Source organism: Excalfactoria chinensis, chromosome 2, assembly GCF_039878825.1.
Source record: "Excalfactoria chinensis isolate bCotChi1 chromosome 2, bCotChi1.hap2, whole genome shotgun sequence".
Lineage (NCBI taxonomy): Eukaryota > Metazoa > Chordata > Aves > Galliformes > Phasianidae > Excalfactoria > Excalfactoria chinensis.
The window spans coordinates 62576939-62845264 of record NC_092826.1 but is presented as its reverse complement, the minus strand read 5'-3'; the positions used below and the strand labels follow the sequence as shown (position 1 = coordinate 62845264).

The window sequence follows — 268326 nt, the reverse complement described above, 5'->3', positions numbered from 1 at the left end:
CCTTCCCTGATCCCCTAAGTACTGGAAGGCTACAGTGAGGCCTCCCCAGAGCTTTCTCTCCTCCAAGCTAAACAAGCCAAACTCTCTCAACCTTTCTTGTTGTTCCAGCCTTCTGATAACCTTTATGGCTCTTCTCTGGACCTGCACCAGAGGCTCTTATTTGGCATGGATTACCTGCAACCTCGGATTTCCATACTGGTAATTACCTGTGTAGTAGTGGTGCTTCAATTAAGAAACTTGTGTTCAAGAATGTTCAGATGTTGTACCAAGGGGCACGGTTTAGCAAAGAAATACTAGCAGCTGGGGGACAGCCGTCCCCCTTCCAACCTTGTTGATTCTATGATTCTGTGACCACTGCCACTTCTGTAGAACACAGCAGAGGTGTCTAGGACAATCAGCAGTGACTTCTGAAAGATGCCCTCTTACTGGTTTACCACCTCTTTTTCTTCATATTGTTTCTTCTGATTGAAACGTTTTAGCCACATTTTCTTGTGCAAACACTATCTAGGGAGTCTTTTTTTCTAGTTTGGACATATCTGTTTCATTCTGAGAAAAGCCTTAATTCTTAGCACTAACGTCCCAAGCACATGCTCTTTTCATTTGATGTTCATTTCTTCCTTTGCCTCTAATCCTGGCCTACTTTTCATACCATTTGTTTTTGTTGTGTAGCACTACACTTTTGTCAGTTTGGTGTCATTATCTGAGCTTCTGAAACACTGTGTTGGTATCCTGCATTCTTTTGGAGAGCTTTTACAGTTTTTGTTGTCACCATTACAACTTAAAAGCAAGATGCTTATCCACATCATGCTTTCTCTAAAAAACTTCAGGTCTTAGTGTTTTCTCTCTTTTTTGTTGTTGTTGTCAATTTGACTTCAGTGTGGTGGATGCATGGGAAATTGGTCATCACAGCCTGAACCTCCGATTAGTCAGCTGAAACAAGTGTCAGGTCAGCTGTGGGAGCACAGGTGAGAGTATTTTAGCTGTGATCCCGGAAGGGTTGGAGCTTGACTCCATCTCCTCTAGACCTCATTTAAGGGCTGACCACCACTAAGGCAGCATCTCTTGGAGATTGCTCTCTGGTGGTGATTGCCTCAGCATTTCCCAGTGAAGGTATCCGTATTGGTGAGTTTTTTCTCATAAATAAACTTTTTAATATCTGTCATTGTCTTTGTTCCCATCTGTATCATTCTACCATACAGGTGGGTGATTCTGTGACTTTATGCTTTCTGTGTGCAGTTGATGAGTTCTAGATTTTCTGCTCCATGCATGGTTAGCATAAGGTTTGTTCAATGCCAAACCTCCTCATGCAATGGCAAGTTTTAAATAGCTCTTTGACTTTTGCATATTTTGTTTCTATCTTTGTAAGCTAACTTCTCTTTCAGTATTTAATATTTAGTTTAATATTTAGCATAGGCAGGCTGGTCTCCTCTTTTCCAGATTTTTGAGCATGCATGCTTCAGAATGTCTTTTACTTGTCACAGGAGACATTTCTTAGGAATGTCTTTTATGACCTTAAGGATTTTACATGACTTTTCTGTATTTTCTACATGTCTCCTGTCCATTGCACACAATCCTATCACTGCTCATATTTTGAATTTGCTTCTTTTCTAAGCCTTTGTCAAATTCAGAATTCTCCATGATCTCAAAAACATCCATTTTAGAAATGATGGTCCTCCAAGAGCTTTGGATTTGGAGCTTCTGTGTCACCATGACAACCCTATTTCTCTTTTATTTCACAAATGTACTTTTGAAACATGCTTATATGCTTTCACTTGTGCAACAGTTCTGCATCCTGGTCCCAGTAACTTGCTGAGTGGGTCCGCTTCTACCCTATTCATTTTTCAAATCTGCGGTGATAACAAATCCATGGCAATGGAATATTCCAGTTTTATTCCTTCTTTTATATTCACAGTTCTTTCCAAACATCTTTTTAAGTTGTTTTAAATATCTAATTAGTGCTTGGAAAAAAAAATAAAAATAAAATGTAATTAAGTCTTTCCAGGGACAAAGTACCTGAGGTACCTTCCATTGGCACATTGAGCCCAGTGAAGTGTACACCTTACCCTGCCCTACAGTATCATTCTAATGCTAAGCTTTTGTCTATGGCAGCTTCAGTTTCTAATTATTCCCTGCGTGTTGGAACAGCTTTAGTAAGAGAGAGTGATTGTACAACTACACAGGTTGTGACTCAATAGTTAAGCATACAGCCCTTGGTGGAGTGAGGACAAAAATTAGTCCTTCAGTGCTCACTGTCAGAAGGCTATTCAACACCGTTAATTCTGAGTTTAAAAAGAAGTGTGTATCTTGCTCCTTTTCAGGCTCCAATCTTCATTTTCCATTGGGGTTGACTTACCTCACTTTCTTCTCTGAGGTGGTGTATTTTCCCTATGTACTGTGAGATAAGGTAGTGCCTAGGTCAAGGCTATGAATTCTCTGGTTGGAGCAGGAAGCAGAAAGTTATGGTTTCTCAAACTGGGTTGTTCAGTGGGGCTTTTAGAATGAAGAACAGCTGCATTTGGTAGCATAGCAGCAAGCAATTAGTGGCTACAAATTTTTACCCTGCCCAGAGAGCTACAAATTGTCCTTAATTATTTACAGCTCCATTATCTCACCTAGAAGTGTTAGCACCTGCAAGGAGAAATTACAGCTTCTCTTCCCTGCAGCAATGGCACTGTAGAGAGGGAGTGCACAAAAAAGAGATTACTCAAAAGGGAATAACACATTTAAATATGTGAGAAACATTAAGTATTGCAATTTGTGGAGTAACAGTGCCCAGAATCCTTCATGGAGAAAGACTCTCTTTCCTATATAGTGTCAAGCTATAGTGTCTCCTAATGGAACACTTAAGAATTATAACACCCAACAAGAGCTCCTAGAGTATGACCAAGGGCCAAGTATTTGTTGTCTGTCAAGTTCTCCCCCAAACCACCCTATTTTTGCCTATAAAGACAAAAACGTGTGATGCAATTCTTCCCCACGTGTGGTGGCAAAAGCCAACCTAGGTCACCCTTCCTAAAGTTGTACTTTCAGCCTGGTCCCACTGTGGTGTGGCTTGTACTCTCACAGCAGTCCTTGGACTGTCTTAAAATAAATACACTTGAAATGACAATACTTGCATTGAGAAAAGAGCTCAAGACAAGAATGGTTTTGCTGCCGCATGAACTCTAACCCTGACTGTGTGTAAGAAGAACTTACAATCATGACATACCATTGAGCTTTCAAGTTGGAACCAAGCCATTCAGGCCCGAGTCATCTGATTTGGTGACTTTCTTCAAGATCCTTGGCCCCAAAAATGAGAACGGTCATAATGGAAGATAGCATTTTTGAGTTGGTGTGTTTTAACTAGCTGCTTAATTGGCAGATATCCTTTATTCCTCGCATAGAGACATCATGACTTTGTTTAATGTTTTCAGCATAGTTTTAAGATGTGGGATTTCATATTTTTTCCCTCCTCGTTTTTTCCTTTTTTTTTTTTCTCTTCATTTATTTTTCTCACTAGCTGTACAAATATCTTGTGATTTTTGGCAGGTGCTCTATGCTTGTTCTTTAGCACAAACTTTGGACTATGAGCTCGTGAGTTCAGAGCATTTTCTTGTCTGAGTTGGGATCTCTGGCTTGCACCTCGCTCCAGTACAAGTGTTGGTGCCATACAGAACTTGCTGGCTGGTTCAACATTGTGACACAGACAGCACCATGTGCTTGGGTGAGATTCGTTCCAACAGTCTAAGCAGTAAAATTAGCTTGAAAAGCTCACAAAAACAGATCTAACCTGCAGTTCAGGGCCAGGTCCTCAGATAGATTAAACCATCATTAGGTCATGCATGTTAATGGAAGGATGTGCTGATTTACATCAGCTGAAGATTTTAGCTGGCCTGTGTATGAGTCTGTTGAAATGAAGAGGGCTTTCCAACAAGTGATGTGATTTTGAGTCATTTGTTTAGTACACTTTTTTCTTTTATTCCATTTCTTACTATTCCTCATTTGCTCATGAGGGCATAGTCATCCCTTTCACTGGTCCACTCAAATATCATACCTCTCCTCTTTCCATGCTTTCTCAAGCATTTAACTATGACTGATAACAGGACAAACAGTGTAGAGATCATTCAGTATCAAAAAGTAACCCTTTCTAGTAAAGTTCTCAGCGCTCTTCTGTGAACAGTATGATGTTTATGCCACTGTCCAGGCAATGCTACACACAGCTTTAGACCATAAGCACAAAAGTTTCAGCTATAGAACTGAACAGAATGTCATGCTGCTAGTAGAGATATTTGCTTTGGCTTCTCTCTACCAACAAGTATGAAGACAAAAGAACTCCAGTAGGTATTTATTGCAAATAGTTCTCAAAATGATGAATGATGCTGTTTGTACACTGGATGCTTTCATCTTTCCATCACTTAAGAGAACATAATGAAAGGCAGTGAATCAGAAGGTGACACATTTACTGTTGACAAAAACCACCACTTCTTCCCAATGTTCCTTTTGTAAGATCCTACCCAGGCTTCAAGAAACAGAAGGTTTCAGCCAGGTTGTACTAGAAGGAAAATGCTCTGTACTTCATGAAACAGCAATAGAGCATTAAGAGGGCTTTTCTACCCAGTACATTTGAAATTTACTTCATCTGAAGTATTTGGTAGGAGCCTCTTCGAGAAATTTGTTTCATGCTATGATTCAGCCTGCCATAGAAAGTCTTCTATTTCTGTCTTTTGATATACCTTTGCAATATGCTTGTGCTAAGTACCAGACCACTATTTAGTCTTTCATATAGGACTTCTTGCTCATATATTTCAAAATTCTATCCAAATAAGAGTTACTGATGAAACTGAGGCTTAAGAGAACAACTCATTTATTTATTTATTTTGTGTGTGTGTTGTAGAACAGGTACACACAAAAAATCCAGGTTCCTTAACTTCATCTAATGACTTTTTCAGTTCTTCCTACTTAAAGGTTGACTTAGAAAATTTATAAGTATTCTTAAGATGTGTATATATATATATATATATATATATACATATATATATCTTTTTTTCCCAAGAATAATGAATGTTTTCACTTGGTGCTAATGGTAAATGGTAATAATATGTTTATTACATAGCTGGTATGTCTTTTGGAAATATGAATGGTTTCAGCTTAAAGGCTCAGTGATGCAGTGACAGGAAGTCTCTTTAAATTCCTTTAATCATATGGTAGACTAATAAGCTTTTTTTTTTCTTCCCCTAAGGAAGATCTTGTTGCATTAGAAAGTAATAACATGGTTAGTAGACTTACGAGGATCCACAGATCGTTGGTAATGAAGCCGCAAGCTTTAATTAAGAACAATAAGTCTATTACTGGTAGGATTATATTTGCTCTCTACTGGAAAATGTGTGGGGGTCTGCAAAGCATAAATGAATAAACGGTGCTGTGTAAAAAAAAACAACAACAAAAAAAAACCCCTCATGTTCCTGTTCCAGAACAGGTACAGAACTAGAGAGAGCAATCACAGTATCACAGTATCGTGCGAGTTGGAAGGGACCTTAGAGTTTATGGAGTCCAACTCCTGGGATTCGAGCCTTTCTGTGTAGCAGAGCAGCACTTCTACCACTTGCGCCAAATGACTTGCTCTTTGTTGTTTACTGGTTGCACACTTTGTCTTCTATGTTCAGTTTTGTTTCTCCTTTTAAAAACAGACAAACAAAACATTGTATCCTGTCCTATTTATTTCAAGGCATAGAGAAGAAATCCAAGTTGCCTTCTTGTGAATCAGTAGCACCTCTGTCATGCTATAAATTCAGTGTGCAAAATGTCTAAAAAGTGGGATGAAAGCAGTAAGACTCTGGTAAGGAGTTCTCAAATGTTACTGCACACAGTGGCCACCAAATCAGGAGATTTGGCATGAGTCCCTTCAGACAAATTTGCTTGACACTAGAGAGCATGCACAGCCTCTATGAATAGATCTCACATCGTTGCTGGCAAGAGCTCTCAACTGAGGTAACCCTTTTTGTCATTTAAGTTGGTCCTCAGCATTAGGTGATAAGTCAGAAAGTCACTGTCTCTGGACTACTTGTTGAGCTTCAGTCTAGACTTTGAATCAAAAGTCTCTAGTTTCTGTGCTGCTCCCATAAAATTAATTTCCTAGAACAATAAATAACTAGTCCAACATCTCAAATACTTTTAAAAGCTACACTTAGAGCTACAGTTGGACAAACAGTGCACATTTTTAATGTAAATAACTGTATAAAGTTTTAAATGGTGCATGGGTCAATCTCACACTCCTTTTACATTCATTTCCTTGGAAACATAAAAGCAATTGAGTTTAGCAGCACTTACGTTTGTGGGAACAAATTTTTGAGGTCATATCTATTAACATATTAGTGTCCATGAAGCCTAGACTGTGCATGTAGCTATTCGGATCAGAGAAGCCTTTGGTTCACATCCCTGCTCCAGCTCAGTTTCTGTTTTTGCAGGCTAACTAAACCTGGAATTGCAAAGGCTTTTTGTTATCCCAAGGTGTACATAAGCACCTAATAAGAACTTCAAAGTTTTGAGAAATTTCACATGATACTACTTAAATTTACCTCCTCTAAAGACTTATATATGCAAAGACTGGCTTAGACATTCAAGTTAAAATGCAGAATCTCAAAATTTCAGTAGGTGTTTATGTGTAAAAGTCTGTCAGTGCTTAGGCTTTTGATACCAAAGCTACACAGGTGCCTGGAAAGCCACCTGCTGGATTAATAAAAGCTCTCAACGGGAGTGGCTCTCTGGTTTTCAGAAGTACGACTTCATGTGCTAGTCTTGAGAGACTGCAGAACATTTAATCCAACGTAGAAAATACCAGCTCATCAAAGGAGGGTTGTAAGACTTTCTGCTGCCAAAATGCCATTTTGTTGATGAGCTTCATTAGCTTCACTCAAGCTTCCAACCCTGCAGTGTGTGAGGAGCCCCAGCATCTAGCTTGGAGAATGGGTTCTGCTTGACCATGCTCTGATATCAGATTCCATAGTGCCTGTGCTCTTTAATGGATTTGAGTCTCTGCACCCACCTGCAATCTGGGGAGCTAAGTGTCTCAGCATGTCAGTGCCTTTCTGAATCTCTAAGCACCTTGCTATCCTGGAAAATATGACTAGCAAACTTTCCTGCATTTACCCACAGATAAACTTAAGGGACTGTTTTCCTACCACATAGAGGTATTCCACCTCTTTATTTTGCATACAGCATTAAACAACATTTCTAATGAGAAGAGTGGGTGAGCTAATAATTACTTAACTCACTGCTGTGATACAGAAGAAAATAGGATGACGCTGTCTAGATGCATTTGTTGTAAATTATTCCTCAGTTATGATTCATAATGTAAATACACCAGTGTGCAGTCTCTCCACAGTCCCCACCTTGCCTTTTGGATACTTAAACACAATAACATCAAAAGGAAAAGCAGCTATAAGAACAGGTGCCAGCAGCAAAATTCTCTAAGAAAAGAAAATAAAACTTACATTGATATTAATAGAGCTGTTATTTTCCTTTCAAGACTTTAATCTTGAATTTTTGGATCTTGACTTAACTACAGGAATGGAAAACTGCTAACTGAACAGCAATCCAAACTGTAAGATATAATGACTGATTCTTCAGTGTGCCATCAACAAAGGCTTGGTGGCTCGTAGAACTTCAGCACTTTGCTAGATTAATCTGAAAAATGAAGAAGAAAAATATTTATATTGAACACAGTATTCAGCTTTGCTTCCCTTTGTCTAACCAGGCATTTCATCAAACAACACTGGCCAAAAAATTAAGAAGGAATAACCTATGAAGACATTTAAAGAGCTGAGTGAATGGGCATGTGAGTGAAGAGCACTGGGAGTAAGGATCATGATGTAGTTTTGGAAAGTCTTCTAAACATGCTACAGATATTCTTGGCTGCTTGCAACCACCTGATAAAAGTCTACATGAGAATGGTGAAAAGAAGAGTAATAACCACATTTAAAAGATTGAGGATTTGCATGCCTGGATTAATAACTCACACAGCTAGAAAATGTTAAGTTGATCCGTAAGCGAGCATTATTTAGAAGGTGAAAGAGAGCAATTCCAATCACATCTTGAAATGAAACGTAGTTCAAATCAATGAAAAGCAATTAATGAGCCAGTATCAGCAGCTTAGAAATGAAATGTGAGGAAGCCCTGAAGTTCAAAGAAATCTCCAAGCCATGCTGAAGAGATCAGTCAGAGCCAGAAATAGGTAATACAGCTTTGGCAGAACTTTGTTGTAAACAGTTTAGCCGCAGTTATTGTTTGACATTCTGAAGACAAGAAGGCAAAATAGCAAGTGCTCTTTCCAACATGAGAATAAATCTATGATTCTGTTCACTTTGAAGTTGCACTTGGTTCCATAATCAAACAACATGAAACTCAAAAAGATGCCAAATGTACAGACAGATGAATTCACTGAGTACGGCAGTACTGAAAACAAAAAACCAAAAACAACAACAAAAAACACTGCAAAATAGCTGGTTATAGGAAGAAGTCATTGGTAAAATCAAGTAAACTATCATCAGACATGAGTCACAATAATAGAAAGACTCTACAGTTCTCATTATTTAATAGTATGGCCATATCCGTTAATTAAACTTGGGAAGGAAAAAAAAAAACCATCTTACTGTTCCCACTTCACCAATTTGATTAACACAATGGCAGACAGGTTGCTCTGGGTTTTCTCACCAGCACTGCTGTCCCTTGAGACACGTCTTATCACAGGCTGAGGGGCAACAGTTATCTGTTGTTGCTGTTCAGTAAATTACTAGAAGCATAGCAGTGATTTGACCCTGGTTATTCAACAAACCATGAACTACTCTGGGATATGCAAAGAAATATTAACTTCCATAATCTCACTTGGCTTCAGCATTAGATGTCTGATTAGGCAAGTCAACACCTATCCTCTTCTGTCAGGAAGGGACTGATTGAAATGAGAAACTGTAAATAAAGTTTGCAGGTTTATCCTTTTAAACAGAACTAAACTGAATGCAGTGGGGAGATTTTTTCCTTCAACCTGCTGAAATTGTCATTGGAAAGGAATGACACCCCATTCCAAATTGAACAATTTGCTTTAAATATCCATACTGATGCAACAGATACATTAGTAGAACCTGATTTGCTCCTGAAATATATCATCCAAAGAGTAAAGTCCTGACATTCTTGTTTACGTTTTTAAGAGAAATTTGAATTGGCAAAAGTTACAAGTCAGAGGAAGAAGCCTCTGTGGCTGAAAATTTAGGGTTGAATTCATTTAATGGCTTCTTCTGTGCTGCAGGTGCCATTCTGAATGACCTCTACCCCTTATATTTTCAAGTAATTTCTAAGATTTTAAAATCCTGTTCTTTTACTTGGCTTGGACAGAGAAAAATAGAAAGACACACATGGTAAAGAAACTAAAAGGACCATTAATTTTGCCAAGTGATTTTCTGCAAATGCATCAGATTCCAAGCTCTTTTGTCCATACTGAAGATGGTTGACTGGCTGCAAGCCTACCCATGATAGAAACCAGACTAGAAATTCAGCATCCAAGCAGGCAGTAGATGGGTAGATGAGTGATAAAAAGCACAGAGGTGGTAAGGTAGATAGCTTAAATTTGTACAAAATGCAGTCTGGCTTGGCATCAGTCTTGCTTGGAATTGCCTCCAGTTTATAGGGAGCAATGTCTTTATACTCAGACATACACATACATATACATACACACAAAAAAAGCTTTTCATAGTGCAACACATTAGAATTCAACACTGATAGCAGCTATGTAAAGTGAACTTTAGAGTTCTCCTCTCTACAAATCTTACAAATCATTTGCAGGCCCTCATTAAAGAGAACTTTGTTTAGCACAGTGTGCTAAGAAAGCATTGCCACTAGATGAGAGCATACTAAAGCTACAGCGAACCATTAGAATCAGGTATCACTTTTTCCATTTGCAATGCAAGATTTTCCAAGTCAGTGTCTGGAATTCAAGCCCAAATACGTCTGAATCTCAGATGAAGCTTTTATCTGGAGGAAAAATACTCTCATGAAACAAGATTTCAAACCAAGAAGGGGGCAGGCATAAAAATCAGGAATGATTTACCTTCAGTCCCATCTCCATAGTGACTGCTTTGCCAGAGAGAACTCAAAGCCTGCAGCAGATCAATGCAAGCCTTCCCAACAACAGTAGAAAGGCTATGAAAGTACTGAATACACAAGATTATTATTTTTAAGTACCTATGCCTGTTCTTTTGCAGGTTTTTCTTTTTTGTTTTTTCTCCTATGGATGAATTCCACAAAAAGAAAAATTGGAATGCTGTTGGCTCTAATCATTGCAAGCCCTAAAGCCTGACAGCTGGTTGGCTTCATTATGGGGCCTCTGTATACAGAATGTAATCAACATAGCGTAAGAGGTTGCAAAGAACACACGTACAGTGGAATTCAACCTGCTAAAAGGTCCTTAAAGAGTCTCAGAGAATTTCCCAGACAGAAACTGCACCAAGGCAAACTCCTGCACACCGAATTTGGGAGTTTGCTTGGGAGATACTGGTACAGAGAGAGCACTGTATTTCTCAATCTCACCGTAAATTTGCTACAATATTTTCAACGGAAACTGGAAAGGCAAATGTTCTGCTGAATCTTTCCCAGAAACTCTCCCCTTCCACAATACATTGAAAAGACACGAGATATATTCCAGCTCTGGAGCCCTCACCACAAGAAGGATGTGGAACTGTTGGAATGGGTCCAGAGGAGGATCACAAAGATGATCAGAGGGCTGGAGCACCTCCCCTACAAGGATAGGCTGAGAGAGCTGGGCCTTTTTAGCCTGGAGAAGAGAAGGCTCCTGGGGGACCTTATAGCAGTCTTCCAGTACATGAAGGGGGCCTACAGGAAAGCTGGGGACAGTCTTTTTATAATAGCATGTAGTGACAGGATGAAAGGAAACAGGTTTAAACTGGAAGAGGGTAGGTTTAGATAATAGGAAGAAATTCTGTACTGTGTGGGTGGTGAGACATTGGAACAGGTTGCTCAGTGAGGCTGTGGATGCCCCCTCCCTGGAATTATTCAAGGCCATCCAGAAATTATAAAGCACTTCAAATTCCTGCTTTCTGGATGTCCAGGAGTTTTCAGATAAGATTTGGGATAAGAGCTGTGTTCAGGTGTTTGAGGTCAGGTTGGACAGAGCCCTAGACAACCTGATCTAGTGGTCAGCAACTGTGCCCACTGCAGGGGCATTGGAACTAGGTGGTCTTTAACTTCCCTTCCAGCTCAAACCACTCTAAGATTTTATGATTCTGTGATTCCCAGAAACACAGCAAGAAAGATGCCACTTTGCACATAAGAAAAATGCCCAGCCCTCATAAACTTTCCCAGTGTCCACGAGAGAAAGATTTCTGTGGTTATTATCACACCTTCCCACTTCGGGTATTCACTGTTTGTGCCCAAGTTAGTAGGCTAGGGACCTCCCAAGTGTCTACAGCTGATGGGGAAAGGGAGGTTCTCAGAGCACATAAAAAGAGCTCCACCACTGCCTTGTCCGAAAGACCTTTTTTCTTTTTCTCTTGACTAAAGGACTCATAGATAATGAGCCGACTATTTTCTAGAGAGCTTAGACAAACTTCAGTTCTGCACAAAGAAGGGTAAGAGAAATTCCACCTGAGAGAACGAGACTGATATGGAGTTTCATAAACATTTCCACACACTTAACAACTTCTTCACTCCCTGTTTCCTGCTCTCTCAAGGGGTCTCTGGAAAGCTTGTTTTCTTTCTCTCCTTTCTTTTTATTTGATTTTTAAGAAGAGCATATGAATGTTTTTCTTCTAACAGACTGTCCTGACTTCGCACCTTCTTTTGCAGGCCCTGGGATGGGAAACACAGAGATTTCTCAAAATGTCACCTTTTCAGACTGAAGTTTTTGCTCACAGCTGAGCACAGCTGTCGCCCAGAGGACTCACAAGTGCTGTCTGTGAGAGATTCTATAAACAGTTACAGGTTGCATTGAATTGTGAACCTTATTATTTGATAAATAATTTTAAAATACGTAAGATATAGGTTTACTTGAAGACATAAACACAAGAGTTCAAATTAAAGCAGAGTATTCAGACTTCATTCTACATTTCCTGCCTACTTGATTTAACAGTCTTTTCCTTGCTTTAGCGTTAGTTTTGCTTAGAATAGAAAGTTCCAAAAGCCATAGTTTCTCTTTCACCCCAGACCACTTATAAAGGAGAAAACAAACAAACAAACAAACAACAACAACAACAACAACAAAAAAAAAAAAAAAAAAAAACAAAAAAAAAACCACACATTATCTTTTCATCTTCTTTCTTAATTTCCAGGCATTTACTGAGCCTTTATCAGTTGGATAGGTGGCAAATTCCCAAGTACACTGTATGCTGGCTGAACTCCTAGGTGTCTGCCATGTTAGGATTCACAAAGATGCAGTAAAGGAAAGATGGTGGGTAGGAGGAGTGGAATAAAGACAAGAATTTCCTAGGATGAAATGAACTCCTTGTAGCCTAGAAACACATCCTGCAATTTTCACATGACAGAAGTTAGTGTATCTTGAAACTGTTATGTGTTTAGGACAGTAACAGACATTTTATTTCTAGTACCTGCTAGTCTTTGAAAATATAGTGCATAAAGGTGAAAACAAGCTTAGGAACTATAGAACTATTGGGGACATTTGATAACAAATCTGTCTGAAGTTTGATGGGTTTTTTTTGTTTGTTTGTTTTGTTGTTGTTTTGTTTTTTGGTGTTTTTTGTTTGTTTGTTTGTTTGTTTGTTCTGTTTTTTTTCAGGGATTCCTAAGCTTGGCATGGTAAGATGGATGAAGGCTGATAACATTAAGAAGTGCCTGGCTAGCTACTCTCATTTTTTCTTATGTCATTCAGGCATCTGAAGATGTTCACTATGTCATCACAGAAAAATATGAAGATCATGAAATATGACCACAGAATAACACAGATGATCACTTGGCATCCTTGCTATGCAATTTATGTCTCATCTGTGAAGACGAAACTATCAGATGCCTCACCCAGATGCGACTACTTGTCAAAAGCCTGGTACAAAATATACGTACCTCAAACTCCAATGAAGACCTGGAGTGGAAGAACAGCTGCAAGTGTAAGTGGACCTCATCCTTAGGCACTAGTGACTTCTATTAATGTACTGTCACTTCATTGCTTAGTGTGTTCTAGAATGTAGTCTTTTTAATATACAGCAAAGAAGGCAGGTAGCAGCTTGTGAATAGAAAAGAAAAGCTACTGGACACTTTTCAGTAAATCACCCTGAGACTCAGGCCCCTAGAGTGGTTTTATAGATAATAATGCTTTGTTGTATCTGTACTGAAAGTAAAAATGAATGAGAAGACCATACACTTTCCCCAAACTTGCTGCAGATATCTACAAGATATTTCCAATGCTTAGAAAGGAACACTGAAATGATCAGAAATTACTTAAAATGGTAGTGTTTTCATTTTGTTTTACTTTGTTTGTTGCTGACACTGTCAAACTTCCTTTCATTAGTTGTATGCTGTCAAAGCTGAACACACATCCTTCCTGCTGGGGGTTTGGCTCCCTGGGCTTGAGGCCAGTTTTGCTCATAGAGCTGCCTGCCTTAAACCAGTAGTGGGAAATGTTACAAAGATTACTTGCCCTTCCTCCAATCAGGACTTGCTCAGGGACACAGGCTCTTGTTCTTGATCTCTGCCTGTGAGTTTGTTAGAGAGGTTATGGTCATGCACAATTATTCTAACCAGTAAGTTAGCTCAGGCCACTTTCTGCACTGCACAGATCTACTAGTCAGCATCTTTTTTAATCTCAAACATGCCTTCTGGACAACCAGAGCTTAATAGATGATGCTGAACAAAAAGGGGACTTGCCTAAAAAAAATCTTATCTATATCCAGCACTGGTCATTAGGTCATTTACAGATTTTTGACCTGCTGGTCTCCTGTAACTGTCAGATGGGAACATGCCATGTGGAGATACCAATAATAATGGTGATAATTTACGAAGAGACAGAGATTGCACCATTTCCTCATGGACTCAGAAGAAGCCATGGTGGTCCACACTTTCTATGAAGAAATTTAGGAAGACCTCTATATTATATAAAATATGGCAGCCAGCTTCCTAGCACAACAAATTGCTGAGGAAGTATCAAATTACTGCTTTCTACTATAGAAAGCCTCCAGTATAAAAGGCTCACATTTAAGCTGTCTGTCCTCACCAATTTAAGTTTCCTGTCAGCTGAAATATAGATGCTCAGGGCACACTCTCTCCTTGGATCTTCAAGAGTTGTTTTATCCTGAAACTACAAGGCTTGTGACTTGTAAAGTAGGTACTGAACCTACTTTATGGATTTTATTCCCATGAAGAATAAGAAAAATGCACCATTCTAATCTGCCCCAGAACATCCTCACTCTTTTAAATTAATTTCAGGAAGAACTTCACTAGGAGCAGCTGGGAAGTGTGATGAAAAAGAATGGAGCACACTTCACACGGCCTCTGAGTTAGGGCTGGGCTTGACGACACATACTCTTCCAATGGGATTAAGCAATTACTTTTTTCCTTCAAACATATGACTTCTTAAAATGCCCCTCTGTCATAAAACAAATACCACAGTACCCTGTAATGCTTCTTGAAAGAATAGAAGATAGATATACTCTGAAGAATATCTTTTAGATACAATGAGCCTAAAAAATATATATATATCATAAAAGATGAATTATGAGGAGAGCATTTCTCTACTTCATTTTGTCTTGAACTGAATGTTTATGATCCACTCGTGACAAAAACTGCATTTCCATGTTAAACACTGTCTGGCCTCCATATGCCTTTTAGTCTGGAGAGCATTTTTAATTTGCGTGGAATGAAAAGAGCAATCTAAAATGTCAACTTGCTAAGCAGCATGAACGAGATCACCATCTGCACTATTTTGACACGTTTCTATCTATGCTAAATTAGCACTGGTTGACCAAATCTCAGTTCTCCTTTTGTACTATGGATTATTAGCATTTCCCTTTCTGCAGCATGTGTAGGACAGAACTGAATCTTTTTCTTAAAAACGGGGAGAGTTCAAAAACCGGTTATAGTTTTTGACCATCGATGTTATTTCATTATTAACTTGGCCCTGCCTGATTTTTACAGTTGTGGTGCTGTGCTTGATTCTTTTGTCATCCTTCTTTATTTACTTCTCCAACAGTAGTTACTCATTGCCAGAAATTACATATGCTGGGCAGATGCAGAATCCAGATACTATTGTGAGGTTTATTTCTCTGAGATTGATATCTGATTTTACCTTTTTCTCCTTTCCTTGCTTGTCTGAAAGCCCTTTAATGCCCTTTTTGGCTGGTATCACTACTTTGTAATAGTAATTTCATGCACAGTGCCAGCTTCCGGGGTCAGCAGAAAGGAATCTAAAAGCTGTGACTTGAGACCGTCTCTAAAAAAATAGATGTAGAACTAAAGTCTCTCCTTAAGGATCTCAGAAGCTGCCATTTTAGGGACTGCCCTCATTCAGATTGTAATCAAGAAATAATTATACTTCTAATTTTTTTTCAGAAACAAGATCATCCTTTTATAATCCTAGGAATTTGGAGAAAGAGTTTTCTTTCTGATTTAAATAAACTTCAGAAGAGCCTAATTATGAAGGGTGGACATAGAGCAACTTAACCATCAACCTTTGTAATCTGTTCTTTCCTTCATAGGCATTGAAACAGCTTAACTAAAATGAATTAATATCCCATCTTAAAGTGTTTGTGTTTGTAGTGCAAGACAATCATCAACATGCAACAGAAACAAGTAATTATCTTCCATAATATCCTGAGGGCACCTGAGACAATAAACCATCTTATTTTATTTAGGATTTGCATGTTCTTACAAACGGCTTGCTTGCTGTTTGCTAAGTAATAGAGTTTACATATTGTTCATTGATGTGGCTCATCCCAAGATGATTTGTTTCCACCCTTACTCCTTTCTGAATTCTGACAACATAGTCACAAGGTGCAGTTCTCCAATGATTCCTAAGTAAGTCCCAATGATTGTAACGGAGCTATTTATGCTTATGCTGAGCACGTGCTTGAATATCTTGCTAAATTAAGACTTTAAAGACCACTCACCATCATTTTATTCTTGCATTATAAAAAAAAATAATAAATAAATAAATTTAAAAAAAAAAAAAAGAAAAAAAAAAGAAAAAAAAGAAGAAACCTCTTAAATCTGATATTTGAGTGTAATTTTTAAAACAGACATCTGGGACAGCTTCTGTTATAAATGTGTCATTAGGCAATTCAGTGACTGGACTTATCCAACTTTAATAGCTTCATTCAGCTGGCACGACAAGCCACACATTACTCTGTACTAACTTCAGTGCCGCTGACTGAATTTCATCAATCATTCTTCACTATTGTTTAAATGACAAATAACTCATCTCCAGGCTGGTGTTGTGAAGCAGGAGTGAGAAGCTGGACTCTCTCACTGTATCCAGGTAGATCTGGAAAAAATTACTGAAAGGCACACCTGGAAAGAGGTTATCCAGAGAGCTGTGAGGAGTGATGAATAAAAAATGTTTCATTGATTAATCCTTCCTGTACAATCAGATAAGTATGCATAAACTATTTGAATAATAGCACTCTGAAAATTGTTGTTACTGGCAACATCTGTCAATGTTTACAGAATAATAAGAGCTTAATTACTTGTTTGTCTTAAAAAAAAAAAAAAAAAAGGTAAATTTTATTGGACTTGCCTTATGAAGAGGAAATTTGAGATGCAGAGAGGTTGATACGTAGACAAAAGAGATATGGGACTTCCTGGTTCCCTGTACAATCATTAAATGTTCAGACAAAATCCCGTTCTCACAAATCCTCATTGTGGCAATTAAAGTAGAACAGCAGATGCCCCTAGGAAGCAAGCGAGGCTTACCATCCTACTTTCATTTCTTCCCCAAAGGACAAGAAATCTCAAAATAATGGTGTGGTAAAATCTTCGGTCTCCTAAGAAGGCAATCGTTTCTGGGTTCTTTAGCTTCCTGTAGCTGCCAACTTTCCCCTTGGTTTAGTACAAAAGACTTTATCCCCAAACCAAACAATTACAATTTGTTTTGCTTTATACAAATTTGCTAAGATAGTTGTTGTAAAGCTTGGTCTTTGATTCTGGTAATGAGTTTGAGTCATCAGTCTCAAGAGTAAAGCTATTGGACTTCTCATTACAAATTCTTTATAATGAATAATTCACTTCTTATCTTTTTTTTTTTTTTTTTTTTTTTTTTTTTTACTTTTCATTTTTTCACAAAAATAAGCTTAAAATGAATGTTAAACATACGCTTCACCATTTCACCCCCCCCCTTTTTTTTTTTTTTTTTTTTTTTTTTTTTTTTTTTTTTTTTTTTTTTTCCTCCTTAAACAATAAATCTGTGCCTACTATCTTGACTCTGTTCCTTTACTTTCACGTGTTTCTTTGCTGTGGTAGGAATTTCTTAACACTTCTGTGTCTTCAGAAACATATAAGTGAATCACAGAATCACAGAATGACCCGGGTTGGAAGGGACCTCAAGGATCATGAAGCTCCAACCCCAATGCTTGGCAGGGCCACCAAACTTCCATGTTTACTAGATCATGTTGCCCAGGGCCCCATCCAACCTGGCCTTGAACATCTCCAGGGACAGGGTATCCACAACCTCCCTGGGCAGCCTGTTCCAGGACCTCACCACTCTCCTAGTAAAGAACTTCCCCCTAACATCCAACCTAAATCTTCCCTCTTTCAACTTGATGTTGAACTACTTGCTTCACCAAGGGAAGGTCATGCTTGACCAATCTTGTGGCCTTCTATGATGGAGTGACGGCATTGGTTGATGAAGGGAAGGCGACTAATGTCATTTACCTGGACTTGAGTAAGGTCTTTGACATAGTGCCCCACCACATCCTCATGTCTAAATTGGAGGGATGTGAATTTGATGGGAGGACCACTTGATGGATAAGTAAAGATCTGATAACTCTTTCAGTAAGCTTTATAGTCTCTGTCCCCCCCCAGAAAAACATCAAGCAAACAAAACTCAACTGCCTGACCAGATATAAATGAAAAAGCAACATGGTGTGTGTTCAGCCCCAAAACGTCCATTTTTTACAAGAAAGGATTTGTGTGAGATAAGCTATTGTCAAAGTTGTGGTTCAGATTTCCTCGAATTTTGTGATGTCTGAATTCCAGAACCAGATCTGATCCATACAGTTCAAACTTAATAAAATAAATACAGGTAAAGCCCGTGGACTTTACTGAAATGAGTGGAAGTTATTTTTTATGTGCTCCAAAGCAGAAAGAATTTCACTCCAAACTGCACTTGGAATCACTGAGTCTCGTTGTATTAAAGTTACGCAAAAATGTAATTCTGCATGACTGTGAATTGGTCTGCAATCAGAGAAATGGATGAAGAATGAAAGGTCCTATTAACTTTGCCATTAAGTCCAAAGAAAATGTATGTAGATTACATCTGTTATACTCAGGCTTTTCTAGATGAATGAGCACCAGGATTAAATCAGGCTAAATTTCAGAAAGCCACACATATATGTGATGGCAGGAAAGCCTCTGCTCACACAGCTTCATTTCTAAAAGGATTTTGGAGTTCTGCTGTTTCAGAAGGGTCACCAGGCAGTATCCCTTATGGACAAACTTAAAACCCATATAACTGAATTATTAGAATGCATTAGCAGTTATTTATCGCTATTCCTGTTAGGAATTCACAGCAAAACAATTTTGATTACGGTGTGTAATACAAAAATCCATGGAAAAATGAGGCAAGAACAGTCTAGAAATCAAAACAAACTGTGTCTGGCCTTTGGTGCAAATAACTTAGTCTGTAGTCTTCTCTTGTAAATAATAAATGTATTTCTAACACTTGTAGCGTTTGGATTCCTGTAGAGCTGTAACAGCCAGCAAGCCATGTATGACTCCAATAAGACATGATAATATTCTGTCAGCTCATCAGTTGGATCTCTATACTGGAAATACCTGGCTCAGTCGTGCGAGAAATCGTGCCAAAGCATGAAACTTATGTGATTCTTTTAAAGACAAAAGTTGTTTAAAATGGTTTATGGGCCAAATTCCTGCACTAAACCATCCAAGAATAATTATAATACACTGGAGCTATTGGAAGGCAGATAAGCTGAAAGCATGTTTATTTTTAAACAGTATACTATATAAAGAGCATTACATGTCTCAGTAATATTGACACATTCGTGTTTACTTTGACTAATTCCTTTTGCAAATTGCTTTGCAAATGCTAATCACTGTGATGTTTTGAAATCAGTCAGAGCCAGTGAACCTGACAGAGAGCTTAACGCAGTCTGAGTATACAATTAACAGCATTTTGTGATAGCGTGACTTTAGTGGATGTCAGCTGGCTGCAACTGACTTCAGCCAGAGCCATTTCAGGAACATGTTTGCTTTTTCTATATACCTAGCTTAACATGACTGTGAAAAAACGATATTAACACAGTGCAGAACTCCAGGTGCTATAAGCAACGTGGGACAGCACACTGACTGGGTCAGTGTGCTGAAGGCCAAAAAAGGACTTTTATCTCTAACTGAATGGATAGTTCTCACTAACACTGGAAGAACAAGGAAGCATGGATAGTTACTACATGAGAGGTCTTACCTGGAAATTCTCCTAAATAAGACATAATCCATGTCTGCTGATAGTCTCCTGTGCTGAGAGAACCAAAGAAGCACAGATGACCTGTTAACAACTTTCCATTCTTGTAACAAGTTCTGGGGGCAAGCCAGAAAGCAACAATAACCTATGCGATGACCATGGATTACCTCCATATATGGAGAAAGCCAAAGAGACTGCCCTGCAGCTCTGTGATCAGTGCAGCCTTTGATGGCTTATGACAATGGTTAGAAAGAAAGTAGCAGTGAAGGAAAGAGGATTAACAGACATTCAGTACAAGTAGATGACTGACCCAAGATAGAACCACGAGGCTTGGAAGCAAAACTGACAGACAAGACTTGGACAACAACCCTGGTGAACCTGTGAATTTAATTTTTTTATACTCAGAATGGTCTGCTAGTGTGGCTGTCTGAATGTCCCATGGAATGTATGGCAGATGTCGGTAATTTCCTCAGCTTGTGTTGCCTTCTAAAGCAAAGCCTGGGTTTCAGTCACCTTGTGTTGTGGTTTGTGCCTGCTGCCTCAGGGAAACAGATAGATAGCTCAGGATTGCTCTGCCTCCCTCCTTTTTAGGATTTAAAGAAGTTGCTACCTATTTGTCTTCAGAATGTATCCACCTAGGATAATGTTCCCCATTCACATTAATTTATTTATCAGTGTTGCTGTCTTCAGCTATTTTCCTCTGCAGATAATTGCCACATCAGTTTTATTACAGAGAGGTAACTGCTGCAATACCAATTTAATACCTTTGCTTTTTAAAATTTCCCAGATCTGCAGTCAGTCAATCACTCATTTCTTAAGATGAGATTCTATTCCTGGAATTTGATACCTTGGATCATTTTAAGCTTTATGATGAAATGCTGTTGTTTGAAACTTGCCATTATGTGTTTAATCTTGTTAAACAGACAGATAGATACATGGAATGGAAAAGGACTTTTTAAATTATTGTTCTTCAAATATTGAAGAAAGAAGAAACACTGGTCACAAAATATAGCTAAAACTGTATGCTCTTTCACACTCTTGGAAATTAATTCTTTGTTGTTTCTGTGTTCTTATGCTGAGATGATAAAATTAAAATGGAAAAAAAATATGTTGTTGAGGTTTCTGTTGTTATTGTTGTTTAAAAAAAGGACAATGGGATAACCCAAAATTTCCCAAGCTATCAATTGTGCAATGCACATAAGAAACCATAGGCTATGGCACCCATTCTTCTATACAGGTAAAAGCAAATTCATCTGTGAGCAGTATGATTCAGGAGAAAATATTTTGTCATTACTCTGCACATCAGTTTGCCATTGACAAAGATGAAATGTGCTCATTGAAAGTAGAGCACACAGTACAAAACTGCCTCCCATAAATGATAGTTCTTTCTCGCATCCATGTGGTCTCACTGAGATTAGTGGAAATGGCACATAAGCAAATGATAGACTATTTTGACTACAGCAGCATGGAGAGGAATGTCTTGTGAATGAGAGAGGGTTTAACTTTCCTAGACAAAACACACAAAAGCAGCCAGCATTTTTAAGGTACGTATAATATTTTTCTTGTTTATTTGTAATTGTGGCATTTCTCTTTCTTTGCTTTTCTAGAGAAAAATCTAGCTTGGGACATTTACAAGAATGACTACTCAGTATATGCTGTTACCAAATGATTTATTTACATTTTCAGCTGCTAAGAAATACAGGGTTTCTTTATCAATAACAAAATAAAATGAAATAATCCTGAGGACAGGATATCTCTCTCAAATTGACTGGTCTGGAATAACTGTAGAGTATGCTCTCTATCTCCAGGCTTCAAGTTGGCTGATATATTTGTAGTGCACTTCACAACAAGCTTGAGTGCTAGCAGTAGCAACACGGGTGCAGATGTGAGCATCTAAAATGATGTCACTGTTCGGGAATGAATTACAGGTCTTGGGCAATCTTGGCATCAGCCTTTTTCTTTAAACAGAAGAGGTCATATTCTGAGATGATAAATAACTGCAGTTGCTAAAGGGACTGAGTGCCTTAATTAAAATAGCTTCGAGTCTCAACCATAAATGAGCTGGAATGGGTCTGCCAGGTGGTTTGTCCAGTGTGAGTTATTTAGGTTGCAAAGGTTTGGTATCATTTCGGTTTTTGTGAAAAAAAAACCAAAACAAAACAAAACAACAAACTGCTGTACCGGATCCATATTGACCAGGATTTGCCAGTCTGGAAAAGTGATGACAGACTGGTGATAGCATAAGTCTGTAAGCATTAGTGAAAATGGAGAGAATGAGTAGGAAGTGATTATTTATGTTTTCTCAACATATTTAAAAGAAAAAAAAGGAAAAGGGAAAAAAAAAAAAAAAGGAGAAATTAACTGAAATGATCAGCAACTTATAAATAAAAAGAAGCAATTTTTAACAGAATTAAAGTAAACTTAAACTGTGGAATCTATTGATATAGGATAATTGTGGATAACAAAGAGAACCTGTATCCAGAAGGGAATTAGACAAATTCAAGAAAGAAAAACCATTGAACAGAATGACTTAACTTCAGATTGAGGAAGGAAACATTCTGTTACCAAACCAGCATTTATATGCACTATTTTAATCCTGGAAATGTATTTTCTATTTGTTGCTAAAACATTGCTGCTTACAAAACTGCTTCAGAATGTTTTCTAGGCACTTTGTATCCGTTTTTATAGATTGCTGTTTTTAATTTTAATCGAAAGTATTTCTTAAAGTTGAAACCGAAGACAGATGTTCTTCTTTATCTTTCTTTTTCCTTTTTCTTTTAATAAATACTGATTTTAAGGAAGACTATTTCTTGATCTTTCTTCCCACTGATCTTTACCATTTTATCTGATTTTCTTAGTTTTGGTTTGATTTTTTTTAATTTATTAATTAATTTATTTATTTATGGCTGCCACAAGACAAAGAAACGGGGTGATACGGATGTCAGAGAAATGGTCCTAGTGGATCGTTCCTAACTGTAGCAGGAAGAGCAATGCCTGAATCATAACCTACGCAGACGTTGACAGAGAAGGAGAGGAGAGACAGACACAAAGGAAAAAAGAATCTCTGATGACGATGATAAAAGTCTGTGGCTTGACAGGGTCCTGATCTCAGCCTCTTGGCCTTTAAACCTCTCACACTGTAGCTAATCATTAGTAAATGGATTGCTCAGAAGAGGCTGAGGAGGAACACGACAAGAACAGGGCCAAGGGAGCCAGAAACACAATGATTAATGATGTTCTACAGACATGCAAAAGAAAATGCATTCCATGTTCACGGCATCAACATCTGCTGCAGTCTAACAGTGATTCCTTAATTGTTGTCTTGGCATATGGCACATAGCTGTTTTTCCAAAAATCATTTCATATAAAAATTCCTGGTAAACCTTTTCTACAGACAAGTGTGAGCTTAGCAGTGACGTTTGCCCTGAATGAAATGCTGAAGAAAGGATAGAGGAGAAGGGCCAGTCTGGAACAAAGACAGAAGAAAGCAGTAACAGTAAGGCCAGAAGTGGTGGGTCATAAGGTGCTCTCCTAATCTCTAGTAAGTAGAATGACAATATTGAATTCTCTGCTATCAATTCACAGCCCTGTTATGGTGTTAGGTCTGTGTCAAGGCCTACTTTGCTTCCCCTGAGTTGGGAGAAAGCATATAAATCTTAGTTTTACATTTGCATCTACCCTTCACAAAAGCATAAAAAAAAAAAAAAAAAAAAAACTCCTTGCATTTCTGCTGTCTGTTTGACAGTGACGTACTACTGAGCCTATTGATAGTTGATGTTTGTTGCAGAAAAAGAACTTTGTCATTTTCCTGTTACTTTTTTTTTTTTTTTCCAGCATGGCTACCTCCCTTGAATGTTAGGTGTTTCCTCTTGGAGGAATAAGTTGCTGGGTTAACACATGGCCCTCAGATTGGGACCCATTTTTACCTTTCACTTGTCTAGCTCTTGGAGTGCTTGCCATAGCAAGATGACACTAAATTGTCATCGCAGATGACACTAAATTGGCTGGGAGTGTGGATCTGCCTGGGGGTAGCGAGGCCCTACAGAGGGATCTGGACAGGCTGGAGAGCTGGGCTGAAGCCAATGGGATGAGGTTCAACAAGACCAAATGCCGAGTCCTGCACTTCGGCCACAACAACCCCAGGCAGCACTATAGGCTTGGGACGGAGTGGCTGGAGGACTGTGTGGAGGAAATGGACCTGGGGGTACTGATTGATGCACGGCTGAACATGAGCCGACAGTGTGCTCGGGTGGCCAAGAAGGCCAATGGCATCCTGGCTTGTATCAAGAATGGTGTGCTGAGCAGGACTAAGGAAGTCATCCTGCCCCTGTACTCGGCATTGGTGAGGCCTCACCTCGAGTACTGTGTCCAGTTTTGGGCACCTCAGCACAAGAAAGATATGGAAGTACTGGAGCAGGTCCAGAGAAGGGCAACGAGGCTTGTGAAGGGCTTGGAGAATCTGCCCTACGAGGAGAGGCTAAGGAAGCTGGGGCTGTTTAGCCTGAGGAAGAGGAGGCTGAGGGGAGACCTTATTGCCGTCTTCCAGTACCTGAAAGGTTCTTACAGTGAGAGTGGGGCAGGTCTCTTCTCACTAGTGACAAGTGACAGGATGAGGGGAAATGGCCTCAAGTTGCGCCAGGGCAAGTTCAGGTTGGATATTAGGAAGAACTTCTTTACAGAAAGGGTGGTTAGGTACTGGAATGGGCTCCCCAAGGAGGTGGTTGAATCGCCATCCCTGGATGTGTTTAAGAGCCGCTTGGATGTGGTACTCAGGGATATGATTTAGCAGAGTGGTTTTGTTTTTTTTTTTTTAGAGATGGGGTACTGGTTAGGCTGCGGTTGGACTTGATGATCTTCAAGGTCTTTTCCAACCTGGGTAATTCTATGATTCTATAGCAAGGTGCAATTTCAGTGAAGACATTTAACATAGAAAGCCCTAAAACACTGTAAAAACAATCTAGATGCAGAATAGTTGGTAACTTAAGCTTTTAGCTGCATGGTTATTTATTCATATCTTCAGCTGTTACAGCCCTAGTTAAAGTGTAAAGATGCTCTGGTGCTCCCTGCTTTGGTGCTTTCTGTTCTAACATCCCACCCTGACAGCTTTTATCTAGAATATCTTTTTCCCTTCCATAATTTTTCACTGTTTGCCCAAGACACGGAGGTAAATGGAGACCGTGAGCTCTCACAGACGCAGCAGCTGTTCTGCTGGAATTGAGTGAAGGAAACAAGGCGATGGTGCAGCTCTACCAGACAGTGTCACCAAATGCTCATCTTAGAGGATGTTATAAATGAAAAGGCTGTAACCATGGCCGTAACCCTAGCAAAGCTGTAACCGCAGGTTGCTGCAAGCAGCAGAGATGGTCTCTCAGTACAATCTCAGGGAGTTTCTGAATTCTCTGTTTCTCTGAGGCGGATGCTTTGTTTTGGCACCTGCTTCTCTCTTGGACTGGAGGGGACTTCTGGATTGACTTTCCAGGCACGCTGCAAGATTTGCCTAAGCCTTGGGAGGGCCGTGGTAAAGTCTGGAATTTGCTATTGAAGGTAATTACAGTTTGAGATTGATTTCATCTCAAGCTTATTGGTTTATGAGAGAACAGAGCAGATGGCTTTTTCTTTGCTGTTTTTCTATAGCAGTATAAAAAGGCACCTACAGCCCAGAAAATATCCATTTTTTATTAATGGAAAAAGGTGAATAATTGATAAAAAGGCAAAATTCACAATCTATAAAGTAGCTTTTACAGTACAAAGTGAAATACCAACCAGTCTTTCTAGAGAGATCAACTTTCCATTCAGCACTCCTACTGAAAATAAAATCCAGTGGACACATCTTACTCATCAAATGATAACTCACAGCTGCAAGAAGAGATTCTACCTGGTTAGAAACAGGCTGCATAAAGCATTTAACTGAAGTGTGCATCAGAAGCTCTCATTTACCACCCACACACACAGAGTAAAAAGCAGTCATTAGACAAATAAGAGTAGGAATGGGAAGATTTATTCTGGAGACCATTGAAAGTCAACAGGAAAGCAGATTTTATTCTTATCAGCTGGGAAAACAATTGGAAAATATAATATTGTTTTGTCTGGCTTACAATTCATTCTCTTTATTTCATTTTTAAGATGATACCAGCTCTGACTTCTGTGTAGGTCTTTCGTTTGTTTCACACTCTACTTGTTTTGGGAACCCTTTTACTGGCAGCTACCTTTACATCTCTTTTAATTTCAAGGTTGGTGCTTATAATTCATTCTGTGACATCAATACAATTTGTGGTATGTTGACTTCTTTATGGTTTTTAATATTTGACACTTCAAAGAGATCATATGGAGCTAAGTCAATCTTTTTACAGCAGTCTGGAAGATTTACATAGCGTGCAATGTTAACTCTGACAATATATGTACTGTAATACTAAGTCTACATGTTAAACCCAGAGCATAATGAAGGTTGGTTGTTAATTTGATCCTTTGGATAGTATTTCTTAGATCATGTATAATGCAACTGCAAAATAGAAATAGAAACTAAGGGCTAATTTGAAAAGTTCGTGCCCTCTCCCTTGTGAGGCATGGGTATTAACAAAAGCAAAAGCAGAACCTCAGTGAGCAGTTCATTGCACCATACAAGGCAACACATGCCTATTCACATCCAGACAAGGATAATAATCTTCAGTGTAGGGAAAGCTCTCATAAGGTTGATGGAATTCCATTTTGTCTAAAATCTGGTGGGCAAGGATATGCATTTAAGGTATATATTTGACAGTGAGGGACTGAGCACTGATAGCAGTGAGACCAGCAGGCTATGCTCCACTGTGTGTATGATTCCCACCTGAAGAAGCAAATTCATACAAGGCTGGTCAATTTCCAGTACTAAAAGAACAGGTCAAATTTTGAGTAGGGAAGACAACATCTACATTCTCGTATTTTTCATGCTGAATGTGAAATGACCCTTATGAATTTTTTTAGGGATTTTTAGCAGAGCTTTTTTAAGTTTGGTTTTTGAAGCTCTGCTCGTGTGCAGGTGTCAGGTGGATGCTGGTAAGGAGTAAATGACACAGGGGTAGATAGCAAAGACAGATACATTGGAATGAGTGCATTTGGCAGCCATGCATTGAATTTTGAGAGGTGTTACATAGTAATTTGATGTGCTTTGCATGTAGACACAGGAGATGTCAACTCAGGACAATCGTCTACAGCATGTGGTTACTCTTAGTCCACACAGCAAGTCTCAGATTTCCATAAAAAAGATTTCAGTCAATGGAGGGGGTGGGGGGCGGGAGTGAGGATTTCAGGTCATTTTCAGTACAAATCATACAGTAACTGGAAGCAAGCATTGTATGTTTGGGACAAGCCAAATTTCTTGATGATATCACATGAAGTCTGTTGGCATAGTCCTGGTACTTTATGAGACCAATGGAACTGATGCAGTTTGAGGCTGCTGGAGCTCCTTCCTTATAAAAGAAGCAACACAGGGAGTTCTGGCAATCAATAACTCCCTATCTTGCCAAGATCTTGCAAGGCCATTTCATATTAATAACGCCCAGATGATTTTTCTAAGCTTTTGGAATATCCAGGGTTGGAAAAGATGCTGAAAAGATGGTTTGCTGAGTGCAAGCATACTGAGATCTGTCTTAACACAGAGAAATTATCTACTTTACGTGACCAGTTCCTGTGTTTTGAGAACAATATGCCTCTAAAGTTTAATTTTTATCTCACTACATTTATCTGCATTAAATCTTAACAACCCATGCCATGATGACTGTGTTCAAATACACATTTGACAATACTTGTTTCTTAAGATGTTTTGAGTGATTCTTAAAGCAGATAGCTGGATTATTTCACTTATTTTTTCATGAAAAAAAAAAAAAAAAAAAAAAAAAAAGACTTTGATCACAGCTAAATAGGTCTGATTAAAAATATAATGCAGTAACCATAGACTATTGTACATAATTGCTTCTATGTTATTCAAATATGCACTAAATATCTTCCACCTCAGCCCAGAGCAAAGGCAGGAGGACTCTGTTAAAATTAGTTCTGAATTGAAGATGATCAGTAACATGACTCTGAAAGCCGAAAATGTATGGAAATACTTGATTTAATTTTCCCCAGAGGCCACATTCCTTCTGCCATTTCTGCCTGGACATCAGTGAGAACCATATTACTGCAGCCAATTGACAGAGGAAGTTTTGAGGTACAGAAATTTAACTCAGACAATTCATAGCAGTGGAGTTATTTTCTGCAAAGAGAAATTGTATTTATTTTAACAGTGTGAATCTTTAGTATGCACTCATCCCTTCACCACACAGCATAATATTGTAGTATGTGTCACTGTTATATACACTCTCTTGAATCTTTCCTTGAAGAGCCTTAAAAATGATTTTCTACCTACACTAGAATACTTGCTGAAGGAATTTTCGTACATAAAGATTACATGACAAGTTTCTGACTTAAAAGGGTTTGCGGGGCTTTGATTTCTCTCACATTCTTACTTTTAATGATCTTTGATACATACCTCGAAAATAAGAATGTGATATAAAACATTTTTTAGTTTAAATGCCTTACAGTGCTATTCTTGCTGGATATCTGGAAAGTATAACACAGCAAGGTGCAGGAATCTAGGAAATTTCTGGAGCTTAGATACGATTCTTTATTGAAGGTGCTTGATGGTTCAGCCATTGGAAGTGCTCTGCTGGGTTTCGTACTTGTGGATAAAGAAGTACTTGTTGAAGATATGAGAGTCGATAACAATCCTGACTGTGGTAACCATGAGAGAATGCTATGAATTTGAGACCTCTACAAGATGAGCAAGAAGCATGAAACTGTGGAGATACCTGCTAGTTAGCCTAACCTGAGCCTCCAGGAAATTTATGGAGCAAATTCGCCTGGAAACCATACCCAGGCACATAAAGGCTTATAAGATAGTACTCACAGTATCTCTGTAGGAACTCAGAGAGATAGACTAGATAAGCTAGTGACTGGGTGGAATAATAGCAGGATCATAAGGCTCCAAGGTCTGTGATCAGTGGAACAAAATCCAACTGATGGGTAGTTACTTGGTACATCCCTCAGGAAGGACCAGAGGTCAACACTGAGATCAATACTGGTTAATGTCTTCTAAAGATCTAGACTAGACGACAGCATACACCTTCAGCAAGTTTGCAGCCAACAGTGTATTGGTGAGCCAATAAAGAGGTGAAAGGAAGGCAGTCAGTGTGCTGGAGGTCAGGACAGCCATTCAGATGGGTCTTAACAGGCTGGAGAAACAGGCTGCCAGAAATGTCAAGAAGCTCAGGAGAGAAAAAATGCAGAGTCCTGGGGCTGGAGGCTCTCTGGCTGAAAAGGAGCTCTATGAAAAAGGACTTATGGATCAGCAAGTGAAACAAAAATGCATGGTGAGCTTATGCAACTACTGAGGACCATCCTCTACTAGGCATTATCACTGCACCATGGGCAGGCCAAGGGAAGTGATTCTTGCCCTTTGCTTAGCACTTGTGAGACCACGCCTGGAGATGTGTCTGGCTGTCTCCTGTACTGAGAGAAAAGCGAAAGTCTAGGAAAATCTCATTTAGAGATAGGCATGAGAGCAGTTCAGGTGACATGCAAACAAAGGCCAGGGAACTGGGTTTATTTGGCTTGATGAAAAGAAGGATATGATTTCAGTATTCAGTTATGATGCAGACAAGCTCTACATTTTTTTTGAAGGTGTACTGGGACAGGCTGAAAAGTTGTAAATGATTTGTAGCTAATGATCAAGATAGGAATGAAAATGTATCTGCCATTTCTAAACCACTACTGACATCTAGTTTCCAAGAAAAATATTAGCAGTTCTGTTAGCACAGAAACTTAGAAAATAGATCAGACTGTTCACAATGCTACAAATTCAGTTATTTGAATGATCTGGGTAGAACAGTCCCAAATCCATAGATTTTGATAATAAAAATATGTGCATTTAATCCCATTCCACATTTGGGAATGTGTCTTCTCAGTGGACAGCACTGACATCATGATATAATCTCAGACATTTCTACGTCTGTGTCTGTGCTGTCAAGGCTAAATCATGAAATGCTCATTAAGAGCTGAATTCCTGATTGTCCAAGCATATTGACATGCACTCAGGTGACCTTATGGGTGCTGGCTCCTTAAGTAGGAAATCTTGGACTTCATTTGGCAGATGCTGATTCATGTTCAAGTCTTACTCTCTCAGACAAGTGATATGTAATTGGTCTGACTTCATAGAATCATAGAATGGCTTGGGTTGGAAGGAACTTTAATGACCATCTAGTTCCAACACCCCTGCTGTGGGCCAGGATTGCTGCCCACTAGATCAGGCTGCTCAGGGCTGCAGCCAACCCAGTCTTTAACACCTCCAGGGTTGGGGCATCTACAGCATCTCTGCACATTTTGTTCCAGTGCCTCACCACCCACTAAGCAAAATAATTCACCCTTTTAGTTTAAAGCCACTCACCCTTGTCCTATAACTATCAGATTGTGTAAAAAGTTTGTCCCTCCCCTGTTTAAAAGCTTTATTCAAGGCTGCTATAAGGCATCCCTGGAGCTAAAAGGCATCTCCTCCAAGCTAAATAAGCCCAACCCCCTCAACCTTTCTTCATAAGTGAAGTGCTCCAGCCCTTTGACCATCTTCATGGCCCTCCACTGGATCTGCTCCAACAGCTCCACGTCTTTCTTGTACCGGGGGTCTCAAGCCAAGGTGCAGAACTCCAGATAAAGCCTCACAACAGCAGACAGAGTAGAGGGGGACAATGACCTCCCTCTCCCTACTGGCCACCCCTCTTTTGATGCAGCCTAGGATACTGTTGGCTTTCTGGGCTGCAAGAGCACCGTACTGGCTTGTCCATCAAGACCCTCAAGTCCCTCTCCACAGGGCTGCTCTCAGTCAGTTCTCCCAGTCTGTTCTCTCACATCTGGGATTGCTTCAATCCAAGTGCAACCTCTTTTACTTGAACTTGTTGAACCTCATTAGTTTTTTGTGTGCCCACTTTTCAAGCCTGTCCAGGTCCCTCTGGTTGGCATCTCTTCTTTCTATTGTATCAGCTGCACCACTCAGCTTGCTGACACCAGCCAGCTTACTTGAGCTGCTCTGCCTTGCAGTGTTCCAAAGATGCTGGAGTGCTGCAAAGACTTTGATACCTCACACTGGTTCCAGTTCTGACCAGACATCAGTGCCAAGGAATATATGACACAGCACACTGTCTCTGACAGCCAGAAGATGGGAAATGTCAGATGCCCTCAGGCAGACGGTTTCCCAGAATTGTTACAGCACCCTCCCTTTCTTAACCTGCTTTCAAACTTTTCTGCCTTCTGCCCATCATTTCACAAGAAAAATAAGAGTTCCTCTTCCATAGAAATGAGAGGCATTTTCTCTAAATACGCAGCAGCTGTGGTCAGATGTGACAGGATAGGAGAGCTATCCAGTGATGAAGCATACTGTGGCCTGGACCACCACCAGGTAATGTCAGCATGAGTGTTCACCACATTATAAGCTGTACAAGTCTGAATAAACACAGACTTTTTATTGCATTTATAGCTGACTCCAACACGGAACTGGTTTTTCATTACCTCTCTGAGACGATGTTTTGAGTCAGATATGACAAAAGATACCACAGAGAATAAGTACAGCAGATGACCACTATGATCACTAACAACTATGAGTAAAACTGAGACACCTTAGAGTCATGTTGCTGAGGATATTGCAAAAGCAACCTAAGAACTCTATTTCTTGCACAGACTTCCTTCTAGCATATCCTTTCCTTATTTATTGTTCTTTGCTCAAAGAGCAGGCTCAGAAAGGCAGTTTTAGGATGAACAGATAAATACCCCTGGGAAACAGCCATATAGCAAGCACAGGTGTGCTTTTATTGTAAGACAGCTGCTGGCAGGCATCAGAAAACACACATGGTTTTATTATCTATGGACCCCCATGCTTTCGGGGAAACTGTGACTACTGAAGCCATTGATATTTTTGGCAGTTTAGCGGATGATTGGTATGTAGAATATATGGGTGATAGCTCTTCATACCTACATAGTAGATGCTATTAGCAGACTTTACCATCTCACTCCACCTGCTCATTGTTCAGTACCAAGTTGGGGTTAAGCATCCTCCATAAGAAAAAATGTTTTCTCTTTCTGGTATGATGAGACTGGAAAAAATGTTTAGTCCACTGCCAGCTGGTACACCTTTGCCTGTTACGTAAGATGCAGCTGGTTCTCAGGTGGATCCAGAGCCTATTGTTCAAAGTATGACTGACCTTCTCAGCAAGCTGCATTCTGTGGAAGTGGCTCTGTGTGGTCACTGATCATCTAGGATAAACAGGTTCTCATTTGCACTGAATACTGAAAGATCACACTGACACACAAGTTAATATGAGGTGCTTAAGTGATAGGAGAGTAACCCTGCATAGTTGGACAACCTAACATGCTATTTATATCCAAATGAACCCAGGCAAGAAACATCAACCCTGCAGTGTTGATTTGTACTGGAGTGTGTGAAAGTACAAACCAAGTTGTACATCACTCAGCAAATGTGATAGCACAGTATGTAGGTACAGCCTAGAGCACTGCTCCACGGTCCTCCTGTGCAGGGTCATTTATGATGTCAGACCAGTCTGGGCAAGGGTTTATCCAGCTGAGTCTTGAAAATCTGCAAGAATAGAAACCACACAACCTTACTGGGCAACCTGATCTATTTACTGACCCTGGTGATGGAAGGGGGAAAAAAAAGGACCATTGTCTGACAGTCTCTCATCTTGCATATCCATGAAAAGCCTGGTTCCATTTACTCAGTAATCTCCCTGTAAGTACTGGAATGTTGCCACTAGGTTCCCCCAAAGCCTTATCCAAATTAAAAAAAGACTAGTTCCCCAAGTCTCTCCTTTTGGGTTTCTGTGCTCCAACCATCATGGTGGCCTTCTGCTGGATTTGCTCAAGTTTACAAACACTTTTCCTGAGCTAGGGGAGATCAACACTAAATGAATTATTCTAGATGTGATTTTTTGAGTGCCAAGTAAAGGTGAATAAGCTCTTCTTTCAACCCACTGGCAACAGTATTCTGGCAACCACCATCTCCAAAAACCATGAGCTGAGCATACAGAATATCTTAAAAACAATACAATGTCTACTCCCTACAGATGAATGATCTCAGGGGCAGTGATCCTCAGCTGGGTCACAAATGTTTACCAGCCCAATCTCTTTCATTTAAAATAAAACTTAAATTTGCATTTTCCAAAATTTCAGAGAACATTCTTCACCTGTCATCTCAATACCTCACAGAGTTTTCCTTTTGTTTGCAAAGAGAGCATTATTTATTGTTAGGAGTGTGCCTTATTACTGTGACTAAGAGCTATATACACTCTAGGGCACATACTAATGATCCATTAATATATTGCTTGGATGTTTAAAATTACTCAGCCTAATGTTTCATGCCTTTCTACACACCTGAGTTAATACATACCCTGGAGTGCTTTCTTGCCGAGTTACAGCACTCCCTTTACTAAGGAAAACTGGGACTTGATTGTACCCATATATTAATCGCAGTGTATGTTTTCATAGCGTGTAATGATGAAGACGCTGGATGTACATAGCTGTTCTGGCTGAATGCCTGACATAGGAAACAGAAGGTTTTCTGCAAATGTCTTTACATCTCCACCACAGAGAGCTAGAGAAATCATAGAAATGCTAGGGATACATTTTTTGATTGTGCAATCTATCTTACTGTATAAAAAATGGGAATCCCTTGCTGGACCATATATTCGTATCGCTGTAAGTGGTTGTTGTTAATCTCAGCAACAAATAACTGCTGCATTTCAGAAATTACATTAAAAGGTGAAGTGCTTTGTGGCAGGAACTCATTATTCACCCCAAGGTTTTTGGCTTCAGTAGGCAGCTCCTGTAGCTGACTTGAATAGGCTTCTTCCTTCTATTTAAGCTTTCTGTTGTTCTCTGACTGCAGGACTCCCCTTATTTTTCCAGTTTCTGTCAGGGATTTGCCTTCTTGTTATACAGTTAACAAATGTGTTTGATGTTTCTGAAGGAATGACTCAGATGAATTACCATCAGTCAGTCAGGAATTACTTTACAGCTATGTTTCAGAGTCTTCACTTTTTGTTCCTTTGTCTATCCTTACTGGGATATGCAACCAGGATTGTATCCACAGATTTAGGATGTGAGGCGCACAGGCATACTGTAACAGACAGAATAGTATTTAAAGTGTGAAACTCCAGAAACTGTTATACCGAGATATATTAGAGACTCCAGATGTTCTGAATGCTCAGAATAATAAAAAAGAACTGGTAAGTCCGTGATATATTTTTGAGATCCAGGTAGCAGCAACTGGTGTGCTGACTGACACAAACTCTCAGGCAAGAAACAAGACTAAATAAAGGCCATCCCTCCTTTAGCACCATCACACCTCCTGGATGGGGCAGTTTGAGAAAAAAAGAAAGCTACAAAACAAAGATAAAAATGACAAAATGCCTCATACAGGGCGAGATATGTTCTGTTCTGAAGCAAGATCTGGTTTCAGTTTATGTTTATAACAAGGAGTCACCAGGCAGAAGAAGGAAGTGCTCAATAAGTGTCTGTACCATCGTAAATTTGTACATGGCTGATCAACTGTGTCTACTAAACCTCTATCTACATGGATTGTTTTACTGTTCTGTGTAATGTAGTCAAATAAGGCTTCCTAAATAATTCCAGTGTAGCACAGAAAATTCCCAAAGCTAAATAAATCATCCAGCTACATCTCTGGACTTCAAGATAAAATGGCTTATAAAGGTGATAGCTGTCTGGGGCAATACCTGAGTGGAGTGCCCTCAAGGAAGCAATCAAAGTTAAAATTGACTCTGAAACTAAGACATGTTCATATCATCAAACCATGAAATGAGATACTTTGGCTCTGTGAACAGCAAAGTAGTCAGGTGGTATCCATATATTTTTTTATACTGCATATATTCCTGGAACGCGGTGGTTATAGTGCTGCTCTACAGAGCAATCTCACTGAAGACTCCAGACTTCACTGGGGCTCAGTGACTTCAGCCGCATCTTCTACAAGAAGATGATTTATTTATTTATTTATTTAGCATAACCTGGTTTGGATCAGCTAAATTGTGCTACAGAAAATCTCGCCAAAAGGATGTGCACACATTGTAAAATTCAAAAGACAGCCTATGAACAAAAGCAAACAGAATAGCCTACCCCCAGGCATAAGTAAAGTACTGTTCCAAGTAATATGTGCAAACGAGTGTCTGAGGGGTGCCAGGACCTCTCTGCCATGGCAAAGAAAGGAAGAAGTGAAAAGACAGCTGGGACAGAGAGCCTGCAGATGCAAATTTGTTAAATACCACTGCTAAAAGAATGGAAAAAGCGGTGCCTGCTGCTTTTGTGAGGGGCCCTCTGCTTCTTCAGCAGCACCTCAGCACTCTCAAGGGCAGGCTATTTTTGTGACAGTGGCAGAAGTACTGCAGGTACCTGAGCTGTGACTATTTTGTTGCTCTGGGAACTCTTTCAACCAATGCAAATTGCATTCTTTGCCCAGTCCTTCAGCTTTGTCTGATCTGTCTATCTTCATACTGCAACCTAATTTTTCCTTTTCTTGTCTGCTTCAGAGAAAAACGCTTTGACCCATATTACGTTACCTTTTAGTATTCTACCTTTAAGAATACTTGGTGAAAAGTCTTGGGGCAGTTTCATTTTGATCATGGCTCCAAGAGCACTGAGTACTAACTCCAGCCATGCTTCCTGAAGTGCAAATCTAAGGAACAGAGTTCAGTGCTCTGATGATAAACTGAGGTGATTCAGGCAGAGGACTTGCACAAATAAAGGCTTATGCCTGGGAATGATTGCGCTGGGGAGAGTAGCCTAGCAGAGTCAAGACACTATGTGTCCTAACGCCTTGGCAAAGCAAACTCTTCTCTTTGAACTGACTGGATTACAGAAATGCTCGGGTATTTGGAAAACAAACAAACAAAGAAAAAACAAGATGCAGTGATGTGTACTGGCACTATTTTGATCCTTTGATTTTCTTTCCATAATGCACTATCAGCTTTCCTAGTGCTTAAACACTCCCTGTAATTCTCTCAAGGTAACAGAATAAAGAATAAATAAATAAAACTATTATTAACAGTAGTTATGCTATTGTAAATAAATAGTCATAATAAAATATCTGCATCTTACTGTGAATAAGTTTTATTTAGAAATAAAAACAGCACATATTGTGAGGATGCTGTAGAGCCTCTAGGTAGCTTCAGTCTGAAATATAATTGCAACTTTGAAGTATCTGGAGATTTCAGGTCCCTTGTTCTACAAAAATATCAACTAAGTAGTTTCTCCACAGCCATCATCTTAAGCTTGCATTGGGTTCACCTCATTAGGAGCAGGAGAACACAGCTGACTACCCATGATGATCAGACAAAAGGGAAGCAGAGCATAATTTTATTCTTAGGAACAGAGGAAAGGTGCTTTTACAGTTTGAACACAGGAATGGGTGAGAGAAAACATCTATTTGCAAGTCTGCCCCTGTGGGCACAGGTGAACTTTCCAAAGGCAGGTGAATAATTCATGCACTGTTTCTGAATTGAAGCTGAGATTTTCAAAACTCCACAGCAAACCAACCTGTGAATATTGCCTGTCTGAGATTCACTTTACTTTGTGTAAATCTCCTGGTAAATTTCCATGCACTGACTGGATAAGCATGGCTTTCAAAATTAGATTACTGATGCAAGCATTTATGATTACAAATTTAATATGTGCTATAAAGATTTATGAGGAAACTAAAATCTGAGTTTTGCCGTATAGTACAAGTTATATCATGAACAGATTATAAATCACTCCCTTGGCATTTGAATATATTCATTCACAGAATAAATACCCATCTCAGGGGATTCATTTCTGTTTGTTTACCCTTATCTTTCCTGCTTTAACTTCTAAATTTTACAGTTTGTTGCCAAGTACTTTTTAAATCCGTCTTGTAGGTGAGGGAAATGCTTCTTGTTGCATCATCATTCAAAAGTTTCCCCATTAATGTCAGAAAACATGCCTCTCATAAGCCATATTTGAATGGCAGGTATTAAATTACCATTCATATTTCATTTTTCTAATGCATGCATCTCTGTTAGCTCTGTATTAATTTTACTTCACTGGCCAGTTCTACTTGACCAGAGTGTCCTCTGCTGTACACTGCAAAAATAGCAATGTATTACAATTTCTTCCACTATTGGTGAACAAAATGCAGTAAACTGAGGGAATACGAGGCTAACTTAAGATCTCTAAAGATTACAACTTAACTTTCTCTCTCAAGCACATTTCTTTAAAACCCCTTCTAGTTCCTCAGATGTCATCCATGCCACAGATACATATGTTTTTTTTGTGAAGAGAATTCGTGTGAAAACCTCCTAACACTCCGCATTCATCCCCACAAATGTTTAATTTCTTTGTTGTTTGAAATGGAATATTTCACCCCAAACCAGTATTAGGAACATTACCCTGAAAGTAATCGTCTGGGCCATCATCTGAATGTCAGACATGACATAGGGAAAAAATTTTGTTAATTTTAAAATAAAGGGTTTTTTGTTTGTTTGCTTTTTAACTAGCTTTCTGCTGTTGAGTGATGACAAACTGGATGTGTGAAAGGAACATCCTGTTAAAACAGTGGATGTCCCAATAGTAAGGTATATGCATGTTAGACATGTATGAGTTTAAGTGCTATACTGTTCCTTCTGAGAAGAAATTTCCCCTAATTTCCTAATATCCAACCTTAACCTCCCCTGGTGCAATTTAAGGCCATTTCCTCTCATTCCATCACTGTTAACTGGGAGAAGAGACTGACCTCCACCTCACCACAACCTCATATCAGGTTACGGTAGAGATTGGTAAGGTCTCCCCTGAGCCTCCTCCAGACTCAACAATCCCAGTTCCCTCAGCAGCTCCCCATAAGACTTGTGCTCCAGACCCTTCACAGCTCCACTGCCCTTATCTGGACATGTTCCAGGGCCTCAATGTCTTTCTTGTAGTGAGGGGCCCAAAACTGAGCACCAGTACTTGAGGTGTGGCCTCACCAAAACTGAGTACAGAAGGACAATCACTTCCCTATTCCTGCTGGCAACACTACTTCTGATACAAGCCAGGATGCCATTGGCCTTCTTGGCCACCTGGACATAACACTGGCTCACATTCAGCTGGCTGCTGACTAACACTCCACATAGCTTACCAACTGCTCTGCCCCAAGCCTGTTGCAACACAGGGGGCTATTGAAGCCAAAGGGCAGGACTTGGCACTTCGACTTGTTAAAGCTCATACATCTGGACTTAGCTCATTGATCCAGCCTGTCCAAATCCCTCTGTTGGGCCTTCCTACTCTCAAAATTCAAGGCTGTATTGCAAACCTGTAGTTCTATGCTCCCTGCATCACAGCTTATTAACCTGTGAGGTGAAAGCAGCTGGTATGCCTGGGTTGCCTCGGGCCTTATTCACGTCAGTTTTTTATGTTATTTCCCAGAACCAAAAGAAGACCCCCAACTCTTTTTTTTCTTCTTCTTCTTTGCTTTCCACATGCCATAGCCCTCAGGCCTTGTCAGAGCATCTCTCCAAAACACAACACTCAGCCAGGTGATGAACCCAGCTCCTCTGGACGACGTGAACACTCGATGGGAGCGATAAGACACGCACTAAAGCTGATCAACACTCGGAGTCAGACACCACCCTCAGGGATGGGCGGAAGCCACCCAACGCCCACCCCCCCTCAGCTGCCTCTCGGGCCTCTGCCGGAAGTGAGAGAAGAAGGAGAAGGGGGGCGGGACCGACCGGCTGTCCGGAAGGTTTGTCTACCGCCATTTTGCAGCGCCGGGCCTTCGGACCGTGCGGAAGTGGCGACCGGCGAGGCGGGAAGGGACGGGGCTCAGCCGGCTCCTCCCCCGCTGGGGCGGAGAGGCGGAGACTGAGCGGGGCCGGGCCGGGCCGGGCCGCAGCCGCGCTTAGTGGGGGTGGCAGGGCCGAGCGGGACTGAGAATGTCGGCATTCTCGGAGGCGGCGCTGGAGCGGAAGCTGTCGGAGCTCAGCAACTCGCAGCAGAGCGTGCAGACCCTGAGCCTGTGGCTCATCCATCACCGCAAGCACTCGGCGCTCATCGTCAGCGTGTGGGAGCGGGAGCTGCGGAAAGGTGAGGCCCCGCTGCGGGGTGGGGCCTCCCCTGGGGAGGCGGCTGTGGAAGGAGCGGGCCGGCCTCGGGATGCGGCTGCCCGGGGAGGGGGGTCGGGCTGTGCCTCCGGGATGGAGGCAGGGGGAGAGAAAAGGCGGGCCCGGGTGCCTGGGGAGAGCGGAGTTGCAGGGGCAAGTGTGAGCCCCTGGGTGTCAGTGTGCGGTGACTGTGGGCTGGGAGGTGCTGTTCCTCTCTTTTTTTTTTCTCTCCTCCCTTTCTCGACGAGTTGTTTTTTAGGAGGCCGATGCTTGGCTTCCTCCTCTTACAAAACGGCAAAAGGCAGTGAGAAAAGGGAAAGAAGGTGGCGTGCAACGGGTTTAAATACTGGTAGTTAAGGTTCTTCGAAGATGCCGGGTCTCAGGTAGTCTTTCATCGTTAATAACGCTATTAGCTACTATCTCTTTGTCCACTTATGCCAGCAACTATTCATGTTGGGCGGATGAGGATGAGAGTAGCGTTTTAATGTGTCCTAGAAGATACTTTTACAGGTTTTGCCGGGTTGATAGTACCGATGCTGACCTAATAGAGTTGTTTATTTCTTTAGCTGTACTAAATATTTGCTGTCCAGTGTGCACCCTTAGTTACTTGTATGGCTTTCCTTTTAAGAGCAAAGAGCTTTCAGTTCTTTCTGGGGTTGCAATGAAATAATGTCATGGGAGGCCATTGACCCTCCTAGCAAATAACTTGATCTTGATTCCTTTAAATATAGTAAGTCACTCTCAAGGAGGGTGCCTTGCTTTAGAAAATGTTACTGTCTTCCAGTTGCTCCCTTTGGATCTAGTTATTGTATCGATCTTTAAAGTGTGAAAAGTAGGTGAATAGGTTTTCGAGTGAAGAAGAAAAATAAAGTCACTATAGAACTTATGGAAGAGAAACCACTACCTTGCTTTTGAGCATCTTAGAGGGCTGATTGACCTGCAGAAATGATGTATATTAGAATACAGAGGGTGTACTGTTGGTTCATCATTACTTCTTGGTTAGAGCACATAACTTCATAACAAAATAATTGAACTACCCTTAAAATAATATCTTGACTATGCAATACTTTACTTAGGAACGTATTTCCATACTATATTCCAATCAGTTCTGTAGGTTTTCAAGTTGCTACTATATTTTTATTTAAAATAGGCTTTTCTGATTAAGTGGGTTTTTTGTGTGTTTTTAAGCCTGTGCGTTTTTTTGTTTGTTTGTTTTTTGTCATGTTACTGGATATCTTAATCCTTTAATTGAATTGAGTCTGTTACAAATGACTTCCTGAAAAGGAATACATATTTGTTGGTATATTTCATCTTACAGGAAGAGCAAAAAAAAAAACCAACCCACCACATTTTCAGTGTATGCCTCTTTGGAAGTATTTTTGTCATGTTCTGAGAACAAGTGAGTGGATCGTCATTTCCATCTGAAATATCTCATGTTTCCCAGCGGGTCTAGACAATTTCAATATCTGCTGCTCTAGAAGATATCAGAATGATGCCTTAAACTTACTGGCATTCAGCTAGAGGTTTTGTTGTTTGTCTTGATAATATGCACAGTACCCATAAAATGCTCAGCTCTCAACTTCAGTATCAGTATAATTTTTCTTACACTATTTGTGTGATTGGAGAAACAAAATGCTCAGAGCGTGGCTAAATGCTTAGAGATGTCGTTAAGAGGCGAAGATAATGACCTTCTTAAAGCAAAGTATTCCCATGAGCTCTTTTCTTAGCTTTCAGTGTCTGACTTCCACTTGTAAGTCTGTTTTGAAGATGTAGGTTAAGAGCTTCAGAGACGCATAGTTGCTTTGAGGGCCAGTCTGAAAGTATTGCCTCCAATTGTATTATGTTGGCCCACAACTTCAGAGGTGGATGTTGGTGGTATGGCAGTAGAGGCTGAACCTTCCCACCAATATTCTGTTAAGCCTTATTGCTGTGTGACAGATGGCAGCAGAGGGGCAGTCTGGAAAAAATGCTATCTGGTATGGAAATACACATGAAGCAAAGATCATCATCATAGTATCATAGTATTGTGCGAGTTGGAAGGGACCTTAGAGATCATCGAGTCCAACTCCTGGAATTCGAGCCCTCTGTGTAGCAGAGCGGCACTTCTACCACTTGTGCCACAGGGGGGATTCGAACCCCGGGCCTCCAGTGATGCAAGCGGCAATTCTACCGCTGCGCCACCGGGGCACAAAGATGCGTCGTTGTATTCTTCCATGTGGAAAAATTTGTACCTACTGACATTCATTGGCACTTGCTGAACATTGATGGAGACCAACCAGTAGATGTGAGCACAGTGAGGTCAAGATGTGTTTCAGCAGTGGCAACAGTGATGTGAAAGACAAGCTACAATCTGAACAGCCCCACACAGCTGTCACACTACAAATTGAAGAGCATCTTCATCAGCTTATCCGTGTGGATCAGCAGATTATCACCAGGGAACTGTGAAGCTGAATCGGCTTCATCAGAGGTGGTGTTTGTTGGAATGTTGTGACATTTGTGCCTGATGGGTCCCATGGATGCTCAGTTTCCTAGATTGCATTATTACTGGGGAGGTGATGTGGTGTCGCCTCTATGAGCTGGAATAAGAATGGCAATCCATGGTGACACGTGAATTCCCCATCAAAGAAAAAGTTCAAGAGGCAACTCTTAGCAGGTAAAGAGATTTTGGGGTAGGAAAGGTGTGATCGTCTGGATTTCCTGGAACCTGGACAAACTGTAAACTGACTGCTACATTGTGATGCTAAGTGGGGAAGACACCAACTTCCAGAGTCCAGCCAGAGGAGGAGATGACCTTTTTCTTGCAGCGAGCTTGAAGACTGTGGAGCACATTGACAGTCTTGGCTGGACTGTCCTGTCACACTCCCTGTGTCATCTGGATTTGTCATCTTCTGACTTGCATCTGTGTGGACTAACAAAAAGTGGGCTGCATATGAAGAACTTTCCTAGCAGTGGCACCATCACAGAAGCTGTGAAACAGTGGGTCACCTTCACTGGTGTAGATTTTTACAAGAGTGGCACACTTTGCTAGCAAAAACGCATAGCTAATAGTGATGACTGTATTGAAAAATAGTGTTTATAGCTGAAAGTTTTCTCTTTGTCAGTTACTGTTACTGTCTTCTATTTATCTGTTGTAGTTCCCATGGAAATAAATAGGAGACATTACTTTTGAAGTCACCTATGTATAACTGTATCTTCTGTTCATTGAAGTGTCATCCAGCTTTTGCTGCTTTGAAGCACAATTTTTATGATGATTTCTTTGGAAAGGAAGGGTGTGTGAAAAGCATGTCATAACCTAGCTCTGGAAGGAGAAGGCTCCTTCTCCATACGTTCCTTCAAGTCTGTCTCCTTTCAGGCTGGCGAAAGATGCTACAACATTGCATAGTTGATTGTGTTGAACAGAGTGCAGCACAATGCTTGTTTTTTCTGGATGCTTTCATTTTGGTTAAAAGTCATTGTTTCAGATGAGATTGCTTGAATTTCTTTAGGATATTCATTAAAGCAAGTACTAGGTTCATCGTTCTTCTATTCCTAAATATTTGGTGCTAGTTCTTTTACTTCCGAAATAGTTGTTGCCTTTACATCATGTTGCAGTGGAGGTGAAGAGATGGAATTCCTGATGTGTATATAACTTCATATCATAGTATCATATATATATATATAACTTAGGCAACACAGATGTTGGGCAACATAAATTTGTTGTTTCCTTCTGTTTACTTGGATACTTGGTAATCTTCAGGCTCTGTGCTAGGATGTCTTCTCAGATCTGAACATCTTCCTATAGAGGTTTTATGTATTTATGTATTGGCTATTTGTGTTTGGCATAAGTATTGGTAACTGTGGATTGTCAAGAGACTCCTAGTAACTTTTGCAAGAATATGCAAGTAAAGATCTTCATCAAATTACTGATAAAAGAAATGTTGTGTTTCCAAGGCATAATGTTTTAATGACTGACCTCTAATGTATGTTAATGAAAGTAACTTTGTCACTTCAAATGGAGCTGCTGCCCAGCCTGAGATACTAAGTACTCCTCAGTCTTCATCTGCCCAAAACTAATCAGATATCACTCTGGGTGCTGTGCATTTTCATGCAGGAGTGCCCAAACTTCTTACTTCCCTGGACCGTATTGAGTGAAGAGGAATTAGGCTGCATATAAAATACATGATGTAGTTAATGTAAATAAGTAACAAGTCTTCTTTCTTTCTTTTTTATTTTATTTATTTTTTTTTTTTTTTAGTATTTATTATTAAAAGACAAAAAAAGAGGGTAACAAAAACATAAAACCTAGTGGGTTGGACATGCATATTTTAGTGTATGGTGTTTTTTTTTCTTTCCAGTTGTGCAGTATATTGACTGACTTATTTCTATGGTTAATGGAGGATAGATCCTACAGTTCACTAACAAATAAAATAATGAGAGTATGCGCCAAATGTGTTTCAATATAACTGTTACAACAAATATATTTCCTGTTTTGACAGATAAGCAGAAGTCTTCAGTGACAACAGAACAGCTTGTTTTCTTCTCCACCAGTGATTAAACTTTATTTCTTTCATTTTTGTTGAAGGCTTCAATCACCATGTGGCTTTCCTGTGTTCAAGATGTAACAAAAACAGTAATTTATTTCTAAATAGGTAAATTCCTTAATGGAAAGCTAGTGCCCACACACAACACTGAGGGCAATATCACAACTTTCAGCTTTTGGCTGTGTTAGCACTGGATTGCTCTGATCATGAGTATGCATTGTTTTGAATTTCACTGTTTATTTATGTAATAAATATATTGATGATGACTATACTTTTCCAGTACTGCATTTCTGGCGTGTCTTACTGATTTCAAAACCTATTACGCAGTTTAGATTTCTATTGCAGATTGTTTTCTTTCCCCATGCTTGGGATATGGCAGCTTCATGATTGTTTTGTTGTAACTTATGTCAGTTAACTGTAGTGATAACGTTACAGCAGCGTCTGATCATTTTACAGGGACCTTTTGTGTAGGGGTTAGATTGTAAAGACTTTGAAAGGGACTGAGGAAAATGGTCCTGTCTCAGCTATATTTCATGAAATACTTGAATCTTTAGAGTTGGAAGGGACCTTTAAAGGTCATCTAGTCCAACTCCCCTGCAATGAGCAGGGATGCCACAGTTAGATCAGATTGCCCAGGGCCCGATCTAGCCTCACCTTTTAGGTCTTCAGGAATGGGGCCTTATGTCCAATCTAAGTCTACCCTCTTTGAGCTTGAAGCCATCTCCTCTTGTTCTCTTATCACAGACTAAAGAGTCTGTCCCCGTTTTTCCTGTAGCTCCACTGTTGGTATGGAAAGGCTGCTTACCTTGGCACTTGAATTTAGTTGAGTCATAAGCTTGATTATTAGTTAAGTAGGACTAGTTAATTAATGTGAATACATCAGCCAAACCTGAAATGCAAATAATGGGCCCGTTAAACCTTTACATGTTATGTGCCCTTAAAGGGATTGTCTTGCAGGGTGTTGTTTCACTTGATAGTGTCATTCCACATAGACTACTGTGTTTAAGCCTGCAGCCTCAGGATGCTGAAAAAACTCCTAGGAACATTTTTAAGAGGTTCTTCTGAGAGGGAGACAAAGGTTTTTTTGTATTTGCAGATCTGATCTGTTTTCTTGCATCCATCTGTTCCTTCCAGATTTCAGGATTCTTGGCACCTGTAGATGTTGTTTTGTCAGTGTTTTTTTTTGGTTCTGTGGTGTTATTGTGTTTTGTTTTTTGTTGTTGTTTGTTTTTAATGGAAGCTTAAATTCCATAATTCAGTATCAGATTTCAAGGGAGCGGTAAGCACTTGTTCACTATACTCTCCCTTGTGCTTATGGTGGAAATTGCTGAAGGTTTGACTTCTGAGGAAACAAATACAGTGCTTCTTATTTCATGCTCCAGATAGTTGCATTTAACACCTTCTTTACTTGTCAACTCATTTTCTTTTAGCTTTTTTTTTTTTTTTAAGTCCATTTATGTCACTCAATATTTACATCCTAATGATTTCTTAATAGATCTGTTGTGTATTATCTTTAATTTCACATTCAGGTATCTGTTTCCCCAGAGCCTGACATGGCATCTCTTAGATCAGTCAGTCTCAGATGCTGAAACTCCGCATTAACAACTGATTTCTAGTTTTGGCTGTCACCTCTTTCACAACCTGATCTTTGTCTTCACTGCAAAGCTTATCCATGTTCCAGGAACCATTGTATGTCTTCTTTGAGACAGCTGCAGCTGTAAGTACACTTATGCTTGTACATAGGGTTATATTTTTAACACTTGACTACCATTTTGCCTGCTGTTCAAGTTTGTTATGGTTCTGTTCTTTTGTGTGTGTGCACGATGAAGTCATTCAGTGGTATAAGAAGCAAGTATTTTTGCTTATATCTAACGTTTATTTTTGTATTTGTCTGCAATTGCTGCTGGGGCGTTTACTTGTGTTTGGACCCTCACTCATTCTAGCTGTTGAGATTGATGCACTTTATTTTTCTGAACCTTGTGTCTGCTGTGGCAGTTGCTCAATGCTCCAGAAAACTCCAAGATGGGAGGTCATGGTATGCAGATTGAGAAGGCCTGACAACATTGAAAGCATGTTTGAAAGTTGTGCTATATCTGCATTCCTCTTATACTGCTTTGGAGCAGGAGCACAGCTGAAAGTGATGAAAATGCATTGCCTTACAGATACGAAATAAACTTCATTAAACAGGTTCCCAATTTTGAAGCTGTTATTTTCTATGATGGATAATGTAGTTTTTCCTTCCAATCTTTCACTTCTAATGGCTGTGAAGGCGTTATGCTTAGTGATGGCAGCTAATGTAGCAGCCTTAAGAACATAAACAGATTTCTTTTTTTCTTTCTGTTAAAAGAAAACATTATGGCTGGCTGTTTTTGCTGGTTAGTAGGTGGTATTGAGGAAACTATTAAGATATTTAAGATGGGACACTTGTGGGAATCCAAACAAAGCTTCTCTTTACAAAAAGGATCAGAGATTGACCAGAAGCAGGTGAATGCGTGTTGCTAAGTTAGAGAACAGAGTGTACTACATATATGCTTTATAAAATGATGTGTATTCATGTGCAATAGATGGGCAATGTAGGAAGCTTTCACATATTTGATTGTGTAATCCAACTTTGACTGGCTGAATATCTTCTACTAGTGTTTAAGAATGTGATGTGTGCAGCTGTACCATTTGTGTCCTGATATCTTACCTGCACCTGCCTGGCTTTCATAATTCTGGTTCTGAATATGCAACTTCAGAGATTTAAAAAAATAATAATAATAAATTTTGTTATCCTAAAAATGTTGGTTTGTATCCATTTTGACATTGTCCCAGGCCAGGCAGTGAGTTTGGTTCTTGTATTCAAGTGATTCAAGATACACAGAGAGCTACAGGACATTTCTGCAGAGTAACTGTTGGAATAGTTTATTTTGTTTGTGACTGTCTTCCTTGCATCCCTGTGGTAATTAGATGCTGGTGGCCTCTTTCCCAGTGATGGCTGTAGGCTGTTTCCTTTCACTATTAGCCTCCAAACCCAACACCAAGATACCTGGACCATCAAACCTAGGGCATGCATTGTGTAGGTAATATACTCAAACCTTGATCACATTCAACTGGAGAATTAGATGAGCGCGCAATACCGAACACTTGCTGTAACTTTGTCTTGATAGATGGTTAATGAATTTTCAGTTTGTTATGTGCTGGTCTTGTAACAGCACTTTTATGGGTTACCTTATCTTTAAATGTTCTTTTCTGATTATAGCCTCTTGAGTTACTTTTTACAGATGTGCTTTCAATCGTGTCTCCAGAAAGTGCTGCCCTGAGGCAGCTTGCACGAATACTCGGGTTAGTTCACAGTGAGCTGGCACTCAAGTTTCAGCACTGTTTAACTCAAAAAGATAAGCTGGTACAAAAAGCTTGAATGCTTGTCAGGTATGTAGAAAGATGTCATTCATCCTCTCACGCAAAGATACAAAGCATGTTATGACGCTGGAAATGACCTGGGCTATTGGAGAAAAGTGCTGACATCGCTATACTCTGCTGTATGCCTGTAGACTAGCGTAATTCAAAAGAAATTGAATGAAATTCTTATCTAAAACTGTATTAGAGGACATTCAGTAAAAAAATGTGGTTAGAGCTCTTAATTGATGTGGGCTTTTAACTTACTGTTGCTTTTTCTCTCAAAACCTCTTGTTAAATATTATTATCAGTTGAGGTCAGTTGACATTGCAAAACCATTAACATTTTCAGATGGGTCAATGGTCCATTAAATTGTAATATGTTTTAAGTGAAAATCTGTGCTGCCTCCATGCTTTTTTTTGGAGTTTCTTCTGGTGTATCTGGGGTGAAAAATACTCATGGGTGTACTGGAAGGAGTCCAGCAGAGTGCCATCATCTCCATGATCAGGGGAGTAGAATACCTCTCCTGTGAATAGAGGGTGAGGGAGTTGGGACTGTTCATCCTGGAGGAGGGGAGGCTCAGGGAATTTCAGCAGCGTCTAAAAGGCCTAAAGGGGCTGGTGCAGGGAAGATGGAGCCAGCCTCTTTTAAGTGGTGCTGAGCACCAGGAACAGAGACAGTGGGCACATATTGAAACACAGGAGGTTCCCTCTGAGCATGCGGTTCTTCTGTGCTGTGTGAGTGCCATAGCACTGACACATGTTTCCCAGAGAGGCTGTGAATTCTCCTCCTTGAAGATTTTCAGAAGCAGCGTGGATGTGGGCCTGGTCTCCTTGCTCTGGATGGCCCTGCTGGAGCAGAGGTTAGAGCAGGTGGACCCAGAGGGCCCTGCCAACCTCAGCCATGCTGTGAGTCTCTGAAGTATCTTTCAGTTCTAGGGAAGGGGGGGGGGGGGAGGGGGGGGGGCGTGTGTAAAACAGCATGAAACAAATGGGTCTGTTTCTAGTAATCTTCATGGGAGCTCAGTTGCCAGTGCCAGAATGTAAACCTGGAGAAGACAAATAAGTGTAATTATTGATTACCGGAGTTAACCCTAGTGAACATAACCACCTTACTACCTTACCGGGTAAAGCCCTTCCCAGAGTACTAGTGTTTCTTTCACTGAAGTGGTGGCTCTTGGGCATCATAGTTCTCCAAGTACGTGGGCTCAAGTATACAATGAATGTCAGGGCATATGGGTTGGAAGAGAGCCAGGAGATCCTAAGCGGGAGTACATGTTCCTAAAAGGCACAGATCACCCGAAGACTTATTATGATGACACTAAGTCTCTCCAGGGTTGTTGCCTTATTAGCTTAGTTGCAGGTGAAATGCCCTGAGTATCTGCAGAGTATTCAGTGCACTGAAGTGTAAGGTATATTTCTGAGGCAGGCCTGATTTCTGCTGCTGGGTGTTGACCATCGTAAGTGTGGTTGTGTTGGTATGAACGCTCTAAGAGTAATCTGTTTAGTTTGGCCCTTATACCAGCCAACACTATGGGCCTGTTAAAAGATTAAAGAATCAGGTGCTTCTGTGAGCTGCTTTGGTGATCGTGGAGGAGGGTAGATGTGAAATCTGCGATGAGTAGAAGAGTTATGTGAACAATGCACGGAGTTTCTGAAAATTAGAATCAGTCCAATGTGGATCCTTAATAATTCAATGTTTGCAGGCTGTGATGTTAGTGTACCAATTGCTATGGGCTAGTTTTTTCTAGCACTGTATACTCTAGCATTATATACCATGCAGATCCTCCTTTAGCCTAAGATCATACACAGTTTTCTTTCATTTCCTTTTAACAGTGCTTTTTTCTACTAACCTTGCCTGGCACCGAGGACACTTCTTTTTGTTTAAATATGCAAACTGCTCTGTGATCCATCTTGGTAAATCAAATCCCAGGGTGGAAAGTTATCACTGCTGCAGAAGAGAGATGCTTTAAACAGAATTTTTTGGGATAGGTCTGGGATTTAATTCTGTATTTCAGGCTTCAGTAGTTAATTTGCTGTCATGGTAGCAATAGAACACGTTGTTTTTTCTCAGCTGAGAGTTGTCAACCCCATTTGCTAAAGATTACATTGTGTATTTTTGTATGAGGCAGAGAGGTAGTAGGTCACTATATAGCTCCTGAAGATCTAGAAGTTAAAAGGAACCCTTCTAGAGATAGGCATACATTTTAAGCTTTCAGTTGCATGTAGCATTCTTACAACAGGAGGAATTAAATTTTACATTGCAATACTTTTTATGAGCATAGAGGTGGAATTTGTGAAGGTTGGGTTTCTAACCAAAGCTAGAACAGGCTTAGCAGTGTTTTAAGGATCTTTGTTTATTTTATGTGTCTTTGTTACAGTTAAGCAGCAAAGGGAGACTGAAGAAATAATGCTGGGGAAACAAGCTTGAAAGTGACGTTGAGTTTTAGCGTGATTTTTGCAAACACTGTGCATTGGTCTGCTTATTGTAGAGAATAGACAAAGTATGGTCTTTGTGAGGATTGTAGCCACCTGATTTCAGAGCACTGCATACATCATCCAGTCTTCCTTTCATAACTCAGGTGATTTGGTTACTTGCTGGCGGCAAGAAAGGTGAGATCTGTCACAAATAAGTTGCGTAACTGAGGGCTGAAACATCGTTTTTTCTATGAAAAGGACGGAGAAGGACCTAACCTTCCTGCAACTCAGAGCTTGCAGTATGTGGCAAGCTGTCTCCTTCATTAGAATTGTGGTCCTAATTCTTAGTTCCTTTGAGAAACTGAGGGGCCTGGAGTCAGCTCTAAGAAGTGGTTTGTTTTGTTGCAGCTGTGAGATAAACTGTGTTTTCTAAGGCTCCCTTTTTGAATAGTTCAAATCTTTCTATGTGTTAGAACTGTGATTTAGCTGAAAGGTAGGAGATGTGTTACTATATTTCCAGATAGGTGCATTTTTTACTTTTAATAGTTTTTTTTCACTTTAGCCAAATGTCTTTTTTTCTTGGATAGACATGTCCAACAAGTTCATAGGGAACAGTCAATATTCCAAGGAGAAATCCCTCACAGGAGTCTTGCTGTAGTGCAAGGCTTGTATTCAGAAACATTGCCTTAGAGTGGGATTAACTCAGTGTTGATTTTTGTGTATGTAAAATGGATAGTTCTCTTATTTTTTCTTTTGAACACAAGTTCAAAAGAATAATTATAGAAATTTCTGTATTGTTTTTTACAACTGTGCTTGAGAGGGCAGAAACTATTAGATCCTTTCCTTCTTCAAGAGAAACTACCTTCTGAAGGGAGAGCACGCATACTGAGGTTGGATGGTAGTTACAGATACTGAAGATTTTTCTGTTATTAACACAAGATTAGAAGAATTGAAATAAGACTTGTGGCTCTGAGGAAATCCGTACACTCATGAAAACTAAATGAAGTGTGATGGTAAATTAAAATAACTGAGTAGAAATGGAAAATACATGAGGTGGAAGCTTTCATTCTGTTGCAGGTTGATGAGATAGGGGTGAAATGCTTGAGCTGCTCGGAAAGAGAATGGTTCCAATCAGAAAGCAATTTTTGAAACTATTTTCGTGAGGTTACAGTTGCACGCACAGAAATGTTTTAGTGATCAGGCAATGAGTGGAGTATCAAAGTAGCGTGGAGAACTTGATTAAAAATTGACTATTCAGTTTCCTCAAATGTGAGAATGAGGAATTGTCATATTAGACTCAGTGAAATTCAAACGTGTTGTTCAAGTGAATGATAGTGGACCTGTACAGCTCCTTGCTAGAGGGCTTCAATGGGAGTAAGAAACACATGTTGTCTCAAAGGTGGGCTGAAGTTCTTGGAAGAAATCCATGAAGGCTTCCAATCCATGTACATCAGGCTCAGGAAAACGCCTGAAAAATACTTACGAATGTCACATTTTTTATATATATATATTTGCTTCTGGAGATAGAGCTAGAGGGAGCTTGTGTCACAAAGGAGGAAGAATCTGAGCTAACAGTTGCAGCAGAGAATAAAAACAGTTGCAGAAGATAATAAGAAAATCAGTGTACAATCAAGATCTCTGTGCATTTAAAAATACAAAATTGAAATGAAATATCGTGATAATGAGAATGGAAAGAAGACCGTTTAATTTTGCTTTTGCAATTAATATAGCAATGGAAGAACAGATGTTCTGGATAAACTGGTATTTCTAATTATTCATTTCTAACATTCTGTTTTATTTATTCTTTTTTTCGTTAGCAAAACCAAATAGGAAGCTGACATTTTTGTACTTGGCCAATGATGTCATACAGAACAGCAAAAGGAAAGGACCGGAATTTACAAAAGACTTTGCTCCAGTAATAGTGGAGGCTTTTAAACATGTTTCAAGGTACAGTATGCTGTTATGTGCAGTGCCCTTCAATGTATTTTGGCAGATTAGTTCTCTGTTCATCCATCTGGCCCAGGTAGTCCTTGTCTGCTAATGCTGTACTTCAAGTCTTGTTAATGTGTCTAGCGTTCTTTTGATCTTAAGTAGTCTTAGAGCTGTTAGATAAAGTTATGTAGTAAACTCATCTGCGTTCAATCACTTTTCCCTTGGGAAAATGTTAGAAGTGCCTTATTTTAATACTTTGTCTATATTTATATGCTATAGCAGTCTGGCATGTCTCGTTACTGGTGTTCATGGTTTGTTTTTTTCCAGCGGACTATTTTTATTGTATTAGAATGATGCTGGAACTTTGGTACAGAATTATTTCCATATAGTGCAATAGAGAAGTTAAAAAAATAATAAAAAAAGGCAGCTTTTGTATAATGGGAGTACAGGCATACTATGGATTGAGCAAGCTAAAATAGAAACAGGGGATTGGGCACTCAGTTTTTGTTGCTGCTGATGCACTTACTTAAACACCTTGAACTGGTCTTTGCTGTAAACTGTGGCTTTGATATTTTCTGCGACTATTGAACTTCTACTTTGATAAGGTATGCCATGATCCTTCTATGAAAAGTAATCATACTATAGTGTAGTTGTGATGTATTTTCACTTCGTGTTTGTTTTTCTTTTGTTGTTACAGTGAGTCTGATGAAAGCTGTAAAAAGCACCTTGGCCGAGTGCTCTCGATCTGGGAAGAAAGGTCTGTTTATGAAAATGATGTATTAGAGCAACTTAGGCAAGCTTTGTGTAAGTATTTTGTTTACATTTGAAAATTCAGCATCTTGTTTGAGGAGTCAGAGAAATCAAATTTCAGTTTGTTTTCATTTAGATGGAGACAGAAAGGTGAAGAAGCGTACATATGAACAGATAAAAGTTGATGAAAATAACTGTTCACCTCGAAGTTCTCCCACTGACCCTCCACAGGTAAAACAACATTTATAAAATTCTGGTTTTGTAGATAATTTTTAAGGTGCTTTTATTTTTGGAGGGCCTCTGCTTTTCTTTTTAATAAGTTGCTTGTATGATCAGGGATGACCTCACCCCATTCTTTAGTGCAAGCGGGCGGAACTATGTCCCAGTAGGATATGAGATTTCTCTAGACTATGCTCAGTTGTATTTTATGACCCGTATTAGCTTTGTAAGGAGAAACTGCTGTGCTTTTTACTTGTTCGTGCAACCTTGAGGAAAGATGAATCTTAGTGGATACATCAGTTTGTTTCCTGATGATACCTCTTGCTGGAAATCTTCATTCTTCTGTGGAAAAGGTAGCTTAACATTTACTTTTTTTTTTAGGACTATAAAGAATCTATTGGCTCTGCAACACCTTCTAGCATTGAAGTTTCTGAAAAGTAATGAAAAAATTAGCCTGTCATTTGCTATCCCTTTGTGAGGTGTAACCCACCACAGGTTGTAGGCTGTGTTTAACTTCAGGCCTCAAGAAACTTCCTCCTTGAAGTACTTCTGGTTACAAGTTGGATCTAAGATGTTGAATGTGCTGTTACTTCAGTGAAAACAAAAAAAAAAGTATGAACTGTATATCCTACTCTGCCCATTTTAGGATTTTAGCATTAGCTTTGACAACATTTTAGGTTCTCCTTTGATTTCCAGGGTGGTAACAAATAACACATGTAATTGGAATAAGATTCACAGCATTTATCAATAAAATATTTTTCATTGTTGCAGTCACGATGCTTGAGTAAAGTTCTTTTCTATTTTGCCTTGCTCTGACTCTTATAATTTTTGTGGTACTATCCCATTTCAAAAGGCTTTTGTTATAGCAAGGAATGACTCTCCTGAAATAACCATGGTTTAGTATGTTTCTATGTAACAGCTTACTTCCGAAAGAAGCGCACTGATCTAGTTTGGAGTAGTGGAGCAAAAGTACTAGAAAAGTTTTCAAAATGTGTAGTAAAATGAAAGATACTGTAAACTAATAATTACTGTCTAAAATAAAAGTACTCCTATGCTAAGAACTTCAGTGAAAAATCTGTTTTAGGAAGGTGACCTATAAAAACTAAGGAATGCTGCAACAATTGTCTGATTATTTTTTTTGTTTGACTGAGAGGGAATAGTGTTGATATGATGCTGATATCATAAACACTTTTAAAAACACCATCAAATTGATTCTACCTTGTTGTGAAATATTGTTTTATACTAGGATTTCTTTATTTAAACTAGTCTTCAATCTTGCATGCTTTTTCAGACCATGGATCTCATTAGAGCATTACAAGAACTAGAAAATGCTGCCTCTGGGGATGCAGCAGTTCATCAGAGGATAGCTTCTTTGCCTATAGAGGTCCAGGATGTGTCCCTGTTAGACAGGATAACAGGTGAGGGTTGGGGGTCCAGTAACTGAAATGCTCTTATACGAACTTGGTGACATAGAATGAAGTCATGCTTTACCTGTTTCTCTCTGCTTACTTTTAGATAAGGAATCTGGAGAGCAACTTTCCAAAATGGTAGATGATGCGTGTATGTTGCTGGCGGATTACAATGGCAGGTTGGCAGCTGAAATAGATGATAGGAAGCAGCTAATTCGAATGTTGTCAGACTTTCTACGATGTCAAAAAGAATTCCTTGCAGAGAAGGAACATAAGCTGGAAGTGCGTATTGTTTTGTTTTAGTCCATTCTTTGATAAAGCTTGATCTTGTAAATGTTTTCAACTTGCCTAAACTGCTTTTCTCTTCAAAGGTAATTACCAGCTAGATCTTTGTTTCCAGCACGTTATTAACAAGATTTCTTTGGTTTTCACATTCTAACTTTGTTAAATCAGCAGAACAGTAGGTAATATTATGTTGTGATCCTTTCAGTGCTTATCTTTGTTTTTTAGCATGTTCAGTCTGTGTGATAAGTAGAGGCTTAATCTGGTACACAGATTAATTGCTTTTCAGGTCTCATGTGTAACAGGCATATCATAAAATATTTCTTCATGCTGTGGTTTCTTTACTGTTTTCTAATGTCAGAACTTGAACTCAAGTTTTACAGCATCTTGGTTCAGGAAAATACTGTTTGTGATGCATCTGAAGTTGTCTTTCCTAGAGTACTGTTGTTTCCTGACCTTTGCTGTTGTGCCTCACAGAAAAGCAATTAATGAATTTTTTTTCCTGCCAGCTTCACTGTATTTGTCCTTACCTGAGGGAAGAATATCAACCAACTTCATGTAAGATAGATGGTATGCATGGTAGTGTTGATCGCAGTAGCAAATGATCCAGCTGGTCAATGGAACCTAAAAGAACAGGAAACCTTAAGTTTTTGTCACCTGCTTTATCTTCCATGTTTGTATATAATGTGTTTGAAGGACATATTCTCACTGTAGTACTTTGGGAACAATTGTTTTCTTTTTGTAGATTGTTACCTGCAATTACAACTAGTTAGTTATAGGCTGCTGATTTAGTGAATTGCTCACAAAGTAGTGATGTTAGTCCTTCAGACAAACTGATACTTCTGTGGAAACCAACGCTTGATTAATCAGGAATTGCAAATGGAGTGCAACTTTGAACATATTTCACTCTTGTTGGCAGTTTTCAACAAGTATTAAATGGTTTAACTTCCCAATATTGCTAGATCAGTGAGTTCATTTAAGAAATTTAGCTGTAGTTTGTAATTAATACTCATGCTGTCATGGTCCTTAAACTGAGTTGCTTGGCTGAATTATTTAAATAGTTAAAGAATCTTATTCTAATACTGCACACTTCCAGTTTTGGACTGATTTCAGTGGCCTTTCCTTACAAAGGAGGAGACAGTAGTCCACAGTGTCTCTCTTTTAAAAAAATAAAATGTAGTGCTAGGATGTCAAGGTATACTCTAAGAATGCTTTTAGGCTGATCAGTGTGGTATAAATATAAGCTATTTAAAAAAACAAACAAACAAAAAAAAAACAACACCTGAGTAAAGGTAGTGTTATCTCAAGGTGCTGCTAGAAGAGCTGATAGGAAAAACACAGTGAACTTTAGAAATTAAACCTTAGAAATCAAACTTCTAAACTTGTGTTGAGTGAAGTTACTTCTTTTATACTCACTACAAGTAGTGCCTCTTAGTTTGTGAACTGCAGGCTGATAAACATTCTGAAACTTTGAAATGCAAGATTAGCATGTCTTCACAATAATGTCTATAGTCAGTGGACTGAATTTCTCTTCTTATATTCTCTTAATATTTTCTGGTAAATACCAATTGCCTGCAGCTAGATTCATTCATTTCATCAGGCAAGGACTGTATTTTTACCATCTTAGGAAGCACCATACCTAATAAGGAGCCTTATTTTTTGGCTTGAGATGTGAAATAGCACTGGAAAAAGGGCTTGTCATCCATTTGTTTGAGAACGTGTTTTCTGAACTATATGTTTCTGGACTTCGACTTCCAAACTTAATTTCTGGCATCTGTTCTAGACAAGGACAGTTCTTTTGTTAGTCTTCAGACTACTGACATTCTTTTGAGTATAACATGCTTTCTGAGTAGTAACATATCAAGACTTAATTTCTTTCTGAGTTAGTATTATCCATCTGTCAGTATTCTTGAGATCCAACCCAATTACAGCGTCCAACACCCAGTTGTGCTTAGAAAGAAGTGGTTGTGTTCTTTTTTGATTTCTAGGAATGTCACCTGCTTTTGACCTGGTTTAACAGTACTAGGATTAGCATTTCCAGAGAACTTTAACCGTCTCTAAACTTTGGACTAGGTCTTTTCAGGCCTAAATTTGCAGGTCTTTTTATTAACCTTCTGAAGCAAATTTACGGGTAAGTAGCTTGTACTAGCCAAGGTTTGCATGAGTACAGGAAATTTTAACAACAAATAAATACATAGACTGTCATGTCTGCATCAAAAGTTAACCATACTGCCTAGTAGGTGAATTTCATAACTCTACTGTGGGTAAGTAATATTGTTTTTAACTCTTAAGTCATTTTCTTTAACATCTGTCTAGCTTCTGTTGCAGGTGGTGGCCATGGACCTATCTTCTAATGATGTCACCATCCCTTAGTATACACATCCTGCTAAAAATAAATTTAAGAATCAAAATCTTGTATTGTCTGTTGTTTTTGGAAACTAAAGGGGAGGAATTCTTTAACTGCTCGTACTGAACCTCTGCTGTCGTCTATCTTCTCACAAACATTACTGAATTTATACCCGGTTGCAAACAATACTGAATTTATATGTAAGACAGATAAGTATTTATCAGAACCCTGCCTTTTTCTTGAAGACCAGAGCTTTCACGTGGTTGTTCCTGAAATTTGTAAATTTGGTTAAATCATTTCAAGTTCCAAATACAGAAATCTGAGTGTCACTTGGGTTGAAATCACCATTACCCAAAGCCAAACTGCTGTGAAAATGGGGCTTTCAGACTTCCGCTTTTTAACTTACACCGTTACTTACTGGACCTAGATGAACATCAGAAGTAAGTGATGGATATCGAACTTATCCATCACAAACACAGTAAAGAACTTTCATTTAATTGTTGGAAATTATTTTGTATATAGCAGAAAAGGTGCATTTTATTTATGTTCTTATGCCCCTTCTGGAAACTGAGCTTTAGGGACTAATATTTCCTATTTTCTACTTGTTTGGTTCACTCCTCCCTTTCTGCCTCCTTGCTGAGCCCTTGTACTGCCCCTATTCCTTTTTCTTAGCATTTGAACAGAAGTGTTGGTTTGTCCATTGATCTCACTGAAGCCTAGGAAGGTGCTATTTGTGTAGAGCAGGAACAGACAAGGAGCTATACTAAACTTAATATCTAGGTGTGCTCATTTTAGTGTAGTGAAGATTGTCCTATAGACATTCTGGATGTAACGTGGCCTTAGGGTGTACCGTGAAGTGACAAGTGAAATACTTGATTTACTGTTGCTTTGCTTTTACCTTTTCTACAATTCCATTGTTTACAGAGTAGATAAAACCATATAAATTTCAAATAAAAGCTTTGATAATGCAGAATCTTTTATGACTTACCAGCAAGCACGGACAGAAGCTAACACTTTTTTTTCCCCTAAAACAAACAGAAAAACTCTCTCATCTTTTATTATTTAGAAATATAACGTTGCTACACTTGGCATATGCTGGATGATATAATTGGTTGTTTTTGTTTTTTGTTTTTTTACCTAATGTTTGTAGCTGTTTACACCTTGAATTTGGAAATATTTTCACAAAATCCAAATTACTGTGGAGGAAGTGCTCTGCTGGGAGGCCTTCTGTGTTTCAGCAGATTACATTTAATTAAGATGTCTGATTTTGTTTTCTTGCAATCCTTATTTTATACGGCTACATAAACAATATTCACACATCTGGTTGTAATTGTGATTACTTAGCATATAATGTGAGCAGTGCACTTTTATTTCACGATTGAACTTTATAGCTTAGTATAACTTGTCTTCTTGGGAAGTTTAATTTTGTCATTGAATTTTATGGGTAAAATGTAGCTTTGGAGTCAGAGGATTTTTTTGCTCTGTTCATTTCTAGGTTAATGGTTTCAAATGCTGCGGAAAACATTAAGAATTTAAGGATAGTAGTGGTGTATTATAACAGACCTTTGGCTTTTAGATTTTTTTTTTTTATTTTTTATTTTTTTTCCTAAGTGCAAGACTGGTCTACTGATTTCTTCCACTGTTGCCTTACTTAATATTAGGGGCATCACAGCATCTTATGCTTTCTTTTTTTCTTTTCTTCTTAGTACCTTTTGTATGTAAGCTTGTTTCTGTCTGTGCTAAATGAACTTAGAATGCCACGTTTAGTCACATACTTTTCAAATTCACTTGAAATAATTGGGTTTAATTCTTAAACCTTTCAGTGGAGCAGCTGATGTGTTCTGCTGTCCTTTGGTTGAAGGTGAGGAAGTCTGATTTGTAGCATGAATTCTACACTGCTTTTTGTTTTAGGGTGGAATTTTCTCTGCACCACTGTAGGTGATCTGCAGATCCCTAACTGTGGGAGAACTGCAGTAACTCAAGTTCATCTTGAATTAGAACCAAGCTGTGCTGTAACTGTTATTAACAGTGTAGTGATTACAGAACTATTAGTTGGGAAATATTAGGATTTTATCAAGAAGGTTTATCCATTCTAAACAGGATTGTTTTGAGCATTTAAGATCTTCTGATAATTTCTTGGAAACATAAGTCTCTGTGTAAGTAGTGATGGACAGGTGTTCTCTGCTGTGGTCTATTTTGGCATTTTGAATCATATTCTTTTCTGTTCAGGGTTAAAGCTCAAGGAATTTAATCTGGCTTGAGATTTACTTTATTCTAGTTCTTATAGGCTGGTACAAAATGAAATTGGATTCAGAAACAGACTGCTGTGTTTACAGATTTGGATAGACTAGTTCAGTGCCCTTCCTCATGAATTCACTTTGACTAGGAGAGATGCTTCAGGTCTTGAAGTTATAGTTGTCTTAAAGTTTAGTTGAACAATGCAGGTCCCTTCCTGAATATAGCCACTGATGTTAAAATAAATAAATAAAATCCAGTGAAATTCCCGGCTTTTATTATATACCAGAACGTGATTGGAAAGAGTTCAGCAGTTGCTGTGGTACCCAAAGTTTACTTAAAGTATTTGAAGGAAATGGTTCAAAGCAAGGTAGGCATATTTCTTATCTGTAGAAGTAGGCTAGCTAAGCATGTTTACAAATTGCTAACCTATTTTTTGAGTGTAGTTGTTTGTGTGCTTCCATGAGCATTTTATATCTCTACCAAAAAGTGGCAGGATAAAGTTGAAAAAGTAAAGTTTTGTAGAACTAATTTGCTGGATTGGAGTGGAGAATAGCAACTCTGAGGTCAAATACAACAAAGTCAAGTTTGTTGATGAATAAATATATATATATATATATCCTGTACCCATTTGATGAGAATAGTATTTATTTGTATCGTTTCTTACAGCAAACCTATAAGTGCTCTGTGCTTGACTAATGAGTATCAATATTGTACAGTGACTAGCAACTAGAGTCTCAGGTTCATGGTACATAATTTCCCAATTTGTATCTAAAGGAGTGTTAGACTTCAGAGTTCTTTATCCTCAGCACAACAGAAACATTTGAAGACTTCTGCTTTCTCAGTTAATTTATCAGTGATTTGAGTAAAAAAACCCTGGCTTTTCAAACAGATTGGGCAAGTTTGAGATTGTGCTTTGCTCATTCCTGTAAAATAAGAATAACCTCTTACTGCAGTTCATGTTTTAAGGTGTTGTTTATCGTGTTATTCCAAAATCATTTAAGGTACTTCGTTATAACTTCTGTATTCAGAAAACTTATTTAACCGATTTCCTGTTTGTGAAGGGTGGATTTTTTTTAAATGTCACTCTGCAGCTTACCCTTAACTCTTCATTTAAAGAAAAACAAAGTAAAAGTACACAAGTACTTATGATCTGGGGTATCTTTTGAATTCTTCTCTGTAAATCTACAGGGGAAAGATACTGGTTGTATCTAGGTGAGACTTGCTGCTTGTTAACGAGTCCTTTAGACAGTGCTCCTGGCTGTTGTAAGCCAAAACAAATCTATTTATGTCATCTTCAGAAGAACAAGTTTTACAGGTATGTAATGGATTGTTTTTTATGCAAACATCTGAGAGAATTGGAAAGTGGTAATGGAATAATCAGCTCAGTATACTTTATCTAGAAGTACTTCTTGAGCTTTTGAAGGACAGATGGAAACTAGGTAATGACGTTTGGGTGATTTCTTCAGCAGCTGTTCTTTGCATTGGCCAGACACATTGCTTCACTAAACAGAAAGAACCTGGATTTGAGAAGCATTGAAACTAGCACCTGTTTCTGTCAGTGCTGACTATGTTGCACTTTGTTTTTAGTAAAGGTATAGTCTTAACTAGAGGTCTTAATTTTGTTGCTGTTTGAACTAGTTTTTCCCCCCGATCATTTTATCAATAGAACTATTATAAGAACAGTTATTTATTTTGAATACAGAACCAACAGAACTATAAAACTGGCTTTTATTCTTCCCCCATCCCTTCCCAACCCAGCTGAAATCTGCTTTTGGAATTGCTGATGCAAGTTAAGAGAAACATTGGAGTACATCAGAATGACAAGTTGCTGTGTTAGAGGAGAGAGGAGAACTCATTGCTAAATGAGATTACACAACATCCTTTCTCACTTGATTTGTCAGCTACAGAGAAAATATAAACTTTTTTGAAGAGAGAAATTAGATAGAGAGGAAAAAGGAAAGGAAGCTTTGTGAAAACTAATCCACAGTCTGAGGTGACAGCATATATATAAGCAAGCTTGATGGAAATCTGTTTCTTTTGCTGATGTCTTTTGGTACTTCAGTGTAATGGGAAGATAAGTCATTGTGTAGCAGCTGTAGCTTCTGCTATGCTCTTAAGAGTTCCCTCTAAAGCCAGTGTCATTAGCCTGATACTCAGGAGTTCTGCTTGGAATTTTTTTTTCTGCCATCATTAGGGCTAGAAACATAATAAAACCTTTGTCCTAACAAGCTTCTATATTCTGTAAAAAGAGGGCACTGTACTCAAGTTACTCTTTAATATGGCCTATACCTGTATCTCCTCACTGCACTTCTGGTAACAATTTGGTTGTTTGTGAAGGCTGATGAGAAATACTACTAGATCGGACAGAATAAAAAAAGAAGATAAATGGTTAGAACATAAGCATGCCTTTTGTCAGCTTTGTTGAAATAACAAAGCAGATTGCATTCAATCTCAATTACAAACTTCAGATGTTTCTTCTTAAAAACAGTATGTCTTTAGGTTCAAAAAGTTTTGCATAAAATTTAATACAGAACTTAATAGCATTCAATGTTTGTGGACAGGGCTAATCATTTTCTGAAGAATTTGATCAGCAAGGAGCCTGTCTACTAGTGGACAACAGCTACACATATTAACATTTTAAAGAAAGTCCACATCTGCTCTGGATCTCGTTCATAGTACTGATATTTACCACTGTCTTCATAAACACATGAGGAAATACTCCATCATCTTCCCTAATTGCATGCAGCAGAACATCTTCAAAGCTCATAATTAAATACATCTAATAACAGGAAATAGTGTACTATTTTGGTGCCAGTTTAGGCAGTTCTTACAGGAAGAAATGTTGATCAGAACAAATACATTTGTAGGTACAGGTTTTGTCTGTATAACAAAAACTGGTCAGAGTCTTAAAATGATATATTCCTGTTCTAGAACACTTCTAAATGTTGTGGTGTGTAAGGACTGCAGTTTCCATGAGTTTTCTTAAACCCAGAACATGAATTGAAATTGTAGATCAGTTCATCACTGATAAGACCCAGATAAGGACCATTTTTAGTTTTAATAATTCTGATGACAAATTTGAGTTTATAACCAAACTGTTCTTAAGCAGGCATCAAAACAATTTCATTTCCCTACCTTGAATTCATGACCATATATAATGGTACTGATAGTTTGTGACTATGTCATACATCCTGCCCTGAGGAGCTGTGTATGGGGCTTTGATGAACCTCTTCTAGTGGGAAGTGTCTCTGCCTGTGGCAGGGAGTTGGAACCAGGTGATCTTTAAGGGCCTTTCCAATGCAAACCATTCTGATTTCAATCTGCAATGGTCTGTATACTCCTTTCAAATACCTACTGATTATCTGAAGGACAGTGCCTTCAGATTTCCCATTAATAATGGCAGTCTGCATAATATGCACTTTTCAAAAAACAGCTACTCGTAACAATACAGATATTAGCCAACAGGTAGTTCATATAGTTTAACTGCATTGTGGTAATGAGATTATCTTGTTAGACCAGTAGTTTTCCACTGCTTTTATGAAACCTGTGCTAACTGTTTAAGTAGTGGGTTGTATAGTTGGTAGCTTCTCTTATCTATTCACTAGAAGCTAAATGGAAAGGACAAAAATACTGTTTAGGGTTCAGATAAACTGAGTTTTACAGATCAAAACCATCACATTTATACTGGTTTCTAGGTAAATGTATTTCACCTGTGCCACTTTAATTGAACAAAATTCACATGTAATAAAATCATTTCTGGTTCTGAAGGAGAGTTCAAAGAGTAGTGCTGATGAAGTGGGCGGATTCATGGAGTATTAAGTCAAGAAAGCCAGCTGAGAGACAATGAAAACTTTTAAGGAAAATTATGATTCTCTTGGCTGGGCTGTTACTGGAAGAAATCAAGTTCTTAAAGTGTGGCTCTATCTTTCTGTTAAAGCATGTAGGTGAAATAACCTTTTGAAGAGTCTTCCATTTCATCTTGTCGGTACCTTCTGCTGTTTAAGATTGGCTTTAGGTTGAGGACAGTTTTAAAGCTCCATCACTCACTATTGACTTCTTCTTGAAGCTGAATCTGTATGCCTTGGGCTGTGTAACTGAATGTTAAAAGGTCAGTTTCAGCAGCAGTGAGAAAAGCTGTTATGCACATTTGTTGTACTTGCCCCACATCAGTATCTCAGCTTGATAGCTATGGAAAGGGGGTTGGGAAGCTCTGTCATAGGAGTGCTCTTTGTCACTTGGTAAGGTTGTAAAGTGATCCTTTCACTTCCCTTAAAATTTAATTCCAGACCAAAATAAAAAAGAAAGAACCTTTATTTCTGCATTTAGGTTAAAATGGTTGATGTTTTCCAGTTCTGACAAAAGGAGACTGTGAATTAGTCTGTTTTGGAGTTGTTAAAGCTTTTTCCCCTGTCAAAATCTGGAAAGCCGTGGACTAAAAATAGTGGAAATGAGAAGTAGAATATAGGGAAACAGCTTATGTTGACTTATACATTCTGTAAAGAATAGTAATAGAAGTCTGTGTGGTGTTTTGGAGTTTCATTCTGGTATGTGGTATGAAAATGTATCTCCAAGATAAAAAGTGCATTAAGTTGACTCGCATGGAGAGGACAAAACGTTTTTCTAATGCTTCCCAGCTGGTTCTGGCAGTGATTAGTGGAAAAAGTGAGCGTGTTGCAATTAAAGTAGGCTTATTAGTATTGTTTTTATCTGACTTCTCAGGAGGTGAGACCAAAGCAGTCCTGCTGTCAGTTCATCATTTCTTTTATTGGCCTGGGAAACAATCTTGAAAATACCTTATTTCCTTAGGTTTGGAAGATTTATTTTTGGAAGTGGATACCAAAGGACTATTTTAGTTGTGTTTTGTTTTGTTTTTTTTTTTTCCTATCTGCTGTCCAGTCATTATGTGTAGCTTGAAGCCAGCCATAAGCTCCGCTACTTGTTACCAAAACAATGAATTGTGGGATATAGAAGACATTAGGGGTATTAGGGTGGGGAGGGAAGAGTTGGAAGGAGCACACTGTCTGGGAGTTATGGCGAGATGGAAAGCTGAGCTAACTAGTATGGGATTGGGAGGAATAGCTGCTTATTTTTAGGAATCAAGCACCATCATTGTTCACTAAACATTTTTCTACCCCGTGCTGTATCAATTTGAATAGTGCTATTGAGGGTGAAAATATTTGCATGTGATAGTAGAGCTGAAAAAAAAATAAAAATTCTTCTCTGCAATTGTTAGTCTGAAGAGTCTGTTTTGAGCTTCTCTGCTCAGCTTTGCTAGATGCTTTATCTTTGCTAGCTGGTTTCACTATTAGATGAAATCTTGTTTTTGCAAAAGCACCTTTCTAATTAATGGACCTCATAGAATGTTCTCACTGTTTTTGGTAACTTAGAAGTAAATCGTGAATTCAAACTAATAGGAAAAACCACTCACGTGGTTACCAAGTACATTGATCTGTCAGGAAAACAAAGAAAAATCTGCTATCATTAAATGAAGAAGAGCTTCAGTATTTGAGATAGGTTGTTACATACTGAAATGAAAATATCTGAAACTGTTGAAGTATTAATAAGGAAATTTTGATGACTTGTTCTTTGTGCTGTTACACCGCCCACCCCTTTTCACTCCCCAGAAAACAGCAACAAAAATTGAAAGCAAAGTAAACACAGTGCTTTTTAGGATGACGAGAACATTATTTTTGAGATGCATACACAGAGCAGGAAGGTAAAATTGGCTCCTTAGGCAGAAAATGTAGTGAAGAACAGAAGCCATACATTTTATGTTTTTGTTAGCAAACAAAACAAGGACTCTGAAGACATAAATTAACATTATCTGTTGCTATAAAGTCAAAATAGCTTTTTGGTGCAAATGTGATCGGCTATCTGCATAGCAGGATTTGTTTGTCGTGGCTACAGCTTTGTAAGCGAGGCAACAGTTTTGAAGTTCTGCAGCAATAATGTGCAATGGTTTTAAAGCTCTGCTGCATGCAGTGTTTAGCTGCAGGGAACATACATTGGCTACTTTGTTAGTCATCACGTTGTGTAAGAGGGTGTTGAATTTTCAAAGACATGAACTGGAAATCATTAGAACTGTTTGAGTTTGAGTTCACCATTCAATAGATTTGAATTAACTTCTGAAAGTAGCAGTATGTCCAAAACAACAGCACTGCATGAAGGAGGAGGAAGATTTACGTCTGAATGTTATAGCTGTAGTAGATGCTTCCTCGACTCTGTTTTTTTCAGATGTTAGACTCTTAGTACCCTTCTCCATTCCTAATGACATTGTTGTTGTTGTTTCATCCTTTCTTTCTCTTAAATCAGTAGGTTTCAGATAAGATTTGTTTTATTCTTGCCCAAATACTCATGAGACAGCAAAAAAGATTTTGGTGGTGGTGGTGTTTAAGAGTTCTGCATATACATGAGTTCTGGAGTTGGAGTATGTGGAGTTTTGAGCTACTACTGACTTATTTAAATTGAGACTTTGAGCTATTCTGATCTGGATAAATGTATAAGCGCTTCAGGTAATGAAGATGGGTGAAAGCAGAAGATGGAGCAGATGATAGTACTGCCCTTAATTTTACTCTGTAATGCTGCAAACAACATTGTAACGTAACTTAAATCTTGTTTGCTGTTAAGCATAGTAGGAGCAATTATTTTGCAAGAACAAAAAATAAAAATTCAGTTGTTCACCACATCATATCCTAATTCACTGTTTGTAGCTTGTCCCATTGTTACTTCTTTTTTCCTTCAGTCACTTTGCTTTCTCCCCATACTGGGGTCATTAAGAAAATGCTGAGCGCTTCCTCTTCCTTCACCCTTTCCATCTTGGCTTTAGTTGGCTTCCTGCATACCAGGACTCAACTGTGAGGCTGAATTAAATGCTGTTTGTTGCCTAGGGGATCACAGGATTGAGATGAAATCTGGTTTAAGTTTTGGAGGTATCCTAGAAATATCATACAGTCTCCCATTTAAAGTAGCCTGTTTTCAGATGGAGATGATTTAACATCCATCAGCCATTATGATCCGTGGTCAGAAAGTGTTGGTCATCTCTAACATCAGTGTATTTAATAGTAAAGCAAGCTGTGACATTATTTTGCCAGCTTCATTCATGAGTGCTTGGCCCACCAGATTCTATTAATCATTTGATTTAAAAAAAAACAAAATGAAACAACCCCCCCCCCCCCCCTCCCCCAGGAGTTTTATTTTAACAGATACTTAATGGGAAGCTTCTGGACATGTCTTTACAGTTTTTCATTTGTTTTTGATTCCATAATAACCTGTGTAAGGAATGGTTGCTTCATTTGTGCCAGTAGCTCTCCTCTCCCTTTTCTCCCTCTCCCTTTTCTCCCATTTTCTACTTTCTGTCCTAGGAAGACTTTATATTGTTGATGGCAGAGGGGGGTGGCTTTACTTCTTTTGTATTTAAAGGAATTTATTTAAGCAACCTTTCATGTTAAGCAGTTTTGATAGACTGCCACTGTCATTAGTATTACATATGCTGTTTAGTAAAAACAATTTAGCCTGCCATCTTGAAAGCCAGATCTTTCTTGTGCTTGCTCTTTCAGGCCACATAGTGAAACAAGTGTCATTCCCAGTAGAGAAACCCATCATTTAGCATAGGCACAACTCCTATGGAGAGAACTGACTTTTGTTTTTGTATACTTATTAATTTGCTCTCACCCATAACACAGCTATAGTGTTATTTGAAGATGTAGGAGTGGCAAGTTCCAGTTTTAAACTGGAATGTTCTCATCTGTGGAAGAAACCGGGTGTTCTTGCTAACCCATGTTATTTCAAAGCCTTTTTACCCTTAGGCTGAAAGACAGTGGAATAAAGTGCAAATGCTGTTGTGAGTGCAAACTCAAAGCATAAAGTGGAGTCTCTATGTATACTGGTTGTTAGTGGGGGACCTGTACAAACTGGCCATGCTCCACCATCTGAGAAGCTACTGCAGTTTCATCCAGTGCACGTCTGCTTCTATCATGGGCATATTAATATTCAAGAACTTTTATTTCCTCATTTTCTGCATTTCTTACTGTGCCATAATGTTATCTTAGAACACAGATGGCAGGAAAAGGTTTAGGAGGGTTACCCTACCTTCCAGAAAGTGGTTTTTAACTCTCCTTTATTTTGGTTTCCTGACTCTTCTACAATTCATATGGACTGTCTCTCTTAGTACAGTTGGAAATCATCCCTCTGCCACTGAAAATACAACAGATGGTTTCTTCTACAGACATTTTATACCGTCCTCAGAATTTCTGGAAACAAGGAACTTTCATAATGTTTTTTGTTTGTTTTTTTTTTTCCCCTCTTGGATGATTCATGTTTTCTGCCTTTTGCTGAGAAAATCATCAAAGTTAATTTTGTGGAACACAGATCTTCTTTTATTCCCAAACCCACAGTTCATTAGAGTTGTTTTCTAAATACTAATTTTTGAATCCTGCAGGAGTCCTGTATTATCAGGCTAATCAGTGTTTCTAGGTTTGGATTCCAAAGTCTCATGGAACTGCTTTCAAAGCCAGGTAGTTGAAAACCATTGTTTTGCTGTGCAAAACAAAATAATTATTTTTCAAATCTTAAGTATCAAGATAAAGAAGCTTACTGTCACTGTGCTGACTAGGAGTATCTCATTTATTTCATTCCCATTCTTTGTGCTCTCTGCTTACATGTGTATAACTTGGCAGATATCCTAATCCCAAATCCTTGAAGCCATGCTGGGAAACAGCCGCTGTAGTCAGTGAAAATTAATGTTCTTTTCATGCAGTGTGCTCTGAGAGTGTAGTGCACTGCAGCAGCTGTAGGTTATAACTTCATGCTTCTGTTCAACATTAAGCAATAATTCTGAGGCCTGCATGGGTATTGCTATATGCTAGCTGTAAAACAATGATGATGACTTGAACTTCAGTTTTGGAGTTACCTGTGAGCCTTCTCTGTGATTCATCATCTTCTGGTGTCTGAAAAACTAACAATTGGGTTAGATAATAATTTAAAAATACCAGAAATTTACAGTAGCTGCTTTTAAAAAGCGTAAGTAATAAAGACTGGGATGCACAGTGTAGCTGTCTTCAGTTATAAAATACTCGAGCACCACATTAGCTTCATTTGATGCACCTGGCTTAGCATTTAAATAAGTACATTCTTTTTAATTTCTAAAAAGCATAATTGTACTATGGCTGAGAACAATACTGCACTGGTCTGACAGATCTATGAGGTCTGAACTTGCATTAAAACTGTTTCCATGTGAGACACCTCTGCGCTGTCTGCAAAATATTCAACATCAAAAATGATTTCTCTCAAACTGTTGCATATAAAATCATTTGCTTGCTAAAGCACGTTGCCTCCTTTTTCATGGCACGTATTAGCTCAGCAACGCTTTTTCCTTGCGGTATTCTGTTAATCTAGCTCTTCACTGTTGCTGTTTTCGACATAGATATTAAAGACTACAGGGAAGGGTATTTTTGTTTAGTTTGATTTGTAGCCCTGTTGTCTTGAATCTTTTTTTGCAAAAACAGCAAGTTGCTTTCGCTGAACAGTGGCAGAAGTTTGTTTGTGTAGCTGGTTCTTTCTAGTTGTGAGGGATGGGCAACGTGCCCTCTCAATGCTGGCAGCAGCTGTGTGCCCTCAGACTGCACTGGATTTGTTGGGCCTTTACAGTGCTGGGGGCAGAGCTGAGCTCCCCATAGTGACTGAAGCCTGCTCAGCCACCTCTACTCACTGTGCCTGTCTCACTTAGTTTTCCACTCTCAGGTGGCTTCACAGGGTGCCAGTAGAGGAGTCACCTTTTGCTTTATGAGGTGAGATCTCCCAAAACTGTTCTTTAATACACAGTGAATTCTACAGTCGTTCTTTAAGGCTGCATCTCTTTCTTAGGTGCAAGACTCTGTATTTTATTGTAGATCATAACTAAGTCATTTACCATGAATGTAGCTTGGATTTAGAGTTATTTATTGTATCTCTTCATGTACACAGGGCCCTTTGCATGATGGTTTTGTTGCAGAGTGAAAGCAAAGTGGCATACTCATGCTTGGTAAGCAACACATACGTGCTGTTTTTCATAAGCGCTTTCTCTGTGCCTAAATGGATCATATCCAACAGACCACAAATGATAGAACATGTTCTGGCAGGCTGCTTTTACAGTGCCTTAAGGCCTCCTAAGGCAGCGTGTGGCACAGAAGCCAGTGCTTTTAGTTCTTGTCCAAAGCATGGCCACAGGCTTGGACCTGCTAGTTTTGTTCTCTTCACCATCAGCAATCAACCACTGACAGTTTCCCAGTCATTGAATGTAAGGCGTAGTTTATTTATTTTATTTGTTTATTTTTTCTTTCTAAGTTGATATTCATGGGATATCTGGAAGTGTGTTCTTAGGGTCAGGCCAGACTTAATTAGCTACAGTGTAAGTAGAGAGGAAATTATCATCATCATCATAGTATCGTGCGAGTTGGAAGGGACCTTAGAGATCATCGAGTCCAACTCCCGGGATTCGAGCCCTCTAGTGTAGCATAGCGGCACTTCTACTACTTGCGCCACAGGGGGGATTCGAACCCGGGCCTCCGGTGTTGCAAGTGGCGAGAATTTAACAAAGACTGAAATTGTCCTACAACACGTATATTCAATTTGTCTTCTATTGAATTTGCCAGTGGTAAGCCCATCCTGCAGCAAGATTATGGCCTACGTTGCTATTTCAGTTCTTGTTTTATCCTCTGGGAATTTCAAGCAGCTTGCCAGAGAAATGAGACAAATGTAATTACTTGTTTTCTAGTCTGAATTTCAAATCTGATAAAACCCATATACGTGCCTGTTTTCCTAAGGTATTGCAAGGAAAAACACAGTTTGGGGAAGTTTTAGCTCTCACTTTAGTATGTAGAAATGGAAACAGAGTCAAAGATCTTGTGGAATGTTTAATAAAAATGAAAATAGTGGCAGGATTGTGAGACTGATTTTTCTATGAATAAGAGAGAAATTTGGACTCTCTGTCATGCAAAATAATGATAATAATCTAGGGTAGAATACTAGATGACTTGCATACTGATATGCAAGAAATACTTGGCAAATCAAGGTATTTAAGCAATTTACTATTACACACTACATTTTATAACTTTTCTTTTAAACACCATAAAAATCAGAAGTCAAAAGGACATATAAGAAGGGAGTTGATAAAAGAGTCAAAAAGACATGTAGGAAAGGAGCTGATAAAAATGTTTCAGAGTTCAGATATTTTATTACTACATACTGAATAATCAAAAATCACAGTTGTTGGAGTCTATCAGGAAGATAAGAATTTTGAAACTTTTTAATGATTCTTCCCTGTTTCCCTCCATTCCAAAATTACATTTATTAAGAGTGGGATGTAAACAGAAGGAACGAGAGTATTTTTTCCAGTATTTGCATTTTTCCTTTGTGAAACATCTGTTGATTTACTTAGGTTTTATTTGCAAGTTTCTTAGTAATAAAGTACTTAATTAACTATGTTCTCCAGATAATCTGATTTTCAAAGGTTACTTCATCTATGCTTGGATAAAAACCCAGACATATAAAACAAAACCCATAAGTATCTTAAGAGTTTTTTTACATGAACAAGGTCAATTTTAAAGACCTTTTTAGTGAAGTACAGGTGGTTGGGATGGATGAAAGATGTTTTAACGAGCTGAGGCAGCAGAGATAGAAATGATTGCTAACCTTCAATACATGTTTACTTCCATTACTAGATCACAGAAAGATGTGCATTAGTGATATTATCTCTGGTTGTCGGCTCTGGGGAGGAAAATAGTTTGTAATGGGAAAGAAAGCACTGTAAATATTTTTCCTGGTTCTATTTGATGTTGTTTACTTGTTCTTTGTCCTGCTTTCTGATGGTACTTTTTCTTCTCTGATTGCTTATGATTTCTATCTTGGCAATCTCTTCCTACAATCTCTTCATTATAAAATAAAAATATAGTTATTTGACGAATTCAGAATTGGGCAAATAATGCCAAAAAAACAAACAACAACAGCAACAACAACAAAAACCAAAAAACAACCATGCCAAATTTGCTGATTGATTATTAATATTATTAGTATTTTTCCTATAGGAGATTAATTTTTGAGTTTTCTTGCAACTGCTCTGTGTTCTCAATTGGTATCATTTCCCTTATGCACAACTTTCTTATATAATACATAACAGATAAATGTCAGGATTCCTACTGTTGGTGTGTAGTACTCCCTTTCAATCCAGCACTATTTTTGTTAATGCTCCCATACCCATCACTGAGCACTGGATTTGAAGCATCTATTTTGCACTCATAAAAATAGAAACAGAATTACCATGCAGTTTGCCTTACACAGGCAATTACTGTCGTTAGTCATGTAAACTACAGTTTCATTTCTCTAGTGATGCTGAGCACTTTCAACTACCATTCAAGTAAATCAAACTTGGGAATAGTCATCTTTCATCTGCAACTAAATCTTCCTTAGAATCTGTATCTATAAAATGGATATATCGACCTACTTAATGAAATCGTGCAATGAATTGGCAAGTAGAGTATGAAACTGTCTAGCTGATGAAATCTCTTGGTTTACAATCATTGGATGATCTCATGGTATTTCATGGCTTATTTTGAGAACCGCTCTTTAAAATCACTAAGAAATAGCCACACACTCTTCAGATTGCATAAGAATAGCTTATGAAATGAGAAAGTAAGACAGAGATGAAAATAAGTAGTTTGCAAATTTTGTTTGTCTTTAGACAAGTTTACACAGATAGACCTGGTCAATAGTGTTTGGCTTCATTTTAGCAGAGTCAAGGTCTTCCACCTGTACTTTCCACTTGAAGTATGGTGAATTCCACATTGTAAGTCTGTAGAACACTCAAATATTATATAAATTTATTATATAAATGAAAAACATTCAAATATTTTTCGTACCTCTTTTTCTTTTTTTGCCTAGTTCACAGGTGAATGGCTTTATGCTACAGTTGGAAAAGCTGTGTATATTGAGCTGCTTTAAGATTTTTGCTGCTCAGATTGAACTGCTACTATTACTTTGCCTTGCTATAATAAAACTGAATTTCATTGCTTCTGCTTTGTATGTATGCTTTTGAAAATAGAAAAGATAAGCCTGAAACATTTGTATCCTGCCCAGTTATAGATAAAACTTCTACTTAGTGACCTGAAGTGCTGCTCTCTGTCTCAGATTCACTTTTCACCTCTAAAACAATTATATGCATACTCTCACATGCCCATTCGTCTCTGTTAAAGACTGAACATCAGTGTCTGCGTATTTGCAGTTGGATGCTCATAGCACTGGCTTTAGAAAGATGAGATGCACATGTGGAATTTGAAGTTGTAACAGATCTTTGTAATGCACATGATGGCTACATGAAATGAGGAATGTGTGTGATACATTTACAATTCAGACACTGTTTATATTAATATTTGAGGCTGAGGACTTCACACAGCTGTTCCTAAGTACATTGCTAAGCACAGGTTTTTTTCCAGTAGCCCGTAAAATTTTCTCATGTATGGATTCCTTTGAAGTTGAACCCTGGTATATTTTAATTTTAATTTCTTTCAGAGCACTTGTGAATAGGTGAAACTTTAAGAAGTTATCTTGAAGCCTGAGGCCACTTCATTTTTTATTTTATTATTTTCAGAGCTATTCTGTTATCTCTTGTGTGTCCTTATAGACTTGAATATTTGAGCTCAGTTGCACTGAATTGTACTGAAATGTCTGATTCCTTGCAATCAGAAGTTCTTTGGAACTTCATTCTACTAGACAAGATTTTAAGCTTAAGAATTCAGTGTAATTTAAACATCTCTTGGAAGGGTGTACCTTCAAGTTTATTATAATAGTTATATTTTTAACCAGGTAAAAATCCCATACTGGATGATAACACAAAAGACCAAATTTAGCTTTAAGCAGATATCCTGAGGAACATACCTGTCATTCTCAAGTGTTTTCAATTAATTCATTATCCTGTAACAGATTCTCTAATTTACTCCGTGTCTCTAAATGGTAATTTATTTTATCACCATGAACCTTTTATGATTGAGTGAATGTAAATATAAACTGTGTAGGCCTAATAATAATGCTTGCAAGTAAGCCTACAAGTCCTTGTTTTCTTTTCCTTATCTTTCCCAAATACTGACAGACTTTGTGCTAGTGCAGTTTTCAAGGATAAACTTAAGATGAGTTTGTAATGAAACAACCTTTGAAAAATGACCTTTCCTTTGAAATGACATTATTAATGTTCTTTCTCAAAGTATAATGGAGTGGGGAAACTATTCTTTTTGTCAGGGGCAGGCATTTTATTATGCAAATAAAAATCAATGTGGATTTAATAGAATTACAAGCTGTTAGAAAAAAACCTTAATGTGTTTATCAGTGACTTGTTAGACATTATTGACTTCCACAAAGAGCTTCTTTACTAGAGAATTGTTTTGTAGCTTGGGCATAAGAAGACTTGTTCTGTGATTGCAGCTATACAGAGCTGGTCTCTAGGCTGGCCACTGGCCAATTGTGTGATGTAAGAGCAGAGATCTTCCTTAGGTGAACTGTCAGTGGTTCCTGTGAGTCTAAGTAACAGGGAAGAGAAGCTGATGGGTTTGAGAACAGAACTTGGACAAGTGCTTCTAGAGCTTGGCACTGATGGCCATAGAGATTAAGAAGGAATTAGTACTAGATGTTACAGTAAAGAATGGAATAGGGTACAGAGCCTGGCCGTGGAAATAAAAAGAGATGAGCTCGCTGAGAAGAGAGGGAATGACTGACCAAGAAAACAAAGTGTTGTGACAAAGCATCATCTGATGTAGATACTGTGTAGGCAAAGAACAAAGACAGGCTGAATAAAGGATTGCAGAGAAATACATGGAACTGGAACCAGAAGCAGCCAAGCCTACAGACAAAGTGGTAAGTGCAGACCAGGACTGGAGAGGTAGGAATTCACATATAGGAGAATACATGCAGAACAGTGGGTAAGAGAAGCATTGAACAGCCTTGTTGCACAAAGATTTGCTCTGGGATGAGTACTTGCAAAACGGGCATAGACTAGGAGTAAAGACTGGAGTTAAGTGAGTTCTGAGACCCAAGATGAGGCTGGAAGGAGATGAACAAAGAAGTTGTATTTTGAAGGAGTAAGAAGAACAGTTTGTGACCATTGCAAAGGCCTTTGTGTTTCTGGTACTTATCCTTCAGATGATGGGAAATGTCTTGGTAAAATGTGCAGTTTGGAGATCTGTAGTGTATTCATTTGTCATCAAGTTGTTTAATGAGTCACTGAGATGGTCATTAATTTAGCTTGTGTGTTTCAGACTTCTGAGTTAATTGTTTCTTGTTGCTTCATTTGCAAACAAGCCGAGGAGTCTATAATATTTTAAGTTAAGTTAATTTTAAAAAATTGCTTTGAAGTGTTGAATTCTTGGCGATGATTAAAAAAAAACATAGATACTCAAAATTAGAGGATGTATTTGATTTTAATCTCTCATTACCAGCTCAAATATGTTTCCTGAAGGACAAATTGTGTTTTGTAATGGGGAAGTATGCCTTTAGAAAACCTATAAGAATATTAGTCAATCTATACAGAGCAGAATTTAGATATCATACATGAGACAGCACATAGAATGACATCAGATAACCAAAGCAGTCACTACTGCTCATTGTTGCAGTGCTATTATTTTGCACCAAATGTGGTAAGGCCTGATGGCAAACTGGCAAGTGGAAACTTACTTCCAGAAACATGTTTTGAGTTAACAGGCAAAAATGGTAATGGTAATAGAAGATTGTCCAAGACAGTCTCTTCGTATGTGATTTTTAAAAACTTTTGCTTGTGTGTGGTGCAGCGGATTTATTCAGACTCTGTTCAGTGTTTTAAATGATGTTACTTTAGTATGTTGTTCATCTTTAGCTGAGTTTTTAATAAAGTTGAGCTTTATTCATATTGTTGAATGGTGTGAGCCATGCCATGTTTTTAAGGACAGCACAGAATTAGCTCTGCTCTTATATTTTCTGGAGTGATAGCAAGGCTAATATGGCACCTCTAACTGCTGTGTGCCTGCACCTTAACACTGAGAGGTACTTGCCTTTGAACTTTCACAGGTTGTTAGCAATGCACACAGCCTGTGAGCAGCCTTTGTTGTGTGGTACATCACCTATGTCTGCACCTGAGCTTGAGATGTTGGAACCGACCTAGAAAGTCAGTGGTCTCAAACCAATGTACCCAGCACCTCAGAAGCATATGTATTCCCATGCCCACAACTTTTGATAACTCTTTTTATCCTGTTTAGGTTTGTTTTTTGCCCTTTATGTTGTGAGTGTTGACTTCCACCTTACCTGCTGCATTTTTTCACTTGCTTGTATTTTCCTATGACCGACATGAGTGCAGATGGACTATTTGTGTTTTCTTTGAATCTTTTATTCCTTCTTTACAATCAGGCGTGGTGAGGTTTTTTGTTTGCTTGCTTTTCTTTCCCTTTTAATGCATTTGCTGCCAGTTGTGATCAGATGGGAGATCAGGGTCATTTTAATGTTGACAAGGGAACGCATTACCATTACGTTCCAAATAGCAGGTCTTTAGCTGTAGCACATCTCTAAGATAACTGTGGAAACTACATTAAGATCTGTTTCAGCCTATTTTGGTTGGTCTTCCCATGTTTTTATTTTTCATAATGTTAGTAGTATCTGATTAATCCAAAATCACTTGGAAGAAGAAATTGAAGATAATTTAATGGCCTCAAGTTGCACCAGGGCAAGTTTAGGTTGGATATTAGGAAGAACTTCTTTACAGAAAGGGTAGTTAAGTACTGGAATAGGCTCCCCAGGGAGGTGGTTGAATCGCCATCCCTGGGTGTGTTTAAGAGCCATTTGGATGTGGTGCTGAGGGATATGATTTAGCGGAGGGTTTTTAGAGTTAGGGTACTATGGTTAGGCTGCAGTTGGACTTGATGATCTTCAAGGTCTTTTCCAACCTGGGTAATTCTATTCCAACAGAACAATAGTACCAAAAGAACCCTACTTATTCCTGATCTTCTGCTTCAATTGCCAAGACATGCTCTCAGCATATATATTTAGGATTATGGATTCATACACAAATGCATAATATTATGATACAAACATAAGGCTTGTATGTGCAACTAGTACTTGAGTACTTAATGCTTGCTTTCCCTCAGTCCAGGACTACATAGGTATTACCCAAGACGGTGTCAGCAACCTTCAGAGTATATAAGCTGACTCTTCCAGAATTAACGATTTTATCTAGAGTTTGACTCTGCAAAGCAGCCCCTTTAAAAATATCTCAAAACTACTAGGTCATGCTTTCAAAATTATCCCTCTTTTGAACCTGCTCTCCAGTCGTGAAAACTGGTCATCTTCAGTGATTTCTAGAATGGGTTTGGAAGGGCAAGGAAAAAATGTGCCTTGGAGGAGGTGAATAATATTTCTACCTCAGGGGGGAATTGTCAAATAAATGTAATCTGTAGTCACAGATCTGACATACAGTTGACATTAAAGGAATTGTATTAAAATTGCATTTACTTGCTTTCGTTACATTAGTAATGTAGTGAAATCTAAAGCCCTATTTATTTTTTATATACTCTGGTCTTTTAGTAATGCTGTGGCCTTGACCAAAGTTTCTCAGTGGTCTCTATTACTAGGAAGGCAGGCACAAGGGATCTCTTTTGACTCCCCGGGAATGAGTGTATTTCTGAAGGTATTAGCCAGGGTAGAAGGCTGAGTTAGTACACAGGAGGACTGAATTAATGAGTTTGGGAAGGGAATCTACTGTCAGTAATATTAATGGAGCTGATATTCACTAGGCAGTAAGTCTTAGGTAAAATTTCTGTGGAAGATGCTGGATGTCAGAAATGTGACGTTACTATGAAAATAATTTATTATTGGCAAAAGGCAATTTTAATTTAGTCAAGCAACCAGTGATCTAATTTAAGGCACATTTCAGGTTTTGTAGTAAAGTCCTGAGTGAATATAGCAGCTAAGTTTGATTGGTGCTTATTTGCCAAGCATTGCTTTGAACTTATGGAGGGGTGCTAATTTGCTGCTTCCTAGTTCTGTGTGGAAAGAGTGTACTCAGTCAAGATTCAGCAGAATCAGACAGCAGTCACAGGAATCAAGTGTGCTGGAATTATTTTATAGTTAGTATTTTGTTATTATTATTACTAATTTTAACCTTATTGGGCATTTTGATTCTGCACAGAGTTCCACACATCCTCTCTGTACTGCAGGATATCTTTCTCAGGTGAGCCCAGTAAAGTATTCATTGCCCTTGGGTGAGAACACGGTGTCAGGATACAGTCCTTTATTTTCAGTGCCACTTTCTGAAATCACTTACACCAGTGAGGATGTTTTGGATAAATGAGAACAACTGCTTGTTTTCCTAGGAACAACAGACTTGCAATGTCAGGTGTTTTTTTAGTATCTGCACCATGAAAGAATGCTGCTTTGCCTTGAACACAGTCACCAAATGTTTAAAGTTCTGCAGGCTCTGCATCTTTATTATTTTCATTGTGTTTATTAACTGTATGAAATTATTAAATTTTAAACCTTGGTGACTTCAAGGAATTTATCCTAGATCAGGGGCACTTTGTTCTTTCTATGTGGAGTTTTAATTTTATTTTCTATTTATTTTAAGAAATGCATTACATTCTCATTAAGAATTTAAGATTTTTTGTGGTTCTGTTACTGCCTTTGGGAAGAGGACCGCACTGCTGCTTATAGAAGCAAACTTTCTATTTATGTGTATTGCAGCTTGTCCAGTAATTTGATCGTGCTCAATTGTGTAACATTTGTACTGCTGTTTGGGGTTCTACACTACCAAAAGGTCCTTTTTTTGTCCTTTCTTTTTACTTTGGTCTATTAACAGTGTAGACAAATGTTTAAATTTGTGTTTAGGCCTTGTAAATACCACGTCTATGGCCTTCTATAGACATTTACACAGTGTTTTTTCTCCTTGCTGCAAATTTCTAGTATTTAATGTGTGGCACTTTCATGGGGTGACACAGAATTTTTCAGCCAATTCTTTAAAGTTGTTCTAATCATGGTATCTTATTCATGGGCTGATTATCCAAGTTGTAGATTAACTATTTCTTGTTATTTACAGCTATTCCCTCACTGCAGCAAAATTTGCAAGCAGATTAGAAAGCACCTACATTTCATATGTTATGAAATACATTATATTTTCATGCTTTGCCTGCTAATGCTTAGTCTCTCCAGTGAAAAATGTTTCCAGGTCTTTTGAGTGTAAATGATCCTGTAAACAACAGTTTGATCTTCTTACGTTTTGGAATAACTGTCTTTATTTTATATATGCTGCTATTCTTCTCCATTATGTCTAGTATAGATAAGAACTAACTATACTAAAGCACGCTGCTTTACGGTGTTAAATACTTTATGTTGAATAATGTTCTTTCATGTAAAAACTGCCACCTAGTCATCTATGAATTACAAGTGTTTTGATATGTGTTGCAATATGAAGTCCTCAGTCTCCAATTCATGAAGTTTCTGAAAATTCAGGGTTAGATTCATAAAAACAATGAAACAATATGGTTTTTATTATGAATGTTAATACCAAATATTTATGGATGGTCAGATTGGTTGGGCTCATCATGGTCAGATAGCATTTGGTGGCTTTGGTTTTTTCGTCAGTACAAACTAAATAACTTCTTTGACATCACTGAATTTATCCTTCCAATATTCTATGGGAGTATGTGTGTGAATGTGTGAATATGTGTGTGTTTTAACTATTCTTAATGGAGTTTCTAAGAATAATCCCATTCAACTAGTTGCATGGAAAGATTGTGTTAATTAGGATTGTTTTCCTTTTTTAATGTTTATGTACTTCAAAATTCAAAGCAAAAAAATCCCACAGTTACCCTCCCAAAGTCAAATGCTGAGAATATGCCAGAACTGATGCCTTCGCCTCCAAAATAATCCAGTTTTCTGGGTTCTCTCCTATTTAAGGATATTCAGTCATCTCACTTGCTTAAGAAATACTTTCATTTGGAAAATGCTGAATGCAGTAAAGACAAGGGGTGGTATTTGTAGATGAATCTCTTGATGAATTCTTCTACATTACAGGAATACAAACGCAAGCTAGCCAGAGTGTCCCAAGTACGGAAAGAACTCAGAACACGCATCCAGAACCTGCCTGACCTCTCTCGACTTCCCAACGTCACGGGCAGCCACGTACACCTACCATTTGCAGGAGACATCTACGGAGATGACTGATTGCAGGAATACCTTCTGTAACCTCTACTTTTCTGTGAAATGAGGGGTAGGTCAGACTGATTGGTACTCTTGTAGTATTATTTTTGTATATTGTTGGAGAGCATCAGTAAAAATACTCTAATAATTTATTTAAAAAAATGATTTAAAAACGCTGATTTGTTTACTATTTTATTGGCAAGTGAACGTGAGGGTACATTTATAGAAAGCGGCATCTGCATCTATTATATTAAATAATGAGTAACTATCTTATATTTTGTACAGATTTTGGTTGGGTGCCCTGTAAAAAAAAAAAAAAAAAAAAAAAAAAAAAAAAAAGAAACTTGCTAAGATTTTGTCCTATGTACCCTATATTTAACGTAGATCAACAGGTAATCAAAGCATACTTCTAACTTGAAACGTTTAAGTTGCTATTGAGGGAGTGAAACATGGAAACCACAAGCTTATGTTAGCAAGATTAATGCAAGTTAACGCAAAGTTGAAAGTAGGCTGTGTTTAACATTGTGTTTAAACTAACCAATCTTAAAATAAGTCCGGTGGTTCATTTTGATGTAAATGTTAGTAACCAATTTTGAATTGGAAAACATTAATCATGTTACACAGAGTAGATCTTTAAATGACTCAAAATGTTGCAATCTGTTAGTATCATTTAAAAGTCAGCAAAAGAAACTACACGATTGACCATTAATCAGGTTTCAAAATTGGAACTTTTCTTTTTACAGCTGCTTAGTTTCTAAATTGAGGAACCATTCAATTATACTCGAATTCCTTTCTGGAATACTTGTCTCAGACTAAAAAGGTTAATTCCAGAAATGTGAAGCCATTTTACAATTTTAATTAAATTGGAAGGTCATTCTGTGAACTGTCCCAATTGTTAAATGCCCATTACTAAATCTGACTATTCTATAGTCAGTCTACTATTTATGCATGCAGCAATACAGTACAGCCAAATAGTAAGGTGTATGGAAGCTCTGGGCCAAGCCACCCTCTTCCACTGAGAAACCCCAGCGGTCAGCATAGGCTTCCATCCTCCTATCTCCATCTCTCCAGCAAACATTTCTTGATCTTGATGGTGTTTTCTCATGAGGAAGAGAGAAGATGGTTCAGGCCAGTGTTTGAGTTGAACTATGGAAAGTTATTGCCCAGTGTGTTTTTTAAAACAACAAACACAACCAACCAACCCGTTGCCTGCCACAAATGTGATACTCATCTGCAGGTATTCAAGCTTGTGAAAATTCCTTGTTTCAGTATGATGCACCAGCTTTTAATTTCACTTAAAAATCCAAAGATATAGACAGGCATGTAGAGGATTGACAGGAAGTTTATGCTTTTCAGTCATCTGGAATTAGATGCTTTGTTGTTGAGGAATGATTCAAAAAATGCCTACCTGTATCCTTTGGCATTTAGATGACCTTAAAAACCCAGTCTGCAAATGTTTTGACTTTGGTGGATCATCTGAGTATTCATTAATAGCATTTTGTTCATGGATTTGCTCGTTTGCATCAGTCAAGTTCAGAGTTCACAGGCTCATCCACTCCTTTCTACATGAAAGCTAATCTTAAAAAGTAATCTATTTTTCCTTTTCAAAAACTACAATGATTCAGAACAGCCCTGGATTTAAGTTTTTGATGCTGAAGAGTGATCTGTCATTTGTGTTTGACTTCCACAAGGCCAATCCCTAGAATGTTCTATGTGTAGAATAGCATTTCTTTTTAAAATACTTACACCTGCACATAAACACCCCGGTCCAAATAGCTTTTCTCATGGAAGACATGAATTAGACTTCAGTTAAATAGGAAAACAAACAAACAAATAACAAGGAAAAAGAAAAACCCAAGCTGTTGACTAAGCATTCCGCAGCATGCCATGTAGGAATATTAATGTCATCACTAATTCTAACTGCTGACAGGAAGGAATGCTGAAAATAGCTCACTGAGTGTCCAAAATCCTTAAGTTAACTATGGTTAATCCAGACAAGTGTTTCCTTAGTTTAGATGTAACATATGAGATTAAGTAACACTTATTGCCATCTTTTCAGCTTACATTTATGCTGAGAAAATGGACATGCAGATAATATTTATGCAGTTTTAACATTTCTGTTGCAGTTTGTTTAAACCAAGCTTGTAAATTTTAGTGGTGTGTGTGCATTACAGCTGTGGTTCAAGTTCAGCCTTGTTAAAGGATAGCATTGAAGTTATTATAAGTATTAAAATAATACAACCCATTACGAACTATAAAGCAAGTCATAGAACAGGAAGGATAAATAGTGAGTTCACCATTGAATCCCACCCATGGAAATCTTTAATTTTTACCCAGAGGTGATGACAAGTGCAGTGCTATGGCTTGCTACAGCCCATTGAGCAATCTAAGTCGTGGATACTCAAAACCAGAGGGAATACTTTAAACTTAAACTATCTATTCTAATATACCACTTTGAAGGGGAAACTGGTACTGTCTGGAATAGCAACAAGTAAAACCTGAAGCGGTGAAAAGTCAACATTTGGCAAAGTTTCCATATTTGTTGTTGTTGAAAATGATTTTCACACCAATTTCTGCCTATTATCACAGTCATATTCCGTATCTTTTTAAGAGTATGTTGATTATTTTCCATTCCAAAGCTGACTTCCAAAGCTTCACAGGAATACAAAGGCAGTTATGACTTTCAAGTAAGATTCAGCTGTCTTGATTGTTAGATTTTTTTTCTCAGCCTCCCAAACAGGCTTTGTTTCATCGGTGGGAATTCTTATGGTAGTCACAGTTGGGGCTTCAAATTAAAAAACAAAACAAAACCAGACTTATTTACTGAATGACTTCTTAAAGTTTGAAGTCTTGGAAAGACCTGAAAGTTGCTGTTCTGCCTTCAAGGTTTTTCCTTAACTTGTAAATCTTCGGTTCTTAGAGGCAGAACTTTTTCTATGTGGTGCTCCATGGAGGGATCTTTATCTGCCTTTCCCACTCCTCTGTATGAAACACTGCGCATTACAGCGGGACTCTTACTACCTTCATGAAAATATAATAATGAAGTAGAATGCTGAATTTCCTTGACTTCTCAAGAGAGTTTAAAAAGACGCAACACTAGGTTTGTTTTTCCTGTTTGTAGCGTTGTCTTTGTAATAACGTTGCTTGTCTAAAGATAATGTAGAACTGATAAAATAATTAGGAACAATCTCAGCTTTTTTTCTTGCTGTATATATGTTTTAATATTTTGAGAGAGCGTTATTTTATGTGCGTATTATTATTATTATTATTTCCTTTATTTTGCTGCGTTAATTGTTTACTTCAAGGAGTATTTTGTAGTTGTACTTCTGGAAATTATCCCTCATAATTTGTTTGGAAAAGAGGACTTACCAAAAGTAAACGTCACTCTGACAGCAGGTGTCTTGTGTTAGTGGCTGAATGGTATGTTGTTGGGTCTTTTTTTTTTTAGTTATTATTATTTCTATGGGAAAGGCATTGTGTATCAACTAGTTAGATTTATACTGCAACTGCAATAGTGTAGTAGGAGATAACGTGGTATGATACAAATGCAGCCCTGTAGTATCAAAAGATACCTCCAAATCCTCAGGTTCCAAAGCTTACTGTGTATACTTCTGACATCTCAGGAAGAAAAGAGGCTGGGTGGGGAAAGTGAGTGCCTAGAAGCTAAAAGGGTAGGAAAATGCCTGAGTAGGAATGAGAAGCAAAACAAATGTCAGTGCTTGTCAAAATGGAAATCACAGTGCAAAACTGAGTAGCACAGTGTTTTTTACCCATAGATGGGTTATACCATGGAACTGCTCTGGGGGTGTTACCACACTGTGAAACATGTGGGTGTACCCTGCCCATCTCTTCTAATGCCGTATGACTCTACCCGCACCAGAATGCCCGCCCTACAAAAGGCACAAATATGAAGTGTCTGAACATGTTTCATTTAATAATAAATCCTAACCATCAGATTATTTGCTTCACTATATATTGCACTTTTATTGAGCGTTCTTTGAAAAAAATAAAATAAAATAAGAAAAAAAGCAAAGACAATCCTGCAGCTCTTTGCCATATGAGAATGCTCGCCTTGGAGGTCACTGGGACTGCTTGTGTATTGTAGTGTTTGCAGGTCAAGCTGTATTTTTGCAAAACGTTTTGAAAACTACCAAGAACATCAGCCCACTTCTCTGGTTTTAGAAGTAAATGTGAAACCCTTAATTATAACAGCTTATGATTCTTAGAAACTGTGTTTTGTTGTTCTTCTTGAAAATTTAAGTATATACTGCAGTAACGTTAGCTTGTCTGTCTCACTCAGTTAATGTCTATATACACCGAAGCACCTCAGCTAATCCCTGTGAACACAAGCCAAATTTCATGCTTATTGTGTATTTTATGTGAGTAATCTTCTGAATGTCAAACAGAGATCTTTCGTTATAGTAAATATACATTCCTATTTTCCTGAAGTTTTAAAAGATAATGTTTTAGGATTTTAACAGACTAATATTCTTTTCCCTTGCTGGCGGCAGCTCAGCCTGGTCATTTGGTGACTGCCCCAATTACATGTTTAGGATGCAGTAGTCCCCTGCGCAGATGAACATGGAGGTCACGTGTAGGCTTGATTGGCCCTTTGCAGAGGACCAATCCTATTTCAGCCTTCTGAAATGTGAACAAATAAACAGATTCATGTTTTTTCTTCTTTGGAAAGATTGGTGAAATAGGAAAGCAGCACGTCTAAAATTTGGCTGCTACGTTTATAAATACTTAGGGCCAGTTCTGCTCATTGCTCATGCCTATAATCGCAGCGACTAGTCCTGCAAGTAAAGAAAGCAGATTCAAATGCAATGTCTAAATAAAGTAGAATATATATATATATATATATTACTTTTTTTTTTCATGAATGACCAATTTTGTCTCAGCTCCTATTTCAGCGTGTCATTTATCTTAAGTAGATCTCTTCCATCATGTTATTTAGAAATCGAATCCTAATTTCATCTTTACAACATTTAAAGTATCCTACTAAGCATGACGTTTTTGTGGGAATTTGCAGAAGTTCAATAGCACTCGTTATTTTGTTTGCAACAGAAATAGACACGTTTGTTAAAAGCTAACCAGAAAAGTTTGAAATGTAAAGATGTTTCATTATTGTGTTCTTCTGAAGGATTGTGTAATCCTTGTGTAATTTATGTCCTCGAAATAACACCTGTATCTATGCTCTTTCATATTTAATAGAATAAAACCTTGTTGTAAAATATCTTTGAAATCGCTGTTTATTTCTTGACTGTTCGAACTCATTCTGTGTAGTGGCAGTTCTGCTGCCTGTACTTACTTAGGAGGAAACCAAAACACACACACACACACACTATATATATATATATATATGACACATAAGAATAACACAAGAAGCACTTCAGGTGGTAGAGAATAAAACTGTGTCTGCCCAACATTTTGAAGTATATTTGTAAAATAAGGAATGGCATGTGCTTTACTTTACCATGGGAAAATTCAGTAAGAAAAAAGTTTGAGGGCAGCTACGGAAGGGAGAGCTTGTATTGAACCTGGGTTGCTTCCTGAGTAGGAGTGCTGCATGGGCAGAGAGCCCCTTCACCTGCTGGGTGAATTCCATTCTTCTTTGTGTATATGGCTGTTGGCCTACCCACAAATACTTTGCCTGGTATCCCTAAGAACCCATCAGAAGCAATTTTGCTTCTTCATAAGCAGAACGCAGCACACAGAAATACATCTGCTGTGAATAATACCTGAAGCTTGGTGCCTGACATCCACTTTATGCCTTTTTGGGGATGTGTACTTCAGACTAATTCAAAAGGTGCTGGGGATACATCACCATTACTAGTAGAGCCATGCCAGCTGGGACATCAGAGCATGGCCTTCCTTCCTTTTATCCAAAATCTATTGTATTAGCTAGAAAAAGAAAATAGTGGTTTATGTACTCTAAGACCATTCAATGTTGCATTAAAAGCACAGTAAGTAGGAACAGATAGTAGATAGATAGATACACTTCAAAGATGTATCAGGAATTTGACCTGAAACAGCATCCTATAGTACAGCAGATAAGTGGATACCCACACATTTTTCCATAAGCCTTACAGGAAGCAGATCAGTAGTTTAAGTCATGTGTACAATCTAACTTAAAGATCAACATTTATTTACAAGATCTATTTTACAAACACTTTTTATTTGTACTACAAATTCTCCATCAACAAGCTGGAAGTATTTTTACACAGGACTGGATTACAAACATAGTAGCAATGGATGGATTAATGCAAAGCTCATCACTGCAAAAGGTGCTAACTAACTTGTCCATATTTTGATCTGAGAATTCAGTTACTTTGATCCTACAATTAAGAACCTTTCAAGTGAACCTTTCAAAACTGCTGTGTAAGAGCATAGGAAATCCAGGAAGGTTACATGCTGATCTATGAGACTGTCAGTAGAATCTGCAACATGCTATTCTCCCCTGCCAAGAATTGCTTTCAAGTCTGCCAATATACTTGCCAATCCTATTTCTCAAATAGCATTCCCTGAACCCTAAATACTTACTTAAAGGAAACAACTGTTGAAAATAATAATTAAAAATAAATAAATAAATAAAAACCCACAAACCTTTAAAACCAAGAACTGAAGTGTTTTGAACTAGTTGAGCCATTTTTTCAGACGGGAAACCATAAGCACAACCATAAGACCATAAAATCACCCCTGAATAGTGACTTTCTATTTTCCTTTCTCCCTTCTGTGCAGAACCAAACATAACATTAGACAGTGGAGGCTGCTTTAACACTGACAATCTTCTACTCACATTGTAATGTCTCAGTACAAGGAGCTGAGTGCTGTGCAGAGCAAACCTAGTTTTCCAGACAAAAGTTCAGGAAGCAGTATTGGAATCATAAAATCACAGAATAGCTCAGGTTGGAAAAGACCTTAAAGATATCAAGTCCAAACCACAACCTAACCATACTAGCCTAACTCTAACAACCCTCTGCTAAATCATATCCCTGAGCACCACATCCGAACAGTTTTTAAATACATCCAGAGATGGTGACACAACCACCTCCTTGGGGAGCCTATTCCAGTGTTTAACTACCCTTTCTGTAAAGAAGTGTTTCCTGACATCCAACCTAAACTGACCCTGGCACAACTTGAGACCATTTCACCTCATCCTGTCACCAGTGAGACCAGCCCTGCTCTTGCTGTAAGCACCTTTCAGATATTGGAAGAAAAAAGTCTCCCCTCAGCCTCCTCTTCCTCACACTAAACAGTCCCAGTTCTTTCAGTTGCTCCTCATAGGGCACATTCTCCAAGCCTTTCACAAGTCTTGTTGCCCTTCTTCGGACCTGCTCCAGCACCTCAATGTCCTTTCAGTACTAAAAGTCTGTTCCCTGTATGTGAAGCCTGTTCCCTGACAAAACTGAAAGACATCAGACAGTCTCTACTTAGTTGTTCTTAGAAGAGACAAAAATTACCCACTTTGGTAGCACCCGAAATGAAACATCCCGTATTCTTTATGACCACGCTACCCTCACAGCAGTAACAGTTTAGTATGGAGCTGTGAGCAACCTGCAGCACAGTGCAGTCTTAGCAGGCTCTGTGTTCCCCTCCAGGAAGTCCAAATCACAGAGAACATTCATAAGAAAATCACTGGTTGTTTATTAAAACTGGAACAGTACTTAGTGCTGTAATTATTATTACACTGAAATAATGAGTAACTAAAGTAAAGTCAGGAAGGTTTTCAAATCCACTTTCTGGCTTTTCTCTTTTTCTTCTAGGTTAAGCATCCGTTTTAGCTTAGTGAAGTGAAATTTGGAGTTCCGGGGAGTCCTGGAAATGGAACCGGTTGTTGCCTGTCCAGATAGACAAGTTCTGAAAAAATTAAGACACAAATATCTTAAAAGGTGAGAAATCGGAATTAATATTGAGTAGCTATGAAGGTGGATATACGTAATAAGTTACATTACTGAATGCAAATAGTGCATTTTCGTATGAAGGTAAACATTTGGAAGTATAATTCTGTTACACAAATTTTAAACTGGACCTTTCATATTAATGACAAAAGCATAGTTGTGCATTCTTGTGGTCACTTTTCATCAGAACCCTTAAGGACGCTGAAGGCAAAATGGATCTCCTTAACAGGCATGTGGTTATCAACTAAAAGTGACTTCCTTTTCCAACAAGATGTATTACATTCTGCTCAGTCAAGAACCAGTTAAGATAGAGAGAAATGGGTACCTGGGAAGCGATGAAGGAGTGCTCCCTTTGGATCCCAACCTATTGCAGCTTGCAGGAGTCGCTTTGTTTGCAGACTGGATTTTTACATCTGGTGTCTTCAGGTTAGATTCAACAGTTGGGGTGCCCAAACGGTGGCTCTTGGTAGCCAGAAAATCTCTGCTTTTGCCATAAAATCTTGTTGTTTTGTTGCATGAGTTACAAGTAAGAAGCTATGGAGAGAATAAAGAACATATCAACCACTCTACCAGTCTTTTCCCTTTGAGTTTTCGAAGCCACTGTAAGAATTATTCAAACTGTTCTCCAATTGTCAGAACGCACTTACTTGCTTAAGTGAAATACGGAGATATTTAAAAGACAGTATTTATACTTAACCCTTTCATTCAGACTTCCTAAGCCAAACACATCCCATGCATTTATCTAGAAATGACTCCAATCCCTCAGGAGACCCTTAACTCTGAATGTAATGCAGCGCAGAACAAAAAACAAAGCGTAACAATACAAAACACCACACACCCAGTTCAGGTGCTACCTTAAATTAGTGGTATTCACATTTTGCTGAAAAAAAAGATACATAATTTGATCAGAACTTATTGGCATGTTTCACCTCTACTGAAGTTCTATTACACAATCTCCAGAGTCTCAGAGAGAAAATATTTAAATCACCGAACACTCAAAAATAGCCATCTATAATGAGAAACAGCAAGAAGAGGCTTCCGAATAATGCAAAAATACTCCTTATTGCAATAAATAGGAAGTTTTATCTATCTTGTGTGTTTGCTTCAAGTCTATAAGGACCCTCCAGCAGCACAGCGTGCTGCAGAGGTGCAGCAGAACAGATAACATCAGAGAGTCTCAGAGACTGCCAGACATTCCTAATATTGCTTACTACCATGGCAACCCCTCTTATGAAGGGACATGGGAGTAATACATTCAGACAAGTTTTTGAGGCACACAGTTACACTGACTGAAAAGCACTGGATGTTTCTGGTTTAAAAATAAAGAAATAATTAAAAAAAATCAGGAGAGCGTCACCAAAAGATCTACGTGATTTTAAAAGCATCTACTTCAAATCATTGTTCATCTGAATGTGTGTAAACGCAGCTACATTCAGAATGCTTCGAACAAATTCAATGTAAAAATGCCCAATTGAAGTGTTTTCAGGCAAGTCTTTTGAGTATGTCTATACTGTCATACTAACAAACTGAAAAAGAGAGTTAATGATCTAATACAGCTCAGGTCTGACGTATTTTTAGCTCTCCTGAAATTCAGAGGAGAAAAAACCATAACACAGCATCACATGTTCATTTAGTACTCTGTGGAATATAAATGGAAGTGAATGCCTAACAGTGCGGGAATCAGCGGGATACCATAGCAGAGCACAGCTGCTTTGCACTCCCTGAAGAGCACGTATAGTTAACTCCAGAAAGGTACCATGGGCACAACCTGTGATATTGTTGCTTGGATTAATTCTCAGTCATCCTTGAATTCTCATTTTCACGAGGCTCAGGTATAAGATTACAGGGATCTACATTGCTAATTTTGAAAGCTGTCAGTTCCTGACAGTATTTTAAATACTTAATACCAGAAAAACTTAAATCATAATCCACAGCAGTAATGCAAACAGAACTGAGCAGAACACAAGTGCAGCAAATTGTAATTAACTCCCAAGATTAGGACATTATCCAGAGTTTAAACTGTCCCTATTTAAAGCTGAATCTTAAACTACTCATCTGAATGCACGACACATCCTAACAATCTCTCCAGCTACGGAATAAATCTACGAGCCCACAATAATTCCTTAGGATGCTGTTCATCAGCTGTCTAAAGAGACAGATCTGAATGCATGCTAAACGTTTGTGATCCCGTAGCAAAGAAATAAAGCAAAGCTTTCAGCTCTTCAGATAACCTTTTATCTTGCTCTTCTTGCTGGCCAATCATTATGTAAAGTTTGGAAAGAGTAATACTAAAGGCGCCTATCTGAAGTGCCCCTTTAGCCCCGAGATCTGGTGACATCTGTGGTATTTCCTCAGCTCGTGTCAATGGTTCTATAATCATTTTTGATTCAGCAAGTTTTACTCCCTAAACCTTCAGGCTCTCTTCACAGCAGGGTGCTGCCTTGTTTATTAAGGCATCCATTCACTAATTATTTAAGCAACATTAAACGTACGGTACCGTTCTTCAAAGCATCACATCTTATAGTCTGCAGTAATTTTAGGAAAAAGAACTGAAGCTCCACAAACAACGTTAACTACTTCAAATTCCATACGTGGTTAAGTTTGGAAAGACCTATACATTTTAATACCCAGCAAAGCTTTAAAAGTTCTTTGTGTTCAAAACATAACAATGAACTTTTGTATGCTACATAAGTAAGATAAATGATGCCAAGCTGGTACACATTGCAAAGACACTTTGAGATGACTGGTAACACTGATAAAAACCTGACAATCTGTCACTCAAGCCCTTCTTCAGAGCTGAAACAAAGGCAATAAACATCAAACTGTATCACAATGGCAAAACCAGCCTTGCTTCAGTCAATGGCACCTTCTTCTTCCCAGGTATGTTTTGGGGGATTCTTAGGAATAGATTTCTAAGAACTTTAAAGGATTCTTAGCATCTCCACTGCTGTATTGAGGCTCTGCATCTACTGGAGTTGCACAGCCCCAATTTTACTATATAAATAGGAAAAAATACAAAACCAGCAGTCATAAAATCTGCCACTTTTGCAAAGTTATGCAAATGATACAGTAGCAGAGAGATAAAATGCTGCAGCTTCCTGGCACGAAGAAATCATTGAATTTTCAGCAAGATCTCAAGACATCTGCACAGTTTACCCAGACTGGTACAAAGAGAACAAGATCACAAGAAGCAGGGAGCTGTTTGCATAGATTCTCTGATGAAAGGAGGACGGGAGAGAGAAGAAAATAAAAGATTTCTGCTTTTATCATTGTCCTCTTGATTTCACTGAAATCCCTAACGTGTGGCAGTTTGAAGTAAATACCCTTACCAGAACACTTCTGGACTCCCTATACTTTTTCAAAAGCTTTATCTGTTTCATATTGAGTTTGTAGTTCTTTGCCTCTCGTTTAAGAATTTTCTCTATCTGCGGCGTCACTTTCATCTTTGGCTTGAGCCGCACCCGGTAGCTGTCGGGAAGCAGGAACTGGAAGCAGTAAGGACATATCCTCCCTTTTGCAGATTCTGCATCTACGGGTAAACAAATTTAAAAGAGTAAAACTTAAAATGCAATAATGTTGTTCTGCAGGAAAGCACTAAACAGGGTACGCTTCCATTTTAACAGTACCTAAGTGCTAAGCGTGAGTAAGTTTTAACGAAGTTCTAAACCACAGCATCCCCTACAAGGGCAGGCTGAGAGAGCTGGGACTTGTCAGCCTGGAGAAGATCTTTTTATAAGGGTATGTAGCAATACAACAATTGGAAATAATGGTTTAAACTGGAAGAGGGCAGATTTAGACCAGGTATTAGGAAAAAATTCTTACTGTGAGGGTGGTGAGACACTGGAACAGGATGCCCAGTGAGGCTGTGGATGCCCCCTCCCTGAAAGCATCAAAGGCCAGGCTGGATGGGGTTTTCAGCAACCTGGTCTAAAGACAGGGGGGTCCCTGCCTATAGTAGGGGTCTGGAACTACATGATCTTAGAGGTCTCTTCCAACCCAAACCATTCCATATATGACTATATGAATTCATGCTATGTCTGTGCACTGCAGAACTTCATGCAAGAGACAATAGTACATTATACTGGAAAAATGCAACCCTCTACTAGAAGTCTTTAATGACAGAAACTCACAGCTCCACACATAGCTCCCGAGGGTGCTTTTTTTTTGCCTGATCAGTGACACCAAAGCCCTCTGAAGCATTCTGCCTTTTTCACAGAAGCATATGACTTGGAAGATGACTTTAAAGGCCATCTGGTCCAACTCCCCTGCAGTGAACAGGGACACCTCCAGTAGATCAGGGTGCTCAGAGCCCCATCCAGCCTGACCTTGTTTGTCTCCAGGTACGGGCATCCACCACCTCTCCAGGCAACCTGTGCCAGTGCTTTTAGTTTGAAACCCTTTCCCCCTTGTCCTATGGCAAGAGACCGTGATAAAGAACCTTCCCCCTTTCTTGTCCTATAGACCCAAGTGCAAGAAGGTGATGACACCTGAGATTGGGTTGAAAACTCACAATAATAATAATATAGACAGTTAAATCTGAGGGGCCTATTGCTGCACTTGCCTCAGTATTTCCTGCTGCCAGAGCCCCACTCAAGCAGCTCTCCTCACCCCCCAACAAAACACCCCTCTGCCTAGCAAGAGCATAATTCCTAACACAGGCCCTGAATGTGCTGTGGGGACAGAGAAAAAGCGATGGGAATACGGAGAAAAGGGAGAAGTAAGGCCCCATCCTCAAAGCTACGCTGGCCAGAGCCCCTCACTCGCCTCGGCAGCTGCTCAGCGTCCACCTGCGGGGAAAATACACATTGTCAGACAAGCTCTACCCGCTCCGCTTCCCGTCGCGAACCCCCGTCCCGGACACTCACAGCAGGAACCGCGCTTGGCCCGGACAAGTGCCCACCAGCTGCCTCGCAGCCGCCTCCAAGAAGCGCATCCCCATGCCGCCCGCCCCGCCGGAAGCCGATGCCCGGTAGCTCCGGCGGCGCTCTGTGCAGCGCTCCGGCGAGCCAGGCGGATACAGCGGCCGCAGCTCCGTGGTTCCGGGCCCGGTGCGACGGGTTGGGTACCGCTGGGAAGGGGCGGGCTGTGCGGCATAGGCTGTGTGTATTCCAGTATTTAAAAGGGAATTATAGACAGGAGGAGAATCAACTTTTTGCCAGGGTAGATGGTGATAGGATAAGGGGGAATGGCTTTAAGCTCAAGGAGTGAGGGTGTAGACTGGATGTCAGGAGGAAGTTCTTTACTATGAGAGTGGTGAGGTGCTGGGACAGGCTGCCCAGAGATGTTGTGGGTGCTCCATACCTGGAGCTGTTCAAGGCCAGGTTGGATGGGGCCCTGGGCAGCCTGGTCTAGTATTAAATCTTAAGATTGGTGGCGCAGGGGTGTGTTGGAACTTGATGATCCTTGGGGTCCCTTCCAACCCAAGCCATTCTACGCATGTTTTTTGTCACAGAATGAATGTCAGTTTCGATGTCCTGACTTTCCTGAGCCACAGAGCGGGAGTGCCTCATAACGCCCGTGTAAAACCCAACCTTCATCAGCCAACAGATCTTGGGCAAATAAAATACACCAAATTATAAGTAATGTAGGGAAATTGAAAAACAAACAAACAAACAAAATAACCCTCTTTTTGGAATTCAGAGAAGCAAAAATAATGGCATCACCTGGCTAAGGTGCTGCCCTGCCTTGGCTAGCAAGCACTGTGCTACAGTAGTAAAGCACAGACTGATATAACACAAAGGATTCATTTGTATATCTTTCCCTGCACCTGCTCTTGCCCTCTTCTTATCCTTCCTTTTTGTTTCCCCTCAGTCTCTTCCAGTCTCTCTGAAACACAAATAAATTTTATTCTTCTGTTCCTCTGACTGGGCTCAGCCATTCCCTTTCTCCCTCTAGTCTGTCTGTATTATAGATGATCTTTGTTGTAAAAGCAGTGCAAACGGCATCTCCCAGTGCCATCCCCATTCTGTGTTGCTCGTCCTAATGCATGCTTCATGAGATGGAAACTGTGTTCCTCACGTTTGGTGTGATGCTGAATGTGCTACACCAATAATGTTGGAACCAGGGGGCAATAGCAATGGACGGCTCAGGGCTCTCTCTGGGTCTGATCCTGCACAGCTCCCTCCAGAAGTTAGTATTTCTATGCACCTAGTGCTGCCAGGGCCGCATCCTTAAATTCCTCAGCTCCCTGCTGGATTAATGGAATCAGAGGGCAAAACCAGCTCACATCTCAGGGCAGGCTCCATTTGTTTTTACTTTATCCTGGCTCGTGATCACCAAAAGCACGTTAACAGACCTACGCCGCTAACTGCTTCCTGCTGTTGTTTGGTGTTCTGCAGTTAGCACGGCTGACCGTCAAGCTGTAAATCTTGCCCGGTGTTCTGTAACAGAGGGGAAAAAAAACCGGAATGATTTGTGTTGACTTTGGGACGTTGTGCATCATTATCGATCGGAGGAAGGCAGTGAGAAAGGCGGGCCGTCTATCTGTTGCTCTCCGCTAGTCCCGGAAGGTGGTGGTAGCTGGCAGTCAGTAGAGGGCAATAGAGAAATACGGTTCGTGATACCTAAAGGATTTGAAGCAGTGATTATGTGTTTACAAAAAAAAAAAAAAAAAAAAAAAAAAAAAAAAAAAAAAAAAAGGGAAAAGAAGAAAAGAAGAGCCGGGAGGGAGGATAGGTTGTTCAGTTTACTACTGGAGACCTGACTGTGACAGAGCGTCGGGAAAACATCATTTACAAGGGAGGAAGGAATTGCTGCGGCAGCATCTCCGTGTCTCTCCTATTTCTCCTTAGAGTTACATAGGATAACTTGGCCAGAACTTACTGATGACTGCACGGTCAGCGGAGCCGGGAATGGGAAATGCAGGAAGGCACTCTGTGGCAGGAGCAGAAGAAGCATTTCAAAGATCCTGCAGGTGACCGAGGTGAGCAAACTAACAGCTTCTCTTTGAGTGAGACCGTAGGTGTTCAGTCAGCCGTGTAAAGTCATGAGCAAACGGAGCAATTGACATTATGAGAGAATTTTGCTTTTTGTGGCACGCTGGTATAAGACTCGTTTTATCTTAGGGGAAAAAAAAGCAGGTAGGGATGCTTCGGGGATAAGCACTTTTGAGCATATGTTATTTTGCTTAAAGCAGAGGCTTGTTCTGCATGCAACATTATATATAAGCACTGTTTGAAACATGGTTATCATTTTTCAGTGTTTGTGAACTGTACTTCCTAGATTCTAGCTTGTGGGGAAACACATAAAGAATAGTAGGAGACTATTGTTGTTCCTTTTAGAGGGGATTTTTAATGAGCTTTTGAAAAAATGTGACGTGGAGATTTAGAGAAATTTATTAAGAGATTTTGGATGCATGGTGAGAATCCTCTCAGATTTTCCAAAGACTATATTGTCAGAAGGATACTGAGAAGTGATAGCAAAGACTATAGCAGTAACAAAAAGAGTTAAGCCACAGAAATAAGCAGGCTAATTGAAGGTCTGGGAAGCAGGAAAAAAAAAATCCAAACCAAAACAAACAACCAAAAGACTAAGTTAAGAATTAAGCATATGAAATGCTTTTCTGTTGCCAAGATCTCAGCTGGTGTCACCATAACACTTGGAAAATATCCTCAGGATGCTAGGAGCCATTAAAGCAGTACAGATTATCAGAGGATAAACTTCCACTTCGGCTGCCACTGGTACCAGAAGTGACCAATAGGAAACATGTAAGAAATGAAAGATGAAGAACTGGAGCATTGACATTCTGGGGATATCACAGAGCAAGTGCAAGGGTATCTAGAGGTCAGTCAGACAGTACCCATCTGAAATAAGGCAGGGTGATAAAGAAAAGAGTTATGTCATCTTCTGAAAACACTGTGAGCTTCAAGAAGCTAATTAAGGGAAATACTATCTTCTGTTCTTCCTGAACCAGAATTTATTTTGTGTCGTGATAGGTGAGGAAATGACATGGTGATTTGTCTGTGTTTTGTGTGTCAAAATGTGTAAAAGATTAACATGCTGATTGTTTATTCATTGTTTAGAACGCAGCTTCCTTAGAGCATGTGCCTGAGGGAAGGGAAAGATAACATATATAGAACTTGTCACTATTTTCTGTGGGTTGGCAACCTCCATCTGACAGGGAAGGGACTCAATGAATATCATAATCCCCTCTGTTTTGAAACCTACAAGTTCCAACTCCACTCTCCACATTTTTCTTAATTTATTCCATTGCCAGTGCTCTAGATTTTCTTGTGAACCTACATGTATGTTCTCTGGAGAGATGATAGAAATTAGCAATGGTCTCAAACAAGAACCCCAGGGAGAAGGATAACTGCAGTTTGAGGAAATACATACTTGTGTACCAACTCCTCTTCAAAGCAGTCTGTAGTGGGAGTGATTAGTTCCTGATCTAAAATGGCAAGCTCTGGGACAACAGATATTCTCTTACAGCTGATACCTATTTGCAGCATAATTAACACAATTGCTTGGTGGCGTTTGCTGAAGAGTTTTCTCTTGGGTTGTTTCATAGCAGGTGTGACCAAAGGAATTCTTATAGTGGGGGAGCCACACGGATCGGTGGCTGGGAATGAAAAATGGGAGATGATAGTACTCGTTTGGTGGCATGTTTGAGACCTCTTTCAGATCAACTTATGAAGTGGTAGAAAGGGTGCCTTGCCCTCACTAAGGACCACGCATTGAATGGCAGGCTGCGGATGTGCAAGGAGCCTTGCTTGTCTCATGGGACAAGCTGTGGTCTGGGTGCAGTGTTTTCCACGATGTAGTAAAAGATGCGCCTGTGCTAGTTCTCTGTGAGACTTCTTGTTACCTTGAGGGATAAGAAATTATTTCTTCATCTTCATTTACAAAGTAGTTGTCTAAAAGAGTTGACATTTCAAGTAGAAGTTCCACTTGCCAAAAAGGTGTTGCTAATCAATATGTTAATTATCATGTTAACCTGTTTGCTTAATGAGACATGAAATGGTCCCTACTGTTAGGAACATCACTGTGCACAAGAGTTTGTCCCAAGCTCTCTGGGTCATTTACTGCTGTACTGCGGAATGACCCAGGGCTGCTACTTCAGCCTTTTGCCAAAATAGGAACGCTTTATTTTCTGGTGAGTCATCTGGGTTTCACTCAGATCCCGTAAGATTCTATCACCCTGTTCTTCCTTGCTGTTCAGTCCAGTCCCTGCCCTAGAGGCCTGGCTTTCCTAGCCAGGATATCGATGGCACCTTCTCCAGCAGCTGTTGGGTCCCTTCCGTAATTAATCTTCAGGGGACTGCTCACAGACTGTACCATATGGGGCATTTCCTCTCTCACTGGAGCAGTTCATGCAGTGTGGCAGAGCAGTGCTGGCAACTGAGCTGGAGTTTGCCACACACTGTGCTAAATGCTACCTGCTTTGAGTCAGATAGGGAACTAGGTCAACCAAAGGCAGTGGCTGTAGGCGTTTTCCAAATGGGCTGTATTTACTGATGAACAACACAGAAGAGCTATCTGTTTCAGGAGAAAAGTCTTTCTTGTTTTTTTGGTTTGTTTGTTTGTTAGTTTTCCTTCTGGTGCAGGATGGGAAGAAGGGAAGTCTTCATTTTTACATTTCTTTTCACTTGAAGTTTGTTTCCTTTTTATTGTGAGTCACCTGTTCTAAGGTGGCGCGAGTTTGAGCAGGAGGCTGGATCAGACGGCCTCTAGATGTTTCCATCCTTAACCCGTAATTTTCAACACTCATGCTGTAATTTCCGACTCTTCCTGAGTACACATTGCCAGGGAGAGGGGAAAAAAAGGGTATTATATGGTCTTTTTTTCCCGAGTAATATTTTATTTGTTTAAAAGTGAAGAAGAGATAACAAAAACTAGGTACCTGAAATAGACAGCTGTGCCATATAATAGTTATTTGCAGTTGTTGGTCTAGCTGTTTTGTACGTTTTGTCAGAAAACTATCATGTTCAGGCTGATTATCAGAAATGTTGTTATGCAGAAATTTAGTCAGCTGAGGGGTATGAAGGCTATGGTACCTGCTGCAGGAGAAAAATGGCTTCTCACACCTATTTGTAGCATTCAGAGTTGGTCTCATATCTGAGAAGCTGCCATCAGTGCTGGTTCTTCCAGTTTTATTCTTGGAGAGTCGGATAGCGAAAAGGGATGGAATATTTACTGCTACAGTATGTGAAGCAATCTGAACTTGAAAGATTCCTAGCAGTTTTTAGTGTAATCAGTTTTGGCTGAGTTCATTCAAATTTAAACTGTTTGCCCAGCTGACATCCTCGATTCATCATCCTAGCTGAGACGAGATCTTCGAGCCATTTACAAAATCTAAACAAACCTATTTTCCATTAGCTTCAATCGTAAAGGTGATAAATATGCAGAAAACTTGAATCTTTAGAGATGACAAAGATGGATATAGTTTAGACATAAGGGAGGTAACAGAGAGTACCAAACTGATGCTTTTAGTGAACTTTAAACCAGAGTTTCACAGTCAAATGCGAGTGGGTGATGCATTGCTCCTTATTTCCTTCAAAGCTGCTGCTGAGGCACAGTGGTAGCACAGCATATTTTATCTGCATTGGAAAGACAGCACATGGGTCTTCATTGCTATTAGTGTGCCAGCACCACCCAAACTTATTTCTCTCTTAAAGGAAAAACTAAAATGAGAAGGATGTAACTACTTCAGTAGCCTGGAGCATCTAAAGAGGAAGAACTCCACATGATAGTAATTCAATCAGTCTCTGCAATCTTAGTGTCCTGACTGGTGGTAGAAAATGTCTTCAGTGAGGCTTGTACTGCAGCTGTATTGTTCTTAAGTGTGGAAAATGGCTCGCCTTTCTAAAGTTGGCCTGCATGCAATGCCCTCATCTTTACAGTGTTCCTCTAAAGTTTGTGCAGAAAACAAAACAGCAAGGGGTAGATGGTGCAGTTTTGTTTTACAGCCCCAGAGCTCTCTGCTTCAGCATCCCAAGTCAGAAGTAGTCCTATACACACACATTAATCAAAAACTGCAATCAGAGTTGTCATTAACTTAACACATGGGGAGGGGCTGATACAACTTCAGTCTTCTTCAGAAGGCTCGTAGCCATATGTTTTTATGTGTTCTTTTCATTATTTTTAGACAAGGCTAAGAGCAGTATTCACGTATGGTCTGCATCAGACTCTTGAAAGGTCCTTTTTGTCCCCATTGTGGGGAAAGGATCTGTTTGCCCACTTTTGAAAAGTCACTTTAAAGTGACCTGCCTGATGGCATGGCAAGAATAACTGGCTTTGACAATTCATAACATACTTAGATTGTGCAAATGAAAATTATTTTTTTCTTATTATGTCCTTAAGCAATGTCTTTTTCTGATGACAACATTTGTTTTCTCGACCCCACTCTTCCTCCTAAGCTAGTCTGATAGCTCTGCATCCCTTGGAACTGTCTGGAAAAATAAAGCTGCTTATCATGAAAGAATAAGTAAAAGAAAGGACAACGGAAAGCCTAAAGGAATAAAAGTCCAGATAGAGATATACTCACAGGTCCATTTGTCACAGTGCCTGGTGGCTCTCTGCTGCTCTTCCATTTGCTCTGCTGGTTAATCACTTGCTTGAGTGCCCAGGTACCATGGTGAGGGACACAACACCGGTGCCACAGACTCAGCATGCAGCATATTCATTAAAACATTATTTTTGAAAGGAAACCCAAAATAAACACAGCTTATGAAAATCCTCAGCATAGCAAACACTGCAGTTTACTTTCCTCTCTAGCAATACAGATTAACATCTTAGCATATAGGCTTCTTGCTCCCATTTTATGTTTTTCTTTCTGCTGTATTCACAGCTTTCTCATGAAAATGTAAGTAGTCTGAAAGGCTTCAGACTTCTTCCATATATTGAGTACAGTACTTTTGTGCACTGGCCTTTCTGTGTAGCTATTGTTATATTTGTCCCATTGCCATCAGTATTCAAATCAGAGAAAGAGCCGAAAGCATCTTTGGTCTATTAAACGCCAAGAGTTAGCTGGCGAGACCTATGTGAAACAAGGGGTATAAAGTGCTTACTTTGTAAGTCCCATCTAGCAACTAAGTAAAAGAAATGCTGGAATGCCAACTGACCAGCTCTTCTTCCTTCTCCAAATATGAAGCCTTCTGTCTGAAGAGCTCCTACGAAGCATTTCTTCTGTAGCATCATGTTTTCAGGTCTGATCCTCACAAAGACCTCTGTTACTGCTGTTTCTTTTTATAAAGCCATGCTATTTATAGCATCGTTTGAATATTTATGGTGGCCACCACTGGTAAGTTAGTACTGAGCAATAGTTTTCTACTGAGGACATTATGCATTAGCATCCCTCCAAGATAACTGCATAAAATATAAAAACAAATTTACATCTTTATCATGATTACCTTAGGAGTTTTCTTCTGCTTCTGGTATTTTGCTCACTTGCTTCACGACGCTTTTCTCTGAATGCTGGTGTGTGTGGAGCAGGTTGAACTGGCAGCGTGTGAGCCACCAGCACATAACATGCCCAGGAGACGGGTTGAGTGACAGAGGAAGGAACCAGAGATACATGTAAGTTGTGCATCGACTGGAGCTGGGTAATTGTTCCTCAGACTCTACTGATCATAAAAGCTAGCTTTAATATTTTTTTGCAGCTCTCAGGAAATGGGAAGGGCATCCTTTCTCTCTTATATTTTCCTTACATGATAAAGAAGTGCCAAACATTTAGTTCAGGCCTATCTTACCATCTGCTCTGTCAGCAATTAGCTCACCAATTGGTGTAGGCCGAGTTCCATTAATATCTAGCAAAAGCACACAGAAAAGCTCAAAACTCAGACAGTAAGGCGGAGATGTTGGTTCTCTTTGCCTGGGATGGGGTAGGAAGAGTCTATGATGCACTGCTTGCCTACAGTTGGAGACAGAAGCAGTTTGCCATTTGAGTCAACCATCTTAGTGGTACCAACACCAAAAGACTACAGTAATGACAAACCTCTCATCTTCATCCTTCTGCTGTATAAAAATTTTCCACGGATCCTTATAAACCCTATTGGTGCAGGAACTCTGCTCTGGTCTAGCATTTTACTGGGGAGAAAAAACAGCAAAAAGCAGAGGAAAATCATTGCTTGCATCCTGTGTTTCTGCAGGCTCCAGGAGCCTGAGGGTAGAATCACTTCCCTCTCCTAGTAGGAAATTGGCCCGGGCTGTACAGGAAGACACCAAACAGGTTGCACGCAAGTACTGTAGGGTATCAAAATAATGACACCTTTACAGTTCTGTTGCTTGTAGTATGATTGCAAAACTGAGCTTTGATATCAGAATCAGCAGACCACTGCTATTGTGATGACAAATGTCTACAGTGCAGAAGTTTTCCTATAAAAGACTTTTGTTGCTGTGATGTTGCCAGCCTTACAGGCACTTCTTCCTGCCACCCACATCTTTTCCATTATTCTGATGTAATTTCTTTGGTGTTCCTTTGCAACATATCTGAGGGGTATTCAATGATGCTTACAAGTACAGTTCAATTAATTCTTTCATCCTTCCCTTATGGATGGTGTTCCATTTTTGGGAACCACTTTAGGAACACCTGCAAGTTGAGCCTAGATAAAGGTGTCTCTTCCTGCCAGCAGATCTGTGCACTCATATTTTCCATGGTCTATTATCTGGAACTTGGCAGGCCTTTGCAATCTTTCCCAGGTACACAGTTCTCAGTTAATCGCCATTATTTTATGGGCTGAAAGTGAAAATAAACCTGAGCTAAAAATGCTGAGCTAAACTCAAATCCAGTCTTCTCCTAGCCCAGAGCTGGGACTTTTAATTTGGCCCTTAATGGGCTATGATCCAGTCACAGAATTAGGTTTTGAGTCAGAAGGACATCTAGGTTCTGTGATGTTCATATAAATACTCCAGCTTAGCATTCATTGTGTGTTTACAGCCTGTTACTCATTTCTAACTAGTGGCATTTTCCTGAGTAGCCACAGTGAAAGAAGCCATATTTTTACCATTGATGTTGCTTTGGTACCGTATGATGGTGACAAAATCTGAAGACATAAAAGCGCAGTAAGCACTTAGATACAACTATCCAATGTGATAAACAGAGAAAGTGTTTATATAGGTTGCACAAGTTCAAACATTTCTTATTCATTTCTCTGTCCTCAAACAGTTGTTTCAGCTTAAGACAGTAGGCCCAAATCAAACTGAGTTTAAGTTTTCCAAATGCCTTGTTAACAGGCATTGATACACCTGCAATTAAGTTCAGTTAGGGAAAGGAAAACAGTAACCTGGTTTAGTGCTGAAAGAGTCAATAAAGAACTAAGAAAAAGCTGCTGAAGTTGCATTTAAAGTTCCAGTTTCTTTCCTGTTTGCCAGTTCTCTACATAAGTGCAAAAAAAATCGTTTAAAAATAGAAATATATTTTAAAGACCAATATAAGGATTAGAGCGTGTAATACTAATGTTGGAAAACTGCAGCTCTGTTTCTGACATCATCTTGCATTTGTGATTAAGAGAAAATTCCATTATTTTTGCAGGTTGCTGGAAAAATAGATGTGAATCTCACTCGATCCATCCTGACAGGTTGACTTGGAAATCTTCAGTTTCAAAGAATGTAAATATGTCTGAGTGAGTTCATTTGGAGCAGATGGGTTTTCAGGAAAAGGCGTCCAATTTGATAGACTTCCAGAAAGAAAAAAAAAAAAACAAACCCACAAAACTGGCAGAAGACAAAGTACCTTTGTTGCAAATGTTTGCTGGTCCCACTGAAGTTGATGCTACTTTGGGAATTGACTTCAGTTGAGATCAAGGCTTTGGTTATAGGCTTGTGTGAGTGTTGCAAATGAAGGTACTGATCATTAAAGCTGTGTCAGCTTCTCAGCAATGAGCTGATGTTCTTTTTGGCTTAAGTTCAGTGTTCTTTGAACAAGGAGCCTTGATTTACACTAAGTGTTTCTCAGATATTCTTGTGGGAATATTAAGCTGCTGTCTTGCTACTGTTTGTGGAGCCACCAAAGAAACAAGCAAAAAGGAAAGAAAAAAACAAACAAACAAGCAACCAACCAAACAAGCCAGAAAACACAGTTGTATGTCTGGTGGCTGCATTTGAATGTGTGCATCCTTCTTGTCCTTCCATCTTGCAGCTGCAAAACTTGCAGCTTTGTGGATGGGTCACCCATACAGCTCTCTTTCAGACTGTTACCAATTTTGCTTCATAGATCAGCCAACAACTGTGTTCGAAAACGTGCTTTCACCTGTTTCTTTCCTCTTCTTCAGGAATAAAGTTATGTCTGAAAAGGGAATTGACAAAAGCCAAAGTTCCACACCCAGCCTAGCCCAGTGATATGAATGAAATCATATTTTCTTGATGCTTGTGGAATGAAAGTGGCAGCTGTTGCCATGGAAATTGTCAATTTTTGAAAGAAGTTTTAAGGAGGCAGAATATCACCACTAATCTGAGAGTCTGCAGTCAAGACAAAAGGTTAAAGTTGGAGATGCACTAATTAGGAGATAGCTGTGTCCCTGGTAATGTGAGGATGGATACAAAGGAATTCTGTTTAGTAAAATGCTGTTGCCCTGCCTAATCACTGGAACCTGTTGTTTTGGATACAGAACACTGATCAGATTAATCCCCAGTACAAATCTGCTAATTTGTGTTAAAATAGGGTACATTTAATGGGTATAAATAGGTACGATATCCCAGGAAGGTCTTTTAAACACTTTGTTAAAACAAACAAACAAACAACTTTTTAAGGTTTAAGTGTTCTCATCCCCTTTTTAGATAAATTTTCCTAGGCTTTGTTCTATATTTTACAAGCAATTATGTCTTCTCTGTCCTTTTCTCTGTCCTCAACACATTTTCTGAAGTGCTGAAATTACTGTAGTTCTTCGGATTTCTCCTTAAATGTGCTAAAATTGTTATCAGCAAACAGAGAAAAGGCTTTGTTATTTCCGCTGCGCTTCCTCTGTTGATTGACTGTGCCATGACAAAGTGAATAATATAGCAAAATCACCATCGACAAACAGGATTTTTTTTTTTTTTTTTTTGAGCTGGATTCTCTCTGTTCTTTACCAAGTACCAAATATTCCCTGACTTCAGAAGGGCTGCATTTCTCCACAAGAGCTAGAAGTATGGCAACATACTACTTCTAATTTTCTCAGCTTTAGAGCACTAAAATGCCATCTGACGAACTGTTAAAGCATCTAATAAATTTTTTGAAACAGTTCCACAATTTGCCCTGGATTATTTCACAAAAGGCTTAATTATTCTTAATTAAAACTCCTGTTGATTAAATTTGTGTGAGCTCTAGCTACTCGAATAGTCTTGGGCCCAGCGTTCTTCTATTTATTTATTTTCACTTACAAGTAGCCTGTATTATTGCAAAAGCCTTTATCTGTGTAATTAGTTTTACATGGATTTTTTTAATGAAGACAGTATGTGAAAATGGAATATAAAAAATGTTGTTAGATATGTCAAAATCACACCAGCAGCATGTCAAGGCAGTAAACATATTGCCATGACATTATCCTTGGGAGAGTTAAGGGACGTTCTGTGACTTGTGGATACAAACAATGCATCTAGATAGTTATAAAGAGTGTAATTGTCATAATGTGATATTTCCAACTAAATATCAAGCTCCAGATTGAAGGCTGTAGTTTTGCCCTAGCTCTTCAAGCTTGAAGACTGTTGGAGAAACTCATAGCCATATTGCTAGTCCCCTTCTTTACAGCCTAAACGAATTTATGGTTTGTATACTGCTATTTTTCTATTGCTACTCTTTATATCGAATTGCACTTTTCCCAGCTGTATTTATCCTCCTCAAAGCATTTCTGGGCAGTAATTACTTCCTTACTTTGCTCTTGAATTGCTGAACAACTGTAGACTAAGAATCTTGGCTCTGTTAGCTACTTTGGATGGAGGATCTCCATTCACTCACTTATTTTAAAAGCTCTCTCTGCACTGTTTCCCATCTGAGATCATCTTTCTTGAATGTGTATAGGAGTCCAGGTGTGGCGTGACCACACTTTGGACATTATCATTTTCCTAGGTTCTACTGGCGTTGAACCTAGGAGGGAGCTGAAGTCTCCTCCTCATGACTAAAAGTCTCATTTGCCTTTGTCACAAAAGCATCGTTACCCATTTAATCATCCTCATTTGGCTCTACCGGGTCATCTCCTCACTTGCAATTGAACATTCTACACATAGCTCTCCTGTTGGCCCCATTTCTATGGCTCTCATCTTAAGTAATTTTATCTGTGTGGTGTCACCACTCTTCTGCGCTGAGAGTACAAGAGTACCCAGGTACAAGAGCTCCTGGATCTCAAAGATCAACATCTGTGAAAGGACAGCAAAGAAGCCCGAGGATGAATTCTGAAGATCCTCACTGCCAGACCTTCATTTATTTGATTTGATGTATCCCTTTTTTAATAGCACTTACTTGTTTATTTATTCTCTTTTAGCTAGAGACCTAGTAAGTCTCTTCCTTAGTCTTTGATTCCTTAATAGTGTCTAACTGGGTCAGATCTAATGGATGACAGAGGAGATGGAACTGGAAGAATGTTAAGGTTCCTTCCAAGCCAAGCCATCCTGTGATTCTCTGAAAATGTGTTTTAAGGCCTTACATACTGGTAAGGTCAAATGAAATAACTTGTCATGTTCTGTCTGCTGCCTTCTCTTATTAATGTAAAGAAACTATATTTACTGTTTTTTGGTTTCACTCCCAACGTGATGATGCTATTAAAACTATATGCCACAGGATCAACACTACCTATGTCAGAATTTTTTAGAACTTATAGACAATGGTCATAGAATCACAGAATGGCTTGGGTTGGAAGGGGCCTCAAGGATCATTAAGCTCCAACCCTCCTGTTGCAGGCAGGACCACCAACCTCCACATGGCTACATCCAACCTGGCCTTGAACACCTCTAGGGACGGGGCATCCATACCCTTTCTGGGCAGAGGTTTAACCAGACTGCATGCTTGGTGCATTTTACTTTTTGAGTTACGTTTCCACATTAGCTGTGGTGATTTCTATTTGTATACCCACATCCGTTCACCTTATTTTTGTCTTTAAATCAAACTTTATCTTTTTTATTGAAATCTATGGCAAAATACTTATTCAGAGCCTGTCCTTATCTTGTGTTAACATCTGCTCCATCTTTCCTCCACAGCGGCACAGCATATTTCCTTGTCTTTTTTATTTAACTTACTGAGAGCCTTTTAATATTCATTTTCATATCCTTTGCGAGATCTAACTCGAGTTCTTGGCAGTTCAAACTTCAGCTTTGTACTTCCCGACCTCTCAGATGTTTTTAGCTTGTGGACAGTACCTTTGGCATTCTGTATGGACTCTGCTTATTTCCACTACCTTCTTCTTGACACAGTTATTCAGTGAGGGTATGTGTGGGATCTCTTTGCATAAGGTCCTGATAGCTGCTGGCAGCCACTTTGTAAAAGCTACTTTTTCAAATTACCGTCTCTTTTCTCTATTACAATATAGTCATAATGAGAAATCTTGAATGTTCTTTTTATTGCCCTTTTACAGTGTGAGTGCAGTTCTTAAGTTCATATGCCAACCTTGCTTCTCTCCTACATAAATAATCCTACTAATGTCAAAATTAAAACTGTGAAGGTTATTTGTGTGAGAAAAAAAGGTCTACATTCCTTCAAGTACCTTCACTAGGTGCAGTATTTTCTCGCAGTGATGACTTTTTTAGCCGAACTGCAAAAACCTGTCAAAGAAGTTCACATGTAGTATCAAAAAGAAGAGCAGAATATTTTGAAAGGTGAGACTGATTGGAAACAGTTCCGGCAAAGGATGCAGAGAGTCTTCCAAGTGTTTAGTATTTCTCTGCCTTTTAGCCACTTGACTCAGGTTTTAGATCTATATTATTAGATTTTCTTCTAGCATTCTGGTGATTTCCAAGTGTACAAGTACTGTACTGAGTGCTCAGAAAAGTGGTCTTCAACAGAACCTAATTGTTATACAGATAAAGATCACAAAATCACATCATGGATGGGGTGAGAAGAGTCCTCTGGAGCTCATCTGACCCAACCCTTGCTCCAGCTGGAACACCCAGAGCAGGTTGCCCAGGCTTATGTCCAGATGGCTTTTGAAGATCGCCAAGTAGGAAACTCCACAGCCTCTGGGCAGCTTGTGCTAGTGCTGTCACCCACACAGCACAGGAGTCAGTGTGTGGTCTCCTGTGTTCCAGTCTGTGCCCGTGGCCTCTTGAACTGACACCGGGCACCACTGAAAAGGGTCTGACTGTTTTCATTGAATTCTCCCTTTAGGTATAGACTTTAATAAGGTAACTATTTATTACCTGGAGTTTTGTTAAGTCTCAAGATACGTCACTTCTGAGTTTCATGAGCAATGGAAAAACAGCTGTAGACTGCCCCCAAAAGCTTGCAGTTGAAACAGATAAAAAACATCCAGGACCAAAGAGAGCAAATGTTTTTTACAGTCACTCTAAAATGTGGGAAATGAGCTAGTGTCACCCACCTAGGGCATGACCAGCAGCTGATTTCTGTCTCCTTGTCTTCTTAATCTTCCAGTTGCAGGATATTCTTTTTTTCCCCAGTTTTGTCCACTATAATCATTAACAGGGGTAGGAAATTTCAGCATAGTTCTGGGAATGAGAAGAGACAAACTTTCATTTATTTTCCTACTGTTTCACTTCCTTTAATAATCTGTCACTGTAAGACAAAGTAGTTGGTAGAAGGAGAAAGCATGGTATGTTCTCCATTGATGATACACTGCATTATTTAGCCACTCCTGTAGAGGAGCATATATTAGCTATTAATCAGTTATTGTGAAAAGAAAGCAGATGGGTAAAAACCTGATTTGGCTGTTAATTTACAAATTTTGAGCAATAGGTATAAAGTGAACAAGGATGTAGATGGCAATGCTGAAAATATTTTTTGCTGCATGAAAAGCTTCCTTTTACAAGATTAGCATGGGATAATAAGTAATATTACACACAGTTATTGAGAAGATATTAAGAAGTTTCAGAACATTTACGTTTTCAGATTAGCTGGTGAGCTTCACAACTGTGACCTGAATTATGACTCTCCTGTGGTTTCTATTTATAAATTCTTTTTCCACTACAAATAAATTATGAAATACATTTACAAGTCGTGAGTTAATGAAAAATAAAATAAAACCAAAAGTATAATGGGCACAGCTGTTTGAAATTGCATTATTTTTTTGTTGTAATAATAATAATAATAATAAAAGCCTCTAAATCTTTTCCTTGTATAAATGTATCCATTTCCTTCACCAGCATCTCAGTGAATGAAATTTTGACCAATAAAATTTATCTGGAATGGCACTCCTGTGTGCGTCAGTAAGGATCAGGAGAGATTAGTGAAGAATCTGTATGTGATTCAGTGCTTACTGCATTGTCAGCTTCTCGGGGAAAGCAGGATCCTGGGTCATAGAAAAGAAAAGGAAATAGAACTTTGTTTTCACTGAAGAGTGTTATCTTGAGTATGAACATCGCTTTTACCTCTATGGCAGCAAAACTACCACGAACACAGTAAAAAGATTTACATATTGTATTTACCATGAAAACCAAGTCTCATAGAAGTGCTCACATAAGTGTTGTATTTAAAGGATTTTTTCAAGCTGAAGGCTACAGATACCTACATAATTGTCAGATACTGACTCTTGTTGTATCTATCACAAATACTGTGCTCAGTAATCCATCTCCACAGGAAAAAAATAATAATTTTACCACTGGAAGTCAAAGAATCGACTAGATTGGAAAAGACTTTCAAGGTGACCAAGTTCAAACATCAGCCTGACGTTCTGAGTCCCATCACTAAAACCTGTCCCTAGTGCTGCATCCACACATCCTTCCTGGAATGGGGACTCCAGCAACTCCCTGAGCAGCCCATTCCAATGCTTGACCACCCTCTCTGTGCATAAATTTATCCTAACATCCAATCTAAACCTCCTATGGCACAGTTTACGACTGTTACCTTGTCTCCTATCACTTGTCACTGAGAAAAAGAGACCGGTGCCCTTCTCATTGCACCTTCCTTTCAGATTGTAGGGAGCAACGAGGCCTCCCCTCATCCTTATCTTCTAACTAAACAACCTCAGTTCTCTCAGCCACTCTCATTAGTATTATTTTCTAGTCCCTTCACCAGCTTGTTATTCTTCTCTGCACACAATCCTTGTAGGGAGGGGCACCAACTCAACACAGCATTTGAGGTGCAGTTTCACTCACAGTGTCTGCACAGTGAGACATGTACTCATGCATGGAGCTTTTCAGGAAAAGAATTCAACCACATCAGGTACACGCTCTCTGTTAATAGCCTGTTAGGGTGATGGGTATTGATTAAAAATCCAGAGAAATAAAACTAGCTGGTTTAATTTTCGCAAATGTGAAATATACAGATCATTAGTTAAAGAACCATACAATTTTTCTCAGTGTTTACTTCTTACAAATAATGCATATTTTCAGCTTATGCTTATGTTGATTTTTCTTTGCTGGGGAGAAAGAGCTGCGGTACAAATAACATAGCGTAGGTATTTACTCAGCAGTCCATCCAAAATGACCCGATTAAGGTGAAAATTTTTCATTGCAGCAGCTTTCCATTGGTGCATTAGAGGATTTGTGGTGAAAGATGTTCTTTTTGCAGATTTATTTTAATAAGAAACAAAAACACCTTCTAAACCCAAATATTCAACCATGAAATCACATTCTTTTTAATTCCAAAATGCTCTGTAACGCCTACTGAGTAGTACAATAGAGATGCTTCTGGCTCCTGTTCTATTCAGGGGCCTGTTTTCCTATCTGGACTTAATCTCCTGTGACCTGCCAGTATCTCAGCTTTACGGCTATGGACATAACCTCATCTCTGATGAATTGAGGAAAATACACTCTCATAATGTAGCTACTTGGAGGAATGAGAATATGAATCACTCAAACTTTAATATCTGCAAGGCCCTAAAGTTTGTATTCAAAGCTCCCCTGCAAAATTCTTCTTTGCTAAGGAAAAAATAAAAAAATAAAAATCAGAAATATTTTTAATTATTTCTAGGCAAGTCAATCTAATTTACTTTTGTATAAATAGAGTGACTTCCTTCCGTTAAATTAGCTTAGAATTTTATCTGTGTGTAAACCTAGCGATGTGTGTGAAAGGCTTAGACTGAGGTTTGTGTAGAAGCGACTTCATCTGGTAGGACGAAGTGGGGGGGAGGCAGTGGGGTGCTCAGACTGCACTGGAGGTGTCGGTATGCTTAACCAGTACTGTGTTTGTATGGATAAGATTTTTGTTGATGGCTTTATTAATCCTTTTTCCCAGTTGGTATCATTTGAGACAAAGCATTTTTTACACATGAGTTGTGTATGTGGCATGGCCTGTGCAACTGAAATTCATCTGTGAGCTACAGTGTCAGCTTGACATCAATTACTGTCTGTGGCTCTAGGATAGGTCTCTTCAAGCATCAAACAAGAAGTTGTATTTCAAAGCCTTGAAACCAGCAGCATGTCTGAAAGCTCTCCAATTTAGATAGAATATTCTCAGTTTAGACTGCTTAATCAATGCTCTGACTTCACTTCATTGGCATACAATAATATAAAAATAAAGCTTCTCCATTAAAAAATTGCTTGTCATTTCCAGTCTAGCTGCAAAGGTCTGTGCAGTCACGTCTGCCGATCTGCTAAATCTTTATGCCTCCTCCTCTTTGGAGAGTCATTAAGCTTAGAAGAAGTCTAAGCCTCTCCAGGGCTGATAGAATGGCTTGTTTTAAAACATGTCAAAACTGTTGGACAGCAGCTTGTTAAAAACTTCCACATTATGGATCATTCTGATTGACTGGCCATAAATTAATGCCAGTTCTGTTGTTATTTTTAACACATGTTGCAAAGATACTTACATGTCATAACTGAGCCTTTAAGTGTGGGCTGGCACAGGTACTTAATGCATGTAAGCTCTTCTATTTTTATTTTTATTAACCTGCAGTCTTCTATACAATCTTATAGTAAATAGAAATCTGAATAACTATTCTTCAGTGTAACTATAACGCATTAAGAAGCTGATTTCCAGATAGGCTATTCACCCATGTTTTCATTGGCTTTAGCTCAACAGTGTCACTGCTTCTTAATCTTCCATTTGTGCAGGGTACACCACAGCCCTGCAGTTAACTCACAGCCCTGCAAGAGGCTGTTAACTACAAGCCAGAACTGTACACCAATGCTTCAGGCCAAATCACTTTGACATTTGTTTATATCCACACAGAGAGTAAAGGATGAGTGTGCTCTACATCCATCATGAATCTAAGCATGTTGCCAGAAGCTAGTGCTTAAGCCATGGAGGTGGCCAGATGTATCCCATCATGCCTTTATGTTTCATCTGCTTTAAGATGGTATCCTGTGACTTGGAGTGGGTATGGAACAGAGTTTCAGCACACGCGACTTCTTTCAAAGAGGCAGGTAGACACAACACATGGGAAACCATGGTGCTAGAATTCACCCGAGCTCAAACATGAGAACCGCTTATTATTTTGGTGGGCACAGGGAGCAGGAGGTAGAGAAGAGGGGAGCAACACGATTCTCCCTTATCCCCCTGTATTTCAGAGTCATTAGTTCCCACCAGGGAGAAAGGGGTAACTGTTCCTGTCCGCAGGAAGAGTTTTTTGCTCTCTTCCTTTGTATGCACCAAGTGAGTGCATGAGCCATGTCTTCTCTCTCATTCTCCTCCATTATACCACAAAGATGGGCTATCACCTTATTTTATAACAAGATTGTCAGAGTTTAAAAGTGAGGGTGCAGGCCAAATTCTGTCAGAATGCGAACTGATATTTTATTAGCGTCAAAGAGAATTGGACCCTAGTGTCCAAAGACAGATTTTAGGTATTTTTTAAGTCTATGGTCCAAGTGAAGTTTTGACCTAGCAATTCACAGAGAAGAATGACATATCTATTTTCTGTCTTGTATGCTGTAAATACAGTTTGAGCCTTTCACATTTATTATACTGTGAACTTTAAGGATTTCCTGCAATTTTCAGGAAGACGTCATTTAAAAAAGAGAAACAATCTTCTGGCCAAGAATTATATGTAGAGATGATTTGGCAATTTATTCTGAGTAATGGAGAAAGTCCAAAGGGGGGAAAAAAAGAATCATAGTCTACTTGGAACAATTTTTAAGGAAGAAAAAGTAGGAGGAAAATCATCAGAAAAAAATGACATATAATTCACTTTGATATAACCTGGAATTGACAGATTTTGAACATTTCTTAATCTGACTTGCAGGTGATCTTGAACATTACTTAATCTGACTTGCAGGTGATCTGTTGCCAGACTAAATAAATTTCAGAAGTGCCAAGGCTGCTCAGCCATCTCCTGTGATATCACTCCTACATAAGAAGCTTGTATCACTGGCTTTCTTAAGTATCTCCTCTATTATGGTAAGTAAGATGAATGATTTTCTGTGTCGGGAGCTTTTCTGTGTTAGGAGTTCTAGAAAGTAAGAATGAGGTGAGTTCTGGAAGGTCCAACTCCAGTCCTAGATTTTGCTGGCAGAACTTGAATTTTAGCATAGGCATGTTAAACATATGTAAGGCTTGGTATGGCTCTAGATTAACTACAGTTGTCAGTATCTGTAGCTCATATTTTTCTTATTCCTATGAAGTGGACCACATTTGCTGAGTGTGTAAGATTTTTCTACTCGTCTTATTACCTGACATTAATTTTTTTAATTGTTGCACCTGTACTTGCAGCTTTCAAATCAATGTCAGTCACATCTAGTCATTCAAAAAAAGAGCCCCATATCCAATAACAAAAGCAAACAAACAAAAATCCATTGATAATTCCGACAACTAGGCTTTGGAGTAGAGACCTAATTAGGTCTTACTGAGCTTGATCCAAAATTCAATGAAGTAATTTGGAGACTTTCAATTAAAGTTAATCGACTTCAGAACAAAGTTCTTTCTCAAGCACACTGATTTAGCAGTACTAGGTTGCAAACAGTCACCCTATCTTCTATCAGCAACATTACCCACAGATATTAGGGTGTGTTCAGTGTTCTTTTTCACATTGCTTCTGGGAAAACTGTTTCCTAAGTTGATGATGCCCCTATGGCCATATAGAGGGCATGGAAAAAAACTTTATGTGCTGGGTACCCATTTATGTGGCAGTCACCAAAGGCTGCAGGTTTCACTCCTTCTGGCTTCACTGCAGAGTTTTCATCAGAAGTGTCAACATTAACAAGATTTTAAACTGCAGGCGAATATAGAACATCATTTGATCCTGGCAAAGAACTGTTTGCCTCAGCACTTGCGGGATAATGTAGAGTAAGCAGCAAATCATTGATGAATTTGTAATGCAACACCAGTCCCAGGAGTGCTCAGGCAAAATTGCTGCAAAGAAGAAGGAAAGACACCAAAAGTGATTAAATGCAGAGATAGATTCAGACCTTGGGAGACCTCCAGGGAGATTCCTTCAAGAAAAAAAAAAAAAAAAATTAAAAAAAAATAAAAAATAAAAACGGACGAGTAAGATAAAGGAAAAAGAAAATGAGGTATAGAATGATGTGCTTAACTCTTTCATTCTGTCTATTCTGCCTTAGTAAAAACCAGCAGGAGCCAACAAGTGATGCATGTTTATGGAACATTAACTGGTCTGAAATAGCCCTTGCAGTTACTCTAATTTTATGTGTGTGGTACTGTGACCATGGATTGTCGTCCACTCTTCAAGTGAAAAACTTGAACTTTCGCACATCTCATCAGGCTATTAACTCTCATCACTGCTAAATGCCCTATTTGCTTTTGCTGAAGCAGAGATAATTAATAAACATATGCTAAAATATGTGTCCACAGAGCTAGATATTTAATCTTTATTGGTACATTTAAAAATGCAACAAATTCACTAACAATATCCACCAATACTAAATGGAGATTAGAGATCTTCAATGGAGTTGCATTGTTGTCATAATGGTACAACACATCTATCAACATGGACTTTTGGTCCTTAGAATAACATTTCAGTGAAAGAGGGGAGCCATTGGTACGTGGAATGTCCATGCTCATTTTTCATCTTTACTATATATTTATATCCTCTGAACGTGGGAGAGTCTCTCTTGGACCAGCCTGGGCTGACAGTGATTTTCTTGTATGCCCTACCTGCTTGGACAGTCTGCTTTGTGATGGGTCTTTATGATGGGGTTTCCTACTGCATTTCTGTACCTAGGAAATAGTGCTCCAGTTCCATTTGGTGTCCCAAGTTTCTTAAAGTAACAGATTTAAGTTGGTTTCAGATAATGACATAAAGATAAGGAAAACAATCTCCCTATTGCATTAACAATCCCCACAGTATTCCACTCCCTTTGTAAATTTATTTTAGAGACTAAGCAAGGTAATGCTGCAATATGAAATACAATGATCTGTTCAGATAAATGTAGTTGCAAAGCTCTGGCTAACGTTTGCATAAAGTTGAGATTAGAGAGTACTTTCCACCTACTGATAGCAAAATTACCAAGTCTACGTACCAAAAATAAATCCTTACTTAAGGGAAACAAAGCAGCTTCTAAGTGATCGTTCTGAAAATTTGTGTCATCTGAAGTCATTTCTGTTGAATGTTCTGTACTTGAAATGTTATACCCTACTTTTTCTTAAATATGCTTCTCTATTGTTTAAGTGTAAGATGCCTTTTACATTGCTGCGGCTGTTGTTTTGGAGGTAGATAGGGATGACTGTTATTCTTTTATGATATGCAGCAGTGGGAAGGTCACTTCAGACTACATTGGCCCAAAATGCTGTAAAGATCTTTAGCTCCACGCTTATATCCAGGCCAGTGGACATCCAAAAGAATTTTAGCTTCCAAGGTACCATCAAAAAAGTGGAGGGCAGCATAAATGGGCAAAGAAGCCCATACATGGGCAATGAATCCCCTGCTTGTTTCGTGACAAATAGGTTCCACACAGCTTTTGAAATCTGTAGTAAAGCACATGCTGAAAGGGATTAGGCAGAAAGGAAGAGGAGAACCAACTCTTTTTTTCCCCTCCAACTCACAAGAAAAAAAAACCAAAAAGTTATCTCCTGGGCATAACCTTAGTAAAAGGCAATGCCTTGCTGGCAGAGAAACATATTTAGCACCATGATTTGTTGGGAGTGTTTGTACTTGTTTCCTGAGAAACACATTTAGCCTCTTGATAACACTAGATGATTGCATTCTGCCCTGTGGGCAGATGTGCACGTAATAGATGGCGCCTAAGGCATATCTGCCCACATTTGGTGGACTCCCTTTTGTTAACATCACTGGAGAGATTAGTTTTATTACATTAACTGCTGGGAACAATCTCTCCTTAGCGTCAGAAATCAATACCTTATTTATAATCATGCAGATTTCAGGTATGCACCGCTTGCAATAACAGTAATGATTTTTTAAGTGTACGGTAAAAATAACGCGTCACTTTTCCCTGTTGTTGAATATACTTTAAAATTGGTGGAGTGGTCATAATTATTTTGAAAGAATCTATTTTTAGTGTTGTTTCAAATGATGTAAATTCAAGGAAAATGAATTTGCTGGAAATTGCTTTTGCTTGTTTGAGTGTCTGAGCAGTCTGTTTGAGAGTCTTTTTCTCTACTCTCAGCTGAGACTGAGACGAGGTCATTTTCCTTGAAGTTTTGTTGTTAAGGCTCCAGATCAATACAGATGTTGTGTTTGCATGTATTCAGGTACACGGGTAGTCTTTCTGGAGCCTGTTAGAAAAATCCTGACACCGTTGTTGTCAATGCTGAAACTCCCACTCATGCTAGTGAGGCCAAACTGATTGCATTTTTCAGTGGCACAGTTTTAAAGAAGGGGAAAGAAAATGTTTTGGGTTTATTTGTTGTTTTTACGGTGAATTGATGTTAGTCCGCATTTTAAAGTTTTATAACAGATGTGGTGCAAGTAGCCGTGGAGAACTGTCAGAAATAATTATTTCAGTTTTGTAAGAGTCATCTGGCTTAGTAATGCCAGCTCTGTATTTTGTCCTGACTGCTTTTACATTATATATTAATGATAACTATATTACTGTGCTGACATAAAATATCATCTGAAGTGGCTTCAATAGCATTTAGATGCAATTCATATAAAGCTTCTTACTTCATCAAACTAAAACCATTCTATCATATAAAAATTAACCGACATCACTATCAGAATGCTTTGTTTTAGATTCCTGAATCTATTTTCTCCAAGACATTTGTTTAATAGGAAATTCTGAAGTAGTGGAGTCCTTTCTGATATGGAGTGTAATCAAATTCTGAAAGGTCAGGATTCTCTGCAGAACAGAAATTTCCGTTTTGACTATCTCTAAATGCAGCCACTTCTTAACGCAGTGTATTTATTTATTTTTACCAATGCAGTGGAAAGCTGTGCACTAAAATGCTATGCAAATTTGGAGCTTAGCGGTCTATTCTTGTTATTCTTGATCAAAATGACATGAACATATGATCATACTGCTGGTCAAATATATTGTGCCCCATATCTCTTTTCTTTTTTTCAGAAGATAATGGCCGTTTTTATGGTTGTTTTTACTCAGACACTCCTCCTCATTTCTTTTGACAAGATTTTTTAAATAGAATCCAAGCTTTCGTACAAAATAGCATGTTTATTTTATCCTCCTGCTGCCCTCAGAAAATGATTTCATGACATACAGTCACAAATAAGTCATAGTTTTAGTACTAAAAGCTTTTGCATTAGACTGATGTGCAATGCAGCTTCTTTTCTTCGTTCTTTTTTGTTGTTGTTGTTCCTATTTATTTCTTAATTTCTTGGTTGTCTTAAGTTCTTGGCAGGCTATAATATAACAACATCTCTTTATCCACTTGTCTGCTAACTTTACCTACAGAACTGCAGTGTTTGTTTTAATGTCACTTTAACGGCGATTGACTGGGATTGTCTCTGACTTTACATTATTTTATAGAAATATAATGCCCTTGGGTTAAGTGGAATGCATCCTGCTTTATTCTTGTGGCTGCATAAAATAAATAAATAAATAAATAAATAAATAAATAAATAAATAAATAAATAAATAAATAAATAAATAAGATTTTTGGACATGTAATTGCATATTGAAAATGTTAAACTCTTGGGTAATATAAATACCTGACTGGTGATAACATCCTCAGAAGGTTTCTGCTTCTTTCCTATAATATCTGCATTATAAAAAGTTTTGTTCACACAGAGTCATGCAAGCCATTTGTTTGAACAGGGCTGATTGTGCTATAATAACTATCCCCAGCTGTCTGATGGGAACCTTTCTCATACAAGCTAAGTGACAAGTAGCAACGTAAACCTTCCTTTACTGTTGTACTGGACTTTGAAAATCTGCTAAGATCAGGGAGGGCAAAGGAAATCAAGGACAAGCAGGACACAAAAAATAATATTTAAACACATCATAAGCGGAAGCAAACCTAGTGAGTTTTGCATTTAAATGAAATTTTATATACTCACAGGAAGCATCATCTATTGGTTACAGTATAGAACTGGGAGCTGAGCAATGCCGCTTCTATTCTTGGCCACGGTGCTGCAGATTTTGTTCCAAATAGGGAAGAGCAGAGGTCAAAAATATACCTATATAAAAGAGCTTTCCATTTTTAATAATAGCACGAGATAAGGCCATATCCTGGAGCATTAAAGAGAATAAGAACTTTGATTGTAGATAAGATTTTTATGAAAACCAGCTCAGAATTTCAAAAAAGGGACAGATCAGAGTTAGATGAAAATGGTATGAGAGGAAAGTCATATTCAATCTGAAATCATGTGAACAGAAGTATGTAAGTATAGTATGGGGTCAGCAAATATAGAAAGTACGGCAGGTAGCACTGGCACAGTAATTAGTTAATAGGTCATAAAATGTGTCCATCTCATCCACCCACAAGATTTCAGTAGCAGTGTAGCATGGGATGTTAAAAGTCTCTTTCTATATGGGTATAAAATCACTTATAGAGAGAGATTTGTGCAAAATTCATAGTAAAATTTATGGTGTCCACAGGATTTGTGCTAGCTCTTGAATGGGAGTGAATTTAGACAAATTCATACCCAAATTGTGCTCAACTGCACAGGCTGAGCACAGGAATGTTTGACTGCAATTAAGCAGATCTGTAGCCTTCATTTGCTGTCTCCTAGCACACCTTCATTCCATCACCAGGTTCTCTACATACCTGCAGTGTTTGGGATCTTATCAAACAGTTTAGCTGTTCATTTACAAAGACCAAATTAATGTCTCCTAGATTTCTCCTCTGTTAAAGCCAGCTGTTCTGTGTTCTAGATTCTGGAGCTGAAGATACTTGGATGTGCTACAGGTAAAGATGTATGTCTTTACAATTACATAGGTGCAGAACAACTTGTCTCTAAAATGAGCATCAGCTGTAGTTTAAGTTTCTAATTTTAAGGACATCGATGTGTGCTTTAAGTCTTGGTCCTCTACAAGCCCAGCGTGTCTTGCACTTCAGGTGTGTTAGGATTTCAGACTTAGAAATGAATGCCTCATCTTCAGGATGCAACGTAAAAGGCATTATTTGAGCACAGTGTTGACACCCTCTGATCCAAAGGCATTTGTCCAGTAGGGAGATCCTGTTTCAAATCCCACTTCTGTCTGAATAGATGTGAGTAGATATGAACTTGTTTGCACTTTCTACTTCACACAAGAGCAGCTTAAAGACAGTTATAGAGCAAGTTTTGAGAAGAGGTAGTGGGTGAGAAAGTCTGGGCTTTCTTTCCCTTAAATAAAACTGTTCCAATTTCTACGAAGTGATTAAAACTCACTGGATTCAAGAGAGATGGAGAGAGAAAGGAAGTGTGTGAATGAATGAATTGCACCAAGGAGTGGAGGACATGGCGTCAAATACCTTCAGACTTTTGAAGGGTTGGAAGTCTAGACCTGAAGTGAGAGCTCTAAGTATGTTGGAGAGGATCTTGTCTGTATTTTGTGAGAAAGGAATGGCTTAAGTGTCCATCTTCAGGAGAGCATTTGTAACTGTGAATTGCAAGAGAAATGGCAGCTGCAGCTCAGAATGGTAGCTGAGAATAGTGGGATAACAAGTCCCTTCTGTCTCCAGCACCACCACTTGGCCATCCTCAGCTAGTTGCCCTTCCATTTGTCACATTCTGAGGCACCTAATTGGGCTCATGCAATATATAATAACACATCAGTATCCAAGTCAGGATAGGGAAGCTGAAGCATTAAAGTATCAAGGAATGTGTGGCTTTCTGAGCATAAAGGCCATTATACTTTCTACATCAAGAATTGCAGTGACATCTGTAAACTTCTTTGTGAATCTATTTAAAATCTCTGAATGAAAAATGAAATGGCAGTAGTTCTCCAATTCAGAATGGATTAAAAAGAGAGGCAAGGTTTTAAGGGAGAGATTATCTTTTATTAGATCATCAGCTATATTTGAAGAAGCAGGACAGTTTTCAGGAATGAATCCCTCTCCATTGTAATCATGATCACTGCTCATTACCACTAGATACTGCAAAAAATATCAAACTGCTACTTGTCTCTCTCTTTCTCTATCTTTCTCATTTTATTGCAGCAAGTTATTTTTCTCACGTTATGGCAGGAAGTTTTGTTTTTGTTTTTGTTTCTTTTTTTCTGATTTTGTGATTATTCTAGTTCAACATTTTGCCTGAAGTACAAATTTCAGAATCTGGACTATGCTACCTTTACAGCTCCAGGGACTTCTTTGTAGCAGCAGAATACCCATCTGCCTTGTTCCATCTGGTTTCCACTTCTACCTCTGCCACCCGAAGGCACAAACACAGAGAGGCAGGCCCAGCATTTTGCAGCTTAGCATTCATACAAGTATGGAGTGTAAATGTAAATGATAAAATATTTAATAGTTAATTATTTTATTTCAAAGGACTGTAAGAACAGCTAATGCACATTGTACTGGAGTTAAGGTACCCCACGGCATTTGTATTCACAGCTAGAAAAAGTTAGTTCCTTGAGGGTTGAAAAGAGGAGGGAAGTTAAGGACTTGTTAATCGTGTGTTTCTACAGTTACAGTTGGTTTTTGGTGGAGAGTCAGTCTGCATTGTCCATCTCTATGCCCAGTCTCCTGCTCTTCTTTGACTTCAGCGTTTATAGTGTTTATAGTTAGGCATCCATTTATTTCTGCAAGTGTTCTGCAGAGGGACCGAACATGTTCATTTTCTGTTTTCCCTTTAAGATCTTCAGTAGCTTTCAGAAGTCAAGCATGAAGTGAGATTTCACTGAGGTTTGGCTGTAACAACCATAGTAAAGTAGAAACTACTGAAAGACATCCCCAGGACCCAGTCCAGTTTTACATCTGTCCAAATCCAGGGGGCTCTGACAGAAGCTTTTGTCTCAGGCTGAGTCCTTAGACAGGGTTCAGCTACTGAAATGCTATCGTACCTGTGTATTTTTTTTCCTTTTAAACAGTTTTCTTAAATTTTTGTTCATTTTGCTGTTTTCAGTAAGGCTTTTCTCAACCCTGAGTTCATGAATATACTGGTTCTATCCATATGAATCTAAACTGGGACAAGCTAACACCTGCACCTTCTGCTATGAGCTCAATGAGATAGTTAAGGAGTAAAGCATTATCCACATATATGAACAAGAGTAATGACACTTTGGCCTTTGGTTTTCCTCTTTTCTTCCTGATCCTTCTAATAAATATACAAAATATTAGGGTTGCCTCGAGTAACTTAGTAGGTTTGAATAGAAAATTAAGAATTGTGAAGAGGCAACTTGAAAACTACTGGTGAGAATACCGTTGAAAAAGTCAATTAGTTGCAAAGCATTGGGATTTTGGGAAGAAAGTATCATAATAGTACCACATAATAGCTCCATTATAGAACTATAGATCCCTCGTATAGCAATGTTAATGAGCTCCTTTAAAACTTCAAGGAAGGTTACAACAGTCTAAACTCACTTGCTGCCTTAGTCTAATTTAGGCATACCTTGATGTTTCTACACTCACTTGATGCTGACTAATGAAGGAAACTTCATAGCCCACTAAATGGGCAACTGAGTTTACAAAATGTATTAAATTTAATAATAATTAATAAAAGCCTAAGTATATCATAAAATTAGCTAGAATTACAAAATAAACTATTATCCAGTAAAGCAAAATAAGGTAAAATGCAAATAAGTAAAAATAAAAAATGACATTTAAGGGTTGAAGATACCGAAACATTGTCACTTTACATTTGTTTGTTTTTCAGAAATTATTAAACTGAGGTTTTAGGAGTTGAGGCAAAATGTATTGGTTCCCAAGTCTTTCAGGAGCAAGACATGGTTGTTTATCCTACTATCAGTAAATTCATTACAAAGAAGCGTGAATGTACAAAATTTCCTGGTAATACTGAGTGTTCTGAGCTCAGATAGTGTCACCAGTGGAGCCCCCTGCACCCATTCTTCCGCCTCCACTCCATTCAGATATGCTGCTACATGTCACCAGAACATATTAAAATGTAGCACATTTCTTAAAAGCTATTCGATTCCTTCTCATTTCTGTAGGTGCATGAAAAATGCTTTTGTTGGCTCAGGCATTGATAAAGTAATAGCAATTTCTGCAAGCTTAACTATTCAACTTCATTACCTACGTGGAGAAATTTTATGGGACTGGGCAGGGAAAGTGAAACTGAGGAAAGTGTATTGCAGTTTACAGTTAAAAGAACTTGAAATTAGAATAGAATAAGAAAGAAAAAAAGATAACACACAACACTCCTGTGTATAGATACTGGCAAGCTTTTATTTATTTATTTATTTATTTATTATTTTTTGCATAGAAATGTTCTGTTCTTTCCCTTTGCAGAGGATTTCAGTGAGCAGCCCATAGCCCTCTGATAGACCAGCTTCTGCTCCTAAGACATATGTAGAACTTTGCTAAGAAAATCAACTCTTTTGAGAAAACTGTAAGGAGCTGAATTGAAAACTAATGCTATATGGTACTTCTTCTACTGCTTAGGCAATTTTTTTTTAATATCACAGTTAGGCTTCTAAGGACCTACCCTAAACACAATGAAGACAATAGAAAAGCTGTTTATGTCTTCCAGAGACTTAGGATCAGCACTGCCGTCTGTTGGGTTGTTTTTGTCATTGCTGTTTTTTTGTTGTTGTTGTTGTTAATTATGGTATGAAAAGTGCATAAGAAGATGCTCGAATGGCAAGGATTGGAGTTTCCTAACATGGTCATTCAGCAGACAGGAAGCACTGGAAACTGGAACTTCAAAGCACTGTTGCTGCGTTTTTCCATTGACTGGCTGCATGACTTTTGTGCACTGGCTTCCACTGGAAGCTCCAGCTTTCTCGTTGCTAATCTATTGTTAAGAGTTTGAAAATAAATATGTGAAATCAATTTCTTTTCTTTCCTGTACCCAGCAGCTGCAAAATTTCAAATTAAGTATCTTTGGGGGTACTGAAATAATGCTTGAAGGCAGCAAAGCAGGAATTTCTAGGCCTGCAGGCAGAACTGCCTTGGCCAGAAAGAGAAAAAAGAATTGCATGCAAAGATACATTCACAAAAGCATTTCTCCTCAGAATAATAAGATATTCTTTTGAGTACAATAGAGTGTAGAATAACTCTGCTGTAGACAACACTATTACTGCAAGAGAAAAGCTGAGTTTGGCTCATGAGGAGCAGAGATCTTTCCCATTTTCCCTTATGGAAACTGTCATTCACAAGGAGGCACAGGGAGGAAAAAGGAGTAACATTAAGGAAAAAAGAAGGTATACGAGTGGGAGGCTGCCATGGTGATGACCAACCTTCCACTGCTTTAAGTCCTTAAGTGTGTTACACTCTATATTCTGAATTTAATTATGGTGCTGGAGTGTAGTGCTAATAACACTGCACAATTTTATCTTCTCTCTCTGTCTGATGTACATCTAATTAAAATAGGCATTAATTAATATGTGCTGAACTTTAGGTGATTAAAGTATTATAAATAATATATTATAATTTATAGCGCATGGATCATTGTAAAACAGTTTAAATTAATGTCACCGACTAAGATGTGACAATTCTTGAATGCTTTGCCTGGCAGGGAGCAGAGCAGTGTAAAGTGACTGCCCACATCTCCACGACCCAGCGCCCAGTAAGAGGTCAGTTTAGCTGCCAGTCCCTGGGCTTCCTTCTCAAGCCATCTGCTCTGTATAAGCTGCAGGTTTTGAGCAATACATTTTTTATGCCTTTGTGCTTTTAGTTCTCTAATTATCCCACAGCGTCTATGTCCTTTTGTTGCGGGTGATACATGGGAGATAATTAATTGAATATCGAAACCATTTTTACTAACTTCACGGTGGCTTATGTAAGTTTTATCTTTGCATCCATACGATAGTTATGATTAAAGATGTGCACTGTCAGCAAACTAGATATCTTGGTCTTGAGTACTTATTTAGAGGATAAATCAAATGGGCACTAAACATGGTTGTGAATGTTAATAAAATATGTTAGTACTATGTCTATGCAAGAGCCAAAGCTACCTTACTGCTAAACAGGGAGAGTTATGGTCAAAGCAGACAGACTTTAAATGGTCAACACAGTGGTGCTACCCTTACATACACCTCCGGATTGACAGTGTCTTCTTCACACTCCTGCTGAGAGGATGAGGCACACCTCCCTGCCAGGAGTAATCTCCTTCAGATCTCCTTCAGGTAAGTTATTATACCAGACAGTCCTTTAGCTTTCAGGAAAAGGGTTAAAGATCTGCTTTTCAAAATAACCTCTCTGTTCCAGCTTTCCACTCCCATGCCCTCCATACACACAGTAAAAGCTTTCTGTTAGAAAGGTCTCCAAGCAAACACTCTACACTCACTCTGGCTACTGAGTGTTTTGTGAATCTACATCCAGTTTTCTAGACTGCTGTTGGGTAGCGATTCCTTCTTAGAATCACCATGGCAGCAATACTTAACTCATTCTGGTAAAACAAAAAACAAAATAACAAAAAAAAAAAAAAAAAAAAACAAAACAAAAAAAACCACCAAAACTTTTTAGGCACTTTATCTATGAAGCATCATGCCAATAAAGAATAAAAAAAATAATAATAAAAAAAAGATAAATTTTGTAATTTATTTCACAGCAACACAGAATTGGAAGCCTGCAATCAGTGGGAAGTAAAAGCTTTCAAAAATAAAGCTACAAGGTGATAAGTTAAAATTGCTGGTTGTCACATCTATCCTACTGCTTTTATCCATAACTGTTCTGTTCCCTGCGTAAAAGCGTGGCTCTATTAGTGTCCACTGGGGGCCTTTAGACAACTTAAAGACCTCGGGGCTCCCAAATTAATGACTGGGATTAATTACCACCAATGTACAAATTTCCAGAACCACACACCAGTTGTGTTTTATCTGGGGTGTATGTAAAATTCCAGTCTCTTACCTCAGTTTCATGATTCAAGAGTTCATCTAAGACAAGGCTGCTTACAGGTGCCTCAGATAGATTGATTTCTGTTTGGCTGCTAAAAGGGTCAGAGTTTTTGCAGTAAAATGGGCCTTTTCACAGTCTTTAAGGGGGGAAAAAGGGAGCTGGTGCTTTGTTTACCTTCCTCTCTGAATGCACAGTCATCCCAAATGTTGCAGATATTAAGGAACAGGTTGGTCAATCACTTGTATAAAGGATAAGGAACAAATGTACGACATTCTAGCCTTCTTCCTAGGTCTAGCTGTACCTCTCTGTATTTTCTTCTGTTTGAAATCTAGCTTGTCTCTGTATTCCTCTTCCTGAGCCCTTCTTTAGAGCTGTGTTCACACAACCACCCATTCCTTTGGAGGTCTTAGACAGTCACTGGTCCCACCTCCTTGATAGCAACCCAATTGGTCGGTGCATAGTACGGCCCCTCTTTAGCAGACCTGTCTGCTAAAGTCTGTAAGCAGACACTCCAAGCTTTCCTCTCTGATAAATCTCATGCTGGGGGCCCACATTCTGTAAATAGCCATCAACGTCTACTTCACCATTACTCCTCAAAAATATTTTCTTCTGTAGTGCTTATGAGATACCAGTTCTACACAGGACAATACTGATGGCCAATGGGCTACAGTTACTTCGCACTGGTTCGGGCTGTCTCATTCCATTCTTCTCACAAGAGGAAGAGGACTCGTAAAACTCCTTGCCAAAAGGCATGATAGATGCAAAAAATTTCAAAGGACTGACTGAAGCTCCTAAAAATAAATAAATCCTCTGGGCATTACTAAATACTTAAAAACCATATTCAAAGAAGACAGATCATGGGCTAAAATCATTAAAGGCAGACAGAGAAGCAAAAAAGCTAAAAGTCTGATACGTGGCTCTTGTTTTTACTGTTCTGTAACCATCTGCTTTTGGCTATGCTTTCTGGTTTGTTTTTGTTTGTTTGTTTGTTTTGTTTTGTTGATCTTATTATCTTTTGGCACTAGAACAAAACACTGTCAAAATCTACAGGAATCAGTGTTCAGGTATCTCTTCTATAAAAGCAGAGTGAGAAAAAGGCCTTCTTGCTCTACTCAAGTGGGCAGACCTTTGGCCTAAAACATTGTGATCACTCTTACATTATGCTTTTACTTATTTAAAATGGGAAATAAATCAGTGTGTCTAGCACTCTGTGACCCTTTTTATTGCTTTCCCTGTAATACAACTAAAGTAGTCACAAACACAAGATTAACACAGTGGCACCTGGGACAAAAAAACTCAAGTTTTACCCCAAGTCTTTGATAACTGAAGTGCTCTGTTAAGATGTGAGCTGGAACTGGTCAATGACATCTCAAACCACGCTGTTATCTTGAACAGTAGTCTTCTCAGTGAGAAGAGGGTGAAGGAGGCCCTAGTGCATCTTTTACAAAGAATTTTGGGGTGATTTCCTTGTGATTTATTCAGTGGCACAGTATGACAGATACTGCTACAGGTTTTAGGTATTTTGTCCATTGCATTTTCTACCAGTAGAAATTTAATAGAATCATTTTCTGCCTTTTTGAGGTACCAGAGGCTATATTGATCTTTCTCTTATAAATGCTGTTATTATGGTTTTCGATACCTCCCTGCTTACAACAAGACAAGGACATTTGTTGTAGAGCATGTTTCTGTATATGCTTTGTAAATGAGCATAATTTTGAGAAATGGAGATTGCTTTTCTTTTTCCTGAGTTTTTGGCTAGAAAAACAGTATTTACAAAAGGAAGAATTTTTGAACATTTGAAACCCAGAGAAGTTTTTTATTCAATAGTTAATATTGCCTTTATCTGCATTCTTTTATGTGGAACTACAAAGGTGATCTATCTGTCTGAATACTAGAACAGCTACAAGGTCTACTTTTACCTGAGTATGGTCTCTTAAGGAGGACTACAAGTTCTCATTTGCTACTGTTCTCTTTATTGTAATTCTTGTTGTTGTTGTTTATTCAAATTACACTGCTTTACAAAATTCCTGGACTTCTAACTTATCCCATCTCTGTAAGATGCATTTTCCAGCATGAATGTGAAGACTTCCCCAGGTGGAATAGCAAATGACTGCAGTAATGCCATTTTATACCCAAATCCTCAAAGGTTATTTAAGCAGATATTCTCCTGTTGAAGCAGACTGGACTTTGTTGCCTGGTGGACCTTAGCTCTGCTGCACCAAAGTGCTGGCAATACCTGAAGATTTATGACTCATCACCAGCTCCCGGACAAGGGCCAGCTCTCTACATTGCATTCCCCTGCCGTACACACATTTTGCAGGCTACACTGGTTGTCATGTGCTATGTTTCACACACAGACAGCCCGGAGTCCTGTGAATGTCTCATACAAAAATGGCAGTTATTCTCCCTTCCTTTCTCTCAAGTGTGCACAGTTGTGAAACTTATCCAGCTCTGTCCTGAAGCTAGAAAACGTGCAGTGCTCCAAGTTCATATCACACCCCACATAAACTTTTCTGCTGTCTCTCATCTAACTCAACTGTTAGTGCTGTCTCCAGTCAGCCTTCGATCTAAAGCTTGGCCTATGCTGGACCAAGCATTTTTATATTGCTTTAAAAAGCATGTGCAGCCTTTAATTTAATATCCAATTCACTTGGATTAAAATGGGACCAGCTCTAGTCTAGATTTATTCACAGACATTTTATGCAGGTGGCATAGCCAGTCTGTATAAATGCATGATGCTGATTAATCAAAGCTTTTTTAATTAACCTGTGTCCAAAATCCAACCCAAAGGTTTTTCTGTCATTGTTGCTCTCTACTAACAGCACCACAGATGAACTAGCTACATCTGTAGCAAGTGAAGACTGTATTGCCAAATGATTCCTGTAAGGAATATGCAGCCTTGACTTCTTTGTTTTAAGACATTTCCTTTTGCCCATCTTCACTCCCACAGTGCTATTTGTAGGAACCTTCTGTTTTAATATCTGTTCATTTCACTGAAAACATGGTGTCCATTCTTAATGTTGCCCAGAATTTGAGGTTTTCAACCAAAGCACCTGTAGCCCTAGGAAAATGTGAAAAGCATTAAAAAAATAGTTCAAGCAATCCAGTTGGGCGTCTTTGGTCTATTTACACTGCTTTGAAAGCATTGTTTTCACAGTGAGTACAAGGGTTATGTCCTTTGCCTCTTTCTCACCTCCTTTTACACGGCTGCCTGAGAAGCAGGCACTGGACAATGGGCATGAGCAAGCTGTGAAAACCATGCCCTAATATGCTGGCCTAGCTAGGGCAAATGTTCTGGAGGGCCTTTCCCAGAGGTATCAATGAACATACTTTCAAGCTTGCACTCTGAAGAGTAGATATGTTTAGTTTTGAGAATATTTATGCTTTGAGGTTGCCCTTAGCAGACACTGTAGCCACGGACTGTGTGGCCTTGGACTGGTTACTTACTATTTCTGCATGAATTTCTTTGCAGTTATCTGCAAGAATTATATTGAAGAATTATTGAATTATATTGAAGCATATGAGGTGTTCAAATACTGCACTTCAATAGTCTGAACTTCAAACAAACAAACAAATTAAAATCAACACCTGTATGCTATTCCTTCTCTATGTTAATGCTTTTGTTCTTTGGGAGGACTGGGTAATAGAAGGTTGTTTGGATGGACAGGATGGCAGCACAGTCTTTTACATTCTTCAGAACTGAAAGGGGCATACTTGTGCTCTTTTGGAGTCAGAAGGACTTTGCATAAAAATGTCACTGAATTATAAAATAATCAAATACATGAAGAATAGAAAGTTTTCTGACAACCAGTTTAATCACACTACATCTTCCTTTGTCCTTCACTACTAAGGAAATGCAGTTAAAAAGGCTACGTGTGCTGAGCAGACAAGTACTGTACACATCCAGTTTGCCATAACGTTGCTAGCAAGTCATTCTGTAAGCAAAAATTATCAGCAGGGGTGTTGTTCTTAAGTACATCAGTCAGTACATGGGTAAACACACAGCCACAGCCTAGGATGTAGCTGTGCTGCTTCAATGGAAGAAGAGACTGGGAACATGTACACAGCAGACCCCCCTCCTTGGCAGGACATTTCCAGCTGATATTCATTTCACACTCCTAATCACACTTTCCAGGCTGGTGAACAAAACAGAGCATAGAGAATGGAGTAATTTTATTTTATTTTTTTTCTTCTCTGGTCTTTTTTCCTTCTTTTTGAATTTCTTGAAGAAAAGAAAGAGGCTGCGGGTCTCAAGTTTTGGAATGAATCCAACTATCAAAGTTCAATGGTGTAGTGGCAACTAACTGCTTTAATTCAGTTTAAAGTTAGAGTAATTTAGCAAGAAAGGAATATATCGCAAAAAGCTATTCAATCCCACACATACATTAGACAGCAAATGGACTGTACATTATTATTATATCATTTCAAATTTCTGTCAGTTGTGCAGTGGGAACAATTTTTTCATATAGAGTGTTTAATTCTGGAAGTAATAGTTAGTGTGTAGTACTGGGAGGAAGTAGCAGTGGACAAAACCACCTGCAGAGCAGCAAATTTAGAGCGTCTATAAATCCATCACTGACTCCATTATTCACTATGTTTCAATTACAAACCACAGGCATCACGGATGGGAGCTTACCAGTGGATATGGAAATCGGTTTCTGGGGAGGTGAAGTTTACAGGCTTTATTTGTTCTCCTGGTCCCAAGATGGGCTGGGAGGAGCTGTGCACCTCTGAGGCTTGATTTGTACTGCAGTGCAGCCCACCAGGCATGCTGTGTCTAATGCTGTCTCCTGTTGTCTTCTGACCACCAGCACAAAATCTGCAGAGAAGTTTAACATACATCAGCAGATGGCCATTCACTTCCAGCTTTGCATTCCTATTTCATTGTGGATTCTGCCCTACACTTTGTGTATAACAGAACAGAAGCTAGTAAGCAGCAGCACCTGCAGACATAATATGTCCACAGTAGCTGCTCAGCTCTCAAGGAAGCAATATGCAGAACCACATCTGCAGCCCTTGGAGACATTTGTCTGAGGGTCACCGAATCAGCAAAAAGTATCTCTACTTGAGATTTCCGTGTCAGTCCACAGATATATCTGTAAGTGTTCCTTCAGTGTTATTTCATTTAATTAAGTCAGTTCTAGCAACACCTACCTAACTGTTTTGAAAGCTAGTGCCTAAAAGCAAAATTAGGAAGGTGTTAAGCGTCTATGAGCAGCAAGCAGGTGATGGTACATGAGTTTATTACTTTATAAAGAGAGTTCAAGTCATGTCTGTATAAGAAATGTCTCCAGAAATGCAGCCTGCCATAACAGTGACAGCTTCCCTATGTGTTGTCACCCCACACAAACAAGGGACAAGGGTTATTCTGGTGGGTGGCTGAGCCCAGTGGCAGCAGGCCCATTTGTGTGGCTTCATAGCCAGGAGCAAGGCTGGCTAAGCAGGGCTGAGCCTTGAGGAGAGAGCACAGCTTGTGCCAGTGGCTCTGCTCCCACATTTGGTGTTGGTCCTGAGGCACTCATAGCAGCATGGTGGGAATTCATGGGTGCTGAAGTGTGAGGAGCTTCCCCTTCCTTTCCTTAACATAAGAGGTCATACCTGTCTCAGTTCTGGTTCTGTCTGTTGAGATGAGCTATTGAAGCAGAAGAGCAACATACTGCAGCTTCCTCACAGCATAACAGAGGCCTTCTTGAACTATGTCAGACTTGTTACTAAATGTTGCTAGAGCAAAAATTGGCACAAAAAACATCACCCCACCCTTCTGTGCTCGTGCAATAGCTATGAATTTGTTTGATTCATGCATTCTGTGCATATTTGCTGTGAAGATGGAGAGTAAGAAACTGATCTTTAGACATTCAGGCTTTCTTTGTAGGATGATGCAGAATTTGGACAGATTCTCCAGATACGTAGTGGCCAGGATGATTGAATCCATCAAGCATAACAACAGTAAGAGATATCATAAGGATATGATGCAAATTTTCTCAGTTCAGTGATGATGGCTGTCAGTAGAAGCCCCAAAATAAACATTTAATTTGTTGAGACTGTAGGCTTTTTTTTGGGCCTGTTTCCAGAACTCAACATGTATAGAGAATGTAGACAAACAACCTGAAAAAATTTGCAAAGTCACAACGTATAAACCGATGGTAAAAAGTGTGAAGGCTGACTTCATAGAAGACAAAGTTAGAATGCTTGGAAACTCATAATGAATACAGAAAAAAAAAACCACCAGAGAATCACAGAATGGCCCGGGTTGGAAGGGACCTCAAGGACCATGAAGCTCCAACCCCCTGCCTGGCAGGGCCACCAAACTTCCATGTTTACTAGATGAGGTTGCCCAGGAAAATATTCTTTACCAGAAGGGAACACATCTAAATCAGCTTGAAAAATAGAAATAGCCTTTAGTATTTTGTCTGGTGGTGCAGCACCAGTTTAACAATGTGCAAAGCATAGCAACCCATCTGTGGCAGGAGCAGGGTGTTTCCATACTAGACTTATGCGCTGCAGTAGGAGAAAGGTATAGTATCACCCCACTTATTGTTGGACCACAACTCTGATTCAACCTCAGTGTTCTGCAAGATACATTGAGTATGAACCCGATGCTTAAAATAAAGGTCAGATAAGACACTTACCCTAAAGCTGCAAGTGTCATTGAAATAATTGCTAGCTCCTTAACCTTTCAAGAAAAAATTAGCTGAACTGCAGAAAATGAAGGATTGAAAAATGAGGTGGCGGGGAAGGGGAGAAAACTGGGAAGAAAAAGACGCTTTTAATTTGCAACCTGCTCTCTTCATCAGAATTACTTTAGGATAATCAGTCAGATGCGGATGTTTCCTCGAAGGTAATGCTTGAGTGGTGAAGGTAAAATGCGATGGTTGGATAAAACACGCTTGCAAATTTGACAGGTTACATTATCTTTTACTGACACCAGAAGAGAACTGCCAGACTCTGGAGGCTTTATTTTTGCATCAGACTCTTTTTTTATTTTATTTCTTTCCTTTTCTGACACCTGCCATCTTTAGAAATTAAACAAACTTTTTATTGTAGAGTTTTAGCAGATTATCTCAGTCTTGTCTGTTTCTTGGTAAATTCTGTGATATATGATGCACCTCTGACTTTAACCTGCATTTTTTTTTCCTTTCTTTCTTTCTTTTTTTTTTTTTTTTCCTATGAAGTCATTCAAAATAATTTATGAAATCCACTCTGTGTTATAAGGTAACTTTGATCTGGGGAGACAATACAGGGCAAAATAGAGGAAGATAGATTATAGTTCCTACATTAATAGACTTGCACCAAAAAAGAAAAAAAAAGGAAAAAGAAGAAAAAAAAAAAAAGAAAAAAGCCTTACACTTTATGAAATGAGAAAGATAAGAACATAAATTAATAATGCTTTAACCGCAGTGGCACAAAATCCTTGAACAGTAATGATCCAAAACTACTCCTATCGATTTAAAGTCTATATTTAAGACAGTTAGGCCTAGAAGTACCCCCTTCGGTCACATCAGGTATAGATTTTCAATTTTCAGGATTGTTTTAAATCGCAGTCTTTAATTCAGAAAATACCCTACAAAGCTCTTTATGTTCAAAAGCAAATTCCTTTCCTTTCACTCTCTCAGGTTATGCTAGTTAAAGTTTAAGAGTCACCATTGATAAGTGATTGTGCATAACTACGTCAAAGCCAAGTTGGATATCAGGAAAAGGTTCTTCACCAGGTCAAGCAGTGGAACAGGTTCCCCATGGAAGTGGTCATGGCACTAAGCTTGCCAGAGTTCAAGGAGCATGTGAACAGTGCTCTCAGTCATATGATTTCTTGGGTGGTTCTGTCTGGAGCCGGGAGCTGGATTTAACGATCCTTATAGATCCCTTCCAACTTGGGATATTTATAATCTTATGAAAGCAGAGTTGCCATGTCTTCTGCATGGCTTGTCCCAGATTGCATGGTTATAAGGTTTTGGTGCCTGGAATGAGGGAAATCCCACAGTCAATACAGATTAGAGAATGATTGGGCTCATGGAGAGCTAAGGTTACTATAGGTCGAACTGTGCCCGAGGTGATGCATACCTATTGAGTACAACAAGAACTTGTGTTCATGCTGGTCAAAAACGTCTTGCTAATAATAAACAGAGATTGATGTTCTTGAAAATAAAGTTAGACAACTCTTCACTTTATATTGAAGTAGCAGCAACAAGAGAATTGATTATTGGTTTCTTGCATTTCAAAACAGTTCTTGAAGACTGCTGGAAGTTTGCGCTATTCATTCAAATGGAAATGATTAGAGCCTGCAGCTCCATTAATGTGCTAATATGTAATTAGTACAGTGTCACCTTAAACACCAAATTAATTCACAGTGGTTAGGTAAATTGTAGTGTGTACTCACATTTATTTTTCTGCAAAATGACTGAAATTTGTAATGTGCCCTAGTGAGACTGTCCTCTCTCAAGAGTAAGATGAACTAGTGTGGAACAGATGTGAAATTTAATTAGAAGAACAAAAGGGCATTTGTCACAAATCCAAAAAAAAATGCAGCAAGGAATGAGGCTGGGAAAGAAAACTGACTTCAAGAGTGGCAAAAAATGTCTCCCTTAACAAATAATAGTAATGGTCAGAGAAGGCAGTACACAGATCCAAAGAGAAGTGCTAGTTTACATTTAATGGCTTCAAGATGAAGACAGATCACTCTGGCTGAAGTTCAAATTCACATTCAGTGGCTTCAGCATCACTGTGATGTGTTTCTAGAACTGGAAAATAAACCCTTTCCCATCTTGGGTCCAGACACACCACTAAATTTTAAGGGTGGGTTTGGTGGTGGAAGGCAGAGTTACTCCAAGACCTCCTCCTATCAGTGATTTTGATTTGTTTGCAGGATCTGGAATGCCAGCTCTCACCCCAGGGCAAGAATCAGTTAGTTATCTCTATAGCCATTTGAACAGTTAAATCTGTTCTTGGTCCTTAAGCAAACCATGGAGGTAATGACATTCTGGCTAATGGTATCTCCCCTGATTGTTCCAGAATGACTCGCTGTGAAGAGTGTGTGGATCAGCTCAGGTGAGAGGCTAAAGTTCAGTGATGGTTCATGGTCGCAAGACACACTAGCCTTCCATTTTTCTCTGGGAAGAGGAAGTGAAATAGCATGCGAAAGACAATATGCAGACTTTCCCCTTGCTCTCCATCCCATCAGTATTCATCAAGACTCAGAATTTATAGCCATGGTGTGAAATATGATTGTCCTGTCAAACCAGGGAAATGAATCCTGAAGAATGAGCAGGTTTCCCATTTATCAATAAATTGACTTACCCCCATTGGTAGTATAAAACAAGTGAAAGGATGCTTGCTATAGAGCAGGTTGCAGTGCAGTGCATCCTGCTCTGTATTTGAGATGTCTCACATTGCAGATTGTTCCAGAGAGGCTTGTGAACTCAGAGTAACTTCTCTTGGAAATGCCTTCAGTGAGCAAAAATGAGGAGACACAAAAGAAGGAAATATAGACTAATTAAGCAGAATCTTTTCTAACCCGAACGATTTTCATGCTTTTTCCACAGGGCATCAGCAAATCTTTAAGGATGCAATTTCAGCTCTAACCTTGAATTTCCTTGCTATAATAGGGATGGAGTGAATCTTTTAGCTTCATCTGAACATAATTTTTCTGTAAAAAGCAGATTAATTCTGGGTCCCAAGTTTCTAGTACTCCATGTTTTGATTTCATTTCAGTGCCTATATAGGCACAGCTTAGGGAATTGGTTAGACAGATGGAGCTTGGCATGATTTTTTTTTCACGCTGAATGTAAAAATATGATATTTTTTTTTCTGTTCTTCTATGCAGCTGAGATAAGAAAGGCAGGTGGCTGGAAATAACTAATTTCCAGATAAATTATATTATTAATTGTAAAACTTTTAGAATACATCAAGGGAAAAAAAAAAAAAAAAAAAAAAAAAAAAAAAAAGGTGGGGAGAGTCTGCAAGTTGCAATCTACTGGCTGAAAAGTGTTGTTGCATTAGTCATTAGACAACATTAAGAGCCCTGCTGTTGTTGAGAATACTGACGACATTCCTTTTGATGCCCTCATCAGGAAAGATCTTTTATTTCATAGCTTTATCGTTTGCCTAATATGGGCTGTGACTGGTTGAACTGTACTTTATGCCATACAAGATAAGTCTGTAAATGAACAAAGCTGATAGATGAGAGTTTTATTTGAAGTAGATAGGTAAGTTTTAAAAAAAAAAAAAATAAAATAATTAAAAATCTTTTGAACAGAAGTTCAACATTTTAGAGCAAACAGCTTATGTAATTTACTAAATTCTATTAATGTGAGTACTTATCGTCAGAGTGCCTGAACAGCCATTTTGTGGGTCACCTTCATAAAAATAGCAGCTAAGTACACTTCATTTCCTCTCCTGCTTCTTCTTCTGGTTTGTTTGGAGAAGCAAAAGTACCAAACAAAGTAGCGACAGCATAAAAGTGATATGTAGAGTTGGGGACAAAAAAGCAATAAATCTGCCAAAGATATTTTGAACTGAGATAGCAATAATCTTGTCTTGTATACCTGGCTCCAAATTGCTGATCTTTATTGTAATGCACAGCAATGTACTGTACTGGGTTGACATTTATAAAAAAAAAAAAGGCTTTTCAAGCTCTGTCTCTCACAGCATTTCAGCTGGGAATGAATTGTAAGTCCACATGGAAAAGAAGACATACAAGTAAATACTGTTCTCATAAGAAATTCAACAACAGCTCTGAGTATTTTCGTTAGCATTAATTTATGACTCGAGTTGAGCAGGCAATAAAAAAACAACAGCCATGCTGTCTTGTGAATATTCTCTTGGATTCATAAGCAAATTTCATTTTTTTGAAACAATTCAGGCAATTGTTTTCTGTGGCTACTTGGCATGAAGCTTTATTAGCAGAAGCTATTCTCCCCAATGCCCATTTTAAATTCAGAAGTTTGAATGTGAACCAAATGTAATTTCTTGAGCTGCATATCCACAGTGTCAGTTAGTTAATTAGACAACTAACCTCATCAGGAATAAATCTTAAATGACTTATCCAATTCAGAAATGCAGTGTGATTTGCAAATATTCACAACTCCTTGCAATTGATCTGCAAACCTGGAATTATTAATTATAAAGGCATTCATAAACAACTCTGCATAACGAATTTGGAAATGTTGTGATCCGCGTAAGGGCAATTTTCAAACAAGAAACAAAAGACAGAATTTGTTTATACATGATTAGTAGCTAATTATTTTCTTAGCTTTATTTGTCTTTGGAAGAAGAGGCACTGGCAAAGTTGCCAAAGAAGTGCTCTCAGTTTTTTAGTTGTGGAGATCGTGCTGGGAAGGCAGTGGTGTTCGTCATGGTGCTCGTGTGACTTAATGGAGGTCAGCTAAATGGCAGCTTCTAACTCTAGGCCTGAACTTGACCTTTCTGCTCCATGCTGGCAGCTACTTGGGTGATTTTTCCATTCGCAATGTTGACGGTAGCAGTTGCACACAGTGTTATCTGCTTGCTGTCCACAGGCACCTGATTTCCATTCTTCTCTGCTTCTGTTTCACAGATGACATGTAGGTTGAATTCAAAAGTGCAGGAAAAGAGCTCTGTCTGCAAAAGGAGCCTGCACTCCGGAGGGTTTGCTCTAAACTATTGTGAGACCTCCGGCTACAACACAGGACATGGGAGCTTTTCTGAACCCTCGTGTCTTGTGTTGCAGCCAGAGGGGCACATCTTTTCAACCGAGTCTGAGACAAGTAGAAGAAACCGTCATGAGAGAGGTGTAAAGAGAGAATGAGAAACGGGTGCAGGACTTCACTGAACATCTGAGAGAAGCAGACTCAGGAATGTGATCCATGCCATTAGCTTATGGAGCTCCCAAATCCAGAGGAGATGTCAGATTACTGCCAGTTCTTGCATGCAGATTGAGAGATCTGAATCAGGTAGTAAAAGTTACTGTGCTTATAATGCCACTGGCACTGTTTTTTGTGGGTGTTTTTTTTTTTTTTGCTTTCTGCAAATTTGACTAGAGTCACTGAATTAAAGTCTAGATGCTTTGCAAGTATTTAATGATCTGCCCGTTTGAGACTCAGCGCTTTTGTTCCTGTTTTTCAGCAGTTGTGAGCATGAACTTTTAGGAGGAATAGAATTAAGCAGCCTCAAGTACTTAGAGGAGAGGACATGCCTATGATTAACACTGACATTTTTTGTTTCTCACTGGGACAAATTTTTCCCTTCTTCAGGACCTGACTTCAGGGCAAACCTCAGTTTAACGAGGTGCTCATGAGCCCTTGAGAGAATGCATGAACCCTTTGGTTTCGCTTAACTTTAGCATTTGCTCAATACAGTGCATGCCAGTCTGTTCCATCTAATCAATTATTAAAGCATACTCAGCTGAAATCTTCCTTCTTAGGACTTCATTAGACTGGATAAACTAGTATACAAGCTTAAGTATCTGCATTTTAAAAAAATGTATATCCCACTGAAATGCCCATAAGGTGACTCTGGATTTGTATTTTGAGTTGTTGAAATGGGTGATTAGAAATGCCCTAGTTCTTCTAGTCCTCCAGTTTTCTACATCTTGTAGAAACTGAAAATGTATGTCTCATTATTTGGAAACAACCATGGCTGAGTTTTTGTGATAACGTCTGAAAAGTTGAGATTACGTTTCCAAACTGTTAGTGAACTTTCAGGTGCTGCCCTGTTCTGTATTCACGGGTTTCATTGGCAGTACACACCAGCAGAAGCTGATCCCTGGGTATCGTCACAAGAGTGATTGTTTTTGAAGATTCTCTTACCTGATAAAGACTGTGTCTTGGCAGTCAGATTTAGATTGCTATTTCCCATGAGCAAATTAAAAAAGAAAAAAAGAAAAAAAGAAAAAAAAAAAAAAAAAAAAAAGCAGTTATATGAAAGGTAAATAATAAATATTCTCACCTTCACTTCTGCTTCACTTCTGTGATCAGGCTCAGTTTCCTGCAGTCTGTGTAGCTATCATTTAAATGAGAGCACTTTCACTTAGCAAGCATACTTCTGACTCAGCGCTGCTTAGTTTTCAATGCCATTTACTGTGTTCTGTGTCTGCTCCTGATCTTCGGTGCCAGTCAGTGGAAAGTATTTGCGAAGTAATTCCTGGGAGACAGATCCTCCAGAGCCACCCACTGCCCCACTGGGTTGAAAAGCCAGTTGAAAAGTCACCTCCACATCTTTCAATCCCAGGAGCATAAAAACTGATATTTGAAAACTCTCACTAGAGAATCTCAACCTTTCAGTACCCCCAAATACAAGCCAAGGTCAGATGTTTTCTGAAAAAAAAAGGGAGTGAGGAAAACTTCCCAGTCTCGGAGGCCTCCGAGCAGAGAAAGTTTAAAGAGGAAGCTCTTGTATAGAACCTTGAAGTCTGGCTACATACCTCTGCAGTTCCACTGGCTTCATTGAGCTACACCAGTTCACTCCAGGCTAAGCATTTCACCTGTGATTTTCCTGGTTTTAAAGTATCCCATGTAGGCCAGCAAAAATTCCAAGAGTTTCTAAACTACTCAAATTCAAGGATGTAGGTTGGAGGTGGGGGGGAGTTCAGTGTTCTGTATTCAGAATCTTTCCTTCCTATTGCATACGTGATGCATTGCGCTAGAAACACAAAGCAAATTGTTTGTCAGAAAAATAACATTGATACTAAGGGAAAGAGGACATTTTTTCCCTGGTGTCTACCAGCTCAGTTGTACCAGTGGAGGAGATTTTTGCAAGCAGTTAGCCATCAGACTGTAGTCAAACCCCTAGTTTAAAGGAACAAAAAAACAGCAGTTAAGTATAGTTTAATTTTTTTTTTCCAGGAAGTATTGTTATTATAAACTATAATTAGTGGTTTTAACCCAGCAGTATTTCATTTCTCTTAAAGGAAAAACAGGTTTCTAGCTGAGCATCTTTGTTAGAGCTGTCAGTGTCTGCATTCATAAAAGGAAAAGAACTGCGATCGAAAATGGGTAATTTCTAGACAGTTTAGGTGCACACCCTGCCAATCAGGAAAGCCTAGACCTCCTAATGATATTAAAATAACTGAAAATGGAATTTTGTAAAACATTCAGGTGTTTTTCAGAGGACTCATTTGCTCAAGTGAGAAGTTTATTTGTTGGCGGTGGCTGAATACTTAATTACAGTAGCTGTGCTAAATATCACTGCTGGCGCTTGAGATATATTTAGATTCAGCTCCCTCTGTCTCAGAAAACACAGCAATTAAAATGCAGCACTGTAACTTAATGTAACTGATAATAGGTATAGGGACAAGGAAGGCTTGAGATGTTGCCAAATGTGCTATGGAAACCATAGGTGAAGCATGAAAATAGTGGGAACTTTTTCTGCCTCTGTAAGTCAAAGCCCTTACTTCATCAATGCAGGACACAGAAACACGGGGATTTCAAGGCAGTGCAGAGACAACAGGTGTCTTTGACAGCAGTGGTCATGACAGCATTAGTCTTAAAGCCTATGAGTTACCTGCTTCACAAGAGTCACCTCAAATAATGAACTGAAGCTTAGTCCTCAAAGGACCTATGGCATACCTTTAAAAGGCTATCTATCTTCTCTCTCCTGTATCTATCTTCTCTCTCCTGCCCTTCCACATGGGATACACACAGTGTATCCTGAACCTGACCATAGGATTCTCACCTGGCCTGGTTTCTTGTACGACTCAGCAGAAGTTGACACAATCCTCATGTCTCCCTGGAGGGGCTCTGATTCCCTCTTATGTTCCCAGATGGTGACAGAGAAGAACACACCATGTGGAGCACTAAATCTAAAAGCTCATCCCAAGCGTGCCAGAACCTCAAGTTGTTGAACCCAATTAAGGCTTGGATCATAAGACAGTCCCAGAAGAGAGCACATAGCAGAATGCAAGCTCTGATGCATCAATTGTGGCTGTATTTTTAACACTGTTACGTCATGTGAGGAAAATCAGGCACAACACATCGTGAAGGACTAAGTGGGAAGGCAGTATCTGCTTGACACATACTGTTTGACTTTGCTGGAGGAGACCTGAGTTGTGGAAAAAAGCCTTCATTTTTACGGGCTCTGGACTTCCCGGGAGTTGCATTAACCTTGAAAAAGAGATGTAATAATGAAGTATCCTCGTCCTCATTTAAGCTCTACTTATGCTTTGCAAGTCACACACAGTGCACTGAAAGAGTTTCTCTGTTACTCTTCAAATGATGAACTTATTGATTGTCAGAGTTCCACACTGACAGTATGAAGAACTGACTTACCCTGGTGATCCATAAAGCAGCAGCAGTGGATATGTTCGTCCAGACAGTGAGTCGCTTGGAAAGCAGAGAGGTTAGCCGTATTTGCAGGCGGATTCATCCTGTGATCACTTTGTAGAGAGTGTTAACAAGAGTGGCAATTTATTCATACCACAAGGAAAAATTCTTATCTTTCATTCACAGCACCATTCTTAAAAGCTCCTTCTTTTTCAGTGTGTTTTTAAATTGAATTATTGTATGTACGTTGTACATGTCTTTATTTTCACTGAGAATTTAATTGACTAAAACTTCATTTTCAACTGAAAAAGACGGATTTGCTGGAAGCATAATAATCCATGCACCATTAGGCTTGGTTACAGTCAGGAAGGAGCAGTAAAAATGTCACCTCTTAGCTCAGGTCAGCTTCCTGAGAAGATCACAGGTGGTGTTTGTTCACTATACTGACTAAAATAAGCCTTATTTCTCTCAGCTGTGAGAACAATGCAGTTAATGGAGATAGGGGTGGGCTTCAGGCGGCATCCTACATATTCAGAAGAGATGAATTTTATCCTTTCATGAAGAATACCTTTCAGTAATCACAATACAGGGAAAACATCCACTAAGAACCCTGGGTGAACTTCCAGTATCCAGAAAAAGGAGGTGTCCTGCAAAGTGAACCAAGGCAGAGGGGAACCATTAGCATAGGTACCTGTCAGGGTCCTTGGGTGAGCAGGGTCATCCCGTGATATTTTCCCTGTAGAAAAAAGGGAGCAGCAGCAGGGTGATGACAGGGATTTCCTCTGTGGTGCCAGTGGTGCATCTTTCCCTTGTTATTGCAGTGCCAGAGAAGAACTGGATGTGGAGTGCCAAATGGATACTGTGGGTCACACAGCGTGGTTGGAGCAAGAGGGAGACATGCTGGAATTTGGGTATTCTGCTCATAGGAGTGGGCAGCAGTGCTCAGGACATACTGCAGTGCACTGAGATGGGCAGAAGGGGGGGAGGGGCTCCCAGACCCACAGACCCACATACATGGCCTCCTTCTTCAGGAGGCTTTGCAGTTTGTGCTTCTACCAAGGTGCTCTTTTGGTGCCATCTTTATGATTGTTTCAGATGCCTTTGATCATCAACATCTGAGGCAGGAATGCAAAACCATACTCTATTATAATTAGAGAAAGTGATGGAGTTATTTTGAATTCTGAAGCCATGACATTCAAAAAAAAAAAATAAAAAAAATTGGGAGAGTGGTACAGAAAAGGGGAAGTGTGCTCAGGTATACTCTCCAAATTATAGACTGAGTGGAAAGAACTACACATTTGAAACATGATGCTACAGAGGCCTGGTACCCTCATGTTCAACCTGAGCAACTATATCAACTTCTGCTGAGCCTCCTGTTAGCAATGGGTTATGAAGCTTTTTCCTCCCAGCTTTGCCACATGAGCTACTTCATTTTTCAGAATTGTTGCAAACCAGCAAGCTGAACTTGAACTCATTCACAAAACTGGCTCGGTTTACCTGGTCTCCCTTCCCCTCCCAAATGGGCAGCACGGTATTTCACACTGGGTTGTTCAGGCAGCACTGTGATTCAGCATACTCAGTTGGAGCTTGATAACAAATACTGTAAAAGGCAAACACATCTGCTTCCACTGTACTAGCAGGGAAGGAGCAAGGAGAAGGAAAGGCACAAGTAGGGGTAGTGTGCATCCATCAGACGATGAGCGAGCAGTTCCCAGAACAGATGGAGATTGCTTTCAACACTCTGACAGGGCAGGCTTCCCTATTCCCACACGTGGCACGTAGTTACAGCGATGACTCTTACGGCATTCTGCAGAAGCATCCAATTCAGCTGGCAAGAGGCTCCCAGCTTTCCATGGTGTCAGCCTCCCCAACACAAGTCCCTTTGCACTGCCTGGGTTTGTGCCAGGCAGGAAGCCAATGGCAGGATTCCCACCCAGCCCTTCAGCTGCATCCCTGTTCTCATCACACCCCTTTTCTGCCATGTATTGGCTCATGGCAGCCCAGCTACGTAATAAGCAAAGGATCATCAAGAGAGTGTTCCTCCACCTGTCCTCCCTGCGTACCACAGAGCACAGCTCCATCACCCACCGTAGCCTGCTCCCCTCTTCTGCTGGAGCAAGAAGCAGGAGAGGAAATAGGAGGAATCAGATCAGCTGCCAATGGGTACATCCCAAAGCCCTGATCTCCATGGAGCTCCTCTGCCATCTGTGAGGAGCAGGAGCTGCACAGATGCTGGGGAGGCTGAGCTTAGTGAGAAGAGCTACCTTCAGAAGGTTTGGGGGAAATTAAACTCTGTCTCTACTAGATTGTCAGTGATGTGGCCACCACTGTTATAATCTCTATCTTTTGCTTGGTTCTGTCAATTATATATATATATATTTATATATTTATATATATATATATATATAAATCTCTTCCTTCCTTGGCTTTGTATGGGTTTTGTCCATAGCAAGAGGCCAGTGCTGAAGAAGTGCCAGGTGCATGCTGGCTCTTTTGCTCTTAATTCAGTGGTGAGCTCCATTAAAACCAAGGTAATAGGACAAAGCATTTTAACACCCAGCCATGTGTACACTGCTGCACAGGCCAGCTTATAGTTGGCAAGGGCCAACTATAGTCAGGGCTAAGAAATTGCCTGCAAATGATTTAAAGGGGTAGTCGGTAACTTGTGCTTTGTGCTGACTACTTCTATGCCTCAGATCCATCCACACATATTAAAAGAGCTGAATCACTGCGGTATAAATAGACTTGCTACGTATTTTTACTCCCTGAAAATAATTTCAAACCAAACATGCCTACTCTATTCGCTTTGAATTACTGTTCCTAAGAAAAGAGAAAAAGACATTTTCTGTCTCCTTCTAGTTTCCCTGTTATTAGTCTCACTGTTAAAAGCTTTGAATATTAGCCTTTGGGAAGCAAACCTGCTCCCATTTAAGTCAATGTGAATTTTATCATTGACTTAATTGGAAGTGAGATTGAGCCACTGGGCATGTGAGTGGCTTTGTGTAGAGTTGGAAACAAAATAATAAGGAGAATGAGGCACACTGTAGTTTTTTTCATCTGAGCAATAACCTATCTTTGCCCAGCCTGCCTGTAGCCATGCTAAAAGGCAATGCTAGGCTGAAAGGAAGTGCTCATAATATTATAGCTTAATTAGTTTATGGGAGAAAAATGCTGAAGGGGAGAGGAGCTCCCATTGCTATGTCTTTTACCATGCCACACTGACTGCTATTGTCTGCGTGATGCTACCTTAGCTGGAGTCTTTTCCCTGATCCACTGCAGGCTGCCCAGGTCTCTGTGCTTCCTCTTCAAGCCCAGGCTCTAGTTTAATGACAGTCATGCTGGGTACCTCTGAAAGCACAGGAAACATTTCTTTCCTGTGTATCTAATTTGCCCATTATTAACATTATCCCCAATCTTTTAAGTAGCTGATTATTAAGCAAAGAAATAGCAATGAAGCAAGGAAAGAATGCGATAGGGAGATTTACTGTGTGGGAGGCAGAGATAAAATTAGATTTCTTTAAGCTGTGTAGTACAGTTATTAGGAAGTTAGGCTAATTTTTCAAGGAGCTGTCGCTTAAATAACTTCATCTTATTATTCATGCTGAGGTATTTACTACAGAAATTCTTTCCCCCAGGTCATTGCTTTTTTCCAGTGGCAGAAGTTGGGAACTCAACAATTGTTTGCATGCCCAAATAATGCAATTCTGTCTTATGGTAATGCAAACAGTAGATTATAAAAGGACATGTTTTAAAAACACTCTGCTGGTTCTAGTGAAATTGTTTGTTTGGCCTCTTTTAGCATTTTCACCATCTCTTCCCATGTTTTCAATCCATTACTTTCAGCAGAGACAGCAGTAAACTCTTCCTGCCCCTTGATTTGTTCTTAATGCTGCTTCTCTTTATCTTCTGCCTTTTCTAAGAGTATTGAGCAGCTCCATTGTTAACCCTAGCAACTGCTAATAGTACCCAGTATCTCTGCCACCACAGAGCTGGAAGTTTTTTTCTTTTGGTATCTTGCTTTTTTCTTCCAACTCCGTTATGTTGCTCCCACCTCAGTGTTGCTCCCAGTCCTAGCCTGCATATAAATTACTCAGCCTGACTTTTAGGCTAACCTATGGACTCCTACAAGTATGTGTAATATTATGGATTATTTTTCCAATCTATTAACTATCTCAAATTGTGGCAAAAAAATTCTACTTTTGCTTCTTCCAACACGGTGTCTCCAACTCTACCCCTCTGCTTTGCTTTGCTTTACAAGGCTGTCTCAACATCTATTCCTCAACTCCAGCTTAGAGATACATCACCCCAAGTGCTCCTCCCGAGGCTTCCATGGAATCTGGAGAGGTCAGCAGGTCCTCATGGCAGACTGAACCACCTGAACCTACTGTAGGTGGACTACAGTAGGGGGAGGGGACTGTAAATCTACCAAAAATGAGGGACCAAGTGGAGAACAGGCTATTGCTTTAATACCAGAAAATATAATAAAGGGATCAAGCAGGGAAAAATATATTTATATATATATACTTATTGTATCTCCATTATTCATAGTGTTATCTCTTGCTGCTGGTGGTTGGCCAATAAAAGGGATCCTTCCATTTATAGAAGGGACACTTCATAATCATCAGACAAATAGCACACTGTGCAGAGCTGTGCTGTATTGTGTTAGGCTTCCCATAAAACACGTGGTATAATTTGAGCACAGGAAATCAAAAGATGTTTAAATTATGAAGTCCTTCAAAAATGACAAAGACTTGGGAGCCTCCTTAAAGTTATAAATCCATGTGTTCTCAATATACCTCCAGGTAAAGCAGCAAATACATGCTGTTAGTTCCATGTAGTTATCAGCAGCTTATCTCCAGCATTGGCGTGTGTTATCTGTTCCTCTAGAGAAATTTTGGGTGGTTAGACCTACCAGAGATTTCATTAAATAGAAAGAAAAAAAGTGTGATTTTTAAAATGAGAAAGAGATGAACTTCCAGGTGACCAAAATATGTACTTGAAGCATGGACTCTCTTCTAGTAGAGGAGGGGTAACCTAGAGAAGCTACTACTTCCTCTACTGAGCCTATTATCTTCAAACCAGCAAGTTATGGGGAAAAGGAAATATCTATCTCTGAAGTGACCATTTTGATTCATGAAAATAGGTATTAAAAAAATGATGAGGGCACAGAGATAAGACCAAAAATGATGAATATGACTGGTTGAGACTGGGCTGGTATGTGGTATATGTTTGAAAATTCCAGTAACAGAACAAGATAAAATATGTTTATTTGGAGATTTATTTCTCTTTGAAACTTTAGACTACAGAGCAACTTAGTATCATGAAAGCACTTGTTTTTAAGACAAGGTTTAGAGCTTGTGGAGGGCTAACACTGACAGGGCAATGTTCTGCTGAAGTACGTGATGCTCTTCAGTAGCAGCGCTTGGCGATTAACTGCAGCTCTAACTCTATGTATGTTCTCCTATTTTCATCTCTCTTCTATCCTTTTTCTCTCTTATTTTTTTCTCTCTTCTTTCAAATAAAGAAAATAGATGGTGTTTGTATTAATGCTGATAGGTGAGGCAACAAATTTTGAACTTGCCTGGCACATTTGCATGGCAGTTTCACAAGACCATCAGACTGGTCACATTCTTGGATCATCTGTTTTTTAAAACACTTGTAGTAGAAATGACAGCGTAAACAAGACGAGCAAACCTAACAAGCAAGTGAAGCTTTTTAGGATCACATTTCATTCAGTAATACACATCAGCATTCAGCAAGTTGTTTTCATAACCTGAACTGAAAGAAGTACCGCACTTCTTCTAGCAGTAAACATGACATCCATTTTGCTCTTTTATAAGAAAAGAAAACTTGAGGATAGGGAGTTATAACTTGGGAGCACAAAACCAGGCAGGAAAACTGCAATGGAAACACTGAATCAAGGCAGAGTGTCTTGAAAACATATTTCAAATTGTTTTTTGTCTCTCTTTCTGACACTGACCAGTTCCTTCAGGTTTCTTCTGCCGCGGTACACATGACTGCAGGACAGTAGGCAAATTTCCTTCTCTATCATGTCAATCAAGTTTCTTCAGTCTCCAGCACATGTACATGAACACACCCCTGCTTCTGACTGAGCACACTGCGTGCTGTGTGGGGATTACCAGACACGGACCAGTGGTTTTGACATCTGTGCATCCTCTTCATCTTTCTTTTCCTCCATCTAGCCCTCGAGGTGCCACGTTTGCTGTGGGTTTCTTTCCAAAGCCCCAGATTTCCCTTTGTGTCTCTACACAACCCCTTCAAGGCCAGATTTTCAAATCTTTGAGCTTAACTATTCTGCCTTTGTCCCAGCAGGCTGTAAAATGCAATCAGTAAATATTTACCTGGCTGAGCACACTGTGAGACCTGGGGACTGGCTCTGCAGTACCTGATGTGACGTGAAAGGCTAGGAAAGTCTGATAAGGATGTGAGCTTTCCTCAAATTAACCCTCAGATTAATTGTACTACTTTCTAAAAAATGTAATGCAAGTGCACACAACTCCTGGAGGGCTCTAATCTCCTTTTTGGGGCTGTATTAGTTAGATGGAGCTTGGCACAGCAGTCCATCAGAGGGCATGTACACTGCTGGTGAAGCCAGATGATTCTTCCTGCTTATTTTTGCTCTACAAAGTGTAAATTTCAGAAATGAATAGCTGAACTACTCTATATGCAGCAACACTTTGCCCAAGGCTGAGTTTTTTTTCCCCATTTATCTATCTGCTTTCTCCATTGGATCATGCCCACATGCTGCTGTTTCAGTTCCTAACCTAGCAATTACCAAGCCACATGCATGCGTATCAGGCACACTGAACACAACTCTCTCCCTGTAGACTTGAAGGAAACTTAGGTGTCTTTTTCCCTCTTTTTATCAAATTGACCCTTTACACATTTTCCAGTCATTCTTTTTCTTTGTGACTGAACTGTAGCCATTTATAACTATAAAGGAATATCCTTTTAAACTTATCTTTCCATCTTGACAGACTGCAATGCTTTTAATTTTCCTTCCTCCCTTCCTCCCTTCCTTCCCTTCCTCCCTTCCTTCCCTTCCTTCTTCTTTCCTTTCCTTCTTCCTTCCCTTCCTTCCCTTCCTTCTTCTTTCCTTTCCTTTCCTTTCCTTTCCTTTCCTTTCCTTTCCTTTCCTTTCCTTTCCTTTCCTTTCCTTTCCTTTCCTTTCCTTTCCTTTCCTTTCCTTTCCTTTCCTTTCCTTTCCTTTCCTTTCCTTTCCTTTCCTTTCCTTTCCTTTCCTTTCCTTTCCTTTCCTTTCCTTTCCTTTCCTTCTTCCTTCCCTTCCTTCCCTTCTTTCCCTTCTTTCCAAATGATTAATTTGCCAGGGTCTTTGTGCATAATCTATTGGCTTGAGAGCCTTGCTTCTGGGTCCCTTCAAGTATAAAAGACAGGCTGCAAGAGTAGTGCTCAGCATAAATCCCCCCCACTGAAAAACTGTCACCCACCTCTTTACCTCTGAACATGAAAAAGAAAGAAAAAGACTAATGGGTAGGAGATTGCTGCGGTGTGGTGTCAGACATGCTAATGTTTCTTTCATTGGGAAACAGCTGAAATGAGAAGGGACTTGCTGACTTGCTTCTCTTACCATCCACATGCCTGCTGTCAAGTAAAAGCTGCCTCTGAGAGGGAAACTAAAGCTGGCACATGCAGAAAGCTGTGCAAAAGCGGGAATCAATATCTGGTGAAAGTCAGGAGAAAGCTCAAAGGGTATGCTGGAAACCAGACTGGCTGGGAGAAACCAGAAGACCAAGAGTGTCACCTGGTGGAGCTGTGGCAGTAGGAGGTGGTGCCCAGACCATGGGAGGTAAGGCTCAGGCCATGGGAGCGTCTCCCAAAGGCTCTGCCTCAAACACAAAGCCAAGAGCGTTCTGTGGGTCCCACCCACAGAACCCTCCATTATCTTTGTCTGAAAGGGAAGTTTTCATCATAAAAAAGTGCCTCTTTCTGGATTTTCCTCTTTCTACTTGGAATAAATAGGTGAGAGGAGTCAGCACAGTTCTAGACCGGATCCATTCTTCATTGTGGCCATGAGTGGGTCTGGGGGGCTGGGACTGCACACGATCCTGTGGAGTTGGCTTGGTTCTGCGTTGAGTGCTTGTGTTTGGGGTGGTTGACTGATGGTTTAACTTGGTGGTCTTGGACATCTTTTCCAGCCTTGATGATTGTATGGTTCTATGGCATGGTTAGTGGGCACATTGTGGATAGGTTGGATGGTTGGAGTTGGTGATCTTGGAGGTCTTTTCCAACCTTAATGATTCTATATTTCTGTGATTCTATAGATAGTGGCACCTGGTGTGATCAGGAGCTGCTGGAGTTCTAGCTATCTAGTTTAGACCAGTACTATAAACATTTATGGAACATAGTTAACAAAAACTAATGTTTTATCTTCTGAGAATAACAGAATCTCAACGAATTATGAAGACTTAGTAGAGAGTAACTTGGAGGCTTGTAAGGCTGTCATCTGTGAATATGGGTGATCAGTTTCATCTTGGATAATGTAACAATAAAATAACAAACCCCAGATACGAAGTGGAAAAAGAAAGCTCTACATTTAAAGGAAAGCCATGTAGCCTTCTCTAGCATAGGACTAATTGATTTAAATGTACCTTTAGGAATTCAAATGTTACTTAGTCTGGTTCATATTCAACTGAGTTAAAATATTTATTTCAAGGGAAAGAAAGGAAGGAAATAAAATGAACCCCCCAACATTTGCTGTGACACAGATGAGACTGCATACACAGGAGTCTGGTTTAAGTGAGATATCTAGACAAACTGCTTTTTCTTACTGACAATGAAAAAAAAAAAAAAAAAAAAAGCAAACATTAAAAATTATTATTTAATGCATTCTACCCCGGAGAAGATATGATTTTATGGCAAATTGCTCTTGTATTTCATTTCCATGCTACACTCCTGGTTTTATTCTGTGTATTTATTTGACACAGCCACTTCCTATTCTAACCTACTTCGAAGCCGTACTTCCTGAGAGAGATTTGTTATAGGTGTGGTGATGGCAGACTTTAAAAGGAAGACACAGGTGTTTTTAAGAGATGACACAAACTTTCAAAACTACCAAATGTCTCTTTGAATGAAAGATGAAAGTCAGGTTGGTTTTGCTGGGATTTTTTGTAAACGACCAAATTAATTTTGACATTGTCTGGAGAGAAAGAGAGGTGTGGGGTTTTCATTTGCAGTCATGAAGTCTGAGGTCAGCTACAGCTTGAAGTTTAACTGGGAAGATGAATGTTTCTGACTTTGGATACAGACCATATTTCTATAGACATAAACTATATTTTTCATCTGAAAACCTTTACAGGCAGAATTTGGAGGCTTTGGCTGTTTCTCAGAAGTTTCTGAGTGCTACATAAATAAAGCTCACCAAGGGAAAATGCTATGTTGCGGTGTTCTACAGATGGCTTGTGGGGCTGCAGAGAGGATTTGGGACCTATCAGTCACACTGGTTAATGGGAGGAGAGGGCTGACATGCCAAGAAACAACTGTGGGAAGACTCAGGCTTCATCTTGTCTACACCCTCCCAGTAGGCAGCTGTATAAGGAATTAGGCCCACCCCCTGAACCTTCTCTCTTTAATGCTAATCACAGGAGTTCTCTCAGCCCACACTTTTGCACCGCTGTCTTAAACACCCTGCGCGGGGCCCACACTACATACATCAGTATCTTTGCTGTACTGGGGAGACCAGAAGTGGATGCAGGAGTCCACATGTAGTCACAATGAGGCCAAATGTGAAAGGAATTTTTTTTTTTTCTGTTTTTTTTTTTTTTTTTTTTTAAATATATATATTTATTATTTTTATTATTTTTTGCTATTTATTGCCAATCTTGAGAAGAACTCCTAATGAAGCATCTTGAATTGACCTTAATGCTGTACTCCAGCAGTTCTTCCTGGCAGATCTGAAGTCTTCTGCTTCTCCAAAGGTGCTGCTCTCTCTTATAATCATAGTACTGATAGAACTGTTGAGGTTGGAAAAGACCACTAAGACCATCTGGTCCAGCCATCAACTTTCCTGGATTGATCTGCTGCTGTTCATTGTGTTCCACAGTGGAGGATCTGTCTTTACCTTCCAGCACCTGTTGAGTAGACTTCTCATCTTCAGGCTGAGACATACTTGACCCTAGGATTCAAAGGATAGAGTGGTTTTCTGAGGGAGGTGTGAAAAGAAGCCAAGTCCCCTTTGCTTACTTCCTTGGAAATCCATGCAGAAGGGATGCCACATCTCCCCAAGGGGAAAGGTTAGCAGATGGTCATCCTCCATGCAAGCCTGCAAGATGTTGCATGAAGGCCACAGGTGCTCTTCCTCCTCAACTTCTTCTTTGTGGAATTCCTCTACGTCTTTGATTCTGGGAATGTATTATCTCTTTTCCCACATAAAGATGTGCAACAGTTGTTCCAGGTCCTCTTCCTTCCAACCATGGCTGGCAATCATCAGAAGCTTGGAAGTGGTAGGCTGGACACAGGGGGGTTTTATAGGCCCAGAACAAAGAGTGGGTCAGTAGTGGTCATTGTGACATTAGGAAGCCACTGTGATGTCTTTTGTGATGGTCAGAATGGTGTTGGGTGGCCTGAAAGATGCCCTTTGTGTGAGGAGGAAGATGTTTGGAGGGGCTGAGGGTCCTCTACCCAGTATGGCTTCTCCATGCCATTTGGTTTGCCACAGAAAAAGGCTGCACCTCAGGCACAGAAACAGCCCTCCAGCTCTGCTCTTGTGCTCTGTCCTCCATTCCCCTCTTCATCCCAAGTTTGGACTCTGTACCACAAGATGGTAGCAACAGTGTTTCTGGAGTGTCAGAGATCTGCTCTTATCCTGCTGATATTGACCCCGCTCCCTGCAAGTGGTGCAGCTCCATACCACACCTCCAGGCCTGGAGAACCCCAGTGGCCCTTCACTTGACTGCCATGTCCATGACCAGGCTGTAAAAATGATCAAGTTAATTTCTGGATTAAACAAAACCTGTACTGATCCCAGGATCGGTGTACTATGGTTAGGGAACTACGGTTAGGGTACTATGGTTAGGCTGTGGTTGGACTTGATGATCTTCAAGGTCTTTTCCAACCTGGGTAATTCTATGATTCTATGATTCTATAATCTGTCTCTTTAAGCCACCTTAGCGTGGAATAGAGTTGTACCTTCCCTTTTCTCTGAAATGCATAGACAGCTCTGAGTGCCTGCATAGGAAATGTCCACACATGCTTCAGAAAGGGAAACCATCTAGTCCCATTTCTATCAAGAATAAAATCACAGCATCCAATGAAATCACAAAAAGTATCCAAGAGTCCAGTGTTTTCTGTCTTTCCCACTTTTGTACTCTTGCGCAAAATCAAAGCTCTCTGTGAAAGACAGGCTACCAGGAGCCTCAAGGGGCACCTCCAGAGAAAGCACAATCTTTGCTTTCTAGTGCTTTCCATTTCTTGGTAAGGTTTGTGATGTGTGATTTTTCCCTAAAGCCCTAGTTCTCTGAGTCATACAGTTCACTGAGAATTGTTTTCTCAAATGTTAATTTCTAGAAAAAAAAGCCCGAAGACATGACTAGAATCCTAATTTTATAATGAGAAGTAAGGAAGAAAAAGGGCTGAAGTTATTGTTTTTAAGCAGTCTCTAGGTATTTAAGCTAAGATTGAGATTTTCTGAGGTCTAGAATGTGATTTTTGGAGAGTAGCAATGACAACAATGCATCACATTTATGCAGCACAGCATAATGATACTTCCTACAACCATCACTTTCCTTTCTGCTTTTCATCTGCTTCCTCCTTGAGCCATTCCAGCCTCCATCTGCCTGGCCTCTCTCACATTTTCCACTCTTCTTACCCTTCTCCTTCCAACTCCTGTGAGATCCCAGCCAGCATCAACATCTGCAAGGCTTTCGTCCCTTGGTCCTCTTGTCATGTCCCCTCCATTGGCATGTTACTTTTCTCATCCTGTTCTCCTGTTGGACATATTTTCTACTTGAGTACTGCTTAATAAGAAAGATGAAGTAATTCAACTGAAGCTATAACCACAGTCAGGTGATTCTACCAGAGCAAGAGCCAACTTGCAGCTACCATGGCTGAAGTCAATGGAAAGAGCTGTACTCCCCTGAAAGGCAATTCAAAGCAGAAAACAAGTTTCATGCTCTCTCTTTTCCCCCCAAGGGGGGTTAGGACAAAGCCAAAGACGTTCCTCTTGCTGGACAATTCCCTCCTTGCTTTTCTTAACATATTTTTGTTGGATTAAATGTGGCTCAGCTTGGGACTTGACCTGGACAACTGCTGCCAAATGAGTTTAAAAAGCTACCCCTGGGTGGAACAATTGCAGGGAATGCTGTTGTACAGCTATACAGGTTCGTTTTGTTCAGAGTGAAGGAGGAATGGCAGCAGAGAGTGACAGCTTTATTTGTACACCAGTTTCAGGTGTAAACAACAACTGCTTTATGCAAAACCTTCTGTCCATAAACCTCTTATTCTGCTTTTGGAACTGCTGAGAAATTACCAAACCCTCGTCAGGTGCAGATGTTGTTTATTTCTCTAAAGATATATATATGTATTTGCTTTTGATGGCTTACTTTTGCTACCAGCAGCTATCACCAACATCTGCTTGAAATAACTCTTATGGCCTGTTTTTCTCCCCTGTGCTGTGTTGCCATTCCTATTGAAATTCCATGTAACCACAGGCAGTGTCAGCTTGTGGCACTGGGCTAGCTGTGAGCTGAGCATGAAAATGTGCACAAGCAAGAAACAGGTACACATACGATCAGGTGGAACTATAAAGCAGAAGGAGTTCTGTATGCTGCCAGTGCAGGAGAGCCCTGCTGGCACTCAGGCTGAATGCTGAGATGTCACCGAAGCAAGATGCTGGCCTTCTTCCAGGATTCCAGGAGTTTCTAGGGCTGGTGAGACCAGGAGGATTGATTCCCCATGGGAGTTTTACCCCTTGTAGCATGCTAAATCTCCCCTTCCACTGCTTCCCAAGCCTCTCCTGTGCAGCTTTTGCAAATCTCAAGCCCAAAGCAACAGCTGTACCAGTGGACATATGGGCATTGCAGGACATAATTGGGCTATTGTACAGAAGAGGGGAAATGGCCTCAAGTTGCGCCAGGGCAAGTTCAGGTTGGATATTAGAAAGAACTTCTTTACAGAAAGGGTGGTTAGGTACTGGAATGGGCTCCCCAAGGAGGTGGTTGAATCGCCATCCCTGGATGTGTTTAAGAGCCGTTTGGATGTGGTACTCAGGGATATGATTTAGCAGAGGTTTGTTGTTGTGTTATTGTTTTGTGGTTGTTTTTTAAGAGATAGGCTACTGGTTAGGCTGCGGTTGGACTTGATGATCTTCAAGGTCTTTTCCAACCTGAGTAATTCTATGATTCTATGATTAAGAGGAGTTTGCATTTCTTTTCTTGCATGCAAAAAGGGTCACTGAAAACCAGTAAGGCCATCTTATCTCAACCTGAACCTAAATCAACCATTTAAAGTACTTACAACCTTCTAAAACATCCAGCTTGTCTCCTGGGCCATTTCCATGAGCACCCAGGACTCACAAAGATCTTCATTTCCAGTGAGCGGCACTTGGCTCCTGAAATACAGATGCAGAGCTGTTTGATGATCTACCTCAGAGCAAAATGCAAGAAGTCCAGGAAAAAGGTCCTCAAGCTCTGCAGAGGTGTTCCCAAGCTTACAGGCATTTCAAAGGGATGCTGACCCTTATTATTCATACGAACACATCCCAGGTCCAAGGGGTTTCTTCTAAACCACAGCAGTTTAGCTATGCTAAGTATCAGTGTGGGGGAGGAGTGAGTGCCCCATTCTCTTCTGTCACTTCTGCGAAGGTGGAGGTGATCTCCAGCAGAGTGGATGGGCAGGGGAAAATAGCATCCTACATGACCATGCGTTTAAGACAAGGGAGCAGTAGGTGAAGCCCTATCTGTCTCTGAGATTGAAGCTTAAAGCACTTTGCAACCTTTGGGAAACAAATTTCAGGATGCTGCTGGCAAATTTTATAGGTAGGCTTTCAATTTTCATTCTGTTAATGACAGAATACAGGTAAAAGGGGTGTTATTAACTCCTCTGTTGTAAAACATGCCATCAAACATTTAAAGTGTCCCCAGACCAGAATGATGGTCTTGTATGGACCTTTAGGGACTTCAGCATTACCTTCTGCTTCCTGTGGCACAAATAGAGAGCTCAATGGGCTCAAACTTTTCATTGTCCTAACAAAAAGTTAATGCTGAAAATGTGCCTTTTAAAAACATTTGTAATTGGCAGCTCCTGCCAAGTATTAGGAGGCCAGTAAAATCTCTCTACATAAATTGTGTTGTAATTAACATGATTTGTTTAATGTCACCTTGTCTGGCTGTGAGAGAAACTGTCTCAAATGCAAAAACACCACATTTTTCAGTTGAGAGAGTGGAATCTGGCTGCACCAAGACATTTTTATTTCTCTCTTCTCTTTTACAATGGACTTTACAAATCTCTCAGGCTGGTGAACCTGAGTTAATCAAGAATTCTCTGATAACAAAAATCACAGCCATAAGACATAGTAACAACAGGCATTACATTTTTTCTTAATAAAGGTAATGTTCTCATAATAGCAGATGCTACATTCCGAGCAGCAGACAACACATTAAAAGCATCCCCATACTCTAAAAAGACTTGGCTGATGTGCAAATAAATTATTTTAGAGAAAAGCAATTGAAAAGGGGACAGGAGATTGAAAAGTATTGAAAAGAAACATATGTCCTTTAGAGACAACTTTGGATATATTATCTTAGGGGAAACAAGACCTCTGTGCTTGCTTAAAAGCCTAGAGAGAGAGTGAAACTGGATGTGAGGAGAGAGAGTGAAACTGGATGTGAGGAGAGAGAGAGCTGTGTGCCTACAGGCATTTTGGTATCAAGATCTGGGGACTCACCATGGTCCTGAGGGAACATGGCAGTAGCCTGTCCAGCCTTCTCTGTCCTCTGGGCTGCATCGTCTCTGCAAAGCCACTTTGGAGCAATGCGTCCAGTCTCAGTGACAGATGAAGAAATAGTAAATAGTAGCAGCAGGGATGTCTCTTTCCAACCTCAAGAAATCTACAGGACCAGCAGGGTGGGGGTTGTTGTAAAAACTGGGGTTTCATGTTTTATAACCAGCCATGATCATATGGGTAAGCATATCTTTATTAGTCATAGAAATATTTAAAAGACTTTGGATCCTGCTGAGTCCCTTGCTGTTGTCTGCTCACATACTGGTTATATGAGCAGACTGAAGGAAAAACACACCCCCTGCTTTAACCCCTTCCTTCGGCTGCTTTCCCTCCAGGTGGGAGCAGGTACTTGTGAATGAAGTTACATGTTAGAAGCAGACAAACCTTCTTGGTGTTCCTCAGACCTTCTCGGTGTCCCTGTGCTGCACACCCCAGGCCAAAATGCCATCACAAGTTTGCTTTGCTCCAAACAGCTCAGTGAGACAGACGGCAGTGACGACGTTGCCACCAGGTGTCAACGAGGAGAGCAGTAGGAAAACATTTCCTACTGGAATGAATGGAAAGCATCCATTCTGTGAAAGTAGTCAAGGGGTGCTGATAAGACTGGAATAATTATTACTAGGAAGCCCAAACTCGAATGCAATCCCATTATTTTCCATCAGTGCCCAGAAAAAGTAAACAAGGTCTTACGTCTACCTGGGTGCAGCAGTCTGATAAAATGACAGTAACCATCACCATCCTGTGAATGTCAGCAGCAGCAGTGGAAACATAAAGAAGAGAAACACAAAAGCAGGAGCCTTTTCAAGCCTGAGATATGCCTCAGGGTGAGAAAGGTGCAGAAGGAACACTGAATGCCCAGCTCAACACCAGCATTTTTCAACCTTAATCTTTCTTCCAAATATTCTGCTTTTATTCCAACTAATTGAACAAACGTCTTAAAATTCACAACACAAACTAAATCTGATTAAATCTACCTTGACTTGTATGATATAGCACTGCAGTTAGAATTAAGCTGGAAAAAATGCATTATGCTGGGACAAATAAGTATGGTTAACTTCAATAAGAGCAGAGGTAAATTGCTTTTTGTGTGAGATGCGCAATTTTACCTCAGTACAGCTTTAATCAAAGTAAAATATTATGGGGGAGGGGAAAAAAAACTCACAATCTAACATTTCCTCTACTAGCCACTCAGTGAAACTCAAGTTTAAGCTGCTAAATAAAGCCAAGTCTGTACCTTGGTTAGCACATATACCTTTAAGACAATATCCAGCAATAAATTATAACAAATGCAGAAAGTCAATGCCCATAAAACCTATCCATCAGAAATTTATCTCCACTGAAACTTTCATTGGAAGGGGAAGAATGAAATTAAGTACAGATATTTAAAGGTTGTCTGTGGTCTTACAGCAGTGCTTTCACAGCCAAGTGGAAAACAAAGTAAATTAAGCATAGCTAATAAACAGGATAAGAAGTATTAGCTTTGCATTTGCGGGAAAGGAATCTTGCTCTTTGCTGTTTGGTGCTCCATAGATGCTTTTGTGTGTACCAACACTGGGTGCTCCAAATTTCCCAGGTGCTGGGAAAAGGGCTGATCTTTGGTTACACTGAGCACTGTGGGCATGACAGGAAAACACTGACGACATCTGCCAATAAAGCCTCTAAAGGGTCTTGTACTCGTATCCTTCTGCAGGAATGTATTGCATGTGGGTACTCATAGTCTCCAAGTGGACACCTGATTATATTAAAGGGGGATGACACACCAGATGTATGCTTCCTTACTCACTGTGAGGCTGGAGGAGAGTCTTCCAGCTCCAGCACACCATCTTTTTAGGAATTTCCTCTTTAGCTTGCCACATGGATACCACAATCAGTCAGTATAACTTTAGAAGAGAAAACAACGCTGGAGGCTTGGAGTCATCAAACTTTGTGCTGATGAATCATCAGGCTGCAGGCTCCTGATATAAATAAATAAAATAAATAAATAAAGAATAAAAAATTAAAGAAGCCCTGCACTGCTTGGATTGGAGGAAAATGAGTGAAGTTTTGTGACACAGGTCATGATCCACACCACGCCGCCTCCAGGCTGACTGATTGCATAAGGAGGGTTGAATTTACTCAGATCTGAACAGGAACAAAGGTTGTACAAGGATCAGAGGTGCCTAAAGACCACTGTCCTGGTCACTGTATCCCCTCCGGCCGCCAACTACCAGTACAACTGAGGAAGGGCACAAGAGGGCATAAGAAGGCACAGTGGGGGTGGAGGGGGTGGGTGATGTGGCCACCTCATGGGACATACAGCAACATGGACAACTGCCAAAAGCATATTGGAAAAACTAGTAGGGGTAGCTCTCCATCACACAACATCACATGCAGAAAGAAACTATTAATGTATAAAGACCAGAGCTTTGTGAAATATCCAGTAGTTGTAAAGTGAGAGTTTGTTAGACAGAGGACAGTCTGGATAGTTTAGTACCAAGGATCTCATGCAGCCATTTCCCAGAACACATAAGGGGTTTGCTGTCTCATCACTCAGCACAGTTTTTACTGATTTTAACGCTGAAAACATCTTAGCCCAGATTTTATGTGAGGCTTGTATCTTCTTGGGAGCAAGAGAAGGAAGTACATAACACCCTCTGGTCTCTTCAAGTACAGAACTGTTTACATGAAAGCTAATTCTGACGTGATGGAAAGGTCCCCATGTGCTCTCAGCAGTGTGTGTTAGGGTCCAGCACTACCTCATCCTGTGACAGTCCCTCCCCAAACCCCTAACACTCCACAACCCTGATCAGAGTCACTCCTAACAAGTGGACTGGCAGCAATGGATGGTTACCTGGCTCACCTCCACTGGGGCAGTCCCTTCAAGGGGCAGAGGACATGCTCCAATTTTTGGAATGGTTTGTTTGTCCTGGGGTCACCAGGTTTGCAGAGGTAACCCAGGATACTCTTCAGAGTCCTTTGCACCTCAATGAGACACAATTTAGCAAAGAGTCAGCTGGGGTCTGATGTGCCTGCCATGGTGTAGAAGAAGGATCTTGGTTAGACTCATCTTATTGTAACAGTTACTCAAAAATGTGATAAATTTGGTAAAGTCTGGGTATCAACCTAGGTTTTCTGCTCCATGTCTGCAGCTGTGGTTTTAATCACATCTTTCTTGTTAGTTTGAGAAAATGTCTTTGCTGCTTCCCAACCCCTCAGTTTTATGAGTGCACAAGTTTGTTTGTTCCACAGAGCCTTACAAGTGATGGGATTTAAATGGAAGCTTTTTACCCAGCCAGAGCAGAACGTACCTCTTTTTGACTGTACATGTACCACTGCCTTAGAAATGCAATACTTCATGTAATTTTGATTCTGTCAGTAAAGTCTCCATGGAAAATGTCATCTGGGCTTGGCTGTGATATATTGATTAAAAATGTCCAGTGTAAAGAAGGCAAGGAAAACAAAGCAAGAAAAACTCAAGTCTCTGAATGAAAGCCTGTATTCTCAAGAGGAAATGAGCACTGTGTGGAATGCAAACATTTTCAGCTGGTGGGATATAGATACTGTGTATCAACAAATCCAAAATATTCCTGGATTGCCTCTTAATAATTCGATTTTTAGTAGATGTAGTCAGATGCCCACAGTCTGAAATGACAACAGTAAAAACAGATCACTCACCTCAAGCTGTCTGTTACCAAGTCCTTGCTGCTGTCCCCAAGCAGGTTAAGCTATGCCAGTGGTAAAATGACTTACAAAATTTCCCCGGTGCAGGCAGGCTTGAAGAAGAAAAGAGTCTATTGCAATTCGTGTAAGTGAAAAACTCATGACATTAAGTTGCTCCCTGGAGCCATTGCTAAATGAATAATGCATAAGCAGTGCCAGTGACCCTCCCTTCCCTTAACTCAAGCACAAGAAAAAGCCACCAGCAGTGGAAGGTGTCATTCAGCCTGGTGTGAAACTACCCAACAGGATGAGACCTGGGCCGAAAGAGGTATCTGCTTCTGCTTTATATGCGGATTACTTTCCCCATGACCACTCACTCCCCTCTAAATTTTTTCTGCTCTGTGGATTTACACATTGAAAATATGCAAAAAGGAAGGAGTATAAACTCTCCCTTCGTGGTATCACTGGCTTGCATATTGCAGCTCAGCAGTCGTGGACAGCATCCAGCACTAACACTCAAAGAGAGCTGCCGTATTTATGACATATCCTCACAAGAGCATGAAGGCTGGCAAGCGGTGATTGAAGCAAAGCTGAATGATATTTCATACTATGAAGAGGACAAAAATTGAATGTTTTTGAGCCTGGATTCCTAAATAAATGAGGTTTATGCAATCCTATTTGTCTAGGTGGGAATACCTGCGATAGGATGTTCCTGCCACACAGCCCACACCAGAGTTTGATCCTGCTGACCTATTGTCAATGGCTTATGGTAGAGGTGGAAGCAACTGACTCCTTCCATTTTTGATGGAAACAGATGTCAGTGTCTCATGGATGGAAAGGTTCATAAACTCGCTGTTTGTGAGGCATCAGGCTATCATCAAAAGAGGACATGGGCTTCTGAAAACCACACCCACATATTCTGCAGCCCAGGGAAACTCCTCTCCATGATTAACACTGACTCTTGCCAGGCTGACAAAATCTCTGTGTATATTTCAGTGTATTTGTCAGCTTAAAAATATCAACCTTATGCATTACTGATGCACCAGTTGCCTGGAATGAGGTGCCTGTGAACAGTCAGAGTCCAGTTCTGTCACCCATTCATATCTCTAAAACTAAGTGCAGATGCAGCTGTTCCTCCATGGGAGACAGGCTGCCATCATCCTGCTCAGGGCTTGATGAGGGTGTTGCTCACCTGGGTCATGGAGAACAGTGTTCTCTGTCCAACACTCACTATGTGCATGGCTTCTTTTGAATTACACCAGTGGAATGAGTTTTTAAACTGTTTTTCGAGATCTACAATTGTATACATATTGCAGTGACATTTTTTTCTATTACAAAGACACACATATATGCTAATTTCTGCAGTAGGCAAAGAAGTACATACCAATGAATGGAATGATATCAAAGAGAGCCAATTACCTGTGTTTATAAGCAATGTGATTATGGTGTAGCAGTGGTAAGTGGATATTCACTGCATGTTGCTGAAAAGGACGGCAGCGTTCAGGCTTTTGCATCCTTCTTTATAACATATAAAAGAAGAGGGGACAATTTTCAGTGTAGTGGCTAATAACCGATGCCTCCATCCAGAGGAGGCTGTGAGCACACTGTCTGATGTTCAGAGGTGAAAGAGCACCAGCAGCTTGCATTTCATCGCTTTGAAAATCAGATCACTTGCTCAGGGGATGCTGTGATTGATAATGCCAGAACTTGGTACAGAAATGTCCGTGCTCACACATCTGTGAAGAATGTCTAGAACAGTAGTCCAGGACTAGGAAAGATGTTTTGGCCTACAGTGCATCTGAACAAAGCAAAGCTCACATCAGGGCACTGATTATTTCAGGTCTATGGAATTGAAAAAAGACCTCTCTCCCCATTCACAGCATCCACTTTGACTCAGAAAACCTCCCATACAGTAAAAACTTTTGACTTGATTGCAGCTGCTAACGCAAGATTAAACGTACGACCAATGTGTAAACTGAGATCTCTTTGAATTTGAAGAAAGCCTGAAGCAATGATTCAAAACAACGTGAACTTTCAACTTGAGCTCACTCAGGGCTGTGGGCTCCTTGGCTGTGAAGCTGTGTTTTTTCAAGCTTTTTTTTTTTTTTTTTTTTTTTTTTTTTTTTTTTTGCTGAGGGCTTCATTATTTTGCAGAAGCCAGGTCTTTCTGCCCTGCAGGGATCTATCTATCACTGCTGACTCTCTGTGACTTCTTCTCCACATGGAAGAAGTAATTGGATTGTACTTTCTGCACACTGCCAGGACAGCAGGGAAACCCAGAGCTGTAAGCTGGGGAATAGAGGGTCTAGAGGGTAGGGAAGTATCTGATGCCTAAAAAATCTGAATGCCAGAGTCTAACCACAAGGTCATCCCTGTCTTTCTACAAAAGAGCTGGGATGTGCTGAACTGTGCTCACCAGTAGCTGCGCTGGAACTTGGGAAGATCCTTGAAGCCACCAAAATAATCCCTATTGAAAAGGATGCAAGGGGCATTAAATATCTATGAATATATGAAACAAATAGCCATGTAAGAGGATGCTACTGGCTGGGGACTTTTCTTCAAAGTACAGTACAGAGACATCACTATGCTACTCCATAGCAGAGGCATGGAGTTATGCAGCCCTTCAGCCCAATAAAGAGAATCTAGTTATTTCATAACTTCCATAAATTTCAGGACAGAGTTGCACTAGAATCATATTGTTACCATGTTCCTTGCCTGCTTTGAGGAAAGGGTTGAGATTGCTAAGGCTCTATGCTGCGAACCTTTCAAAGGTCAGTAGGTTTGGTATTCTTTAATTGAATGCCTGTTGTTGCCAGCCCTCCGCTGGCTGTAGTGTCCTAGTGTTCTCCCTTCCTCACCTTAGACCCAGAGTTCAAAAAGAAGTTCTTTGGTGCTTGGAGTGTTTCTTGCAGCTATATGAAAGGAACTGTTCTTTTCTGGGAGCACTACTCTAAGCAGCTCTTCCAGCTGCCTGGTTATCATCTCAGTCATGGAACCATAGAATTATAGAATTGCTCAGGTTGAAAAAGACCTTAAAGATCATCAAATCCAGCCTCAACCTAACCATACTACCCTAACTCTAACAACCCTCAGCTAAATCATGTCTCTGAGCACCACATCCAAACAATTTTTAAACAGATCCAGGGATGGTAACTCAACCACCTCCCTGGGGAGCCTATTCCAGTGCTTAACTACCCTTTCTGTAAAGAAGTGTGTCATAGGTTACCCTAAAATCTACCGGCACCCATGACAGGGGTATAGACGGCCTGCAGGGCCGCTATCCCAAAAGGAAAAGAAAACAGAGAAAGAGAAAATAAATACAGCGGCAATGATCCAAGGAGGCACACTATTTTACTAAATACTATATTGGAATACAGAATAACACAATATAATGCAATATAATTGGAATTAAGGCTAACAAATCAAGTAAAATAAGAGAGAGTGAGTCCCGAAACCGAGAGGCCTACTGTAACTCTAGGCGAAACGGCTGGAACGCTCCCACACACTCCCCCATGGCTGGCAGGATCCGAGAGCCCGAGTCCAGCACTGAAGTGAGATTATATAGTCCTGGTCATATGACTGACCGTGGTGCTCCCTGGGACATGTAGTCTTCTTTCTGTGAGCAGCAGATTCGTCAAAATTATCTATGCTTAACATGATGTTATGATGTGGAATACTGATAGCAAAATTACAAAATTGCAAAACCATGACAAAGTGAATTTCTGATATTCAACCAAACCTCCCCTGAAGCAACTCGAGGCCATTTCCCCTCCTCCTGTCATCAGTGAGAAGAGACCAACCCAGCTATCACCGTCTCTTATGACTAAGAGATTCACAGATCTGAACCGACTGTCACCAAAAGGCATGATAACAGGATGTATCTCCTCTGCTCTGGACAAGCTATCACTTCCCTCTGCCACTGCAGCTAAGGCTAAAGAGTGTGGCCCCAGCTCTCATGTATGCCTGTGCCATGGCTAGCCCTGTGCTGGACTTCTGTGAGGACTTCTCTGCATAGTGACTGTACTACACCAGAATGACATCCCAACATTTGCGCTCAGGAGTAGCGGAAGTATTTCTTATTCAGGTTAATTTGTGTTTTTCTCCTAAATAAATAATTGTGTCAACTTTGACTGGGATAACAGCACTGACAGACAGGGAAGAAAATTCTCAGCTCTTTTTTCCCTCTCACTAAGAACACAAATCTGCATGATGAGCCAAACTCATCTGATTCAAAGCTTATTTGTTATGTGAAACAGCTAGAGCAGCAGAAAGAAGCTGTTCCTGGAATTTAAGAGGAAAAAGATTGTTCTTTGCAGCAGTGAAACACAAGCATTGTTCCACTCAGCAGACTAAAATTCACATTAAAATATGACAGTTGCAAATGTGGGGGAGAACTATCAATTCAGGATTTTATAAGCAGTCCTGGAGCACGCAAGCTGATATTTTCAAATAATAATGGAGAATCTACAGTGTTCTGAGTTGTCAGCATTTCTGAGGGGGCAGATTCAAAGATGTGTCTCCCAAACTCTCTCTGAAGAGATGAACAAACAGCCAAGCTCAGGGTGCTGTACTTACAGAGTGGGTGAGTTCTTCTCTTTCTTTCTTATGTTTCTTTAAGCAATTCCATAATTTAAAAGTTGCTGTGATGGAAAAGCAGAATTACACAATACCATAGAGAACTCTGATGGATAGTATAAGTTGGTACATCATCTGTATATGTTGCAGTTTAAGGTGTAGCTAAAAAAATTTGGAGCTTACTCAGGGAGAAAATCCTCAGAAAGAGAACTCCTGGTAATGAACATCATTGAGGCAGCCAGAAATAGCATTTGAACCATTACTAGGAAGATGCTGGACATAAAAGAAATAAAATCAATCTTCCTGCCTTCCATCCCAAACATTACTGCTCCAAGACAAACCCCCCCTTTCTCTGTGCTGACAGCTACATGATGTTTCTTGTCCTCGTCTATGCATACTGCACACCATCTTTGTGACTAACCTCACTCACTCATCTGAGCTGCTGTCAAAGTTTGGGGTCAATGGAAGCACAACTGTGAAGCAGTGATGCTGTGAAATGCACTGAAACCAAATGAATTTGGACCTGAAATGTGTGAGCAGCTGCAGACACTTGAATTCCCGTATACGGTATGGCTGAGGCCAAACTTGATATCACAACAAAATGTGGGTCTAAAGAAAACCTGTCTTTAACTCCCAAGAGGCTTGTTTCTTCTAAGCCTCTTGACAATTGTTAGAGAGTAGCAACCATACCAAATATAGTGTGCTGGAGTAAGTGCTAGAGGTAGTGCTGGGAAAAAAAAACAAAGAAAAAAACAAAAAAACAAAACAACAACAACAACAAAAAAAAAAACTACAAGTATTTTGCTTGCTCTCTGAATACAACCTTCTGCAAGAGGCAGTGGATGCCATATCTGAGGGTATTTGACCCTTTAGTTCTGTGGTTCCCTCACTTTTCAGTACTTTCTTTAGCAGCTCTCTTGCTGCTATCCATTATTAACCAAGCCCAAATGTTTCCTGAAGCTCCATGTTTGTCTTGAGGCCATGATCGAATTTGAGCCAGCCCCAGAGAAGCTGATTAACAATATCCTACCCTGTCTCTAGGGAGTTCCATCTTCTCCAAAGGAAGAGCACTGGGAGACCTTTATTGACATCACCTTATCTGCTGTTTCAGTGTTGATAATTTGCATAGTAAATCTTGATTTTGCTGTGCTTTTAAGAAGGCAGTAAGATGCAGCCTGAGAGGACAGGGCCAGCTTTCATCTGCCCCAACCTATAACCCTGTCCTGTAGCAACATTCTGCAGTTAGTAGCATCTGGTAGGACTTGTCAAGTTAGACTGGCAAAACTACAGCCACACTGCTAAGCACAGCTAGTAGGGTACCAGAAGGATAAGATGTCTGAGTGGTTCTGTGCCTTCACAGAGCAAGTGGCTCTATCTGTAGAATGTGGGTCCCACTTGCTATGGGACGAGGATAGAAATAGCAGTCCCAGCACCAGTGAGCAATGCCTTTCTCTAATGACTCTCACTGCAACTCACCCCACTGGGAGATCTGCACAAGTAAAAGTTAGACTTGGGACCACTACAAAAATTGAGGTGGCCTGGGAAGCTTGCGTGACTCCAAGAAAACATGGAATGGCTCTCGCTGACTGTAGCAGCCAGCGCTGTGCTGCATGTCTGGCATTTAAAACATGATCAACATTCAAGGTTGTAAGCCTGCACCATTTCATTTTAAAATTAAAGTCATTTTCTGAGTAATAGGAGCACATTCGCATTTGGAAACCATAGAGCACTTAGCTTCTTTTTCAATTTCAGTGCTAGAAAAAAGAAAGGAACAAAGTGCCAGGAAATATTGTTTCTTGGCTAAACTCTTGTAGATGAAGTTTCAGTCCAGAGCAGATTTTTTTGTGTGACTCAGTAGTAAATGTCTGAATAAAGACCTTTATGATATAGTGGCAACTCTATAAAAAGCATTTAACTCTAGCTGTGCTGGAGGTAGTTTAGAAAACTTGTTGAATCTTTTCTTTCTCTTTCACAGCAGCTCTTGCAAATGGATTGAAACCTTCCTCAGGGATTTCTGAACAATGTGGGTAAAAAATTAAAGTGCTTTGTAGTCTCGATAGGAAGACTTAGTATCAGGGAGAGGAGATAATTTGAATTACTTAGAGCAATCATGCTTTTGAAAGCTTTACTTCACTCCTGTGAAAACTAGCTTGTAGCAAAATTACCTTCCAAAGCTTCTTTGCATGCTCCCCTAATGAACTTCTGATTTACAAGTAGATTGTAGATATGACTTCTCTCTCGCACGGTATGTTTCTTCCACTTATTAAAGGCAGATTTCTGTGTTGGGAGAAACATTATGTTGTGTGAATGGCTGTTGTGGAAGAGCTATCGCAAATATCACCATTTGCAACACTTCTGCTCTTCCACTCAGAAACTCCATATTTTGCTCTTCCGTGGAGAAGAGGATATTGTGTTTGGTGTGTTATCAAGCCTAAAGCATTGTTAAGATTGACTGCAACTAATCATAAAAATATGCCTTTTTTGTTTGGAACAGTTGTGAATCTTTGTCACATGAAAAATACTGCCTGCTTCAAAATCTGTTTTGTTTCTATTTTTTTTTTTTTTTTCTTTCCCGAAGCTTAGATCCAGGCTTGTCCGCCTCCCTCATCCACATACTTGTTAAAATCATCAGAACTAAGGGTGTGAGAAAGATGCGGCCTCAAGTGTCCAATGGCGAAAAGATGGTGGTGCAAGTCTCAAAAGCAAGACAGGTCAGATTTCAGACAAAGTAGGGAAAACTGCTGAATCTCCACAGGCATCCAACACCAGTCCCACCAAGGAAGATGTGAAACTGTCTCATTGCCCAGATTCCTCTTCTTCATTGCTGAGGATGCAGCTTTAACCGCAGCACATCTCATCATTGATTATTGAGGTGAGGCTGGGATTTCAGTGTAAGAACTGGCCAATTTTTATTTAATTTCCACACATAGTTACTTTACTATTCTTACCATTCTGGCTTTCATTTTAGGTTTAGTTTTTGTTATTATTATTATTTTTTTTTTTCCCATGAAAATCATCACATTCCCTGGAGGCATTCAAGGCCAGGCTGGATGTGGCTCTGAGCAGCCTGGTCTGGTGGCTGGCGACCCTACACATAGCAGGGGGGTTGAAACTGGATGATCTTTGAGGTCCTTTTCAACCCAGGCCATTCTGTGATTCCATCACATTCAAATATCTATGGTAAAGTTACTTAGGGTAATTGTTTTCAGACTATACAGGTCCCTGAGCTGGAATGAGTAGATTTTTTGAAAGATAATGCTGAAGAAAGGGATGGCATATACTTGCTGTTGCTTAGAAAACCCACCCATCACACAGTGCTGTTACTCAACAAAACCACCTTAAGTTACAAAATGGAATAAAAGTTGCTTTAAAAAAAACACAAATGAAATCAAGTTGTGCTTCAAGGCATTAAAAAGCTTTGTAAAAGGCTGCGATAGGAATAATATCCCCTTCTGACAGATTACTTTATAATTACAGATTATGGAGCTGCTTGTATCTTTCTCTGATGGGTCTAGTGCTGACACCTTTAAATACTGGGTAAGTGATTTTTAAAAAATTTATAGATCCTCCAGTTTCTTTCAGTAGCTGTCAAGGACATTTCACACGGGTCACTTGCAATGTAGAGACCAAAAACTTATTTCCTCAATCACATTTAATTACCACATTAGAGGTAGTCTGTAGATGCCCAGGGACCCATGCAGTGCATGATGAAAACCATGAGGTGATTCAGACCAAGAGGCAGATCCTGACTAGAATCTTCTAACACCTGGTGCCTTAAATTCAAGGCTGGATATATTTATCATTATTTTTGTTCAGAAAACATAATTTCATAGAATCATAGAATCATAACTTAGCTAGCAAACATGAGGATGAGGAAGGAACTTACGTGTCTGTGGGAAGTCTGATGTGCAGCATGTTTATAATGTTTAATTCTTGCTTGAAAATCAGTGAATATAGACTTTTTTTCATGTTTCTATGAAAATAAAGACAATAGCCTATAGCTATGCTACCAGATGATGTGCAGACTTCTCCTGGGACCTATCTGCAAAGAAGACCCACACCTGCTGGTAGATTGTTCCCAGCATTATGTCACCTATGTGTATCATGAAGGAATTTTCTCCTTCCCTGCTCAGGTGAGGACTTCTAATGATCACCTCCCACTTAATGCATGATAGTTCTATTGCTAAGTGACTCAGCATTTCTTCATACCATTTGAGTTTGATGGCATGTACAAGTAATGAGGAAACCTTTCTTTCCAAGGAGAAATTAAGAAAATAATACATTCTTTCACTCAGTAACTCAACTGAACCCAGTCTGGGTTCATTCTTTTAGGAAAAGTGTTTACCTAGTTCTGTCAAATTAAAATATGAAAGAAAAAGATGCCAATAATACTGACTTTCTTCACGTTATGAGTCGTAGTTCTTCTATACCGTTCTCCCTCCACTGATGATTTTATTTGTTGAAAGGGGACAAGAAGATAAAGTTGCAGAAAAATTAAGTCACAACTTCTATAAATTACTGACATTGATGTATGTATGCATATGAAATTAAACCTCAGAAATGTACTTTTTGTGTTTATTTGCCTCTTTGGTTTCTTCTTTGGACTTTGATTTTGAGTTTTTCTTTTAGCATTTACTTCAGCATCTATTTGCTGAACACACTGCATGCCCAGAAAAAGGTGCCATAAAAGGACAGGACACTTGGCTGCACCCTGTATCTCTAAGAGACGTAGAACAGATATTATTTGGAAATCTCTCTGGCACATGGCCCTGCTGACAGGTGTTAAACTCAGCAGAGCTCTGTATCTTACTTGGGATTGTTAGCAGAGAGACCCATGGCAAGCAGGACCAACGTGCACATTGACTCCCTGCCTCCACATTGTGGCTGGTTGCTCAGAAAATCTTGATTGACTGGGAGAGTCTGGAAGAGGAAATCCACTGAGAGCTGCCAAATACACCATGAGCCAGACCAACACGGGGCTCATCTGGGCCACAGATGGCTGCACAGAGGAGAGGAGAAATACTGCTCATACTTGGCTCCTCCCATGCTCCTTGTAGAACCAGCCTTTGGGCACAGGCACCAGCCCTCTGCACCTTACCATGCTTCTATGTGTAGCTGGAAGGAGGTGGGGGCTTGAGGCCATCCTGGAGCACAGAATATTGACCAGGCTCATGGCTGTCCATGCTTAATTACCAGAACACATTTTCCACAGTGCCTGAGTGGCTCAAAATGGTGAGTTCTGCTCGCCAAGCTCAAGTGATTTGCACACATTGGAAAACTGCTTCCAAATGTCTCTCTGTCGCTCTCTCTGCATTTTCAGTTATGCAAGAATGTACCATAAGCATCATTCAAGCAGGTGAGAAATACACAACTTCAAATTTCTACAAAACTGCACAGTGCCTTGGAATACCTCCGGCCCCTCTTTTTCTGATAAAAAACCAAATTTTCTTGCCAATTCTGATTTTAGTGAAAGGGTGATCCTTTTTCCCTGTAAGCACATCATGCAGGATGGATAGACTGCAACAAAATGAGTTACATGTTGCATTTAAATGCAAGTATCACCTTTTAAAATTTACCGGTCTGTTGAAACTTGGCAAACAAGAAGGTAAGCTCTGCTCTGTGCCCAGTGCAGCTCCTCACAGCCTCTCTCCCCTCCAGGCTGTCAGGAGCACCTGCTATGATGTACACCAAATGCTGAGCAATAACCAAAAGGTACTTTGTTTCCTGTGGAAATGAAACAAGCTCTGTTGAGAAAAGTAGTTTTCAGAAGCTCTGCAGGCAACTGTAGGCGCACTTCCACAGAGGCTACCTTTAAGCAGCATCAGTCAATACGTGCAAAACATGGACCTCTGCAGTCCTGAAGAGGCAGCTCCACTTGCCTTGTGCCAGAGGTCCCTGGGGCTACTGTGCCTTGCATCTCAGTTACCCAAACAACAAGTGCTGACATGAAACAAGCTTTATAAAAATGCAGCCTCTGGGTCATCCTGTGCTGTTTTGACCTACAGTTCTCCATTGGCTTCCCAGCCACTCTGTTGTTTTCTTCTGGTTCATCTTCTTTTTTTCCATGCTCTTATCTCCTGCTTGGGCTGCAGATGACTAACCCCTCATGAGGAAAAGTATGGATTTTTCAAGGTTGTGGTGAGCTGGTATTATAAGTAATTGCTATATTATCTCAGCTATAATGTCTCATATGGAAGAGCCTCCTGTCTGCTCAGGTGCTTCCCAGTTAAATCTCCTCACCCCATTCTTCTCTGGGACTCAGAGGTGGCATGAGCTGATTAGGCTCCTTCACACAAGGCTGGTACCATCTGGCCAAAGCCATGGGTGTTCAGGGTAAAGGATACTTCTTATAACATATACCTCCAGGGTTGTTCTTGGACTTTTCAATCTCTATATGATTTTCAGACTTTCTGAGCCTCCCTATGACACCTTATAAATAAATGACGATCTTGGTGATACTGGTGTGGAAGATTCCTGTGAAGCTGGTACAGGTCCCAATGAGAGGCTGCTCTGACTTTGTGAGGCTTGGATCATCATATCCTCTCCTGCGTTTGGTCCGAAAACTGAGAGGTTTTAGAAAGGTCAGGTAGACACACACATACAATCTTTCATTCATCTTTGTGTCACACATCTTTATGCACAGCTGGTAATCTCAAACTTAGCCCTAAACTTCGAGTCATGCTGCTAAAGCTGTTGCCTTCTAAACTGTTGGCACATACTATTTCATGCAGTGTATCAGGTCTAACACATCTCTAATCTGTTTTCTGTCTCCCTCTGATCCAGCACTCCTCTCCCAGGGGTGTCTGTCAGACAGACCTTTGCTTCATTACTCAAGCTCCTACCATGTATCCTCACTGTTCTGCCTTAGATCAAAGATGCATCAGTTTTCCCACTGCACTCCTGGCTCCCTAAAATGCTTGAGAGCTGCTCCTATTGCAGCTCTGCTCATCTCTGTGAGGCTGGGGCAGCAAGATGCTGTGCCTGTGCAGTGTCCTGTTGGTAAGAGCAAACCAAGTCAGTTTGGGCTGCTGCACTGCCAGTCATTTTCTTTTTTCTTTTTTTATTTTTTTCCTGGTCTATCAGTTTGCTATGGGCACTTTAGCTTGGCCTAAGGATATGCTCTGCAGCTCTGCTCTGGCAAGCCTGTCTGTTGCTTGTTCAGCCTGTGTTGGATAAATAATGGCAGGTCTTTGCTGCAAACGTTAGTTGTCTATTAAGTAAAATGCTGGAAGAGAGGACAGGCATATCCTGCAGTGTTCATCATGTGCAGCAACTTACAGCTACCGCTGGAGCCTCCCTCCTGGGCTGTAAAGTCTTTGCAGGCAGGCACTGGAGTGGTGCTTTATGCTGCTCAAAACACAGCTTGCTGACTGCTACCCAAGAGGCCAGCTGAATGCATTGCTTGATACAGGGCCTGATGATCATGCCACCAGGGCCAGGCAGGGCCTGCTCATTGCTGGGGACACTCAGGTCCCTGTGCCAGGTGTTAGACTTCCTTCAAGTGCTCAGCAGGTGCTTCCTCATGGCACTGCCTGATTTCTCCAGGGCCGGATCTGTTTCTCTCAGCAATTTCACTTGCAAGCTGGAGTCCCACAAGCAGCACCGTTTTTAATTAGGGGCTCTGTAATATCTCCTAAGATGCACATTTTGTCAGAGATCTTACATCTGAAGCTTAAGGTTGTATTACCCTTTATTTTACTTCTTGGTTTGTAACACAATTAGTGTCCCTTTACAGTCTTATTCTGTCCAGGTCAATCTTCCAGCAACTTTCCCAATGCTTCAATTGTTCCAAGCACTGTTTTGAAGATAACCATCTCTCTTAGGTCACTTTTTTCCCTCCTTGTGCAGCCTGCTCCTTGTTTAGACAGTAACAAATTTTACTTCCTCTTTCCCTCTCTGCCTACCTATTGATTCTCTTCTTCCCTCTGTAAAGTCATGCTTATATGGAGACATGGAACCAGCTGCCAGAGCCACACCAGCCTGAGTCCCATCTGCCTGGAATAGGGCGTACAATGCAGAAACATTTGGGTTAAACCACTTAAAAGCAAATTCAGCCATCCCTAATGGAGCACTAATGGCACTGATGTTAATGAGAGGGAAGTTCTGTGAGGGCCTGCAGCACACATCCCTCACTTACTGAGGGCAAATGGGAAGCTTTTAAAGGTGGGTTCTATCCTAATATCGTTTGCTGGAAAGGACCTGATGTTCCATAAAGTCCATGTTATTGCTCTGAAACACTAAATGAGGGAGAGCGCTACTAATTGAAGTGCTTGCGAAGATTAAGTCCATGTTTAAGGGGATTTAAATTTTTTAATGCAAAATTCAACAGCTAGAAATTTTACACCAACTACTACTTAATTAAAATTATTAAGGTTTCAAAGAGTGTAAGTTGGGATAGACCGCGAAAGAATTTGGTCTTAAATGCGTAATTAAAATATAATTATATTGGAAGCAAGTCATTACTGATGTTGTACCTCAAATGCATATCTAATGTGCTATCAGGAGAAAAGGTTTATGCATTGGGGACACCAGCTGTATAGGATATAAAAGGATGTAGCCACTGAGATAAAGAGATATTAGCATATATTATCTAGGTAGATAGTAACAGTCCTTTTACAGCCTAATCCTCTCACTACATTCAGTGAGGGATCTGCTTTGTCTCAGACTGAGATGTGCAGGGCACTTTGGCAAGTTTTCCTTTGACCCATTTAATTGTTTCCCAGCTCTCTGCCTGGGGCTGTCAGCAAAGGAAGCATCTCTCAAACAGTGTCAGACATTTCTGGACGAGGGGAACATTAGCACTGAAAGAATTAATTTGCTCATATCTGAGAACCATTTGACAAAGATATTTAAAGAGCCTAATGCCATGTTGTTAAAACCAAGGAAGGAGCAATCCTCTTGGCCCCTGCAACACTCAGCATCACCCAAAATTATGGCATTAGTGTTATGTACAGTTGTACTTTTACAGGGTTCTTTCTAACTTTATTCAGATGGCGCCCTTAAAAATAAATAAATAAATAAATAAAATATGACTTTCCACACAGTTCACAAAACCTGAAGCTCAATCAAGTTTCACTAGTCTTGTAGTCACTGAAGAGACAGACAGTGTGAATAAGGAAAGTATACTTAAAAGACATATTAGGAGGAAAGATAGAAGTATGAGCATGAAATAGAAACCACTTTGTACTCTCTGGAGGCTGAACATTCCATCGTTTATTTATTTATTTTGGTGGATTTTTTGCATATGTGTTTTCCTTTCTTGTAGTGTGCAACGAGATTTGGCCCAAAGTCCACTGAAGTCGCTGTTGCAGTACTTGTTGACTGTGCTAAGGCTTGGGCTTGGTTCATGAAGATCTTTCATTATAAATAACAGGTAGGTCAAAGATGCAAAATTCACAGTCCCTCTGGGAGCAGATCTTTTTCAAAGGTTCAGACTCATGGATTAGATTTGAATGATCTAGGACATCTGGATGTAACCTTGAATTCAAATGGCATCAAAAGGATTTACTTGTAAGCTTTTGATTTAACCTCGTCTCTTCACACAACTTTCTGAGGTTTTGCAATGTGATTTTTACAAATACAATGAGCCTTGTAAAAGAAATGTGGAAGAGCAAATGTGAATCCCTAGGCTGCTCAGTGTCCCCTTTGATACAGTACAAAAACTGTGTAAGTAGCCTAATGTTTTAATGAACAGAAATATATTCCTGGCAAAGAAGTGAATTTAGCACTTAGTGAAATGTGCTCTACTGAACTGGTGACATTAGGTTCATAGTCAAGCTTTTATTACTAAAAAGAAATTGCGGTCACACTCTTCATATTGAAAATTTAGTTTAATAAAATAAAATTCTGTGACAGTAATTTCTCTCTCTCTTTCTCTCTAGATTTCCTGCAGCAGTACTTGTTAAAAGAGATAGGAAGCGTGCAGACCTTCAGATAGCCTTTCTCACACCAAAGACCAATGTCTTCATGGACTAATACTCAGCGAGGATGTTCTCAAGCAACTTTTCATTTGTAACGCAAAACAGATGATGTGCAGTTGTCAGTGTTGTGGAACTCCATCATCTGAAACAGTGCACTCTTCAGAGTGAAGGGGTGATTCTTTTACAACATTAGCAGTATCTGTCAACAGGGCAGGACGGAAAGAAGTCAGCCTTCTGTGACTAATAGCATAAGCAGTCCCTTGCTTTAAACAGTTTCTTTTTATCCCCCAAGGGTCTTGTAGTAACTCACACCTGAAGAAGCAGCCTTTTTATCTTCCTCAATCTAATTAAAATACAACATCAGGCAGATGAGCAATACAATATTGCTAGTGTCCATTTGTTAACTTGTCAGTATCTGAAGGAATTCCAGTTCTGGTTGTGATTGAAGATGCACCAGCTTACTCAGCTGTAGAAACCACAGATGAAAAAAATCCCCTACTCTTGCAACAAAACTCATGAGGATTTTACAATCCATGGGGTGAGATTAACTAACAGAACAATACAAATGGAGTGAAAACGTGCTCCATTCACGTGTCACTTAAAAGCCAAATAAATTTGCCTTATGGTGAGTTTTGCATTTCTGCAGCAGTATGAAACTTTTTTTCTTATGTGCTGAGGGGTAGGTGGTCAAATTTAGCAAAGAAAGTAATGGCTCAAAGTATACAGCGGAGCTAGACAAAGTGCATTTTTTAATGTCTGTACACTGTAACTGCATATGACTCATTCCCAATAGTTCCCACCAATGCTCCTCTCCAGCCAGAGGCACTGGTAGGGCAAGTGCTGTCAGAGAGAGATTCTTGTGACCACTGAATGTCATTAAACGTGAGCAGAGACTTGTGCTTGTAAAGTTTGGAGCTATATAAGTATTTGCAGACTGAAGCTTATGGCACTCAATTTGCAGGATTTCGTATGTCATTTTTCTATTGATATTTTATGTCCTGTACACAGTTACATATTCTGTCTAAGCTTGTAATTTGTAAGCTCTGAAACTAGCATGCATGAGGTTTTTACCGCCAAGAATTTCAGGGTTCGCTGTCATTTTGCATATGGACATAAGGTAATGCTTTCTTCCTTTTTATTTTATTATTTTACTCATTAAAGGCTAAGCACAAATTTGTGCATTTAAAAGCAGCACTCTGAAATTGCATGGCTATATAATCGCAATTTATCAGACCAAAAATTAAATCTAAAATTAGACATAAAAATCACAACATTACCAGTCCTGGATTTAAGGCTTATATTGCTCCAAATTTCAGGGAAAATATTTAAGAATCGATTTAAATGCTAATGAACTGGTTTGCCATAAAACTAGCAAGTAGTTACACTCAATCAGAGTAAAAGAGAAACAGTATTAGTTTTTCCTTTGTCAGCCTTCACTTCTGACATTATATACATAAATTCACAAATGTTCTTGTGTCTCCCAGACCTACATACCACGGTATAGTAGTAAGACACGCTTCCTGAAAACAAGATGTAATGAAGCAGGAACAGAAAGCTTTTCTCCTTACACATCTATTGGGTCAAAACCAGACAACCATAGGCATGTGTGCAAGAGGAAGGGAAGATCCATGAGTGACAAGATAAGGAGAGTGACAAGGCTTATGCTATGGTGCTGTTGATGGAAGAAAGCTGCTCATACTGTGCTTCCACATAGCAAAGTACACTCACTATCTGCTGAAGTTTCACTTGGACTTTTGGCCAGAAGAGGAAACATGATTTTGAGATGCAGCTCCATGTGAAAGGTGGCAGAGGAGGAGAACTTCAGCCCTAATTAACCTAGTAGGAATATAGTCTGTAAATCAGAAGATAGGATAGATAGAGAGACCTCTTTAGGCTTCTGCAGGCAGAGGGAGAGGTGTCACCATCTCACAGCATCTCAGTGAGTACAACAGCCTCAGGTGGGGCTGAGGAGCAAGGACATCTGCCTGCACCACTTCCAAACAACCAGAGGCTCATTTTCATCAAGCTGATTGTTAGCAGGTTCAGAATTTAAATATTAAAAGAGAGCCTCAGAATTAAATAGGCAGAACCCTCTAGTCCTTATTCATTAAGAAAATGTCTGGGGGCTTCTTTCCCCCTCCCCTGAAGGTTCGACAAGACAAGTTATCCTTACGAAATTTTATAAACGCCCACGAGACAATTTTGCTTTGAAGTATCAGTGTGACAGGGCAAAAGCAGAACAATTTGATACTAATGATTTCAGTCACCATCCTAATGCTTCATGTTTTAAAGATCATTTTGCAATAAAGACATCATGATTTTACAGTCGCATTAGAATAAAAAAAAAAACATAACACTTATGGAATGCTTTAAAACAGAAAATAAATTGAAACAATAAATGTTTTTTCTCATTTTAGAGCTGGAGAAACTGGGTCTCAAGGCGGTGACCTTGTCATAGTGCGGTTGGGGACAACTCCTTCTCACCCCTTGTTCTGGGGATGCTTTTTGGGTGGTACTGTCCCTTACCTGTTTCTGCAGACAAGATGACTGGTGACAACTCTCTGCAGAAGACAACAGATGCAGACTGATGTTCTAGCTCCCTTCCTTGTGACTTCAGGCACTTTACTGAGGCATCTAAAATAGGAGTGCTGAAACTCCCATTAGGGGAAAAAAAAAATTAAAGTGGAGAGAAATGACAAGATCTTTTAACAATAGATGGGATGAACACAGTTCACTAGACTTGCTGATGTTTTCTGGAGGCAGGAGGTGGCTATTAGTCCACTCTTTCCCATCATTTTTGATGGCATATTCTCTGCCCCATGGCCTGTAGGAGAGGAGCAGCTCTCCAGCCCAGGTAGCTGCTGCCTGCCCTGCTCCACCAGAGGACTCCATGGTTGGAGTGGGCACCAGCAGGCAGGCATTGCTCAGAGATGTGGCTGCTGCAAAGCATCCTTTGAGCTCAGGGAGCACCAGGAGTGGAGGCTGCTCATAAGTCATATCTCTAGTGAAGGCTCACCAGCCTCCAGTCTGGCTTGATTCATTATTCATCTTGCAGTTCTCTTCCCTAACTTCCTTCATTCCTTTTGCTATTGCTTGCTAAGCAAAGGTATGTGTTTCCCTCCAAGAAACTCCTCTGACATCTCTGCTAACGCACAGCTCTAAGAAGATGACAGAAAAGAAACAGATGGTTCTATACAGGATCCCCAAGTGCTCATCAATATTTACGGACATCAGACAATGACTTATCTTAGACCATCTACATTTAAAGCACAGCAATGCAAATGAAGCTTCCTTTGCATAGTAAGTAGTAGGGATGGGATATTACTACATACATTTGCATCTTCACTAGTAAAGGACATTCCTCCTCCAGGAGTATTTCCTTCTTGTACTGTTCTGTCGTGTTACTGTAACATATAGTCAGGAAGTCAGTCAGGAAAGGTAATATAAAAGACATAGTGGGTTTCCCAGCTCAGAAACAAGCGCAGATCACTTAAAATTTTGGCAACCATTCACTATCAAAGCCTCAGCTGCTCTGCCTCATAGCAGTTACCAGAGAAGTGCAAATGCTCAACTGGTTTGAAAAATGAATCAAGACAAAATCTTTAAGGACTCATGTGAGTCTTTAATTAAAATCCATTCAAAATTTCACTCTCCACCCTTCTTCTTGAAAACACAATCCTACATGTTGCACGTTGGAGGTAGGCTGGGGTGGTGGAAACAGCAATGAAAGGAAGAAGGAACACTCCCCAAACTGAAGCAGTCACCAAGTTGTCAACTCTCATCATGAGACTTAAAAAAAGAGAAAATCCATACTGACAGGGATGAGATCCTTGGGATGAAGTTTGGTAGCAGCATGTGTATTGAGGAGGCAACATGGCCAGCCACAGCTCTCGCCTGTGACAGCTGCATTTGCTGACAATAGCAGCCTGGCTCTGGGACATCTGTCAAAGGGCACCCAGAGCTTCAGATGGCACATCAGAGAACAGGAAGAAATTATGGATGGGGGATTACTTCTTCTGGCACTGCTCATCAGTATTTGAAGGCTATCAACGTCCCAAACTCTGATACTTTCTCCCTTGGCAATTCTATTTTATTTTTTAATTATTGCGGTCTTTTTTCTAGGCAGAATTTGTGGAACTGGCTGGAAAGATAAAGATTGTCATTTCATCTGGATCTGAATCTTTGTCTTTATTTGTCCTCATGTGACTGAGGAATGCACTTGGGAGTCAAGATTGTCCTCCTGGATAAGGAAAAGTCCCACGAGAACAGAGATAATTTCACTGCTTCTTGGATGTGTGAACGGTGGGAAGACAGCCCCCCTCTTTTTCATTACTTACTTATGTTGCCGTGTATGGAAAGTTATTTCTGTATGATGAAAGCGTTTGCCAAGAGTAGACAGGTTGTTTTGAATGGCATTGCTTTTGAATTCTGTTTATAATTAGACTCCTTCCCTGTGTGCTTCCCCCTTTTTCCTTTATTTATTTTCTTTTTTTTTTTTATTATTGTTAGAGTCTGTATCTAGTACATTGCTTTCCTTTGCATGAAAGACTTAATAGTCCATCGCCTAATTTCCATGTTAATTAGGCACGTGACTCCTCTCAATAACTGCCACATCCTCACTCGCTTAATACGTACTTCTGTACCCTCAGCAATGATCTGATAAAGAACATTATCAGTGCAAAATACATAGAACAAGAAACCATGGGGATTAGATATTAAGGAGGACACTGTGGGGACTGTGTTAATTGAGACGATCAGCAAGATTAAGATAAGTCTTGCTGCTTTCTCATATTGGTCCTAATGACACAATGCAGAGCCCAAAGCACTTTACCTGCTGTACAATGTATTTAAGTCGCTTTCTTCCCCAGGGTTTGTAATCTAATCTTCTTGATAAAACACTTAGCTGAGTGAAAACAGCTGGTGTTAAAAGCTGTATTTTTAAGATACAGTACCTACGTAAGGTTTTAAAAACTGCTAAAAATAGCGAGGGCCAATAGTAGTTGTAATGTGCTCTATGTGTGCACACATCCAGAAGGACAGACAGAAGTCTGAGTGTGAGCGCACAGCATGGCCTGAGCTACTGCTGGTGCTGTTCCATCTTCAAGAGGGAGCTTTGCCTGGGTGTCTCCAGAGGCCTCTTCTAAACAATATTTCCCTGATACAAATTCATAGGAGTGGGGGTGCTAACATTATCATTTTAAAAGATTGTTCCTGCTTTAAGAATATTGGCTTTTTCCTCAAAATGGTTGCTGCCTGCAATTAAAATGAAGATTTCTCGCAGCAAATGATTTTGCATAAATAGATTTTGAATAATGGAGCTGTTGTCGAGAAAAAGAAATAGGCACTACCCAGATCTTTTTCAAATCAATTCTTGATGGAGTTCTTCAAAGGGGGATAAACATTGCTGGTATAATGATTTGCCACATGACCTTGCACTTGAAGTGCTAAACAAGGTGAAAAACAACATATCCAAACATGAAAAATTGCTGATTTCAATTCCTAAAATGATATTTTTCTAGCTAGAACTATTTCTGTTATGGGCTGGCATGCACATACAGAGAGAAAGTTAAGATTTTCCTTCAGCAATATGTGATATCTCCCACTCAACTAGAAAACTGAGATGCTATTTTCCTTCACGAAAAGCACTTTTGCATGTCTGCAGGCAATACAGCTCAAAAGCAATTTGAGAGGAAAGGAAGGTTTTGCAGTTGTGGCCAAAGACTGAGCGTTCATTGTGGTTCTGATCGTCCTGCCCTCTGAGCCAGCCTCTTCTCCCTAGGGTCCCATGGGGTGAGGTGGACCAGGGGTTCCCTCAACCTTCTCTGACATCAGGGTGCACTAGAAGTAAGATCCACTGTGACACAGGATGCCATGAGTTCTTGTTTTCCATGGGACCAATGTGTCAGCAAGATACAGATCAACATGGCAGCAAGCAGGAGGAGTTGAAAATATTCACTGGTGGGAAGAAATCTGATGTAAGTGGCTTACTGAATCCAAACAGGTGTTCCTCAGATGTTTTGCTTCCCCAGCCCAGGTGCAGATCAGTGTCTTCCTTAGACAGTGGGCTGTACAGCAAGGAAAACTGCTGGTACAGAAAGCACATGCTGCTTGGGGTCAGTTGTCACTGCCTGACAAGAAGTGTGACTCAAAACATCATACGTACTTGGTAGTTAAAAGCATTGATCTTCCAAAGTGGAGTACATTACAAAGACAGGAGAAGCATAACGACAGAAGCAAACATAGAAATGTAAATGAGAAGAAAAAAAAATATGAGGAAGGAGTGAACATTAAGCGGCCAAAAAGACATTACTGTACCATGAAGGAGTTGAACGATATTGGTGAAAAGCCTATTCTCTTTCAGCGGAAGAATGAAGGCAGGAATAACAAATTAAAAAGTAATATACAACATATGGGAAAAAGAAAGAGGTAATAAAGATCCATATAAATAAGAGCTTATGAAGTGTAGAAAATTGATAAAGGATACTAAAGACATCAGAATAAAATCCATGGCTGATCTGGTTACGTTTTGGAAGAAGTGTTTCTTGAAAGCTTATTAGTAATAGCAGAAGAAACTATCAGTGTCATAGACTCATTACTAACTGGAGACAGCAAGTCATTAGTAACAATGAAGAAAGAGGCAAAATAGTTCCAACAATTATTTCTGCACTCTATTAGAATAATGCATTTTTGGACATATTAATAGTTAAGAAAGACAATGAACAAATCGTACCAAGGTCAAACATTTTTGAAATCGCAAGGTCTAAAAAAGCGACCCCCAGGAGTTATGGAAGAGTTTATATGGGATATTTTTAGCTTCCTTATGTACATTTTTAATAGATAACAAAATAGTGTGGAAATCTGCAAAGGTCGTTGTCAATATTGTGTAAAAATTCCACAGCAAATGAAACCACACAGGAAAATACAGTCCTACTTGGTATCAATAGCAGTCAAAGTAATGGAGAAATTGGTGGAAGATCTGTTTAAAAAAGCTTTTAAAGATAAGATTGTAATTAATGCAGTCTTACTGACAAGGGGATTGCAATTTCAGACTGAGACACATAGTTGATGGGGAGTAACCAGGAGCAATCTGTTCAGAACTGGGGGACAGAAGGAGGGCCTTCTGAATTCAGAGATGAGGTAATGCTGCTGTAACCCAAAAAGAGAGGCAAGGCAGGGTCCTATGGGAAAAGCAGCAGATGACTGTTCCATGGGTAACTGCACTATCACATGCATGCAGTTTGTCTGAAAGGCAAGCTTCTGACTTTTGACTTGCAGTTCTTTAATACAGAAAAATCATTCAGGTAAATAAATTATGTGATAATGAAGCAGCCTGCAAAGATATAAATGAAGCAGCGGCAGGAACTAAGGCAGGATAGGCTGTTTCTGGAAGCGAGGGGAGCAATGAGGCTGTGGGATGTTCAGTTGGCAAAGAAATAGAGGATAAAGAGAAGAGAGGGAAAGGGGCAAGCAATACAGGTTTTAGAGGCTATGTAAAATGTCCTTAGCCAGCTTTCATGAAAAGCTGAGTGTGTGACTGAACTTCCTTCCTAAAGGAGTGCTCCAGCAGATTAACAGGAATACAATGAAGGGTCATTTTTTCTCTTGGAGCTATTGAATTCCTTCCTTTCATTGAATCAGTACATTGCAGATTTTGCTTATCAAAAGTCCTTTAGTGCTGTTTGATGATGAGCCATATCCTGCCTTGACTTCCATCCCAGGCATCCCCACCAAGTTCAATGACGTCTTGTGGAGAATAAAGTGAGGCAGACGTTAGCTTGATGTCTTTAACAGTGTTGCGGCTGCTAATGAAGCACGATCTGATTTGCTACACGTTTGGAGACTGTCACCGACATGTGGTGGAATAGACAGTCTCTGCTGTCTCTGCAATTGATTCATCAAGTGCACTATGTGTATAGGAAATTGGAACATCTATTCTCTTCCATTTGGTTTTGTTGTCATTGAGGAGCCACATAGATAAAACATACAAGAAATAATTTGGGAATTTTTAGCAATGAAATGCTTTCCCTTTTATTCCACTCCTTCCCCACCCAAAAGCAATGGAGCTGTCAGGCTTATTAGATGGTACAGACAAGTTTTAAGAAGTAAAGAATGGGAGTGTTGCTTTTATAAGAAAGAACTGTAGACCTGGAAATGATCCATATTTGGAATATAAATGCAAGCTGTTATGCAGATCAAAGTATCTATTTGGAGCCAAATTACTCAACAATATCTATCTATGCCTCTTCAACACCTGCAGATTAGCAGTGTAATCTTGTGGAGGTTGCTATAGCTACATCTCTGGAGCAGGTGGAGTTCTTCATCTCTGGGAGCACTGCTATGCTCATTCTTTGCAAATAAACCATCTAAGAGTATATTTAAAATGTCACCCTGGTGGCATCAGTCTCTGTCTCTCTGACACTGTCACATCAGATCTGTCCTTATCCGATTGAGCCCAGCTGTTTTCTTAAGAGTACTGCCTCCATCTAAGTGCACTACCTTCTGCATGAGTACGTGTGCCTGGGCATGAGGCTTTGCCAAGGCCATCAAGCACATCCTTGAGGTTAAGCTGGGGAGGACAGCCCAGGTTTATCTTGAAGTTGGGTAGTCTTGTTTAGGCTGGTGGCACATACAACTGTAAGTCGGCACACAGCAAAACTACCAGCCTTCAGCAACAATGGTAGACAGGGCCTACAAGAAGTCCCTGGGTTCAGTCAGCTAATAGGAGTGCTAACCATGAGGATTTTCAAGATGGTTGTGTACCTGTGTCTCCCATCATGGGCTCTGCTTTTACACTGAATACTTGATCCTTCTTGCTTGGTCTCTCCTGACATTTGCCATAGCAGAAAGTTGCCCACATGACACTGCTTTCTGTTTGTCTGACTGCAGTGACTGGCATATGCTGTAACCCTTAACCTTCTGCCAGTCAAACCCACATCATGCTAACCTTCATGAAAACGCAATAGGAATCCCTGGGTGAAAAGCTGATAGCCTGAAAGAAGAGCCCTGACAAGTACTAAAATAAATGACAAGAAGCTAAGAAGAAGAAGCACCAAAGAGTAGAAAATAAACAAATCAGGATACTTTGACTTGTCTGATTTTGTCATTCCCCTTGTTTGTCTTTTGCTCTAGTTGTATGTGAAGTGCAGGCTTTTCATTCCCCAGTGAAAGTAGGGAAAGAGAGATTTCCTACCAAAGCCTGTCAACAACAGCAACAACAGAGGATGTTTTCCCTCCTTGGCAAATTTTAATTTCTACAGTAGAAAGCTGAATAACAGAAAATGCTCCTAACATAGCAACGCTTCAGTAGGTTTCAATAGAAAGCTCCAGACTTCCTCAGAAAGAAAGACAGAGAAGAAAGAATACTATTATTGCCAGGCAGCAGTGACCAACTTGATGCTCAGCATCACATTTTCCATGCACTGCTTTTCCTTCCAGTTTATTTTGTCCCTTGTCATGTCTCTGATACACTGTCTTCTGAATTGCCAAATTCCTGAAATACGTCTGCTCCACAGAGCCTCCTAGCTTTTGTCCTCCCCAAAACTAGTGCTGTAAAATTTATTTCCAAAAGTTCAGGCATATAAAAATATGCCATATTGCCTTGAGACAAATCCATCTCTGGGTCAGTTGGTGTCTCACACGTCACGACTGTATTTCTCTTACCCTTAAGGCAACTTCTATATTCCAGTTCTCCAGACTGCTGGTAAAATAAATCAGGGAAAATGATGAAGAGGCAACTCATTATGATACAGGCTGCTTAGGGACTGGTCTTTCCACTTATTTCAGGAATAGCTGTTGATAAAGGTGAGTAAGACAGGCAGTGTGGAGGAAATCTTGTCAGTCCTGCCTTTCTTCTGAGTCAGACTTGTTCATAGCTGGTGATCAAAACTTTGCCAAAAGCAGGGATGTGTGCTCTGCCTCTGAAAAGAGCTATCAGTCTAAAACACAGAAATGAAGGCAGCCACAGTCCCGTGTGCTGTGAGAGAACAGGCTCCTATCTGGGTACTGAATTCCCATCAGCACCAAGCCATCACGGAGTGATAATTAAGCCATAGAAGCAGTGTAGCTTGGGGAATGTGTGCCTAACTGATAGCTATGAAAATGGATGGCCTTTGTGTTTTCCAAGCTTGCACGTCCAGAATGAGGGGTTTGGGGCTTTTTTTGTTTGTTTTTGCTGGGTTTGTGTGTGTGTGTGTGTGTTTTTCTTCCTTGAGTTGTTTTCTTCTTTTTTCTTCTTCTTTTTTTTTTTTTCCTTTTTCTTTCCTCTAAGGGCTATTAAAATCTGTAAACTGTTAATTTTGTACTATGCCAAATTAAGAGTAACATTTGTTCATGATTTAGCTGCCAGGAATTTGGTTTTGCTTTCTGTGGCCTTCCTAACAAGCAGACGAAAGGCACACAGAGATCTGCCATGCACTCACATACACGAACGAGGTTGTCAAAAGCAGATAGCAGCTTGGGAGTGCGTAGTCTCCCACCCCAGACTCCTGTAGTGGGCTTCTTCTGACAAAAACAAGCTTTCCCTAAGGCATCTCTAATCAATCATACAAAATTTTAAATGCACACACCATAACATTAGTCACTTTTGAAACTAGCAGCTTTATACATAGAAAAGGAAAAACGTGGTCTTAGTAATTGCCACCACGGCCGTATTACCCACAGTACCCACACCGTATTACACACAGTACCCAAGTTTTTCTGTAGGGCAGAAACTATTTCATGGAAGTCTCCTGTATGATTTTGTTAAGGAAATAGATTTAAAAAAAAAGTAGACCAGTCTGAAGTTAAATAAATCCTTAGACTGACGTGTGATCTTGTTTCGTAGCTAAAAAAAAAAAAAAAAAAAAAAAAAAAAAAAGCAAGGCTAATTTGTAGAAAATGCTACAAATTATAGCATCAAATTTTGCTTTTCTTTAAGGGAGAAGGAAGCTTACTACCACCATCCCACAGCTCAGTGCTGGGCTTGACCCCAGCCCATGCTGTGCCCCAAATTTGTGGGCCCTGCGATTCATATGCCACAGAGTTGTGGTAGGTCACCTGTGCTTTGCAGCACAGCTTCCTCTCTATTGCAATTGCTATGGAAATTGTTTCTTGAGGCAGCCCTAATTTTCCTTTCATCAGTCAATTAGGGGCAGGCTTTGCACTGCGTTGTTTGTTTCCCTGGTGCTGTGCTGTTTGATATTATTTTCTTTGTGACAAATTAACCACAGCTGGACTTGTCTGGAATTGCTAAGGATGCTCTTAAGTAAAGTGAAGAAAAAGAGGGAAAAAAAGATATAGGCATGAGAAACAGAAACTGATACTTTGGGGATGTCCTATAAGTTCCCTCACATAATCTTTCAGGACCAGTCAAGTTGACATTGTGGAGCAAAACCCACAGCTCTTGAGAGTACCACGGTGACACTTCTTGTTGTGTTGGGCTATGTAACCACTCGAGATCTCTCCAGAAAGGTTCAGTAATGAGGATCTCCCACATGCCTTTACCACAGACCCAATCAAGCCAAGACTCCAGTGATCTATTTATTCCCTTTATTCCAGGGAATACATAAAGGAAAGCAAATTCAGTTTACATGGTTTTTTTTTGCTGCTGTGTCAATCTGGTACCTGGAGCTTTGAAATTCTCACATTGTGTTCTTTTAGCTCAAACAAACTTATTTTACATTTTTCCTTCACTTTCCCCACCTTCTATGCTCCACTGCAGCAACAGTCTCCCTTAACACATTAGCAGATTAAAAATAACCTTCTGCCATCCTTCATCTACTTTAGCCAATTTAAAACCAGACACACTACCCCAGGCTCCACAGAACCGAGGAAGCAGAGCATGCATGTGTGCATGCATATGGGCTCTGACCCAAAGGAACCAATTCTGACAGAAAGATGCAAGAGTTTATTTCTACTTCCTAGATAGATCTGATCTTGCACGTCCCTCCTGCTGCCTGTTTTTTTACTGCTGCTAAGACAATCAGCTGAAGGTCCAGAAAATTAATGATTACAGTTATTGTGGGATAAGATCAAGAATGATGATTCATGAACAAAGGGACACACACAAAAAAAAGCAAAAACAAAAACAAACAAACATTAATGCAGTCATCTTTCCTGAAGCTATTGGATCCTGATGATCAGAGCTGAGTGAGCAGCAGTTACTCAAGGAGAGACAGAGCCAGGTTCTGAACTGGCCCTGGATGCAAATGCTTCTTGGAGACTAGTGTGAAAAGGACTGCCAACTTGTGTCCCCACCTCCACTTTAAGTATTGTGAGAGGATCTTTGATCTACAAGCATCAAGGAGGAAAGGTAGCCGAGAGCAAGCGCAGCACCCCATTGGCACATGATGCCCACCTGCAGAAAGGGCCACATGGCTGGGGCATTGCAGTCCCAGCTGACAGCCACCGCTGGATTCCTCTTGCTATGCATCTTGATATACACATGACAGCATTCACAGGAAATGCTTCATGAGGCCAGTTTAGTTAAAAACCCCTTTAATGAGGGTTTGGAGCTGTTTTCTTTGAACATGTAATCAGTGGCTTCGCAGATTGTTTGTGCCGGTCATTAAGCGGTGTTAACCAGGTTCAGTCAATCTAGCAGCTGGGCTGGATGGAACATCACTGAAATTTCTGGGTAACCTGAACTGGCCCCAAAATCTTTTCTCCTGTTGTGCTCCCTTTAACACATGAAAATCAATATCTCAGAAAACCCTTCAATGTCTCTGTCCCTGCATGAACTCCATTTTTCCCCAGCTGCTACTCATTTACCTACCAGGGTTACCAGCTGCTCTCTTGAGGATCGCTGCCAATGTTGCATCACCAAGGGTGAAATGATGTCAAGACACTACTGAGTATGTACTGAGCTGAGAGGAAAACCACAGTTCGTTGCCCTGGACCTTCACACACATCTGCACCTATTCAACTGCATTTGCCACTCTGAAAGAGCCACCATTATTTATTTGGCAGAGCAAATAAAGCTGTTTTGCACCTGTCCTAGTAGTGAACTTGATCAAAAAGCCACCTTAGTCAAACCTTTACTGTCATAATAATCTCCTCCGCTCTGATATCTTACTATTCAGTGCATGTGGAGGAACACAACACCCTGCCAGACAGACCCCTATGCACTCTGCCCTCTTGTACTGCTATACAGCTGCATCTCTGGCACAAATCAAGGACCCTACACTGATCGAATGTCTTTCTTATTTATGAAGTAAAGTATTGAATCATTTATTTAGTATGGTTGTTGTTTTTTCCCCTCATCTGAATTTGAAAACAGTTCCTGGCAATGGAGTATTGAACAAAAACTTTGAGATTGATGGATGAAGTTGGTTTTGTGTGGGGAGGTAAAGGACGTTTCGGTGCTGATAACTGTGCAGTAGACTCCCTACTTAGTAAAATGGTAATATTCTTAAAGATTTAAGTACCCTCCAGGATGGAATTACAATTGTACTGTTCAAATGTAGTGCATGTAGGACTTACAAATTCTCTGGTGATATGCTAGCTTGTGGAAAATGCTTGTTAATATCTGTTATTTTCTTACTATCAATAATTCTTAAGGCCTGCTACACAAATATTTAGGGTAAAATGCTTAGTGGCAATTTCCTCAGAGCGCTCAGGATCATTAGGGTGGCAACAAAACATAGTCACAGCCACAGCTTTTCTGATTTGCTCTGTAAAAATGATTTAGCAAAAAGTATCTGCATTGGCATGGAAGCAGTCGTCTCCCATTTCACTGCTTTGCATTTCTGAACCAATAATCCCTGTGTTGCCTGCAAGTTGGGACCAATTATTTTATGTTATTATAAATTCTTTCAAAATTAAGCCCTAAAGCAAAACAAAAACAAGCCTCCAAACACATATATACCTCTTGTGTATGAAAGTCTTAGCATGGTATTTCTCAGTTTTCAGCACTACTAAGTAAGAAGAGGAGCTCCCGGCAACATCATTTTGGACATCCAAGCACATGGACAGAATGTGGGGAAGGAGCCCTGGGGAGGGAGGAGAATGGAGAAGACCTTCCCAGTATTCCAACAGTTTCCCATGAGGGTAAATCCCTCATTTTGAGAGGAGTCAGTGGTCTCTGTGTCCACTCAGATTGCAATTGAGGCTTATGGTTTAATTATCCTGGAAAAATATGGAGGTTTCCTCCTGTTGGGCATTTCCATACTCTCTTTCTCCAGCAAACAGACTGAATTCAGGAAGCCTTTTCTACTGGTTAGGTGACAGCCCACTGCTAATGGGGCACTGGAGATGTGGATGATGAAATGTCCAAACTCTCATGCTGCATCGTCTCTGAAATAATGCTCCAGCTCTGACATTCACTTATTTATATAACCACAGGCTGACTTTTTGTCTGTTTTCTCTAAGCTGCTGTGGGTTTTGTTTCCAGTAGGCGTATTACTTGATTAATGATCTTTCTGTTAACACTTGCTCATATGCCATATGGGATCTTCTTGGGTTATCTAAATGCACAAAATACTAAAAACAACTTTTTGTTTCTATTTCTTTTTTTTTTTTTTCCTCAGCTCAACTCCTGTTTTTAATAGCACAGTACTTTCTCCCCTCTGTCCTCGCCCCCTACCCTGAAAAAAAGAACATTTTCTGAGCTTCTCCAGACTTCACACTGTTGAATGTTACTTGTGATTCATGCTGTTACCTTGTGCGATACTCCAGGAAAACAGACCATGGACAGGATCTGTCAGGAAGGGTTTTGTAATGGATGTGTCATTTCTCTTGTATCTATATTAAGGACAAAATCCTGTGATGGCTGATGAATTTGTAGACCCCATCTCTCTGAAATCACATTAGCTGCTCAGAAGAGGAAGGCTGCTTTTCTTTCAGGCAATGATGATAGCACTTTCCTGGATGCAGGTCGAAAAATATTTACATCAATATAAATAAGCAGTGTGTAACTATAAATAAAGAACACAGGTAATAAAATGTTATCATTGAAGTTGAGATTAAAATTGAATCCTGCCAAGCCCTAAACATAGATCATGATAGACAAATCCAATATACATTTTTTTTTTCTCTCTCTTTTTTTTTTTTTTTTTGGTGGTGCTGTAATTATAGACTAGGTAAAGCAAAAAAAAAAAAAAAAAAAAGATTATACAGCAGACATAATTTATAATGATTTCAGTAACATTTCTGAGGTAATGCCGTGAGAAGCAATGACTCCATGTGCGTGCTTCTCCACAACTGCACGCATCCCCCCACCAAAAAATGCACTTGGATTTCAACCGGAGCAGTGCTGTGAGCTGGATAGCCACGGTCTGCTTGTCTGGGTCACCTCTGTCAGGGCTGTACTTTTACTGACCCTGCAGCTTGATGCCCTGACCAATGGGAGCCCTTGCTGTAAGATCCAAAGACAAATGGAGAAGCAGTTCCCAAACCTGGAGAGAAGTCCCGTATGACCAACAGTCAGGTGATAGCCCACAGGACATGACAACATGGTGTTGTAGTATGGGATCATCCCTTGATGGAGTGCTACCCACTGCCTACACACCCCTCACCATCGTGGCTCCCTAGGAGCAGCTACCAGATGTTCTGGGGGCTTGTTATTGGCACAGATCCTGCACTCTATGTGACCAGGGGGGATGGGTTCCTGGGTGGGTTCCCCTCCTGTCCAGTAGGGTGCTTATCCCTGCTGTAACTAACTGCTGGTTGGATATCAGCTCTCCCTAGAATCTTCTCCAGGCTTAACAGCTCCAGCTCTCTCAGCCTGTCCTCGTAGGAACATAGAGTGTTCCATCTCTTGGATTATTTTTCTGGCTCTCCTCTGGATGTGTTCCAACACGTCCACATCTCTCATAGGAAGCTGCCACTTCGTGACAAGGGCCTGATCTGAGCACTGTGTCCTCCATCGGCCAAGCTAGGAAAAGGTTTGCATCCACGGGCAGTACAGTTTGGCATGAAAAAGAACAGATGGGCCCAGAAACAGTCTCCAAGCTGCTCTTGACAAAGTAAGAGGCATTTCCTTTAAGTTAACTGGGAATGGAGGCTCACACTGCCTCTCTGGAAATCAAGACTTGAGGCCAAAGGCAATTTCTGGTATCTCAACAGATGAAAATAGAGCTTTAAAAAATAGGAACATGTCATGGAATTAAATGAGAACCACAAATTTAGCAGGTCTAGTGACTTCCCAAGAGAAGTTGAGGAGACATGTAGAGAAAAGACTTCTTCTTGAGACATAGTGCATTACTAGTCACTTCTGTAAAATCTGTATAAGAGTTGACTGCTGGATATTTACTTTCAAAGAAGTCAGCTTCCACTGCAGTCTGCTGAAGAGCCCTAACTTGACTGTGCAGATGCAATTATTGAAAATGAATCTGTCAGAGAAATATCACATAAACAAGGAGCCCTGTTTGGGCTCTCCTCCTGAAGCCATCTTTGCCTCAGGGATAACCTAAGCCAATGCTTCACAAACCCAGTGGGAACAAGCAGCTCAGGCACAAGGCAGACTGACTAAGAAGGTTAGTGAAACTTCAAAGTGTTAGCCATGAGCTGGTAATTGGTACCTGGGAGCCAGCCATCCACAGGGAACATCAAACAGTGTTATTTTTGGCTCTCCACAAAAAAAATAAAAATAAAAAAGAAGTCAGGATTATTTTATTTGGGTGCCATTTCAGAACACCAGCAGCCCCTGATGGACAACACATTCCTGGTGCTTCTGCATCTTGATGCACTCGTAGGTGTTTGTTTTGACAGGGGGTTGACAGCATTTCAGCACACAGTGCATCACAGGTGATTTGTAAGGTGAGTGTGGCCTGACAGTGGGCTCCTCTGAGCCCAGCCCAGAGCTCTGGGTTTTAGAGAAACAAGGTCTGTCTGCCATTAACTAGACCTCTCTGCAATTGTGCCTTTCTTCTCATAATAGAGAACTTATCCCCCACATTTCATCCTTTCTCTTTGATCTGCGCATGTTTCTGTAGGCAATTACACATTAATATATCAAAGCCTATTGACAATGCCAAGAAATGGGTATGCTAATATTCTTGTTTAATCATACATGGGTTGGGGTGCCATTTGTTTTGTTTTGTGTGTGTGGTGCGTTTTGTTTTGTTTTAGTAAAACTGACAGCAGGATCTTGCAGTTAGAAGCCAGGTACTGGAACACAAAGTGAAGTCAGCTGCACAATTCCCTTTGATTTCTGTGAGATGAGAGTTTAAAGGTGGAATTCTGGATTTGGTTTCCACCTCTTATCTGTATCTTCACTGTGCATTCAGCAAGAGCAGCCAGGTACCCAGGTGCCTAAATTCCATAGCCTGAAAATTTTGCTCAAGGGACCGCTGTTCACCAAAACTGCAGCATATGCTTCCTTCAGCTCTTGTTCTGCACAGCAAAAGCACATGGAAGCCCACTGAACCATGGCACATGATTAACTTCAGTCACATATTTCAGAGCTCTCCTGAAAAAGGATGAGTTGTTACTCAGAGCAACCACTTTCACACTGTTCCTTCTGTGAAACGGGCAGAAAATGGGCAGGCATTGCCTTCCTACCACCTCTAACTGAAATGCTCTGCATACTTTTGCTCCCCAAAGTTTGTATGGCTCAAATAAAAATTCTTGCTTGAAAGTTCAGGTTTGTCAACGATTTCCGACTTTTTGTTTTTTAAAGAAGGTGATGGTGTTTGTTTCTTTTCCTTCTCCATGATCATTCAGGTGTTGGTAAGGAGCAAATTTTGAGCACAAGTTTTATATATCAGGAAATGAATGTATTTCCCTTGCTTTTCCAAAAATATCATGCTTTCAACTTTCAGTTATTTATCCAAATATTTCTATTCCCCACTGTATTCTGAACATTTGATCTATGTGAGGCAATGCTCTGTTTAACCTTGCTTGTACTGAAAGCAATAAAATATAAAATGGATAGGTGGAAAGGGATAGTAAATCCCCACTGAGAAATTATCTGGCAGTTTCTGAGTCATGGGAAGGTATCAACAAAGTGAAATTTATTTAATATTGATGAATGGGACAGTAATGCACCTAGGGAGAAATAACAGCAATCAACACAGATATTTAGGAGACATTAATATAGAAAAAGACCTTGGGGTTGAAGCGGATAATTAAGTGCATAAGAGCTCACATTGCAAAACAAGCAATCGGTGTTCCAGAGCATGCAGATCAAAAGAGATCTGCCGTGCAGCAAAATGAGGGATAAGTATGGCATCACTCAGCCTGGGTAAGAATGGAGCTGGAGTAGGGTATGAATTTTTCAGCCTCTCCTTTTAAAGAAGATATGGGAAAGTGGCAGAGAAGTAAAAGACGGGTAGCAGAAATGACAAAGAGAGCTGCGGGCATTGCGTGTGAAGGCACGGCGGATAGTAATTCATTCGGCAGGAGGGAGCAGCGCCAGCCCTCTTGTCTGCGTGCCGCACGAATGGACTTTCCCTGCAGCAGCAATGGTAAAAGGGTCTCAAATTAAAAATGGAACAACTCCATTTAGATACAAGAGAAATGACTTAATACTAAGGGCTGTTACACGGGCAGTGGAGTAAACTGTCTGGTGAGCAGCTGAACACAAGGCACTGTCAATAGAAGGTTTCTGGGGTGAGATCGAAAAAGTGCCAGTGGGATTACTGTAGAAGAGGCTTCTCAGCATGAGCATGGCTAACACAAAGCTCCTTTGCTGTCATTTTCATCGGCCCTTCTGGGATCTCAAAGGCTGTGCACAATAAAAGAGACGATATGTCCAGTTTTTTAATGAAATCCATCTGCCACGCTCTGTAAGACTACACGGTGACTGGGATGAGAGGTGCAGCCCTACAAGCCTCACCTCTGTATCCCATCTGCTCTACAGACATTCACAGGACTGGGCCCAGGAGCTGAAGATGCTGCAGAGGTGGGTTATAGCCATGTGCATTTTCAAAGAAGCTGACACAGCTCCTGCCAGCTTTTTTTTTGAAACAATTGCTTCTGGAATTTGTAATGCTTGTACCAGTTAAATACTAGATTACCATAAGTGTAATTTACATGTTCCCCAAGTAAGGGAATGCGAGTGGAGAAGAGAATTTCTGGATGTTCATATCTCCAAATTAAGACAGTGTAAATGAGCCTGCTGTTCAGTTCAGTGTGTAATGCATTATTTCATGGCTGTCTCCTCAATATTACAGGCCCCTTTTACATCAGGCAGTGTCACACCCCATCCAAATCACTGTGAGATAAAGATGTTCCCCTTTAATGTAATAAAGGATGACAACAATACTCCAACAGAGCCATCAGTGTGCATGATTTGTTACGAATGCTCCATCTCTAGATCTGGAAGCACAGCACCATGACACCTTGTCATGAGCAGGCCGTCCAAGGCACAGCTCCTGCTGGCTCCTTCTCCCAGTGTCTCTCTGTCTAGGGAACTGCCCCTCCAGGGTTCCCTAGAGTGGAAGCAGAGCTTAGAAGCAAAGCACAGCCCCAGGTTCCTATTGTCTCCTCACAGCCAAGAAAAGGAAAAGCATGTGATGGTTTTCTCCTCATTCAGCTGGGGCCTGTGACAGTGGACTCTCCCACTCTGGTTGTCGCATGGTTAGGAGGCCAGCGGGAGGAGAGCAAAGGAATGATTTATGGGACTGTAAGTCAATCATAGTGCAATCCAGATAGCCATAAAACATGTTTACTTCTACCAATAGGTGAAATTTATGGTGCTGCTCAATGGAAAGTAAAATGCTCCCACAGGGTGAGGGGAACTCTGGAGAGGTTCCTATTCATTTAAAGGGAACTGTATTACTCCGTGCTCTTCTTCCCTCTCTAGCTTTATTTTGAAGCAGGCAGTCCCATAAATCTGTTTGGGTGGCAGCCCTTTGGTGATGCACTGAATCCCAGAGCACATCCCTCAAGCACAGCATTCAGGGGCAAAGCAGGGAAGCATGTCCCTTGCTGCTCATGATATGGTCAGCGCTGCAGGCTTGCTCCTTTCCCTCCCCTTTGGAATTTGATGAGAGGCTGAGAATGACTGAGGTGGCCCTCCAGCCATTTCCACACATCTGAGAGTTGCTGGACCTCTGGATCCACTATCCTCGTCTTGTCCTACAACCAACAGTGAGTGCCCAGCAGAGCAAGAGTACATGTGGCCTCCTCAAAGGGACTGATCTAGAGCCTTGGGGAGGAGGATGGCTTAGAACTGTAGAATAGGATAATAAAATCATTAAGGTTGGAAAAGACAACTATGATCATCTAGTCCAACCACCAGCTCAACCCCACCATGCCTATTAACCATGTCCCTCAGTGCCACATCCACTTGAACACCTCCAGTGATGGTGACTCTACCAGCTCCCTGGGCAGCCTGTGCCACTGCCTCACCACTCTTTCTGAGAAGAAATTTTTCTACTATCTAAACTCAATCTCTCCTGGCACAATTTGAGGCCATCATCCCTTATCCTATTATTGTTACCTGAGAGAGACGACAACCTCCTATCAGGCCATTGTAGAAAGCAATAAGGTCTCCCCTGAGCCTCCACTTCTCCAGACTAAAAAATCCCACTTCCCTTATCCATTCCCCATAAGACTTGAGCTCTAGACCCTTCATCAGCTTCACTGTCCTTCTCTGAAGATGCCGCAGGGACTCAATGTCTTTCTGTTAGTGAGGGGCCCAAAACCAAGCACAGTACTCAAGGTGTGGCCTCACCAGTGCTAAGTGCAGAGGGATGATCACTTCCCTCATCCTGCCGACAACGCTATTTCTGATACAAGCCAGGATGCCATTGGCCTTCTTGGCCACCTGGGCACCATGCTGGCTCATGTTCAGCTGTCTGTCAACTAACACCTCCAGATCCTTTTCCTCTGCACAGGCTGCCAGGCATTCTGCCCTAGTCCTGTAGTGATACAGGAGGTTGTTGTGACCAAAGTGCAGAAGCTGCAATGTGGTCTTGTCAAATATCATACAACTAACTGGCCTCAGCCGATTGATCCAGCCTGTCCAGATCCTACTGAAGAGTATTCCTACCCTCCAGCAGATTGACACTTCCTCTCAATTTGGTGTAATCTGCAAACTTACTGAGACTTCTTCAGCCCAAAGGCAAGCACAGGGAAGTCCCATGTTATTTCGTTCAGCCTCTGACACCATTGGTAAGCTGCATGGAGATTTTTTTTTATTTTTTTTTTAAGGAAAAAGGTGGCCACCACCAGTAGCTTCCAGTTGGATGACAGCCTCCTGCCTTTAGAAGGAGCTTTAAAACTGACCTGTTGGAAGAATGGTTCAGTTTGGGGGAGCGCTGTGCCTCAAAAGGAGCCAGATCAGGATGAAGCAGTGCTGTTACTCTGGGTCCCGTCTGATTTCTGTAATTTCTTTTGGCTGTGTGAGTACAGCTTCACAGAAGCACAGCTCCTGCATGTGCTTTTCCAGCTTCCTTTGATCATATCAACAGCTAAATGGCAAGTGCTCCAGGGGGAATGGAGGTGCAAAACTGCACCATATGCCATAAGTCAAGTTCTGACCAGGTGCCTGTGATATAAATGCAGTCTCCTGACTCTATGCAGTTCATGGAGTTTTGGAGTCCTTAGAGTCCACAGAATTATCTCTAAAAACAATCACTGTTTATAATACTGTAATTTCTCTCCATAGTCGGTGTGCTGAGAGGCTGAGCACTTGTGTCTCATGCCAAGCTCAGCCACTAGTTTCTAACAGCGGGCACAACATTTGAGCTTATGGTGTCTTGGCTTTCCTGTCTAAGATGCTGCTAAAACGCTGACTTACAGGCTGGCTGGTAAAACAATTTCCTCTGGCTCTAAGATGGTAATTTGACAAAATTGTGCCTTTCTTGTCAGTGTACCTGTCACAGCAACTTCTGTGCAGCAGGCACATTTCTCTGGTCTGGAAGGAGATGTCCTTTTTAATCAGAGGGTGCTCCACCTCAGCTGTGGAGCTGTAAGTTGGGAACAGCTTGGTGCTCCACGCAAGAAGAGAGACTGTTGGTAAATTGTAAACTGTAATTCACAAAGGAAAACAAAGGTGAAAGATCATCTACGCTCTCCACTGTCACTAGCACTGATAGAGAAACAGTACAGCATCTCGGAGATGACTGATTGTGCCCAAACTTGCATGACCCAAAAGGGATATTCAGAAGTGCAGCTCCCATGTCACAGGCAATGACTTACCTTGTCCCTGTCAGCATGGGCATCTCCTAGACAAGAGCAAAAAGACTGCATGTGGTACAGGGCATGTTTAAACAGACCTGTTCTGGGCTTGAAGGTAAATCCCCCTCAGCTTGGATGAGTTTAACATATGGTGTGCTAACAGTCGTTTGGGTTTTATTAGCATTTTTGAAAGGCTGGATTTGCTTCCACTCCAGAACAGAAAGGTAAAAGCCTGGATTTTATTTTTTTTTTAATTTATTTTTTTTAATGAAGCCATGTCTGGCTAACCCTCATGCTGATCAGCATAAAATACTTTGCAAGCCATTGATGAATATCACTACATGAGAGAGAGGTACTATTATTCCTTGGGCATCCTGGAAGATTTAAGACTTACACTGTGGGCTCTAAATTGTCATTAGTTTGCAAATTCAAATCCCAGAGTATTTCAGACAGAAAAAAGACAGTTCTCTTCAGTAAGTACTAATTTCACAGGAAGTTTTAACTTCTTGGATTTCTCCATATTTTAGCAAAAGTCTCATTTGCAGTTATTTCATGTACTTTTCTGCTTGAAAAAACAGTCTTAGCTTTAGGAGATACTATATCTTGTCATCCTTCATAATGCAAAAAACAGTTAAAGTTATTACTTGGCTTAAGAGCCTGGGAAGCGAATTTCTCCCCAGATAAGTTTTGTAAAACTTAAAAATGGAAAGTGAAGTTTAGAATGGAAATATTTTTTCAGCCTGAATTGCAGTGGAGGTGAACAATATTTGCTGGAACATAAAATCCTGATTACTGCTATTGCAGTGCTGGAAGTTCACCAGAAAAGATGAACAAGGTAAGCTCCAGCAAGTCACAAAGTACAAAGGCTGATTTCTGACAGGAGGTTCTCTTTCATAAGCAGTGCCTTTGTGGCTAAGTTATGCCTGATACACTGAGATGCTCAATTGCCACGTTTGCTACATCATCACAAGTGCCGTTGGACAATCAGGTTAAAGTGAGCAATTGCGAGTCAAACCTATGAACTCCCATTAGTGACAATGTGTTCTTGTCACAGCGGATCCACACCAAGAGCTTTCCTCTGCCTCCTACAAAGCAGGAGTGAGCCTAAACCCTTGGATGTGCTGCCTCTCATTCTCCTGACAAAATGGAAATGGAGACATCTACACAGAAGAGTGTCCCAGGATCATTGCCTCCTGCTTTGAAAATAAACAGTCCATCTTTCCTTCTGTATTTACTGCATTTATCATTTATGCGTCAGCAGGAGACTATTATCCCGTAACAATGTTCTGCTCTACTGACATTACCTCTTAATTATATCTTCATTAAAACCAAATTAGAAAGCGGTCAGGAAAGTTAAGCCAACTGAATTGCTCATTTGGCTGAACATCCTGACACCTTTTTTTTCAGAAAAGTGATGCTGGCTCATGCAACAAAATGTTTAATGAACTACCTTGCTGCTGGGAAGTGTTGATTTTCATTTTAAATGCTGAAGTTGCTGCTCAGTCACATGGCAGTCATTCTGAAAGGATCCTGCTTAGTCGAATGCTAGCACAGTGGTATAGCTGGTTTTGCCTGTACCTGCAAAGTGATGATGCTAGTTTGGCTTTGTCACTGCAGTCTTTCCATGGAACCATAGAGTGGCTTGGGTTGGAAGGGTCCTTCAAGTTCATTGAGCCCCAAACCCCTGCTGTGGGCAGGGTTGCCCCCACCAGCTCAGGCTGCCCAGGGCCCCATCCAGTCTGGCCCTGCATACCTTCAGGGACGGGGCATCCACAGCTTCTCAGGGCAGCCCATTGCAGTGCCTCACCACTCTCTGAGTATAAAATTTCTTCCTAATGTCTTGCCTAAATCCCCCCTCTATTAGTTTAAAGCTATTTGCCCTTGTGCTACCATCATCAGACCATGTAAAATGTAAGTCTCCCTCCTGTTTATAAGTTTATTTTTAATACAGGAAGGCCAAAAGTAGGTCTCCTCAAAGCCTTCTCTTCTCCTTCCTTTCTTCCTTAACAGTGAAGGCCTTAAGTCCTAAGCCATACCTAATGAGTGCAGAAAAACTGCATTCAGCACCAGTATGTCCCATCGGCAGTGCTGTCACCATTCCTGCCCTGCCCTGTTAGAAGGTACAGGCGCAGAAGGACCCTGCAGCATCAGCTCTTTGTCAGTCAGTGGTGATGGTGCTCTCCCTCCTGCAGGGCAGGGAACAGCGCTGCTTGCCCACACACCAGCAAGGTACCATGCTTCTATCTACTACCATCATGTAGTAATATTCAACACAGACAAACCAAGGCTGTCTGATCTCATCCTGCATATGTGCTGAAGCAGTTGAAGGACAGAACGACTCCCACAGCAACCTGTGGAACACTTTGCCATCCATGCCAACAGCCCATTTAGTGCTTTATGAACTGCAGGAGTCAAGAGGGAAATGGTCACTCTTCATGTCAGGGCTGGACAGCTCTGTGCCATTGGCATCAAAGCAGATCTTGGACCTTTGGTCCTACAGCTTTAACAGTTCCTGACCCAGGATAGTGACACTCCCAATAAAGATTTCTCCATAGCCTACAATAGCCAAGCTCTTTCTCTGCTATGGTAACATCCAAACATACTAGCTCTCGGATTGCTCGTTGAGTGCATCCACAGCCTTCTCACAAATATCATCAGCCAGATGAATCTCAACTGCAGCAGGAAGCCAGAGGTAATGTACATGGCTGCTCAGACAGCCAAAGTGCCCCTCCCCCAGTGTTCAGCAGCATGGGGACATGGTCCTGTTATCCACCGTTCTTGTCAGCACAGTGAATTTTTAGAGAACAATCACTTAACAGTTAAGTATAACATAGGGAAAAATATTAAAGAATGTCTTTTGAAGAGCTATTCTCCATAACACTACGTAGAAGAGAAAATGAATGTTCCATCTGAGGCAGGTTATGGATCAGAATCCTTGCAGCACAGGACTTCAAGCAAAGATAGTCAGCAGTCTTGAAGAGGAAAGTCAGAAGCAAGGTTTGGAAGGTTCAATCACAGTTCATGATTCACAGCTTTGACAGCCAGTGGTGCACTGGGAAATGGAAATGCTTGTTCCAGTATCAGATATGTATTTGCAGCTGCAGTTTAAATAGGGAAAACAGATACTTTTTTTGTGTGTGAAAATTGAGAGTAAGTGAAGGAAGAGGGTGTTAAGCATGTCTAGCTCTTTCTTTTTTGTTCATAATTTAGAGTAATTTGCAGTGGTGTTATATGGATGCCACAAGAGAGAAAAAAGCCTTGCCCTTTTTCAGAAACAGTGTCCAGCTCCTCATTACACCTTTGAAAGGCAATTTAATAAGGAATTTCCAAAGAGGATCCATGCTGGCACTAACATCAGCAGTCAGCAAATGCACTGCATCCTTACCTCTGACATAAAAAGAAATCTCTGCAGTTTGAAACATCTGGATCCCTTCCTGCTTCTCCACTTCCCTGATGCATAGCTGCAAGAAAACAGCTTTAGCTATCACTAAGTGTGATGGGAAAGTCATCCTTGAAACCTGATGGTCCTGTGTCTGCCTGGGATGCTCTGGATGATAGGTGCTGCATCTGGAGTGGGCAGAATAATCAGAGGATAAAAGGGCAAATGGAGTATGATTTCAACCTCCCAGTCATAGAGATAAAATGAGTCTCTTTGGTTTGGTTACTGTAATGGAGAGGAGAAACTCTCCATTTTAGTCAAGTGGTTGTTTCTGCAAGAATTGTACCTCATGTTCAGTAACTGTATTGTATAGACAATCTACAATTCTATGTTTTCAGTTCAAAATAAGCAGAAATTTGAAGACAAAAAGACAGGGAGGGAGAATATGCAGCAGAAATTATGCTGATACAATCATTTCCCATTCTGAAACTGAGCAAGCAAAATGAGGATGCGGCTGCTTTAGTGATCACTATAACCAGCACAATTGACTGCTTGTGGATGGCTAATCTTTCAGTTCAAGGAAGGTAAATTAAGACTTCTTAGATATTTCAGCTTTATCCTAGCACTACAGGTAATGTAAGACCAATGGTCTGTGAATTCTTAACACAAAAGAGATTTGTGGATGATAGAAGAACATAGAATGTAGACATAGGGTAAAGTTACAGAAATACAATTTGGGAGTTGCATGAATTTTTAAACAACTCCTGAGGTGAGTTTTCTTTCATTTTAATTATTCCTTGACTCCATTCAGGCCCATCTGTATTTTAATCAAAAATGATCATAAGAGTTTCATGGGTAAATGGAAAATGGATCTTGATAGATGCTCATTATACCTCATTTTCTTAACAGCTGAAGAACCAACAAGAGAAATGAACTTAATACAGCAAGAAATGAGGTTCTGAGAAAGAGAAATGAAGAGCAAGATAAAGGATGATTAAATTAAAGGAACTAAAGCTGTGCTGGACATCGTAATTAAAACATATAAAGGAAAGATGCAGCACTGGACGCATGAGTATTCACAGATGTGGATAAATAACGCAAAGAAGAGCGTGGGAAGATCTGAAGACAGATATGCTAAAAGAGAGGTAAGACATGATGCAAAGAGAAGGTTCCTGTAAAGGATATGACTCTCCTGTTAATAAGAACAAGGATGCAGGGAGCAGAAAGATGAGCTCTGGGAGCATGCCCCCAAGAGCAACAGAGTAGGTGGCAACTTTCAAGTTGGAATGAGGCAGGGTGGAGATAGGTCCAATGCAAGTCAGCAGATTATAAGAGTGACAGAACCCTGGAATAGGCTGCTCAGGGAGGTCACAGAGTCTCCTTCTCTGGATATACTCAAGATCTCTCTGGACACTTTCCTGTGCTTTAGGGAACGTGCTTTAGCAGTGGGGTTGGACTTGCTGATCTCCAGAGGTCCTTTCCAATTCCTATGATTCTACGACTGTGAAAGAAAAAAAAGGATCACATTTTCAGCCCCTATGAGGTGCTCCCTGCTTCCAGTTACTGGCTGAGTTTTGGCACCACTGATCTGCAGGAAGTACAGCAGTTCTGAGTGCAGTATTCTCTTTCTAAGAGGGTATGCATCATGCACCAACATCAGAGAAAGGGGATGTGGCATTAATGCCATTTTAGAAACACAAGGGCAAGAAGGAAACTGGGCATCCTGAATGCAGGCAAAGCCCATAGTCAGATTACGATGCTGTCATCAGTGCTGGACCCTGCAATTTTGTGTGATGGCAGAGAATATCCAGCTCTGCTGCCACAGGGAACAAGCAACAACAGTGAGAGGGAGCAGATGAACTTGAAAAAGTGTGAAGAGAGCAGGATTGGTCCATAAGCAATGTCAAAAGTATAAGGACAAGGTTGGACCACGAGAAAGAGGCTGCCACATATTTCCCTAGAGCTATCATCCTTATTCTGATATACCTGGGGGAAATAGGCAACAAGTTACAGAGGAATTCAAACAAAGTGAAGAATCTGTGTCTGTCAGTGCTGAACTTGCAATTCTATGGAGATATTCCATTTCTCTTCTTCAAAAGTAGAGATAAAATCTGCAGAAAAGAAGGGATGCAAAGCAGTGGCAAAGCAGTGAAAATGGCACATAGTAGATAAAAACAGAAAGTTTCAAGCAACGAAATGAAAATAAAGTGTTGCAAAGTGATGTTTAATGACTACATCTTTTGAGTTGAAAAGAAAAGAGAGTCTGGTAAGAAACAAATGTATAAATCAATTTGAATTGTTAGTACATTTTTTTGCACAAGGTGGATCAACAGCCCCTCTCTTTTCCCCTCGACTGTCTTTCATAAAAGCCATAAGAATGCCTCTAACTCCTAAATAACTAAGCTGCGCATACCTGAATTTTAGCTGCCGTTAGAACTGATGCCACTGAAGTCAAGTATGTCATTATAGAAAAGCACCCAAATCTTAATACTGAACAGCTTCCCTCCTACACTGCTTCTCCTGTTCTCATGCGAAGTGCCTGAAGTACCAGAGATCTAAAATAAAAAAAACCTGTATGTCAGAATCTTTACAGTGATAAATATCTACATTGTCATCTCTCTTGAGAAAGGCATAGATTGCATTACTTCGTTCATAGTATAATAAAATCATAAAATGGCTTGGGTTGGAAGGGACCTTAAAGATCATTTAGTTCTAACCCCACGCCATGGGCAGGGCTGCCACCCAGCAGCTCAGGCTGCCCAGGGCCCCATCCAACCTGATCTTGAAAGCCTCCAGGGATGAAGCATCCACAGCTTCTATGGGCAGCTGTGCCAGTGCCTCTGAGTATAAAACTTCTTCCTGTATCTGATTTAAATCTCACTTTCCTTAGCTTAAAACTATCATTCATTGTCCTGTGCTTTTGTAAAAAGTCCTTCTCCAACTTTACTGTAGGCTTCTTTAGGTACTGGAGGCTGCTATAATTTCTCCAGACTGAACAAGCCCAGCTCCCTCAGCCTTTCTTGATAGGAGAGGTGCTCCAGCTCTCTGATTGTCCGTGTGACCTCCTCTGAACTCACTCCAACTGGTCCATGCCTTTCTTATATTTGGGGCCTGGAGCTGAATGTAATACTCCAGATGGGGTCCCATAAAAGCAAAGTAGAGGGGAAGAACCACCTGTGTCAGTCTGCCGGTCACTCGCAGCTCAGGACACACTTAAAACAACAACAACAAACACTTGGAGTTAGGGAAAACTATTTCTAGCTTTTTAAAAGCAAAGTTGCCTTGAAAAACACAGTGAGGCTGAGGGACGCAGGGATGGAACACCATCACAAGCAATTCTCCACCCAGTAGGTGACTGTGACAACCACTGCTACTATTTATTCTGTTTATTTTACACCAAGTATTTCTCTTTTACTGAACATCCTGGAGTGAGTTGTGGCAGTACTGTGATCATCCTCTCCAGTGGATGATACATACTGCAGCAGTATCAGTCTGCCAGTTCTGCAGCAGGCTCTCCTCTGCTTTCAGTGCATGGTCCATAGAGCTTGAGAAGCTGAAGGATGGGGCATGAAATAGACTCTCATTGGTATCAGCCCTGCTTCAAGGCTGTGAAAGAACCCCATTTCAGTGGTGAACAAACTCAGATCTGAGAGTAGATCTGCAGGGAAACTCTCTAAGCCTTCTTCTGTTTCAGCTTTAATTAACTCAAACAGGCAATGAAGCCAACAGCAGAACAGACCCAGTGATGACAATATATATATATATTTAAAGGATATGCAGTCCCCAGTTCTTGGCTCATGATTGGAAGAGCAGCTGTAAAAACATCAACTCACAGCATGAATTGTCCCTTCTCAGCTGTACATTACTCTTACAAAGCCCAGTCGCCTAAAGCTTAGGCAAAGTTGGCAAAGCGATCCCTTTTTTCCCTTGTTGTTCATGATAAAATAAGTTGAGAACAAATGTGCTAGAATTTGCATATATGCCACTTCCGGCTTTTATTTTATTTTATTTTATTTCTGGCTTTTTCCCATTATCCTCCCATTCTCTTCACAATCATTTGACTGAAATGCACATGTAGTGCTTCCCATTTTTCAGAGGTGCTCTGTCCCATTCCTAAGCCTTGGTACTACACCATATAATGAGAACACAGGTCCACTTGGGCCCTGTAGGTGCACTGTCAAAAGAGCCACCACACTACTTGCAGGCAGGGCACCAAGCAACAACAAAATGATTGGTGCCCATTTGCTCACTTGGCTCTAATTCACAGGGTTTAAGGGACTTCAGCAGGCCATAAGCATTCAGACATAGGCAACATCTTTTCTCTGTGATATAGGCTTCTGACTGTTCATAATATGCTTGAAAATTAATCCATAGCTTTATACTTTAGTAAATATGGTATATTTTTAGCCCTGCTGCAACTCCACTGCTTGCAGACGGAAGCTGCTGTCATATTAATTCCTACAGAATTAATTATAGCATTAAACCAAATTCAACTCTCCTCTGGCACCTGATTTGCCCCTGTAATCCAGCAGCTAGACAGAAGGACCCAAGTGAAGGGACAAAAATCTAACTACAGCAGGAGCCTGCATTTCTGAAACTACATATCTCAGACAGCAGCACTGTGCTCCCTTTGGCAAAAGCAGACGTCCTGAGGAAGAATTTATCTCTTCAATGACAGGCAGCACTGTGCTACAAGCCCAGAAGATGGTCTTTTGGCTGCATATTTTTTCTCCTCAGAAACTCTCCCGAAGAGCTCTGTGCTGCTCAGCTCTTGCCAAGGGTAACCAGTAATGAGGTTGCATTTTGATCTTGTTTACACTTTGTACAGTTTTTCCCTGTATATAAACCTACTTTTATAAACTACACAAGGTGAGTTACTGTCTGATCATTCAGCTAAGAGGATTTTCCTTTAATACAGAGCCTTCTTGTGGTGCTTACGTAATGTCTGAATGGGAACTAGATCTGGTAGCCCCAGAACATTTGTGCTTTAAACATCACCATGCAGTTGTGTTTGTTAAACCTAAAGCATTGCAGAGCTTTTGCTTGCAGTCCCATCTATAATGGTGGGAAAACTGCAGCTCACTCTGATAGCAGTGGTGGATATCTCCACATCTGCTCTTTTTGAAGCATTTTTATAGGAGGAGATGCTATAACAGTGCTTGTGTCACGATGAGAAAAGAGAAAGGAACTGGATAGGGAAGGGGACTCAAAGTAGGACTCTTGACAGCAAAGCATGCACTTCTACCATGCTGACCTTGACCTGATGTTGTGATGAATTATATCACTGTCAGATGGACATGGCCTTCCCTTTTGGTTGCTGATCAGAAAATGGAAACTCTGCATTAAAAACACGTTTCAAGTTATAACTCCACCAAACTTCTAACTAACATGTTGCAGATATTTAAGGAAAATGTAGAGGTGGAAATTAATAGATATTTCTTGATTGACTCATTGCCTAGACCTGAGCTGAGGGTAAAGCCAATATTAGCAAAGCCACACTTAAATCTGGGCACGGGTTTCCAATCATGCTGTCAGTCTCCTCTTCAAGGTGAGGTCTGAGCAGACTGTATGGATTGCTGAACTCTGTCCTATGATCCATGAAAAATTAGGCTGAAGACGCCTGAAGGAGCTGGCTCTTTTCACTCTGTCAACACCCTAAATTATTAGTGCTGTGCTAATAAAATCCATTAAGTTTATCTGAACAAATCTTTCTATAATTTCATAAATCACTTAACAAATGTGTGAACTTAACTGTGCTGTTCCTTAGTTAAAACATGTAACATCTGACTAATATATAGGCAAGTAATGCTGCTGGTTAATGTAGTTTAAAACCAAAGGGCATGTGGGTGAAGAAGAAGTGATCCGAGGACAAAAATCTTCAGAACAAAGGATGCCTGTCAGGAATTTATGAAACGAGTGGGAGTGGTGAAGAGAGGGATTGAGCACCTTCAAAACATCTCCCATTAGTAGAAAGCAAAGCCTCTGTGAGATGGCATCAAAGCAGGATCTAATCTGCCTGATGTGAAAGTACTGCTTGCTCATAGTTCTCACTGCTTCCCCCAGCTTTACCTCAGCAGCAGTTCAGCAGAGAGCACACCCAGCAGTCATTTCTCATCTCAGGTCTGTGTGTATATGTGTGTGCACATTTATTACATCTCTTCTTCAGCTTGCTGCAGCAGAACCGCGGCTCTGGGGCAGAAACAGAAGTGGCAGAACAGTTCACAGTTCTTAAGGCAATTGAGACTATGGTTCCTCCATCTGTCTCAGAGCATGTGGTTGTTTCTTTGTGCTCCTTGCAGCTGCATCTCAAGAAAAGTTGTCCTGATTGAGAACAACTGGACCAGTGTGCTGTGGGAAGTAATGCCTCAGTTTTTGGGTGGGATTTAGTAAGGAGACAGTTAAGTGGAGTTTTGTGCTACAGGATTTGCAATAGGGAAGAGAAAAGGGTAGTCAGAAAATCTTCACTTATCCTACCTTTCCTCCCCCACTGTGCTCAAAAGTGTTAAGAAGCTCCACGCTGAGGTGGTGAGTCACAGAAAACACAAGGATAGACACTGCCACACAGGGATGACATCTCATGTGCCTGGTCTGGGCATCAGACTCTCCTCACAGGGCACAGCATTATCTCAAAGGTGAACTCAGCTATAGCAGCCTGCAAAGGAGCTCAGTGCATAATATTTCAATGACAGGATGGCTCTTGGTTGTTGTTAAAAAACCGATAAGCTCCAAAACAGAATCACACCTTTCCTACACCTTTCTGGAGCCAAGAAGCTGCCTCATAAAATTATTATAGTACACCTACATAGAACTGATTCGGGATATTATTAAGATGCTGATTTGGCCACCAGGATTAAGGACATGGCTAAGATCTCACCAAGGCAACGTCAGAGCATACCAATTAGCCATAAGCATCACCAGTGTGATTTAGTAATCATCTTAAGTGAATCAGAAAGCAGATGTGTACTGAGTTGATAACAGCAAGGAAATTAAGTCTCTAAGACCTCAACTAGGGAGGACAGTTGAGGAACAACAGAATTAACTATAAGCAACATCTTGTGGCAAAACTCTAGAGAAAAAACAGAAACTTCAGTTGCTTGGAACATAAAGCAGTGTCTGTTGGAAGCCCATGTGAAACCTAAAGTCTTCTGCCAAGTAGTGTGAATTTTTTATACTATGCTTACCTACATGCAAAGATGGAAGAATAATCTCCCCAAAACATACACATGTATGGTTAGAGATCTCTTCAGAAACCTCACAAAAGGGGAAAAGGGATGAAGTTGTGTGGAGGGAACCAGAGGGCCAGTTGACTGTGCAGAGAGTAGCACTGAGAGTAGGACTGTGCACCGAGTGGGAACAAGCTGGGACCTAATGCAAGCAGTACAATCAGCCCCACAGAGTGCAGTATTTCTGTCTCCTAGCAAAGTAAGTGACACTGGCATTTTTCTAATTAGGTAACCATCAGACAGGTTATGGCACTGAATCAGGAAAGATTATCAGATACAGGACTAAGGATAAAAATAGTTACAACCTACCTGTAATGAAGACCCAACGTTTATCCAGATGATAGGGCTGTGGATGAGGTTTCCTACAAAGAAAGGTCCAGGGTCCATCCAGGAAGCTTGGTCAGGATAGCAAAGGACAAGGAAGAATAGAAAAGAAATGAGAAAGGTCAAGGTACTCAATGCCTTCTTCATATTGACCTTTACATTTATTTCCTAAGCCCTTGATGGGAAAGAAAAGTCTGGAGCACGGAAAACTTACTCTTGGTGGAGGAGAACCAGGTTAACAAGGACAAACATAAACGAAATGGGTTCCTCTAGACTGGAAAATGACAAACATCACTTCTGTCTTCAAGAAAAGCAGGAAAGATGATCTACAAAATATGGGCTAGTCAGCCTTGCTTAAGATCCCTTGGAGAGCAATGGATGATTGCCTTGTCTTTAGTAAAACTTCTATCACTGTCTCCAATAACGTCCTCATTGATGCACTGACAAGGCACAGACCAGATACGTGGGCAGAAAACTGATTTTCTCAGCAGATTGTGATCAGCAAAATGAAGTCCAAGTGGATACCCGTAGCCAGTGGTGTACTCCAGGGGTCAACACTGCTGGACAAGTACTATTTAACAGCTACATTAATGTCCTGGAACTGAGGACAACCTCATCAAATTTGCATGTAAAGGCACTGAATGTATACTCAAGTCCATGTAATGGCACCAGATGGATGTGCTGCTATTCAGAATGATGTTGATAGGTTGGAGAGATGGGCCAGTGAGGATCTCGGGATCTCACAAAGTTCAACAAGGGAAAATGCGAAGTCTTGTACTGAAAAAGAACAACCCCATTATACAAGTATTGGCTGTGGTCCTACTGACTGGAAAGCAATTCTGAAGAGAAATACTCTGGAGTTCTGGTGGACATCAAGCTAATCAGAACCAATGGAGGCACCTCTTGGCAAAGAAGGCCAACAGCATCCTATTTTTTGTGTGAAGCTAAGTGCAGGCAGCAAAGGAAGGGAAATAGTCTTTCCCCTCTGCTCAGCACTGATAAAGTGATTGTGGAATCTGGGCTTCCCTGTACATAGAGACTTAGATAAACTGGAGTGTGTCCAGTTAATGGCCAGAAAATGAGAAAAGGGCTAAGAATATTTGACATATGAGGGGAAGCTAAGTGAGGTGGGAAACAGTCAACAGCATGGAGAAGATAAAGTTCATGGTGATCTTACAAATATCCAGTGGTAAGATTAAAGATGGAGTCAGACTCATAGTGTTGCCTGGTGATGGGGCAAGAGGCAATGAGCACAAACTGAAATGCAGAAAAATTCATTTAAGCATAAGAAAAAAGACACAACATCATTTTTACTGTGAAACTGGTCAAACACTGAGACAAGTTGCCAAGAGTTTCTTGAGTCTTCTTCCATTGAGATATTCAAAACCCAGTTGGACACAGTCTTAATCAACCTGCTCACAGTCCTGCTCTTGTGATACTTGCTCTAGTGGATGCTGCTTTGAGTGGGGAGTTGTACTGGATGGTCTCCTGGGGCCCTTTCCATACTCAACTACTCTGATCCTATATCCTCAGAGCCCTGGCAGAGGGAAAGTTGACACAGACCTCCAAAGAGGAGAGAGGCTTAAGGAAAATAGTAGCATTCCCAGCTGCGTTATTACACTGGTGGGCTAATTAAACCACAGCTTTCTTGCTTTTCTTCCTTTGTAGCAAAAAATAAAAACAAAAATAAAAACAAAAGCAAACAAACAAAAAAACACTGTGCTTTCACCTAAGTAGCACTATTCCAGTTCTAAACTTGCTCCTAAATCTCTTCCAGTGCTGTATACTATATTCCCTGTTGCCAGAGGCAGCTACATGAAAACAGGATTTTAATTAATAGAGAAAGCTTCCTAGGCTCCTCATTTCCCTAGTGCTTGTCCTGCATCTCTAAGGGGCTTTCTCCATCCATTATTTACAACCATGCAGGCTCAGATATCTCCAGCAGGGATCATGCTTTCAGTAAAGCAGGGTGTTCCCAAAAGCTGTGATGGAAAATTACAAGGCTCCAAAGAAAGGATCACACTTCAGGCCACTTGAGAACTTTAGGGCCTGACTTTCAAAACAGAGATGCCAACCTTGCAAAAACAAAACCTGTGTCTGGAAGGTTCCATTCCTGTGAGGGTGGGTCCTCACTCAGTACGCTTTAGTGTGGCTGCCCTGCAGGCAACAGATTTGTGATGGTATATGAAGAACCCATACAAAAGAGCCCACATAATTTGTTTCAGTGTAAATGTCTGCACTCATTTTTAGAAACTTCCATTTCACCTGCAAGGTGAAGGCTAAGATGATTCCCCTTTGTAAAACAGAGCTTCTGACTTACCTGACAACATAAAGCCAAAATAATAAAGAACTGTACAAAACATAGTAACTGGTTTTAAGGACCTTCTCCTCATGGAACAGGAAGAAGTCCAGATTTGAATGTGTGTATTTTCCCAAAACACTGTGTGCTCTTTCTGGACGCAGCACCCTTTCCATCACACCACAGAACAGTCACAGTCCCCGGTAATAGAAAATCCATAACCAAAGCAGCAATTTCTCATCTGTGAGTGGGCAGTGACAATGTGTCAGATCACAGCACTGGCTCTGGACATCTGTGCCTAACTTCCCTGCAAAGCTTCATGGAGGAAGTTATTTCTTCTTGACTTACTCTAGGTAAAAGTGGCAAGGCTGCTTTCTGCACAGAAACATTTCCTCTGAGCGCATGCAAGAGGTATCCTCCTCCTTTGGTGAGTAGGGTACTTAAGTAGAATTTGCCAGCAAATGCACATGCTCCAGGAGCCTTTTGCTTTGCAGGCACTGTTTCTTCAGTTCATTATCTATTTATAGCTATTGCTTTTGATCGATGTTTGTATTTAACCTTGCATTTCCTAATTTGTAGGTCAGTCCACATTTACCATGGTTAATTTATTAGGGCAGATTCTTCTTCTCTGTCAGTTTGTTGAGGGAGAAAAGTGTATTTAGGAGCTGTAAATCATTCCAAACAGATCTCATCTAGTAACCTTAGTAACCGAGTAACACACTGGAACAAGCAATATTTTTATGATGATATTTTTTCAGTGTGAATAATAGGAAAATAATGATAAAACAACACATTTGGAGATGTATTTGCCACTAAAAATTGCTCTACAAGCAGCTTCCTCATTTCAGAGCAAAATTCTATCCAATCGTCTCCCAGAACCTCTATCAATTGTCCCAAAGTAAAGCTTTTCTCCTGTGTACACAGTAAACTAATTCCTCTATTAATGGATCTATTATTGCAGAATCTAGGCATATTTTACAGAACCTTGAGTCACAAGCTTCGTTAAACAGTAATGCATGCTGCTTTGATTGAAAGGAGCATTTGGGTTGTCACTTCCATCAAATATCACTTTCTATGACAAAGAAGAATGTTTTAAAAGACAGAATCACAGAACTAGAGACTCACAGCATGGCTGTGGCTGGTAGAGCCCTCTGGGTCCATCTGGTCCCAGCTGTGCTCCTGCAGGAACACCCAGAGCAGGGTGCTTGGGCCAGTGTCCAAGCAGCTTCTAAAGATCTCCAGGGAGGAGACTCCACAGCCTCCAAGTAGCCTGTGCTCTGTCACCCACATAGGTCAGGGGTGCTGCCTGATGTTCAGGCAGAACCTCCTGCAGTTCAGTTTATGCACATCCCCTCTTATATTGGCATTGAGCACCTCCACAGCCTGGCCTTGTCCGCTATGCATCCTCCCTTCAAATATTTATAGACATTGATTAAATTCCCCAAGTCTCCTCCAGGCTGAACAGTCCCAAGTATACCAGAACATTTCTTACTGTTTTCAAAATAATCTTTAGGTCTGGATAAGCATGAGCTTTTAGCATGACACTGGATCCAAAACTGTCATTAGAGGAATCCTTATTCAGTCAGGAGACACTCAGCTGACTTCAGAGGATTGATTTCTTCAGATGTTCATTTTGTTAAAAATCCAAGAAGTGGCTTCTGGCCCAAATGAACACCACCACTCCTGGGGGATGGAGGTGTGTCCCTGCTGCCCAAGGCCCACTCCTGTGTTCAACTACCCTACATGTAGATGTAGGCCATCTGCTCAGCACACTGGCCTCGGAACCCCAGGCAAAGGTACAGGACTTCTCTGACACACAGGTGCCAAATGCAGGCCTCCAAGACCCAGATTTCTCATTTGAGCATTGTGTACTGAGGCCACTGACTATAGGGACATTGGTGCCTTTTTGGGTCTGGCCTGATGAATCTTTTCTCGGCACACTGAGGGGCTTTGAATACAAATAACAGCCTCTGTGACTTTTCACAGACAAAAGTACTCTGTAAAATCAGCACTAAGTCTCATCATCAGTCCTGCCACAATGTTACGTATAGGCTGGAATGCTTCCCTATTCAGTACTGTGGCACTCACAAGGACTAAACAATTATTTGGGCCAAGAACAGCAAAATGCCATGGAAACTGAAGTGGAACATAATGCATTCACACAGGGCAAGAGTCATTGGCTTTCTCTGCACAGAAAGTGCTATCAGCTCTTGAATAACAACAGGTAGTCAGGACTTCATCTCCTGCCTCATCAGAAAAACAGACCCTCCAGCAGCGTCAGCCTCCTAATGCCATGCTCATCCAAGCAGACTGAAAGGCTTGTCAAGGGAGCACAGGGAGAGGCACTAATCTGCTTTTGATAGCATAGGTACTCCGCATAAAGCTCAAGATTACCCCCTAAGTAAAGATCAAATCGCTGGTGACTCATGTAGCAAAATACCCACCTATGCGTTCTCTGGGACACCAGCTTTTCCCTTTGAGCCCATTTCTTTGCTACCCTCATCAGGCCAACCCACTCAGGAGAGATACTCAACCCCACTTACCTTTTCTGAGAGGAGATAACAAGTTTCACTGGACATACTCTATATGAGTCATAACTGTAATGCAAAATCACTGCCAACCACTGAGGTTCAGTGGCTCAGCTGAAGGACTGAACTCTCCTCTTGTTACTTTCTGGTTTGCTACACCTGTCATCATCACCAGGAGAGCAACAACATCCTGGGCACCATCTGTAGTGAAGGACATCATCAGCCCCTGTCAGGACTTTTTAGGACAACAGATTAACAGGAGGGCCTATTACTCTTATTTTTTCCTTTTCAGTTGCTAATTTCACTTTCTATCACCCTGCTTATCTATTCAGTTGTCACTGTGTTATGAGATAAGCACCACTTTAGAAACCTGAAGCAGGTAGCAGGCTACAGTTCCCATCTCCATCAATAGCAGGTGACGCTGAGGAAGGGCTACAGCAAGAAGGGCAAAGCAGAATACACAATCATAGAATCATTAAGTTTGGAAAGACCACTGAGATCATCTAGTCATCAACCAGCCCATCAACAGCAGGCCCACTGAATCCTGTCTCTCAGTGCCACATCTAAACTTTTCTTGAACACTTGTAGGTAAAGTGACTCTACCACCTCCCTGGGCAGCCTGTTCCAATACCTCAGTACCTTTTTGAAGAAGAATTTTTTCCTAATACCCAACCTGAACCTCACCTGGTACAATGTAAGGCCATTGCCTCTCATCCCATCACTGTTACCTGGAGAAGAGGCTGACCTCCACCTCACCACAACCTGCTTGCAGGTCATTCTAGAGAGCGACTATGTTTCCCCTGACTGAACAATCCCAGTTCCTTCAGCTGCTCTTTATCTAAGTGTTGTGTTCCAGACCCTTCACCAGCCCTTCTTTGGACGCACAAAGAGTAAGAACACAGGAAAAGTAAGGATTGCTTTAGAGTTAGTATAGGCTTTCTGGTTTGAATATATAGGGTGGCATGTTTGATTTCAGATGCAAGCAGGTCCATCTACTGTTCCTTAGATGCTGTACTATATTTAACAAACAGAAATTGAAATAGCTGATGGCATTCAGAATCTGGAAAAAAAATTAATTCCTGAGTTTCAAAGACAACTGTGTATATCTTTCTTTGCACCAAAGGGAAATCCAGGGAGTTCTCTAAAATACCTGTAGGAGACTTTTAAATGCTGTGAAACAGCAACAAAACTTACCTGAAAGGTTTTCTTTTTCAATTTACTTCTTTCTTTCTATACAGGTACTGGAACTGAGCAGTATTTCGCCATATAAATGTCAGAAAATTCTACATCAGACCACTTGAAGTGGAGCTCTCCCGTGATATCAAGGCTGTGAATTAAAGTTTGGTTTTAGTGAGCTCACAGAGAGTCTTGGTCCATATCCACTAAAGACGTTATGTTTCCAAAGAATTTCACAAGCTGTTCCAGATAAGCACACGCTAAGTAGGTGAGGCAAATAGACTTATGACTTCTGTTTTTTTTTGCCAAGCCAAACTTTTCGTGTCAGATGTTGCAGCACAAAAATCACTTGGGCATTTCTGTTGCAAGTGAGTTGTAGGCTGTGCTGCTTTCAGCAATACACCAAGAAGTTACTGTGGAAGGTTAAGGCAGAGCTGGCATGGGCTGCTCTGAAGCCACAGTGCCACAGAAATCTGTGCTGTCCTTGCAGTGTTTGGGACACAGATTTGGGGGATGGTCTTTCTAAATTGTTTTTAAAGCTCACAAGTCAGGTTGAGACATTCATGATTGTTGAAATGGGGAGTCAGGAGGGGAGGTGGGAACCATCAGAATGAGAGATGAGCACAAATGCTTGTGCTTTCTGTCAGCCCCTAGCAGAAATTGCTAACAACAGAAAAAGAGCCTGCAGCTGAGAAATCTGAGTTCCTAAATTCACTCACTCATCATAATCTCTGAGAGCAAAGAGGTTGCATTTATATTAGTTTAATATTTATGAGCCATGAAATAAGATGTTTCTGGTGAGTTAAAGGTGAGCTTCTACATGAGCATGGAAAACCGAACTCTGTTTGGCCTTGATATTTTGAAGATAAAGTGCTGAACTTGAACCCAGAAGAGGAATTTGTGCAGACCTCCTCACGAGAAAGGTGACAGATGCTTGCCCAAATGAATTAAATTACCGTCTTTAACCTCTCGGGTGCCACTCCTGACACTGACATCACCACTTTGCTGCAAACAGCACAACCCCTTTGTCAAGAAAGTCCAGCTGCTGTCATCAATGGGTTCATTAGTTTGAAATGAGGAGCTCTGACCCAGTTTGGACTTCTTCATAACACTGACCTCATCGTTCACCATGAAGCAATCCCATTATTTTAAGTGCTTCCCTCTCATCAAATTGCCTTCCCTGTTGCTTTGACATGCCTGTTTTAGGACGTGTCCTTCATAATAGCAACCAAATATTTCTTGCTAGTTTAAATACTTACTCTCCTCTCCTCCCCTTTCCTTTCATATCTCTTGTTAATAATTGCTTGCTGATTGCTTCCTGTTTCTCTTGCCATGTAGCTAAGCTTAAGGCTTCCATTCTCCATTCCCTATAAACACTGCACTCGGCACTGGTGAGGCCACAACTCGAATACTCTGTTCTGTTCTGAGCCCCTCTGTACATGAAAGACATTGAGACCCTATACTGTGCTCAGAGAAGGGCAATGAAGCTGTGAGGGGTCTGGAGCACAAGTCTTACAGGCAGCATCTGAGGGAACTGGGGTTGTTCAGTCTGAAGAGGAGGCTCAAGGGAGACCTTATTGCTCTGTACAATGACCTGAAAGAAGCTTGTGGTGAGGTGGGGGCTGGTCTTCTCTCCTAGGTAGCAGCGAAAGGATAAGAGGGAATGGAATCAAGTTGTGCCAGGAGAGGTCCAGGTTGGATATTAAGAGAAATTTCTCCTCAGAAAGAGTGGTGAGGCAGTGGCACAGGCTGCCCAGGGTGGTGGTGGAGTCATCATCACTGGTGATGTTCAAGAACCACGTGGATGTGACACTGGGGGACATGGTTAGTGGGCATGGTGGGGGTGGGCTGATGGTTGGACTAGATGATCTTTGTGGTCCTTTTCAACCTTAATGATTCTATGATTCTGTGATACACTACAGTAGATGCAGGTGCCCCACAAAATGTATTGTCATGATTGGCAGTGATCTGAAGCCTGAATCTCCATGAACAACTACTGGGGCAATTGCACTAAGTATTTGGACTCAGCACTCCATATCTTGTAATACCTCAGCATCTCTTTAACTGCTTTATCCATTTTTACCCACTTGCAAGCCTCAGGCTCCTGACAACAAGTAGGTGGTAAGTGGAGCTTGTAAATTAGAAATCTACACGCTGCAGGCTTTTAGCATTAAAAGACCCTGAAGTTCCCTCAGGTCATACCCTCTCTTCCATTAACATCATATCCATTTTCAGCAGGTAAATCTGGTGCTATTATTTGCCTATAAAAAAGTGTATTGCAGGCTTCAGTTCCCTAGCGCTATCACTTCCAGTGTTAGAGAGCAGGTTCAGAGGACTGCAAATATCTGAATGTGTGCTGTCCAAGGAAGATAAATGTCTGCTTTTACTTCAATGTTTGTTAACAGAGAACTAAAACTTTAAAAAAAAAAAATAGAAAAAAGAAAAAGAAATTAAATCTGTTTTTCTTGGGATAAATGGGTTGCTCTTAATGGGCTTTTCTGATAACACAGAAGAAGCAGTCGTGTCCAACTGCAGCCCGGGAGGTAAGAACTATATTCTCATCTTAGTTCATTTATTGATCCACTGGGTGGCCCGGGGCTTGCTGACACCTCTTATTCTGAGTTCTCTCAGCTGGTGACAGGATCGGGAATCAGAACAAACCAAATATATTTGAACACTAAGGATAGTCATCAAAGTGGATACCTTTAGAACATCGATCCAAAACCTTATGTTCCAGTTTCTTTCTGGACTATGCCATTTTCTGGAAGACTGTTTTCGCTGCAAGTTTTACCCAAGTAAGTGCATTATGGTGAATAAAGCAGTGATGTTGTTTTATTTCTCACTTCAATCATTTTTGGTTTTTTGTTTTTTTGTTTTTTTGAGAAAATTGGAAAGAACTCATGAAATAGCTTTGAAACAATGAAAAATTGGGGTCAGCTTGAATGCATGAAACAAAAGCATATTGAAGTTTTTTGTGTTAAATCTTTTCTGACCTGCTCCATAAGAATATTAGGTCTCTCACAGGATTATAATGAAAAGTATCTAGGGGATCACCTGGGACAGTCAATCATTTTTACAGGGGACAAAGTTAGGCCATGTTCCAAATGGGATTCTGGAGTTCTAAATTACCATTTAAGTACAAAATATTATTGAAGTGTTGAATACACATGCCAAGTTAGTCAAGGCTGGCTGATACAAAGACAACGGGCAGAGCACTTCTGCAGTGCCAAAATAATGCTTGGTGCTTTAGGGCATGTAAAAAGAACAGCATAAAACTCAGTTCAAGTAAATAAGATCTTCCTTGTGAAAGAGAAAGTGATACTCATTATTTTTCCCTCAAGGCTTACAAACAGCTGCCACTCAGGCAGAATAGATAATACAACCTTCAGACTAGACCATGAAATCAGAGATTGGAATACACACCTTTCCAAATGTTATTTTGCCTCCTGGGTACCTTCATTACCCGTTGTAGCTGCTCTGCTATAAACGGGGCTGTGGCCCTCTGCAAGATACAGTTACCAATTGCAGGGGAAAAGTCTGCCTAAGAGAGGACTACAGGAGGATGAGTTAGATAGATTGAGATGCACACACAAAAATCACTGAGGATCAGTTTATGAATATGTTCTGGTATTATTAGGGACTTCACAGGCATTAATGGTATCCCACGCTAATGCTAGATGGATTTTGTCTTTGCTGGCAGGGATCAAACTTGGTTACTGAGCAAATTCGCAAGCTTGAAAAGACTTTGCTAACTGTGGGCTCTTCTCAGTTATACCACAAATGCACTGATATCTGTCAGCAGCCTGCAGCTGCAGTGAGCATGAGCATTTCATGCTGCTCTTCAGCCATGCATGGGACCTTCATGCCAGACCCAAAGCTCACACCTGCCTGGCATGGGGGCGTGCACTCCTTGGCACCAGAGGTCTGCATGTATGGGTATGGGGAGCTCAGCTTTCCTGTATATGCAGAGAAGCTTTCGCTAGAATCTCCAAGAGCATGGAAGGCTGAGTGGGATCAAGAAGAATGATGAAGCTGATGTTTTCAGCAGTTAACTCATGTATGTGGAGAAGCATCATGGCAGGGGCAGTCAGTAATGCTACAGTACTTGTCACCAAGGCTTCTGAAATGTGGATGCTTCTATATCCTAAAGAAAGATGCAAGCACAGAAAAGCAGAAAAAAGCTTATGAACTATCTATCTCAGTTAACCACAGAACCAAATCGACAGGTCTTGGAGAGAACTGTAGCCTTCAAGCTAAGACTACAGCTAAGATCAAGTTTTTGTTGCAGAGGTCAAACGTGAAGGACTGAAACAGAGCAAGGTGGGAGAGCAGAAATCCACTCAGAAGCTTACACTTGGTATCAGAGCAGTCTTCTTCTTTCCCATCTGCACACGTTCCACAATTCCATAACAGCTTTCAGCTGACTGCAGTTTGGCCATAAGGATATTAAGGGATATTTGGGCTGATCACTGCAAGACATGCATTTGTGCAGGAGCCAGAATATTTGTGTATGGGAAATATCATTCATTACAGCACTGGGACTTATCTCACAACCAAAACCAGACACTGTCCATTTATCAATCTGAGACCAGACTCTGAAACTCAGTTGACCAGTCACAGCATGGACAGAAGTGAATCAATGAAGTCTGATGAAAACTGGTTGGGAAACTCCATCAGGCTTCCCAGCAAAGAGAGATTAGAGACAGTAAGAGACTAGAAATGAATTTGTAATAATAGTTCTGTGCATAACTCAAAAAAAAAAAAAAAAAAAAAAAAAAAAAAAGTGAATAATTCATCATTATTTTCATAAATATTTGAACAAACCTGACGCAGTCATGCAGGGAGAGGGAAACCTCCTTTTTTTTTTTTTTTCTTCTGTTTTTTTTCCCTTGAAAATGGAGCAAATTAAATGCAGGAATTGTGAAGAAATTATAAATGCAGAAGTTGGGGTGGCATGGAAGAGGTAGTAGTTTTCAGATTAGCAATGTATCTTACATATACGATTCTGGAACCTAAGTTTTTTCCTTTCATTTCATTTTTGCAGAAAATTTGGCTACAATCTTTTCATTACCTGCAGCTTTCCATTGGCAGCTTGTAGAGAATCCCTGCAGTGTGAATCCAAAGGCTTCCTCAGAATGTGTTTCTCTCAGTAAGATGGGGGTTTACTTATAAATGTGAGTTAGCAGAGCCCAGGTCCCGTAGGAGTCTTAAAAAAAAAAAAAAAAAAAAAAAAAAAAAAAGGAAAAGCTATTAAGACTAGGAAAAAGTTTGACATACACTGGTGTTGGCTGATTGTATGTATGGTCCCTTAATCTCCACTGCAACACTCACTGTCTTGGCTATGCACGGGGAGAGCATCTCCATGCTTGGGGTCCCAGCACCACCCAAGCCACATGCAGTGGCACTGCTGGGGATAGTAACAGCCCATTGCAGACTCTAAGCAATAGGTGCAAGACAAAAGAGAGAGATGTGCTTACACCTGCTCTGGAGGGAGAATGCAGTTGTTCAGTTGAGGATAGAAAGAGAGAAATCCAGCAGTAACTTGGAAGGGTCACTGGTTGGCTGTTTCCCTCAGCACTATGTGTGGTTGGTGTGGTGGTTCAGAATCTCATGCTACCTGGTGATCCTTGCTTGTCCAAATTCCTAATTGCCATCCGAATGAGGATTAGACTGTAAACTCAGCAAGTGTTTCTTTTTGCGGGCTGAAATCACACCTGTGACATCTCTGTAACATAGTTTACCTTTCCAGATGTGTGCTTTTCTTGTGCTAAAGGCACCTGGCACATATTCCTTAGAAACAGAGAGTTTATGAGACAAAGAGCTCTCTGCTGGGCATATCTGAAACTCCTATGTATAGAGACAGCATAACTGGCACTTCTCAGTCATTGGGATCCTTGTGAATCCCAAGCTAGAAGAGGCTGAGCTTTTTTAAGAACAAAATATGCAGCTTGCAAGACAGTTCTCTGCTGAGCTGGACATGTTTTTGGTTGTTTAGGGATGATCCCAGCCATAGCCCAAGCATTTTGGGGAGATTAAAGATAATATTAAAATTCAGGTATGTGATTCTGCATCTGTAACAGCTGGTGAAAATAGCACCTTGAATTGCATGCCAGCAGGTACTGGGATCTTAGCAGCATTTTTGTTCATTACTCTTCTGACGTGTCCAAATTCTGGGATAAAAAACATGTTCAGTAGCAGGTATTTAGAAAAGCCTAAATACCCTGACTTATTATGCAGGGAAGATTGTTTTAAAATGGCATGTCATCTCAAAACTGGATTTTTGTATAGCTTGTGATTCACAGCCATATTCGACTTAAGATTATCTCACATTGGACCAGAGCTTTTTCACCAAATCTCTTTTCAACATCCAAAAGTGTCATTATCATTATTATTATTGCTCATTTCCTAGAATAATAGGAGCTCCAATCTCCTGCCAAGGTTATAGAGTCAGTACAAAAGGAACTTTACACTTATATCAATGTAGTTCAAGTACTTTAAAATCTTTCAAAACTATCTTTAAAAAAAGACAGTTAATTTTCTTCAGATTCAGACAGTGGTTTTTTTGAATTTGTTTAAAAAGATTAAAGAATCAAATTACAGAAGATTCTGAAATCAGACCAAGACTGAAAACAAATGTGGCAGTATGACATGCTGTGAGACAGAAGGGATTAGAAATCATTTCCTGAGCAGTGGTACAACAAAGAACAATTCTGGACACAAGAAAGAGGAACCTTCTCATTAAATGAGAGGATTAGAGAAAAGTTTGAAGTGAGTTTGCCTGCCTTTCTGCACCTTTAGACACTTTGCCTCAATCTTCATCTTGGCAACACCAGCTCTGTTTGGCATGGAGTTGTTAAGTTCCAGGCAGTGCGCTGCTACAAGTTGGGTGAGTAAAGTAGGCACAGGTGCAACAGTGTAAAATACAAGACATATCTGTGTGTTACATGCAAAGGTTGTACACAAAGGGTGAGGAGGACCTGGTATCAGTGAGAAAATGTGCGAGTGCATCATACCTCAGGTGCAGATTTGGTTGTGCAGGAACTCCCAGATGGGGCAAACCATAAAAGGAGAGCAGCCTATGACTAGCTTGGCACTGCTGTGTCAGTCAGTCACCCACCCTGGGCTGCTGGGACCGACAAAAGGGTGCATCTCTCCATTGGATTCTTTTTAAAAACAAGCAGTCTCTGGAACTATGTGTTTCTCCCTGTGGCCCTCATGTCACTGCGAAACAACCAGCCTAGCTGGGACTAGAACACAGGATTCGGTCAAACACTGCCTGTGCCTGAGGGGACCATTGAGCTCCTTTGGCACAGCCAAGGTGGAGGCAAATTACAGCCTAGAAATACACGCATGTCATATATAGTGAAACCAGCAGTGCCAGAGGATGCATCATTAGAAGTTCTTTAATTCAGATGTAAGAGTGCAAGCAACAGACAATTAACCACACAGGTAGGGTGTTCAGTTGGTTTACTGTCCTCATTGCTAGCAGTGTATTTATTTAGAATATAAATTCACACAGTTTCACTGTCCCAGTGCTGGAGTTTCAGCAGGCAAAGCCCCTGAGTGATACCGTCTGTTGAATTTAAGAGCCCTCTGCTATCAGCAGTCTTCTCCTCAAGTAGATATTAACAGACCATGATCAAGTAACCCCTTAACCTTCTCTCTGATAGCTGTTCTTCAGGAGGTTGATGTCTTTGATATTATTGTTGTTCTCTTTTCTTTGTAGGTTGTTGGTTTTTGTTTGTTTGTTTGTCTGTTTTTAATTAATATTTATTTAATTACAGCTTTTCATCACCCCTTCAGCAGCAAGTACGCAAGAACTGGAAATAAATGTCGTGGGCTGTCTTCAGCAGCACTGCATAAAGTGGTAAATCCCAGCCTCCTGGTCTGGTGTCCCTCCTGAGTATTCACATAAAGACTATGTTTGATTGTTCTCTGAGCCCCATTAGTTTCTTGGGACCTTCCCTTCCTTTGGTCATCCTTCACAGCATCTCATTCGTTTCAGGTGGCAGTGCCTAACCAACAAGTAATTTTTCAAACACAGCTGATGGCTGAGTATGAAGCAACTTGGCAAATATTAATCGGGAGTCTTTTCCTGAGCATACGAGACAGCAGGGAATAAAGAACAAAGTCAGAATGGGCAAATTGCCTAGAAGCAAAAGATACTACCACCGACTACAGCAAAACACCTACTGTGTTAACATGCTGGATTTTTATTTTGTTGTTTCTTTCTTTTTTAGGGTTCACTGGGAATTTCTTCTATATATAAAAAAATATTTTCAGTCGTACAAGAAAGAAGATTCCACGTCTCAATGTCAGGCTTCTTGTTTTGGGTAATACTGGAATTTGAGCAACATGAGATGAAATGTCTCAGAGTATAGGCAGGTTTCTCTGAGGATATCAACTGCTTCTGTCAGGGGAAAATGTCCAATGTGCATTAAACAGAACTATGATGAGGAGAGCATGAGAATTCTAGAGCAGCGTGGTGAAAGAAGCTACCCAAAAGAATGAAGACAATCCACAAAGTAGGAGGTTTTTCTTCATAGTTTTCATGTTTTTCTTTTAGATAGGCAGGACTCCTCCCTCTAGACCCGGTTGCTCACAGCCCCATCCAGCCTGGCCTTGAATGTTTCCAAGTAGGAGGTGTCCACAACCTCACTGGGCAACCTGTTCCAGTGTCTCACCACCCTAGTGTCTCACAACAGTAAAGAATGCCTTCCTAATATCTGGTCTAAATCTACCCTATGCCAATTTAAAACCATTTCCTCTTGTCCTGTCACCATCTGCCCTTATACTCCTTATGCTTACAGATTCCTCCTTATACTCACAGATTTAGGACAGCAGTGGCTCCAAACAAGTTGTGCCATCTGTCCAGCACACTACATTAGACTACTATGCTGCTAAGGGCAGCATGGTGACCAACTCTATAAGCTGCACAGGCCAATTTGAGAGGCAGTACCAAGAGAACTGGGACAGAAAAAAGTTCGTTGGAGTGACCAAAAGTAGCAGAGAGACCTCTCCGGACTGCAGCTGATAAATCTGGAAGGAGTTTGCGGCAATTAACTATTCAGAAATACTTCAAGCACAACAAGAAGAGCAACCGAAGCACAGCTTGTGAACTGCCATCGTTTATTAATGTGAGGGCTTTCTGAGAGCTGGAAAGTACAAAACTGAGCCTCTGGCAGAAAGAAATGACCAAGAAATAAAAGAGTCAAGGAGAGCTTCTGTAAAAGGAAAACCATTTCAAAGATGTTAAAGATGGAAAGGTCCTGCTAGGTCATGTAGGTCAGTGCCCTTATGAGGGTAAGAGAGAAAGACAACAACAAAAGAGCCCTGGGCTCTAACATCGTTCATGGGCCAAGGTCACAGTTACAAATTAAAGAGAAAACAGCAGCCACTTCCAGAGAGGGTGCCTGCTTGACCTCAAGGGAACAGGCAGTGCAGGGCTTTCTTTATCTTGGCACCTCCCCATTGTGTCTCTTTTGGAAAGAGAAAAATATGTTCAAAAGTCAGATATAAATACCGACATTGCAGCTATTCCTTTCTCACTATTGATGAATAAATACAAGTGAAAAACTCTAGATGTGAGAGGACACCATATCTGCGTGGGAGATGTGGAACAGAACTTGACGATGTACTGGATCCTTCTTGCCCTACACTTCTAATTATTTGTAGGAATAGGTTTAAAACAGTGGTGCAAGCTGCTTCATTTAGAGGCAAGAGAAATCAAGAATGGGAAGCAGGAAATGGAAGAGTAACTGGAAAACAGAGAAAGGGTAAGAATTGTAGAATCCTAGCTGAATTTAACCTAACCCAAGCAGCAGTGGAGAGTAAGAATGGCTTTCATAAATGTGCTATAGAGGAAAGGAAAGCTGACCAGAAAGCAGTTTCATTAATAAGCAAGAGGAAGATAAACCCACATAGTATTTCTTCAAAGTCTAAATTACCACCCTTACAATGTTTTCATGTAAAAAGAAAAAAAAAAGGTAAAAAAAAAAAAAGGGGGTAAAAAAAAAGCAAAAACAACAATGGCAATGGGGAAATAATGAAAATCCTATATAAATAACCATTAATGTCGTGCAGCTTAAAGGAAATTCTGAATATCCACTGGTCTGGTTGCACTCATCCTAATGTGATGAGGGAATTAGCCAGTTAATTTACTGAACCATTGGCAATTATTTTTGAAAGTCATGGAGAACTGTGGAAATCTCAAAGGCTGGGAATAAAGCAAATATAGTATTGATTTACACAGAAGGAAGAACGATCTTGGCAATTACTGCCCAGCACTTTTATCTTCAATCTCCAGTGAAATAATGGGCCAAGCAGTACAAAAAGAGCCATTAGAAAACTGCAAGAGGGCACTGGAAACAAGAGCAACAAGTGACACGGGATAAAGAAAGAATCCATTCTAGAGGGAATTATTGATGTTTTATACGTATAAGACTAGAATCAAAAGGTACAGGATAAAAGTAATGAAATCGAAACAGAAGCCTCCCTTCAGCAGAGCACTTAAGCACATGCTTAAATCCCTCCAAATTAGTTTTGAGCAGCCAATGAGTAAAAGGACAGACCTGTTTGCAAACTCAAAGTTCAACAATAAGCAGAAATTATTTGCTTAATCGGGACTTACATGAAGAGCAGCATCAGAGTGGAGGCTGATAAATGACCCAGTGCAAATCTTCAAAGAGAAAGAGAGCAATGAGAAAGAAAGACCAAAAGGTTTGGAAGGTTCCCTTTGTTTTGGCACTGAGTAATAATTGCACTATGAGGCACAGAAGAGAAAGGGCAAAAGCAAAGCAAAACATGTATCTGGAGAATTAGAGGCAAGACATAACAAAAGGAAATTCACTGTAATACAGACCCTGCGTTCTACTAAGATATCCTAGGGAAAACAGCCCAAACTGGAGTCATCCAAGGAGAAGGAGAGGCTCAGAATAGATGTCAGACATTTAGGAAGGACAAAACTGAAGAACAAACTGTTTACTGCTTGCAAATGACAGATAAGAACCCACTGTGAAGCCAGCAGATCATAGTGTAGTGGGGTGACGGACTTTGTTGCCTGCTTAGTGCTGGGGGGGGCTAGACTGAAAATGTGTGTTAGTTGCCAGACAACCTAATTAGAAAAATTGGAGAGGGTTCAAAGAACAAAATGCAAAAATGATTAAGGTGTTGAGGTACTGCATATGAAGAGAGCCTGACATTAAAGTTTTATTATACAGCTTGGCTGTGTTATGATAAGACTTCAATCCTGCCATCCATTGCATGTCCTACATGGAGAAAACTGTGGAATGGAGGCTGGGGACTGGTAGAATACACATTGTTTTTCTGATGCTGTAGCTCCATTACTGGCACAGAGACAACTCTCAGGCAAAAAATTAGGATTTTACTACAGCCCAAATACATTCTTTGAAAATCAAAAAAGGAAGGCAGTGAGACTGTGCTATGCTTCCTGAAAAAGTAAAACAGACTTTACAGGTCAGTAACAAGACTCCTCAGATGTGTCCCCACTATCAAGACTCAAGGTGGATTGCCCAAGGGACAGACCTCCAAGTAGCTGGAGCTGACACTCCTAGCATGACCTGAAGTGTGCAAAGCCCAGCCATGCTACAACATGTTGGTCAGAAACCACTGCAATTATATTCTTGTTTCACTTTGTCTTACTTGTGGCAATGAATTTTTTTTCTCTTTAAATTATTTCTTTCATTTCAGGTCATGTCTCTCTCAAATCATCCCAATTATTCATCATTACTCTTTGCTATTTTTAATGCTTAACATCTGTTTAAAGAATGCTTACTCCAGACATGAAAACGAGCGAGAAAGTAATCTTGCCAGGATATTGAAGAAAATTATAGGTAGATAAAGGTGAAGAAATAATCACAGAATAACACAGAAGTGAGGGAAGATACAGATCTGGAAATATCTGATATATTAAATGCTGATATAACTGTTGGGCAGGTCATGGAGGCGGTCAGCTGTCATTTCTAACCCCCTGATTTAAATCAGACACAGGTCAGAGTTGACTGAAATCTTAACACCTGCTAACAACCTCTATTCTACAAGTGCAGCTCTGAATATTAGCAGGTAACCACCCGGAAGAGATGTGTGCTCACAGACATGCACAGAGCAGCAGACTGTCTGATCAGCAGCACCTAAACAGGTCAAGTCAGATATGAGATACCCTTTTGATGGCTAATCGTCTGCCAATCCAGGACCAAGACCTGCATCTGAATGATGAGGAGAAAGAGCATGCTGGCTCCTTCATTTCTCTTTGGAAAAGGACTTACCAGGGAGGCTACAAAGAACACAAAAGCACCTCTTTGCTTGCCTACTGCTGCATGGCCACATCTGGACATGCAGCTCAGCACTGTGCTTCTGCAGGCTGCCCCGTCCTTATCACAGCTGCCAGCCCCGTTTCCCTCTTTCAGCAGCGCTGTCAATCCCCAGCTTTCCTAAACATCCAAATGCCTTTTCCCATGTAATAATTAAAGCCACAGCAGCAACGTGCAGTTATGGCTGCTGCAGAATTCTGTTTCTGAAAGCTTGTTTTCATTTTCTTACAGATATTGCGTCTTAAGCCAAAATTTCCCAAGACTGCTCTACGCCTGAGGGAGAATTTTGGGTTCTGTTTTTTTGTTTTGTTTTGTTTTGTTTTGTTTTGTTTTTGAAAGGGTAGCATTTGATCAAACAGCCACGTTTTTAGAACAAAGAGGCTAAAAGAAAAAGGTGATGCATCTTTTAATAGCAAAAAAGAGCTTCAACTTTGTTTGAGCTTTCTTTATAGTTCCAGCAGCAAGGAGAGCAACTGCAAAAACATCTGACAGGACTGTAGTGGGTATGGCAGATATTGTGAGGTTTTGAAAATGGTATTTAGTGAGGCAGGGCATTTTGCACAGAGGCTCTGCTGCCTCAGTGATGGCTCTTGAGTGATGCCACTGCCTCTGAGAGAGGGCTGCTGGCTCTCTCTGTCTTCCTGACCTTGTCTTTTTAATTTTGAAATGCTTCATTTTGAATTCAGAAGGCTTTTGTGAGCAGAAGTGATGCTCATGAAACCTATCCGTATTCAAAACAAAGGAGCGAAAATGGGAAGAAGTCCAAAAATGCCATCTCACAGAATATATTCAAATCCCTCCACACTTTTAAGGTAGTATTATCCCAGTGGGATAGCTATTTACATCTGACACTTTTTGACTTATTCTCTACTGAGACGAAGTGCAAGCTTGTGACCAGTTATAGTTCTGTGATTTTAGAAAAAATCAATCAAGCATTAGTTAATAAAAGCAAGCAGAGGTTATTTTCCACCATCTCAGCTGCAACGCTTCTTCAAACTAAATGTCTGACACAGCAGCCATCACATTTCTGAGAACTCTCCACAGATTCACAGCAGTTTATTCTCAAAGAAAAAAAAAAAAAAAAAAAAATTAAAATCTGAGGAAATGAAATCTGATTTGAGAAGCAAAAGATGAGGAAAGCATTGCCTGAAGGATTATAAGGAAAAAAAAAATCTCACCAAAAGCCTGAGTAATAAAGTCAGAGTCTTTCAGCTTTGGCTTTTTGTCCGGAGCATTTTTCAAACACACACATATTTTAATGTTTTAATATTTCTCTGGGTCCTTGAGGCACTATTGATTCTGCCACAGTGTCATTCTTGAAGAAGCCATCTCAGATGTCAGTAACACAGGGAGACCTTCAGACTTCCAAAGCCCAACAGCATAGTGTTTTACTTCTCCATTGGGAATGGGTGCTTCTGTTAGCAACGTAACACTCACAAGCACCTTCAGAGTCAAAGGCCTAGGCCATCCTCTTTCACTCTGCCTGTCCAAAATGGCAGCTCTGAGGCAAGCAAACCAGCTCCATGAAACAGCCTGGGGCTTACATCCATGGCCATGACACATACCCAACCTACCAAAGATGGGTGAGCAAACCAGCAGGGTCAAAATTAAGGACGAGAAATTCTTAATTGCATTCAATGAGCTATTGCAGTTTTGAATCCTGCAGAAATATTTTATTAGCACTGCTGTAAGGAACAGTTGAAAAAAAAAAATAGTTCATGGATTCCTTTGGGCTTCGCTCTGATTTTAAGGTTGGACTATGTGTTGTATCATGAAGGACTAAAAATATTTCCTGATAGTACTTTATATTGAGAATGGTGAATAACTGTCCTGTCCTTCCTTTTTACTTGGTGTTTGGCTGGCTGGATGGAGAATAATGTGTCTGGTTTTGTGTCCTTATCTACAAGGACAGTGACCAACACAATGAAGGAGAGCACTGACCAACACAGTAACCTGTGCAAAGAGCCACCATGTCATTTAGGGCAGCAGCACTTGCCTTGTGAGTAGAGGTTGAGGGAACAAGGCTTGTTCAGCCTTGGGAAGAGAAAAGAGGGATTTGGGGATTTATCAGTACCTAGAGAAGGTTAGTGGGAAGATGAAGCCAGGATGTATAGCGACAGTACAATGTAATGGTCATGAATTGAAACAGGTGACATTCAGATAGATAGGTTCTAAGGAAAAGCTTTGCATCATGAGGACTTTTAGATTTTCCCAGAATCAAAGAATCACATAATTATAGAATCATAGAATGACCTGGTAGTTTCAAACCCTCTGCTATGTGCAGGGTCACCAACCACCAGACCAGGCTGCCCAGAGCCACATCCAGCCTGGCTTTGAATGCCTCCAGGGATGGGGCATCCACAACCTCCTTGGGCAACCTGTTCCAGTGCGTCACCACCCTCTGTGTGAAAAACTTCCTCCTTTGGGGAGCAGATCCCCCAAAATGTTTTACAGCCTCCATCTCTGTAGGTTTCAAAGACCCATTCAGATTTTATCCCTCCCTGGGAAACCAGCTCAGGGCTCAGTAGTGGTTGTTTGGATCAGGAGGGTGAACTGGAGACCTTTCCTTCCAGACAGTGTGGTTCTGTGATGTTTTTTTTTTTTTTTTTTTTTTTTTTTTTTTTTTTTTTTTTGTGGGTGCTGTGCACTGCTAATTGACAGACATTGTGGGTACTGCATGTAGTGACCACATGCAGTGGTTTATCCTGGAGGATAAGAAAAACAGAGGGTGGGGGGGAGCGGTGCTGGAGGTGTGGGAGAACAGAGAGATTATCTTTTCTTTGCTGTACCTTTGAGGATTTCAGTGCATTCAGTCTCTAGTGCTCTTATAGATATCCTGGGAGAGTGAGTATCTTTGGTCCTCAGATTCTGTTTTGCAAGCAAGAATACCAACAAAAAGAAGCAGATATATATATATATATATATATTTAATCCAGTTCCTCACTGCAGAAACCAGCTTTATCCTCCTTTCCATTTACACAGCCTTCTTAGCCTGCACACTCAATGGCACAGTGTCCCATGGGGAAGTGCAGCTGGGGTTCGTGGGTACAGCTATTAGTTGAACTGCTTCATTGCTCTGTTTGGAACCATGGATCATTTAAGAAAACTATTATTACAGGGATTCACTTATGCACTGATCAAGTTTTGGAAAAGATGCTTCTCCAGCCATAATAATTCAACACTGAGATGTCTAATGATGCACACAAATCATTTCTGTGGTTACAAAGCGGACACAGCACCACACCTGCCTGAAACAGCATACTGAAAAGCCAGAGATTTCCTTCTGATTGACTCATCCCTATTACACCTGCTTTCAGAGAGGAATGGGAAACATCAGAGACTTCTCATATCAAATTGAAAAAGTTATTTTCAGCACGACTACTCCGCCGTAATAGAAAGTGGAGGTGGCAGTGCTTAGGGCTTCGAGATCTACCTCCCCCACATGCCCCTCTGGTGGATGGGACTCAAATGCTTGAACATCTCGGCCCTTATACCAAGCTTCCACTCCTGGTATAACACCTACACTGGGCATAAGTATAGGACAGGCTGGGCAGAATTGCCAGCTGAGTCCCCAAACAGTGCAGGGCAATAGTGCCAGGCTCTGACCAAACACAGTCCCTAGGCACACAGGTGAGGGCTGGCAGAGCTGAGCACTGCAGACTTCATAATTCTGTGGGTCTCATCAGCAAAACCTCTGTGACAGAAAGAGGGTCTCAAATGCATTTTCCCAGCATTTTCTGTATCTTTATAGATTAGAAATATCAGAAGAGGGAAGAATAATAGCCCGTCTTTTCCCTCTGCTGGCAGAAAGAAGAGAAATATCATAGCCCAGTGCTCATCCTGAGCCTGCAGAGCAGGATGCCTCATACCGCCCTCTCATGAAAAGACACATAACTAAAAACAGACACATGTATTTCTTCTCTTTTTTTGTCTTTTTTTTATTATTATTTTTTTAATGTACCTCCCTTAGCAGGCTCTTTCTGTGCAATTGTTTAGATTAGAACAAATGTTTACAGCCCAGATATAAACTCCTGACAACAGGGTTTTATAACGAATAGACCTGACAGACCTCTAGCTATTGACTCTCGCATTAAAAAAAAAATGGATTGAGATTTCCAGCAGAATAATTATACACATGTACAATCAGTGATTACTGAGCTTTTTGAGGAGAGCTAAAACCACTGAATCATAGCATGCAACTTTCATATCAAGGGCAACAATCACTGCATTGAGAATTTGTAGTCTTGCATAAAAACAAAAGGCCAAAATCTGTACTTTTTTTACAACCCATGCAAGCCATCAATTTCTCCAAAATGGCATGGGGTATAAGTCAGGTGGAATTTATCCTGCACAGCTTTATATTATTTTTACCCTTACATCACCTCCAAATTATGAGGTTGCCATTCGATCTGGCTGCCCCTTCACAAATAAGCCTGTTTGCGTAAAATAATCAGTCACCTTCTGTACACTTCCTCTCTCAGACTCAAACAACACTCAAAACATCGTCATAAGGCTTAAAAAGAACATCTAGTCTGGCTGGGATTTTTGCTGCTCACAGCTTCAACCCCTCAGACAAAAGACAGGGGAGTAGGCAGACTGCTCCCATGTACTGAAATCATCAGGAGATTCTGTGGTTTATCATATGCAGTGGACAGGAAGGAGAAATATGGAAGCAGTGTAGGAAAGGTCACTCTCGAGTTACTTCAAACCCAGTTGAAACCCTGATCTGACAGATATCTTACAAGCAAGTTGTTTTTTGTTGTTTTTTTTTTTTTTCATGAGCCTACATCTCAATTTCCACACCAAAGAGGTTCAGATAAGCTTACGCCTCTGTCTGAACCTCTGAACCTTTTGAAGTTTGCCATTACTGTCATTTTCCCCATATACTGCTTGTTCCTCTCATGCTGACTGAGCTCTTGCAGAAATACCCAGCCCTGATAACCATGAAGGAATGGTATGATAGGAATGATAGAAATGACAGGAAGCACACCTCAAAAATAGAAGCAAAAGCTTTTTGTTTTCACAAATTACAGACTGGTGCCTAGAGGAGTATGGCCAGGGACTCCAGGGCAATCCTAACACAAGATGTTTGGTAAATATGAATCTGAGCATACATCATTAAGCCAATGAAACAACAGTGCAAACCAACAGGGCCATCTGCTTGTGTAATTTTATACTTCCAGTCGCACTGAGCCATAGTGCTCAGCCATTGTGTCCGCAGTGTGAGAAGGAAGGTCTGGAAGCAGAAGGATGTCAGCATGGACGTCTGGAAAGGGGCTGTCTGGCTCCAGCTCTGACACCAGCTGCCCCTGCTTTAGGCAGATCACCTTACTGCTTCTTTTTCTATGGCAAAGCTTCACGCATCAGTGCACACAAAGCAACCAAGTCCTTATGCTGAAGACATCTCTGTGAATAGTTGATAGCTTCTGCTTTGAGAAATGTGAAAGAGCAGTCGTTTTTTTGCTGATCGTACCCATTTTACCCCCTGCAAATCTAGGAGTATGGGACAGGCAGGATCATAACATTTCTCTTTGATGCGCAGGATAGGCCGGAAGGGATGAACTTTCAAACTTCAAAAATAGCATAGGCAATTGGACTATTGCCTGCAAACTGGAGGCACATTCCCTGTGGTGCCTTTTTCTGTGGCCAGGAGCAAAATGACTATTTTTTATCAGCAGTGGTGTGCTGTAGATGCCACAGTAACTGAAACAGACTACTTCCTCCAGGAAACACCAAGCAGCAGCACTTTTACTAGGAGGCAGGACTAGATGAGCAAGAAGGCACAGAGAAAAAACATGCAAAATACAAATAAACATAGGTGGAAGTACCTACCTGAAGCACAGCCTCATTGGTTTCTTCATTAGAACCGCTGCAGTAATGTGACAGGTGACAATGTCTATTCACTTGCAAGTAGAGCAGCAGCTTTCCTTTCAGAGGTTCAGTGCTTGCCCTTGCACTCAGAGATCTCCCTTCAAGCTGACCAGTCTGCCCATTGCAAATTTGCTCCCACAGTGCTCTCCTCAGCAGGAGATTCTGTGCATTACATGGAAGAGGCTGATCCCCACCTTGCCACAGACTACTTTCATGTTGTTGGAGAGACCTATAAGGTCTCCTCTGAGCATCCTCCAGACTAAGTTCCCTCAACTGCTCCTCATAAGACTAGTGCTTCAGACCCCTCATCAGACCCCTTTTCTGAACGTGCCCCAGGGCCTCGATGTCTTTCCTGTGGTGAGGAGCCCATAACTGAACACAGTACTCAAGGTGCAGCCTCACCAGGGCTGGATACAGAGGGATGATCACTTCCTTGCTTCTTCTGGCAACACTATTTCTGATACAAGCCAGAATGCCATTGGTCTTCTCAGACACCTGGGCACACCACTCGCCCATGTTCAGCCAAGTGTTAACCAATACCCCAGATCCACACACTGGTATGTGTGGAGGAAAACTCCACACTGTCTTCCAGCCACTCTTCCCTGAGCCTGGGGTTGTTGTGGCCAGTATGCAAGGTTCAGCACTTGGTCTTGTTGAACTTCATCCCATTGGCCTCAACCCATTGATCCGGCCTGTCCAGACCCCTCTGTAGGGCCTTCCAACCCCCAGGCACACTGACTCTTCCTGCCAACTTGCAATCTTCAAACTGACTGGGGGCGCACTCATGATATCTCCTGTGTTGTCCGAAGAAGAGATCCATATGCTACATTCCCATTTCCTTAAGGCTGCTGCAGAAACTCATGGTTGGAACGATGATGAAAGCAAGCAGTTTGTCTACCATTTTGACTTCCAAAACATTAATAACCAGGCTCTGGGCTTCTGTTTCATGGCATTTTCAAATGAACAGCAATTGTTTTGCAGCCACTAACCTGGGGATTTTCTGCTTCATGCTGCTCTGGAAGCTCACCAAAAGACTGAGAACCAGTCTGAATTTTTTTTCCTCTCACATCTTTACCAGTAACAAATGTTTTACAGGCCAGACTCTGGAGGACTGCTTCCTTGCAAGCACCCCATGTGTTATTCATATGCATGTCCACCTCCTCTGTAGCAGAAGTGTGGGATTTAATGATAACAAGAACAAGCAGCAGAAAAGGTTATTCTAATTATCAGAGGTGGAGCACATTTGGAGGACAGATCCAAAGTCTACTGATCTCAGCGGAAGTCTTTTTCCACTGACCTAAGCAGGCTTTTGATCAGATTCCCAGTTAAGGAAAATGAAGTTGCTGCTGTTCAGTTGCTTTTCACTGTAGGCTGCTAGACCGCTGCGTTTCTCACTTGTCTTGAAGTTGGCCTGCTGACCAGCCTGGACAAAAATGCTGGCTCCTTGCCTGCTCTGGTCATGCTGTCTTTTACATCCTCTCTCAATTTTCCCTGCTGCTATTCCTGGTTGCCCTACACTGTTCTCGCTGACTCCCAGGAGAAGAGATGGATGTTTTACAGGGAAGCAATGAAGCCAAATGGCTGAGAGAGAAAAAGAAATCCCTGGATCTCAGAGCCATGCAGAGCCACTGAAACATACAATCAAGAGGAGAGCAGTGAAGGATTTATAAAAATGGAAATAGCTTTAAAGGGCCCACCAGACTGAAATTGTTCATGAGTCATGAGGGACTACCTCTGCAAGTGACACAGTTAGTTTCTCCAGCTGATAAGAGATCTCCATCCTCTCCAGGAAGTCTGCAGGAGACCATTTCTGTAAATTGCAATTGGAAAGGCCACCACCTGATACGACTCTAGAGGGCAAAAGTGGCGTTACTTGAATACAATCCCAGCATGAAAAAGTTAACAAAATGTGCGTCACTGAGAAACCAATTGCACCTGCAGGGTAAGAAAAGGTCACACATGAATGCATGAACACTGGGCATGCTGCATAAACTGTTGATGGAAAACTCCTTTGTATTTGTATGTGAACAGATCGAGTGTAAGCACGGTCAGAGCACAGAGAAATGACTATTTTTCAGATTAATAAACTTTACCTGGATTTTCTCTCATTTTCCCGTAGTACACTCTCTACTTTGATTTTAGGTAGGCCAGAGACTCTTCCTCTTCCTCTGTATATCAAAATACTCAGATCAAAACTTTTTTTTTTTTTTCCTTTGAAGAAATAAAAGTAACGGAAGATAGTGGATTCCTTTGTCATGCTACAGCAGTCTCTCCTCTGAATTTCAAAACAAATGCTATTTGGTTCCAGCAGCTGGATCAGCTTGTTCTGTATCTGATCGCAAGCAAAACCACAGCCTACGTTGATTTCATTAGGTGAGCTCCTATAGAGCTGTATCAAGAGCTCTATGGTCTTCTGAATGACGATACTGAATGACGATGGCCTGCAGAGCCTCCTGTTACATTATCTTCACTAAGAAGAAAAATGTATATGGAGATAATGAAGAGAAAGTGAACTATTTATTGGGACAATAAATGAAGTAGGAAATTACCCATCTATAGCATCATGTTGGGTGCCAATTCTTTGTTATCTGATCTTCTGTAACACTGGGAGAGACACTGTTTAAATAAGGATGTACTTATATATATTTAATTGAAAAACTTGTATGGAACCAAATTCTGCTACTTTTGCTTTTATCAAAACCAAGGGGGTTTATAGAGTTTTATGTTAAAAGTAGGCTGTGGAAATTACACTTGAAATATGCAGACACACCCTTTCCACTTTTTCAAATGATGCTTTAGTCATTCTGTTTTGTCATCCTGTTTTGAAAGGATTTGTTGTTTATTTTTTATAAACAAATTTCAAGTTGTATAATATAGTAGATAATACACAGTCAGAAGCACATTCACAGCACTCTGATGTACACTTTGCATGTTTCATACAGTATATAGTGCAATATAATGCAAAATGAGATGTCGAATTTGAAAGGCAACAGATCTAACTACCTTTAAAACACCCGTTTCTGCAGGGAATTTAAACATCTTTTAATATAGATTCTTATTCATAAGAGTGATGTTCTTTGGCAGGTGAAAGGTTCATTTTCCTCACAGGTTAGACTCAAATCAAATGAAAAAGTAAAGAACTGCAGGTCAGGAAAACTGCTTAAAAAAGTAAGAAACAAAGGGAACACATTTTTACCTTGACATTGACAAAGCTAGGAAGGGACAGAAAAGGTTACTAGAGAGATGGTAGTGTGCACTTATGTAAGGATATGAATGCACACGCGCCCCTATGCTGTACAGAATAACCTGCATTTTGGTCTCCATACGCTTGGTCCTTGGCTCCACTCTGCTAGCTGATGAAATGTCACAGGTGAAGACTTTTTTCCAAAGCTTGCAGTGGCAATAAATGTGATAGAAAAGAAGAACCATCGCCTGGTGGAAAGAAGATTCGGAAAGACAAAGCCAACATAATCTGTGAAGTCCCTTTAATGCTGTGAGAGCTGCATACCTAGATGTATTTGAATGCTTACCCCTAAACAGCAGTAGCCTATAGCTGAGAAACATACCTAAAACAGATTCTTTAATATCCTGAGTTCTTTACCCATAAAAATCACTGTTTCCTCCCTGCCCGTACAAGACTTTGCTGTTTCATGTGGTGCTCGCTGCCTTATGTTTCTGTGTGATAATAAGTTGTAACAGTATGCACAGCATTCTAAGCTGCTCTCAAATAACAGAATTATCAAAACCCAAATAATTGTCACCATCACGGTTTGCTTCAATAGCCACAATTGTAGGAACAATAGAAATCCTCTTTGGTTTCTCATTAAATGCTTTGAAAGTATTAGAAAAATGTCCCGATTTCCTTTATTTATCCTGTTACATTAATAAAGCAGAGAATTTGAAGGAACTGAAAAGCTTTGAAGAAATGCCTTTCAATCCCAGACCAGAAAAGATTACTGGTAGGAAGCCTAAACTCTTAACAAAATTGTAATTTTAAATGACCAGAAAACAGTACGTTTTCACTCCTATGGGCTTCACCACTCATACAGTGCAAGGCAAACACTGTTAATGAACAGATTTTGCTCAGAGTAAGGTCCTTTTCCAAACAGTGCAAATACCTGCAGAGCATATTGAGATGGTATGAAGACCAAATGGCCCTGAAATATTTCACCTTCGAAGGTATGTATCATGCTATTTGAAGGCTGGCCCACTTTCAGCTAACAGCAAAAGCCGTAATTCCTTTAACAGAAGAATTAATTAAGCTCCAAGTGAGAGGTGAGTTTTCATTAATCACTCTGAAACCGCTAACTTCTCTTGAACCATCCTACTGGTATGTGAAAAGGTAGTTAGACATTTCTTAAGTCAAAACTGCTTAAATTGGCTTCACAGCACTGACAAGACCATTCTGAAGTCTCTTTTTACTAAGGCACGCTGTTATTTCTCATTGAATTAGTGCCAAGAGTGCATGGAGCCCTGTCGAGACAGATTAAACAGGGAAGGAGGGAAGCTTTAGGCCCTTCAAAATCAATTGAAGCACCTGCACGAGCATCTGTGTCTTTGCCTAAGAAAGCACTATTGAAAGTTCTATTTGTCTTCTATCAAACATATTGGAAAAAGAGAGCCTTTCCCAAGGCAATTATCTTACCTCTAAAAACACTACACACAAGCCTGAATTTTCCCAGGGCTGTTGGAGACCAGAGGCAAAGCTGCATTTCAGGCCTGGTGTCACCTGGCTGTATTTTCATTTGGAAATTTTGACATTCTGAGGAAGAAATGTAGTTGTTGTGGCAATTCCATGAGTGAGCTCCTCAATCCTTACGCACAGACTTCAGGAAGTTCTGCAACATCCTGGTTTCACCTTGACCCTGTCCCTTGCCCAGCCTCTATCTGTCCTTCCTGAAGGGTGAACCTTCTCTGGACGTGATCCCATGACTGTTATGGGGAATTTTTCCTTCAAAAACCAAGAGTTATCTTTGCTGGGAACTATTTCTGTTTCAGAGAGCTGAGTCAAGCTGCGTGGGAGGATAGAAAGTCACAAAGAAGTATCTAAGGTGTAGGAATAGTGGACTGGTGTTCAGGAGGGACACTGCAGCTTCTCTCTGTTCACTCATGCTAATTATTTTAGCTCTATGGAATAGGCTATGGTAATACACAAAGGCGTTTCAACCCACATCAGAGTTAATGGGGAAAGAAGGAAGAAAAATTATTCTAGCTTCTAGCAAAGCCCCAATTAAAATTAGACTTTAAAGTAATGCTAAATTAGCCATTTAATCAAAATTCTGTGTACACAGTTAAAATGCAATCTTGCTTTATGCAACTGAACTTAGGAAGGAAGATAAATCCTTAGAAAGCTACATATTTAGGGACAGTATTTTCATCTATTAGTGAAAACATCATAAAATTATAAGACAGGGGGCAGCATTTTCAAAATATCTCTGATTAGCATCTGAAATGAAATACTCCTTCGTTCCCAGCCAGTTTTCTGCGGTGCCAATTATGCTTTGCAAAGAATACGTGTTGAAATCTGAATATATTCAGCGAATTATTCATGGACGGGATGAGTTTTCACATTAAGGACTTACAGGATCAGCTTCAAGGAGAGGCTCTAGTGCTCACAAGAGAACTGGAAATGGCTTTTAGGAATATGTACTGCTGCACCTAGCAGTCACACCAGAACACAGGAAGTACAGGAATAACCTTTTTGTCTCCCACCATTGAAAAATACCTTCAGGTGTGCAGCTTTCCAAAATAAAAACCATCTACTTCATTCAGGAATTACTGCAAGTGAAGCTGAAACATGAAAACTTTCCAGACCTGTTACATTAAAAGAAGAACTTTGTTCATTTTTACTCACAGCAAAAATGCCTGTGCAAGAATTTAGGGCAGATGTTTTCCTTGAAACACTGACTTTTAAGATGTTGTTGGACGTTGAGACTTTAAATGTGAAAAGATCATCTGGGAAATGGAGATCATCCAATAAGACAAAATACAGATGCTATGCATCTTGCGAATGCGAAGAAATTCAAGGAAATTTGAATATCAAATGCATCAGATGATTTGTTTTTGAACATCCACTTCTAGACTGAGACTTTTAGATATTATTATTCTTAGATATTATTATTTAGATATTATTATTCTTATGTATAAAAATATCAATGGATATTAGAACTTGGAAATTATTTCAAGCACCTCTGCAGTTTAGACAATATTTTCCAATTTGTTAAGAACTGTTCAAGAATAGCTACGTCCTGTGGTACCATAAAGTTCCCTTTGAAATTCTACATGATGATTATAAGTTCTGACAAATTTGATATTTTTCCTAATCAAATAATTTACAGAAATTATTTGTAAAATATTTCAAACGACAACAAAATTAGTCACAATCTATTAGTAGACAAACTGCTAAAGAGAAAATAGAAGAGAATTTAATTGGATAAATTATTCATTACAATTTATTCAGTCAGCTTTGATTTAAATGCTTGTTAATCTTTTGAGGGTTCATGTAGTACAGTCTTACAGTAGCCCTGGTCATGAATTTCAATATACGAAGTGTGATTTTTCTTCAAAAAAGTTGCATTCTCGGATTTCCTATGTAATGAAAAACCAGGGAAAAAATAAATGATTTGGAGCCATCAGAACATTTTGTTATGTGAATCATTTTCTCCAGTAAGAAAATAATTACTTGTTTTGGTAGCGTCAAAACACTTCAGTACAAAATACTCATATAACACAATAATAAACATATAATGCAGTATCATAGAAAGTAGCCATATAATAAATGCAGAAGATTTTCTTAAACCCAAAATTTCATGAAAGCAGATCACCACTCTGTGAAAGATTTAGACAGATTGAACAGTTTCCTGACCTTTCAGGGCCACGTTAAACCTCATGCTCTCTTGCCACCTCCACAGTGCATGCCAAGGATTCGCCAGCAAGCGTTAATGAGCACTCATCTCCTGGAAAACATGAATTATCATTTCTCAACTTTTCAACCGTGAAGCTCTTTCAAGAAATCTCTCCAGCACCCTAGGAAGTGGTATTTGTTTCTCTAGAGAGCTGTGGGAAGAGTCAAGTAACTTGTTTCTGTAAGGGTTGCTTGACATCTAGACACGGACATCTTAGTTGTGGGTCTGTTACCATGACACCACCTTGCAACAAAAAAAAAAAAACCACAAAAGTTAAGGTAAAAATGAAGGAAGAGTTGAGTAACACAGATTTAAATATCGATCAAACATTTCAAAGCCCAAAGACAGATGTAAGAAAGAGCAGAAAAGTAAGTTTACATGTACACCAGGGATTTTAAAAGCTGCAAGAGGTCACTCTCTCTGCTTCTCTTTGTTAACAAGCTGCCCAGAGCCCTGCTGAGCTTCTCCTCAAGGGTTCATCCCCTAAGCACAGCCTGCTTCCCCCAGGGAGCTTCTGTTCTGGAGATATATATTGCCTGTCTTATAAATTTTCCCTCAGCCATAGCCAGAGTCAAATCTCCTCCCTCTGATTTTCTCTAGTCTATAACATAAGCACGATGTTAGCTTTAACTCACCTTCTAGAGATTTATTGACTACCCTCACCTCAACACAAGCAGCGTTCCTGCCTCTTGACCTGCCTTCAAATCACCTCCTGTCAGAAGGACAGAGGGCTGCACCACACACCATAGATTGCAGGAGGTTGGGCACTGCCTCTGACTTGCATCACCCATGCTCCACACCACTGCAATCCTCTCCAGGTTTGCCAGAGCCTGAAAAGGGAAGTAAAACACAACAGTTACAGCAGGCTCAGCACATTGAGGGCAATGCTGGCAGACACCTGTGGTGGTTGGATGGATCCAGGCTGGGGCTGCAGGGGGGTCTGGCAGAAAATTGCCCCACCCTTCTGAAAGCGGATCAAGGTCTGACTGAACCCAATACAAAGGGCCAGCAGACTACCTCAGCAGGAGCCAGGATTTCTCTCCAAAGCAGCACAGGTTGGGCAATAACCTTTCATTCTTTTTCCTAGAAAAAACAAAACAAAACAAAAAACAAACAAACAAACAAAAACAAAACAAAACAAAAAAAAAACAACAATTCTCTCTCCTCCTCCCCTTCTCGACCTGCTCATAGGGTCAACAAGGATGGTGCTAGACCATGATAAAATGTGGTTAGTGTGGGATTGGGGAATTAACCTCCCCTTTTGCACTGCTGGCCTGGCACCAGCTGGGACATGGTGCCCATGGTGGGAAGTAGTGTCTCTGGGACAAGATGGGAACAGAGGCAGTGCCCAGTCACCAGCACAGACAGAAGGGCCAAGATGTTTGAGCTCTCACATGCATATTGTGTAATCGGGGTCTGACAGAGTCAGGAATTTGAAAGTTCACTCATGCCACTGAGTTAATTACAACAGCTAATTTATATCTTTTATTGTTCTGTGAACTTGAAACTTCAATTTCAGTTAGAATGGAGCGACAGATGATGCAAAATGTGCTCCTGTAAATAAACATGGGTTGCAGCAAATGGAGAAAGGACACTTAACAGTAACGATCATTCTCGGTTAGAATATTGGGGGAAAAATTGTAGCGCATTAAGAGAGCAATAACACTCAACAGGGTGTGCATTCATCAGTCTCTGTGCGTGCTGGGGGGGAGTGTGCTGAAACATCGGGAGCAGCCATGCAGGCTTCAGTACAATTCCCCTGTTGAGGTGTGCCTGGCACCACTGATGGATAACACAAGCTGGTGGTGAGGAAAGATATCCAACAGCTCTTGTAAGCAGGGAATGCTGCCATGGATTCACGCAATACATGCAAGGCATGCACCTTCACTGGGATTCTGGGTTCCTATTTTCCTAAAGCGTGAAATGAGTGATACTGAATGACTTTCCCGTGGAAGTTACTTGCTCTGTAGAAGGAAAGAGTAGCTGTACTTCTGCTGCTATTCATCATCCTGCAGGGGATGGTAGGAGAACTCTTTCTCAGGGGTGTGAAGGATCTGGAGCACAAGGCTTATTAGGAGTACATGAAGGAACTGGTGTTGTTTAGTCTGGAGTAGAGGAGGCCCACGAAGAACTTATTGCTCTCTACAACTATCTGAAAGGAGGTTGTGGTGAGGCGAAGATCAGCCTCTTCTCTGAGGTAACAGCAATAGGATAAGAGGTGGTACCTTAAGTTGTGTCAGGAGTGGCTCAGGTTGGATATTAGGGAAAATTTCTTCTCAGAAAGAGCACTGGACAGGGCAGCCCAGAGAGGTGGTAGAGTCACCAGCCCTGGAGGTGTTCAAGAAACTTGTAAATGGGGCACTGAGGGACTTGGTTAGTCGGCATGGTAGGGTGGGTTGGTGATTGGACTAGGTGATCTTAGTGGCCTTTTCCTACCTTAACGATTCTGTGACTCTGTGATAAACACTGTGAGTTGATGTGCAGGGCTGAAAGGAAGGGGGAGAAGGACCCCTCTCATTGTAAGAGTGAAGTTAATGCCCAAGAATAGAAGGGACCTTGCAAAGACCAGGATGCAGATGGACTGATGTCTACTCAAGATTCCTGATACTTCCCTAGGATCCTGCCTCTTTTGGTCATCCCCAGAGCCTGGCTCCCGAACCATATGCCACCCAAGGATGTCAGCTGTTCTGCTCCCCATCTAAGGACCAGCCTGCAACTATACTTAAGAAACCCAAGATCCAGACATCCTTACCCACAGTTCAGTCCCTGCCTAACATCCTCTACCCAACATTAGAATTCATGTTCAAAAAATACTGATACAGATTCATTTTGAGGTCTCCTGCCAGGCAGTTGTGATTGTTTAAGAAACAATTGCAGTTATTATGTGCTGGGTTTTCTCTCTCCTTTTTTTTTTTTTTTTTTTTTTTTTTTTTTTAAGAAGCAAAATAATTGTTCTCCCTAAAAAAAAAAAAAAAAAAAAAAAAAAAAAGAATAAAATTGTCAAGGCAATGCACACAATGCCTTCAAATGCCCCATGTTATTATTTCTCATGCTCATGAAGTATGTGCAAGTTTTGCATAAACACTCTTGCCTTGTTTGTGAAAACAAACAAACAAAAAGAGTAAATTCATGGGCTGCTTTTCATTCATTTACCATCCACATGTTTCATTGTTGACCATATGTATGCACAGCACATACACAAAGAAAAGCAACCAGTACGTATGGTGCCTACTGCTATTCAGAGCCTGTCACACTGCACTTCTGAGTCTTTAAACTAGGGTAGTCTCATTTGAAAGGATTTTGCAAACCACTCAGACTTTCATTTTGGAGGAAATGGATGGAAAAAGGTGATAGGGCACAACCACGAAGATAAGTTCCCTCCTTTCTTTCCTCCATTCACATCTCAGCAGCTACTTGAGAGCACAAACTGACCAACACTCTGCATCTGCCAAATACTCCTCTTCTTGTACTGTATTCATTATTCATCTCTCTCTTCCCCCTTTGGTAATTAATTCTGTGTATGCCCTTCCATAAAACATATTTATTTTCCTTAAGCTAAAGGTAAGCAAGCATCTCAAACAACAGAAAAGCAACACCTCCTTCTACCATTCTGCCAACAGCCTGGCACAAGTAGATCTAATAAACAATATTGGGTATGAATACAGATCTAGGTATTGTAATCAGTGGAGCACAGAGTCAGAACTGTAGAGTACGATTTTCACATGCAACCATTTCATTGTTCTGTTCCTCACAACTTAACTTTTCAGTCTTTTTTTACTCTTTTTTGACCTTTTTTTTTTTTTTTTTTTTTTTTTTTTCCGCTGGCCAATTCTATACTCGCTCTTTTTGGAGACTGGACACAACCAAAAGCTTTCCACCAGCTTGTGATAAGGTGGAGCAACTTGTGTTACAGCCAGGTCCACATATCAGCAAATGGGCATCCAAGCTGATAGATGACAGCACCTCATCCCCAGTATGGAGTCCCAGAGAAACAGCCATCAGGCATAACAGTGAGTGTTAGGGATGGACTGAAAGTGCTTGTCATGCTATTACTTCCAAGCTGTTCTTTGATAGATTCCATCTCTCCATCTGTGCAACAGGAAAATGATAAACAATTGAGGTGGAGTGTGAACAGGCCAAATCTGCCTTATTTTTAAGTAGACAGAGCAATTGCCTTTTTATTAAAATAAATAAGTGCGAGTCTGGTCTTGTTCCCTTGCCACTATTTAGCTTTGCAGAAGCCAAACCAGACTGCTTGAATGAATTTTCAGTGGTCAGATCCTATGAGAATGGCTAATTTTCTTGGAAAGTCTGAAGACAAGTGGGACAAGACATCAAGGAGAAGTGAACATTTGTTGTTGTCCTTTTGAATCATTAGCACACTATGAAGAGCCACTGCTCTCCCTTCTCCTAGGACATCTAACATCTCTCCAAAGGAATGGTTAAGAGAGCTGGTTCCACATTCTGCAAAGAGATTTTGACTTGGCCCAAAATTTCAGCTCCTGTCCAGGGAAACACAAGTGCCACTTTGCTTCTCTGTATTATAGACATTCCACATACAAAATGCACATTCATTTTATGTCTTATAAACACATTGCCACAGTACAAGCATTGGAAATATCACACATGAGCAGACAGGGATGTCACTGGTAGCCAGTGGCAAGGAATGTTTCCGAAGCTGTACCTCAGATGGTCCATAACTGGTCACCACTTCAATCTGGTGAGCTGTCATGACCTACTCATATTGTATATATTGGTGGTTTGGTTTGGGCTGACTTCAAGATGAAATAATAGAAACATTACTTAGATGCAGGGACAGACATTTACAGCTATGTTAATGAAGAAGTCGGCAGCCTGTAAAAGTATGCGCAACCCCAATTCATGCAGGACTTCAAAGAATGGGGATGGTGTGGTGGGAACAAGGGATTGAAAGCGACATGAAGGGAGGAAGGTACAAAAGAGCACGTTCCCTTTATCTCCTTCAGATTTGGGAAGGTTGAGCTCAGATTTCATTTGCTGCAGGTCAGGCTCTTGCTTTCTGTTTCTGAATACAATAAAGCGCAACCACTCTGTAGGCACTTTAAATTACTTCTCACATGGTTTTTGAATGCTTGACAGATTTATATTAAATATAAATGTTTTATATCAAATAATTGTGTGATACTGTTTCTTTGCGAATCACCATGTTGTCTATCAGACAAACTTAAACCCAAGGTTTGAGCATAGAAATCATAGCTTCAATTTTGTGTAAGGATTTTATAAAGCCTCTGCATTATTATTTTTTTTTTTTTTTCCAGCTAACAGTCCACAAAGGGGTTAAGCTGAAGGACAAGAGAAGTAATATAATTTTAATTGTGCATATTTTTCCTGGTTATTCCAGGAGCTTCTGCCTCATAAATCCTCATGACAATTGCATAATGCTGAATCTATCCACTGGGAATCCCAGAGGGAAGGCTTAACCCTTCTACTTTGTTGAAGTTTAATAATTAATTCTTCTTTCAGTGAGAGGAGATAGCTTACCCAAACAGTCAGTCCTGAAGCAAACACTGGCACAGGTACTGTACTGTACGTGCTCTGTACTTTCGATTTCCTTCTTTGGGCCACAGAGGAATAGGCAAACTGGTTCAGGTAAAATTAGAATTGACCTAAACCTTGCCACTTAAACACGTTAGGGCCTATTAGCCACTCCTTTGATTAGGGGGTTTGTATTTAAGCTAGTCTCCCACTGAAGGTTGGAATTAGACCCTGGATTGTCTGCTTTCCTCAGCAGTGGCTGCCTTCTAATTGCAACTGTTGAATGCATGCATATTCATTACACTGTGGAGCTTGGGAAGCTGCACAGTCTGCAGCTAATGTGCTGAATCAGACAGTAAATCAGACTGATTAAGATACAAGCTCAGGCTTAAAAGATGCACTAATCACCCAGCCTTGTCTTTGGGGCTGACTTTCAAATCACAGCCACACACTGGATGCTGAAGAAGAGCAGGGGCTGATGGCCATCTCTGGTGTCCCCACAGGAGACACTCAGTGTCCTAAGATTCCCTGCAGCACATGCTGGCTGCTGCCACACTCTAGATGTGTACACTTACCTGCCATTGTAAACCATACCTTGTACATGGAAGACATGGGGGCTTGATGATATGAGATTTTGGAGAGCTTGTATCGGCAAATGCATGCAGGGACCTGTTGCTGGTTCCCTTGCTCTTGTTCTGTGCCATAGCAGCAGGCACACATGGAGATGCTTCGCTGTGTGCCAGCACAACCCAGATCATTTTCTCACCTTAACATGCTTTCCTGCACTTGGCTCTCAGTTTGGCTGTGGAAATAAACAGTCTTGAGATGAGCATACTTGTGTTCATTACTGAGCACCTCTGGAGTAATACCTGCATTCAGTGTCAGCCATTTCACGTCCCTCCATTCTGTAGCAGAGGAGTCCTTCCTTACAAAAGTACTTCTGAGTCTGCCAGGAAGCCAAGCGTGGGAGAAGAACAAGACCTCTGTAAATGCATTCAGTGAGTTAAGTTGTGTGTTTTGTGATAAATAGCTGTGCTGATACCTTCAAGTGTTTGACATTCATGATTCACAATTTAAAGCCTAAAGCACGTAGTGGTGTTTACTTCCCGATTTAACCTTCTGAAACCACCGTTGCTTGTGCTCCAGACTCGTTTAGTTTGACAGTTATGTGAATTCCAGCCATTGGGTTGAAATTGCCATCCCAGTTTGCATGAGCAATACCTCCCTGTCGCACAGCACTGACCTCTGAAAAGGTGCATACACATAGAAAAATCACACTCCAGTTGCAAAGGCTGACAGATGTTTGCAAATCCATCTTTTTTCTGCCTGATTCAGTCTCAGTCTTTTCTGAACAGAAGTGAGAGAAGTGGAATGAAAAGCTCTGAACCACCTCATCCCCCTGGCTTTGTCACCATCACCAGTAACAAATACGGCAGCACTGGAGTCTGTTAGGTGGGATTTGAAGGAGACAGAGGGACTTGCCCACTTTTTTGTAAATTTCCTCTGACCTGACTTGACTTTAACTTCTTCCAGCTTCCCCCTCCACACAAATATCAAACATGAGTGCACTTTCTGTGTTTGAGCCAGACACACACTAGTGCAGTTCCAGAATAATCATAGTATCATAGAATGGCCTGGGTTGAAAAGGACCCCGGGGATCATCTAATTTCAACCCCCCTCCTATGTGCAGGGTTGCCAACCACCAGATCAGGCTGCCCAGAGCCACATCCAGCCTGGCCTTGAATGCCTCCAGGGATGCGGCATCCACAACCTCCCTGGGCAACCTGTTCCAGTGCGTCAGCACCCTCTGAGTGAAAAAAAGAGAACCACCAGGTATCATCACAAACACTACATATACTACAAATTAAACCCTAGATTGGAGAAAGGTGCAAAACTCATATCTTGTAACAATTTACAATTAATTCACTCTGTTTCTTGAAGCAAAGGCAATATCACAAGCTTAAGCTTTCCAGACAGTGTCATAGCAGTCACCTCCAAATGAAGGCTGAGCTACACTGTAAGAAGCCCAGATGTTATCCTGAAGGTCATGAAGAGGGTCAAAAGCTAAATCGAGATAGGTAGCAGAGACAGTAGTTTCCTTCTTGATTCTAACAGCATCAAAACAAGGGCAATTTAGCACCAAATTCATTACCTCTCAATCAGACACTTTTGCAGAAGCTGTATTTGAGGTTCCTTTATTTAGGATTAGCACAGATCACAGTGAGCACCCACAAACACTGCACCAAAACTGGTAATTGCATTGTGCATTTTAACTGATGTGGTATGGCAGCCAACTTAACAATAATATCCAAGGGGAAAAGAACCAAGTCAGGAAATGAGTTAGGAAACATAAGTTTCATCAGAGGTGCACCAGACACAAGATGTTATGAGGATAAGAAGAGACAGACACACATCAGCCAGAGTCAAGCTCTCGGGCAGGTGAGTGAGATGGCCAGGAACAAAGCAAGACAGAGATCTTGGTCTGGAGAAACCCATGGAGTCCTGAAAAGGAGGAAACACAGCATGAAAGGGTGGGCAGTGGGGAACAGCCAGAGAGGAAAGAGGACAAGTAATGTCCATGCAGTGGGATAGCAGTGTTGCCAGCAGGGAGTGGAGTCTTTAGCTCTGGTTTTCCATCACCTCTCCTGTGCTACCAAACAAGTAAAAAGCTTTTTCCAGGGACAATGGTGTGTGGATATTGGGGGGCTGGAACTTGATGATCCTTGAGGTCCCTTCCAGTCCAAGCCATTCTATGATCCTTTGATACGAAGGCAACAGAGTTTCAGTTACCTCCTGACAACTACCTTGTTACAGAGACTCTTTGTGGCAGGAAGAATGTGTCAGTATTGATGCCCAACCTGCTGACCCCATCACCCACCATATAGGATCAACTTCTTAATCCACAAGACACCCTCCTGCCATCACAGCTTCAACAACAGTTTCTTCTTAAAAGACATCTCTGTTGGTGCTGATGTCCAGAACAGAGCATCTTCTCCCCAGAACTGGCATCGGGAATCTCAATCAGAGCAGCAAGGACAGAAAAAACCTCAGGAGGAATATTTGAGAGAGACATACACAGATCCTTTGACAAGAACAGAGATTAACTATCATGTAGATATATATCATAAGGGTCCAAATGGACACTAAGCCACCAAGAGCAGTTAAGTGGAAATAAGCTCTGCTGAATACATGAAAAGCCAAAGGATCTTGGAAGAACTCTTAGCAGAAAGAGCCATTAATCACTGTAGCCAGCTGCATCCCATATACAGCACTCACCTTGTGAACCTGAAAAATATTACTGCAATAAGAAAAAAGACGCCCTTCAAAAGATTCTTCAGGTGCCCTATGCAGAGACTGCAGTAACTCTTTGGGACAGATTATTTTCTGGCTGTATTTCTCAGTAGGCGGATTCCTCAGCTCCAGTTCCAAGAGCTGCTGACATAACTAACACCACTTTCAACTGTCGCAGTCACCTTCCCCTATCTTTTCCCTACAGAAAGGCTCAAACTAATATAAGGATGGGGAAGGAGAGGCCGAAGGGGAGGGAAATGAACAGGCTCATCTTCACCACCTCCCCCCTGCCCTAGGTAGAGCTGAAATTCTCAAAGACCTTAGGTGTAGGGCAAAAACTATGCCTTTTTTCTCCAATGCCTTTGATCCGTCTGTGATCCTAATCAAACAGTGAAAAATAAAACCCCATGCATTGAAACAAGATCACCTCTGCCTTCAATCTGGCTTACATTTCCAGCCCCTGGAGTTGAGTCAGCATCAGTCGCATCAGCTGCTTAAAACAAAGAAAAAGGTGAGCAGCAAACATTAGTCACAGGCAGAGACAGCAGCAGGCATGGACAAGTGACTCAATTCCCAGTTGGCTCTGAGAATTCCCATCATCCTCTCCACATCAGCACATTTTTAAGCAGGCTCAACATGACCTTGTAAATTCCCCTCTACGTCACCACAGGGACTTTGAGGACCTCCTCCTTCTTTACAATTCTGCTTTCATCTCTCTCCTTTTCTCATGCATATTGCATTTTATAAGACACTTGCTCTGAAAAAAAGCATCAAAAAGTTGCAGTGTTTGGCAAGATACCTACAAACAGGGGACTTAGTTCTATGTGAGGCTCCTCTAGCTGGGACCATTCACATTCAGGTGGGTGCTAACTCCCGAGAATACTAGAATGGCTGCCTGGAACGTGCACTTATTTTCTGAAAATAAATTGCCATTACTGCAAGACTGACTGCCAGGTGAGGTGAGCTTTGCTCACTGGCTTAGACAAACCACGCAGAAGAGGGCTCAGGTGGTTGTGCTATCGCTTTGGGACTGCCATGTCCACTGGGACAGATCTTGCAAAATGCCTAGGGTATTGAAAAAAAAAAAACAAACAACAAGAAGCTGGAATACTGGGTATGAAGCAGCTGTGGAAGAGCCAAGGCAGCTGTGAGTTGAGGTCGCCAGCAGTCATCCCTTGCAGGAAGAGGTGAAAATTGCTGACAGTTTTCATTTTTTCCCCATGGGGTATTTCAGGTTACAGTGAGCTTGTCTTCATTCCAACATAGATCCTCAGTTGCTGTAAATTGCTCAAGATCCTCAGGCTTTCACAGAGCACCTCCAGTTTACAGCAAGCGAAAACAAAGATCAGTTTCTGTGTTTTTCACAAACGAAAAAGAAAATCAAGATCAACAGCTTGCCAAGTGGCAGACACTTAAAAATGATAAAGCTTAGGAGTCTGACTGTAAACATTTTTAGCTATCTCTTCTTACGTCTTCTGTCCTATCTCTCAAACAATACATCTAAGGTCGTCTGCTGCCAAACGCAGTCCTTGAAACATCTTGTCAAGTCTCTTAGAGAAATGTTTCTCTAAAAGTGTTCTACAGCTGTACCAGCCCCATAACAGAGGATATCAGACCCTGTCTTACCCACACAGGTATCGACAAAGTTTCTCATACATTCAGAAACTGACCATCTAATGAATGTAAACACCTGGATCTTGTTTGTCTTACTGATAAATTATCCAACAGTTCACTAATCAGTCACTCATTGCCCTCCCTCCTAGCTATTTACAGTGCCTATCCTTAAGGACATGCTGTTTAGTGAGTTTGATGGCCCTCCCATGTACTTCCTTACAGCAAGGAGTAACATACTATAGAGATCTACCTGTGTCCACTGAATTTATGATGATGACTTTGGTACTAGCACCTCAAGGAAGGTAATAAATGCTTTACAGACAAGAATTATTTCACACCTACCAGCGATCAGTTATAATCGCCTCTTTGCTGTATGCTTCCCCTAAGTGAATCCTCCCCAGTGACTTAATAGCCAAGATGATTGCTTCAAGCAATTAAAATCTCCAGGATCTATTCCAAGCTCATTCTGTTGCCAAGTTAACAATACAGTAGTGAAAGCAATTTAGAGGTATTAAATGTTCTTCACTCACCCTTTTCCCCTGACTCTGGTTTTGCAGCAGTCTGAGGACACCTTGCCTGATCAGCAATCAAGCCAGACCTGCTGTCCAAAGCACAGTACCAGGTGTTCTGAAATGTTCTTCTGTATCTTTGAAGGCAAGATGACTCACAAACAAGAAACACTGATTTCCTCACAAACGTTATCAAGAAGCTTTCAAAGTGGGGTGCCGTATGACAGTTTCTTCTGTTGAGAAGAGGTTAATTAAAAAAAAGAGGGGGTTGGGGTTGAGCAGGGGGAAGATTCAGTTTTGAAGAACATCCAGCTTGTTTTGAAATGAAACATCACTAGAAGAATTTAAAAATAAATGTCTACATTTAAACCCCTGAGAAAGCTGTTTTTGGCAAGTATGGTAACATGGAGACATGCAAGATGACTATGAAAATAAGAATTGGAGGTATTGAGATCAGAAATTTTTGTATTAAGCTCCACATCACATGGACAAAAGTAATTATTTACATAAACATTGGGCCCCCTTCAGCTAGCTGTGGGAACTGGGCTGGAATATACCCAAACTTTTTAATAACATTTTACAAAAATGTTATTAAAATAGCATATTTAATGAGGAAAAAGGATGCAGTCTTCCATATCTCTGAACTCCCCAAGCTTTGTTGAGAAACAAATGTATGCTGAAAGGCCAAATACACAACCTGGTCAAATCAGTGAAATAAAAAATTCTCTGAAGTAAGTCTGCCACATCTATAAGTTAATTACATTTCTAACACCACCATAGCTTCCAGCCCTCACCTGTATCCATCCATCTCATCTTCAGTGGGTTTTGAAGATAGTGAATCTCTAACTGATCTGATTTATTCTCAGTACTGTGGCATAGTATTTCCAGAAAAATAATGACACAACCAGGCATCTATGCTCACTTTTGCAAAGCACAGTGCAGTTCATTTTAGGACAATAGCAACACTAAGTAGACATGGAACACATATAAATACAGACACAAGTTCACCTGTTACCCCATATTTACCACACCCATCACCATTCCCCCACTTTCATTTACGTTTTTTAACCACTATATTGCTTTGTTCTTCAGGCTGTTTGAATCAGAGCAAACAAGCACACATATCTCCTACCACCAGGACAAGATATTTAGACCATGTTACAGGAAGATAGGAATAATTAATAATAATATCAATTGCCTTCACTGCCTTCCTTCCCAATGATTTAAGAAAAATGCAAGCTATCTATTACACTTGTATAATTGAGATGAGTCTTTACTGTATGTACCATGCACCAATCTAGCACACCACAGTGTAATAGTATTTGACATCATCTTGCTTCTGTGGCTTTATGAAGGCTAGATTTATACTGATTTGCAATTAAAGGAAGGCCAACTTTGTGCCAAATGCACACTTTTGAACCCCAGTCATGTCAGCTCTACAGCTGTTCCAATAAAGTTAACTATCTCTAATAATTGAAAAAGTGCTTTAAAAATATTCTAATGGCAAAATATCTCCATGTAGGTTTGGGACTAGTTAGACTATAAATGAGTCAATTAGTAAAAATCCTCATAACATAGAAGTGAAGCTGTGAGGTTGATCACATAGATCATGCATGTGAAGCAAAACATAAAAAGCATTGGCAATGACATATCGAGCCCTCCAGGGAAGAAACCAGCATTAAGGGGGTACTTGGATTTGCACAAGACAGACAGCCCTCCACTTTTCTAGAAAACAAAAAAAAAGGAGAATAGCTTTGTGAGGGGGTGCCTATGACAGAGCAATGATTTTGCTGAACCTGTGAGCAGATGTTATCCAAAAGCAAATATAATAGCAAAAGTATACCACACAGAGTGGAAAAAGAGAACCAAAGCTTCCTACCAGCTGACAACTGGTAGCAGGGTCCAGCAGCAGCCACACAGCAGTGCCACATGACATTCAGTTCCACATGAGTGTTCAATAAACATCAGCCAGAATCTCACTTGGGACACTCTGGATGTATGAGGCTACGGCACAAGCATAATGAGAGAAGGAAAAAAAATCTAAAAAGCACCAAAAATCCTGGGGCCACTCACTCAATGCTCCTTTCCAGATGGTTGTTTGTCCCACAGCTGTTCTTTATGAGATCTCATCTTTCTGCCAAATGTTTTTGAAAACTTAAGACTGCAGGTCATGGCTGTGCCTGATCTGTCAGTAAGAAAGGCATGAAAATGCAGCTGGCAGCAGAGAGAGGTGAGCAAGGAATAAAAGAAAAACTCAGTGGACAGGCTTCCCAATCAATCTCTCATCCTCCATCAATCATCCGATGAGAAGGCACTGGAGAGAGAAGGAGTCTTTACATGCCCTTTGCCCTCTAATCCACCACTCACATCCAGTACTGACATGAGCTGCTACCAGGGTAAGTGTGTGCAATAGCTCATTTAAGAAGAAATCCACCTGCATAGCCTTTTCCTGACACCAGACCCCTGAACAGGAAAGATTGCAAGGCAACTTCTGCAAGAGAGAAAGATGCAAAGGGCAAATAATTTTAGCTTTGGACAAATACTAAGGAGAACTACAGTGCAAACATGTTGTAGCCAGCTCTGCGTGCTTGGTGCAAGTACCATCCCTCCCTGCCAGAGCAAGAGCAGCCACAGCTGGATGCAGCTAATGTATTTGCTCCACCTACTAAGCCCACATCTGTAATAAACTCTTGGTCTATCACTTATGGTAAGGAATGCAATGCATCAAATTCATAGCCCCACCAATGCCAATCAAGTTGTATATGCTACTCTGTTGAATTAGTTCTTGGCACAAAAGACATCTTAGCAAGTCCAATGGGACTACATACATAAATAAAAAGGGATGTAAGGGAATGCAAAGAAAATGTCATTTCCAATATTGGTCCTCTTGTCCTGAAGCAACAGAGAATGGCATAGCTTTGCCTGCCCTCTGCGAAAGTAAGAAGTAGCTTTGACAGCAAGTCTGAGAAAGAATTCAAAATAATACATCCAGTGTCTCAAGCAATTTGACATTTTCTCTAATGCCCCAAATGTGTCTGTAGTTTAGAAATAAGCTACCTGTAAGCTTAAAACAAAACAAAAACAAAAAACAAACAAACAGAAACAAAAAAAACCCAACACCACCAACAATGCACAAAACCAAAGTGAAACATAAAATTCTGGAAGGGTAAACTCACAAAGCCTTTCAAAACTGAGTCTGAAGGTCAAGAAAAACAAAGTGTTGCTGCAACTTCTGGAAACAAATGTGGTCCCTACATATAAACTAAATGAAAATATTTGTGCAGATTAATTTAACATTTAACATCATGTGTTACCAGGACAGATTTGAGCAAGGTCCCCATTTTATTCTGCCAGCAGCTTTCAAGACTGTGCAGCCACCCAAGGAAAACCTTGGACAAGGTGTATGATGCAGAACAGGGTCTGTTTTATGCTCTTGTATGTTCCTGAAAGGTTAAATCTTTTCAAGCTGTACACCAGCACTATCTGTAGAAGTAATTTACATCATAACACAACATCAGGTAGGTTGCTCACCCACAGAAATGCACACAGGCCTTCAAAGATCAAGACCCAGTTCAGACATTTCATTACTCACTGAAAAGCTAATGCTTGTAAAGTGAGTCTAACTTCACTGCAATTATTCACTCACGTGGTTCCACTTCCCTGTCCCTTGTCCTACCACCCTTCCACAGAACACAGTAATTCTGATAACAGCGAGAGCTAGTAATTTCATCAGTAGTAATTAGCCCATGCAGAACAAACAGACAAAGATGACCCTGAAATAATAATCAAGCTTTCTATCTTTTCTCAATGCATGCTGTGTTTGGTGTGTAAGGACAGGTGTTCCTCTTGCTCATTTCTTTGATGTTCAATTCAAATGAGACGTTTATTTAACTACTCTCATGCAGTAACATTTTTCATGCTGCCATTTGGTCACTGACACATCTAAACAGCTGGAATTCTGAGAGTAGACTCCATAAAAAGTGCACTGAAATCCACATCCTAGCATGACTTGGAGACATAAACATTTCAAAAAACACTGGCTATAGCAGTGGAAATACTTAGAAAGGTGTCAGGGTTATTTATTATAAGAACTAAGGAGTGTTTCTATATACTGGGTTTTACCTTACTGGATAAAATCTACCTTCTGAAAAGTTCCAGATAATCATAATTTGAGTATTGCCATTTTCTTTTTTCAATTTTTTTTTTTCAAACTGCATTAGAGAAAAGAGATTTTTGTGCAATATAATGGGAGTCCTTCAGTTTTTCAAGCTTATACTCTTTCCACTAACTGCGGAAGGAAAGAGGGGACAAGACTCTTCATGAGCAGATCACCAGTGAGTCTTGTAGCATCACCCTGAAGTTCACAGAGACCTCCCTCTCCTTTAGATGACCCACAAATACAACAAAACACACTGCTCAAGACTCAAGGGAAGCACAGGAGTGGTGCTTGTAGCAGGCTAGGGGCCACTGGAGGCCAAATATTATCTCAGTGAACATCTCAGCAAGGAACACCTAATACATAGGTGTGTGTTCTGTAAAAACAGTTTACCAAGAGGTGCCAAAGGCCTTGGTACTTGCCCTCCATCCCTAAACCACTTTCTGTACTCAGAGAGGGCCGCATCAACTCCAATGCACACATCCCACCTCCTGATCAGTAAGACTCATCAAACCTGTTCATATCTTAAGGCAAACAGCTGCAGTAGGTCAACTCAAAAGTTCACTTAGCCTAGTACCTTGTCTCCTACACTGACTAAAACCTGTCACCTAGAGAAGACTATAAAGACAGGTCCCAATACCTCCCACACACTGTAAGTAGTTCAGAAATTTCCTGATCCAGACACATTTCCAGGTGATTAGATCGTATTGTGTCTCACTGAAGTTGGAGCGCTTTGCTGGAGATTCTCCACCCTCCCTGTAAAAGAAAAGTTCTCCCATGAGTCATAGTAGCAAAGCACTGCTGACCAACTTCCCTCATTCCCTAGGAGATGAAAAGAGAAAGCAGAACAAGCATCTCATTTATCAAATACTGCTGTGGCCTTGCTTCCATTCAAAAAGAGCTTCCAGGATTTTTTAAAATGAAGACTATCCTTCATTTCACAAGCAAAATTTAACTGAAGGGTAAGGAGCTCCCAAGCAAAATGACTTGTCCTAAAAGGTGGAAGTGGTGCCACATAGGCTCAAGTCAACTGTCACAGAGGTGAGGATGCAGGAAGGGAAGCGCTGCTGTGAGTGGGCATGGCTGCTAACCACGATAAACTCTTCCCAGAAGTAACAGATTTAAAGTTCAGCTTTTCCTTGCTTGAAGTACTGAAGGTCTGCTCACAGGAGGATACATGATAAGTGAAGTAGAGGTCTTCAGCTTTGAAATACTCTAATTTATAGTTTTAACAAACAATTTGGACAAGATATTCAATTTGCTAGTATATCACAATGTAAGAAAACCAAGGAACCCTAGGACATTATCAGGTGGCAGTTTTAGAAAACACGGGGAATGTGTCACTGGCACACGTACAAGTCATGAAATTCACACATCTGAGACACTGTGGATGACAAAAATACAACCAGCTTAAAAATAAAACAGTTGGACAAAAAATAGGTGCAACAAGGGCTCCTAAACATGTGATGAAAATACACAAGGTCCATGAATCATGGATTACTCAAAAGTAGGACCAGGTCAGGAAAAATATCACTCCATAATCCCTCATTTTTCATAAGTTTTCTCTAAACCCTTATCAGCAGCCATTGTGAGGAGAAGATACCGAGCTAGATGAACTTTCAGACTGACCCTGAATTGCTGTTCTTTTCTCCAATTTCAATAGAGATTTTCAGCAACTACTTGCAACAGCATTTTCTTCTGCTGTCACTGTTCTAATGGAGTGTGCCAAGATGTATGGAAATTAATTATCCTTTTTTTATTTCTGGAATGTAGGCTGTAGGGATCTGACATTTAATGCATCAAATGCTCTGCATACATTCTATATCTGGTAAGTGCACTTCTCACAACTTCATCAACAAGTTATGGTTCACAGTCCTGATATGATTATAACATTAATTCCTACTGTCAGAGTGTGTTTACTGCACCAGCATCATGAAGATGGCTCAGAGCCACCGACTGCAGAGAAGTTCTCGTTCCTCTAATCAGTGACAAACTGCAATCTAAACTCGGAGGAAAAAGTCCTACTTTTTCACTATCTCACATGTCAAGAGAAAAAATAACACATTCCTCTGAAGCGACTGCATTTAAGAAATCCTCCATCAGGATTTAATAATGGAGGATGATAATATCTTTATCTTTCTGTTGTGCTCTGGTCTCAAATCATTCGACAAATGTTATCTGGCAGGCTGACAGGATGGGGGAAGGTTGTACTTTTCTGTAGGCCAAGCTTTTTGCAAGTCAAAGTGCATTTGTTCTTTGTGTGAGTTCCTGTTCTGCCTCCGTCCCCTGCCATATCAGGGCCTCTCAGCTGCCCATATCATGCATGCCCCTTTCTGTCCTTGTCCTCGCCCCTTTTCTTGCTGTCTGCTGACCAACATAGTCCTACTTCTTCCCCCACCACCTTGCCCATGACTGGTTTCCTTTCCCTCTGTCCCACACAAGCATGCTCAGGCCACCCCTTCCACACAAGACCATCAGGTAAACTGGGACAAACAGATCATCACCATGCAGTACTTCCCACTGTCTCAGTTAACCAAATACAGCATGTTACATGAGTTTGGAAAACAGAGGATCAGACACATTGCAAGACATTTGTCATATCTGTCAGATATGGAAAATACCTACTGTAACCACATCAGCCCAATGTCCCCCCTGAACTTTGGCTGGACACTTGAATTTGACCACATTGCCAGAGATCTTCTCCATTCTCCCTGATCATTCCATGAGATTTGCACACTATTGACCTGCCTCCTCTTACTTTTGGTAGCATCCCCCAATTCTCTTCCTTTCTCTGCTGATGCCTTTGCAGATCCCATTTTCCCATAGCAAAATTATTTCCCTTTTTCCTGCTGAGAGGGCATGCTATGATATGCTATTCAATAGACCTCAGATAAGATGGGAGGAGCTGCCAGAGCATGCTAATTGGGATGACTTTCCACCTCCCCCTTCGTTAAAAAATTTGGAAACAACTAAATAGAAGCAGTATGTGTGCTAAGAGGATTAAATTGCTTCTCTTTTCTCGCTTAATGGTTTATTCACCCATACTAAATTCCAGTTCTGCCCCTGAGCACCTAGATTGTCCCTGGAAACCCTGGAGTTAACCAGGTGTGACATTTAAAGCCAATCCTCACCACTATACCTCACAATCAGGGCCACTTTACCCTAACAAGTGCTTGCTGTGCTGCACCTAGAAGTAAGGTGTAAAGAAAATTAGACCAATAAAAATAGGTTAGTGCTCTATGGGAGCCCTTATGGAAGATGGGATCACAACCTCAAATGCTTTTACATCCAGTTGATGTCACCTGCTCTGGCTATTTTCAAAAGCTAAATCATTTGCTGATGAAATAGCTACAGACATTTTGTGCACATTTCATATTTATCAGCAGGTTGCTAACAATGCAGAAATGAGCAGAACAGCAATTTGTAGCTGGGCTGTGATACTGCAGTCCTCCTCCTCCTTTTGATTAATGATCATTTTTCTATATGGATTGGTCTTAATGACACTCATTTATTGACAAAATCTGCCTTTTATAGACTCAGAATTATTTAGAGGTCAAAAGAATAATTCTTTTAATAATACAGTTTCTGCTCCCTCAGCAAAAGTATTTCTGAAACCATCTTTCTTTCGCTAGGCTATTTCCCTATCCATAGAATAGACCATTTCCCTTTCGCTCCGTTAGGCATATTTTAGTAGAAGTGAACGGATTATTCCTTCGTCACACCTGATCATTCCTCTTGACCTGATCTCTGAAAGCAACAAAGTGATGAGCAAGAAGGCACTTCAAGTTTAAATGATAATCCTTGCTGGAATGTCATTTTTACCCTCTCAGGAACTGCAATGACTTAGCTCAGGTAAGCTCCTCACAAGCTCTTGAAGACATAAGGAACATGTCCATACTGCAACGGAGTGCTCAGCACCTCAAGAGTGATCTGGAAGGAGCAGCACAGAGATCTGGGTTTGCCGTTCCTGGAGCTTTGTGTTACTGTGGTTTGCTGCACCACACTTGAACAAAGCTAATTTTGAGCTAACACACTGCTATCCACTAGCATGCAACATATAAATGACCCAGTAGAATCAAGGTGAATTCTATTCCATACATGAGAAGTAGCAGAAAAATTATGTTAAAACATATATTTTACACTGTATAGGGAAAATTACCTTTTTCCCACCTGTACATGTGTTTCTGTAGATACAGAGCCAATCTTTGGTCCCAGTGTGCTCTCGGGGATGTTTTGATTTATGGCAGGGTCTCAGCCCACAACCATTTGCAGTACAACTTCATCATAAGTTCTTAATGATGACCTCTCATTTCATCATCTAAACCATGAAAGCCAAGTAATTTTGCCCGAAAGAAATGATAGATTATGTCCAACCTGTGAAGGCTGCAGCTGACTGCTAGGGAACACCTTCAATCTCATTCATTTCTACAAGCCAGTGTAGCAATGAGCCAAGAGAGCAGGAAAACCCATCACAGTTTTTGAGGTTGGATGAACTTGTGCAACTCTTTCCAGCCTGCATCAGCTCTCCTTCATTCCCATCAGTCCAGATTTCACTTGGTTGCTGCGCACTCCTCAACCATGGAGCAAAACTCAAGGGACAAGGAATCCTAGGGCTGAAACATCACAGTTTGAATTCAGCTTCCATTCTCTTGTCTGTCTGGATTAAGGGCTTGCTGCACAAGCACCTCACCCTCTTTGTGTAGGAGATTGAGTGGGACCTCAGATGGAAATTTTACAGCAGCCATTAATGTACAGGTGATACCGTCACATAAATAGTGACATGGCTGTCTAATAACAAGTGCTGCTTAACACTAAAGAGAATATTTTTATTGCTTGTAAAATAAAAGGAGGAGACATTCCAAGTAAAATGAAAACTTAAAAAATGAATGCTAAGAGCCCCCATAATGTCAAATGTCAAGAAGAACTAGCCATAGTGCATGCAGCAAACAAGCCACCCCTGAAGAACATTTTTATTTACTGATTTGGACTAATGCTTTCTCAAACTACAAGCTAGATCACCTAATTTCCATATTTTCTAAGACTTGCTGTCTTCTATAGAGAGATCATTACTTCATCTGGAAGATTTTAATTTATCAAACGACAGTACCTCTTTTAATTCCCCTGTCAAGAATATCATACAGTAAGATTGGATAATACAAGAAAACTCTGTCTTTCAATATTGGATCTGCTTAACATTAAACGTTTTACAAGTTGCATATTTATAAATAAATAAATAAGAATTTTGTTTTCCATTCTGGGCAAATGGAGTAGGTGGTGTTTTTTATTTAGGAAACATACATCAAAACAATAATATTAGTTACGGTCTCCCACTCCCTTCCCAACACAAGCCATATTTCTTTTTTATCATAATGTCTCCTTCTCTTATTTTTTTCCCTCAAGAAAAATGAAACAAGGCAGAACAATCAAGTTGGAAAAAGTTGTACTTTAAGTTTCCACTTCGAAACCTGTAATAAATATAATTGTGAAACAGTGACGTTCTTTCTGAATTTGAAGACTGAATGATGTCTATTAAGACATTCACAATCTTTTTTCCTTTTTTTTTTTCTTTTTTTTTTTTTTTTTCTATTTCTACTAACAGTTTATAATTTTTAAACTATGAGAGAGCCCAAACCAAGTTTATGTTTGTAGAACTATCCGTACCTGCTTGCTTTTATTTCTGTGACAGGTTGCAGCACTGGTAGAGTTGCTTTGGGTTTGGGTGCCAATCTGGCAGCTTGGGTAACCCTGCTACACACACCATCACTGCTGGGACACCATCCTGAAGGCTCCAGGGTGACATGACTGGGGTGAGTCAGGACCAGGGTTTAGATGGTTTCAGACAGGATTAGCAACAGATGGTGCAGAAACACAGGCCCAAGTGGGGCCAAGTTCTGTCCAGGAGGAGAGGCCCAAGGGGGTACAGCTTGGGCAGAGCTAGGTGGGGTAACACAGCCAGTGCTGGAGACCCTGGCCTGCAGGCAGAGGTGGGTACTCTGGGTGGTGCTTGGAGCCACCATGACCTACAGGTGCCTCAGGCTGCCTAATATCTTACTTGAGATTGTAAAACAATGCTAAGACAATGTCATGATCTGGTTCATTAGGGTGACCCAAAGTGTTCCCTTTTGTTTCCTTTCCTCAAGATAAGGAAGGGGAAAAACTAAAACTCTGCCTCTGCCCTGCCTGTGAAATGCAATGCACCAGCATGGAGCTAGATCTGGATTCCCAGAGGTTTCAGTATATTAAGACTAGGATTTAGATTTAGGCCTATTTCTCTTTTGTCTGTTGACTTTTCTTCAAGGGCTGTCCTTAGTTGGAGGGAAAAAAAAAAAAAAAAGAAACTTTCAGAAGTTACCTAACCTTAATCTAAATTCAGATCTACTCATACTGCCCTCTAATTTTTCTTCTCCATTCTTTGAAACCCCTTCCTTTCCTTTTCACATGAAATAGTCTAATAAATGTATTGTTCGCCTATTCTTTTTTTTTCTGTTAAACTCCAGCACTTCACACCTGCCACCTTCCAAATGAATGGCCCTTCTGCTGCTAGAAGTTAGAAAAGGAATCAGAGAAAGAAAAGGACATGATGGGGGGATGGATCTCGAGAATTGCAGTCATGCTAATACAGCGTGGAGCATAATCAGAGGCTGCTAGGGAAGAGCTGATTAATAACAAGAGGAATATAAGCCTTAATTTCACAGGCACGCATTATTTCTTGTACAGATTTAAAATTTAGGGCTGAGGGCTGAGGGCTGTAGAGAGGCAGTTAAGGGAGCAGAATGACCTGTAGAGCAGACAGAGGTTATAGCTACTTATTGACAGCACAATCATTGTGTGCCATTATAAAGCAACTGAACAGAGTGATAAAAACTCATCCATCACATATCCAAGGCCACAGACCCTGCGTTAGGATTATACTGAAGGTGAGATATGATGATGCCACAGCATTTCCAATTTTTATTGACATCCCAGCCTTGAGGATTAGGAGGTATCGGAATGCATCTGTGTATTCAGACAAAGGCAATAATACCCTGCTCTATCCCAGTTGTACTTAACAGCTTACTTGGACTGCCATGCAGGTGAAAATGAGAAAAGCAAAGGAATGCCATATCAGCAAATCAGCAGCCCAGATAGGACTGAGCAGAGTAGAGTCATCTTCAGAGCATGGACCAGAAAACCAATTATGAACTAGGTGACAGACAGCATGACCCCAATTCACAGCAGTAGGTGCTGCATATGCACGTAACGCAAGCAGCCTTTGACCCAGAGGGTTTGAAATACAAATTCTAGAGGACAAACAGCAGGTGAACACAAAAAAAAATGGTGGAGTGCAATGTAGCAGCAAGGCTGCGTGGATCTAAGCACAGAGCAGCACACCGGCTGCTCAGGGGATTCCTGAACATCACAGGCATCGAAGCAAGTTCTAAGGAGAGTCCTAAGTAAAGTGAAAGAGGAAAACAATAGCTCTGAAAAAAGTTACTCTAGTCAAAATCATGTAGCTCTGCTACTAAAAATCTCCAAATTTGCTAATTCCGTTTGTTGTTTGGTATTTCTCACTTCAGCTCTGCCTGAATTGTCTGAAATACTCAAAGACTCATCCTTTGCTGCTTTTCTCTACAGTACACCTCAGGTGAGCAAGTGCTTATATAGCACCCAGTCCTCTTAGATCGTGGTTGGATTTGATGATCTTTAAGGTCTTTTCCAACCTGAGCATTTATATGACTCTATGATTTTATGATCTAACTCCATCTTGAAGGCTGGGGCTCAGTAATTATTTTCTGCTTGTCATTACTCCAAGCCTCACACTTCCATACCCATTATCACAGTCTACATAGGCAGAGTGAGCCAAGACGCTTTTCCCAAGACTCCTACTGGTGAACAGGCTTGGGTAACACAACTCATTAGTTTTTGCCTGATGTCAGAGCTGATGAATGCATTTTTCTCTTGAAAAATCTGTAACAAGCAGAGAAAAGCATAACAACATTAATCTATCACGGTGACGGTGATTGTGTCTAGAATCAGGAACAGCTCATGCTGGGCCTAAGTTTGTGTGAATCTACGCACTTGTTCCAATTTGAAACCCACAGCCCTGTGATGGTAGAGATCTGTGCTTTCTGTGGTCATCTGGTGAGATAAAAAAAAATAACATCATTGGCTCTAAAGACCTTTTTGTGTCAAATAAAAAAAAAAAATTAACTTTGCACCAGGACATTAATTTTAAAGACTACTTCAAAGGCATGCAAGCAGGCTGCATGACCCAGAGCAGTCAGTTTTCTTCTGTTCTTTGAGGAAACTACTAACTCGATTTCAATCCTGCAGATAAAAGTATTTTATAGTTCCGAAAAGTCTCCCTTTCAAGTGGGCTTTAAGCACAGTGATGGGAAAGTCCACATCTTAAGTTTATGACTACAGAATTCGCTCATTGCCTGCTTCAATGAAGAAAGAGAAAGAGAAAAGAGAGAAACTGAAGTATTTCATTTAGTTTATAACTTCCTTCCTTGTTAATCTCAAAATGGGAACCAAATAAAGTCAGCCCCCAGTGAATCAAGTCCCTGGGATTTGGCAGGAAAAGAAAAAGCAGGGGGACCTGCCAGTTGTTTCCAGACAGAAAGATGACTGCTGAGGCAACATTTCTGTAACTTCTCTAGTATCAAGCATTCTTCTCCCAGTAATTGTCCTGTGTGCAGTACGCGAAATGCTGTGCTATGCTCTAGCAGTTTTTGAGGCCACATCGTTGCCGCAATAAATCCACAGGCAGATCTGGGATGGAACCTATATATGCGTATTATTTATTGTTTAGTTTTTCCTGAAGTATTTTGGCACACTGCCCCCCTAAGCCAGGCCAGGGCCTGCAGCATCTCAAGGGCTCAGGCTCCCACTGTCCTTCATCCAAGAGTGGATGAGAAAATAAACTAAAGCTAAAACTCCCCATCGGCTTGTGAGGAAGTCATCCCTGGGAAGCTGCACAAGCTGCCTGAGCAGTCCCAGGGCTTCACTTCCCCAGTCATTAGGGATTCTCGTGACTGGCAGAACGGTGCTTAGGGGTTTAGTGTAACCCATTTGCTGAGCATCCTGACAGATGATATGTGATTGCAGCAAGAACTTAAAGAGAAGGTGGAAGCAGAGCATCCGTCCTTGCCGCCAACACATCGGTATTTCTATGACAGATTCAGAAGGAACCACCTCGCCTTTCATCTCCCTCCCTCCAAACCAGTGCCAGCCCAAATTACCAAATCACATGGCCCTGCCTATCACTGCTGTACATTTCTGCTGCAGTCTTGTCATTAACTGGTGTCTCTCATTAGCCGCTGCTGATTTGCAGCTCTGTGCTCACAAAATTAAACGATCACTTCAGTGTTGATCGTCACAGAGTTTTGCTGATGGCCACACTGTGGATTCTGGCTCCCGTCGATGCCTTCTTTGCCTCTAAGTTTCAACGGAACAGGCTGCAAGGCAGCTCCCTGAAAGCAGGCTGTTGTCACTGCAGATCACTATCTGAAATTAATACCATTTTTGCCTGGCAGGTAAGCTCGCAATGCCTCCTAGGAACTCTCATGCACACATCTGTATATCTGATACAATTACACCATTTTAAATTGTTTTCTGAAGCTCTGTGAGCACATCAAGCCCTTGCCAGCTTGAAGCTGTTCTTCCAAATCGTCTTGCCTCTAGGACAGCTGAAATCTCTTTCAGAGCCAAGGAAAGCTTGTTCCTGGCTCCAGCCTGCCTGGAGCAAACAACTGGGATGCTCCTTTTGAATCCACAGTTCAGAGCTCATCTGCACTTAGGGAGGGATTTTGCTTTTTCAGTTTTCCTTTTTTTGTTGTTTTAATGGCAGGTCGAATGCTTGCCAAATGGGGAGCTTTATTTCCAGCGGGGAATTCACATACAAACTGTGCAGGTTGGCTTCATTAGCTGTACACAGTGCAGTGTGCATGTGTCCACATGATGCTGGTTCTCCTTTCCTGATGCCTTGCATCCTGTGTGGATGCCCACTGATAATACACTGACAGACCACAGGGCAGTCCATCTTTCCACACACATCTCCAGAACTGTCAGCACCCAGCTGACATTAAAACATGCCATCCCCTTCCCCTTGGGATGGTGCCACTGCACACCCCATCCCTTACTCCTCAGACACGCGATTCCTTTCACCCACAACACTTTTCATCCCCTAAGTCTCCCTATGAAGTGCTCCCTACCTTGCTCCCACACCATGCCTGAGGCTGGCTGCTCAGCATCCTGTATCCCACACTCCCACCATTCACCTCAGTCCTCTCATCTGTAAAGCATGGATAACATTTCCCCAGCTCACAGAAGATGATGATCATATAATTTATACCCAGTTTCACATTCAGACTAGGCAGCTATAAACACCCAGTGATATTACATAAATGTCATGATTGTAACTACTCCTAGAATGTAGGAGGATTTGTGTAAGGGCACAAACAGTGACTTGTGGTAGATGGGGAATCTGCTTCTCCCCTGCATGCATCCAAACACAACATACATGACAAAAATTGATTCCAGTGTGCCTTTTTTTAGATCCCTCCTGCCAACTATTCTCAGACACTATTTCTGTCGGATAGTTTAACATTTACATTCATCTTTGACTTGAATGAGAGACAGAAACAAGGAAGTGAAGGCATGTAGCTCTCTGATATTTGCCACTTCTGTTCCTGAAGTCTGTTATAGTTTGCAACAAATAAAAGAGGCAGATTTTTTTTTCTTCCTTCAGAAATTCCCTCTGAGTGCTGTAAAACCAGCCCAGATGACCAGCAAAGGTTTGGATCACAGCCTGACACCTGCCTCCCATCTCAGAGCTTTCAGAGCTGCTCAGCCAGAGCCAGGTAAATAGACAAGCCAGGTTGTGCCCAATTTAATCCAAACACTTTCTGCAGAGACTCCAGAAAGACAGGAGCTGCTCTATTGGATCAAACCAATGGGGCATGCAGCCCAGGATGGTGTTTCCAGTGGCAGACAATACCTGACGCTTCAGAGGTTAGATGCCGTTTAAGCCCTAGTGACTTTTTTGTACAATAAATTTGAATGGTGGAGAATTATATTGCAACACGCTGAGAAGAAAATTGAAGATATGGAAATCGCATTTTGCGGCTGAAATGCAATTCAGACCAAAGATATTACAAACAACGAGGGCTGTGAGAAATGGTTTGAAGGTCTGGAAAAACGGAGTTGTGAAATCCCGTGCGGTAGTGTAGCCATCTAGTGATCGTTTGTAGAAGTCGCTTCTCAGGGAAACGTGAGGCAGCACCTGGAGAGACAGGCAAGAAAGTGCTATTTGAAATGAAGTAGTAAAAGTGAAGATGTGAAAGCAACAACAAGTTGTAGGTGTGTGGGTAATATTTACAAAGCTAGAAAACAAGATTACAAGAGGTGGCTGATTCTGAAGGATCAAAAGAGTTATCTTCGGCATGCTTGCCACCTGCAAGAACATTTGCACAATACAAGGAATCAAAGAAATGCCTTCCAAAGGAGGGAGAGCTCACATGCCAGGAGATATTTCAGAAGTGCTTGCAAATTGCAAGTGAGCACCTGAAGAATGAAGCTCACTCAGCAAGAGCAAAATTCACCGCCTTGCTGCTTGCGGGATGCCTATTCAGTCTCCACTGGAAGAAAACAACAACAAAAAAAGAACAACAACAAACAAATACATTTTCCTGAATATCAGGTGAAGAATATTTTATTTTTTAGACAGAAAAGATTAAAGATATCCTCAGTGCAAACTGTCCCGGGATCTCAGGAAAATGAGCTAATACATTTGACTGATGGAACAGGAATAAACAGGGATAGTCACCATGTCAATACATTTATGACTAGGCAAAGTATGGTATAAATCAGTCGCTCAGTGTTGAAATCAAAAGCACTGTGCTACTTTCTGCCACACAAAGACAGAGAAAATGGCAAGGGAAGCCTGACTGGAAGTCCAGAACTTAGAAATGAGGATGCTGCACTAGAACCAAAGTCCAGTGACCCAATGCCATGCCCTGGCCATGGCCTGAGCCTTACACCACAGCACCTTTCTTTTCAGCCACTTCCTGCCACTCCAATGGCTGGAGATTAGGCCAAGCTCTGGAGCAGAGAGCCTAAGAGATCTGACCTCCTGTAACATTTTCAACAACAGTCAGTACAAGCACTCTGAATATTCCCAGTTATGTAGACATAAGGACACCAGGAGAATGGAGCATTAACTACAGAAGCTAACACAATATAATATAATTCAAACATGCATTCTCAATAAATCACTGCAGTATCAACCTGTAGGATTCCGTTCCACAGTTTAATTATAGGGAGCCAAAGAAAAAAAAAAAAAAAGTTATTTCTTTTTCAGTGCTGAATTCCCCTTTCTTATTCTCATCATTCTTACCTCATGAGACAGTAAAAACAGAACTGCTACCCTATCTTATACCTGGACCATTTTTTATTATACTTTTATTAAATAATCTTATTTAATATCACCTGATACACTGCTGCTTTAGCAGATCTCTCCTTGTCCAGGCAGCACCACACACCTTTAAGTTGTGAGGACACTCAGCTCTAGCTGAACGATTTCTAGACTGTGCTCAGAATTTATATAATAAAAGTAAAGAAGTGATGGTCACTGTGCAATTTCCACTGCACAGCCATGGTGCTCAGAAGACAGCTAAATCCACGGAGATCTCAACTACTCTGCTGCTTTTAGCATCCTCTCAACATCCTGTGACTGCAGCAGGTTGTGACAGACTTCCTGCTAGTTTGTCTCAAGGCTTTGGACTTCCCACTTGTGTGGACAGTGGGGTTGGGAACAGTCATAGGAAAGAGGAGGAAAGCAGGTATTACAGAGCTCACAGACAGAAGGAAAAATGGTACGTAGAGCCAGATGGAGATTCTGTTTATCTACTGCTGAACAATAAGAGACCAAGCAATGTGAAAAATGGATGAGTTTCCATCCCCTTCCTCTGCACAAATGTTACATTACACATCCAGAACAAACATATGAACTAAAATATATATATGTAGGAAAAACAATAACCAGGTCTAATTCAAGTTTTAAGCCAGTTGCTCACTTTTGTCTTTGTAAAAAATACAAAAAATACCTGTTTCCTCAGAGTTTTCCTGGTGATGTTGCTTACAGGCTTCCATTCCACAGACAGTCTCGCATCTCTGGCACATGGTGATAGATATATGGAGAAGGTCCCAGAAACTTCTGAAGACGCTTTCAAAAACAGCTCTCAGCCCTTCAATGAGAAATACCCACCATGGCCCTGTGAACCATGAGCTATCCACCCATGTGCCTTCTTCACAGTTGCTGCCTACCAGGAAGCAGCCCCTAAATTCTCTAATTGTGACCAAAATTCTACTCTTCTGGGTGTATGACCTTGAATTTGGCTGCATCAAAAGAGGCTTGAATCAGAAAAGGCCAACCTTACCTAAAAATTCTGTTCAGTCTGCAGGACTAAGTTGTCCTTATGTGTTGTTTTGTTTTTTTTTTCTCATCTTTATTCCATCCACAAACTTTATTAGCAGTGATTCTATATGTTCTTTTGAAAAACTGAAAATCACGGAAGGAATTGAGCCAGGAGATCCCTGGGGACTCCCTGCTGAATGCACTTTTTTGCAAGACGATTCCTTGTTTGCAATTACTACATGAGATATATTGGTGAGCCCGATTTAAGCCATTTAATATGTTCCACATTCAGTTTATACACTGCTAACCTTTAAAGAGAATCTTTCATGGCATCAAGTCCAATAATCTAGGGAAGTATGTCATGTGAATGGTTACAATCAGGAACCAAATGCTATCAAAATGCAATGTAATGCTTTCAAAAAATAGTAAATTTCCAAAACACCTTCTTCAAAGAACATTGAGAGGCAGTAGTTATGTTCCTATTTCTATTTTTCTTCTTCAAGATGAAATAGGATGCTAGGCAAACCAGCCTTCATTTGCTAGAGGTTTCAAAGCTGCCACTGAAAAAATGGTATCATCACACGCACACATACACACGGTCTCATATATCCTTCACAGTTTGTTCACAATCAAGATGTGCTCTGCTTGGTTTAATCTTTCCTAACTTTTCTAAACTGAATGTGAGCTGTTTGGACTTGTAAATTTTAAGATATCCCATGATATTTGTCACTTTTGAGCATTTTCCTTGTTTTCAAAATGGGAAAAAAATAATCAATATCCTTGTGACTTCCAAATGGATCATCTAACACTTTTCCATATCCATAATGAATATTCATTTAACTTCATTTAATTAAATGAACAGTTAATCATTTCCAACTACGCCAAGTAATGAACCTATGTTTTCTTAAGGGATGTCTTTCATTTCAGTATTGTAAATTCCTATTTTCCTCAACCTCTCTGGCATACATACATAGAAATGTAAATTACACTGAACCAGCTTTGACTGGTATGGATGTGTATAAACCAGGTAATTCCAAAGTTGAAGTAAGAAAGTCCAAATGTACATGTTTCTTTTCAGCCTTCACAGTCATTTTTGTGTTGCACTCAAATACCATATACTTTAGCAATTTTCATTTCAATACACTGTATGTACTTGAGATATTTTTGCCAGTACCTGCATGGAAATGATGTCATTCTAGCAGGGCAGCACACTGTGCTTTTGCTATTTTATAGTGAGGAGAATATGTATTTATTTTATTTGACTCGCTCATGGGGAACATTTTTCATTGAGAATATCTTCTAAGCATTAATTCTATTAAAATAACCATAAAGAACATCTAACACATGGCTCTATAAATAGTTGGAAGTAAATATTCATAGTTTCATATAGTTACTCTTGCTTTCCTGACAAACTGGGAAGGACTGCTATGCCCTTCCCAGACTTTTCCCATCCCTTTTCCTGCCCACTGTAAACCCAACATTATTCCCACTTCATGCACTGCATCTGGAACAGCCTCCTGGCCAGCAGGGCTGGAAGGCCTGAGTTTCTGCAGCAGCAATCTCTCTGCTCACCTACCCATCTCTCTGCCATCCTCCTGCCCTTCACACTTGCACCCTTTTTTATCATCATTTTACTGCTCACAAAAGAAAGCAATCCCCAGAGGGACCTCAGATCATGTGCTTCATAGTGGCAGAGGACAATATCAAGGTTGACCCTAAACACTGGCATACGTCCTACACATTGGCAAACTCCCTGTGTTTATTAAAGGATATATGGCTATCCAATACCCCATAGCAGGTAAGAAAAAAAATGAGGCAGGAACATAATGCAAGATGAAGTCTCTAGAGCTGTGAGGAACAAGCACATAGCACAGCCATAGGGAGATATGATGAGCTGTGCAGTATAACTGATAGTGCATAGGTACTACTTTTTAGATTAACAAGAGACCACTAGGGTACGGAAAGCTAGCCAAGACTAGGTAGGAATCTTATCATTGCTAGCAATGACTTCTTAGAGAACAGCTAGATATGTAAAGGTAACAAAAGCTGATAATAATTAACCACATTCAGTGAGGATCACCTCTCTCCTGCTACACTCTGCACCCTCTAAGGGGCATTATACAGACTGAGGAAGTAAAGGTTAAACTTGTGTTTCCCAAGCAGTTTGCAGATCCCAGTATCTCTGAAGGCAACTCATGGAAATTCAGCTATCACATTCTTAGTCATCAGTTTCCTGCCTGAGCCACACTTCCCTGGTGAGAAATTACACACTCTGGTCAGCAAACCCATTTGTTAATGATGAGTGACTGAAGGTAATGTTTTGTCACAGACACATCTCACCCCTTTCAGCTCCAGCTTCTGGACAGAAACATTAATCTGTGTTTTCTTCCTTTGACTGCTTCAAGCCCCGTTGATCACCTTTAATATCTCTGTCTTGACAGGGTAGGGCAGGAAAAAACAAACAGTGCTGCACAGAAAGTATTATTTTTGTACTCCCACAGCAATGACAGCTCAAAAAACAAACAGTTCTGTTACATCAATGATGTTCACATTAATCACTGATTTCATCAATTTATGGTATTCCTTGTCTTGAGCTGGGATATATATATACTCCCTAGTAGCCAATATTCAACATTTTATTTCTATGTTGGGTACTAGAAATGGCCCTGAATGGCAAATTCAGGTGCAGACTCCCAACATCTCTGCACTTGAAGAGGTTTTGTTTCCAACTCCTGGCTTGAGCATCTCTTGTGTATCATGCAATACTAAACCCAGGGGGTTGTTAAAGACCACAGTTTTCTAAGTAATATTAAATAAACATACAAACAAACAAACAAACAAAACCCACACCAAGAGAACCCTAACAAAATAGAACAAACAAACAAAAAAACCCACCCTATACTATTGCCTAAAAAAATATGGGAAAGAAAAATCAATGTGACAATTTCACAGTGTTGCTAGAAAACTCACTACAAACACACAACACAAATAACCAAGTAAAGAGAAGACAGAGAGAACTTTGCAGCAACAGAGAGATCTGTGTTGTCATATATTTAGTGGTTTACTTTCCCATTCTCCTCTGCAGCTCAAACCAGCATGCCAACACCCCAGTCTGGCCATATTTCCTCATGAAGAGTGCTTTCTTAGTGATAAAACAAAGCTTTCTCCAGTCTTCTGCTGCATTTGCCTTTCTCTTGTTTTTCTCTGTGCTTGTCTGGGTTCATTTCTTTCCCACATTTCCCTTTTTAAAAAATTTACCTCTGAGCCTGCGTCTATCAGTGAATCTAATCCATCTATCAACAGTTTTCAAGCTCTCTCTTGAACTTGTGCAGCCAGGGATTTTAGCAAGGCTTTTATCATTTTTATGTGCACTGCCATCGTCCGCTGTCACAAGGTCAACTTTGGAAATGATACTATGCCTCAGTGGGTACTTTTTCACCTAATAGAATATACAGCACACTGTATATCAATTGTATCTTCTAGGGACCAAATACTGAACTGTCAAAGAGTGATAAATGCTTCCCTGGGAATACTTTTTGATCAAATAGCAATGATACCCTCCATACCACAAGAGCAGTGTGGAAGAGAGACCAAGGCCCACAGGAAGCCTCTTGAGGTGTTTCTACTCTCACACACCCCGAGGTTATGTTTTTACTCTCACACACCCCGAGGTTATGAAAGGAGGATAATCAACACAGGTAGATGGTGACAGGACAAGGAATGGGTGGTTTCAAACTAAAGGCAAGAAGATTTAGGTAGATGTCAAAGGGATGTTTTTCACTGAGAGAGAAATGACGTGCTGGAATGGGCTGCCCAAAGAAGGTGTGGATGCCCCATCAGTGGGACATTCAAGGCCAGGTTGGATGGGGCTCTTGGCAGCCTGAGTTGGTGGGTGGCAGCCCTGCCTATGTCAGGGAGTTGGAACTGAATGGTCTGTGAGGTCCCTTCCAAACCAAGACAAAGTTCAATGATGGACACTGCCATCAGTGCAAGTTCAGAGGTCATCATTTGGTGCCCACTGGAGGCTTCACCCCAGTCAGCATCCCAGGCACATGGAGCAGGGTTTGGAAGGGTATCTGAAGGGCTGGGAGCTAATGTTCACTGAGCTTAAAGTGGAAAATTCACTAAGTAGCATGTATCCATATAGAGACATACTTGGTTAGTGGAGGACATGATTAAGTGAGCCTAGGCTAAGGCCTACATGCTGTGGTGTATGTGATAGTGACTCTGGTCAGTCACAGTCCTTGACAAAGTCAGCAAGAAAAAGGAGATGCATAAGCAGAAAAAGAGCTGCATTAGCAAAAGAGCAAAAAGTTATACTTTAAGGTGAGGCAATTATTTGCTTGTTTCCAGCGAATCAGAGCAGAAATTTCGGTGCGTAACTGTCTTGTGCCATCCATGTACTAGCCACACAATTGGTTGTGGAGGCATTACACAAAAGGGATCACCAAGCAGTAGAATGGCACATTTTACACCAGAGCATCCTTGCCTTACGTGCCGTGCAAAAGATTGCATCTGCTGCAGGAAAAGTATTAGATGAGCAGTCATCAAATAAAGGCAAGCAGGAGCAATCAAAGCCTACTGAACCATCATTACCCTTGCTCCAGGTAGCAGAGACTGTAATACCCAAATCCCCTGTAGCTGTGCCTTCTTCATAAACCAAACCATTTTCAGTCAATGTGGCTGTGAAAGACTCTGATTCTAGTGAAGATGAACCTGATTTATTTCCCTCCTATGATGACAGCTGGCCACTGAACTCTTCAGGGGCCACGACTGTAAAGAACAGCAAGCTTAG

General features: G+C 40.4%; 2 protein-coding genes and 1 long non-coding RNA gene across 5 annotated transcripts; 2 read left to right on the top strand and 1 right to left on the bottom strand.

The window, feature by feature from the left end:
• The first annotated feature begins 38485 nt into the window (after positions 1-38485).
• On the top strand, positions 38486-86929 carry RPRD1A (regulation of nuclear pre-mRNA domain containing 1A). 2 transcript variants are annotated; one of them, XM_072327656.1, is made up of 8 exons: positions 38486-38779; positions 50929-51058; positions 51741-51847; positions 51930-52024; positions 53304-53430; positions 53528-53703; positions 78338-78533; positions 86230-86929. In XM_072327656.1, the coding sequence occupies exons 1-7, from the start codon at positions 38629-38631 to the stop codon at positions 78485-78487; spliced, it is 936 nt and encodes a 311-aa protein (XP_072183757.1). In that variant the 5' UTR covers positions 38486-38628; the 3' UTR covers positions 78488-78533; positions 86230-86929. The 2 variants fall into 2 exon arrangements, with proteins under 2 accessions (XP_072183757.1, XP_072183756.1); XM_072327655.1 differs by lacking the exon at positions 86230-86929 and having other exon boundaries at positions 78338-78806.
• C2H18orf21 (chromosome 2 C18orf21 homolog) lies at positions 84621-91427 on the bottom strand. The gene is made up of 5 exons (XM_072327657.1): positions 91230-91427; positions 91129-91151; positions 89694-89893; positions 86690-86898; positions 84621-86323 (listed from the first exon to the last, which is right to left on the bottom strand). The coding sequence occupies exons 1-5, from the start codon at positions 91301-91303 to the stop codon at positions 86170-86172; spliced, it is 660 nt and encodes a 219-aa protein (XP_072183758.1). The 5' UTR covers positions 91304-91427; the 3' UTR covers positions 84621-86169.
• Positions 91428-92862: 1435 nt separating this feature from the next.
• Positions 92863-176791, top strand: LOC140248987 (uncharacterized). Of its 2 annotated transcripts, XR_011902923.1 has the most exons (7): positions 92886-93286; positions 110598-110719; positions 163629-163922; positions 164528-164587; positions 165038-165183; positions 170316-170423; positions 170932-176791. It is a non-coding gene; the product is annotated as an uncharacterized lncRNA (long non-coding RNA). The 2 variants fall into 2 exon arrangements; XR_011902922.1 differs by lacking the exon at positions 165038-165183 and having other exon boundaries at positions 92863-93286.
• The last annotated feature ends 91535 nt before the right edge of the window (positions 176792-268326 follow it).

Excerpts from the sequence above, each read along its gene's own strand:
- C2H18orf21 (XM_072327657.1), bottom strand. The coding sequence starts at position 91,303 with ATGGGGATGCGCTTCTTGGAGGCGGCTGCGAGGCAGCTGGTGGGCACT. Across the intron at positions 89,894-91,128 it reads GACGCTGAGCAGCTGCCGAG|ATGCAGAATCTGCAAAAGGG; the intron begins GCGAGTGAGGGG and ends GTTTACCCGTAG. Across the intron at positions 86,899-89,693 it reads GGGAGTCCAGAAGTGTTCTG|CTTCTTACTTGTAACTCATG; the intron begins GTAAGGGTATTT and ends TTCTCTCCATAG.
- RPRD1A (XM_072327656.1), top strand. The coding sequence starts at position 38,629 with ATGTCGGCATTCTCGGAGGCGGCGCTGGAGCGGAAGCTGTCGGAGCTC. Across the intron at positions 51,059-51,740 it reads GCTTTTAAACATGTTTCAAG|TGAGTCTGATGAAAGCTGTA; the intron begins GTACAGTATGCT and ends TTGTTGTTACAG. Across the intron at positions 51,848-51,929 it reads GCAACTTAGGCAAGCTTTGT|ATGGAGACAGAAAGGTGAAG; the intron begins GTAAGTATTTTG and ends GTTTTCATTTAG.